At 45.0% G+C, this 285,948-nt stretch overlaps 1 protein-coding gene, 57 non-coding genes and 6 pseudogenes across 62 annotated transcripts; all 64 read left to right on the top strand.

The window, feature by feature from the left end:
• Positions 1-117: 117 nt before the first annotated feature.
• Positions 118-233, top strand: LOC122936598. The gene has a single exon (XR_006389119.1). It is a non-coding gene; the product is annotated as a U5 spliceosomal RNA (small nuclear RNA).
• A 171-nt stretch (positions 234-404) lies between these two features.
• Positions 405-519, top strand: LOC122936537. The gene has a single exon (XR_006389060.1). It is a non-coding gene; the product is annotated as a U5 spliceosomal RNA (small nuclear RNA).
• Positions 520-725: 206 nt separating this feature from the next.
• LOC122936867 lies at positions 726-832 on the top strand (annotated as a pseudogene).
• Positions 833-1,003: 171 nt separating this feature from the next.
• On the top strand, positions 1,004-1,119 carry LOC122936648. The gene has a single exon (XR_006389167.1). It is a non-coding gene; the product is annotated as a U5 spliceosomal RNA (small nuclear RNA).
• A 171-nt stretch (positions 1,120-1,290) lies between these two features.
• On the top strand, positions 1,291-1,406 carry LOC122936593. The gene has a single exon (XR_006389114.1). It is a non-coding gene; the product is annotated as a U5 spliceosomal RNA (small nuclear RNA).
• Positions 1,407-1,522: 116 nt separating this feature from the next.
• LOC122936507 lies at positions 1,523-1,638 on the top strand. The gene has a single exon (XR_006389030.1). It is a non-coding gene; the product is annotated as a U5 spliceosomal RNA (small nuclear RNA).
• Positions 1,639-1,809: 171 nt separating this feature from the next.
• LOC122936582 lies at positions 1,810-1,924 on the top strand. The gene has a single exon (XR_006389103.1). It is a non-coding gene; the product is annotated as a U5 spliceosomal RNA (small nuclear RNA).
• Positions 1,925-2,095: 171 nt separating this feature from the next.
• On the top strand, positions 2,096-2,202 carry LOC122936890 (annotated as a pseudogene).
• A 171-nt stretch (positions 2,203-2,373) lies between these two features.
• Positions 2,374-2,489, top strand: LOC122936647. The gene has a single exon (XR_006389166.1). It is a non-coding gene; the product is annotated as a U5 spliceosomal RNA (small nuclear RNA).
• A 171-nt stretch (positions 2,490-2,660) lies between these two features.
• LOC122936587 lies at positions 2,661-2,776 on the top strand. Its single transcript, XR_006389108.1, has one exon. It is a non-coding gene; the product is annotated as a U5 spliceosomal RNA (small nuclear RNA).
• Positions 2,777-2,947: 171 nt separating this feature from the next.
• On the top strand, positions 2,948-3,063 carry LOC122936628. The gene has a single exon (XR_006389147.1). It is a non-coding gene; the product is annotated as a U5 spliceosomal RNA (small nuclear RNA).
• Positions 3,064-3,234: 171 nt separating this feature from the next.
• Positions 3,235-3,350, top strand: LOC122936809. The gene has a single exon (XR_006389316.1). It is a non-coding gene; the product is annotated as a U5 spliceosomal RNA (small nuclear RNA).
• Positions 3,351-3,521: 171 nt separating this feature from the next.
• LOC122936576 lies at positions 3,522-3,637 on the top strand. The gene has a single exon (XR_006389097.1). It is a non-coding gene; the product is annotated as a U5 spliceosomal RNA (small nuclear RNA).
• Positions 3,638-3,808: 171 nt separating this feature from the next.
• Positions 3,809-3,924, top strand: LOC122936613. Its single transcript, XR_006389133.1, has one exon. It is a non-coding gene; the product is annotated as a U5 spliceosomal RNA (small nuclear RNA).
• Positions 3,925-4,095: 171 nt separating this feature from the next.
• Positions 4,096-4,206, top strand: LOC122936826. The gene has a single exon (XR_006389330.1). It is a non-coding gene; the product is annotated as a U5 spliceosomal RNA (small nuclear RNA).
• A 171-nt stretch (positions 4,207-4,377) lies between these two features.
• On the top strand, positions 4,378-4,493 carry LOC122936646. The gene has a single exon (XR_006389165.1). It is a non-coding gene; the product is annotated as a U5 spliceosomal RNA (small nuclear RNA).
• Positions 4,494-4,664: 171 nt separating this feature from the next.
• On the top strand, positions 4,665-4,780 carry LOC122936597. The gene has a single exon (XR_006389118.1). It is a non-coding gene; the product is annotated as a U5 spliceosomal RNA (small nuclear RNA).
• A 171-nt stretch (positions 4,781-4,951) lies between these two features.
• Positions 4,952-5,067, top strand: LOC122936564. The gene has a single exon (XR_006389086.1). It is a non-coding gene; the product is annotated as a U5 spliceosomal RNA (small nuclear RNA).
• A 171-nt stretch (positions 5,068-5,238) lies between these two features.
• Positions 5,239-5,354, top strand: LOC122936643. Its single transcript, XR_006389162.1, has one exon. It is a non-coding gene; the product is annotated as a U5 spliceosomal RNA (small nuclear RNA).
• Positions 5,355-5,525: 171 nt separating this feature from the next.
• On the top strand, positions 5,526-5,641 carry LOC122936494. Its single transcript, XR_006389018.1, has one exon. It is a non-coding gene; the product is annotated as a U5 spliceosomal RNA (small nuclear RNA).
• A 172-nt stretch (positions 5,642-5,813) lies between these two features.
• LOC122936493 lies at positions 5,814-5,929 on the top strand. Its single transcript, XR_006389017.1, has one exon. It is a non-coding gene; the product is annotated as a U5 spliceosomal RNA (small nuclear RNA).
• A 171-nt stretch (positions 5,930-6,100) lies between these two features.
• LOC122936615 lies at positions 6,101-6,216 on the top strand. Its single transcript, XR_006389135.1, has one exon. It is a non-coding gene; the product is annotated as a U5 spliceosomal RNA (small nuclear RNA).
• Positions 6,217-6,387: 171 nt separating this feature from the next.
• On the top strand, positions 6,388-6,503 carry LOC122936553. Its single transcript, XR_006389075.1, has one exon. It is a non-coding gene; the product is annotated as a U5 spliceosomal RNA (small nuclear RNA).
• A 171-nt stretch (positions 6,504-6,674) lies between these two features.
• LOC122936492 lies at positions 6,675-6,790 on the top strand. The gene has a single exon (XR_006389016.1). It is a non-coding gene; the product is annotated as a U5 spliceosomal RNA (small nuclear RNA).
• Positions 6,791-6,906: 116 nt separating this feature from the next.
• Positions 6,907-7,022, top strand: LOC122936603. The gene has a single exon (XR_006389123.1). It is a non-coding gene; the product is annotated as a U5 spliceosomal RNA (small nuclear RNA).
• Positions 7,023-7,193: 171 nt separating this feature from the next.
• Positions 7,194-7,309, top strand: LOC122936656. The gene has a single exon (XR_006389174.1). It is a non-coding gene; the product is annotated as a U5 spliceosomal RNA (small nuclear RNA).
• Positions 7,310-7,425: 116 nt separating this feature from the next.
• Positions 7,426-7,541, top strand: LOC122936491. The gene has a single exon (XR_006389014.1). It is a non-coding gene; the product is annotated as a U5 spliceosomal RNA (small nuclear RNA).
• Positions 7,542-7,712: 171 nt separating this feature from the next.
• LOC122936541 lies at positions 7,713-7,828 on the top strand. The gene has a single exon (XR_006389064.1). It is a non-coding gene; the product is annotated as a U5 spliceosomal RNA (small nuclear RNA).
• A 171-nt stretch (positions 7,829-7,999) lies between these two features.
• LOC122936475 lies at positions 8,000-8,115 on the top strand. Its single transcript, XR_006388998.1, has one exon. It is a non-coding gene; the product is annotated as a U5 spliceosomal RNA (small nuclear RNA).
• A 171-nt stretch (positions 8,116-8,286) lies between these two features.
• LOC122936599 lies at positions 8,287-8,402 on the top strand. Its single transcript, XR_006389120.1, has one exon. It is a non-coding gene; the product is annotated as a U5 spliceosomal RNA (small nuclear RNA).
• Positions 8,403-8,573: 171 nt separating this feature from the next.
• LOC122936866 lies at positions 8,574-8,680 on the top strand (annotated as a pseudogene).
• A 155-nt stretch (positions 8,681-8,835) lies between these two features.
• Positions 8,836-8,951, top strand: LOC122936530. Its single transcript, XR_006389053.1, has one exon. It is a non-coding gene; the product is annotated as a U5 spliceosomal RNA (small nuclear RNA).
• Positions 8,952-9,122: 171 nt separating this feature from the next.
• Positions 9,123-9,238, top strand: LOC122936845. Its single transcript, XR_006389349.1, has one exon. It is a non-coding gene; the product is annotated as a U5 spliceosomal RNA (small nuclear RNA).
• Positions 9,239-9,409: 171 nt separating this feature from the next.
• On the top strand, positions 9,410-9,525 carry LOC122936612. Its single transcript, XR_006389132.1, has one exon. It is a non-coding gene; the product is annotated as a U5 spliceosomal RNA (small nuclear RNA).
• Positions 9,526-9,696: 171 nt separating this feature from the next.
• Positions 9,697-9,812, top strand: LOC122936630. Its single transcript, XR_006389149.1, has one exon. It is a non-coding gene; the product is annotated as a U5 spliceosomal RNA (small nuclear RNA).
• Positions 9,813-9,983: 171 nt separating this feature from the next.
• LOC122936937 lies at positions 9,984-10,099 on the top strand. The gene has a single exon (XR_006389396.1). It is a non-coding gene; the product is annotated as a U5 spliceosomal RNA (small nuclear RNA).
• Positions 10,100-10,254: 155 nt separating this feature from the next.
• Positions 10,255-10,370, top strand: LOC122936490. Its single transcript, XR_006389013.1, has one exon. It is a non-coding gene; the product is annotated as a U5 spliceosomal RNA (small nuclear RNA).
• A 171-nt stretch (positions 10,371-10,541) lies between these two features.
• On the top strand, positions 10,542-10,649 carry LOC122936995 (annotated as a pseudogene).
• Positions 10,650-10,820: 171 nt separating this feature from the next.
• LOC122936844 lies at positions 10,821-10,936 on the top strand. The gene has a single exon (XR_006389348.1). It is a non-coding gene; the product is annotated as a U5 spliceosomal RNA (small nuclear RNA).
• Positions 10,937-11,091: 155 nt separating this feature from the next.
• Positions 11,092-11,207, top strand: LOC122936698. The gene has a single exon (XR_006389214.1). It is a non-coding gene; the product is annotated as a U5 spliceosomal RNA (small nuclear RNA).
• Positions 11,208-11,378: 171 nt separating this feature from the next.
• Positions 11,379-11,494, top strand: LOC122936644. The gene has a single exon (XR_006389163.1). It is a non-coding gene; the product is annotated as a U5 spliceosomal RNA (small nuclear RNA).
• Positions 11,495-11,665: 171 nt separating this feature from the next.
• On the top strand, positions 11,666-11,781 carry LOC122936843. The gene has a single exon (XR_006389347.1). It is a non-coding gene; the product is annotated as a U5 spliceosomal RNA (small nuclear RNA).
• Positions 11,782-11,936: 155 nt separating this feature from the next.
• Positions 11,937-12,052, top strand: LOC122936519. The gene has a single exon (XR_006389042.1). It is a non-coding gene; the product is annotated as a U5 spliceosomal RNA (small nuclear RNA).
• A 171-nt stretch (positions 12,053-12,223) lies between these two features.
• Positions 12,224-12,339, top strand: LOC122936842. The gene has a single exon (XR_006389346.1). It is a non-coding gene; the product is annotated as a U5 spliceosomal RNA (small nuclear RNA).
• A 171-nt stretch (positions 12,340-12,510) lies between these two features.
• Positions 12,511-12,626, top strand: LOC122936840. Its single transcript, XR_006389344.1, has one exon. It is a non-coding gene; the product is annotated as a U5 spliceosomal RNA (small nuclear RNA).
• A 155-nt stretch (positions 12,627-12,781) lies between these two features.
• Positions 12,782-12,897, top strand: LOC122936508. The gene has a single exon (XR_006389031.1). It is a non-coding gene; the product is annotated as a U5 spliceosomal RNA (small nuclear RNA).
• A 171-nt stretch (positions 12,898-13,068) lies between these two features.
• LOC122936839 lies at positions 13,069-13,184 on the top strand. Its single transcript, XR_006389343.1, has one exon. It is a non-coding gene; the product is annotated as a U5 spliceosomal RNA (small nuclear RNA).
• A 171-nt stretch (positions 13,185-13,355) lies between these two features.
• LOC122936609 lies at positions 13,356-13,471 on the top strand. Its single transcript, XR_006389130.1, has one exon. It is a non-coding gene; the product is annotated as a U5 spliceosomal RNA (small nuclear RNA).
• A 171-nt stretch (positions 13,472-13,642) lies between these two features.
• LOC122936629 lies at positions 13,643-13,758 on the top strand. Its single transcript, XR_006389148.1, has one exon. It is a non-coding gene; the product is annotated as a U5 spliceosomal RNA (small nuclear RNA).
• A 171-nt stretch (positions 13,759-13,929) lies between these two features.
• On the top strand, positions 13,930-14,045 carry LOC122936496. Its single transcript, XR_006389020.1, has one exon. It is a non-coding gene; the product is annotated as a U5 spliceosomal RNA (small nuclear RNA).
• A 171-nt stretch (positions 14,046-14,216) lies between these two features.
• Positions 14,217-14,332, top strand: LOC122936936. The gene has a single exon (XR_006389395.1). It is a non-coding gene; the product is annotated as a U5 spliceosomal RNA (small nuclear RNA).
• A 155-nt stretch (positions 14,333-14,487) lies between these two features.
• LOC122936489 lies at positions 14,488-14,603 on the top strand. Its single transcript, XR_006389012.1, has one exon. It is a non-coding gene; the product is annotated as a U5 spliceosomal RNA (small nuclear RNA).
• A 171-nt stretch (positions 14,604-14,774) lies between these two features.
• LOC122937001 lies at positions 14,775-14,881 on the top strand (annotated as a pseudogene).
• A 171-nt stretch (positions 14,882-15,052) lies between these two features.
• Positions 15,053-15,168, top strand: LOC122936838. Its single transcript, XR_006389342.1, has one exon. It is a non-coding gene; the product is annotated as a U5 spliceosomal RNA (small nuclear RNA).
• Positions 15,169-15,323: 155 nt separating this feature from the next.
• Positions 15,324-15,439, top strand: LOC122936697. The gene has a single exon (XR_006389213.1). It is a non-coding gene; the product is annotated as a U5 spliceosomal RNA (small nuclear RNA).
• Positions 15,440-15,610: 171 nt separating this feature from the next.
• LOC122936488 lies at positions 15,611-15,726 on the top strand. The gene has a single exon (XR_006389011.1). It is a non-coding gene; the product is annotated as a U5 spliceosomal RNA (small nuclear RNA).
• A 171-nt stretch (positions 15,727-15,897) lies between these two features.
• Positions 15,898-16,013, top strand: LOC122936837. The gene has a single exon (XR_006389341.1). It is a non-coding gene; the product is annotated as a U5 spliceosomal RNA (small nuclear RNA).
• A 155-nt stretch (positions 16,014-16,168) lies between these two features.
• LOC122936485 lies at positions 16,169-16,284 on the top strand. The gene has a single exon (XR_006389007.1). It is a non-coding gene; the product is annotated as a U5 spliceosomal RNA (small nuclear RNA).
• Positions 16,285-16,455: 171 nt separating this feature from the next.
• Positions 16,456-16,571, top strand: LOC122936606. Its single transcript, XR_006389127.1, has one exon. It is a non-coding gene; the product is annotated as a U5 spliceosomal RNA (small nuclear RNA).
• Positions 16,572-16,742: 171 nt separating this feature from the next.
• Positions 16,743-16,858, top strand: LOC122936473. The gene has a single exon (XR_006388996.1). It is a non-coding gene; the product is annotated as a U5 spliceosomal RNA (small nuclear RNA).
• A 171-nt stretch (positions 16,859-17,029) lies between these two features.
• Positions 17,030-17,145, top strand: LOC122936846. Its single transcript, XR_006389350.1, has one exon. It is a non-coding gene; the product is annotated as a U5 spliceosomal RNA (small nuclear RNA).
• Positions 17,146-17,316: 171 nt separating this feature from the next.
• Positions 17,317-17,432, top strand: LOC122936767. Its single transcript, XR_006389280.1, has one exon. It is a non-coding gene; the product is annotated as a U5 spliceosomal RNA (small nuclear RNA).
• A 171-nt stretch (positions 17,433-17,603) lies between these two features.
• Positions 17,604-17,710, top strand: LOC122936992 (annotated as a pseudogene).
• Positions 17,711-61,889: 44,179 nt separating this feature from the next.
• On the top strand, positions 61,890-266,285 carry NLRC4 (NLR family CARD domain containing 4). 5 transcript variants are annotated; one of them, XM_044292148.1, is made up of 10 exons: positions 61,890-61,990; positions 170,784-170,812; positions 181,817-182,077; positions 184,731-184,793; positions 193,003-194,913; positions 196,096-196,188; positions 245,470-245,637; positions 262,683-262,775; positions 262,846-263,013; positions 265,098-266,285. In XM_044292148.1, coding segments are annotated over exons 2-10 (3,090 nt in total). In that variant the 5' UTR covers positions 61,890-61,990; positions 170,784-170,811; the 3' UTR covers positions 265,430-266,285. The 5 variants fall into 5 exon arrangements, with proteins under 5 accessions (XP_044148083.1, XP_044148085.1, XP_044148082.1 ...); XM_044292147.1 differs by lacking the exon at positions 61,890-61,990 and adding an exon at positions 136,016-136,078; XM_044292149.1 differs by lacking the exon at positions 61,890-61,990 and adding an exon at positions 145,641-145,668.
• Positions 266,286-285,948: the final 19,663 nt, after the last annotated feature.

The following is a 285,948-nucleotide window of genomic DNA, read 5'->3' as shown; positions in this document are numbered from 1 at the left end:
AGTGGCCTCATTTGCATGTCTAGACCATGGACAGCATACTCCTCCCAGGTGGTCTCCTTGATCCAATTGAGGTCCGAGGAGATGGCACCAAGAACCCAGGAAGCCCTTGCCCGATGTATACTCTGGTTTCTCTTCAGAACGTATAAATCTTTCGCCTTTTACTAAAGATTTCCGTGGAGAGGAGCAAAACTGAGTTTTTTGGCAATTTTTGCATGCTCCAGCTTGCTGGGGCTTCCTTGTTCAGGTTGAAAAACAGAATGTTCTTCTCTAGCTCTTGCAGGCTTTTTAGTGGCCTCATTTGCATGTCTAGACCATGGACAGCCTACTCCTCCAGGTGGTCTCCTTGATGCCAATTGAGGTCCGAGGAGATGGCACCAAGAACCCAGGAAGCCCTTGCCCGATGTATACTCTGGTTTCTCTTCAGAACGTATAAATCTTTCGCCTTTTACTAAAGATTTCCGTGGAGAGGAGCAAAACTGAGTTTTTGGCAATTTTTGCATGCTCCAGCTTGCTGGGGCTTCCTTGTTCAGGTTGAAAAACAGAATGTTCTTCTCTAGCTCGTGCAGGCTTTTTAGTGGCCTCATTTGCATGTCTCGTGCAGGCTTTTTAGTGGCCTCATTTGCATGTCTAGACCATGGACAGCCTACTCCTCCCAGGTGGTCTCCTTGATCCAATTGAGGTCCGAGGAGATGGCACCAAGAACCCAGGAAGCCCTTGCCCGATGTATACTCTGGTTTCTCTTCAGAACGTATAAATCTTTCGCCTTTTACTAAAGATTTCCGTGGAGAGGAGCAAAACTGAGTTTTTTTGCATGCTCCAGCTTGCTGGGGCTTCCTTGTTCAGGTTGAAAAACAGAATGTTTGTCTCTAGCTCTTGCAGGATCTTTAGTGAACTCATTTGCATGTCTAGAACATGGACAGCCTACTCCTTCCAGGTGGTCTCCTTGTACTAATTGAGGTCCAAGGAGATGGCACCAAGAACCCAGGAAGCCCTTGCACGATGTATACTCTGGTTTCTCTTCAGAACGTATAAATCTTTCGCCTTTTACTAAAGATTTCTGTGGAGAGGAGCAAAACTGAGTTTTTGGGCAATTTTTGCATGCTCCAGCTTGCTGGGGCTTCCTTGTTCAGGTTGAAAAACAGAATGTTCTTGTCTAGCTCTTGCAGGCTTTTTAGTGGCCTCATTTGCATGTCTAGAACATGGACAGCCTACTCCATTCAGGTGGTCTCCTTGATCCAATTGAGGTCCGAGGAGATGGCACCAAGAACCCAGGAAGCCCTTGCCCGATGTATACTCTGGTTTCTCTTCAAAATGCATAAATCTTTTGCCTTTTACTAAAGATTTCCGTGGAGAGGAGCAAAACTGAGTTTTTTGGCAATTTTTGCATGCTCCAGCTTGCTGGGGCTTCCTTGTTCAGGTTGAAAAACAGAATGTTCTTCTCTATCTCTTGCAGGCTTTTTAGTGGCCTCATTTGCATGTTTAGAACATAGCACCAAGAACCCAGGAAGCCCTTGCCCGATGTATACTCTGGTTTCTCTTCAGAACGTAAAAATCTTTCGCCTTTTACTAAAGATTTCCGTGGAGAGGAGCAAAACTGAGTTTTTTGGCAATTTTTGCATGCTCCAGCTTGCTGGGGCTTCCTTGTTCAGGTTGAAAAACAGAATGTTCTTCTCTATCTCTTGCAGGCTTTTTAGTGGCCTCATTTGCATGTCTAGAACATGGACAGCCTACTCCATTCAGGTGGTCTCCTTGATCCAATTGAGGTCCGAGGAGATGGCACCAAGAACCCAGGAAGCCCTTGCCCGATGTATACTCTGGTTTCTCTTCAAAACGCATAAATCTTTCGCCTTTTACTAAAGATTTCCGTGGAGAGGAGCAAAACTGAGTTTTTGGCAATTTTTGCATGCTCCAGCTTGCTGGGGCTTCCTTGTTCAGGTTGAAAAACAGAATGTTCTTGTCTAGCTCTTGCAGGCTTTTTAGTGGCCTCATTTGCATGTCTAAACCATGGACAGCCTACTCCTCCCAGGTGGTCTCCTTGATCCAATTGAGGTCCGAGGAGATGGCATCAAGAACCCAGGAAGCCCTTGCCCGATGTATACTCTGGTTTCTCTTCAAAACGCATAAATCTTTCGCCTTTTACTAAAGATTTCCGTGGAGAGGAGCAAAACTGAGTTTTTTTGCATGCTCCAGCTTGCTGGGGCTTCCTTGTTCAGGTTGAAAAACAGAATGTTTGTCTCTTTCTCTTGCAGGATCTTTAGTGAACTCATTTGCATGTCTAGAACATGGACAGCCTACTCCTTCCAGGTGGTCTCCTTGTACTAATTGAGGTCCAAGGAGATGGCACCAAGAACCCAGGAAGCCCTTGCACGATGTATACTCTGGTTTCTCTTCAGAACGTATAAATCTTTCGCCTTTTACTAAAGATTTCTGTGGAGAGGAGCAAAACTGAGTTTTTGGGCAATTTTTGCATGCTCCAGCTTGCTGGGGCTTCCTTGTTCAGGTTGAAAAACAGAATGTTCTTGTCTAGCTCTTGCAGGCTTTTTAGTGACCTCATTTGCATGTCTAGAACATGGACAGCCTACTCCTTCCAGGTGGTCTCCTTGTGCTAATTGAGGTCCGAGGAGTTGGCACCAAGAACCCAGGAAGCCCTTGCCCGATGTATACTCTGGTTTCTCTTCAGAACGTATAAATCTTTCGCCTTTTACTAAAGATTTCCGTGGAGAGGAGCAAAACTGAGTTTTTTGGCAATTTTTGCATGCTCCAGCTTGCTGGGGCTTCCTTGTTCAGGTTGAAAAACAGAATGTTCTTCTCTAGCTCTTGCACTCTTTTTAGAGGCCTCATTTGCATGTCTAGACCATGGGCAGCCTTCTCCTCCCAGGTGGTCTCCTTGATCTAATTGAGGTCCGAGGAGATGGCACCAAGAACCCAGGAAGCCCTTGCCCGATGTATACTCTGGTTTCTCTTCAGAACGTATAAATCTTTCGCCTTTTACTAAAGATTTCCGTGGAGAGAAGCAAAACTAAGTTTTTTGGCAATTTTTGCATGCTCCAGCTTGCTGGGGCTTCCTTGTTAAGGTTGAAAAACAGAAAGTTTGTCACTGGCTCTTGCAGGATTTTTAGTGGCCTCATTTGCATGTCTAGACCATGGACAGCCTACTCCTCCCAGGTGGTCTCCTTGATCCAATTGAGGTCCGAGGAGATGGCATCAAGAACCCAGGAAGCCCTTGCCCGATGTATACTCTGGTTTCTCTTCAAAACGCATAAATTTTTCGCCTTTTACTAAAGATTTCTGTGGAGAGGAGTAAAACTGAGTTTTTTGGCAATTTTTGCATGCTCCAGCTTGCTAGGGCTTCCTTGTTCAGGTTGAAAAACAGAATGTTCTTCTCTAGCTCTTGCAGGATTTTTAGTGGCCTCATTTGCATGTCTAGACCATGGACAGCCTACTCCTCCCAGGTGGTCTCCTTGATCCAATTGAGGTCCGAGGAGATGGCACCAAGAACCCAGGAAGCCCTTGCCCGATGTATACTCTGGTTTCTCTTCAGAACGTATAAATCTTTCGCCTTTTACTAAAGATTTCCGTGGAGAGGAGCAAAACTGAGTTTTTTGGCAATTTTTGCATGCTCCAGCTTGCTGGGGCTTCCTTGTTCAGGTTGAAAAACAGAATGTTCTTCTCTAGCTCGTGCAGGCTTTTTAGTGGCCTCATTTGCATGTCTAGACCATGGACAGCCTACTCCTCCCAGGTGGTTTCCTTGATCCAATTGAGGTCCGAGGAGATGGCACCAAGAACCCAGGAAGCCCTTGCCCGATGTATACTCTGGTTTCTCTTCAGAACGTATAAATCTTTCGTCTTTTACTAAAGATTTCCGTGGAGAGAAGCAAAACTGAGTTTTTTGGCAATTTTTGCATGCTCCAGCTTGCTGGGGCTTCCTTGTTCAGGTTGAAAAACAGAATGTTCTTCTCTAGCTCGTGCAGGCTTTTTAGTGGCCTCATTTGCATGTCTAGACCATGGACAGCCTACTCCTCCCAGGTGGTTTCCTTGATCCAATTGAGGTCCGAGGAGATGGCACCAAGAACCCAGGAAGCCCTTGCCCGATGTATACTCTGGTTTCTCTTCAGAACGTATAAATCTTTCGCCTTTTACTAAAGATTTCCGTGGAGAGGAGCAAAACTGAGTTTTTGCATTTGCATGCTCCAGCTTGCTGGGGCTTCCTTGTTCAGGTTGAAAAACAGAATGTTTGTCTCTAGCTCTTGCAGGATCTTTAGTGAACTCATTTGCATGTCTAGAACATGGACAGCCTACTCCTTCCAGGTGGTCTCCTTGTACTAATTGAGGTCCAAGGAGATGGCACCAAGAACCCAGGAAGCCCTTGCACGATGTATACTCTGGTTTCTCTTCAGAACGTATAAATCTTTCGCCTTTTACTAAAGATTTCTGTGGAGAGGAGCAAAACTGAGTTTTTGGGCAATTTTTGCATGCTCCAGCTTGCTGGGGCTTCCTTGTTCAGGTTGAAAAACAGAATGTTCTTGTCTAGCTCTTGCAGGCTTTTTAGTGGCCTCATTTGCATGTCTAGAACATGGACAGCCTACTCCTTCCAGGTGGTCTCCTTGATCCAATTGAGGTCCGAGGAGATGGCACCAAGAACCCAGGAAGCCCTTGCCCGATGTATACTCTGGTTACTCTTCAGAACGTATAAATCTTTCGCCTTTTACTAAAGATTTCCGTGGAGAGGAGCAAAACTGAGTTTTTTGGCAATTTTTGCATGCTCCAGCTTGCTGGGGCTTCCTTGTTCAGGTTGAAAAACAGAATATTTGTCTCTAGCTCTTGCAGGATTTTTAGTGACCTCATTTGCATGTCTAGAACATGGACAGCCTACTCCTTCCAGGTGGTCTCCTTGTGCTAATTGAGGTCCGAGGAGTTGGCACCAAGAACCCAGGAAGCCCTTGCCCGATGTATACTCTGGTTTCTCTTCAGAACGTATAAATCTTTCGCCTTTTACTAAAGATTTCCGTGGAGAGGAGCAAAACTGAGTTTTTTGGCAATTTTTGCATGCTCCAGCTTGCTGGGGCTTCCTTGTTCAGGTTGAAAAACAGAATGTTTGTCTCTAGCTCTTGCAGGATTTTTAGTGACCTCATTTGCATGTCTAGAACATGGACAGCCTACTCCTTCCAGGTGGTCTCCTTGTGCTAATTGAGGTCCGAGGAGATGGCACCAAGAACCCAGGAAGCCCTTGCCCGATGTATACTCTGGTTTCTCTTCAGCATGTATAAATCTTTCGCCTTTTACTAAAGATTTCCGTGGAGAGGAGCAAAACTGAGTTTTTGGGCAATTTTTGCATGCTCCAGCTTGCTGGGGCTTCCTTGTTCAGGTTGAAAAACAGAATGTTCTTCTCTAGCTCTTGCAGGCTTTTTAGAGGCCTCATTTGCATGTCTAGACCATGGGCAGCCTTCTCCTCCCAGGAGGTCTCCTTGATCTAATTGAGGTCCGAGGAGATGGCACCAAGAACCCAGGAAGCCCTTTCCCGATTTATACTCTGGTTTCTCTTCAGAACGTATAAATCTTTCGCCTTTTACTAAAGATTTCCGTGGAGAGGAGCAAAACTGAGTTTTTGGGCAATTTTTGCATGCTCCAGCTTGCTGGGGCTTCCTTGTTCAGGTTGAAAAATAGAATGTTTGTCTCTAGCTCTTGCAGGATTTTTAGTGACCTCATTTGCATGTCTAGAACATGGACAGCCTACTCCTTCCAGGTGGTCTCCTTGTGCTAATTGAGGTCCGAGGAGATTGGCACCAAGAACCCAGGAAGCCCTTGCCCGATGTATACTCTGGTTTCTCTTCAGAACGTATAAATCTTTCGCCTTTTACTAAAGATTTCCGTGGAGAGGAGCAAAACTGAGTTTTTGGGCAATTTTTGCATGCTCCAGCTTGCTGGGGCTTCCTTGTTCAGGTTGAAAAACAGAATGTTTGTCTCTAGCTCTTGCAGGATTTTTAGTGACCTCATTTGCATGTCTAGAACATGGACAGCCTACTCCTTCCAGGTGGTCTCCTTGTGCTAATTGAGGTCCGAGGAGATGGCACCAAGAACCCAGGAAGCCCTTGCCCGATGTATACTCTGGTTTCTCTTCAGCATGTATAAATCTTTCGCCTTTTACTAAAGATTTCCGTGGAGAGGAGCAAAACTGAGTTTTTTGGCAATTTTTGCATGCTCCAGCTTGCTGGGGCTTCCTTGTTCAGGTTGAAAAACAGAATGTTCTTCTCTAGCTCTTGCAGGCTTTTTAGAGGCCTCATTTGCATGTCTAGACCATGGGCAGCCTTCTCCTCCCAGGAGGTCTCCTTGATCTAATTGAGGTCCGAGGAGATGGCACCAAGAACCCAGGAAGCCCTTTCCCGATTTATACTCTGGTTTCTCTTCAGAACGTATAAATCTTTCGCCTTTTACTAAAGATTTCCGTGGAGAGGAGCAAAACTGAGTTTTTTGGCAATTTTTGCATGCTCCAGCTTGCTGGGGCTTCCTTGTTCAGGTTGAAAAACAGAATGTTCTTGTCTAGCTCTTGCAGGCTTTTTAGCGGCCTCATTTGCATGTCTAGACCATGGACAGCCTACTCCTCCCAGGTGGTCTCCTTGATCCAATTGAGGTCCGAGGAGATGGCACCAAGAACCCAGGAAGCCCTTGCCCGATTTATACTCTGGTTTCTCTTCAGAACGTATAAATCTTTCGCCTTTTACTAAAGATTTCCGTGGAGAGGAGCAAAACTGAGTTTTTGGGCAATTTTTGCATGCTCCAGCTTGCTGGGGCTTCCTTGTTAAGGTTGAAAAACAGAAAGTTTGTCACTGGCTCTTGCAGGATTTTTAGTGGCCTCATTTGCATGTCTAGAACATAGCACCAAGAACCCAGGAAGCCCTTGCCCGATGTATACTCTGGATTCTCTTCAGAACGTAAAAATCTTTCGCCTTTTACTAAAGATTTCCGTGGAGAGGAGCAAAACTGAGTTTTTTGGCAATTTTTGCATGCTCCAGCTTGCTGGGGCTTCCTTGTTCAGGTTGAAAAACAGAATATTCTTCTCTAGCTCTTGCAGGCTTTTTAGTGGCCTCATTTGCATGTCTAGAACATGGACAGCCTACTCCTCCCAGGTGGTTTCCTTGTGCCAATTGAGGTCCGAGGAGATGATACCAAGAACCCAGGAAGCCCTTGCCCGATGTATACTCTGGTTTCTCTTCAGAACGTATAAATATTTCGCCTTTTACTAAAGATTTCCGTGGAGAGGAGCAAAACTGAGTTTTTTGGCAATTTTTGCATGCTCCAGCTTGCTGGGGCTTCCTTGTTAAGGTTGAAAAATAGAATGTTTGTCTCTGGCTCTTGCAGGATTTTTAGTGGCCTCATTTGCATGTCTAGAACATAGCACCAAGAACCCAGGAAGCCCTTGCCCGATGTATACTCTGGTTTCTCTTCAGAACGTATAAATCTTTCGCCTTTTACTAAAGATTTCCGTGGAGAGGAGCAAAACTGAGTTTTTGGGCAATTTTTGCATGCTCCAGCTTGCTGGGGCTTCCTTGTTCAGGTTGAAAAACAGAATGTTCTTCTCTAGCTCTTGCAGGATTTTTAGTGGCCTCATTTGCATGTCTAGACCATGGACAGCCTACTCCTCCCAGGTGGTCTCCTTGATCCAATTGAGGTCCGAGGAGATGGCACCAAGAACCCAGGAAGCCCTTGTCCGATGTATACTCTGGTTTCTCTTCAGAACGTATAAATCTTTCGCCTTTTACTAAAGATTTCCGTGGAGAGGAGCAAAACTGAGTTTTTTGGCAATTTTTGCATGCTCCAGCTTGCTGGGGCTTCCTTGTTCAGGTTGAAAAACAGAATGTTCTTCTCTATCTCTTGCAGGCTTTTTAGTGGCCTCATTTGCATGTCTAGAACATGGACAGCCTACTCCTTCCAGGTGGTCTCCTTGATCCAATTGAGGTCCGAGGAGATGGCACCAAGAACCCAGGAAGCCCTTGCCCGATGTATACTCTGGTTTCTCTTCAAAACGCATAAATCTTTCGCCTTTTACTAAAGATTTCCGTGGAGAGGAGCAAAACTGAGTTTTTTGGCAATTTTTGCATGCTCCAGCTTGCTGGGGCTTCCTTGTTCAAGTTGAAAAACAGAATGTTTGTCTCTAGCTCTTGCAGGATTTTTAGTGACCTCATTTGCATGTCTAGAACATGGACAGCCTACTCCTTCCAGGTGGTCTCCTTGATCCAATTGAGGTCCGAGGAGATGGCACCAAGAACCCAGGAAGCCCTTGCCCGATGTATACTCTGGTTTCTCTTCAAAACGCAGAAATCTTTCGCCTTTTACTAAAGATTTCCGTGGAGAGGAGCAAACCTGAGTTTTTTGGCAATTTTTGCATGCTCCAGCTTGCTGGGGCTTCCTTGTTCAGTTTGAAAAACAGAATATTTGTCTCTAGCTCTTGCAGGATTTTTTGTGACCTCATTTGCATGTCTAGAACATGGTCAGCCTACTCCTTCCAGGTGGTCTCCTTGTGCTAATTGAGGTCCGAGGAGATGGCACCAAGAACCCAGGAAGCCCTTGCCTGATGTATACTCTGGTTTCTCTTCAGAACGTATAAATCTTTCGCCTTTTACTAAAGATTTCCGTGGAGAGGAGCAAAACTGAGTTTTTTTGCATGCTCCAGCTTGCTGGGGCTTCCTTGTTCAGGTTGAAAAACAGAATGTTCTTCTCTAGCTCTTGCAGGATTTTGAGTGACCTCATTTGCATGTCTACTCCTTCCAGGTGGTCGACTTGTGCTAATTGAGGTCCGAGGAGATGGCACCAAGAACCCAGGAAGCCCTTGCTCGATGTATACTCTGGTTTCTCTTCAGAACGTATAAATCTTTCGCCTTTTACTAAAGATTTCCGTGGAGAGGAGCAAAACTGAGTTTTTTGGCAATTTTTGCATGCTCCAGCTTGCTGGGGCTTCCTTGTTCAGGTTGAAAAACAGAATGTTTGTCTCTAGCTCTTGCAGGATTTTTAGTGATCTCATTTGCATGTCTAGACCATGGACAGCCTACTCCTCCCAGGTGGTTTCCTTGTGCCAATTGAGGTCCGAGGAGATGGTACCAAGAACCCAGGAAGCCCTTGCCTGATGTATACTCTGGTTTCTCTTCAGAATGTGTAAATCTTTCGCCTTTTACTAAATATTTCTGTGGAGAGGAGCAAAACTGAGTTTTTTGGCAATTTTTGCATGCTCCAGCTTGCTGGGGCTTCCTTGTTCAGGTTGAAAAACAGAATGTTTGTTTCTAGCTCTTGCAGGATTTTTAGTGATCTCATTTGCATGTCTAGACCATGGACAGCCTACTCCTCCCAGGTGGTTTCCTTGTGCCAATTGAGGTCCGAGGAGATGGTACCAAGAACCCAGGAAGCCCTTGCCTGATGTATACTCTGGTTTCTCTTCAGAACGTATAAATCTTTCGCCTTTTACTAAAGATTTCTGTGGAGAGAAGCAAAACTGAGTTTTTTGGCAATTTTTGCATGCTCCAGCTTGCTGGGGCTTCCTTGTTCAGGTTGAAAAACAGAATGTTCTTGTCTAGCTCTTGCAGGCTTTTTAGTGGCCTCATTTGCATGTCTAGACCATGGACAGCCTACTCCTCCCAGGTGGTCTCCTTGATCCAATTGAGGTCCGAGGAGATGGCACCAAGAACCCAGGAAGCCCTTGCCCGATGTATACTCTGGTTACTCTTCAGAACGTATAAATCTTTCGCCTTTTACTAAAGATTTCCGTGGAGAGGAGCAAAACTGAGTTTTTGGGCAATTTTTGCATGCTCCAGCTTGCTGGGGCTTCCTTGTTCAGGTTGAAAAACAGAATGTTTGTCTCTAGCTCTTGCAGGATTTTTAGTGACCTCATTTGCATGTCTAGAACATGGACAGCCTACTCCTTCCAGGTGGTCTCCTTGTGCTAATTGAGGTCCGAGGAGATGGCACCAAGAACACAGGAAGCCCTTGCCTGATGTATACTCTGGTTTCTTTTCAGAATGTGTAAATCTTTCGCATTTTACTAAATATTTCTGTGGAGAGGAGCAAAACTGAGTTTTTTGGCAATTTTTGCATGCTCCAGCTTGCTGGGGCTTCCTTGTTCAGGTTGAAAAACAGAATGTTTGTTTCTAGCTCTTGCAGGATTTTTAGTGACCTCATTTGCATGTCTACTCCTTCCAGGTGGTCGCCTTGTGCTAATTGAGGTCCAAGGACATGGCACCAAGAACCCAGGAAGCCCTTGCCCGATGTATACTCTGGTTTCTCTTCAGAACGTATAAATCTTTCGCCTTTTACTAAAGATTTCCGTGGAGAGGAGCAAAACTGAGTTTTTGGGCAATTTTTGCATGCTCCAGCTTGCTGGGGCTTCCTTGTTCAGGTTGAAAAACAGAATGTTCTTCTCTAGCTCTTGCAGGATTTTTAGTGGCCTCATTTGCATGTCTAGACCATGGACAGCCTACTTCTCCCAGGTGGTCTCCTTGATCCAAGTGAGGTCCGAGGAGATGGCACCAAGAACCCAGGAAGCCCTTGCCCGATGTATACTCTGGTTTCTCTTCAGAACGTATTTATCTTTCACCCTTTACTAAAGATTTCCGTGGAAAGGAGCAAAACTGAGTTTTTTTTGCATGCTCCAGCTTGCTGGGGCTTCCTTGTTCAGGTTGAAAAACAGAATGTTTGTCTCTAGCTCTTGCAGGATTTTTAGTGATCTCATTTGCATGTCTAGACCATGGACAGCCTACTCCTCCCAGGTGGTTTCCTTGTGCCAATTGAGGTCCGAGGAGATGGTACCAAGAACCCAGGAAGCCCTTGCCTGATGTATACTCTGGTTTCTCTTCAGAATGTGTAAATCTTTCGCCTTTTACTAAATATTTCTGTGGAGAGGAGCAAAACTGAGTTTTTTGGCAATTTTTGCATGCTCCAGCTTGCTGGGGCTTCCTTGTTCAGGTTGAAAAACAGAATGTTTGTTTCTAGCTCTTGCAGGATTTTTAGTGACCTCATTTGCATGTCTACTCCTTCCAGGTGGTCGCCTTGTGCTAATTGAGGTCCAAGGAGATGGCACCAAGAACCCAGGAAGCCCTTGCCCGATGTATACTCTGGTTTCTCTTCAGAACGTGTAAATCTTTCGCCTTTTACTAAAGATTTCTGTGGAGAGGAGCAAAACTGAGTTTTTTGGCAATTTTTGCATGCTCCAGCTTGCTGGGGCTTCCTTGTTCAGGTTGAAAAACAGAATGTTTGTCTCTAGCTCTTGCAGGATTTTTAGTGGCCTCATTTGCATGTCTAGACCATGGACAGCCTACTCCTCCCAGGTGGTCTCCTTGATCCAATTGAGGTCCGAGGAGATGGCACCAAGAACCCAGGAAGCCCTTGCCCGTTGTATACTCTGGTTTCTCTTCAGAACGTATAAATCTTTCGCCTTTTACTAAAGATTTCTGTGGAGAGGAGCAAAACTGAGTTTTTGGGCAATTTTTGCATGCTCCAGCTTGCTGGGGCTTCCTTGTTCAGGTTGAAAAACAGAATGTTCTTCTCTAGCTCTTGCAGGATTTTTAGTGGCCTCATTTGCATGTCTAGACCATGGACAGCCTACTCCTTCCAGGTGGTCTCCTTGTGCTAATTGAGGTCCGAGGAGATGGCACCAAGAACACAGGAAGCCCTTGCCTGATGTATACTCTGGTTTCTCTTCAGAATGTGTAAATCTTTCGCCTTTTACTAAATATTTCTGTGGAGAGGAGCAAAACTGAGTTTTTTGGCAATTTTTGCATGCTCCAGCTTGCTGGGGCTACCTTGTTCAGGTTGAAAAACAGAATGTTTGTTTCTAGCTCTTGCAGGATTTTGAGTGACCTCATTTGCATGTCTACTCCTTCCAGGTGGTCGACTTGTGCTAATTGAGGTCCGAGGAGATGGCACCAAGAACCCAGGAAGCCCTTGCTCGATGTATACTCTGGTTTCTCTTCAGAACGTATAAATCTTTCGCCTTTTACTAAAGATTTCCGTGGAGAGGAGCAAAACTGAGTTTTTTGGCAATTTTTGCATGCTCCAGCTTGCTGGGGCTTCCTTGTTCAGGTTGAAAAACAGAATGTTTGTCTCTAGCTCTTGCAGGATTTTTAGTGATCTCATTTGCATGTCTAGACCATGGACAGCCTACTCCTCCCAGGTGGTTTCCTTGTGCCAATTGAGGTCCGAGGAGATGGTACCAAGAACCCAGGAAGCCCTTGCCTGATGTATACTCTGGTTTCTCTTCAGAATGTGTAAATCTTTCGCCTTTTACTAAATATTTCTGTGGAGAGGAGCAAAACTGAGTTTTTTGGCAATTTTTGCATGCTCCAGCTTGCTGGGGCTTCCTTGTTCAGGTTGAAAAACAGAATGTTTGTTTCTAGCTCTTGCAGGATTTTTAGTGGCCTCATTTGCATGTCTAGACCATGGACAGCCTACTCCTTCCAGGTGGTCTCCTTGTGCTAATTGAGGTCCGAGGAGATGGCACCAAGAACACAGGAAGCCCTTGCCTGATGTATACTCTGGTTTCTCTTCAGAATGTGTAAATCTTTCGCCTTTTACTAAATATTTCTGTGGAGAGGAGCAAAACTGAGTTTTTTGGCAATTTTTGCATGCTCCAGCTTGCTGGGGCTATCTTGTTCAGGTTGAAAAACAGAATGTTTGTTTCTAGCTCTTGCAGGATTTTGAGTGACCTCATTTGCATGTCTACTCCTTCCAGGTGGTCGACTTGTGCTAATTGAGGTCCGAGGAGATGGCACCAAGAACCCAGGAAGCCCTTGCTCGATGTATACTCTGGTTTCTCTTCAGAACGTATAAATCTTTCGCCTTTTACTAAAGATTTCCGTGGAGAGGAGCAAAACTGAGTTTTTTGGCAATTTTTGCATGCTCCAGCTTGCTGGGGCTTCCTTGTTCAGGTTGAAAAACAGAATGTTTGTCTCTAGCTCTTGCAGGATTTTTAGTGATCTCATTTGCATGTCTAGACCATGGACAGCCTACTCCTCCCAGGTGGTTTCCTTGTGCCAATTGAGGTCCGAGGAGATGGTACCAAGAACCCAGGAAGCCCTTGCCTGATGTATACTCTGGTTTCTCTTCAGAATGTGTAAATCTTTCGCCTTTTACTAAATATTTCTGTGGAGAGGAGCAAAACTGAGTTTTTTGGCAATTTTTGCATGCTCCAGCTTGCTGGGGCTTCCTTGTTCAGGTTGAAAAACAGAATGTTTGTTTCTAGCTCTTGCAGGATTTTTAGTGATCTCATTTGCATGTCTAGACCATGGACAGCCTACTCCTCCCAGGTGGTTTCCTTGTGCCAATTGAGGTCCGAGGAGATGGTACCAAGAACCCAGGAAGCCCTTGCCTGATGTATACTCTGGTTTCTCTTCAGAACGTATAAATCTTTCGCCTTTTACTAAAGATTTCTGTGGAGAGAAGCAAAACTGAGTTTTTTGGCAATTTTTGCATGCTCCAGCTTGCTGGGGCTTCCTTGTTCAGGTTGAAAAACAGAATGTTCTTGTCTAGCTCTTGCAGGCTTTTTAGTGGCCTCATTTGCATGTCTAGACCATGGACAGCCTACTCCTCCCAGGTGGTCTCCTTGATCCAATTGAGGTCCGAGGAGATGGCACCAAGAACCCAGGAAGCCCTTGCCCGATGTATACTCTGGTTACTCTTCAGAACGTATAAATCTTTCGCCTTTTACTAAAGATTTCCGTGGAGAGGAGCAAAACTGAGTTTTTGGGCAATTTTTGCATGCTCCAGCTTGCTGGGGCTTCCTTGTTCAGGTTGAAAAACAGAATGTTTGTCTCTAGCTCTTGCAGGGTTTTTAGTGACCTCATTTGCATGTCTAGAACATGGACAGTCTACTCCTTCCAGGTGGTCTCCTTGTGCTAATTGAGGTCCGAGGAGATGGCACCAAGAACCCAGGAAGCCCTTGCCCGATGTATACTCTGGTTTCTCTTCAGAACGTATAAATCTTTCGCCTTTTACTAAAGATTTCCGTGGAGAGGAGCAAAACTGAGTTTTTTGGCAATTTTTGCATGCTCCAGCTTGCTGGGGCTTCCTTGTTCAGGTTGAAAAACAGAATGTTTGTCTCTAGCTCTTGCAGGATTTTTAGTGACCTCATTTGCATGTCTAGAACATGGACAGCCTACTCCTTCCAGGTGGTCTCCTTGTGCTAATTGAGGTCCGAGGAGATGGCACCAAGAACACAGGAAGCCCTTGCCTGATGTATACTCTGGTTTCTTTTCAGAATGTGTAAATCTTTCGCATTTTACTAAATATTTCTGTGGAGAGGAGCAAAACTGAGTTTTTTGGCAATTTTTGCATGCTCCAGCTTGCTGGGGCTTCCTTGTTCAGGTTGAAAAACAGAATGTTTGTTTCTAGCTCTTGCAGGATTTTTAGTGACCTCATTTGCATGTCTACTCCTTCCAGGTGGTCGCCTTGTGCTAATTGAGGTCCAAGGAGATGGCACCAAGAACCCAGGAAGCCCTTGCCCGATGTATACTCTGGTTTCTCTTCAGAACGTATAAATCTTTCGCCTTTTACTAAAGATTTCCGTGGAGAGGAGCAAAACTGAGTTTTTGGGCAATTTTTGCATGCTCCAGCTTGCTGGGGCTTCCTTGTTCAGGTTGAAAAACAGAATGTTCTTCTCTAGCTCTTGCAGGATTTTTAGTGGCCTCATTTGCATGTCTAGACCATGGACAGCCTACTTCTCCCAGGTGGTCTCCTTGATCCAAGTGAGGTCCGAGGAGATGGCACCAAGAACCCAGGAAGCCCTTTCCCGATGTATACTCTGGTTTCTCTTCAGAACGTATTTATCTTTCACCCTTTACTAAAGATTTCCGTGGAAAGGAGCAAAACTGAGTTTTTTTGCATGCTCTAGCTTGCTGGGGCTTCCTTGTTCAGGTTGAAAAACAGAATGTTTGTCTCTAGCTCTTGCAGTATTTTTAGTGATCTCATTTGCATGTCTAGACCATGGACAGCCTACTCCTCCCAGGTGGTTTCCTTGTGCCAATTGAGGTCCGAGGAGATGGTACCAAGAACCCAGGAAGCCCTTGCCTGATGTATACTCTGGTTTCTCTTCAGAATGTGTAAATCTTTCGCCTTTTACTAAATATTTCTGTGGAGAGGAGCAAAACTGAGTTTTTTGGCAATTTTTGCATGCTCCAGCTTGCTGGGGCTTCCTTGTTCAGGTTGAAAAACAGAATGTTTGTTTCTAGCTCTTGCAGGATTTTTAGTGACCTCATTTGCATGTCTACTCCTTCCAGGTGGTCGCCTTGTGCTAATTGAGGTCCAAGGAGATGGCACCAAGAACCCAGGAAGCCCTTGCCCGATGTATACTCTGGTTTCTCTTCAGAACGTGTAAATCTTTCGCCTTTTACTAAAGATTTCTGTGGAGAGGAGCAAAACTGAGTTTTTTGGCAATTTTTGCATGCTCCAGCTTGCTGGGGCTTCCTTGTTCAGGTTGAAAAACAGAATGTTTGTCTCTAGCTCTTGCAGGATTTTTAGTGGCCTCATTTGCATGTCTAGACCATGGACAGCCTACTCCTCCCAGGTGGTCTCCTTGATCCAATTGAGGTCCGAGGAGATGGCACCAAGAACCCAGGAAGCCCTTGCCCGTTGTATACTCTGGTTTCTCTTCAGAACGTATAAATCTTTCGCCTTTTACTAAAGATTTCCGTGGAGAGGAGCAAAACTGAGTTTTTGGGCAATTTTTGCATGCTCCAGCTTGCTGGGGCTTCCTTGTTCAGGTTGAAAAACAGAATGTTCTTCTCTAGCTCTTGCAGGATTTTTAGTGGCCTCATTTGCATGTCTAGACCATGGACAGCCTACTCCTTCCAGGTGGTCTCCTTGTGCTAATTGAGGTCCGAGGAGATGGCACCAAGAACACAGGAAGCCCTTGCCTGATGTATACTCTGGTTTCTCTTCAGAATGTGTAAATCTTTCGCCTTTTACTAAATATTTCTGTGGAGAGGAGCAAAACTGAGTTTTTTGGCAATTTTTGCATGCTCCAGCTTGCTGGGGCTACCTTGTTCAGGTTGAAAAACAGAATGTTTGTTTCTAGCTCTTGCAGGATTTTGAGTGACCTCATTTGCATGTCTACTCCTTCCAGGTGGTCGACTTGTGCTAATTGAGGTCCGAGGAGATGGCACCAAGAACCCAGGAAGCCCTTGCCCGATGTATACTCTGGTTTCTCTTCAGAACGTATAAATCTTTCGCCTTTTACTAAAGATTTCCGTGGAGAGGAGCAAAACTGAGTTTTTTGGCAATTTTTGCATGCTCCAGCTTGCTGGGGCTTCCTTGTTCAGGTTGAAAAACAGAATGTTTGTCTCTAGCTCTTGCAGGATTTTTAGTGACCTCATTTGCATGTCTAGACCATGGACAGCCTACTCCTCCCAGGTGGTTTCCTTGTGCCAATTGAGGTCCGAGGAGATGGTACCAAGAACCCAGGAAGCCCTTGCCTGATGTATACTCTGGTTTCTCTTCAGAATGTATAAATCTTTCGCCTTTTACTAAAGATTTCCGTGGAGAGGAGCAAAACTGAGTTTTTGGGCAATTTTTGCATGCTCCAGCTTGCTGGGGCTTCCTTGTTCAGGTTGAAAAACAGAATGTTTGTCTCTAGCTCTTGCAGGATTTTTAGTGACCTCATTTGCATGTCTAGAACATGGACAGCCTACTCCTTCCAGGTATTCTCCTTGTGCTAATTGTGGTCCGAGGAGATGGCACCAAGAACCCAGGAAGCCCTTGCCTGATGTATACTCTGGTTTCTCTTCAGAACGTATAAATCTTTCGCCTTTTACTAAAGATTTCCGTGGAGAGGAGCAAAACTGAGTTTTTTGGCAATTTTTGCATGCTCCAGCTTGCTGGGGCTTCCTTGTTCAGGTTGAAAAACAGAATGTTTGTCTCTAGCTCTTGCAGGATTTTTAGTGACCTCATTTGCATGTCTAGAATATGGACAGCCTACTCCTTCCAGGTGGTCTCCTTGTGCTAATTGAGGTCCGAGGAGATGGCACCAAGAACACAGGAAGCCCTTGCCTGATGTATACTCTGGTTTCTCTTCAGAATGTGTAAATCTTTTGCCTTTTACTAAATATTTCTGTGGAGAGGAGCAAAACTGAGTTTTTTGGCAATTTTTGCATGCTCCAGCTTGCTGGGGCTTCCTTGTTCAGGTTGAAAAACAGAATGTTTGTTTCTAGCTCTTGCAGGATTTTTAGTGACCTCATTTGCATGTCTAGAACATGGACAGTCTACTCCTTCCAGGTGGTCGCCTTGTGCTAATTGAGGTCCAAGGAGATGGCACCAAGAACCCAGGAAGCCCTTGCCCGATGTATACTCTGGTTTCTCTTCAGAACGTGTAAATCTTTCGCCTTTTATTAAAGATTTCCGTGGAGAGGAGCAAAACTGAGTTTTTGGGCAATTTTTGCATGCTCCAGCTTGCTGGGGCTTCCTTGTTCAGGTTGAAAAACAGAATGTTCTTCTCTAGCTCTTGCAGGATTTTTAGTGGCCTCATTTGCATGTCTAGACCATGGACAGCCTACTTCTCCCAGGTGGTCTCCTTGATCCAAGTGAGGTCCGAGGAGATGGCACCAAGAACCCAGGAAGCCCTTGCCCGATGTATACTCTGGTTTCTCTTCAGAACGTATTTATCTTTCACCCTTTACTAAAGATTTCCGTGGAGAGGAGCAAAACTGAGTTTTTTTGCATGCTCCAGCTTGCTGGGGCTTCCTTGTTCAGGTTGAAAAACAGAATGTTTGTCTCTAGCTCTTGCAGTATTTTTAGTGATCTCATTTGCATGTCTAGAACATGGACAGCCTATCCCTTCCAGGTGGTCTCCTTGTGCTAATTGAGATCTGAGGAGATGGCATCAAGAACCCAGGAAGCCCTTGCCCGATGTATACTCTGGTTTCTCTTCAGAATATATAAATCTTTCGCCTTTACGGCATACATATTAGGACATCGTCAGACATAATCCACAACTCCATCCTCCGTCAGGCAAAACTCCCTCCTACCTCAGACTTTAGACAAAACTCTGTCCTCCCTCATCCAAAACTCCATCAGACCTCAGACAAAACTCCGTCCTCCATCAGACATCAGCCAAAACTCCGTCCTCCCTCACCCAAAACTCCATCAGCCCTCAGACATCAGACAAAACTCCGTACTCCGTCAGGCAAAACTCCATCAGACCTCAGACAAAACTCTGTCCTCCATCAGGCAAAACTCCATCAGACCTCAGACATCAGACAAAATTCCATCAGACCTCAGACATCAGACAAAACTCTGTCCTCCATCAGACATCAGACAAAACTCCGTCCTCCATCAGGCAAAACTCCATCAGACCTCAGACATCAGACAAAACTCCGTCCTCGATCAGGTAAAACTCCATCAGCCCTCAGACATCAGACAAAACTCCGTCCTCCATCAGGCAAAACTCCATCAGACCTCAGACTTCAGACAAAACTCCATCAGACCTCAGACATCAGACAAAACTCCGTCCTCTGTCAGGCAAAACTCCATCAGACCTCAGACATCAGGCAAAACTCCATCAGACATCAGACAAAACTCCGTCCTCAATCAGGCAAAACTCCATCAGACCTCAGACATCAGACAAAACTCCGTCCTCCCTCACCCAAAACTCCTTAAGACCTCAGACATCAGACAAAACTCTGTCTCCATCAGGCAAAACTCCATCAGACCTCAGACATCAGACAAAACTCTGTCTCCATCAGGCAAAACTCCATCAGACCTCAGACATCAGACAAAACTCTGTCCTCCCTCACCCAAAACTGTGATGACATCATGACCATGTGACGAGTCACATGTGTGGGAGGGGTCAGATGTGCACAGCAGCTGGTAGAGTGTACAGAACAGTAGCCATCAAATAGTGCTCTGTACTAGAGATGTGTGTGTAACCTGCATGTAGCAGAGCTGTGTACTGTGTTACAGAGATGTATGTGTAACCTGCAGGTAGCAGATCTGTATGTGTAACCTGCAGGTAGCAGAGCTGTGTACTGTGTAGCATACCTGTATGTGTAACCTGCAGGTAGCAGAGCTGTGTACTGTGTAGTAGAACTGTATGTGTAACCTGCATGTAGCAGAGCTGTGTACTGTGTTACAGAGATGTATGTGTAACCTGCAGGCAGCAGAGCTGTGTACTGTGTAGCAGATCTGTATGTGTAACCTGCATGTAGCAGAGCTGTGTACTGTGTAGCAGTGCTGTATGTGTAACCTGCATGTAGCAGTGCTGTGTACTGTGTAGCAGAGCTGTATGTGTAACCTGCATGTAGCAGTGCTGTGTACTGTGTAGCAGAGCTGTATGTGTAACCTGCATGTAGCAGAGCTGTGTACTGTGTTACAGAGATGTATGTGTAACCTGCAGGTAGCAGAGCTGTGTACTGTGTAGCAGATCTGTATGTGTAACCTGCATGTAGCAGAGCTGTGTACTGTGTAGCAGAGCTGTATGTGTAACCTGCATGTAGCAGAGCTTTGTACTGTGTAGCAGTGCTGTATGTGTAACCTGCATGTAGCAGAGCTGTGTACTGTGTAGCAGAGCTGTATGTGTAACCTGCATGTAGCAGAGCTGTTTACTGTGTAGCAGAGCTGTATGTGTAACCTGCATGTAGCAGTGCTGTGTACTGTGTTACAGAGATGTATGTGTAACCTGCATGTAGCAGTGCTGTGTACTGTGTAACAGAGATGTGTGTGTAACCTGTGTGTAACTATAAAAAAGTGTAAAATAAAACATAAAAATTTAGATCACCCCCCTTTTCCCAAAATGAAAATAAAAGAACTAAAAAAATACACATCATGGGTGTCGCAATGTGTAAAAACACCCATTGTATAAAAATATATTCCCCATACGGCAAAACAAAAAAAAAAAAGAGTCCAATGAGTCCAAATGTTTTTGGTCGCTTCATTTGCTACAAAAATGTAAATAAAAAGTGATCAAGTGATCTTAAACACCCCAGAATGGTATCAGTGAAAAGTTCAGATTGCCCCGCAAAAAATGAGCCCCCATCCAGCTCTGTACACATAATTCCCAAAAAGTTATAGAGCTCAAAATATGACGACAAAAAAAAAATTCTTATTCTGTAAATCTCCTGTCACTCCGAGTTACTCAGAATTGGTAACCCTAATTAATAAATACATGCAACATGAATGCATATATGCCGCTTCACACAGATCACAAGTGTTAGGCCTCTTGCACATGAACGTTGTTGGTCCATTCCGTGCATTGGGGACAGCAATTTGCAGTCCCCAATGCACGGGCAACGTGCGTGCAGCAGCCGGGACAGATCCAGACCCATTCAACTTGAATGGGTCCGTGAATATGTTCTACTTTTTTGCTGTGCGGAGGCATGGCCAGAAACACCACGGAAGCACTCTGTAGTGCTTCTGTGGGGATCCGATCCGTGTTTCTGTTCCATTCAAGTGAATGGGTCGACATCACGGATGCGGGATGCACACGGCTGGTGCCCTGTGTATTGCGGAACCGCCGTATGTGGTCCACAATACAACTACAGGCACACACGGCCATGTGCAAGAGGCCTTACAAAGATGGGATTTAAGGTGCACATCCTCTTGTGCTTCCCATATTCCACAGATTTATATCACACAGCTACTTACAGTTGTGCTGATAAGTTTACATACCCTTGCAGAATTTATGATTTCTTAAAGGGGTATTCTCATCTTCCCTTTTTCATACTTACCTTCCTTGAGCGTGACGTTCACTTCCTGTATTCTTCTCCCGGCCGGGCCGCGCTTGCGCAGAAGACTGAAGATTCTCTCCCGGCCGGGCCGCGCAATGTCCTGAACGCGCACGGCGCCGTGCATGTGCCATGGTAACTTATTCCTGGCCTGTATAGTACAGAGTCGGCGTGCGCATTCGCGGCTCTGTACTATACTGGCCAGGAAGAAGTCATCATGGCGCATGCACGGCGGCATGCGCGTTCAGGACATTGCGCGGCCCAGCCGGGAGAGAATTTTCCGTCTTCTGCGCAAGAGTGGCCCGGCTGGATTCGACAGGAGAGGTGGCCGTGACCAGAGGAGACCAAAGACAACATCAGGTGGGAATTGGGTAATAAAATGTATTTAGAAAAATTATCACTGTCAAATCATTAACAGATTTAACAGTGATCATTAAGATGAGAATACCCCTTTAACCATTGTTCAAAGAATATGATTGATACCACAGACACTTTTCTCTCGCTCATGGTTAGTGGTCGGCTGAAGCCATTTATGTCAAACAACTGTGTTTACTCTTTATAAATCATAATCACAACACAAACTCCCCAAATGACCCTGATCAGAAGTTTACACACCCCAGTTATTAATACCATGTATTGCCCCCTTTAACATCAATGACAGCTTGAAGTCTTTTGTGGTAGTTGTGGATGAGGCTCTTTATTTTCTCAGATGGTAAAACTGCCCATTCTTCCTGTTGAAAAAAATAAAGCAATTCCACCACAGTTTTACGTGATTTTTATTTACGACATTCAATGTGCGATAAAACTGACTGGTTACTTTTATTCTACAGGTCAGATCGAATCCGGCAATACCTTATACAGGGAGTGCAGAATTATTAGGCAAGTTGTATTTTTGAGGATTAATTTTATTATTGAACAACAACCATGTTCTCAATGAACCCAAAAAACTCATTAATATCAAAGCTGAATATTTTTGGAAGTAGTTTTTAGTTTGTTTTTAGTTTTAGCTATTTTAGGGGGATATCTGTGTGTGCAGGTGACTATTACTGTGCATAATTATTAGGCAACTTAACAAAAAACAAATATATACCCATTTCAATTATTTATTTTTACCAGTGAAACCAATATAACATCTCAACATTCACAAATATACATTTCTGACATTCAAAAACAAAACAAAAACAAATCAGTGACCAATATAGCCACCTTTCTTTGCAAGGACACTCAAAAGCCTGCCATCCATGGATTCTGTCAGTGTTTTGATCTGTTCACCATCAACATTGCGTGCAGCAGCAACCACAGCCTCCCAGACACTGTTCAGAGAGGTGTACTGTTTTCCCTCCTTGTAAATCTCACATTTGATGATGGACCACAGGTTCTCAATGGGGTTCAGATCAGGTGAACAAGGAGGCCATGTCATTAGATTTTCTTCTTTTATACCCTTTCTTGCCAGCCACGCTGTGGAGTACTTGGACGCGTGTGATGGAGCATTGTCCTGCATGAAAATCATGTTTTTCTTGAAGGATGCAGACTTCTTCCTGTACCACTGCTTGAAGAAGGTGTCTTCCAGAAACTGGCAGTAGGACTGGGAGTTGAGCTTGACTCCATCCTCAACCCGAAAAGGCCCCACAAGCTCATCTTTGATGATACCAGCCCAAACCAGTACTCCACCTCCACCTTGCTGGCGTCTGAGTCGGACTGGAGCTCTCTGCCCATTACCAATCCAGCCACGGGCCCATCCATCTGGCCCATCAAGACTCACTCTCATTTCATCAGTCCATAAAACCTTAGAAAAATCCGTCTTGAGATATTTCTTGGCCCAGTCTTGACGTTTCAGCTTGTGTGTCTTGTTCAGTGGTGGTCGTCTTTCAACCTTTCTTACCTTGGCCATGTCTCTGAGTTTTGCACACCTTGTGCTTTTGGGCACTCCAGTGATGTTGCAGCTCTGAAATATGGCCAAACTGGTGGCAAGTGGCATCTTGGCAGCTGCACGCTTGACTTTTCTCAGTTCATGGGCAGTTATTTTGCGCCTTGGTTTTTCCACACGCTTCTTGCGACCCTGTTGACTATTTTGAATGAAACGCTTGATTGTTCGATGATCACGCTTCAGAAGCTTTGCAATTTTAAGAGTGCTGCATCCCTCTGCAAGATATCTCACTATTTTTGACTTTTCTGAGCCTGTCAAGTCCTTCTTTTGACCCATTTTGCCAAAGGAAAGGAAGTTGCCTAATAATTATGCACACCTGATATAGGGTGTTGATGTCATTAGACCACACCCCTTCTCATTACAGAGATGCACATCACCTAATATGCTTAATTGGCAGTAGGCTTTCGAGCCTATACAGCTTGGAGTAAGACAACATGCATAAAGAGGATGATGTGGTCAAAATACTCATTTGCCTAATAATTCTGCACTCCTTGTATGTATAGATTTTCTTGCGTTTTAATAGTGATAAAAAAATAAAAATATCCAATTTTTTTTGTCGCCATATTTTGAGCCCTATAACTTTTTTGTAATTATGTGTACGGAGCTGGGTTGGGGCTCATTTTTTGTGGGGCAATCTAAACTTTTTACTGATACCATTCTGGGGTGTTTAAGACTTTTTGATCACTTTTATTTACATTTTTGTAGCAAATGAAGTGACCAAAAACGGCGAATCGGACATTTGGACTCTTTTTTTTCTTCTGTTTTGCTGTTTGCCGTATGGGGAATATATTTTTATACAATGGGCGTTTTTACACATTGCGAAACCCATGATGTGTCTTTTATTTTAATTTTGGGAAAAGGGGGTGATCTGAATATTTATGGGGGTTTTTTTACACTTTTTTATAGTTCCCAGGTTACACACACATCTTTGTAACACAGTACACAGCTCTGCTACATGCGGTTAGACAAACTGCTCTATATACACAGTACACAGCTCTGCTACCTGCAGGTTGCACATACATCCCTGTAACACAGTACACAGCTCTGCTACATGAAGGTTACACATACAGCTCTGCTACACAGCACACAGCTCTGCTACATGCAGATTACACATACAGCTCTGCTACACAGTACACAGCTCTGCTACATTCAGGTTACACATACAGCTCTGCTACACAGTACACAGCACTGCTACATGCAGGTTACACATACAGCACTGCTACATAGTACACAGCTCTGCTACATGCAGGTTACACATACAGCTCTGCTACACAGTACACAGCTCTGCTACATGCAGGTTACACATACAGATCTGCTACACAATACACAGCTCTGCTACCTGCAGGTTACACGTACATCTCTGTAACACAGTACACAGCTCTGCTACATGCAGGTTACACATACAGCTCTGCTACACAGTACACAGCACTGCTACATGCAGGTTACACATACAGCTCTGCTACACAGTACACAGCTCTGCTACATGCAAGTTACACATACAGCTCTGCTACACAGTTCACAGCTCTGCTACCTGCAGGTTACACATACAGATCTGCTACACAGTACACAGCTCTGCTACCTACAGGTTACACATACATCTCTGTAACACAGTACACAGCTCTGCTACATGCAGGTTACACATACATCTCTGTAACACAGTACACAGCTCTGCTACCTGCAGGTTACACGTACATCTCTGTAACACAGTACACAGCTCTGCTACATGCAGGTTACACATACAGCTCTGCTACACAGTACACAGCACTGCTACATGCAGGTTACACACACATCTCTATAACACAGTACACAGCTCTGCTACATGCTGTTACACACACTGCTCTATATACACAGTACACAGCTCTGCTACATGCAGGTTACACACACATCTCTGTAACACAGTACACATCTCTGCTACACAGTACACAGCACTGCTACCTGCAGGTTGCACATACATCCCTGTAACACAGTACACAGCTCTGCTACATGCAGGTTACACATACAGCTCTGCTACACAGTTCACAGCTCTGCTACATGCAGGTTACACATACAGCTCTGCTACACAGTCCACAGCACTGCTACATGCAGGTTACACGTACAGCACTGCTACACAGTACACAGCTCTGCTACATGCAGGTTACACATACAGCTCTGATACACAGTACACAGCTCTGCTACATGCAGGTTACACATACAGCTCTGCTACACAGTACACAGCACTGCTACATGAAGGTTACACATACAGCACTGCTACACAGTACACAGCTCTGCTACATGCAGGTTACACCTACAGCTCTGCTACACAGTACACAGCTCTGCTACATGCAGGTTACACCTACAGATCTGCTACACAGTACACAGCTTTGCTACCTGCAGGTTACACGTACATCTCTGTAACACAGTACATAGCTCTGATACATGCAGGTTACACATACATCTCTGTAACACAGTACACAGCTCTGCTACCTGCAGGTTACACGTACATCTCTGTAACACAGTACACAGCCCTGCTACATGCAGGTTACACATACAGCTCTGCTACACAGTACACAGCACTGCTACATGCAGGTTACACATACAGCTCTGCTACATGCAGGTTACACATACAGCTCTACTACACAGTTCACAGCTCTGCTACATGCAGGTTACACACACAGCTCTGCTACACAGTACACAGCACTGCTACATGCAGGTTACACATACAGCACTGCTACACAGTACACAGCTCTGCTACATGCAGGTTACACATACAGATCTACTACACAGTACACAGCTCTGCTACCTGCAGGTTACTCATACAGATCTGCTACACAGTACACAGCTCTGCTACCTGCAGGTTACACATACATCCCTGTAACACAGTACACAGCTCTGCTACATGCAGGTTACACATACAGTTCTACTACACAGTGCACAGCTCTGCTACCTGCAGGTTACACATACAGATCTGCTACACAGTACACAGCTCTGCTACCTGCAGGTTACACATACATCTCTGTAACACAGTACACAGCACTGCTACATGCAGGTTACACACACATCTCTAGTACAGAGCTCTATTTGATGGCTACTGTTCTGTACACTCTACCAGCTGCTGTGCACATCTAACCCCTCCCACACACGTGACTCGTCACATGGTCATGACGTCATCACAGGTCCTTTGCCTCTCCAGCAGCTAGCAGCTCCGTCAGGTGAAGAGTGTGTGTAGTAGGGCGTATTTTGAGTTAGGGTGGACGGAGTTTTGGCTGATGTCTGAGGGAGGACAGAGTTTTTGCTGATGTCTGAGGTCTGATGGAGTTTTGCCTGACGTAGGACGGAGTTTTGTCTGATGTCTGAGGTCTGATGGAGTTTTGGGTGAGGGAGGACGGAGTTTTGTCTGATGTCTGAGGTCTGATGGAGTTTTGCCTGATGGAGGACGGAGTTTTGTCTGATGTCTGAGGTCTGATGGAGTTTTGCCTGATGGAGGACGGAGTTTTGTCTGATGTCTGAGGTCTGATGGAGGACGGAGTTTTGTCTGATGTCTGAGGTCTGATGGAGTTTTGCCTGATGGAGGACGGAGTTTTGTCTGATGTCTGAGGTCTGATGGAGTTTTGGGTGAGGGAGGACGGAGTTTTGTCTGATGTCTGAGGTCTGATGGAGTTTTGCCTGATCGAGGACGGAGTTTTGTCTGATGTCTGAGGTCTGATGGAGTTTTGCCTGATGGAGGACGGAGTTTTGTCTGATGTCTGAGGTCTGATGGAGGACGGAGTTTTGTCTGATGTCTGAGGTCTGATGGAGTTTTGCCTGATGGAGGACGGAGTTTTGTCTGATGTCTGAGGTCTGATGGAGTTTTGGGTTAGTGAGGACAGAGTTTTGTCTGATGTCTGAGGTCTGATGGAGTTTTGCCTGATGGAGGACGGAGTTTTGTCTGATGTCTGATGGAGTTTTGGACGAGGGAGGACGGAGTTTTGGACAAGGGAGGACGGAGTTTTGTCTGAGGTCTGATGGTGTTTTGGATGAGGGAGGTTTGTCTAAAGTCTGAGGTAGGAGGGAGTTTTGACTGACGGAGGATGGAGTTGTGGATGATGTCTGACGATGTCCTAATATGTATGCCGTACTTCTGTGGAATCGTCATGCTAGAAAGCCCCCATTATAAAGAATATATGTGTGCAGTATTGTAGGCTAGGCAATGTACCTCTGGCATTGTGGGAAAAATATTCAAATTAGCTTTTCTAACGTTTATAGCAGCAGAGGTTAGCCTTATAATTTGCATATTTTTTTCCCAGAGGTCACAAGGTACTTTGTTTATCTCATGGTGTATATCATCTGGTCTCAAAGAGAAAGTCATGACCTATAGCTCAACTAGTCTCCCTAATCGAAATAGGACCCACCCAATGGATGGATGGCTTTATTTATTTCCTTCCTAGAGTATCCTGTTAATATCTTAGATTGTCTGTCTGACTATGTTGTTGTGCATATGCATTTCTGGTAAATCTTGATCAGAAGAACTAGCCACAAGCTCATCAGAGCAAAATAAATGGTGGAGTCAATTTCAGAGATCCATGATGACACTGTAGAGACAGTTTGGACTAATGTGTTGTCAAACAGGTTGGCCAACGGGCATAAGGACTTGTCATGGATGGCCATTTAGGGTGGACTGCCTATCTGGTCATTTATTCATTCATTCATGCATGCCTGCAATCTGTGCAAAACTCAGTACTGCCCCAGGTGCCTTTTTGTGGAGGAAACATCTTACCACCTGTTTTGGGTGTGCCCTTTTTGCACATTGCCTGTTGGAAGCCCTGGAACATGAACTCGAAGACTCTGTACCCAGGAACAGCCTGCAATGCACTTTGGTGCTGTATGGACTGTTTCATAGGATTCATACTGTTGGAGCCATCCAGGAGGCCTGGCGCTTTATGAACTGTTTTAAGGATGCTATTTGGTTTGCTGGGAACCGGCTCATCCTCAGGAGGGAGAACAAGTCCGTCCTGGACTGCCGCAGACTTATCCATAGTATGCTGCAGACTACAACATATTGGACGTCGACAAAGACCCTCTCCTTCCCCTCTCCCCCATTTGTATTTGTCTTCTCAATAAAGCTAAGGGCATGTGATCCCCCCTCCCTACCCCTCTCCTTCCCACCTCCCCTTCCCTCATCACTGTTGAAATGCTTTGTTGGGAGGTTTTGTGATTGAATAGGTATGCTAGTGTAGCATTCATTGCGATGTATAGTGTAGGGTAGCCTGTGCTTTACATAACAATGCCATGCTCGCAAAGACGATTCTAAGTAATTTATTATGTACTGATTCGTGGCCTGTGCTGCGTCACAGTACTAAAGTATGTATGTATGACGACTGATTGTAATAAAGGTGTTTCAATCAAAAAAAGTCTTGATCAGAAGAACACTTCGGTTTTGTACGGACTATTTCCTGGGATTCATATGGCTGAGGCCATCAAGGAGGCATGGGTCCTTATGAACTGCTTTAAGGAGGCTATATGGCTTGCCAGGAATCGGCTCATTCTCAGGAGGGAGAGGATGTCCGTCCTAGACTGCCGCAGGCTTATCCACAGTATTTTGTGGGACTACAACATCTTGGATGTCGACTCCGAAGAAGAGGACAACACCACAGAGACAGTATGGACTAATGTGTCGTCTTTCATGAATTCATGGGCAAGGCTTTGTGCAAGCTTGGTCTGGGCAAGAGGTTGTGTTTGTTTGTTAACCTGATGTACCTTGATATTTGCAGCATGGTGTTGGTGAATGTCTGGAAGACTGACCTGTTTCTGGTACTCTCTGGGGTCAGACAAGGCTGCCCTCCTTTGCCTCTTCTTTTTGCTTGTGTTATATAACTTTTCATGGAGTTTATCCAGCAGAATGAGATCAGAGGGATTACTGCACCATGACACTATGAGGTCAAGTGCATGCTATACATGGACGACGTTCAGTGACGGCACTTGTCCAGACCTGCGACGCGTTTGGACAAGCTTCAGGGGCCAAATTCAACTGTGGGAAGTCAGAAGCCATGCTCTTCGGGAACTGGCAACTGGTTTCTTCTGCCCCCTTCCCATTTACCATCAAACCGGACTTCATCAAGATCCTGGGAGTCTACTTCGAGAAGGAAGGGCAGCCCTCAAGTTTTGAAAAGAACGCTTGGCCAAGGTCAACCAAAGAATCAGACTGTGGAGCCTCAGACAGCTCACTATTGAGGGCAAAGCACTCATCCTGCGCAATGAAGTTCTGCCTGTGCTTCAGTACACCACAAAGGCATGAAGAGTGAAGCGAGCCATCATGTACAAAGAGCCCTGCAAGGGCGGGAAGGGCATTCCTGACCTGCCCACTTTACTGTGGATCGCCTTTGTTTGTGACAGCGTTCCCTGGACTCTAAGAACGGCAAGCGGCTCTGTGGGCAAGGCTATGTCTCGCTACTTCCTCCTGCCCCTCTGGAGGGGTATTGGCTGGGATAAGTGGGACAGCTCCATCCCTTACAACTGGCATGCTCCATGGTACTACGAAGATGATGTCAAGTTTGTGAGGGAACATCAACTGGAGGGCCTCAAGCCTGACTTGTGGAAACCTAAGACTATCCACAAGCTTATCAGAGCAAAGGATGCATTGGAGTGAATTCCAGGAATCCATGACAACACCACAGAGACAGTATGGACTAATGTGTCGTCAGACAGGTTAAACAATCGACACAAGGACTTGTCATGGATGGCCATCCAGGGTGGCTTGCCCATCCGGTCATTCATGCACGCCCGCAACCTGTGCAAAACCCGGTACTGCCCCAGGTGCCCTTTCAAGGAGGAAACATCTTACCACCTGTTCTGGGAGTGCCCCTTTGCGCAGGGCCCTGGGACATGAACTCAAAGACTCTGTGCCCAGGAACAACCTGCAATACACTTCGGTGTTGTACGGACTATTTCCTGGGATTCATATGGTTGAGGCCATCAAGGAGGCATGGGTCCTTATGAACTGCTTTAAGGAGGCTATATGGCTTGCAAGGAATCGGCTCATTCTCAGGAGGGAGAGGATGTCCGTCCTGGACTGCCGCAGGCTTATCCACAGTCTTTTGTGGGACTACAACATCTTGGATGTCGACTCCGAAGAAGAGGACTAAACCCCTCTCCTTCCCCCTCTCCCACCGTTTGTTGCTTTCTTCTTAATAAAGCTTTGGGCATGTGATTTCCCCTCCCTATCCCCTCCTTCCCACCCCCACCCCTCATCACTGTCTAAATGCTTTGTTGGAAGGTTTGTGTTCACTTGTGATTGAATAGGTATGCTAATGTAGCATGCATTGTGATATATAGGCTAGGTTACTCTGTGCTTTACATAACAATACCATGCTTTCAAAGACGACTGTAAGTATTTATTAAGTGCTGCCTTTGAGGCCTACGCTGTGTCGCAGTACTAATTTGATTGTAATAAAGGCATTTTCAATAAAAAAAATTGCCTGTCTGACTTTACCTCTGCCTCATGCTTCGGTCCTGCACTGTTGCTACTGGTAACAACTCAGCCTGCTGACAGCTCCTGTACCTCTGGTACCTTTCTCAAGTAACTCCTGGTCCGCCTGGACCAGCTGTCTCATGTGCCAATCTTCCTCAAGAGGTAGCAACCTGGTGTTCCCCTAGGGAAAGTCTATCCCCACCATCAGGGGTACTGTGACGATCCAGGGGTTCACTTAGACCAGGGATGTCAAACTTGTGGCCCTCCAGCTGTTGCAAAACTACAACTCCCATCATGCCTGGGCATACTACAGCTATCAGGGAATGATGGGAGTTGTAGTTTTGCAACATCTGGAGGGCCATGAGTTTGACATCCATGACTTAGACAATGCCCTTAAAGAAGGTAGGACATGTGGCAAAGTGGGTTCACACGCGCTGGTTCGTGACAGTAGTGAGGTAGAAGCAGCATGAGGAGACCACAAAGTGGCCCAGTGACAGAGTGGTGAGGTGGCAGCAGCATGAGGAGACCACAGAGTGGCCCAATGACAGAGTCTTGAGTTAGCAGCAGCATGAGGAGACCACAGAGTGGTGAGGTGGCAGCAGCATGAGGAGACCACAGAGTGGCCCAGTGACATAGTGTTCAGTTGGCAGCAGCATGAGAAGACCACAGAGTGGCCCAATGACAGTGTTGAGGTGGCAGCAGCATGAGGAGACCACAGAGTGGTCCAATGACAGAGTGGTGAGATGGGGGGCAATACCAGTACCCACTGAAGATGGTGGGTGCAAGTAGGAGCACCTGGCAGCAGGTGTGTGGCATTAGGCAGGTGACAGCATCAGAATAGTAGCTGAAGCAGGTAGCCAGAAGAAACAGGTCTCTTTTGACAAAGTTTAGGTGTGGCACCATAGATGATCTAGTCTGATGCATCAGGCACTGGTGTGTGGAAATCCTGCCTGATCCATGCCTAATTCATCTTCACAAACGTCAGATTCTCCACATTTTGGGTGGACAGACGAGTGCTTGTTGGGGTAACAATGACCCTCGCCGCACTAAACACCAGCTCTGATGCCACACTGCTGGCCGGGCAGGAAAGCTTGTCCAGGGCAAACTTGGCCAGTTGCGCCCACAAATCAAGTTTGGCTGCCCAGTAATCCAGGGAATCTTTGATGTGGGGTGGCAGGGTGCACTCCAAATATGCCACAATCTGCTGGTTCAGGTTCTGCTCTATGTCTATCTGCTGCTGCTGGTGAGTAGTTTCTTCAGTAGGCGGGTGAAGAAAACTGCTCATCAGCGACTCTAGACTTAAGTTTCTGCTGATGGTGTTGGTACTGCTCCTGCCTCCCTTCCCCAGTAGCCATCGCAGTGGAACGTGAGCGCAGAGGGGCCCCCCTGGTCAGACCTGCATGCAGATGGCGCACACAGGTAGCGGCCAACTGACTACATAGGATAGTAGTTCAGTTTGTCCTCTCTCTCAGCGGGTGTAAAATGGCCCCCATTTTTGTCCGTTAGCGAGGGTCTAACATGGTGGAGAGCCAGTAGTCATACCTCTAAGGAATGCTGACAATTCGGCTGTCACTACGCAAACAACTGAGCATGCATCGGGCCATTTGCGCAAGTGCAAGTCTTTTCAATAATTTTTATTGAGTTATATGGATAAAGCACGGAAAAACACTGTTTCATAGATATCATTCACAGATAGTTTTCCAATCTCTGCATAAGATTACATACGATGCACTATGTGAAAACATAACAAAAACAAAAATAAAAAATATTAATAATTAACATATATAAAGGAAGTAGGTCTCCTGCCATATTTATAGATGTAGGTGCATTGTAATATTGTTTGTCTGCAAATTGAATCTTAACCATTGGCCCCATTGGGACGAGAATTTGTCTATACTATGCTCCTTATAAGCCCCCACCTTTTCAAATGAACTAATGGTGCAGATTCTCGCTAGTATCTGCTCAACCGTCGGTATTGTGTTAGATTTCCAGTAACTGGTAATAGATAGTTTGGTGTCAGGAGGAGAAACGCTACTGGGATTCTCGATCCTGCCTCAATGCTATTAATATCAGTAAAAAACAGAGCTCTGCGTGGGGAACCTGCAATCCACTGAAATTGGAAATTATTCCAAAGATCTCCACCCATTAAGAGAGGGCAAGACCACAGAATGTGTAATAATATTCCCCTTCCCCCGCACCCTTGCCAGCAAAGGTGAGTGGCTCCAGGGTATATCCTGCTTAATCTATCTAGGGTGAAATACCATCTTAAGCAGGTCTTGATGGCTGCTTCAAATAAGGAGGTATTGCGGAAGGTCGTTGCAATAAACTTGAAAGTTGCCTGCCATCCCTGTCACCGCCAGATATCTGAGAAGCTCTGACAGACGTTCTTCAGACCCTCTTTCTTGAGGTTCTTTTGTTTTGCTTTCGTTTTGTCATCTCGTTTCCCTCTCTCAGCTGTCATCTAGTTTCACTGATTGCATCCCTTTAAATCCCCTCCCGTACTGCATCACTTTGCGGTTTATACAACTTCCTGCATTGTGCTCATGCTGGATGCTGCAACTGATGCTTCTACAGATAAGTCTGTTCCTTTATTTGGCTTGATCCTAGGTGACCCTGACTCCCTCCGTATTAAGTGTAGGGAGCCGGTGGTCGTGTCCCCTCACTGTTGTAGGGTGTTCAGGTGTCATACAGTCAAGGCACGAGGGCATGCAATTATCTATCATAGAGATCTTTGCATGGGCTGAGAAGTCAGGGAGAATGCTAAGGCTTTTACAGGGCTCACCGTTATGTTCCTTAGATTGGGATCAAGTCAGTCGGATCTTCATTTGTTGTCTTCTAGTTTTCTGCAACACCATCCGTGACATTATAAACCGCCAAAACCGTCTTAAGCATGGATCCGGTTTTACTCTTGACTGAACGCATGCAGGCTCTTTCACTGGAGGTAGCAGATCTCCGTAGAACTGTATCTCAGTTTCAGGTGACCGGTTCAGCTTGCGTTCATGGTGTTTGTTCTGAGCCTAAGATCTCTCTCCCGGATACGTTCTCTAGGGGTAGTGAGAATTTTGTTTGTTTTAGAGAGGCTTGCAAACTCAATTTTTGCCTACTTCCCCATTCCTCTGGTGATGAGGAGCAGAGAGTGGGGATCATAATCTCGCTGCTCAGGGATAACGCTCAGTCTTGGGCCTTTTCACTACCAGTGGGGGCACGGCCCCTCCGATCGGTGGATGAATTTTTTGTAGCCCTGGGTCAGATATATGATGATCCGGATCGTATTGCTCTGGCTGAATCTAGACTGCGTCTTTTATGCCAGGGTAAACACTCCGCAGAGATATACTGTTCAGAATTTTGGAGATGGGCAGCTGATTCTAGTTGGAATGATGCTGCACTCCGAAGTCAATTTTGCCATGGTCTTTTTGAGGGATTGAAGGATGCATTTGCATTTCATGAGAGACCTGTCTCCTTGGAGTCTGCCATGTCTCAGGCTGTTAGTATTGACAGGCATCTTAGAGAGAGAGGAGAGATCACTCCTTCCTGTCATATTTAGTCCAAGGACAGTGGGTCTGTCTCATTCAGTGCACAGGGGTCTCAGTCTCTCTCAATCCCCTTTGAGGAGGAGCCCATGCAGCTGGGTTTGCTTGCCTCTAATAATAGAGGATTCAGCTCTCCAAGGAGGGTTTGTTTCTGTTGTGGAGGTATAAATCATTTGGCAAATGTTTGCCCCTCTAGAAGATTCAGGGAGAGCTTTGAGGGTAATAAAGAAACAAAAAGAAAGAAATCCTCTAAAAAATTTCCATCTGTTACCATTGGCAAGGTGGATGTGGAAATTGAAGCTTTTCCGTTTGCTTGTAGTTCCCGCTTTTTCCTACCTGCCATGGTGGCGCTAGAGAGCAAGAACATTATTTGTGAGATTTTTGTAGATAATGGAGCAGCTGTCAATCTCATTGATAGTCAATTTGCTGTAACACATGGTTTCCAGGTATGCACTTTGGCAAAGGACATATCTGTTTTTGCTATTGATTCCGCTCCACTTTCTCAAAAATCGTTAAAGGGCATAGTTCACAATATCCGTTTGACTGTAAGTGATGCTCATGTTGAGGATGTGTCATGTTTCGTCCTAAACAAATTACCTACTCCTCTAGTATTGGGGCTACCCTGGCTCACTAAACATAACCCCACCATTGATTGGCAAGCGAGGCAAATAAATGGTTGGAGTGACTTTTGCAGAGAGAATTGCCTCTCGACGTCTCTTTCAGAGGTTTCTACTAAGACTGTACCATCTTTTCTCTCTGAATTTTCGGACGTGTTTTCTGAGAAAGGTGTTCAGGAGCTGCCCCCTCACCGGGAGTACGATTGCCCTATTAATCTCATCCTAGGCGCCAAGCTGCCTAAGTCTCGCTTATACAATCTCTCCCAACCTGAAAGGGTCGCTATGCGTACTTATATCTCTGAGAGCCTGAGAAAGGGACATATACGACCCTCAAAGTCACCTATTGCCGCAGTTTTTTTTGTTTTGTTAAGAAAAAGATAGTTCTTTAAGACCATGCCTGGATTTCAGGGAGCTGAACAGTATCACAATTCGTGACCCTTATCCGCTTCCTCTGATCAGGACCTGTTTAACCAGATTGTTGGGGCTAAAGTTTTTTCCAAGTTGGATTTAAGAGAAGCATACAACCTGGTCAGTGTCAGAGAAGGGGACGAATGGAAGACGGCCTTCAATACCCCTGAGGACCATTTTGAGAATTTAGTTATGCCTTTTGGTTTGATGAATGCTCCAGCCGTCTTCCAACATTTTGTGAACAGCATTTTTTATCATTTAATGGGGAAATTTGTACTAGTGTATCTAGATGACATTTTGATTTTTTCTCCTGATTTCAAAACTCATAGGGTCCACTTACGTCAGGTCTTGCTCATTCTGCGGGAGAATAAATTGTACGCTAAACTGGAAAAATGTGTGTTTGCAGTTCAAGAAATTCAATTTCTGGGGTTTCTTCTCTCCGCTTCTGGTTTTCGCATGGACCCCGAGAAGGTCCGCGCTGTGCTTGATTGGGAGCTTCCTGAGAATCAGAAGGCGCTGATGCGCTTTTCGGGTTTTGCCAATTATTACAGGAAGTTCATTTTGAATTATTCCTCTGTTGTTAAGCCACTCACTGATATGACTAGAAAGGGGGTAGAATTTTCCTACTGGTCGGTAGAGGCACGTAAGGCCTTTTCTAGTATCAAGGAGAGTTTTGCTTCCGCTCCCATCTTGGTACAACCTGATATCTCTCTACCCTTCATTGTTGAGGTGGACGCTTCTGAGGTGGGTGTGGGTGCGGTCTTGTCTCAGGGTCCCTCTCCTGCCAAATGGCGACCGTGTGCCTTTTTCTCGAAGACACTCTCCTCCACGATGTGGGAGATAGGGAGTTGTTGGCCATCAAGTTAGCTTTTGAGGAATGGCGCCATTGGCTAGAGGGAGCCAGACATCCTATTAACTGTGTTTACCGACCATAAGAATCTGGCCTACTTGGAGTCAGCCAAGCGTCTGAACCCGAGACAGGCCAGATGGTCTTTGTTCTTTTCAAGGTTTAATTTTGTTGTCACGTTCCGCCCTGGGGTTAAGAATATGAAGGCGGATGCCCTGTCACGTTGTTTTCCGGGAGGGGTTGAAGACCCGGGTCCCATTTTGGCTGAAGGGGTGGTTGTCTCTGCTCTTTAGCCTGATTTGGAGGCAGAGGTTCAGGCAGCCCAGGCAGAGGCTCCTGATCTTTGTCCTCCTGGCAGGTTGTTTGTGCTTCTCTCTTTACGACACAAGGTTTTTAAGGAGCACCACGATACTGTCCTTGCTGGGCACCCGGGGGGTAGAGCCACAGTGGATCTCATTGCTCGGAGATTCTGGTGGCCGGCTCTTCGTAAGTCGGTTGAGGGTTTTGTGGCAGCCTGCGAGACCTGCGCTCATGCCAAGGTCCCTCATTCACGGCCATCAGGTCCCCTCCTCCCGTTACCCATTCCTTCCCGTCCTTGGACACATCTGTCCATGGACTTCATTACGGACCTACCTCGTACCTCGGGGAAGTCTGTGATTCATTTGGTGGTGGACCGCTTTAGCAAAATGGCGCATTTCATTCCTTTTCCTGGGTTGCCCAATGCTAAAATGCTGGCGCAGGCATTTATTGATCACATTGTCAAATTGCATGGTATTCCTTCAGACATAGTCTTGATAGGGGCACGCAGTTTGTTTTCAGATTCTGGAAGGCTTTCTGTTCTTGCTTGGGGGTTCGGTTGTCATTCTCTTCTGCTTTCCACCCGCAGTCGAATGGCCAGACAGAGCGCGTCAATCAGAATCTGGAGACATATCTGTGCTGTTTTGTGGCAGAGAATCAGGAGGATTGATGTTCTTTTTTGTCTCTTGCTGAGTTTGCTTTAAATAACCGTCGTCAGGAGTCCTCTGATAAGTCACCATTTTTTGGTGCATATGGGTTTCATCCGCAGTTTGGGACATTCTCTGGAGAGAGGTCTTCTGGTTTACCTGATGAGGAGAGATTCTCCTCGTCTTTGTCACCTACTTGGCAAAATATTCAGGATAATCTAAAGAGCATGAGTGAGAGATATAAGCGTGTGGCGGATAAGAGACGTGTGCCTGGTCCGGACCTGTATGTTGGTGATCTGGTCTGATTTTCTACTAAGAATATCAAATTGAAGGTTTCCTCCTGGAATTTGGGTCCTAAGTTTATTGGGCCTTACAAAATCTTGTCCGTCATCAATCCTGTTGCCTACCGTCTTGATCTTCCTCAGACTTAGAAGATCCATAATGTTTTTCATAAGTCTCTATTAAAACCTTATGTCCAACCCACTGTACCCGCCTCTTTGCCTCCTCCTCCGATTGTGGTTGATGGTAATCTTGAATTTCAGGTCTCTAGGATTGTGGATTCTCGTATTGTCCGTGGTTCTCTTCAGTACCTCGTTCATTGGGAGGGTTATGGCCCTGAGGAGAGGATGTGGGTCCCAGTGATGGACATTAAGGCCACTCGTCTCATCAGGGCTTTCCATAGGTCCCATCATGAGAAGGTGGGCTCTGAGTATCTGGAGTCCACTCGTAGAAGGAGGGGTACTGTCACCGCCAGATATCTGAGAAGCTCTGACAGACGTTCTTCAGAACCTCTTGCTTGAGGTTCTTTTGTTTTGCTTTCGTTTTGTCATCTCGTTTCCCTCTCTCAGCTGTCATCTAGGTGCACTGATTGCATCCCTTTAAATCCTCTCCCATACTGCATCACTTTGTGGTTTATACAACTTCCTGGATTGTGCTCATGCTGGATGCTGCAACTGATGCTTCTACAGATAAGTCTGTTCCTTTATTTGTGTTTTCCTGTTGGCTTGACCCTGACTCCCTCTGTATTAAGTGTAGGGCGCCGGTGGTCGTGTCCCCTCACTGTTGTAGGGTGTTCAGGTGTCATACAGTCAAGGCACAAGGGCATGCAATTATCTATCATAGAGATCTTTGCATGGGCTGAGAAGTCAGGGAGAACGCTAGGGCTTTTACAGGGGTCACCCTTATGTTCCTTAGTTTGGTATCAAGTCAGTCGGATCTTCATTTGTTGTCTTCTAGTTTTCTGCAACACCATCCGTGACAATCCCTGTCTGGTATTACACATTGAAGATTTTTATCCCACGTAATGAGGGGAGGGGATTTAGAAAAGGTAGATGTTGCACATAGGGCTAAATATAGGGGTTTGACACCCTTACGTGTGAGGGGTTGTGCTGGGACTGACCACTCTTCTAAAAGAGTTGTGTTGGCCACTACTTGAAATGGGGACTTGAAGTTTAGGATGTGGTGTACTTGTATGTACTTAAAGAAGTCACTTTTGGGGATACCAAATTCTGTTTGAAGCTGTATAAAGGATTTCAGGCTATCATGTGTTCAGAGTTGGTTTATAAGTCTGATGCCCTTGTCTCTCTATGATTTTAACTCCATTTCTTGGAGGTGAAGGTCTAGGAGTTGAGTAGGGGAGCTGCTTAGCAACAATGTATTGGAATGGGAGCATTTCCTATGAAATGTATGCCAATGAGTTATTGCTGCCTCTAACAAAGTAGGAAGCTTAGGGGTTGAAATCGGAGAGCTACTAATAGCATTAATCAAAAGAGCTCTGAGATGTTTAGTCGGGGATTGTACAGATTCGATATGGACCCATGGAGAGGTATTTGCTGGCTTCCAACAGTTTTCCTGTGCTTGGACCTGGATAGCCAGGAAGTAGTCCTGGATATTCGGAAAGCCCAACCCACCTTTCAATTGGGATAGTGTTTTGGCTGCAATTCTGTTGTTTTTCCCCCGCCCAGATAAAACCATTAAGAAGTCCTTGTGTTTTTGTAAAGAACTTCTGAGGGACAGCAATCGGTACAGATCTGAAGATGAATAGGCGTTTCGGTAGTATTAACATTTGAAAATAAGTGATGCGACCCACCCACGAGATCTCATACCTGCTATACTCCTTGGTATCCCTTTTGATCATGTCTAACAAGGGAGCATAATTAAGTTAGTAGAGGCAATGTATGTCTGGAGGAATTGCTATTCCCAGATATTGGATACTCTCTTGTCTCCAGTCCAGTGGGAAGTCTCTTTTTATTGATATGAGTATTCGGTCAGGGACATTCAGGGAAATGATTTGAGATTTAAATTTGTTGACTTTATAATATGACACAAGGCTGTAATCATCAATTACAGAGAATACTATTGGGAGTGTTGTCAAGGGGGAGGTCAAGGACAACAAAATGTCGTCTGCGTATAGAGATATTCTATGGTTTCTATTACCAATTTGCACTCCTTTAATATCCTCATGTGACCTAATAGCTTGGGCAAGTGGTTCCATGGCAAGTATGAAGATTAGAGGAGAGAGAGAGGGCAGCCTTGCCTAGTGCCGTTAGTTAGTTTAAATGGCGAAGACAGTGGACCGTTTTTAAATACCTTCACTGAAGGCTTAGAGTAAAGTGCCTGGATTGCGGTTATGAAGGTCGCCCCTAACACCATCTTATGTAGTACTGAGAATGCAATGACCAATTTAGGCAATCAAACGCCTTTTTGGCATATAATGCTAGTAGTATAAGAACGGTTATTGCAGAGAGGCTATCCTGAGCATTTATTGGATGAGAACATAAAAGAGGTTGAGAAATTGTCCCAAGATGAGTTATTAGCAGGAAAAAGAGGGAGTGGTAGGAATGGGCAACAGGAAAATAAAAATAACAACAAAAAGAGATGTGTATTTTCATTTAAATTTAGCCCAATGGCTAATTCTATACACACAGCAATATTTAAGCACTGGAATATCCTGAAAAAAGATGGGAGTCTGAGAGGCATAGTGGATGATAAACCGTTAGTCACGTATAGACGTAGTCACACAATAAAAGATAGGATTGTGAGAAGCAGATTTTTGGGAGAAAAAAAGACTAATTGGTTACAGGAGAGGTTGCCAGCTGGTAACTATAAATGTGGCAGTTGTTCGCTGTGTGAACATAACTGCCAAAAAACACATTGTCAAAATAGGTCCCATCACAAAAAGGATTACTAGTTTCATAAACTGTAGAAGTACTTATGAAGTATATGTTTTGATGTGTGATTGTGGTTTGTGGCCACTTCTATGTGGGAAAGACCATCAGATGTTTACTTGAGAGGATCAGGGAAAACTTTAACTCTATAAAGACATGAAAAGGTTGCACCAGACTTATTGACCATGTGAGAAAGGTACATGGAGGTAATGTGAAAGCACTGCAGTTGCCACTGGTATGTGAATATGGCTAACTGCTACCTTGCCGTATGAAGCACTTATCTGCTTGAAATAAAGAAGCAAATTAACCATTGGTGAGTGCTGCCTACTTTTTCTTCATCTCGGTTTGTAAGGTTGAATGCTAGTAGTACAGTTTGTTCTTTCTTACGGGTCACGTAGTCTACAAGATTTAGTACTCTACGTGTGTTATCTGTTATTTGCCTGCCTTTATGAAACCCTTTTGATCTGGATCAATCAACTGGGTAAGGACTGTTGAAAGTCTAGTAGCCAATATTTTAGCGTAAATCTTCAGATCAGTGTTTAAGAGGCAAATGGGTCTGTAGTTCCGAGGCATATCTGAGGGTTTGCCAGGTTTCTGTAAAGCAACAATGGTTGCTGAAAGCATTTCGTCTGGAAACGTGCCATTCTGAAAGGCTTCATTGAATACTTTCGCTAAATATGGAGTAAGAAGGTCTTGGAAAGTTTTGTAATATAGGTTGGAGAATCCATCCGGGCCCAGGGATTTATGTAGAGGGAGGGAGGATATGGTTTTTGTGAGTTCAGAATAGGTGATAGGCATAGATAATGAGTCCCTTTCATGTGGACCTAATGATGGTAGATGTAATTTATCTAAATATGAGGTAATTTCTGACGGGGTGGCAGTATGGGTGTTGTGGGAATCTTTGAGGTTATACAGAGATGAATAATATTCAGCGAAATGATCAGCAATGTCTTTTGGGTCATACATTTTTGACTGGTTGGTTGGGTGAGTTAGGTATGGGATCCTAGTCTTTGCAGATCTAGTTTTTAGATGGCGAGCTAATAGTTTCCCAGATTTATTATCCTGAGAGTAGTATCTTGCTTTTAGGGACCTCAAGTTTTTTTCGTATGAAAAAAGCAAGCTCTCTCTTAATTGGGTTCTGAGCAACTGGATTTGGGTCGCTCTGTCTGTGGAAAAGCTTGCTTTGTTCAGTAGCTCTAGAGGGGATAATTGCGCTAGAATGTCTAGTGTCTTTTGTTCTCTTTGTTTTTTAGCCAGGTGTCCCAATTTGATAAAACATACCTCGAAGCACTGCCTTATGAGCGTTCCACAAGCTATATGGACTGGAGACAGAGAGGTCATTTCTGGAAAAATATTATGTGATAGCTTTACCTATTTCAGCCCTATAGGACTGGTTGGACATGATGTACGGGCTGCAGCGCCAAATGAAGTCTCTGTGGTTGGAAGCTTCTCTGATGGATAGAGTAATGGCAAAATGATCAGACCATTTGGTAAATTCAATGGTAGATTAAGATGAAAGTTGAAGGAGAGATCTGCTAATGAGAAATAGGTCAATGCGAGAGTATATGTGGTCTACCTGAGAAAAAAAGGAAAAATCGCGCTCAGAGGCATGGTGTAGTCACCATATGTCATACAGCTCCTCCCTCCACAAAATAAGTTGTAAGGTAGGGTAAAGGCATCTCAGGCTGTGGAGTCTGCAGTAGCATCTGGTACAATATTAAAGTCTCCACATATAATAAGGTGACCTTTGCGCATCTTGGAAACTTTAGCTAAAACTTTGTTCAAGAAATGTATTTGGTGCTTATTGGGGGCATATAATCCTACAATGGTATATTCTATATTGTTCACCTTGAACACTTGTATAATAAATCTGCCATTATTGTCTATGATAGATGCGCCTGGGGTATAGGATATTGAGTTGCTAAATGATAGTATAACGCCTCTTTGTTTTTTGCGGAAGTGAGACTGTATGACAGTCGGAAACTGTTGGTGTCTAATCCTGTGTGCGTCTCTGCTCACAATATGGGATTCTTGTACATATAGTATATCAGCTTTTAGGTGTAAGGCTTCGGACCACATTACCTATTAGAGTGCTATACAATAAAGCTGAGAACTTTGGGCATAATATGCGGTATAACAAGCGGTGAACCCAATACAAAGCATCGTGTAAAGAGTGTAAATTACAGGAAGACCATAGAGAACAATGAAAAAACAACATATACAGGATGAGGACCAACATGGGGTACAACATCCCAACAGTAGAGTTACTCAGACTGAACTGTTGTCTGGGGTTAGAGTTCGTCTTGAAGCAGAAAGGTTAGCATGTGCTCTCCTGCACATATAACCGGTATGGGTAATCAATGCTTCTTGCCCCTTTTTGCGCCCACTGCATGCCATTTAGAGGATAGGGGTTTCAGATGGGATGGATATGACGCCTTTACCGTAGGAATCAAAATATTCCATGACCGAAGAAGACGGTTATCTTCCTTCACAGAAGCAATAGCATAGGATTTGCCTTGCTGGGTGAGCAACAATTTAACCGGGAATCCCCATTTATAGGCTATATTGTGCTCTCTCAGAGCTGACGTAATTGGTGCTAGTGATCGCCTCTGGCGCAAAGTGGCAGCTGATATATCGGTGTATAATTTTACCATTTGGTAAGGTGCTGACATTTCAGATAAAAGGCGATTAGCCGCCAATGCTGCCTCTTTGGTTTGGAAAAAGTGAATCCACGCCAAGGTATCTCTTGGGCTGGTTTCTGGCAGATGTTTAGGCCTGGGCAACCTATGAGCCCAATTGCTAAATCATTAATAGAGCAAGATGGCAAAGGATTTTGAAGCAGGGCTTGGATGTACCCTTTGAGGGCATGTGGACCAATGTCCTCAGGGATGCCCCAAAATGTTATATTATTTCACCAGGAGCGATCCTCCAGGTCATTTATTTTAGCTTGCATTCTCTCAATAACAGAGGATAGCCCCTCATGGCCATCTATTAGGTGATTGTGTGAGGCAGTAAACTCTACCATCTTAGTCTCACATGTGAGACTCTGGAATCCAAGTCTGTGATGGCATATTGGAGGGGAGAAACTAAGGAGAAGAAGTCCTTAAGCAATTCTGCACTGAAGGCAATCAGCATTTCCTTCAGGAGGTTTCATGAGGCTGGTTGGTCTGAGGTAGGGAAAACCTGGAGGATAGTGGAGGTGGGAAAAGCTGATGGGGACCCCTGACTCTCCCCTCCCGATGTGGCGGCAAGGTGTTCCGGCCTCTGAGTGTCCAAGCTCCACGTGTGTGGGAAAGATGGCGCCTGCGATCCTGCTTGGTGCTGGAATGATCGGGGTAATCCACCGCTCGGCGAAGATCCTGCTGACAGCGGCTCCTGCTGAGGCAAGTTTCTGGGGGTGTGTCGCGGTGAGGCTCCATCGCTACTTTGCGTTGGTGGAGTAGCGACTACCACGCTCGCTAATGGCGGGGGAGATGCTGTTGTGCTTTGCTGCGCTCCCACCGGCTCTTTTTTAAAGAAAAAATCCAGCTTCTCCTGCTTGGAGCCGGTCTTTCTTCCTCTGGGCATCTTGGGCAGTTATGTGTCAACCTCTTTATCGAGGCCAGGTCACTGTAGTAGGGGCAAAAGTGCTGTGACAGTCGCTTTGTGCCGGAGCTGAAGAATCAAGCGGCCATTGCAGTCAGCAGCCAAGCCAGGCCCCCCTTCCTCATCGTCCTCTTGCTCCTCCGGCTGCTCCTGTTCCTCCTCTTCCGTCACCTGTGTCAAATACTAGCCATTTCTTTACGCATTTCATGTGCTCAAATGTCCTCCTCTTACTCTAGTTCAGCACCCACAGGCTCATGTGGCCGTGAGATATAGTCGCCACGTCTCTGGTCCCCTGGCCAGCAAGATTTAGCAGCATCTGTTCCAGGACATGAAATAGTGGAATTACATTGTTCATACCATAGTCCTGGCAACTGACAAATAAAGTTGCCTCATCAAAGGGCCCGAGCAAATGGCAGGTGTCACGCATGAGCTGCCACTGGCTAACATCGAAGTTACACAGGGGAGTACCTCTGTACACCTGTATCATCAAGAAATCATTTATGGCCTTTCTCTTCTCTGTTCATATAATCGGTCCAACATATGGAGGGTGGAATTACAACGGGTGGAAACGTTGCATATCAGCCTATGTTGGGGGATGCCATTCTGACACTGAAGCTCAAGGAGGGTGTGCTTTGTGGTGTACGAGTGGCTGAAGTGCATACAAAGTTTCCTGTCCCTTTTCAGGATGTCTTGCAGATGGGCTGAAAACTTCAGGAACAGCTTTACAACCTGATTGAATATGTGCACCATGCAGGGCACATGGCTCAGCCCTCCTTGACGCAGTGCCGACACCATGTTGATCTCATTGTCGGTCACCATGGTTCCGATTTTGAGTTTTTAAGTAGAAAGCCAGTGTAACGGAACGACTGGCACCCCGACTGGGTACCTCCATTTATGAATGATCCTTATGCTTCCCGAGGGCTCCAAGCACTCCACTTGACACTGTAACCACCACAGACCCCACTAATCACCACAGCTTGGTTGGGGTCTCACCGTCTCCTACCCACCCTTTGACCTACGACAAGGCTCCAGGCTCCAGTGGGTGAACCGCTCTTCCTTCAGAGAGCGATGCAGGAACAAGGAACAGGAACAGCTCTTACAAGAGCTAGGGAGCTAGGGATTATAGCCAGAGGAGTATACAGCGTATAGCAATCTTCACACAGATGAGACGAGACTCTATGTTGAAGGCAAAACAGGAACTGACTTGAAGTCCAACTCAGTATATATACAGTTCAAGAAGTCTAACAACATAAATCAATCAACCATGAACAGCATGCAGACAGACATCTTACCCCCCCCCCCCCCCCTTCTCCGTAATGAATGAATAGGGAGAGAGGAGACACATGTGATGGGATTATCTCCTGAGTGTATCATAGGGTGATCTACTCATCTTCACTGGAGTCGGCTAATTCTACAGTCAGCTATCTTAATCCCATCACTAACACAATTGGTGGGAGCCTCAGTGCAGAGTTAACCCTTTTTGTGTTGCTGGATTCACACCCTGCACCTTTATTGGTCAATAGGAAACATTTGGCATATAAACTCCACACATAAATCAGGGTTCATAGTTCCTTGTAACCCCAAAAGGTCTGAGGGGGGGTCTCCATAGTTCTGGGCCCATAGTCCGTAGCAAGGAGGCTGGCCCTCAGGCTTCTCCAGCAGCCCCAGTGACGGTTCAGTCCGTCACATTTCTCCCCTCCCAACAGTAGATTAACCAGGTACCTGACCACTTGTTGGTCGGTGCCTGAGTTAGTCGAGTGGCCCACCCATTAACAAACACTGGTCCTGTTGAACTCTGGGGCCTGGCTCTGTTCTGTATGTCCCCATAGGGGAAGGCAGAGGCCGACTGCGCTATGCCCAGATGCCAGCTCTTCCGCTGGGGTAGCCTGTGGGGAGTCGGGCTCTAGATAAGAGGATAGGGGAGGGCAGATGCTGACTGCACTCTGCCCAGATGCCAGCTCTTCTGCTGGGAAGGGGGCAGGGAATCCTACCCCCAGGACCTGGTTGCAGATCGTCTGTGGAGAGGAGGGATCGCTTACCTCCTCCTCCTGGCATTCCTGCGGAGTTGGTTAGGGATCTGTACCAGCCGTCCAGCATCCCTGTAGGTCTGGTGCAGAGACCGCAGTCCCATCTGCACCATCAGAGTTAGGGGTGCTGTCCCCCTGTGGTTGGGGAGAGAGGCCGGTTGTCTCCTCTCCCTGCAAGGTTCACTGCCGCTGGGGAATGTGGACGTTGCTCTCCTCTCCCTGCAAAACATACTGCTGCTGGGGAGCAGGACCGACTGTCCCTACTCCCTGAAACTCCGGCTGCCGTTGGGGAGTCAGACTGACTGTCTGGACTCTGGGTAAGGCTGGCTGTAGTTGGGGATCTGGTCCGGCTGCCCAGCATCTCTGTAGGGCCGGTGGAGAGACTTCTGTCCCATCTCTACCTGCTGTCAGGAGGTCTTCCCAAACCAGTCGATAAAGTTTCCTACTTTGGGAGCTGGTAGGGAAGCAGGGGGTATCGCTGCCCAGTCTTCCCAGTTGTATGATAGCAGATCTGACTTTGCTTGTCGGGTAGGTTGGGGCTGAATGGAGCTGAACAGGTGTTAGTAGGTCTGCTCCAGCTCCCACTCCCTTGTTACCAGGTGGGTCATGTCTTTGCTCACCACCCATCCATCAGCATAAACATGCATGCCCATCCTGTAGTTGAAGATGTCCCAAAACCTAGACTCCTCCATGCTGCCGAGGTCAATGTCCTTCTCCAATGCCTCCCATAGTAACCCAGGTCAATCATAATCCTTCCCTTCAGGTAAGTCGTACTTGGCCATCCAGGGGGAATGTTGAATGACATGCCACTTTAGGGCCCGGTAAGCGTCCTCTAGCCAGAGCTCCTTACATACCAGGCTCTGGAGCTCTGTTACCCACTCGTCCAGGGGCTGCTCTCCCAAGAGACCCATCCGCATCACCACACGCCTCTGTAGCCGCTGCTCATAACTGGGGAGACTCTCACCTCGCCGCCGCTGGCCATTTTCCAAGGCATCATACCAGACTTCCTTTCTGGCAGCCTCCTCCTCATCATGGAACGCTGTCCGAAGACTAGCTGATTCCAATCCTGCTGTATCCAGGGGCGCAGTACAGATACTAGCGTTGCCCTCAATATACTCCACGAACAGTGTCTCCAAGCTGCTTCTCCTCGCGCTAGTATGCCATCCCACTGCTGCCACCACTGTAACGGAACGCCTGGCACACCGACTGGGTACCTCCATTGATGGATGCTCCTAGTGCTTCCCGAGGGCTCCAAGCACTCCACTTGACACAGTAACCATCACAGACCCCACACACCGCCGCAGCTTGGTTGGGGTCTCGACATCTCCTACCCACCCTGGACCTATGACAAGGCTGCAGGCTCCAGTGGGTGAACCTCTCTTCCTTCAGAGAGCGATGCAGGAACAAGGAACAGGAACAGCTCTTACAAGAGCTAGGGAGCTAGCGATTATAGCCAGAGGAGTATACAGCGTATAGCAATTTTCACACACATGAGACGGGACTCTATGTTGAAGGCAAAACAGGAACTGACTCTATTGAAGACCAACTCAGTAAATATACAGTTCAAGAAGTCTAACAACATAAATCAATCAATGAATAGGGAGAGAGAGGAGACACATGTGATGAGATTATCTCCTGAGTGTATCATAGGGTGATCTACTCATCTTCACTGGAGTCGGCTACTCCTAGAGTCAGCTATCTTAATCCCATCACTAACACAATCAGTGGGAGTCTCAGTGCGGAGTTAACCCTTTTTGTGTTGCTGGATTCACAACCTGCACCTTTAGAGGTCAATAGGAAATATGTGGCATATAAACTCCACACATAAATCAGGGTTCATAGTTCCTTGCAACACCAAAAGGTCTGAGGGGGTCTCCAAAGTTCTGGGTCCATAGTCCATAGGAATAAGGCTGACCCTCAGGCTTCTCCAGAAGCCCCAGTGACGGTTCAGTCCGTCTGAGCCAAGATTTGATTTCTTGATGAAGGAAGTGGAGCAGTTCCTCCCCTCTGTGACTCCGTTTGCCTAGGCAAACTAGGTGCAGAACAGCGTCACACCGCCGTGCCCTGCACATGTGGTATGCTGGATAAGCACTGTGAATTGTCCCTGCAGTGGAGGCTGAGGACACAGTGTAGGATGAGGAGGCAGAGGCAGACATTGTCGCAGGACCAACGGCCTGGAAAAGTGGCTGGTGTGGTTGGCCAGGAACCACATTTACCCAGTGGGCCGCAAAGGACATATATTGTCCATGACCATAGTTACAGCTCCACACGTCTGCGCAGACACTGACAGACTCAAGGACTGGCCCACCTTCTGTTCTACATATGTGTGCAGGGTTGGTACTGCCTTTTTCGCAAATAAATTATAGCTTGGGACTCTCCACCTCGACTCAGCGCAAGCCATCAGTTCTCTGAAAGGTGCTGAGTCCATCACTTGAAAAGGGAGGGACTGAAGCACCAGCAATTTGGCCAGGAGCAGGTTCAGCTTCTGCGCCGTTGGATGAGTGCATACATACGGTTGTCTCTTGGAAATCGCTTCATTGATTCATTGCTGACGAAAGGACTGCTGAGTAGAGTTGAGCGGACACCTGGATATTCGGGTTCGACGGGTTTGTCGAACTTCACAAAAAAGTTCGAGTTTGGGACCCGTACCCCATTAAAGTCAATGGGGATCCGAACTTTTGAGCACTAAAATGGCTCTAAAAAGGTCATGGAAATGGCTAGAGGGCAGCAAACGCCAGCAAAATGTGGTTAAGAGCATGGCAAGTGCTCTGCTAACAAATGTGGATAGGGAAATGACTACAAATAACATAAAATACGTAAAAATAAAAAATAATAATCTTGATCTAGGAGGACGAGGTCCATATGGAGTAGGAGGTTTAGGAGGCAGTGGATGTGGCGGTGCAGATGGAAGTGGCGGTGGAGGAGGTAGCCTACACTGTTTGGTATTTTTTTTATTTTTTTATTTGGGTACACCCAAAACATTGGGAAATTATAACCTGTGATAACCCCCTCCAGCCGTGCTAAACAAACGTTCAGACAATACACTGGCTGCAGGACAGGCCAGCATCTCCAAGGCGTAAAGGGCAAGCTCAGGCCATGTGCCAAATTTGGAGACCCAGAAGTTGAAGGGGGCAGACCCATCAGTCAGTACGTTTAGGCGTGTGCACACATACTGCTCCACCATGTCACATGTCCCCGTGATGTCCACTAACTAATTGGATATCTGCTCTATCAACTTTCGATGTTCTTTTCTGCGCCTACCATCTTGATCACGGTTAGCGGCGAATCAGGGTTCCATACCAGAGAGGGAGCTTGAGAAAGGGAGACCACATCCAAGGAAGGTTAATTGTTTAAAATGAAGTAGGATCTAGCGGAAAAGTGGGACAAATTGTTAAAGTTTAAGCATTGAATGAAAGGAGGGGGCGCGCTACAAATTAAAGAATAATTTTTGAAATTTTATTCCCTGTCACCTATGCTGAGCAGAGGTTTGTATACGACAAAATTGGTAAAATGTCACTTGACAATGTAACAGACGATTTTTTTATATTTATGTCCCTATCACCTATGCAGAGCAGGGGTTTAATCATGGCAAAAATGGTCAAATGTCACCCAAGAATGTAACAGAGAAATTAGTGAAATTTGTTTACCTGTCTACAAGGTATAGCAGTGGTATATCACAGCCCAAAATTTGTGAATTTCACCCAAATATGTAACAGAAAAATTACTAAAATGTTTTTACCTGTCTACTAGGTATAGCAGTGATATATCACACCCAAAACTTGGTGAATTTCACCCGAATATGTAACAGAAAAATTTATAAATTGACATAAAATAAAATATGTACAAATTAAAAAAAAATAACGAGTTATGAGGTGGAGGTCCATATGGAGTAGGAGTTTGAGGAGGCGGTGGACGTAGAGGTGTACGTGGAAGCGGCAGTGGAGGAGGACGAGATAGCCAACACTGGTTTTTGTTTTTTATTTTCATTTTTTTATTAGGGTACACTCCAAAAGAGTGGGAAATATCCAAAATACAAGAATGAGCAATTGCGCTGTAGTATAACAATGGCTGGTTAAGGCCGGTATACATGTCTACTCTGCACAAGGTACGGACAAGTCCTGTGGGATCCATGCCTGGTTCATTTTAATGAACGTGAGCTTGTCTACATTGGCTGAGGACAGGCGGCTGCGCTTGTCTGTGATAAAGCCCCCTGCCATGCTAAACACTCGTTCAGACAATAGAGATGTTGCAAACATAAAATTCTCCGTTCGCGAACGGCAAATGCGAATTTTCGCAAATGTTCGTGAACGGGTGAACCGCCATAGCCTTCAATAGGCAGGCGAATTTTCAAACCCACAGGGTCTCTTTATGGCCACAATAGTGATGGAAAAGTTGTTTCAAGGGGACTAACACCTGGACTGTGGCATGACAGAGGGGGATCCATGGCAAAACGCCCATGCAAAATTAAGTAGTTGACGCAGAGTCGGGTTTTAATCTATAAAGGGCATAAATCACCTAACATTCCTAAATTGTTTGGAATAACGTGCTTTAAAACATCAGGTATGATGTTGTATCGATCAGGTAATGTAAGGGTTACGCCCGCTTCACAGTGACAGACCAAACTCTGACAGACCAAACTCCCCGTTTAACGCACCGCAAACAACCGCAACCTCCCCATTTGCACAAGGTTGGATACCAAGCTAGCCATGTCCCGTTCCTTGTCCTCACTGACGTCATTGAAGGTCTCTTCCTCCACCCAGCCACGTACAACACCAAGGGTCCCCGAAAAGTGACAACAAGCCCCCTGGGACGCCTGCTGTGGTTGGTCTTTCACCTCCTCAATGCCACCTTCCTCCTCTGACTCCTCTTCTTCAGACTCCTCTCTCTGCATTGCCGCAGGTCCAGCAATCGATGATGACAAGGCTGCTTTTGGTGGTGATGGTGACCACAACTCTTCCTCTTCATGCTCATCTACGGCCTGATCCAGCACTCTTCGCAGGGCAAGCTCCAGAAAAAACGCATATGGGATAAGGTCGATGATGTTGCCTTGGGTTTGACTGACCAGGTTTGTCACCTCCGCAAAAGGACGCATGAGCCTACAGCCATTGTGCATGAGCGTTCAGTAACGCGCCCAAAAAATACCCAGCTCCGAATGAGGCTGTCCTTTTTTTTTACATAAAAAAAAATCTGTTCGTAACAGTTTAATCTCTGTTTTGTCCCCTATCAGGGGCCGGTGTATGGAATAGATTTTAGGAACCGGGAGATGGAAAAAGATGCTTGGTCGGTCCTCTTACTTCCAACTTGGGGCACTGCGCGTGCGCCGTACAATGTGCTGTGCTACCAGATATGAGTGGTATGTTAAGTAGTACTATTCCTATCAGTTTAATCCCTGTTACGTCCCCTATAAGGGGAAGTGTATGGAATAGATTTTAGGAAACCTGGAGATTGAAAAAGATGCTTGATCGGTCCTCTTACTTCCAATTTGGGGCACTGCACGTGCGCCTTGCAATGTACTGTGCTACCAGATATGAGTGGTATGTTAAGTAGTACTATTCCTATCAGTTTAATCCCTGTTACGTCCCCTATAAGGGGATGTGTATGGAATAGATTTTAGGAAACCTGGAGATGGAAAAAGATGCTTGGTTGGTCCTTTTACTTCCAATTTGGGGCACTGCGCATGCGCCGTTCAATGTACGGTGCAATCCCAATATAAGTGGTATGTTAAGTAGTACTATTCCTATCAGTTTAATCCCTGTTACGTCCCCTATCAGGGGAGCTGTATGGAATAGATTTTAGGAACAGGGAGATGGAAAAAGATGCTTGGTCGGTCCTCCTTCTTCCAATTTGGGGCACTGCCCTTCACCACAACAAGGTATCGATCACGAAGGGGAATTGACACATGTATGTGCCTTTTTTTTTTTTTTTTTTGCAGCCTCAGTGCAGCACCAGAGGCCAGAAAAATTAGGCATGTACACATGCCTGAAAAATTCGGTATTGTTGCAGCCGCTGCTGTAGCAGTGCTGTAGCAGAGGCCGGTAAAATGTATGTTTTCCAGGCAGGAAGTGCACTAAAACATTGCGGCTTGAACCCTAATTGGTGGTGGAGAAGTCACGCAAGTCATCCGGCATGCAAAGATAAAATACAGCAGCGTGTGGACCATTTTTAGCCCAAGGCAGCTCATCTCATCAGGCCTTTTTTAGTCAAATGTATCGCCCACTGTCAGTCCCTTCGGGATCTATGCCTCATTCATCTTAATAAAGGTGAGGTAATCTAGACTTTTTTGACCTAGGCGACTTCTCTTCTCAGTGACAATACCTCCTGCTGTACTGAAGGTCCTTTCTGACAGGACACTTGAAGCGGGGCAGACCAGAAGTTCTATCGCAAATTGGGATAGCTCAGGCCACAGGTCAAGCCTGCACGCCCAGTAGTCAAGGGATTCATCGGTCCTCAGAGTGTCGATATCTGCAGTTAAGACAAGGTAGTCTGCTACCTGTCGGTCGAGTCGTTCTCTAAGGGTGGACCCCGAAGGGCTGTGGAGATGCGTAGGACTTAAAAAGCTCTGCATGTCCTCAATCAACAACACGTCTGTAAAGCGTCCTGTCCTTGCCGGCTTGGTCGTGGTAGGAGGAGGATTACTTTCACCTCTTCCCCTGTTAGATTCCCGTTGTGCTGTGACATCACCCTTATATGCTGTGTAAAGCATACTTTTTAACTTGTTTTGGAACTGCTGCATCCTTTCCGACTTCCGGTAATTTGGTAACATTTCAGGCACTTTCTGCTTATACCGGGAGTCTAGTAGCGTGGCCACCCAGTACAGGTCGTTCTCCTTCAGCCTTTTTATACGAGGGTCCCTCAACAGGCACTACAGCATTAAAGACCCCATTTGCACAAGGTTGGATGCCGAGCTACTCATGTCCTGTTCCTCGTCCTCACTGATCTCACTGAAGGTCTGTTCTTCCCCCCAGCCACGTACAACACCACGTACCAGATAGGTGACAACGAGCACCCTGGGATGCCTGCTGTGGTTAGTCTTCCTCCTCCTTAAGCCACATTCCTCCTCTGACTCCTCTTCCTCAGACTCCTCTTCCAACGTTGCCGCAGGTCCAGCAAGCGATGCTGATAAGGCTGTTTCTGGTGGTGATGGTGACCACAACTCTTCCTCTTCATGCTCATCTACGGCCTGATCCAGCACTCTTCGCAGGGCATGCTCCAGGAAGAAAACAAATGGGATGATGTCGCTTATGGTGCCTTCGGTGCGACTGACTAGGTTTGTCACCTCCTCAAAAGCACGCATGAACGTCCAGTAACGTGGCAAAACAATACTCAGCTCCGCAGAGGCTGTCCTAGCACCCTGGTCATACAAATACTCGTTGACGGCTTTTTCTTGTTGGAGCAGGTGGTCGAACATTAGGAGTGTTGAATTCCAATGTATCGGGCTGTCGCAAATCAAACGCCTCACTGGCATGTTTTTTCGCTGCTGAATATCTGAAAAGTGCACCATGGCCGTGTAGGAACGCCTGAAATGGCCACACACCTTCCTGGCCTGCTTGAGGACGTCCTGTAAGCCTGGGTACTTATGCACAAAACGTTGTACGATCAGATTCAACACATGTGCCATCTTGCCCAAATTCAATGCCGCCAACAAATTGCTTCCGTTGTCACACACCACTTTTCCAATCTCCAGTTGGTGCAGACTCAGCCACTAATCCACCTGTGCGTTCAGGGTGGACAGGAGTGCTGGTCCGGTGTGACCCTCTGCTTTCAGGCAAGTCAACCCCAAGACGGCGTGACGCTGTCGTATCCGGGATGTGGAATAGCCCCTGGGGAGTTTGGGGGGTGCAGTTGATGTGGAGCAAGATGCAGTAGCAGAAGAGGACTCGGCTGAGGAGGTTAGCGAAGAGGATGGAGTAGGAGGTGGCAGCAGGCCTGCCTGCAAGTCGTGGCGGTGTCACCAACTCCTCTGCAGAGCCACGCATTCCATGCTTGGCAGCCGTCAGCAGGTTTACCCAATGTGCAATGTACGTGATATACTTGCCCTGACCGTGCTTTGCAGACCAGGTATCAGTGGTCAGATGGACTCTTGCCCCAACACTGTGTGCCAGACATGCCATGACTTCCTTTTCCACAATAGAGTACAGGTTGGGGATTGCCTTTTGTGAAAATAAATTTTGGCTGGGTACCTTCAACTGTGGTGTCCCAATAGCTACAAATTTTTTGAAGGCCTCAGACTCCTCCAGCTTGTATGGTAAAAGCTGACGGGCTAAGAGTTCCGACAAGCCAGCTGTCAGACGCCGGGCAAGGGAGTGACTCTGTGACATTGGCTTCTTACGGTGAAACATTTCATTGACAGACACCTGACTGTGGGCAGATGAGATGGAACTGCTCAAGGCGAGAGGCGGAGTGGCGGGTGGTTGAGAGGGGGCAAGGAGGACAGCAGTGGTTGACGTGGCTGAAGATGCTGGACCAGGAGGAGGATGGTGGCTTTGAGTTTGTGTGCTGCTTGTACTCATCATCATGTGTTGATCCCATAGGCGTTTGTGATGTGGGATCATGTGCCTTCGCAAAGCAGTTGTACCTAGGTGGGTGTTGGTCTTCCCACAACTCAGTTTCTTTTGGCACAGGTTGCAAATGGCATCGCTGTTATCAGAGGCAGACACACACAAAAAATGCCACACTGCTGAGCTTTGCAATCACGGCATTCTGGTGGTGGCAACAGCATCCGTTGATTGGCGTGCTGTCTGGCTGACCCCGGGTGCCGATACATGCTGTCTGACTGTGCCACTAGCTCCTTGCGACGACCTCCCCCTGCTTCCAACTCGTCTCGTCCTCCTCTCTGTCTCCCCATCTGAACTTTCCCCCTGTTCTTCTTCTCTTCGAGCGGGCACCCACGTGACATCCACGGACACATCGTCATTATCAACTGCTTCACTTGTATCTGACAACTCAGCAAAGGAAGCAACAGTGGGTACAACATCATCATCATCATCACACCGTACGTCCATGTGTGTAATGCTGCCTGCCTTAGACATATCCCTGTTATCTACATCCTCTGACAATAATGGTTGCGCATCACTCATTTCTTCCAACTGATGTGTAAAAAACTCCTCTGACAGATCAAGTGAAGCAGCTGTGGTGCTAGTGTTGGTGGTGGCGGCAGGCGGGCGAGTTGAAACTTGAGAGGTGCCTGAAGCTGAGCTGGAGGAGGATGGTGCGTCAAGGTTCCGAGCGAAAGCTGTAGAAGATTGGTTTTCCTGTGTTATCCAGTCAACTCTGTCCTCAGAACTTTTCGAGTTCAGGGTACGTGGCCTCTGAACACTGGGCATTATTCTAGGGCCAAAGGAAATCACAGCAACACAACCGCGACGGCCCCTGCGGGGTGGTATGCCTCTGCCTGTCATTTTTTTAAATTAGTTGTACTATGCGTGCAAGCTACTGTGACACCAGATATGAGTGGTGACACTGCGCACTGGCAGTAGTTGGCACAGTACACGCTGTAGGCCTGACACACACACTTGCAGGCAACTAATTGCAATTATATTACAGTCAAAAATTTAAATATTTTTATTTTTTTATGTAATCTACTGTGACATCAGATATGAGTGGCACTGGTGGCACTGTGCACTGGCAGTAGTTGGCACAGTACACGCTGTAGACCAGACACACACGCTTGCAGGCAACTAACTGCAATTATATTACAGTCAAAAAAGTTTTTTTTTTTTTTTTTTTTTTTTATGCAATCTACTGTGACATCAGATATCAGTGGCACTGGTGGCACTGTGCACTGGCAGTAGTTGGCACAGTACATGCTGTAGGCCTGACACACACGCTTGCAGGCAACTAACTGCAATTATATTACAGTCCAAAAAGTTTTTTTTTTTTTTTATGCAATCTACTGTGACATCAGATATGAGTGGCACTGGTGGCACTGTGCACTGGCAGTAGTTGGCACAGTACACGCTGTAGGCCTGACACACACGCTTGCAGGCAACTGCAATTATATTACAGTCAAAAAAGTTTTTTTTTATTTTTTATGTAATCTACTGTGACACCAGATATGAGTGGTGGCACTGGGCAAGTGGGCACAGTATACTCTGTGGGCCTGACACACACTGGCAGGCAACTGCAATTAGATTACAGAGGAAAAAAAAAAGCAGACTGATGTACTAGCCCTAAAAAGGGCTTTTTGGGGTGCTGTCAGGACGCTGTCCTTATAGCAGATCAGATGAGTCTTTTAGGACTGGAGTGGACACTGAATACACTGGCCTAGCTATCGATTTCCCTATTAAATCAGCAGCAGCTGCACTGTCCCTCCTCTCACTAAGAATGCTGTTTCTGAATGAATCTAAGATGGATGCTGTCCTTGCTTTTTGCTAGGAGGTGGGAGGGTCTGGGAGGGAGGGTATGCTGCTGATTGGCTGGAATGTGTCTGCTGACTGTGAGGTACAGGGTCAAAGTTTGCTCAATGATGACAAATAGGGGGTGGACCAAACATCGCATATGTTCACCCGCCGCGGCGAACGCGAACAAGCGATGTTCGCCGGGAACTGTTCGCCGGGAACTGCGAATAGTTCGGGACATCTCTATCAGACAATACACTGGCTGCAGTACAGGCCAGAACCTCCAAGGTGTAATGGACAAGCTCAGGCCATGTGCCCAATTTGGAGACCCAGAAGTTGAAGGGGCAGACCCGTCATTCAGTATGTGTAGGCGTGTGCACACATACAGCAACACTATGTTGCTGAAATGCTGACACTCCTGCTTAGACGTTCCATATCAGCTGGTGGTGCTGGTTGTTGTGGCGTTCTGACAAAGCTTTTCCACATTTCGGCCACGCTAACCCTGCCTTCTGAGGTGCTGGTGGTGCCCCAGCTGAGTTGGCAACCTCTTCCTCCTCCTCTGCCTTCACCTTGTGCTTCCACTGTGCCCACGCTGTCAGGTGGGAATGCCACCAGCAGCGCGTCTACCAGCCTGCGCTTGTACTCGCGCATCTTATGATCACACTCCAGTGACGAAATTAAGGACGGTGCTTTGTCCTTGTAATGGGGATCTAGCAGCATGGCCACCCAGTTCTCAGCACAAGTTAGAATGTGGGCAACTCGGTGGTCGTTGCGGAGACACTGCAGCATGTAATCGCTCATGTGTGCCAGGCTGCCTTGAGGCGACGAAAAGCTATCCTCTGTGGGAGGTATATTTTCTGTGTCCTCTGTATCCCCCCAGCCATGCACCAGTGATGGTCATGAGCTGGTTTGGGTGCCACCCTGCTGTGAACACAGATTATCCTCCTTCATCTCCTCCTCCATCTCCTCCTCCTCATCCTCCACCTCGTCATCCTCCAGAACTGTACCCTGACTGGACAATTGTGTACCTGGCGTTTGTGGGTGTAGGAACCCACATCCTCTCCCATCATCGCCAGCAGCATTTTTTCAAGGAGGCATAGAAGTGGGATAGTAACGCTGAGAACGGTGTTATCCGCACTGGCCATGTTGGTGGAGTACTCGAGACAGCGCAACATTGAACAGAGGTTTTGCATGGAGGCCCAGTCATTGGTGGTGAAGTGATGCTGTTCTGCAGAACGATTCACCCATGCATGCTGCACCTGAAACTCCACTATCGCCTGCTGCTGCTCGCACAGTCTGGCCAGCATGTGCAAGGTGGAGTTCCACCTTGTAAGCACATCGCATATGAGGTGGTGAGCGGGAAGGCCAAAGTTACGCTGCAGCACTGACAGGCAAGCAGTAGGGTGAGAAAGCTAAAAGCGCGCACAGACGGCCAACACTTTATGCAGCAGCTCTGACATATCGGTGTAATTTTTAAGGAACCTCTGCACCACTAAATTCAGCACATGCGCCAGGCAAGGGATGTGCGTCAAACCGGCTAGTCCCAGAGCTGCTACGAGATTTTGCCCATTATCGCACACCACCAGGCCAGGCTTGAGGCTCACTGGCACCAACCACTCATCGGTCTGTTGTTCAAGGCCTGTCCACAGCTCCTGCGCGGTGTGGGGTTTGTCCCCCAAACAGATACGTTTTAAAACTGCCTGCTGTCATGTACCCCTGGCTGTGCTGAAGTTGGTGCTGAAGGTGTTACGCTGTCCGGATGAGGAGCCGGTAGAGGATGAGGTAGCAGAGTAGGACGAGAAAGCAACAGTAGGCAAACTGATGCACCCTGCAATCCTCGGTGGTTAAAAAGGACATGCGCCAAACTGCTATCTGCCTCAGACCCAGCCGCCACTGCATTTATCCAGTGTGCTGTTATGGAGATATAATGTCCCTGATTGTGCTTACTGGTTCACGCATCCGTAGTTAGGTGGACCTTGCTACAGATGGCGTTGCATAGTGCACACCTGATTTTGTCCCCCACTTGGTTGTGCAGGGAAGGGGTTGTGCATGGAAGGGATGGCACGCCTAGAAAAGTAGTGGCGGCTGGGCACGATGTACTGTTGGACAGCCACCGCCATAAGGCTTTTAAAACTCTTTGTCTCCACCAGATGGAATTACAGCATTTAAAAGGCCAGTAATTTTAAAATGCTGGCATTCAGGGCCAGGGATCTCGGGTGGGTAAGGGGGTACTTCCTCTTCTGCTCCAGTGTTTGGGGGATGGTGAGCTGAACGCTTCCGTGGGACATTGTGGAGATGCTTTGTGACCCACATGGTGGTGTTGCTGGCATATCCTCTGTTTGTGGGGTGGCAGGTGGCACTATCACCCCAGAGGGGGATCAAGAGGCCGAGACTGCAGCAGAAGAGGAAGCAGGAGGAGCCAGAGACATTACTTCTTTTTTGAGATGTCTACTCCACTGCAGCTCGTGCTTTGCACTTAGATGCCTGGTCATGCAGGTTGTGCTCAGTTTGAGAACGTTTATGCCTCGCTTCAGGCTCTGATTGCACAGCTTGCAAACCACTCGTGTCTTGTCGTCAGCACATTGTCTGAAGAACTACTACGCCAGGGAACTCCTTGGAGCTGGCTTTGGTGTGCTCGGTCCCTTGGTGTGGTGGGCAGTAGCAGGCGTACTGTCTAGGGAACGGCCACTACGCTTTTGCACCCTGCTCCCTCTTCTGCTGTGCTAGTGGCTCTGTGCGACCACTGCCTCTTCCTCCGAACTACACAGGTCACTCGCATGACCTTGATTCCATGTGGGGTCGAGGACCTCATCGTCCTCCACATCATCTTCAACCCAGTCTTCACCCCTGCCCTCCTTGTTGGTCTGCACACTGCAAAAGCCACAGCAGTTGGCATCTGTGTATCATCATCATCCGAGACATGCTGTGGTGGTCCTCCCATGTACTCATGGGCATCGGTGGTTGGGCATCGGTGCACTCAATCTCTTCCACTTCTGGGGCAGGGCTATGTGGATGGCCCTAGGAAACCCTGCTAGCAGAGTCATCAAAAAGCAGAAAAGACTGCTGCATGACTTGGGGCTCAGACTGCTTGGCTGATTTGCAAGAGGGTGAAGTTTAAGACTGATGGCCATGGGCTGCAGGTGCCAACTCTGATCTTTCAGCAGGAGACTGGGTCTGAGACAATGTGAAGGAACTGGAGGCACTGTCAGCCACCCAGTCTACTATTGCCTGTACTTGTTCTGGCCTTACCATTCGTAAAGCGGCATTCAGGCCTACTAAATAACGCTGAAGGCTCTGTCGTCTACTCGCACCTGAGGAAGGTGTTTCATTTGGGCGTTTAGCTGGCATCGATCGACCATGTCCTCTCCCTGCAACAGGAGCTCCACCAACACCAGCAGCACCACGACCAGGGCCACGTCCCTTATTTGATGCTCTCCTATTTTTTTGCGGTAACCCACTGAAGTAACAGATGTTTTTACTAAATTTAGTTCCCTGTCAGCAATGCAGAGCAGGGGTTTTTCAATGGCAAAAATTGGTTAATGTCATCCACCAATGGAACAGACAAAATTTTTTAAATAATTTTCCTGTCTGCTATGTAGAGCAGGGGTATAAAACAGCCAAAAAAGGGTTAATGTCACCCAACAATGTACCAGACAATTTTTTTAAAATTATTTCCCTGTCTGCTATGTGGAGCAGGGGTATAAAACAGCCAACATTGCAAATATGTCAACCCCTGAACTCACAGACGCATTAACTATATTATTGTCCCTGGCACATATGCAGGTACAGGTTTGCTTCACACAAAAATTGGTTTGTCGCCCACCTAACTAAAAGACGGATTAAGTATTAAATTATTAATATTTATTTTAGATGTTGCTGTAGGAAGGTCAGCCACAGAATGAACAGACAGATAAATTATCTTTCTGTGTCCTGGGTGTAAAAATGATGTATTGCACATGTTCCCTGGCTGGACATTTGTGTTCCTGGCCTATGTTGGTGCAGGAACCCGCCCTCCGAGCCACTTGTGAATGACTGGCCTGATAACCGTGGAAATGTCACCCCACAATCCTACAGATGGATTTACTGTATTTATTTGCCTGGCTGTCAGATATGCAGCGCAGACCACAAAGAAGGTACGTTTCTTTCACTCACAATGTCCAACTTGTATTCATTGATTATATTTCACAAACAGATTTGCAGTGCAGGCCGCAAAGGTACTTTATTGAAAATAAATTTTCAACCGACAAAGTAACAGCAGCATTTAACGGTTTTATTGGACTGTCAGAAATGCAGTGCAGGCCGCAAATGTACTATCTAGCACAAAAAGTGAGTTTTTATCAAACGACAATGTAACAGCAGTTTTTAATGGTTTTATTGGACTGTCAGAAATGCAGCGCAGGCCGTAAATGTACTATCTAGCACAAAAAGTGAGTTTTTTCAAACGACAATGTAACAGCAGTATTTAACTGTTTTTTTGGATTGTCAGAAATGCAGCGCAGGCCGCAAATGTACTATCTAGCACAAAAAGTGAGTTTTTTTCTAATCACCAATGTAACAGCAGTATTTAACTGTTTTTTCACCTACAATGTCCAAGTTGTATTCACTGATTATATTTCACTATCAGATTTGCAGCGCAGGCCACAAAGGTACTTTATGGGAAAAAAAGATGGTTTTTTTTCAGCCACAGTTAAACAGATGGATTTACTGATTATATTTCACTATCAGATTTGCAGTGCAGGCCGCAAAGGTACTTTATGGAAAAAAAGATATGATTTTTTTCACCCACAAATGAAAGAGATGGATTTAACTGATTTTCTTTCACTATCACAAATGCATTGCAGGGCACAAATGTACTTTTTAGCAAAAAAATTATAATAATTTGTCCCCCCAGAATCTAACAGATGGATTTACTGAATTGATTGCACTCACATATGCAGCTCATGGGTACTTTACAGAAAAAAAATTTAATATGTCACCCCCTGGGTCCCTAAACTCACAGATGGGTTACCTATATTATTTTCCCTTCCCCTGGCACTTATGCAGTGCAGGTGCACTTAAAAAATGTGTATATGTTGCCCACTGAACTAAAAGAACAGGATTCAATTATTGTCCCTGGCACAAAATGACAACCGACGCCAACCTAACTAACAGACGGATAAAACTTATTTTTCTGTGTCACTGGGCTCAGGGCAGGGTACAAAAATGTTGCATTGCACCCACAAAAAAAAAAATTGCAGAGTTAACAACAAGTTCTGATATCAGATTCTTTCCCTCATAGCAGCAGCATCCTATCCCTACACTAGTAAGAGCTGAGTGACGTGCAGCGCTAAGTGACTCCAGCTTATATAGAGACTGGGTCACATGCTGCGCTGGCCAATCACAGCCATACCATTAGTAAGCATGGCTATGATGGCTTCTAAGGCCACACAAGTTAAACACTTGTTGATTGGCTGCCCTGCAGACTTTCAAAAAGCACAATTAAATTGCCGAACACCGAACTCGAACACAAACTTTTACTGAAATGTTCGGGTTCGGGGGTCAAAAAATCGTAAAGTTTGGTACGAACCCAAACTTTACAGTTCAGGTTCGCTCAACCCTAGCCGTAACGACAAAACCTGTAAAAATATGGAGGAATAGCTTTTTTTTTTTTCAGTTCCACCCCCATTTGATTTTATTTTTTCCTGCATCCCACTACATTGCATGCCATATTAAATGGTGGCATTAGAAAGAACAGCTTATCCGGAATAAAAACAATCACTCATATGGATATGTGAAAGGAAAAGTAAAAACTACAGATCGTCCTTCAAAAAAATGAGCCCCCACACAGCTCGGTAGATATAACTATAAAAAAAGTTATGGGGGGGTCAGAATATGGTGATATAAAAAAAGTGTTTTTAGTATTTAGACATATAAAACCTATACATGTGTGGTATCGTTGTAATTCTACTGACCCAGAGAATGAAGGGCATAGGTCAGTTTTGCCACAAAGGAAACGCCGTAAGTACAAAACCCGTAAAAATGTGGAGGAATTGCATTTCTTTTCCAGTCTCACCCCATTTGGATTTTTTTCCCTGCATCCCACTACATTACATGCCATATTAAATAGTTACATTAGAAAAAACAACTTGTCCCACAAAAAACAAGCCCTTATCTGGAAATGTGAATGGAAAAATAAAAACAAAGTTAGGGCTCCAGGAATACAGGGAAGAAAACTAAAATGCAAAAACAAACAAAAAAAAACCTCTGGTATCCTAAGGGTTAAGAAAACTTCTTCCATGTATAGATAGACGGAGTTGCTTCATTTGAAACCTTCCTCTTTATTTACCATTGGTAATATGAGCTGTCCAGGAAGTGAAAATATACTTTCGTTTTAAGGGGTTGTAGCAAGAGATGCAGTGCTATGCACTGTAGCAAATGCATTGCAAATTAGATTTTGTGACTTAATTAAAAGGTTTACCTTTTGGATCTATTCCTAGCAACTTTATAAGGTAAGAAAGATGTACTGCTATTATTCTAGATTACAATTCTTTGTTGAACTACTTTGTAGCGATCATTACAGCTTCGTAAACCCCTCTGATCAGCTGCAAATATGAAACCTGGAAAAGCAATTCTATCTCTAAAGATGAGAAAATATTCCAAAAGCCCCTGTTCCTCTGAAAATGCATAGTTTATCTTTCATTTCAGGGTAGACTAGCTGATATATTATGAAACTTCATTATAGGCAATTCCCTAAAATATTATCATTTTGTTACTGAACATAAGATCATCGATAATCAGCTGTTAAAATCAAGCACACAAAACCTCATTTTAAATAGAACATATCGCTGAGAAAAAGAAGATGAATAGTGATGTGTACACTGTGACTTCCCTTGAATATCTTGATATGACAATTTTCAATGAATTTCCATAGCTGAGTATGGTCATTACTTGCTGATAACTATTTTAGATCACAATTAAAAATCTTTTGTAATGCTGAAAACATTCAGAATAAAATCATCAAAATGCTGTGTTAATACAATTGCTTGATGGTCTTGCAATTTGAAAGGGTGTTGCCATGCCACTGTAGTGGCTTTTGTTACTCCTGCTTACCTTGAAACTATAAGGTTATCACAATAGTTCCCACATGTAAAGGCACGTTGTACACTTCCTTTCCAATCAGACAGTACAGACAAGCAGTCCAATCAGTAAACTATGCTCATTATTGGTTTTTAAAGCCACATGGAAGTGAATGGGCCTGAGCTGCAATACCAAGCCGCTGTACAATGTATGTGCTTGGTGAGCTGCGTGAAGGTCGTAGCACTACTGTGAGTGCTGGTGCCTTTTCAAACAGCTGGTCGTAGGGGATCCCAGGTGTTGGACCCCAATTGATCAGATACTGATGATCTATCCTTTGCATAGGTCATCAGTACAAAATACTCTCGAAAAAAACCTTTAATGTATTACATTTAATGGCTTATCTGGGATTTATACATTGATTGCCCATCGTTATGATAGGTAATCAATATCAGATTGAAGGGGGTAGGACTCCCGCAGTTCCGTTGAATAGCCGTTCTGCAATAGTTGCACTTGAAAGGGAACAGTAAAAAGCTTTGTCCACTATAAGATGGACTATGCTGTATATTTCCAGTGCCTGCAGAGTTACTGCAGAACAGTTAATCGACTAGGGTGCTAGGAGTTGGACCCTCACCAGTTTGATATTGATGACGTATCCTAAGGAAAGGCCATCACTATAACAATCCCATAAATCCCCTTTAATTTATAAAGTGGCATTCCCTCTATGTTTATTACCTGTGAACAGTCATGTGGGCAATTTCCTGACAGGTCGTGTAGTCCTGGCTTGATTCATGTCCCACAGGCCAGGATACATCAGAACATGTGAGTTCTGCAGGCTTTCCGCGCATGCACATTGAGGCGAGGTCTACTGACCTCACATGCCCATACAGTGCATGCCAATGCCCAGTTTCCAAGCAGGGGACACGCTTTATCCTACCTCTGGGCGCATAATGAGAGAAGCTCATGTAGGACGAGGGCTTTGTCCATCAGCATCAGTGACTGAGGGATGCCCTTATCAGGGCGAGTGCTCCGACATCAGTCACACAGCCAAGGATACGACAACTGCAGAACTAAACTACAGGGCAAGTGAAGCTATCCTAGAAGTAATGCATAGGCAGGCTGCCCTGGCACCTTATGAAGCTTCAATGTGGTTATATTAATCTCAACCACATAGTACTCACTAGCAGATTTATGGGAACCTGACATTTTTAACGGTGTGCACTCGCTATAAAATTAAAGACATCCCCCAGCATAAGACTGTTGGAATACCTCATCACAAAAAAGTTCACAAATAAGTTTGAGTTCGGGAACTTGACCCCTAACCCGAACCCAATTGAAGTCAATGGGGACCTGAACTTCTGAGCACTAAAATGGCTCTAATAAAGGCATGGAAATGGCTAGAGGGCTGAAAATAGCATCAAAATGTGGTTAAGAGCATGGCAAGTGCTCTGCAAACAAATGTGGATAGGGAAATGACTTTAAATAAAAAATATGTAAACAAAAATAAAAATAAAATCTTGATCTAGGAGGACGAGGTCCATATGGAGTAGGAGGTTGAGGAGGCAGTGGATGTGGCGGTGTAAGTGGAAGCGGCGGTGGAGGAGGAGGTAGCCTACACTGTTTTTTTGGTTTAAATGTATATTTTTTTTTTATTAGGGTACACCCCAAAACATTGAGAAATATTACCTGTGATAACCCCGTCCAGTCGTGCTAAACACACGTTCAGACAATACACTGGCTGCAGGGCAAGCCAGCACCTCCAAGGCGTAAAGGGCAAGCTCAGGCCATGTGCCCAATTTGGAAACCCAGAAGTTGCATGGGGCAGACCCATCAGTCAGTTCGTGTAGGCGATTGGATATCTGCTCTATCAACTTTCGATGTTCTTTTCTGCGCCTACCATGTTGATCACAGTTAGCGGCGAATCAGGGTTCCACGCCGGAGAGGGAGCGTGAGAAAGAGAGACCACATCCAAGGGAGATTAATTTTTTTAAATTAAATATGATTGAGCGGAAAAGTGGGACAAATTATTGAAGTGCAAATGTGGAAGAAGTTGTTAAAGTTTAGGCATTGAATGAAAGGAGGTGGCGCGCATCAATTAAAGACGATTGCAGAGCAGGGGTTTGTATACTGCAAAATTGGTAAAATGTAACCTTGTAACAGATTATTTTTTGAAATTTATGTCCCTATCACCTATGCAGAGCAGGGGTTTAATCACGGCAAAAATGGTAAAATGTCACCCAAGAATGTAACAGACAAATTAGTGAAATGTTTTTACCTGTCTACTAGGTATAGCAGGGGTATATCACAGCCAAAAATTGGTGAATTTCACCCGAGAATGTAACAGACAAATTTGTGAAATTTGTTTACCTGTCTACTAGGTAGAGCAGGGGTATATCACAGCTAAAAATTGGTGAATTTTACCTGTATATGTAACAGACAAATTAGTGATTTTTTTTAAATCTGTCTACTAGGTATAGCAGTGGTATATCACACCCAAAAATTTGTGAATTTCACCAGAAAATGTAACAAATTAGTGAAATTACAAAATAAAATACGTACAAATAAAAAAATATATAAACTTGATTTATGAGGTGGAGGTCCATATGGAGTAGGAGTTTGAGGAGGCGGTGGATGTTGCGGTGTAGGTGGAAGCGGCGGTGGAGGAGAACGAGGTAGCCAACACTGGTTTTTGGTTTTAATATATATATTTTTTTTTATTAGGGTACACTCCAAAAGAGTGGTAAATATCCAAAATACAACAATGAGCAATTGCACTGTAGTATAACAATGGCTGGTTAAGGCCGGAATACATGTCTATTCTGCACAAGGTACAGATAAGTCCTGTAGGATCCATGACTGGTTCATTTTAATGAATGTGAGCTTGTCCACATTGGCTGTGGACAGGCGGCTGCGCTTGTCTGTGATAATGTCCCATGCCGTGCTAAACACACATTCAGACAATACACTGGCTGCAGGGCAGGCCAGCACCTCCAAGGTGTAAAGGGCAAGCTTAGGCCATGTGCCCAATTTGGAGACCCAGAAGTTGAAGGGGGCAGACCCGTCATTCAGTACGTGTAGGCGTGTGCACACATACTGCTCCAACATGTTGCTGAAATGCTGCCTCCTGCTAAGACGTTCCATATGAGCTGGTGGTGCTGGTTGTTGTGGCGTGCTGACAAAGCTTTTCCACATTTTGGCCATGCTAACCCTGCCTTCTGAGATGTGGCGTACACACAATCCATGGGGCCCCGGTGCGAAACTGATCCATGGGGCCCCCTCACAACCCTGTGGTGAGAAAAAAAGAATAATCACATAAGGACAGGATGGTGACTGCCCCTGTGAAATCACTAGCAGGGTGCGCTGTGCTGGCCTGTAAGACTGAGCCATGCCAATGTATAGCAGGGTAATCTAGGACATTTCCCCTAAGTGCAACCACACAGTATTAATGCCCACCTTGTGGCCCATCACAGTAGTTATGCCCAGATATGTGCCCCATCATAGTAGTTATGCCCAGATATGTGTCCCCTCACAGTAGTTATGCCCAGATATGTGCCTCCCTCACAGTAGTAATGCCAGATTATGTGTCCCCTCACAGTAGTAATGCCCAGTTATGTGCCCCCTCACAGTAGTAATGCCAAATATGTGCCCCCTCACAGTAGTAATGCCCAGATTATGTGTCCCCTCACTGTAGTAATGCCATATTATGTGTCTCCTCACAGTAGTAATGCCAGATTATGTGCCCCCTCACAGTAGTAATGCCAAATATGTCCCCCTTCACTGTAGTAATGCCCAGATTATGTGTCCCCTCACAGTAGTAATGCCAGATTATGTGCCCCTCACAATAGTTATGGCAGATATTGTGCCCCTTCACATTATTTATGCCCAGTTATGTGAACCCTCAAAGTAGATATGCCCAGATGTGTCCCCTCAGAGTAGTTATGCCGGATTATGTGTCCCCTCAGAGCAGTAATGCCAGATTATGTTCCACTTCACAGTAGTAATGCCATATTATGTGCCCCCTCACAGTAGTAATGCCAGATTATGTGCCCCTCACAGTAGTAATGCAAGATTATGTACCTCTTCACAGTACAGTCCTGATCAAAAGTTTAAGACCACTTGAAAAATGGCAAAAAATCATATTTAGCATGGCTGGATCTTAACAAGGTTCCAAGTAGAGCTTCAACATGGGAGTGAGACAAAACATTTTTTAAGCATTCAATTTAATGAAAACAATGAATAAACTGAAACAGGCTGTTTTTCAGCTGATCAAAAGTTTAGGACCACACCTCCAAAAAAAAAAAATAAACCCCCAAAACAGAAATCCAACTTTCAAACATGAACTCAGTAATAAGTAGCTCTGCTGTTATTGTTTATCACTTCTCCAAGTGGAACATTTCTCCATGTGGTGAAGACAGCCGCACGAAGGCCATCTACTGTTTGGAAATGTTGTCTATTTTTGTAAACTTCCCTTGCAATCCATCCCCAAAGGTTCTCAATTGGATTTAAATCATGGAAACATGCAGGATGGGGCAAAAGTGTGATGTTATTCTCCTGGAAGAAGTCCCTTGTCCTGCGGGCATTGTGTACTGTAGCGTTGTCCTGTGGAAAAACCCAGTCGTTACCACACAGACGAGGGCCCTCAGTCATGAGGAATGCTCTCTGCAACATCTGGACATAGCCAGCAGCCGTTTAATGCCCCTGCACTGAAAGAAAAAGCACCCCAGACCATTATAACGCCCCCTCCACTGTGGCGCGTAGAAAACATCTCAGGTGGGATCTGCTTGTCATGCCAGTAACGTTGGAAACCATCAGGACCATCAAGGTTACATTTTTTCTCATCAGAGAGTAAAACTTTCTTCCACCTTTGAATGTCCCATGTTTGGTGCTCTCTTGCAAAGTCCAAACGAGCAGTTCTGTGGCGTTCAAGGAGACGAGGTCTTTGAAGATATTTTTTTGTTTTTGAAGCCCTTCAGTCTCAGATGCCGTCTGTTGGTTATGGGGCTGCAGTCAGCACCAGTAAGGGCCTTAATTTGGGTCGAGGATTGTCCAGTGTCTTGACGGACAGCCAATTTGATCCTCCGGCTCAGTGCTGATGAATTTTTTTTGGGTCTACCACTTGACTTTTTGTTCCATAACCCTCAGGATCATTTAAGAAATTCCAAATGACTGTCTTACTGTGTCCCACCTCAGCAGCAATGGCGCACTATGAGAGACCCTGCTTATGAAGTTCAACAACCCGACCACGTTCAAAAAGGGAGCGTTTTTTTTGCCTTTGCCATCTCAACGTGTGACTACCTGACAGAAAATGACAATGAATCCACATTTTTGCACAGATTTGGCCTTTTAAAGGCATGTGGTCCTAAAATTTGGATCAGCTGAAAAACAGCCTGTTTCAGTTTAATCGTTATTTTCAATTAATTGAATGCTCAAAAAAATGTTTTGTCTCACTCTCATTTCTTCTAGTTGCATGTTGAAGCTCTACTTGGAACCATGTTAAGATCCAACAATGTAAAATATGATTTTTTGCCATTTTTCAAGTAGTCTTAAACTTTTGATCAGGACTGTATTTATGCCCAGTTATGTGCCCCCTCAAAGTAGATGTGCCCCCATATGTGCCCCCTCAGAGTGGTTATGCCAGATTATGTGTCCCCTCACAGTAGTAATGGCAGATTATGTGCCCCTCACAGTAGTTATGGCAGATTATGTGCCCCATAACAGTATTTATGCCCAGTTATGTAACCCCTCAGAGTGGTTATGCTAGATTATGTGCCCCTCACATTAGATATGCCCACATATGTGCCCCTCACAGTGGTTATGCCAGATTACGTGCCCCCTTACAGTAGTTATGCCTTCATATGTGCCCCCCTCACAGTAGTTATGATAGATTAGGTGCCCCCTCAAATTAGTTATGGCAGATTAGGGGCCCCTCAGTAGAAATGCCCACTTTTGTACCCCCTCACTCTAGTTGTGTACATCAACCCCCCCGTCCCTGCCCCCAGTCTGCAGCGTTAGAAGAAAAGAAAAAAACATACTTACCTCCTTCCCTGATGACAGGAGGCAGATTGCCAGGCTTTCAGGTCTCCTCCCACAGCCAGCAGCGCGATGTAGGGCCAGCATGGGAGCTCCTGAGCTCTGAAGATCAGTGAAGCAGGGAGGAGAGAGGTTTCCCTGCTTCACTATGGAAATGAATCTGCCTTGCCAGGAGTGAGTGCGCGCTCCCCCCATATTATACATGTAATGGAGGCATGGAGCGCTCTGATGGGGCCCGAAATTGCCACTGTACTTCATGCTGGGCGTGCTGCAGCTGAAACTCCACTATTGCCTGCTGCTGCTCCCACAGTCTGACCAGCATGTGCAAGGTGGAGTTCCAGCTTGTGGGCACGTCGCAAATGAGGCGATGAGCAGGAAGGCCGAAGTTACGCTGCAGCACTGACAGGCGAGCAGCAGCAGGGTGAGAACGCCGAAAGCGCGCACCGACGGCCCGCACTTTATGCAGCAGTTCTAACATATCGGGGTAATTTTTAAGGAACCTCTGTACCACCAAATTCAGCACATGCGCCAGGCAAGGGATGTGGGTCAAACCGGCTAGTCCCAGAGCTGCTACAAGATTTCGCCCATTATTGCACAACACCAGGCCGGGCTTGAGGCTCACTGGCACCAACCACTCATCGGTCTGTTGTTCAAGGCCCGTCCACAGTCCTGCGCGGTGTGGGGTTTGTCCCCCAAACACATACGTTTTAAAACTGCCTGCTGTCGTTTACCCCTGGCTGTGCCGAAGTTGGTGGTGAAGGTGTTACGCTGACCGGATGAGGAGCTGGTAGAGGATGAGGAAGCAGAGTAGGAAAAGGAAGCAACAGGAGGCAAACTAAAGCGCCCTGCAATCCTCAGTGGTGGAAGGACATGCATCAAACTGCTATCCGCCTTAGGCCCAGCCGCCACTGCATTTACCCAGTGTGCTGTTATGGAGATATAACGTCTCTGACCGTGCTTACTGGTCCACGTATCCGTAGTTAGGTGGACCTTGCCAGAAATGGCGTTGCACAGTGCACATCTGATTTTGTCCCCCACTTGGTTGTGCAGAGAAGGGATGACACGCCTGGAAAAGTAGTGGCGGCTGGGCATGATGTACTGTGGGACAGCCACTGCCATAAGGCTTTTAAAACTCTCCTTCTCCACCAGACGGCATGACTGTATTTCAAAGGCCAGTCATTTTGAAATGCTGACATTCAGGGCCAGGGATCTCGGGTGGGTAGGGGGGTACTTCCTCTTCCACTCCAGTGTTTGGGAGATGGAGAGCTGAACGCTTCTGTGGGACATTGTGGAAATGCTTGGTGACCCAGGTGGTGGTGTTGCTGGCAGATCATCTGTTTGCGGGGTGGCAGGTGGCACTGTCACTCCAGAGGTGTGATGCCTGGTCATGCAGGTTGTGCTCAGGTTGAGAACGTTTATGCCTCGCTTCAGGCTTTGCTTGCACAGCGTGCAAACCACTCGTGTCTTGTCGTCAGCACATTGTCTGAAGAACTGCCACGCCAGGGAACTCCTTGGAGCTGGCTTTGGTGTGCTCGGTCCCTTGCTGCGGTGGGCAGTAGCAGGCGTACTGTCTAGGGGACGGCCGCTCCGCTTTTGCACCCTGCTCCCTCTTCTGCTATGCTGGTGGCTCTGTGCGACCACCGCCTCTTCCTCCGAATTCCACAGGTCACTTGCATGACCTTGATTCCCTGTGGGGTCGAGGAGCTCATCGTCCTGCACATCATCTTCCACCCAGTCTTCACCCCTGCCCTCCTTGTCAGTCTGCACACTTTCGAAAGCCACAGCAGTTGGCACCTGTGTTTTGTCATCATCCGAGACGTGCTGCGGTGGTCCTCCCATTTACTCATCTTGAAACATAAGTGGTTTTTGACCCAAAATGGGTGTTTTTTTAATAACAGAATAGAATAGCAGTATCTAACGCATGTATCTCACACTGACAGATGATGCAAAGGCTGCAAATTAAGATTTTGTCCCCAAATGGGTGTTTTTTTAATAACAGTATAGAACACCTGCCGGGATGGTTCCCAAACGCGATCAAATGTTTGCGAACCGCAAGTTTGTAACGGGTCCCATTCATTTTAATGGCAGGCGAACCTGAAAAACCTTCAGCTCATATTTCCAGGCAAAAAATAATTACTAGAAGTGCACAAATAGTCCCACAACATCGACAGTGACATATCAGATTCATTATTCAAATTTGCGATCTCAATTCATAATTTTTTTCAATGCAAAATATCGGCAATATAATTTTTGCGTACGCGCATGCGCAAATACACTATAACGTACCCAAATCCACTATAAAGAAATTATATTGGTATATAACACCCTGCTTCAATCAGTTTTTTGGGGGGACCACTGGTATATCACACCAGTAGAAATTATTTGTTCCAATAACACTTGTCCCTCTATATACCTGCAGTATCGCAGCAGAACCGCACACAACTGCCGCACAATACAAATGCACTGTAATATACTTTCTAACATATAAAGTATATTATAACATTGTAAGGAAGGAAATCCATTAGAATATACATAAAGATAAAACGTAACCTTTAATAATGTTTATTTGAGGGTCCATGCACACATCCGTATAAGAGCGACCCCGTCCGGACCCTTCTCCTATATTAAAATGGCCCTAGTAAGCCACTAGCCCCTAGGCCCCTGACTTCTAGGTGATCACTATATAGATCTATGTGTTTTTGACTCATTATAAAAGTATATACCCCTCTGTGTATCACACCTATCGATAGCACACCTATACCAGTGCTTAAAAAGACTTTTGTGGCCCTATTAGATAGCGTTTGGTGTCCCTAACAGTCTGTCCCTGCTCCACACAGCAACCTCTCCCTACACTGGCAAAACACTGAATGTAAAATGGCGGCCAGATCAGGTTTATTCATAAGGTAGGGGGTATGTCCATGTGCTGAAACATCTCAACTGGCTGTCTTGTACCACCTGATGGATGTGTCATGGGTCAAAGTTCTTCACAATGTAAAAAAATATGACGGGCGCAAATATCTCCATATGTTCGCATGTTCCTCGAATCGCGAACACTCAAAGTTCCCCGCGAAACGACCGCCGGGCGAACCGCAAGGACATCACTAAACACCAGTATCTAACGAGTGTATCTCACAGTGATAAATGCAGCAAAGCACTTTGCTCAAAATGAATGTTTTTTTAAACCCAGAATATTATTGCTGTATTTAAAGATTGTATTTCACACTGTCAGATGCAGACAAGGCCGCAAATTTAGTTTTTTGCCCAAAATGGGTGTTTTTTTTAACCACTTCAGCCCCGCTAGATGAAACCCCCTTCATGACCAGAGCACTTTTTACACTTCGGCACTACACTCCTTTCACCGTTTATTGCTCGGTCATGCAACTTACCACCCAAATGAATTTTACCTCCTTTTCTTCTCACTAATGAAGCTTTCATTTGGTGGTATTTTATTGCTGCTGACATTTTTACTTTTTTTGTTATTAATCAAATTGTAACAATTTTTTTGCAAAAAAAATGACATTTTTCACTTTCAGCTGTAAAATTTTGCAAAAAAAAACGACATCCATATATAAATTTTTCGCCAAATTTATTGTTCTATATGTCTTTGATTAAAAAAAATGTTTGGGCAAAAAAAAATGGTTTGGGTAAAAGTTATAACGTTTACAGACTATGGTACAAAAATGTGAATTTCCGCTTTTTGAAACAGCTCTGATTTTCTGAGCACCTGTCATGATTCCTGAGGTTCTACAATGCCCAAACAGTAGAAAAACCCCACAAATGACCCCATTTCGGAAAGTAGACACCCTAAGGTATTCGCTGATGGGCATAGTGAGTTCATAGAACTTTTTATTTTTTGTCACAAGTTAGCGGAAAATGATGATGATTTTTTTTTTTTTTTCTTACAAAGTCTCATATTCCACTAACTTGCGACAAAAAAAAAAAATTCTAGGAACTCACCATGCCCCTCACAAAATACCTTGGGGTGTCTTCTTTCCAAAATGGGGTCACTTGTGGCGTAGTTATACTGCCCTGGCAATTTAGGGGCCCATATGTGTGAGAAGTACTTTGCAATCAAAATCTGTAAAAAATGACCGGTGAAATCCGAAAGGTGCACTTTGGAATATGTGCCCCTTTGCCCACCTTGGCATCAAAAAAGTGTCACACATCTGGTATCGCCGTACTCAGGAGAAGTTGGGGAATGTGTTTTGGGGTGTCATTTTACATATACCCATGCTGGGTGAGAGAAATATCTTGGCAAAGACAACTTTTCCCATTTTTTTATACAAAGTTGGCATTTGACCAAGATATTTTTCTCACCCAGCATGGGTATATGTAAAATGACACCCCAAAACACATTCCCCAACTTCTCCTGAGTACGGCGATACCAGATGTGTCACACTTTTTTGCTGCCAAGGTGGGCAAAGGGGCACATATTCCAAAGTGCACCTTTCGGGTTTCGCAGGCCATTTTTTACACATTTTGATTGCAAGGTACTTCTCACACATTTGGGCCCCTAAATTGCCAGGGCAGTATGACTACACCACAAGTGACCCCATTTTGGAAAGAAGACACCCCAAGGTATTCCGTGAGGGGCACTGCGAGTTCCTAGAATTTATTTATTTTTGTCACAAGTTAGCGGAAAATGATGATTTTTTTTTCTTTCTCTTTTTTCCTTACAAAGTCTCATATTCCACTAACTTGCGACAAAAAATAAAAAAATTCTAGGAACTCGCCATGCCCCTCACGGAATACCTTGGGGTGTCTTCTTTCCAAAATGGGGTCACTTGTGGCGTAGTTATACTGCCCTGGCAATTTAGGGGCCCATATGTGTGAGAAGTACTTTGCAATCAAAATGTGTAAAAAATGGCCTGCGAAATCCGAAAGGTGCACTTTGGAATATGTGCCCCTTTGCCCACCTTGGCATCAAAAAAGTGTCACACATCTGGTATCGCCGTACTCAGGAGAAGTTGGGGAATGTGTTTTGGGGTGTCATTTTACATATACCCATGCTGGGTGAGAGAAATATCTTGGCAAAAGACAACTTTTCCAATTTTTTTATACAAAGTTGGCATTTGACCAAAATATTTTTCTCACCCAGCATGGGTATATGTAAAATGACACCCCAAAACACATTCCCCAACTTCTCCTGAGTACGGCGATATCAGATGTGTGACACTTTTTTGCAGCCAAGGTGGGCAAAGGGGCACATATTCCAAAGTGCACCTTTCGGATTTCGCAGGCCATTTTTTACACATTTTGATTGCAAAGTTCTTCTCACACATTTGGGCCCCTAAATTGCCAGGGCAGTATAACTACGCCACAAGTGACCCCATTTTGGAAAGAAGACACCCCAAGGTATTCCGTGAGGGGCATGGCGAGTTCCTAGAATTTTTTATTTTTTGTCGCAAGTTAGTGGAATATGAGACTTTGTAAGGAAAAAAGGAAAAAAAAGAAAAATCATCATTTTCCGCTAACTTGTGACAAAAAATAAAAAATTCGAGGAACTCGCTGTGCCCCTCACGGAATACCTTGGGGTGTCTTCTTTCCAAAATGGGGTCACTTGTGGCGTAGTTATACTGCCCTGGCAATTTAGGGGCCCAAATGTGTGAGAAGTACCTTGCAATCAAAATGTGTAAAAAATGGCCTGCAAAATCCAAAAGGTGCACTTTGGAATATGTGCCCCTTTGCCCACCTAGGCTGCAAAAAAGTGTCACACATCTGGTATCGCCGTACTCAGGAGAAGTTGGGGAATGTGCTTTGGGGTGTCATTTTACATATACCCATGCTGAGTGAGAGAAATATCTTGGCAAAAGACAACTTTTCCCATTTTTTTAAACAAAGTTGGCATTTGACCAAGATGTTTCTCTCACCCAGCATGGGTATATGTAAAATGACACCCCAAAACACATTCCCCAGCTTTTCCTGAGTACGGCGATACCAGATGTGTGACACTTTTTTGCAGCCTAGATGCGCAAAGGTGCCCAAATTCCTTTTAGGAGGGCATTTTTAGACATTTGGATCCCAGACTTCTTCTCACGCTTTAGGGCCCCTAAAATGCCAGGGCAGTATAAATACCCCACATGTGACCCCACTTTGGAAAGAAGACACCCCGAGGTATTCAATGAGGGGCCTGGCGAGTTCATAGAATTTTTATTTTTTTGCATAAGTTAGCGGAAATTGATTTTTTTTTGTTTTTTTCTCACAAAGTCTCACTTTCCGCTAACTTAGGACAAAAATTTCAATCTTTCATGGACTCAATATGCCCCTCAGCGAATACCTTGGGGTGTCTTCTTTCCGAAATGGGGTCACATGTGGGGTATTTATACTGCCCTGGCTTTTTAGGGGCCCTAAAGCGTGAGAAGAAGTCTGGAATATAAATGTCTAAAAATGTTTACGCATTTGGATTCCGTGAGGGGTATGGTGAGTTCATGTGAGGTTTTATTTTTTGACACAAGTTAGTGGAATATGAGACTTTGTAAGAAAAAACAAACAAAAAATATATATATTTCCGCTAACTTGAGCCAAAAAAATGTCTGAATGGAGCCTTACAGGGGGGGTGATCAATGACAGGGGGTGATCAATGACAGGGGGGTGATCAATGACAGGGGGTGATCAATGACAGGGGGGTGATCACCCATATAGACTCCCTTATCACCTCCATCATTGACCACCCCCCTGGTAAGGCTCAATTCAGACGTCCGTATGATTTTTACGGATCCATGGATACATGGATCGGATCCGCAAAACACATGCGGACGTCTGAATGGAGCCTTACAGGGGGGTGATCAATGACAGGGGGTGATCAGGGAGTGTATATGGGTGATCACCCCCTGTCATTGATCACCCCCCTGGTAAGGCTCCATTCAGACGTCCGTATGATTTTTACGGATCCATGGATACATGGATCGGATCCGCAAAACACATGCGGACGTCTGAATGGAGCCTTACAGGGGGGTGATCAATGACAGGGGGTGATCAGGGAGTATATATGGGATGATCACCCCCCTGTAAGGCTCCATTCAGACGTCCGCATGTGTTTTGCGGATCCGATCCATGTATCCATGGATCCGTAAAAATCATACGGACGTCTGAATGGAGCCTTGCAGGGGGGTGATCAATGACAGGGGGGTGATCAATGACAGGGGGTGATCAGGGAATCTATATGGGTGATCACCCGCCTGTCATTGATCACCCCCCTGTAAGGCTCCATTCAGACGTCCGCATGTGTTTTGCGGATCCGATCCATGTATCCATGGATCCGTAAAAATCATACGGACGTCTGAATGGAGCCTTGCAGGGGGGTGATCAATGACAGGGGGTGATCAGAGAATCTATATGGGTGATCACCCGCCTGTCATTGATCACCCCCCTGTAAGGCTCCATTCAGACGTCCGTATGTGTTTTGCGGATCCGATCTATGTATCTGTGGATCCGTAAAAATCATACGGACGTCTAAACGGAGCCTGACAGGGGGGTGATCAATGACAGGGGGGTGATCAATGACAGGGGGGGTGATCAGGGAGTTTATATGGGGTGATCAGGGGTTTATAAGGGGTTAATAAGTGACCGGGGGGGTGTAGTGTAGTGTTTGGTGTGACTTTACTGACCTACCTGTGTCCTCTGGTGGTCGATCCTAACAAAAGGGACCACCAGAGGACCAGGTAGTAGGTATATTAGACAGCGTCTAATATACCTTTAGGGGTTAAAAAAAAAATCACATCTCCAGCCTGCCAGCGAGCGATCGCCGCTGGCAGGCTGGAGATCCACTCGCTTACCTTCTGTTCCTGTGAGCGCGCGCGCCTGCGTGCGCGCGTTCACAGGAAATCTCGGGTATCGCGAGATGACGCGCCGATGCGTCCAGGAGGAACAAATCAACCACCTCCCGGACGCATCGGCGCGTTAGGCGGTCGGGAGGTGGTTAATAACAGAATATGACAGCAGTATATAACGATTGAATTTCACACGTACAGATGCAGCAAAGGCTGAAAAATTAAGTATTTTGCCCAAAAAGGGTGTTTTTTAAAACCCAGAAAAGCACATCAGTATCTAAAGCGTGTATCTCACACTGTCAGATGCAGACAAGGCCGCAAATTTAGCATTTTGCCCAAAAAGGGTGTTTTTTAAAGCCTAGAAAATTATTGCTGTATTTCTAGCTTAAATTGCACACTGACAAATGCTGCAAAGGCCACAGATGTAGGGTCTTGCCAAAAATTGGTGATTTTTTTTTAAACCCAGAATATAATTGCAGTAGTTCAAGCTTCTATTTGACTTTCACAAATGCACATATACTGTGCTGTTGCACAGAACTTGCATAAAATGACCGCTGCACACTTAACTAACAGATGGATAAAAGTGATTTTTCTGGATCACTGGGCTCAGGGCAGGGTAAAAAGATTGTGCACTGCACCCACAAAACAAAATCTAGGTAGATCGCTGAGTTAACAAGCGCTTCTGATTAAAGATTCTGTCCTATTCTCTCCCTCACAGCAGCAGCATCCTATCCCTACACTAATCAGAGCAGAGTGACGTGCAGCGCTACGTGACTCCAGCTTATATAGAGGCTGCGTCACATGCTGCACTGGCCAATCACAGCCATGCCATTAGTAGGCATGGCTATGATGGCTTCGGGCACAGAGTTAAATGCTTGTTGACTGGCTGCTCTGCAGCCTTTCAAAAAGCTCTATAAAATAGCCGAACACCGAACCCGAACCCAAACTTTTACCAAAATGTTTGGGTTCGGGTCCGGGGTCCAAAAACTAAAGTTCGGTACGAACACGAACTTTACAGTTCGGGTTCACTCAACCCTAGTGGTGATCAGCCAGAGCTTTATTCACTTTCTCTTATCAACGAAAAACCCGAGCCTTGAACTGCTCGAACGTTACTCATCAGGAGCGGTATGCCGGCCTCTAGACTCCCGGCGGGCAAGTCCACCATTTCTACTTAACTCCATACTGCTAATTATGTTCGTATCGCCAGCTGTGAATTAAGAATAAGCATAATTGGAGAGACTAATAAACAGAAACAGAAATCAGGAACACATAAATGATCGGAAAAATCGGGAACTCCCAGACCCATGACCGAAAACCCGTAGTACAAACAAAAGGGGCGGGAGGGAGGGACAACTGCTGGCCAGACGTAAAAAAGGGAAGAGGGGGGGCAGAACCAATGGGCTAAATACTGAATGGGAGGTGCCCATACAGCCCGGAAAAAGAAAGGCAAGGGGAAGCACGGAGTGCTTTTAACCCCTGCATTGCCTACCTATAAATCCTATTCAAGAGAGGGAGAAAGAAGGGAGGGGGGGGGATAAACCTTATTACCAAAGCCAAAGGGGGGGTCACAACAGTCCTCACGCCTCCTCCTTACTCAGTTGGGGGACCCGCAGACTGCTGAGGACCCCAACCATAACCAGGGGAACCATAACCACCACCCCCTGCCTCCTTTCAAACACCCCACCTTCTAAAGAAATAACCACAAGACTACCAGATGTTGGGTGGTGATTGGCCACAGCTTTATTCACTTTCTCTTATCAACGAAAAACCAGAGCCTTGAGCTGCTCAAACGTTACTCATCAGGAGCGGTATGCCGGCCGCTGGACTCCCAGCGAGCAAGTCCGCCATTTCTCCTTAACTCCATACTGCTATTTATGTTCGTACCGCCACGGAGGAGCCACTGTAAACCTGCACGGGGCACCGACCACCACCCAACATAAACATGGCATGCTCCACCCCATCCTGTAGACCCGAAAGAAAAATATTTATAAAAAGTCCGATATCAGACAAGTGAACACCATCTGGGCGTAGTAAAGCCCTGTTGTCTCCTTTCAATTGCCGGTGGTCAACCACTATACCCGAACGGGATCTAATAAAATGGGATATTCGGGCATTTACCGTTCTACGACATTTTTCAATGCCAAACAACCCGTGGGACTATTTCTGACCAAACTAGGACCATTTCTGGAAAAAATTAAGAGAAACGCTCCATGTCTGCCCACATAAGGGTCATAAGCTCCGCCAGCCTCAAGGAGCAAAGGTCATTCCCCCCAGCATGAAATTCCCCCCAGCATGAATCATCAGAATGACGAGGCCAGTTGAGGACCTGCTGATATCTACCACCTCAGCAAGGACTAGGGGCCACCGGAGACCACAGATTCCATGCCAGAACATGTCCACCTCCCGAAAACCCAAGTACGGCCATCTGGACGGCAGTCCACTCTCTGTGCCGCCCAAAATACATAAGCGGAGCCGATAATCCAGACAGTCGAATGAAGTGCACCTATGAAAAACAATTAGAACAACCACAACCAATATAAGGCAACAAAACAGCATGTAAAATAATATTTATTTATTTTTTCTGAATTTTTATTTACATTTTTTCTTATATTAATTATTATTATTTTTTTATAGCAAGACAGGGCGAATATAAGTAGCAAAACAGGAGGAACGCCTGCCAATTCGCATAACCTCAGACTCGGAAAGGCCAGCCGTGGCAGCCTCCGTTGCAGCGCCAATTCGAAAAGAATGAGTCCCAAACGAGCAAGGATTTGACCTGAAGAAGAGTGGCCTTACGGATAGCTAAAAATAAACTTGGACTAACCGTAACAATCTATCAAGTTTTTCCGCAAGTAAGCGGAAAACCATGGCAGAAGAATCAATCTCAATGCCTAAAAACGAGAGGCAAGTGACCAGGACCTCCATTTTATCCAGAGCTTTGGGCACCCCAAAACGTTTAATCAAATATAGAAAGGTATTCAATAAAAACCTGCAATCCTCACCGTCCCCTGTCAGAATGGGAAAGAAAGGTGGGCTACAACAGCAGAAGACCCTACCGGGTACCACTCATCTCCACTACAAATAGGAAAAAGAAGCTGCAATTTGCACGAGCTCACCAAAATTGGACTGTTGAAGACTGGAAAAATGTTGCCTGGTCTGATGAGTCTCGATTTCTGTTGAGACATTCAAATGGTAGAGTCCGAATTTGGTGTAAACAGAATGAGAACATGTAACCATCATGCCTTGTTACCACTCTGCAGGCTGGTGGTGGTGGTGTAATGGTGTGGGGGATGTTTTCTGGGCACACTTTAGGACCCTTAGTGCCAATTGGCCATCGTTTAAATGCCACGGGCTACCTGAGCATTGTTTCTGACCATGTCCATCCCTTCATGACCACCATGTAACCATCCTCTGATGGCTACTTCCAGCAGGATAATGCACCATATCACAAAGCTCAAATCATTTCAAATTGGTTTCTTGAACATGACAATGAGTTCACTGTACTAAAATGGCCCCCACAGTCACCAGATCTCAATCCAATAGAGCATCTTTGGGATGTGGTGGAATGGGAGCTTCGTGCCCTGGATGTGCATCCCTTAAATCTCCATCAACTGCAAGATGCTATTCTATCAATATGGGCCAACATTTCTAAAGAATGCTATCAGCACCTTGTTGAATCAATGCCACATAAAATTAAGGTAGTTCTGAAGGCAAAAGGGGGTCCAACACCGTATTAGTATGGTGTTCCTAATAATTCTTTAGGTGAGTGTATATATATATATATATAAATGGATAGATAAACAAATAAGTGGATGAAACAGTGCCAATTTAGGATGACAGATAAAAGCTGGCGTTTATAAGAGGATAGTGATTATTAGCTGTTCTAAAGTACATATACATATAAAATTCATATGCGATAAAAATTATTTACCGAAAAAGTTGTGTGTACCTATAACAATTGATCAATCTGAAAAGAGCAGAAGCGGTGGTGTAATACCACTATAGCGTCACTTGTATGGTGTGAATGGTAAAATGTTGCTATAGTGAGTGAACCTATGATAGAAGCAAATCAGGGGGTTGCTAGAAAAAGATGGCATAATGTGTCATTGGATATACTAGAATGGTGTATTTGGTGTACTATAGGACTAGTACTGGCCCTAAGAGGCAAGTGGATGGGAGGGGGGGGGGGGGGCAGAGGGAATTGCCCAAAAATGAGCGGCACTGGGAGACATACCTATGGAGAAGCTGCTGTTTAAGAATGCGCTGCTCCAGGCATCTGGCATGTGTGGCGTCCAGATGCTGTGTGCTGGAAGCGAGCGCTGGGCCAGCAAAGAGAAGGGGAACATGTGCGAGGTCAAGGCAGCTGGGATGAAGCGGCACATCGATGTAGGAGTGGGAGTGTTGGTGGGCGGAGCCTGGTGATGTGATGGGGCGGCAACCCTGGCTGAGCGAAGACCGTCATCCTGTGGATGCTGCCTGGGTGAAAGGACGATGGAGTGGGTGGGAATGAGGGGGGGGGCAATGAAGTTGGCTGGAAGCATGGAAATGATAGAGCGGCATGGTAGAGTGGGCGGTGATGGTCGCAGCGATGCTAGATGTGAATGAGGGAGACAGGGGAAGGGAGGAGGGGAGGGAGTAGGATGGATATAAAGATGCTGATGTTGTGGATATGAGAACAGAAAGCAAGTTTTAGGAAAGTAGTTTAATTATATTTAGAAACATTTATTTTCTAGGCTTTCATTGAGACCATAAGGTTCCAGTGTTTGAAGTTTAAAGATCCAAGCCATTTCTCTCCGTTGTAAAGTCCTGAATCTGTCGGAGCAGCTATCAGAGACATGTTCGATGGGCATGATAGTTAACCTAGTGGGATCCTAGTCATGGATGGCCAGGAAATGTCTAGAAATACTATGTTTCAGATAGCCCCGTTTGATATTCCATCTCTGGTTGTTCAGGCGTTCTCTAAGGGTCTGGATAGTTTGACCTACAGTACAGACCAAAAGTTTGGATACACCTTCTCATTCAAAGAGTTTTCATTATTTTCATGACTATGAAAATTGTAGATTCACACTGAAGGCATCAAAGCTATTAATTAACACATGTGGAATTATATACATAACAAAAAAGTGTGAAACAACTGAAAATATGTCATATTCTAAATTCTTCAAAGTAGCCACCTTTTGCTTTGATTACTGCTTTGCACACTCTTGGCATTCTCTTAATGAGCTTCAAGAGGTAGTCATCTGAAATGGTTTTCACTTCATAGGTGTGCCCTGTCCGGTTTAATAAGTGGGATTTCTTGCCTTATAAATGGGGTTGGGACCATCAGTTGCGTTGTGGAGACATCAGGTGGATACACAGCTGATAGTCCTACTGAATAGACTGTTATAATTTGTATTATGGCAAGAAAAAAGCAGCCAAGTAAAGAAAAACGAGTGGTCATCATTACTTTAAGAAATGAAGGTCAGTCAGTCCGAAAAATTGGGAAAACTTTGAATGTGTCCCCAAGTGCAGTCACAAAAACCATCAAGCGCTACAAAGAAACTGGCTCACATGCGGACTGCCCCAGGAAAGGAAGACCAAGAGTCACCTCTGCTGTGGAGGATAAGTTCATCCGAGTCACCAGCCTCGGAAATCGCAGGTTAACAGCAGCTCAGATTAGAGACCAGGTCAATGCCACACAAAGTTCTAGCAGTAGACACATCTCTAAAACAACTGTTAAGATGAGACTGTCTGAATCAGGCCTTCATGGTAGAATATCTGCTAGGAAACCACTGCTAAGGACAGGCAACAAGCAGAAGAGACTTGTTTGGGCTAAAGAACACAAGGAATGGACATTAGACCAGTGGAAATCTGTGCTTTGGTTCCAACCACCGCGTCTTTGTGCGACGCAGAAAAGGTGAACGGATGGACTCTACATGCCTGGTTCCCACCGTGAAGCATGGAGGAGGAGGTGTGATGGTGTGGGGGTGCTTTGCTGGTGACACTGTTGGGGATTTATTCAAAATTGAAGGCATACTGAACCAGCATGGCTACCACAGCATATTGCAGCGGCATGCTATTCCATCTGGTTTGCATTTAGTTAGACCATCATTTCAACAGGACAATGACCCCAAACCCACCTCCAGGCTGTGTAAGGGCTATTTGACCGTGAAGGAGAGTGATGGGGTGCTGCGCCAGATGACCTGGCCTCCACAGTCACCGGACCTGAACCCAATCGAGATGTTTGGGGTGAGCTGGACCGCAGAGTGAAGGCAAAAGGGCCAACAAGTGCTAAGCATCTCTGGGAACTCCTTCAAGACTGTTGAAAGACCATTTCAGGTGACTACCTCTTGAAGCTCATCAAGAGAATGCCAAGAGTGTGCAAAGCAGTAATCAAAGCAAAAGGTGGCTACCTAGAATATGACATATTTTCAGTTGTTTCACACTTTTTTGTCATGTATATAATTCCACATGTGTTAATTCATAGTTTTGATGCCTTCAGTGTGAATCTACAATTTTCAAAGTCATGAAAATAAAGAAAACTCTTTGAATGTGTAATGACCAGTGTCACGCACAGGGAGGAAAACAGGGAAAGCCCTGCCTAAGGGAGAGGGAAAGGTGGTGACCCCTAACTCACCTTGCGGCTGGCACCTGACTGCCCTGACGTCTCTAGACGGGTTCCTCACCCGTGCGGTGATCACGTGCCTAAACCCTGGCTTTCCCTGAAATGAGCCCTAGATAGTGAACGGGCCGGTGGGATCGCTAGTCCTCACCACTGCACTAAGAGGGAAACACCAGGGAGAGGACAGACAAACACAGACAAACACAAACACCCAGGTGGACGACAACAACTATCCACAAAGGTCCAACAGGGATCCGGAGGGTAGCGTTCTAAATCAACAGTCAGAGAACGCAGCAACACAGCTCCAGTGGGTCAGGATAGATGTCCAGGCAGGAAGCTCTATCTCTGGCAACCAGAGAAGTGTGAGAGAGGAATATAGGGAGGTTTGGGAGTGCTGGACAAGGAACAGCTGAGGAGAAGGAGCTACGGATCCCTGAGTGAGCCAAAAGGGTTTGCAAAGCAAACCCAGAAAGCTACCATAAGGAAAACAGCCCTATCTTAAATAGAGCGTGCAGCCAACCGCTGCGACTTCCTGACTCCGGGTATAACGGAGTCAGGCGTGGTTCTCGATACCCTCGTGACAGTACCCCCCTCTCTACGAGGGGCCTCCGGACACTCAGGACCAGGTCTCTCAGGATGAGAGGCATGAAAAACCCGAACTAACCTGTTGGCGTTTACCTCAGACGCAGGAACCCACATTCTTTCCTCGGGACCGTAACCTCTCCAATGCACCAGATATTGAAGAGAGCGGCGGACCCGACGAGAATTAACAATTTTGGATATCTGAAATTCTAGATTACCATCCACGACAACAGGAGGGGGTGGCAGCGGTGATGGTTCTAGAGGTGGAACATATTTTTTGAGTAACGACTTATGAAAAACATTATGAATTTTAAAAGTCTGAGGTAACTCCAGGCGAAAAGCCACGGGGTTGATGATGGCTACAATTTTGTAAGGGCCAATAAACCTAGGACCCAGTTTCCAAGAGGGAACCTTCAATTTAATATTCCTAGTAGACAACCACACATAGTCATTCACTCCTAGGTCCGGACCTGGCGACCGTCTCTTATCAGCCATGCATTTGTATTTACCTCCCATATTTTTCAAGTTAGCTTGCACCTTCTGCCATACCGATGAAAGAGATGACGAAAAACGTTCCTCTTCGGGAACCCCAGAAGACCCCCCCTCTTTGAAAGTACAGAATTGGGGATGAAAACCATATGCACCAAGAAATGGTGACTTGCCAGTGGATTCCTGACGACGATTATTTATGGCAAACTCAGCTAACGGTAAATATGATGACCACAACTCTTGGTTTTCAGACACAAAACATCTTAGATATGTCTCAAGGTTTTGGTTGGTTCGCTCAGTCTGTCCATTCGACTGAGGATGGAAAGCTGAGGAAAAGGACAAGTGTACCCCCAAACGGGAACAAAAAGCTTTCCAAAATTTAGAAATAAACTGGGTACCCCGATCCGAAACAACATCGGAGGGGACCCCGTGAAGCTTCACGATTTCACTGACGAATACCTGAGCAAGAGTCTTAGCATTAGGTAGTGTGGGTAACGCAATGAAGTGTACCATTTTGCTAAACCTGTCCACTACTACCAAAATCACTGTTTTACCCGCAGACAAAGGTAAGTCAGTGATAAAATCCATTGACAGATGTGTCCACGGTCTATTGGGAATGACGAGTAGTAATAGAGACCCTGCAGGACGTGTATTTGAAACTTTTGCGCGCGCACAGGTAGAACAAGAAGACACAAAATCCAATACATCCTGACGCAACCTTGGCCACCAAAAACGACGAGACAATAGCTCCAAGGTTGCTTTACTACCCGGGTGCCCAGCAAGTGCCGAATTATGATGTTCCTTTAATAATTCGAAACGTAGGTTCAACGGTACAAACAATTTCTCTGAGGGGCAAGAGACCGGGGCGTCCCCCTGGGCCTCTAACACCTTCCCCTCCAAAACAGAGTGTACCGCAGAGACAACCACTCCTCTTTGTAGAATGGGCACCGGATCACTCACATTACCCCCTCCAGGGAAACAACGAGATAGTGCATCAGCCTTGGTGTTCTTTGCCCCAGGACGATAGGTAATAACAAAGTTAAACCTGGTAAAAAATAGCGACCACCTAGCCTGTCTAGGGGTGAGACGCTTAGCTGATTCGAGGTACAGGAGATTTTTGTGGTCCGTAATCACAGTGACGGGGTGGACTGCCCCCTCTAAGAAGTGGCGCCACTCCTCAAACGCAAGTTTAATAGCTAATAGTTCCCTATTGCCAATATCGTAGTTCTTTTCTGCTGCAGATAGTTTTTTCGAAAAGAAAGCACAAGGACGCCATTTGCCAGGAGACGGAGCCTGAGACAGCACCGCCCCCACTCCCACCTCTGACGCATCGACTTCAACAATAAAAGGCTGAGAGACATCAGGTTGGACTAGTACAGGTGCTGAGGTAAACCTCTCTTTTAGAGAGGAAAAAGCAACTTTAGCGGCGTCAGACCATTTAGAACAATCAGTCCCCTTCCTAGTCATGTCAGTAAGCGGTTTTACAGTAAGTGAATAATTTTTAATGAATTTCCTATAGAAATTCGCGAAGCCCAAGAACCGTTGTAGTGCTTTGAGGTTCTCAGGAAGATCCCAATCTAAAATTGCCTGGACCTTCCTAGGATCCATACGGAAACCTGAAGCAGATAAAAAATAACCCAGGAATTGTATTTCCTGAACGGCGAAGACACATTTTTCAATCTTAGCATATAATTCATTCGTCCGTAGGACCTGCAGTACTTGTCTGACATGCTCCTCATGTGTTCTCAGATCAGACGAATAAATTAAAATATCATCTAGGTATATTACCACAAACCTGCCGATTAGATGACTAAAAATGTCATTAACGAAATGTTGAAAGACGGCAGGAGCATTGGTCAGACCGAAAGGCATAACTAGATTTTCATAATGCCCCTCAGGGGTGTTAAACGCTGTCTTCCACTCATCCCCCTCCTTAATACGAATCAGATTGTAGGCCCCCCTAAGATCAAGTTTGGAGAACCACCTAGCACCCGCAATCTGATTAAACAGGTCAGGAATGAGAGGAAGAGGGTATGGGTCTCGGATGGTTATCCGATTTAATTCGCGAAAATCTAGTCAAGGACGCAGGCCCCCATCTTTCTTTTTAACGAAGAAAAACCCTGCAGCCACGGGTGAAGAAGAGGGCCTGATGTGTCCCTTAGCCAAGCTCTCGGAGATATAATCTTTCATGGCTTGTCTCTCTGGACCCAAAAGATTCTATAAACTGGTCTTGGGTAATTTTGCGCCGGGAATAAGGCTAACCGGGCAATCATAAGGACGATGAGGTGGTAACTTCTGACAACCCTTTTCAGAAAAAACATCCTCAAAATCCGAAATAAATGTAGGTAGGGTAGTTATGGAGGCGACTAAGCAATTGCTATTTAAGCAATTTTCTCTGCACTGCTCACTCCACTCCAATATCTCCCTGGCCTGCCAATCCACTACTGGATTGTGCGCTACCAACCAGGGAAGACCCAGCACCACCGGAGTGGGAAGCCCCTCCAGAACATAACCTGAAAGCATCTCGTTATGGTGGTCCCCTACCCAAAGGTGTATATTATGAACAATGTGGGTGAGGTTTCTCTGAGACAGGGGAGCAGAATCAATAGTGAATATGGGAATGGGTCTCTGTAACATACAGAGAGACAAACCCAAAGTGCGGGCAAAATGGGCATCTATCAAATTTACCCCTGCTCCACTGTCTAAAAAGAAAGAAATAGTCTCCATCTTATCACCAAAAACAATAACCGCTGGCAACACAAATTGCGATGTACGTATGGAGGAGACGTATACCCCCCCGGCTGACATCCTCCACACAGCATGGGGTTAGTAGTTTTTCCGACGGTCTTTTGTTTCTGAGGAAAGAAGGACAGACATTAATGAAATGACCCCTCTCCCCACAAAAAAAACAAACCCCACGCCTACGGCGAGCCTCAGGAGGACGGACCTGACGAGTAGTTCCTCCTAGCTGCATAGGCTCATCTAAGTCCGTACAGACTAACTGCTGCTTGAGAGGAGTTACCAATTTCTCCGGTTCTTTCAACCTGTCCCTAAGGCGTCTCTCTATACGGATAGAAAGGGACATAACCGCATCAAGGGAAAAGGGGGTCTCATATAATGCAAGCGCATCCTTAACCCTTTCGGATAACCCAGAGCAGAACTGACTCCTGAGAGCCGGGTCGTTCCATTGGGTATCCGTAGCCCACCTACGGAATTCAGAGCAATAATCCTCTACCGGCCGTTCTCCTTGTAAGAGTCTCCGTAATCTTGATTCAGCCAGTGCTACTCGGTCAGGGTCGTCATATATGAGACCCAAGGCCCCGAAAAACTCATACACTGACCGAAGAGCCTGGGAATCAGTAGGTAAAGAGAACGCCCAGGACTGCGGGTCCCCCTGCAGCAGGGAAATAACAACCCCCACCCGCTGATCTTCATTACCAGAGGAGTGAGGGCGCAGTTTAAAATATAACTTACAGGCCTCACGGAATGCCAAAAACTTGTCCCTTCCCCCAGAAAATCTGTCAGGGAGAGGGACCTTGAGTTCCGCAACAACCTGGTTACCAGTAGCAACCGCTGGGCTTGCGGTCAGTTGTAATTGCTGCTGTTGCTGGAGGACCGACACCTTCAATCCTACCACCTCCAAAGACAGGCCATGAAATTGTTTGGACAGAGCAGCAATTTGATCCATACTGGATTGTAAGTAGGGAAAAAAAAAATAATATATACATTTTTTTTATTTTTTTTTACCTACACAAAATAAGGGCCAGAGATAATGTAATGACCGGTGTCACGCACAGGGAGGAAAACAGGGAAAGCCCTGCCTAAGTGAGAGGGAAAGGTGGTGACCCCTAACTCACCTTGCAGCTGGCACCTCACTGCCCTGACGTCCCTAGACGGGTTCCTCACCCGTGCGGTGATCACGTGCCTAAACCCTGGCTTTCCCTGAAATGAGCCCTAGATAGTGAACGGGCCGGTGGGATCGCTAGTCCTCACCACTGCACTAAGAGGGAAACACCAGGGAGAGGACAGACAAACACAGACAAACACAAACACCCAGGTGGACGACAACAACTGTCCACAAAGGTCCAACAGGGATCCGGAGGGTAGCGTTCTAAATCAACAGTCAGAGAACGCAGCAACACAGCTCCAGTGGGTCAGGATAGATGTCCAGGCAGGAAGCTCTATTTCTGGCAACCAGAGAAGTGTGAGAGAGGAATATAGGGAGGTTTGGGAGTGCTGGACAAGGAACAGCTGAGGAGAAGGAGCTACGGATCCCTGAGTGAGCCAAAAGGGTTTGCAAAGCAAACCCAGAAAGCTACCATAAGGAAAACAGCCCTATATTAAATAGAGCGTGCAGCCAACCGCTGCGACTTCCTGACCCCGGGTATAACGGAGTCAGGCGTGGTTCTCGATACCCTCGTGACAGAATGAGAAGGTGTGTCCAAACTTGTGGTCTGTACTGTACATATTGCTGTCCACAGGCGCATTCTAGGAGATAGATAACATAACATGATGAACAGTTCATGAGACTTTTGATAGAGAATTCTTTGCCTGCAACATTGCTCTTGAAGGTCGTAATCCGGTTATTAATATTAGCACAACACTTGCATAAGTTGTGGCTGCATTTGAAACTACCTTTAGGGTCAGGAATTCACTTTGATGTAGTCATTGAGGTAATTTTTTTATTTTTTTTTTATTTGCTCGGGGCTAGTGCGTTCTTTATGGTGCAGGCCCTCCTGAATGTGCAGTGGGGTTTGGAGGAAATCGTTTTTTTGAGATAGGGATCGGCCTTCAGGATATGCCAATATTTGGTTATGATGTTCCTTAGTGCCCCATGGTTGGGGTTGAAGGTGGTGATGAAGGAAGATTTGGATTTTATAAGGTTGACCGTTGCGTCTGACTTCTTTTTGGTCATTAGACAATCCTCTTGGCTCTGCTCGCATGCTCGTCTGAAAGCACCTTCAATTATTCCTCTTGGGTAATTTTTGTTTTGGAACCTGGAGCGTAAAATCTAGCCTTGTGCAATGAAATCATTGGTTGTTGAGCAGTTCCTCCTTATACGTTTAAATTGACTGAATGGAATGTTATCTTTCCATTTTCTGTAGTGTGCGCTTTTGTAGTCCAGGTAACTATTACCTTTGAAAAAAGTTTTTGTCATAATTGTGTTTTATTCAGAGTACAAAACCAGGTCCAGGTATTCAATTAGTTGAGCTTGTTGACGTTAAACTAAGGTTTCACGTGTTGTTATTCAAATAGGACACAAATGCTTGTACTTCTTCTTCGCTCCCTTTCCAAATAAAAATTAAGTTATCAATGTACCTTTTATAAAACATAATTGAATTGATCCAATTGTGATTGTTGTAAAGGAATGCGTCTTCAAATCGACCCATGTAGAGATTAGCGAAACTTGGAGCGAATCGCATCCCCATCTCCCTTTGCACTATTTGTAGATCTTGTCCTCAAATGCAAAGACATTATGCGTCAGGATGAACCGGATAGCGTCAACGATAAATTGCTTGTGTCTCTGAGTCAATTGGTCATCCATTTGCAAAAAATGGTCCATTGCATGGATGTCCGCCTCGTGTGGAATATTTAAATAGAGTGCCGCCACATCCAAAGTCAACCACCTGTAAGATAGATCCCAGTCTAATTCTTTCAGAAGTGAGATCAACTGAGTTGAATCTCTTAGATAGGAGTTGAGACTGGTGACATGTTTTTGTAAAAAAAATATCCACATAATGTGAAAGGTTGCTGGTTATGGAGTTTATTCCAGAAATAATGGGCCTTCCTGGGGGGTTTGTTTCGTTTTAATGAACCTTCGGTAGATGATAAAAAGATTGCTGTGTTCGGATGATGAATTGTGAGATACTCTTTTTCTTTTTTGGTCAGAATCTTATTATCCTCTGCTTCATTTAGGAGTATCAAGAGGTTTCTTCTGTCCTGGTTCAGTGGATTGACAGGGAGGGACTTATAAGCAGGATCATCAAGGATCCTCTTAGATTCCATGATGTAGTTATCCTTCTTTTGGAGAACAATCCCTCCTCCTTTATCTGCACTTCTGACAACTAAAGTGTCATTTGTAGTGAGTTCCAATAGGGCTTCTTTCTCTTTCACGGTGAGGTTGTTCTTGTTCTTCAAGTTCTTGCTGATGCTTCTTATCTCTTTGGATACTAGGGAAAACATTTTTTTATGTGGTTCCCTTTATGATGAGTGGGGTAAAGGGTAGATTTTGGCTTTAAATTGGTATGTGCCAGTGGAGTGGCTCCAGGGTCTTCTGAGGGAGCTCCTTTTGAGTCAGCAAGTGATTGTTTTTTTTTGAGATGGAGAAATGCCTCTGTAGGGTGAGTTTGCGGATAAAGGTGTTGAAGTCAATGAATAGTTCAAATTCATTGAATTTTACCGCTAGGCAAAATGATAAGCCCTTCTGAAGTATTGATGCTTGGCCTGGAGTCAGGATTAAAGATCTTTACTCCTGCATGATTCTGTTCCTTTTGGTTGTTTGGGGGTCCAATGGTGTCTCCCGGGGTTGCCTTGATGCTTCTGATGTGGCGGTTCTTGGTTCCACCTCTAAGTCCTCTCTTGCATTTTTTCTTTTTGTCCCATTTTGGATTTGTTCTGCTGCTGGTGTATCCCTCCAGGAACATCAACCCTGTTACAAATCTTTGTGTCATCAGCAAAAAGACACACCTTACCATCGAGGCCTTCTGCAATTTCGCTGATAAAGATATTAAACAATATGTGTCCAAGAACAGATCCCTGAGGTAACCCACTGGTAACAAGACCATGGTCTTAATATACTCCATTGACTACAACCCTCTGTTGTCTGTCCCTCAGCCATTACCTAATCCATTCAACAATATGGGAGTCCAAGCACAAAGACTGCATTTTATTGATAAGACTTCTATGTGGGACAGTATCAAAAGCCTTACTAAAGTCTAGATAAGCGATGTCTACTGCACCTCCGCCATCTATTATTTTAGTCACCCAATCAAAAAAATCAATAAGATTAGTTTGACATGATCTCCCTGAAGTAAACCCATGCTGTTTTTTGTCTTTCAATCCATGGGATTTTAGATGTTCCACAGTCCTCTCCTAATGAATAAAGGTTTATTTATTTTAGTTTTAACTGTTCTTCAGGCAGTGAAACACGGTTTAGACACTACCATAATGACAGGCAGAGGAGTGAAACAGGTGACCGGGGCCCTGTATGGACAGCAATTAGGTAGAAGGGGCTCTGGTGGCAGGAGGTCTGTGATGGGCAGTAAAAGGAGATACGAGGGTTGGAACAGGACAGGGCCTGAATGAGCATTTGATATGGGGGAGGGTCTGAGCAACTGATATGGGGGAAGGGGGTCTGAGCAACTGATATGGGAGCCTTTCTGAGCAACTGACATATGGGGGGCCTGAATGAGCATCTGATACGGGGGCCCTGAGATTCTTATATAGGGGCCTAAATGAGCATCTGATACGAACGAGGGCCTGAGCATCTCATATGGGGGGTCTGCAAAACTGATATGGGCTGTCTGAGCTTTTGGGGGCCTGAATAAGCATCTGTTATGGGGGGGCTGAGCATATGGGGGCCTGAATGAGCCTCTGATATGGGGGATCTGAGCAACTTATATGGGGGGGGGGGAGGGTCTGAGCAACTGATATGGGGTCTGTCTGAGCTTCTCATGGGGGCCTGAATGAGCATCTGATAATGGGAGGGGGGTGTAGGCAGAGTTTCTCATATGAGGATCTGATTGAGCATCAGATATGGGGGGGCCTAAGCATCTCATATGAGGTTGTGAGCATCTCATATGGAGGTCTGAGCAACTGATATGGGGGTCTGTATGAGCATATGGATCTGAAAGGAAAGGGTGTAATTTTGTATTGTCACACATAATAGAGGGTATGTTTGTGCTGGTGCACATTGTAAGGGGGCATTTTTCTACTGGCACACATTATAAAGAGAATTACTACTGAGGGACTATAGGGAACATGATTACTAGCATGGGCACAATGTGGGCGTTATTACTATCGGGGGCATTGGTAACACCGAGCGCACTCTGGTAGATAATTATTTCTTTTGTAGGGACTTTGGGGAGCACTTTTACTGTCTGGAGCACTGTGGCACACTCTTAGCTTAAAGTAATTATTTTTGGGGGCAAATATGGATACTGGGCACAGTATATTTTTATTTTGTTAGTTTGTCATTGTTATTTTATTTATTTATTTATCATTAGGGATGAGCGAACTCGAACTGTATAGTTCGGGTTCGTACCGAATTTTGGGGTGTCTGTGACACGGACCCGAACCCGGACATTTTCGTAAAAGTCCGGGTTCGGGTTCGGTGTTCGTCGCTTTCTTGCTGCTTTTGTGACGCTTTCTTGGCGCTTTTTGAAAGCCTGCAAAGCAGCCAATCAACAAGCGTCATACTACTTGCCCCAAGAGGCCATCACAGCCATGCCTACTATTGGCATGGCTGTGATTGGCCAGAGCACCATGTGACCCAGCCTCTATTTAAGCTGGAGTCACATAGCGCCGCCCGTCACTCTGCTCTGATTAGCGTAGGGAGAGGTTGCGGCTGCGACAGTAGGGCGAGATTAGGCAGATTAACTCCTCCAAAGTACTTGATTATTGATCGATCTGCAGCTGTGGATCATTGAGCTGCTGATACTCAATTGCTCACTGTTTTTAGGCTGCCCAGACCGTTTGTCAGTCACATTTTTCTGGGGTGATCGGCGGCCATTTTGTGTCTTGTGGTGCGCCAGCACAAGCTGCGACCAAGTGCATTTAACCCTCAATGGTGTGGTTGTTTTTTGGCTAAAGCCTACATCAGGGTGAAGCTGTCACACCAAGTGCATTTAACCAGCAATAGTCTGTTTATTTTTTGGCCATATACTACATCAGGGGCAAGCTGCGCCTGTCACCAAGTGCATTTAACCCTCAATGGTGTGGTTGTTTTTTGGCTAAAGCCTACATCAGGGTGAAGCTGTCACACCAAGTGCATTTAACCAGCAATAGTCTGTTTATTTTTTGGCCATATACTACATCAGGGGCAAGCTGCGCCCGTCACCAAGTGCATTTAACCCTCAGTAGTGTGGTTGGTCAAGCTATCACACCAAGTGCATTTAACCAGCAATAGTCTGTTCATTTTTTGGCCATATACTAAATCAGGGGCAAGCTGCGCCCGTCACCAAGTGCATTTAACCAGCAATAGTCTGTTCATTTTTTGGCCATATACTACATCAGGGGCAAGCTGCGCCCGTCACCAAGTGCATTTAACCCTCAGTAGTGTGGTTGGTCAAGCTGTGACACCAAGTGCATTTAACCAGCAATAGTCTGTTTATTTTTTGGCCATATACTACATCAGGGGCAAGCTGCGCCCGTCACCAAGTGCATTTAACCCTCAGTAGTGTGGTTGGTCAAGCTATCACACCAAGTGCATTTAACCAGCAATAGTCTGTTCATTTTTTGGCCATATACTAAATCAGGGGCAAGCTGCGCCCGTCACCAAGTGCATTTAACCAGCAATAGTCTGTTCATTTTTTGGCCATATACTACATCAGGGGCAAGCTGCGCCCGTCACCAAGTGCATTTAACCCTCAGTAGTGTGGTTGGTCAAGCTATCACACCAAGTGCATTTAACCAGCAATAGTCTGTTCATTTTTTGGCCATATACTAAATCAGGGGCAAGCTGCGCCCGTCACCATGTGCATTTAACCAGCAATAGTCTGTTCATTTTTTGGCCATATACTACATCAGGGGCAAGCTGCGCCCGTCACCAAGTGCATTTAACCCTCAGTAGTGTGGTTGGTCAAGCTATCACACCAAGTGCATTTAACCAGCAATAGTCTGTTCATTTTTTGGCCATATACTAAATCAGGGGCAAGCTGCGCCTGTCACCAAGTGCATTTAACCAGCAATAGTCTGTTCATTTTATGGCCATATACTACATCAGGGGCAAGCTGCGCCCGTCACCAAGTGCATTTAACCCTCAGTAGTGTGGTTGGTCAAGCTGTGACACCAAGTGCATTTAACCAGCAATAGTCTGTTCATTTTTTGGCCATATACTACATCAGGGGCAAGCTGCGCCCGTCACCAAGTGCATTTAACCCTCAGTAGTGTGGTTGGTCAAGCTGTCACACCAAGTGCATTTAACCAGCAATAGTCTGTTCATTTTTTGGCCATATACTACATCAGGGGCAAGCTGCGCCTGTCACCAAGTGCATTTAACCCTCAATGGTGTGGTTGTTTTTTGGCTAAAGCCTACATCAGGGTGAAGCTGTCACACCAAGTGCATTTAACCAGCAATAGTCTGTTCATTTTTTGGCCATATACTAAATCAGGGGCAAGCTGCGCCCGCCACCAAGTGCATTTAACCCTCAGTAGTGTGGTTGGTCAAGCAATCACACCAAGTGCATTTAACCAGCAATAGTCTGTTCATTTTTTGGCCATATACTAAATCAGGGGCAAGCTGCGCCCGTCACCAAGTGCATTTAACCAGCAATAGTCTGTTCATTTTTTGGCCATATACTACATCAGGGGCAAGCTGCGCCTGTCACCAAGTGCATTTAACCAGCAATAGTCTGTTCATTTTATGGCCATATACTACATCAGGGGCAAGCTGCGCCCGTCACCAAGTGCATTTAACCCTCAGTAGTGTGGTTGGTCAAGCTGTGACACCAAGTGCATTTAACCAGCAATAGTCTGTTCATTTTTTGGCCATATACTACATCAGGGGCAAGCTGCGCCCGTCACCAAGTGCATTTAACCCTCAGTAGTGTGGTTGGTCAAGCTGTCACACCAAGTGCATTTAACCAGCAATAGTCTGTTCATTTTTTGGCCATATACTACATCAGGGGCAAGCTGCGCCTGTCACCAAGTGCATTTAACCCTCAATGGTGTGATTGTTTTTTGGCTAAAGCCTACATCAGGGTGAAGCTGTCACACCAAGTGCATTTAACCAGCAATAGTCTGTTCATTTTTTGGCCATATACTAAATCAGGGGCAAGCTGCGCCCGCCACCAAGTGCATTTAACCCTCAGTAGTGTGGTTGGTCAAGCTATCACACCAAGTGCATTTAACCAGCAATAGTCTGTTCATTTTTTGGCCATATACTAAATCAGGGGCAAGCTGCGCCCGTCACCAAGTGCATTTAACCAGCAATAGTCTGTTCATTTTTTGGCCATATACTACATCAGGGGCAAGCTGCGCCCGTCACCAAGTGCATTTAACCCTCAGTAGTGTGGTTGGTCAAGCTATCACACCAAGTGCATTTAACCAGCAATAGTCTGTTCATTTTTTGGCCACATACTAAATCAGGGGCAAGCTGCGCCCGTCACCAAGTGCATTTAACCAGCAATAGTCTGTTCATTTTTTGGCCATATACTACATCAGGGGCAAGCTGCGCCCGTCACCAAGTGCATTTAACCCTCAGTAGTGTGGTTGGTCAAGCTATCACACCAAGTGCATTTAACCAGCAATAGTCTGTTCATTTTTTGGCCATATACTACATCAGGGGCAAGCTGCGCCCGTCACCAAGTGCATTTAACCAGCAATAGTGTGGTTATTTTTTGGCCATATCCCAGTCTAATTCTGTCACTAAATCCATACCGGTCACCCAGCGCCTAAATACTAGGCCTCAAATTTATATCCCGCTAAATCTGTCGTTACCGCTGTACTGTTGTGGCTGGGCAAGTTATTTAGTGTCCGTCAAAGCACAATTCCCAATTTAGCAATTTCATAATTTAGTGGTTTCTGCTATATCAGAGCTATTTGAAATCTATCCCTAAAAGGGTATATAATATTCAAGGTGCACATAGGGTCATTCAGAATAACTTCACACACACGCTACTGTGCATTTCCAAGTCCAATTCTGTTAGTAAATCCATACCGGTCACCCAGCGCCTAAATACTAGGCCTCAAATTTATATCCCGCTAAATCTCTCGTTACCGCTGTCCTGTTGTGGCTGGGAAAGTTATTTAGTTCATTCAACCCAAAGTTGAATGAACCTCTCCTCTGTCTGGGTGCCGGGGCCTAAATATATGCCAATGGACTGTTCCAATGTTGGGTGACGTGAAGCCTGATTCTCTGCTATGACATGCAGAATGATTCTCTGCTGACATGAAGCCAGATCCTCTGTTACGGGACCTCTCTCCTCTGCCTGGGTGCTGGGCCTAAATTTATGAAAATGGACTCTTACAGTGGTGGGTGACGTGAAGCCTGATTCTCTGCTATGATATGAAGACTGATTCTCTGCTGACATGAAGCCAGATTGTCTGTTACGGGACCTCTCTCCTCTGCCTGGGTGCTGGGCCTAAATATATGCCAATGGACTGTTGCAGTGGTGGCTGACGTGAAGCCTCATTCTCTGCTATGACATGCAGACTAATTCTCTGCTGACATGAAGTCAGATCCTCTGTTACGGGACCTCTCTCCTCTGCCTGGGTGCCTTGCCTAAACTTATGAAAATGGACTCTTACAGTGGTGGGTGACGTGAAGCCTCATTCTCTGCTATGACATGCAGACTAATTCTCTGCTGACATGAAGCCAGATTGTCTGTTACGGGACCTCTCTCCTCTGCCTGGGTGCTGGGCCTAAATTTATGACAATGGACTGTTGCAGTGGTGGGTGACGTGAAGCCTGATTCTCTGCTATGACATGCAGACTGATTCTCTACTGACATGAAGCCAGATTGTCTGTTACGGGACCTCTCTCCTCTGCCTGTGTGCTGGGCCTAAATATATGCCAATGGACTGTTGCAGTGGTGGCTGACGTGAAGCCTCATTCTCTGCTATGACATGCAGACTAATTCTCTGCTGACATGAAGCCAGATTGTCTGTTACGGGACCTCTCTCCTCTGCCTGGGTGCTGGGCCTAAACTTATGAAAATGGACTCTTACAGTGGTGGCTGACGTGAAGCCTGATTCTCTGCTATGACATGAAGACTGATTCTCTGCTGACATGAAGCCAGATTGTCTGTTACGGGACCTCTCTCCTCTGCCTGGGTGCTGGGCCTAAACTTATGAAAATGGACTCTTACAGTGGTGGGTGACGTGAAGCCTCATTCTCTGCTATGACATGCAGACTAATTGTCTGCTGACATGAAGCCAGATTGTCTGTTACGGGACCTCTCTCCTCTGCCTGGGTGCTGGGCCTAAATTTATGACAATGGACTGTTGCAGTGGTGGGTGACGTGAAGCCTGATTCTCTGCTATGACATGCAGACTGATTCTCTGCTGACATGAAGCCAGATTGTCTGTTACGGGACCTCTCTCCTCTGCCTGGGTGCTGGGCCTAAATATATGCCAATGGACTGTTGCAGTGGTGGCTGACGTGAAGCCTCATTCTCTGCTATGACATGCAGACTAATTCTCTGCTGACATGAAGCCAGATTCTCTGTTACGGGACCTCTCTCCTCTGCCTGGGTTCCGGGGCCTAAATATCTGAGAATGGACTGTTCCAGTGGTGGGTGACGGGAAGCCAGATTCTCTGCTATGGGACCTCTCTCCAATTGATTTTGGTTAATTTTTATTTATTTAATTTTTATTTTAATTCATTTCCCTATCCACATTTGTTTGCAGTGGATTTACCTACATGTTGCTGCCTTTTGCAGCCCTCTAGCCCTTTCCTGGGCTGTTTTACAGCCTTTTTAGTGCCGAAAAGTTCGGGTCCCCATTGACTTCAATGGGGTTCGGGTTCGGGACGAAGTTCGGATCGGGTTCGGATCCCGAACCCGAACATTTTCGGGAAGTTCGGCCGAACTTCTCGAACCCGAACATCCAGGTGTTCGCTCAACTCTATTTATCATCTTTTTGCTAAACTCTGCAGAGACGAGAGACAACTGAAATAAGTCATAATGGCGGTTTGAATTTATTAGATATACACTAAAACTAGGGAGAAGTGTGAAAGTCCCTAAATCTACAAACAAACAAAAATTATATACTATATGTTGACAATAGACGTTTAAGAGATGCGTAAGGATCCCACCAGTACATGTGGCTGTACAAGAGGTGCGGAGCAACTACAGCATCAGCTTAGTCATACAACATATGTATAATTGCTGGAAAAAACTGTGGTAACCTCATGCAATGACAGTAACTGTGAAAGAACCACTGTGGAGTGCTCAAATCACAGGTAATCATGTGCTATCATGTGCTATAACATCAAGTACAGGGTTACCAAGTCTAGGACTAAACGTTGCCAGGGGGGAGGGGAGTAACAACCTTTGTATAGGTGACCCTCATAAATCAACACCAGGTGAAAAAATCCTCCCTGCAAGCTCCTCCATGCAGCAAACACTCAAGGTCCTAGCTAATCCAGCTACGGCTATATGCCCTAAATAGCAAGTGGATAAAGCTCTGTCCGTGCCCTAAACCTATTATTCAAGCTCAACGTTTCATCTTGTAGAGGCTCATCAGGAGCTAGGTTAAATGTTGGACAAACAAACATGCAGGTGCCGTCAGCCTCTGGTGGTGAGGCGACAGCTCCGGCGCTATAATGGCCGTAATACTGCAGTTTAAATAGGGAGAAAACCCCTCCCACGGCTGGGCGGATCCAGCGGCAGCTGGCGAGTCACTTGAGGTGGGTGGGTGAGAGACCTGCCCATCTTCATGCCGCGATCATGCACTGAGTGTCAACACACTCAAAAATATTTTACAGGGAACAATTGGCGATTCATTTCAATATAATGCCCATGAAAAAACACAGATTGGGACAGAATGAAAATAGTGCTGAATGCAAAAAATGTCGCACTGAAACAGTGCACATATATAGAATAGCAAATAGCAATGTACATATCGGCGACCAGTCATCCATATACCTGAGTTCCCTGTCAGATACATTAACCCCATGTGTGCTGAAGTAATCAAAACCAGACCAGTAGGACGGACAGTTAGGTGTATTAGATCCATGGTGTAGTCACATATACAGTCCTGATCAAAAGTTTAAGACCACTTGAAAAATCATATTTTACATTGTTGGATCTTAACAAGGTTCCAAGTAGAGCTTCAACATGCAACAAGAAGAAATGAGAGTGAGACAAAACATTTTTTGAGCATTCAATTCATTTAAAATAACGATTAAACTGAAACAGGCTGTTTTTCAGCTGATCCAAATTTTAGGACCACATGCCTTTAACCTCTTCAGGACACATGACGTACCTGTACGTCATGATGTCCTGGTACTTAAGAACACATGACGTACTGGTACGTCATGTATGGTTCCGATCACCGCCGCCCGGCGGATGGTAATCGGAACCCGGTGCCTGCTCAAATCATTAAGCAGGCACCTAGGCTAAATGCGCCGGGGGGTCCTGTGACCCCCTCATGTCGGCGATCGCAGAAAACCGCAGGTCAATTCAGACCTGCTGTTTTCTGCGTTTCTGGGTTATTCGGGTCTCTGAACACCCGATAACCCGGAACAGGATGGTGATGGTGGTGTGATTTTACCCCACCAAACACCATTCTGCGATCCTGAGAGGGGATGGTGACATCACCTGTCAGGATCGCCTCTGATTGGTTGGTGAGCGGGACGTCGGCAGATTCAAAAGTTGCAAGCGCTCCTCTCCTTCTCCTTTTGTGTGCCAGCATCAGCCCATCTGTGCCCCGTAGGACCCGATCTGTGCCCCAGCACCCCCATCTATACAGCAGGTACATAGGGAAAGTATAGGGAAAGTATAGGGAAAGTATAGGGAAAGTTTGGGTTAGGCAGGGAAAATAAAGTTAGCTTGACAAATTTTTATTGCATCGCCCTAAGTTAGGGTGTCTGGGGTCCACAGCACAGCTGTGTGACCCTAAACCCCCAGGGGTGCTGCCGCTTGCCCCCCCCCAACTTTTTTGGGGTGCAGGATTTTTTTTATTTTTTTATTGTGTACGCTGACTGTGGTCCGGCATTCTCAGCGTCTGGCCACTGTTAGCGAATCGCACACCCCACCGCTCATCAACTTCGGACGGTTGATCAGCGGTTTAGAATTTTTTTTCACATTTTTTGCCCTTTTTTTTGTTAGTTTTAGGGTGAGTTTGCGAACACCCGTGCCCCCACACACACGCACACCAAATAAAGATTTCCACACACGCACATACACAGGCAGACACACACTCCCCTATGGCCCGCCGGACGTTCTCGGCCGAGGAGGCATACGCCCAGCTTGCCTCTGAAAGTGGGGTCCCAGTGCGGATGAGGATGACCCCACTTTCCTGTTGTCATCCGCGTCCTCATCATCATCTAGCGATGATGATGAGCCCCCAAGGCGGCGGAGACGCCATGTTAGGGATCCTGTGGCCCAGCCTAGTACGAGCAGCTCTGGGGCTCCTACTAGTTTTCCGGCCCACCAGTTAAATCCACCGGAGCACCCTGATGGTGAACTAGTCTGGTGTAGCCCAGAGCGATACGAGCCTGTGATTCCTGATTTTGTAGGCCAATCAGGAATCCACATTTCCACAGTGGGCTACACTGAATATGACTTTTTTTGTCATTTTTTCAGTGACCCACTGGTAAATCTGATGGTGGAGCAGACGAACCTGTACGCCCAACAGTTCGTTGCTCAACACCCGGGCTCCTTTTTGGCCAGCCCGGTGGCTGGACGCCGGTCAGTGCAGCCGAAATGAGGACATTTTGGGGCCTCTTGCTGCATATGGGCCTCAAGCCCGATTGTATCGTCGACTAATATCGGTATATGGGAGGAGTTGATCTCTCTGATTTGCTTCAGGGAGTACCACACTTCCATGGAGTACTAAATTTATATCCCAATTTAGCACTGACATCGGATAAAAAAAACTGGTTCTCAGACTTGAGACACCCAAAAAAACTAAAATAATTTATTAAAAGTATACAAATTAGGTATCTCAGCGTCGGTAAGAATCTCCTCTATAAAAATACCCCATGACCTAACCCCCCAGATTAACACGGGTCCCAAAAAAAAAAAGTGCAAAAAAAGATTTTTTTTTGTCACCTTACATAATAAAAAGTTTAATAGCAAGCGATCAAAAAGTCAAATAGCCCCCAAAATAATGCCAATAAAACCGTCCTCTCATCCCACAAAAAATGAGCCCCCACATAAGATAATCAGATTTTTAAAAAAATTACTCAGACTTTAGAGATACACCAATTTTTTTTTTGCATCAAAAAGGATAATATAGTCTAAAACCTAAATAATTGTAAAAAAATTAGTGCCAATAAAACCGTCCGCTCATCCCGCAAAAAATGAGCCCCCACATAAGATAATCAGATTTAAAAAAAATTACACTTAGACTTTAGAGATACCCCAAAAAATGTTTTGCATCAAAATTGATAATATAGTCTAAAACCTTAGGTATCGCCGTGTCCGTAAGAATCTCCTCTATAAAAATATCCCATGACCTAACCCCCCAGATTAACACGGTCAAAAAAATTAAAAAAAAACGGTGCCAAAATCGCTATTTTTGGCACTTTTCCATTTCAATCCATTTTTTCTGGTAACAAAACAAGGGTTAACAACCAAACAAAAGTTAATATGTATTACCCTGATACTGCAGTTTGCAGAAATGCCACATTTGTGGTCGTAAACTGCTGTATCAGTAAAAGGGAGGCCGCAAAAGGAAAGGACCGACATGGTTTTTGGAAGGCCGATTTTGATGGCCTTTTTTATTGACACCATGTCCCTTTTGAAGCCCCCCTGATGCCCCCCTAGAGTAAAAACTCCCTAAAAGTGACCCCATCTAAGAAACTACACCCCTCAAGGTATTCAAAACTGATTATACAAACTTTATTAACCCTTTAGGTGTTCCTCAACAGTTAATGGCAAATGGAGATGACATTTCAGAATTTAAATTTTTGGTAACAAAAATGTAATATAGAGCAACCAAAAATCATATGTACCCTAAAAATAGTCCCCCAAAAAATGCCACCTTATCCCGTAGTTTCCAAAATGGGGTCACTTTTAGGGAGTTTCTACTCCTGGGGTGCATCAGGGGGGTTGAAATAGGACACGGTGTAAATAAACCGGTCCATAAAAGTCAGCCCTCCAAAAACCACACGGCACTCCGTTCTCTCTACACCCTGCCGTGTGGCCGTACAGTAGTGTACGACCACATATGGGGTGTTTCTGTAAACAGCAGAGTCAGGGCAATAAAGATACAGTGCAATACCTAAAGGGTTAAAGACGTATGTAAAATCAGTTTTGAATACCTTAAGGGGTGTAGTTGGGGTCACTTTTAGGGAGTTTCTACTTTAGGGGTGCATCAGGGGGGCTTCAAATGGGACATGGTGTAAATAAACCAGTCCAGCAAAATTTGCCTTCCAAAAACACCTAACAACACTAAAGGGTTAACAAATTTTCCAAAAACCATATGGCGCACCTTTCCCTCTACGCACTACTGTGCGGCCGTACAGTAGTTTACGGCCCATATGGGGTGTTTCTGTAAACGGCAGAGTCAGGGCAACACAGACACAGTCTTGTTTGGCTGTTAAACCTTGCTTTGTTAGTGGAAAAAATGGGTTAAAAGGGAAAATTTGGCAAAAAAATTGAAATTCTCTAATTTAATCCCCATTTGCCAAAATCTCTTGTGCAACACCTAAAGGGTTAACGACGTATGTAAAATCCGTTTTTAATACCTTGATGGGTGTAGTTTCTTAGATGGGGTCACTTTTAGGGAGTTTCTACTCTAGGGGTGCATCAGGGGGCTTCAAATGGGACATGGTGTAAATAAACCAGTCCAGCAAAATCTGCCTTCCAAAAACCACCTAACAACACTAAAGGGTTAACAAATTTTGTAAAATCAGTTTTGAATACCTTGAGGGGTGTAGTTTATAGAATGGGGTCATTTTTGGGTGGTTTCTATTATGTAAGCCTCGCAAAGTGACTTCAGACCTGTAGTGTTCCCTAAAAATATCATTCCCAAAATGATTCAAACATGAAGTAGACATATGGGGAATGTAAAGTCATCACAATTTTCGGGGGTATTACTATGTATTACAGAAGTAGAGAAACAGAAACTTTGAAATTTGCAAATTTTTCAAAATTTTGGGTAAATTTGATATTTTTTTGTGCAAAAAAATTTACTTTTTGGACCCAATTTTAGCATGAAGTACAATATGTGACGAAAAAACTATCTCAGAACGGCCTGGGTAAGTCAAAGCGTTTTAAATTTATCAGCACTTAAAGGGACACTGGTCAGATTTGCAAAAAATGGCCTGGTCCTTAAGGTGAAATAAGGCTGTGTCCCTAAGGGGTTAAAAGGCCAAATCTGTGCTAAGATGTGGATTCATTGTCATTTTTTGTCAGGTATTCACACGTTGTGATGGCCAAGGCAAAAAAAACTCTCCCTTTTTGAACGTGGTCGGGTTGTTGAACTGAATAAGCAGGGTCTCTCATAGCGCGCCATTGCTGCTCAGGTGGGACGCAGTAAGACAGTCATTTGGAACAAAAAAGTCAAGTGAAAGACCTAAAAAAATTTCATCAGCACTGAGCTGGAGGATCCAATTGGCTGTCCGTCAAGACACTGGACAATCCTCGACCCAAATTAAGGCCCTTACTGGTGCTGACTGCAGCCCCATAACCATCAGATGGCATCTGAGACCGAAGGGCTTTAAAAACAAAAAAAGTCTTCAAAGAGCTCGTCTCCTTGAACGCCACAGAACTGCTCGTTTGGACTGCTCGAAGAGAGCACCAAACATGGGACATTCAAATGTGGAAGAAAGTTTTATTCTCTGATTTTAACCTTGATAGTCATGATGGTTTCCAACGTTACCGGCATGACAAGCAGATCCCACCTGAGATGTTTTCTACGCGCCACAGTAGAGGGGGCGCCATAATGGTCTGGGGTGCTTTTTCCTTCAGTGGAACAATGGAGCTTCAGGAAGTGCAGGGGCGTCAAACGGCCGCTGGCTATGTCCAGATGTTGCAGAGAGCATTCCTCATGACTGAGGGCCCTTGTCTGTGTGGTAACGACTGGGTTTTTCAACAGGACAAAGCCACAGTACACAATGCCCGCAGGACAAGGGACTTCTTCCAGGAGAATAACATCACTCTTTTGGCCCATCCTGTGTGTTCCCCTGATCTAAATCCAATTGAGAACCTTTGGGGATGGATGGCAAGGGAAATTTACAAAAATGGACAACAGTTCCAGACAGTAGATGACCTTCGTGCGGCCGTCTTTACCACTTGGAGAAATCATGGACTCACCTCATGGAAATGCTTGCATCAAGCATGCCGAAAGAATTTTTGAAGTGATAAACAATAACAAATAATTTTTGGAAGCTGGATTTCTGTTTTGGGAGGGTTTAGTTTTTGGAGGTGTGGTCCTAAATAGGGAGGAGCGAACTCGAACTGTATAGTTCGGGTTCGTACCGAATTTTGGGGTGTCCGTGACACGGACCCGAACCCGGACATTTTCGTAAAAGTCCGGGTTCGGGTTCGGTGTTCGTCGCTTTCTTGGCGCTTTTGTGACGCTTTCTTGGCGCTTTTTGAAAGGCTGCAAAGCAGCCAATCAACAAGCGTCATACTACTTGCCCCAAGAGGCCATCACAGCCATGCCTACTATTGGCATGGCTGTGATTGGCCAGAGCACCATGTGACCCAGCCTCTATTTAAGCTGGAGTCACATAGCGCCGCCCGTCACTCTGCTCTGATTAGCGTAGGAGGAGGTTGCGGCTGCGACAGTAGGGCGAGATTAGGCAGATTAACTCCTCCAAAGGACTTGATTAACTGATCGATCTGCAGCTGTGGATCATTGAGCTGCTGATCCTCAATTGCTCACTGTTTTTAGGCTGCACAGACCGTTTGTCAGTCTCATTTTTCTGGGGTGATCGGCGGCCATTTTGTGTCTTGTGGTGCGCCAGCACAAGCTGCGACCAAGTGCATTTAACCCTCAATGGTGTGGTTGTTTTTTGGCTAAAGCCTACATCAGGGTGAAGCTGTCACACCAAGTGCATTTAACCAGCAATAGTCTGTTTATTTTTTGGCCATATCCCAGTCTAATTCTGTCACTAAATCCATACCGGTCACCCAGCGCCTAAATACTAGGCCTCAAATTTATATCCAGCTAAATCTGTCCCTAGTGCTGTAGCTGGGCGAGTTATTTAGTGTCCGTTCAAGCACATTTCTTGTTCTGGGTTGAAATACAATTCCCAATTTAGCAATTTCATAATTTAGTGGTTCCTGCTATATCAGAGCTATTTGGAATCTATCCCTAAAAGGGTATATAATATTGAAGGTGCACATTGGGTCATTCAGAATAACTTCACACACACCCGCTACTGTGTATTTCCAAGTCTAATTCTGTCACTAAACCCATACCTGTCACCCAGCGCCTAAATACTAGGCCTCAAATTTAAATCCCTCTAAATCTCTCGTTACCCACCGCTGTACTGTTGTTGCTGGGCAAGATATTTAGTGTCCGTCAAAGCACATTTTTTGTTCTGGGTTGAAGTACAATTCCCAATTTAGCATTTTCATAATTTAGTGGTTTCTGCTATATCAGAGCTATTTGAAATCTATCCCTAAAAGGGTATATAATATTGAAGGTGCACATAGGGTCATTCAGAATAACTTCACACACACCCGCTACTGTGTATTTCCAAGTCTAATTCTGTCACTAAACCCATACCTGTCACCCAGCGCCTAAATACTAGGCCTCAAATTTAAATCCCTCTAAATCTCTCGTTACCGCTGTACTGTTGTTGCTGGGCAAGATATTTAGTGTCCGTCAAAGCACATTTTTTGTTCTGGGTTGAAGTACAATTCCCAATTTAGCAATTTCATAATTTAGTGGTTTCTGCTATATCAGAGCTATTTGAAATCTATCCCTAAAAGGGTATATAATATTGAAGGTGCACATAGGGTCATTCAGAATAACTTCACACACACGCTTCTGTGCATTTCCAAGTCTAATTCTGTCACTAAATCCATACCGGTGACCCAGCGCCTAAATACTAGGCCTCAAATTTAAATCCCTCTAAATCTCTCGTTACCCACCGCTGTACTGTTGTTGCTGGGCAAGATATTTAGTGTCCGTCAAAGCACATTTTTTGTTCTGGGTTGAAGTACAATTCCCAATTTAGCAATTTCATAATTTAGTGGTTTCTGCTATATCAGAGCTATTTGAAATCTATCCCTAAAAGGGTATATAATATTGAAGGTGCACATAGGGTCATTCAGAATAACTTCACACACACGCTTCTGTGCATTTCCAAGTCTAATTCTGTCACTAAATCCATACCGGTGACCCAGCGCCTAAATACTAGGCCTCAAATTTAAATCCCTCTAAATCTCTCGTTACCCACCGCTGTACTGTTGTTGCTGGGCAAGATATTTAGTGTCCGTCAAAGCACATTTTTTGTTCTGGGTTGAAGTACAATTCCCAATTTAGCAATTTCATAATTTAGTGGTTTCTGCTATATCAGAGCTATTTGAAATCTATCCCTAAAAGGGTATATAATATTGAAGGTGCACATAGGGTCATTCAGAATAACTTCACACACACGCTTCTGTGCATTTCCAAGTCTAATTCTGTCACTAAATCCATACCGGTGACCCAGCGCCTAAATACTAGGCCTCAAATTTAAATCCCTCTAAATCTCTCGTTACCCACCGCTGTACTGTTGTTGCTGGGCAAGATATTTAGTGTCCGTCAAAGCACATTTTTTGTTCTGGGTTGAAGTACAATTCCCAATTTAGCAATTTCATAATTTAGTGGTTTCTGCTATATCAGAGCTATTTGAAATCTATCCCTAAAAGGGTATATAATATTGAAGGTGCACATAGGGTCATTCAGAATAACTTCACACACACGCTTCTGTGCATTTCCAAGTCTAATTCTGTCACTAAATCCATACCGGTGACCCAGCGCCTAAATACTAGGCCTCAAATTTATATCCCGCTAAATCTCTCGTTACCGCTGTACTGTTGTTGCTGGGCAAGATATTTAGTGTCCGTCAAAGCACATTTTTTGTTCTGGGTTGAAGTACAATTCCCAATTTAGCAATTTCATAATTTAGTGGTTCCTGCTATATCAGAGCTATTTGAAATCTATCCCAAAAAGGGTATATAATATTGAAGGTGCACATTGGGTCATTCAGAATAACTTCACACACACCCGCTACTGTGTATTTCCAAGTCTAATTCTGTCACTAAACCCATACCTGTCACCCAGCGCCTAAATACTAGGCCTCAAATTTAAATCCCTCTAAATCTCTCGTTACCGCTGTACTGTTGTTGCTGGGCAAGATATTTAGTGTCCGTCAAAGCACATTTTTTGTTCTGGGTTGAAGTACAATTCCCAATTTAGCAATTTCATAATTTAGTGGTTTCTGCTATATCAGAGCTATTTGAAATCTATCCCTAAAAGGGTATATAATATTGAAGGTGCACATTGGGTCATTCAGAATAACTTCACACACACGCTTCTGTGCATTTCCAAGTCTAATTCTGTCACTAAATCCATACCGGTGACCCAGCGCCTAAATACTAGGCCTCAAATTTAAATCCCTCTAAATCTCTCGTTACCCACCGCTGTACTGTTGTTGCTGGGCAAGATATTTAGTGTCCGTCAAAGCACATTTTTTGTTCTGGGTTGAAGTACAATTCCCAATTTAGCAATTTCATAATTTAGTGGTTTCTGCTATATCAGAGCTATTTGAAATCTATCCCTAAAAGGGTATATAATATTGAAGGTGCACATAGGGTCATTCAGAATAACTTCACACACACGCTTCTGTGCATTTCCAAGTCTAATTCTGTCACTAAATCCATACCGGTGACCCAGCGCCTAAATACTAGGCCTCAAATTTAAATCCCTCTAAATCTCTCGTTACCCACCGCTGTACTGTTGTTGCTGGGCAAGATATTTAGTGTCCGTCAAAGCACATTTTTTGTTCTGGGTTGAAGTACAATTCCCAATTTAGCAATTTCATAATTTAGTGGTTTCTGCTATATCAGAGCTATTTGAAATCTATCCCTAAAAGGGTATATAATATTGAAGGTGCACATAGGGTCATTCAGAATAACTTCACACACACGCTTCTGTGCATTTCCAAGTCTAATTCTGTCACTAAATCCATACCGGTGACCCAGCGCCTAAATACTAGGCCTCAAATTTATATCCCGCTAAATCTCTCGTTACCGCTGTACTGTTGTTGCTGGGCAAGATATTTAGTGTCCGTCAAAGCACATTTTTTGTTCTGGGTTGAAGTACAATTCCCAATTTAGCAATTTCATAATTTAGTGGTTTCTGCTATATCAGAGCTATTTGAAATCTATCCCTAAAAGGGTATATAATATTGAAGGTGCACATAGGGTCATTCAGAATAACTTCACACACACGCTTCTGTGCATTTCCAAGTCTAATTCTGTCACTAAATCCATACCGGTGACCCAGCGCCTAAATACTAGGCCTCAAATTTATATCCCGCTAAATCTCTCGTTACCGCTGTACTGTTGTTGCTGGGCAAGATATTTAGTGTCCGTCAAAGCACATTTTTTGTTCTGGGTTGAAGTACAATTCCCAATTTAGCAATTTCATAATTTAGTGGTTCCTGCTATATCAGAGCTATTTGAAATCTATCCCAAAAAGGGTATATAATATTGAAGGTGCACATTGGGTCATTCAGAATAACTTCACACACACCCGCTACTGTGTATTTCCAAGTCTAATTCTGTCACTAAACCCATACCTGTCACCCAGCGCCTAAATACTAGGCCTCAAATTTAAATCCCTCTAAATCTCTCGTTACCGCTGTACTGTTGTTGCTGGGCAAGATATTTAGTGTCCGTCAAAGCACATTTTTTGTTCTGGGTTGAAGTACAATTCCCAATTTAGCAATTTCATAATTTAGTGGTTTCTGCTATATCAGAGCTATTTGAAATCTATCCCTAAAAGGGTATATAATATTGAAGGTGCACATTGGGTCATTCAGAATAACTTCACACACACGCTTCTGTGCATTTCCAAGTCTAATTCTGTCACTAAATCCATACCGGTGACCCAGCGCCTAAATACTAGGCCTCAAATTTAAATCCCTCTAAATCTCTCGTTACCCACCGCTGTACTGTTGTTGCTGGGCAAGATATTTAGTGTCCGTCAAAGCACATTTTTTGTTCTGGGTTGAAGTACAATTCCCAATTTAGCAATTTCATAATTTAGTGGTTTCTGCTATATCAGAGCTATTTGAAATCTATCCCTAAAAGGGTATATAATATTGAAGGTGCACATAGGGTCATTCAGAATAACTTCACACACACCCGCTACTGTGTATTTCCAAGTCTAATTCTGTCACTAAACCCATACCTGTCACCCAGCGCCTAAATACTAGGCCTCAAATTTAAATCCCTCTAAATCTCTCGTTACCGCTGTACTGTTGTTGCTGGGCAAGATATTTAGTGTCCGTCAAAGCACATTTTTTGTTCTGGGTTGAAGTACAATTCCCAATTTAGCAATTTCATAATTTAGTGGTTTCTGCTATATCAGAGCTATTTGAAATCTATCCCTAAAAGGGTATATAATATTGAAGGTGCACATTGGGTCATTCAGAATAACTTCACACACACGCTTCTGTGCATTTCCAAGTCTAATTCTGTCACTAAATCCATACCGGTGACCCAGCGCCTAAATACTAGGCCTCAAATTTAAATCCCTCTAAATCTCTCGTTACCGCTGTCCTGTTGTAGCTGGGAAAGTTATTTAGTGCCCGTCAAAGCACATTTTTTGTTCTGGGTTGAAGTACAATTCCCAATTTAGCAATTTCATAATTTAGTGGTTCCTGCTATATCAGAGCTATTTGAAATCTATCCCAAAAAGGGTATATAATATTCAAGGTGCACATTGGGTCATTCAGAATAACTTCACACACACGCTTCTGTGCATTTCCAAGTCTAATTCTGTCACTAAATCCATACCGGTCACCCAGCGCCTAAATACTAGGCCTCAAATTTATATCCCGCTGAATTTGAATACAATACATTGGGCCAAATAATATATTTGTTGTTGTGGTGAACCATAACAATGAGAAAAACATCTAGTAAGGGACGCGGACGTGGACATGGTCGTGGTGGTGTTAGTGGACCCTCTGGTGCTGGGAGAGGACGTGGCCGTTCTGCCACATCCACACGTCCTAGTGTACCAACTACCTCAGGTCCCAGTAGCCGCCAGAATTTACAGCGATATATGGTGGGGCCCAATGCCGTTCTAAGGATGGTAAGGCCTGAGCAGGTACAGGCATTAGTCAATTGGGTGGCCGACAGTGGATCCAGCACGTTCACATTATCTCCCACCCAGTCTTCTGCAGAAAGCGCACAGATGGCGCCTGAAAACCAACCCCATCAGTCTGTCACATCACCCCCATGCATACCAGGGAAACTGTCTCAGCCTCAAGTTATGCAGCAGTCTCTTATGCTGTTTGAAGACTCCGCTGGCAGGGTTTCCCAAGGGCATCCACCTAGCCCTTCCCCAGCGGTGAAAGACATAGAATGCACTGACGCACAACCACTTATGTTTCCTGATGATGAGGACATGGGAATACCACCTCAGCATGTCTCTGATGATGACGAAACACAGGTGCCAACTGCTGCGTCTTTCTGCAGTGTGCAGACTGAACAGGAGGTCAGGGATCAAGACTGGGTGGAAGACGATGCAGGGGACGATGAGGTCCTAGACCCCACATGGAATGAAGGTCGTGCCACTGACTTTCACAGTTCGGAGGAAGAGGCAGTGGTGAGACCGAGCCAACAGCGTAGCAAAAGAGGGAGCAGTGGGCAAAAGCAGAACACCCGCCGCCAAGAGACTCCGCCTGCTACTGACCGCCGCCATCTGGGACCGAGCACCCCAAAGGCAGCTTCAAGGAGTTCCCTGGCATGGCACTTCTTCAAACAATGTGCTGACGACAAGACCCGAGTGGTTTGCACGCTGTGCCATCAGAGCCTGAAGCGAGGCATTAACGTTCTGAACCTGAGCACAACCTGCATGACCAGGCACCTGCATGCAAAGCATGAACTGCAGTGGAGTAAACACCTTAAAACCAAGGAAGTCACTCAGGCTCCCCCTGCTACCTCTTCTGCTGCTGCCGCCTCGGCCTATTCTGCTGCTGCCGCCTCGGCCTCTTCCTCCGCCTCTGGAGGAACGTTGGCACCTGCCGCCCAGCAAACAGGGGATGTACCACCAACACCACCACCACCACCACCTCCGTCACCAAGCGTCTCAACCATGTCACACGCCAGCGTTCAGCTCTCCATCTCACAAACATTTGATAGAAAGCGTAAATTCCCACCTAGCCACCCTCGATCCCTGGCCCTGAATGCCAGCATTTCTAAACTACTGGCCTATGAAATGCTGTCATTTAGGCTGGTGGACACAGACAGCTTCAAACAGCTCATGTCGCTTGCTGTCCCACAGTATGTTGTTCCCAGCCGGCACTACTTCTCCAAGAGAGCCGTGCCTTCCCTGCACAACCAAGTATCCGATAAAATCAAGTGTGCACTGCGCAACGCCATCTGTAGCAAGGTCCACCTAACCACAGATACGTGGACCAGTAAGCACGGCCAGGGACGCTATATCTCCCTAACTGCACACTGGGTAAATGTAGTGGCAGCTGGGCCCCAGGCGGAGAGCTGTTTGGCGCACGTCCTGCCGCCGCCAAGGATCGCAGGGCAACATTCTTTGCCTCCTGTTGCCACCTCCTCCTTCTCGGCTTCCTCCTCCTCTTCTTCCACCTGCTCATCCAGTCAGCCACACACCTTCACCACCAACTTCAGCACAGCCCGGGGTAAACGTCAGCAGGCCATTCTGAAACTCATATGTTTGGGGGACAGGCCCCACACCGCACAGGAGTTGTGGCGGGGTATTGAACAACAGACCGACGAGTGGTTGCTGCCGGTGAGCCTCAAGCCCGGCCTGGTGGTGTGTGATAATGGGCGAAATCTCGTTGCAGCTCTGGGACTAGCCAATTTGACGCACATCCCTTGCTTGGCGCATGTGCTGAATTTGGTGGTGCAGAAGTTCATTCACAACTACCCCGACATGTCAGAGCTGCTGCATAAAGTGCGGGCCGTCTGTTCGCGCTTCCGGCGTTCACATCCTGCCGCTGCTCGCCTGTCTGCGCTACAGCGTAACTTCGGCCTTCCCGCTCACCGCCTCATATGCGACGTGCCCACCAGGTGGAACTCCACCTTGCACATGCTGGACAGACTGTGCGAGCAGCAGCAGGCCATAGTGGAGTTTCAGCTGCAGCACGCACGGGTCAGTCGCACTACAGAACAGCACCACTTCACCACCAATGACTGGGCCTCCATGCGAGACCTGTGTGCCCTGTTGCGCTGTTTCGAGTACTCCACCAACATGGCCAGTGGCGATGACACCGTTATCAGCGTTACAATACCACTTCTATGTCTCCTTGAGAAAACACTTAGGGCGATGATGGAACAGGAGGTGGCCCAGGAGGAGGAGGAGGAGGATGAGGAAGAGGGGTCATTTTTAGCACTTTCAGGCCAGTCTCTTCGAAGTGACTCAGAGGGAGGTTTTTTGCAACAGCAGAGGCCAGGTACAAATGTGGCCAGCCAGGGCCCACTACTGGAGGACGAGGAGGACGAGGATGAGGAGGAGGTGGAGGAGGATGAGGATGAAGCATGGTCACAGCGGGGTGGCACCCAACGCAGCTCGGGTCCATCACTGGTGCGTGGCTGGGGGGAAAGGCAGGACGATGACGATACGCCTCCCACAGAGGACAGCTTGTCCTTACCCCTGGGCAGCCTGGCACACATGAGCGACTACATGCTGCAGTGCCTGCGCAACGACAGCAGAGTTGCCCACATTTTAACCTGTGCGGACTACTGGGTTGCCACCCTGCTGGATCCACGCTACAAAGACAATGTGCCCACCTTACTTCCTGCACTGGAGCGTGATAGGAAGATGCGCGAGTACAAGCGCACGTTGGTAGACGCGCTACTGAGAGCATTCCCAAATGTCACAGGGGAACAAGTGGAAGCCCAAGGCCAAGGCAGAGGAGGAGCAAGAGGTCGCCAAGGCAGCTGTGTCACGGCCAGCTCCTCTGAGGGCAGGGTTAGCATGGCAGAGATGTGGAAAACTTTTGTCAACACGCCACAGCTAACTGCACCACCACCTGATACGCAACGTGTTAGCAGGAGGCAACATTTCACTAACATGGTGGAACAGTACGTGTGCACACCCCTCCACGTACTGACTGATGGTTCGGCCCCATTCAACTTCTGGGTCTCTAAATTGTCCACGTGGCCAGAGCTAGCCTTTTATGCCTTGGAGGTGCTGGCCTGCCCGGCAGCCAGCGTTTTGTCTGAACGTGTATTCAGCACGGCAGGGGGCGTCATTACAGACAAACGCAGCCGCCTGTCTACAGCCAATGTGGACAAGCTGACGTTCATAAAAATGAACCAGGCATGGATCCCACAGGACCTGTCCGTCCCTTGTCCAGATTAGACATTAACTACCTCCCCATAACCATATATTATTGGACTCCAGGGCACTTCCTCATTCAATCCTATTTTTATTTTCATTTTACCATTATATTGCGATGCTACCCAAAGTTGAATGAACCTCTCCTCTGCCTGTGTGCTAGGCCTAAATATATGCCAATGGACTGTTGCAGTGGTGGCTGACATGAAGCCTGATTCTCTGCTATGACATGCAGACTAATTCTCTGCTGACATGAAGCCAGATTGTCTGTTACGGGACCTCTCTCCTCTGCCTGGGTGCTGGGCCTAAATTTATGACAATGGACTGTTGCAGTGGTGGCTGACGTGAAGCCTGATTCTCTGCTATGACATGCAGACTGATTCTCTGCTGACATGAAGCCAGATCCTCTGTTACGGGACCTCTCTCCTCTGCCTGGGTGCTGGGCCTAAATTTATGACAATGGACTGTTGCAGTGGTGGCTGACGTGAAGCCTGATTCTCTGCTATGACATGCAGACTGATTCTCTGCTGACATGAAGCCAGATCCTCTTTTACGGGACCTCTCTCCTCTGCCTGGGTGCTGGGCCTAAATTTATGACAATGGACTGTTGCAGTGGTGGCTGACGTGAAGCCTGATTCTCTGCTATGACATGCAGACTGATTCTCTGCTGACATGAAGCCAGATCCTCTTTTACGGGACCTCTCTCCTCTGCCTGGGTGCTGGGCCTAAATTTATGACAATGGACTGTTGCAGTGGTGGCTGACGTGAAGCCTCATTCTCTGCTATGACATGCAGACTGATTCTCTGCTGACATGAAGACAGATTCTCTGTTACGGGACCTCTCTCCTCTGCCTGGGTGCCGGGGCCTAAATATCTGAGAATGGACTGTTCCAGTGGTGGGTGACGGGAAGCCAGATTCTCTGCTATGGAACCTCTCTCCAATTGATTTTGGTTAATTTTTATTTATTTAATTTTTATTTTAATTCATTTCCCTATCCACATTTGTTTGCAGGGGATTTACCTACATGTTGCTGCCTTTTGCAGCCCTCTAGCTCTTTCCTGGGCTGTTTTACAGCCTTTTTAGTGCCGAAAAGTTCGGGTCCCCATTGACTTCAATGGGGTTCGGGTTCGGGACGAAGTTCGGATCGGGTTCGGATCCCGAACCCGAACATTTCCGGGATGTTCGGCCGAACTTCTCGAACCCGAACATCCAGGTGTTCGCTCAACTCTAGTCCTAAACTTTTGATCAGCTGAAAAACAGCCTGTTTCAGTTTATTTGTTGTTTTCATTAAATTGAATGCTCAACAAATCTTGTTCCATGTTGAAGCTCTACTTGGAACCTTGTTAAGAGCCAGCCATGCTAAATATGATTTTTTTCCATTTTTCAAGTGGACTTAAACTTTTGATCAGGACTGTATATATATACCTAGGGTATTATGCTGGGGACCACTGTATAGTTACAGAAAACAGACATATGATATATGTTCATTCAGGCACTCAGGACGCACAGTGTGCAACTAGAACGTCCAGTCTGCCTCCCTTTGTAACAATCTCTTATCATGGTCCCCACCTCTTGCAGACCTATTGACAACTTCAATACCCTGGAACTTAATAGCCCCCACATTTCCAGCGTGTTCGGTGGAAACATGGCGTGCAATGGGAGTATCCACACTATTACGGATATCGTTGAGGTGCTCACCTATGCTCCGCCTGAACTCCCGTACCGTCTTGCCCACATATTGCAGACCATACGTGCACGTGGCTAAATAGATGAACCCGCTGGTCCTGCAATTTCTGAAGGATAGAATTGTAAATTGTCTCTGTGTCACTGTGCTGGTAAAGTTTTGCCCCCGTTGGATCGCCTCACAAGCGACGAAGCCACTACAGCGAAAGGTCCCCCTAGGTTGCCAATCGAGCCACGTTCCTGGCTGTGGGGTTTGCAAAAAACTGTGGACCAGCTTATCCTTCAAATTTCGGCGTAATGTAATCGTGGGAGTGGTCTCCACCAGATGTCCCACATCTGGATCTGATCTCAAAATACCCCAGAACTGAGTGAGAACATCTCGCACACTTTTGTGTGCTTCATCAAACGTGGCAATGATACGGATTTGATTTGACTCATCCTCTCTGGCCCGTGGTTTCAGTAGTGCATCCCGGTTAACCGCCAACGAATGTTGATATGCACTTTTAAGGACCTGTCGTGTTTTCACAGGTCCCTTTCTGCCACCTGATAGTCAGTAAGCCTAAAGCAATTTCTGCGCAACCTCAAATATCGCCCTTTTAGTATACCTTTTTTCAAGGCCTGAGGGTGGCAGCTGTCCCATTGGAGGAGGCTGTTTGTGGCCGTCAATTTATGAAAAAGACATGTGCAGAGATTCCCCTCCATATCTCTGAATATTGTGAGGTCCAGGAATGTAATCTGATTTTTCTGAGTCTCAGACGTAAAATACAGACCATTTTTATTGAGGTAGGTGACAAAGTTCTTAAAGTCACCCTCACTCCCTGGCCAGAGGATCAGCACACCATCGATAAGACGTAGCCACAACCCTATGTATTGAGTCAATTTGTTTGTTTCCTCCACAAAGACAACCTCCCATTCCCACCAGCCCAGGTAGAGGTTGACAAAGGTCGGTGCACAGGGGCTCCCCATTGCCACTCCCCCGAGATGGTGGTATAGTCGGCGGTCAAACAGGAACACATTATGTTCCAAAATGAACTGCAGCAATTGTAATACGTACTCGTCATGTCGCCACAGATATGTACCTAGCTCCTGTAAGAAGATCCCCACAGCCCCCACACCTTTTTTCATGGGGTATGGAGCTGTAGAGCGCCTCTACATCCAGGCTAGCGAGTAAGGTCTGATTGTCAATCTGAATACCTTCCAAAGGGAGGCAGAGTGGACGTTCATGTTGCGCACTGTGCGTCCTGAGGGCCTGAATGAACATATATCATATGTCTGTTTTCTGTAACTATACAGTGGTCCCCAGCATAATACCTTAGGTATACAGGTCCTTCTAAAAAAATTAGCATATTGTGATAAAGTTCATTATTTTCTGTAATGTACTGATAAACATTAGACTTTCATATATTTTAGATTGATTACACACCAACTGAAGTAGTTCAAGCCTTTTATTGTTTTAATATTGATGATTTTGGCATACAGCTCATGAAAACCCAAATTTCCTATCTCAAAACATTAGCATATTTCATCCGACCAATAAAAGAAAAGTGTTTTTAATACAAAAAAAGTCAACCTTCAAATAATTCTGTTCAGTTATGCACTCAATACTTGGTCGGGAATCCTTTTGCAGAAATGACTGCTTCAATGCGGCGTGACATGGAGGCAATCAGCCTGTGGCACTGCTGAGGTGTTATGGAGGCCCAGGATGCTTCGATAGCGGCCTTAAGCTCATCCAGAGTGTTGGGTCTTGCGTCTCTCAACTTTCTCTTCCCAATATCCCACAGATTCTCTATGGGGTTCAGGTCAGGAGAGTTGGCAGGCCAATTGAGCACAGTAATACCATGGTCAGTAAACCATTTACCAGTGGTTTTGGCACTGTGAGCAGGTGCCAGGTCGTGCTGAAAAATTAAATCTTCATCTCCATAAAGCTTTTCAGCAGATGGAAGCATGAAGTGCTCCAAAATCTCCTGATAGCTAGCTGCATTGACCCTGCCCTTGATAAAACACAGTGGACCAACACCAGCAGCTGACATGGCACCCCAGACCATCACTGACTGTGGGTACTTGACACTGGACTTCAGGCATTTTGGCATTTCCCTCTTCCCAGTCTTCCTCCAGACTCTGGCACCTTGATTTCCGAATGACATGCAAAATTTGCTTTCATCCGAAAAAAGTACTTTGGACCACTGAGCAACAGTCCAGTGCTGCTTCTCTGTAGCCCAGGTCAGGCGCTTCTGCCGCTGTTTCTGGTTCAAAAGTGGCTTGACCTGGGGAATGCGGCACCTGTAGCCCATTTCCTGCACACGCCTGTACACGGTGGCTCTGGATGTTTCTACTCCAGACTCAGTCCACTGCTTCCGCAGGTCCCCCAAGGTCTGGAATCGGTCCTTCTCCACAATCTTCCTCAGGGTCCGGTCACCTCTTCTCGTTGTGCAGCGTTTTCTGCCACATTTTTTCCTTCCCACAGACTTCCCACTGAGGTGCCTTGATACAGCACTCTGGGAACAGCCTATTCGTTCAGAAATTTCTTTCTGTGTCTTACCCTCTTGCTTGAGGGTGTCAATGATGGCCTTCTGGACAGCAGTCAGGTCGGCAGTCTTACCCATGATTGCGGTTTTGAGTAATGAACCAGGCTGGGAGTTTTTAAAAGCCTCAGGAATCTTTTGCAGGTGTTTAGAGTTAATTAGTTGATTCAGATGATTAGGTTAATAGCTCGTTTAGAGAACCTTTTCATGATATGCTAATTTTTTTAGATAGGAATTTGGGGTTTTCATGAGCTGTATGCCAAAATCATCAATATTAAAACAATAAAAGGCTTGAACTACTTCAGTTGGTGTGTAATGAATCTAAAATATATGAAAGACTAATGTTTATCGGTACATTACAGAAAATAATGAACTTTATCACAATATGCTAATTTTTTGAGAAGAACCTGTATATGTGACTACACCACGGATCTAATACACCCAACTGTCCCTCCTACTGGTCATCTTTTATCTATGAGCTCATGTGTATGCGTTTTGATTACTTCAGCACACATGGGGTTAATGTATCTGACAGGGAACTCAGGTATACTGATGACTGGTCGCCAATATGTACATTGCTATTTGCTATTCTATATATATGCACTGTTTCAGTGCGACATTTTTTGCATTCAGCACTATTTCCATTCTGTCCCAATCTGTGTTTTTTCATGGGCATTATATTGAAATGAATCGGCGATTGTTCCCTGTAAAATATTTTTGAGTGTGTTGACACTCAGTGCAGGATCGCGGCATGAAGAGTGGCGGGTCTCTCACACATCCACCTCAAGTGACTCGCCAGCTGCAGCTGGATCCGCCCAGCCGTGGGAGGGGTTTTCTTGCAGATTCTTTGCACAGGAGACCTCTGCTGTCTGTGTCCTTCCCTGGAGAAAGGTCTGTACTTGCTGCAGAGAAATATAGCAATATTGCATGGGCTGTATTTACTGCAAGGAATAATTAACATGCCATGGTTTGTAACATAAAAGCAAAAAGGGTGGGCTGTGCAGGTGAGAGAATCTACCACAATGAGGACAAAATAAAAAACTTCTAAGTAGAGTTGGGCGAATCCGAACTGTAAAGTTCGGGTTCGTACCGAACTTTAGGGATTTCGGCACCCGGACCCGAACTTGAACATTTCCATAAAAGTTTGGGTTCGGGTTCGGGTTCGGCAATTATTATGGCGCTTTTTGAAAGGCTGCACAGCAGCCAATCAACAAGCATCATACTACTTGCCCCAAAAGGCAATCACAGCCATGCCTACTATTGGCATGGCTGTGATTGGCCAACTGCAGCATGTGACCCAGACTCTATGTAAGATGGAGTCACGTAGCGCTGCCCGTCACTCTGCTCGGATTAGTGTAGGGAGAGGCTGCAGCTGCTATGAGGGAGAGATCAGGGAGAAATCTTCTCAAGAACTGGTTTATGTACTCAGCGATCTACAGAAAAAGTGTTTTGTGGGTGCAGTGCACAATTTTTTCAAGCCTGTCACATTTAGGCCTCATGCACACGACCGTTGTGTGCACCCGTGGCCGTTGTTCCGTTTTCTGTGATTTTCTGCGGATCCATTGACTTTCAATGCGTCCGTTGAAAACTCGGAAAATGCACCGTTTGTCATCCACCTCCATGATCCGTGTATCCTGTCCGTCCCAAAAATAAGACCTGTCCTATTTTTTTGACGGACAACGGTTCACGGACCCATTCAAGTCAATGGGTCCGTGAAAAAACACGGATGCACACAAGATTGGCATCCGTGTCCGTGATCCGTGGCTGTAGGTTACTTTCATACAGACGGATCCGAAGATCCGTCTGCATAAAAGCTTTTTCAGAGCTGAGTTTTCACGAAGCTGCCGGCCAGTCACAGCCAGCGCAGCAGCCAGCAGGTAAGTATGATGCTTCTAATATTGCTAAGTAACCATGGCAACCAGGACTGCAGTAGCGTCCTGGTTGCCATGGTTACCGATCTGAGCCCCAGCGATTAAACTGGGACTCCGATCTGAACTCTCCGCTGCCACCAATGATCGGGGGGGGGGGAGAGGAGGCCACACACTGTGCCACCAATGATATAAATACAATAGAGGGAGAGACCGCACACTGTGCAACCAGTGATATAAATACAATAGAGGGAGGGGGGGCCGGGGGGGGCCACACACTGTGCCACCAGTGATATAAATACAATAGAGGGAGGGAGGGGGGCCGGGGGGGGGCCGCACACTGTGCCACCAATGATATAAATACAATAGAGGGAGGGAAGGCTGGGGGGGGGGTGCACACTGTGCCACCAATAATAATACAATAGAGGGAGGGAGGGGGGCTGCACTGATCTCTTACAGGGGGATATGATACGCATAATTAACCCCTTCAGGTGTGGCACCTGAGGGGTTAATTGTGCGTATCATAGCCCCCTGTAAGAGGTCGGGTGCTGCCAGGCAGCAGGGGGCAGACCCCCTCCCTCCCCAGTTTGAATATCATTGGTGGCCAGTGCGGCCCCCCCCTCCCTCCCTCTATTGTATTATCATTGGTGGCACAGTGTGCGCCCCCCCCCCGCCCCCCCCCCTCCCTCTATTGTATTTATATCACTGGTTGCACAGTGTGCGGTCTCTCCCTCTATTGTATTTATATCATTGGTGGCACAGTGTGTGGCCTCCTCTCCCCCCCCCCCCCGATCATTGGTGGCAGCGGAGAGTTCAGATCGGAGTCCCAGTTTAATCGCTGGGGCTCCGATCGGTAACCATGGCAACCAGGACGCTACTGCAGTAGACAGGCAGCTGCGTTTGTCTGTAATGACGCCCCCTGCCGTGCTGAATACACGTTACGACAAAACGCTGGCCGCCGGGCAGGCCAGCACCTCCAAGGCATAAAAGGCTAGCTCTGGCCACGTGGACAATTTAGAGACCCAGAAGTTGAATGGGGCCGAACCATCAGTCAGTACGTGGAGGGGTGTGCACGCATACTGTACCACCATGTTAGTGAAATGTTTCCTCCTGCTAACACGTTGTGTATCAGTAGGTGGTGCAGTTAGCTGTGGCATGTTGACAAAACTTTTCCACATCTCTGTCATGCTAACCCTGCCCTCAGAGGAGCTGGCCGTGACACAGCTGCCTTGGCGACCTCTTGCTCCTCCTCTGCCTTGGCCTTGGGCTTCCACTTGTTCCCCTGTGACATTTGGGAATGCTCTCAGTAGCGCGTCTACCAACGAGCGCTTGTACTCGCACATCTTCCTATCACGCTCCAGTGCAGGAAGTAAGGTGGGCACATTGTCTTTGTACCGTGGATCCAGCAGGGTGGCAACCCAGTAGTCCGCACACGTTAAAATGTGGGCAACTCTGCTGTCATTGCGCAGGCACTGCAGCATGTAGTCGCTCATGTGTGCCAGGCTGCCCAGGGGTAAGGACAAGCTGTCCTCTGTGGGAGGTGTATCATCATCGTCCTGCGTTTCCCCCCAGCCACGCACCAGTGATGGGCCCGAGCTGCGTTGGGTGCCACCCCGCTGTGACCATGCTTCATCCTCATCCTCCTCCACCTCCTCCTCATCCTCATCCTCCTCGTCCTCCAGTAGTGGGCCCTGGCTGGCCACATTTGTACCTGGCCTCTGCTGTTGCAAAAAACCTCCCTCTGAGTCACTTCGAAGAGACTGGCCTGAAAGTGCTAAAAATGACCCCTCTTCCTCCTCCTCCTCCTGGGCCACCTCCCCCTCCATCATCGCCCTAAGTGTTTTCTCAAGGAGACATAGAAGTGGTATTGTAACGCTGATAACGGCGTCATCGCCACTGGCCATGTTGGTGGAGTACTCGAAACAGCGCAACAGGGCACACAGGTCTCGCGTGGAGGCCCAGTCATTGGTGGTGAAGTGGTGCTGTTCCACAGTGCGACTGACCTGTGGGTGCTGCAGCTGAAACTCCACTATGGCCTGCTGCTGCTCGCACAGTCTCTCCAGCATGTGCAAGGTGGAGTTCCACCTGGTGGGCACGTCGCATATGAGGCGGTGAGCGGGAAGGCCGAAGTTACGCTGTAGCGCAGACAGGCGAGCAGCGGCAGGATGTGAACGCCGGAAGCGCGAACAGACGACCCGCACTTTATGCAGCAGCTCTGACATGTCGGGGTAGTTGTGAATGAACTTCTGCACCACCAAATTCAGCACATGCGCCAAGCAAGGGATGTGCGTCAAACCGGCTAGTCCCAGAGCTGCAACGAGATTTCGCCCATTATCACACACCACCAGGCCGGGCTTGAGGCTCACTGGCAGCAACCACTCGTCGGTCTGTTGTTCTATACCACGCCACAACTCCTGTGCGGTGTGGGGCCTGTCCCCCAAACATATGAGTTTCAGAATGGCCTGCTGACGTTTACCCCGGGCTGTGCTGAAGTTGGTGGTGAAGGTGTGTGGCTGACTGGATGAGCGGGTGGAAGAAGAGGAGGAGGAAGCTGAGTAGGAGGAGGAGGCAACAGGAGGCAAAGAATGTTGCCCTGCGATCCTTGGCGGCGGGAGGACGTGCGCCAAACAGCTCTCCGCCTGGGGCCCAGCTGCCACTACATTTACCCAGTGTGCAGTTAGGGAGATATAGCGCCCCTGGCCGTGCTTACTGGTCCACGTATCTGTGGTTAGGTGGACCTTGCCACAGATGGCGTTGCGCAGTGCACACTTGATTTTATCGGATACTTGGTTGTGCAGGGAAGGCACGACTCTCTTGGAGAAGTAGTGCCGGCTGGGAACAACATACTGTGGGACAGCAAGCGACATGAGCTGTTTGAAGCTGTCTGTGTCCACCAGCCTAAATGACAGCATTTCATAGGCCAGTAGTTTAGAAATGTTGGCATTCAGGGCCAGGGATCGAGGGTGGCTAGGTGGGAATTTACGCTTTCTCTCAAATGTTTGTGAGATGGAGAGCTGAACGCTGCCGTGTGACATGGTTGAGATGCTTGGTGACGGAGGTGGTGGTGTTGGTGGTACATCCCCTGTTTGCTGGGTGGCAGGTGCCAACGTTCCTCCAGAGGCCGAGACGGCAGCAGCAGAAGAGGCCGAGGCGGCAGCAGCAGAAGAGGTAGCAGGGGGAGCCTGAGTGACTTCCTTGTTTTTAAGGTGTTTACTCCACTGCAGTTCATGCTTTGCATGCAGGTGCCTGGTCATGCAGGTTGTGCTAAGGTTCAGAACGTTAATGCCTCGCTTCAGGCTCTGATGGCACAGCGTGCAAACCACTCGGGTCTTGTCGTCAGCACATTGTTTGAAGAAGTGCCATGCCAGGGAACTCCTTGAAGCTGCCTTTGGGGTGCTCGGTCCCAGATGGCGGCGGTCAGTAGCAGGCGGAGTCTCTTGGCGGCGGGTGTTCTGCTTTTGCCCACTGCTCCCTCTTTTGCTACACTGTTGGCTCGGTCTCACCACTGCCTCTTCCTCCGAACTGTGAAAGTCAGTGGCACGACCTTCATTCCATGTGGGGTCTAGGACCTCATTGTCCCCTGCACCGTCTTCCACCCAGTCTTGATCCCTGACCTCCTGTTCAGTCTGCACACTGCAGAAAGACGCAGCAGTTGGCACCTGTGTTTCGTCATCATCAGAGACATGCTGAGGTGGTATTCCCATGTCCTCATCATCAGGAAACATAAGTGGTTGTGGTCAGTGCATTCTATGTCTTCCACTGCTGGGGAAGGGCTAGGTGGATGCCCTTGGGAAACCCTGCCAGCGGAGTCTTCAAACAGCATAAGAGACTGCTGCATAACTTGAGGCTCAAACAGTTTCCCTGGTATGCATGGGGGTGATGTGACAGACTGATGGGCTTGGTTTTCAGGCGCCATCTGTGCGCTTTCTGCAGAAGACTGGGTGGGAGATAATGTGAACGTGCTGGATCCACTGTCGGCCACCCAATTGACTAATGCCTGTACCTGCTCAGGCCTTACCATCCTTAGAACGGCATTGGGCCCCACCAAATATCGCTGTAAATTATGGCGGCTACTGGGACCTGAGGTAGTTGGTTACACTAGGACGTGTGGCTGTGGCAGAACGGCCACGTCCTCTCCCAGCACCAGAGGGTCCACTAACACCACCACGACCATGTCCGCGTCCGCGTCCTTTACTAGATGTTTTCCTCATTGTTATCGTTCACCACAACAACAAAAATATTATTTGGCCCTATGTATTGAATTCAAATTCAGGCATTTTTTTACAGACACCTAACACTATCTGGCTATCTATTTAGGTATCGTATTACACTAATACAGGCACAGCAGTAACCACAGATTTGGATGACTATAAATTTGAGGCCTATTATTTAGGGTGACAGGTTTACGTTTACAGACAGAATTAGACTGGGATATGCACAGTAGCGTGTGTGTGAAGTTATTGAGAATGACCCTATGTGCACCTTGAATCTTATATACCGTTTTAGGGATAGATTTAAAGTAGGTCTGATACAGCAGAAACCACTAAATTAGGAAATTGCAAAATTGGGAATTGTATTTCAACCCAGAACAAAAACTGTGCTTTGATGGACACTAAATAACTTGACCAGCTACAGCAATAACGACAGATTTGGATGACTATAAATTTGAGGCCTATTATTTAGGCGCTGGGTGACAGGTATACGTTTACAGACAGAATTAGACTGGGATATGCACAGTAGCGTGTGTGTCAAGTTATTGAGAATGACCCTATGTGCACCTTGAATCTTATATACCCTTTTAGGGATAGATTTAAAGTAGGTCTGATACAGCAGAAACCACTAAATTAGGAAATTGCAAAATTGGGAATTGTATTTCAACCCAGAACAAAAACTGTGCTTTGACGGACACTAAATAACCTGACCAGCTACAGCAATAATGACAGATTTGGATAAATATAAATTTGAGGCCTATTATTTAGGCGCTGGGTGACAGGTATACGTTTACGGACAGAATTAGACTGGGATATGCACAGTAGCGTGTGTGTCAAGTTATTGAGAATGACCCTATCAGCACCTTGATTCTGATATACCCTTTTAGGGATGTATTTAAAGTAGGCCTGATACAGCAGAAACCACTAATTTAGAGAATTGCTAAATTGGGAATTGTATTTCAACCCAGAACAAAAACTGTGCTTTGATGGACACTAAATAACTTGCCCAGCCACAGCAATAACCACAGATTTAGCTGACTATAAATTTGAGGCCTATTATTTAGGTGCTGGGTGACAGGTATATGTTTACAGTCAGAATTAGACTGGGATATGGCCAAAAAATAACCACACTATTGATGGTTAAGTGCACTTGGTGTGACAGCTTGACCCTGATGTAGGATATAGCCAAAAAACAACCACACTATTGAGGGTTAAATGCACTTGGTGACAGCTTGCCCCTGATGTAGTATATGGCCAAAAAATAACCACACTATTGATGGTTAAATGCACTTGGTGTGACAGCTTCACCCTGATGTAGGATATAGCCAAAAAACAACCACACTATTGAGGGTTAAATGCACTTGGTGACAGCTTGCCCCTGATGTAGTATATGGCCAAAAAATAACCACACTATTGATGGTTAAATGCACTTGGTGTGACAGCTTCACCCTGATGTAGGATATAGCCAAAAAACAAGCACACTATTGAGGGTTAAATGCACTTGGTGACAGCTTGCCCCTGATGTAGTATATGGCCAAAAAATAACTACACTATTGATGGTTAAATGCACTTTGTGTGACAGCTCCTCCCTGATGTAGGATATAACCAAAAAATAACCACACTATTGATGGTTAAATGTACTTGGTGGCAGCTTGTGCTGGCGCACCACAAGACACAAAATGGCCACCGATCACCCCAGAAAAAAGTGAATGAAAAACGTTCTGGGCAGCCTAAAAACAGTGAGCAATTGAATAGCAGCAGTTCAATCATCCACAGCTGCAGATCGATCACTGAATGAAGTCTTTTGGAGGAGTTAATCATTGCCTAATCTCGCCCTAACGTCGCAGCTGCAACCTCTCCCTATACTGATCAGAGCAGAGTGACGGGCGGCGCTACGTGACTCCAGCTTAAATAGAGGCTGGGTCACATGCTGCACTGGCCAATCACAGCCATGCCAGTAGTAGGCATGGCTGTGATAGCCTCTTGGGGCAAGTAGTATGACGCTTGTTGATTGGCTGCTTTGCAGCCTTTCAAAAAGCGCCAAGAAAGCGCCGGACACCGAACCCGGACTTTTACGAAAATGTCCGGGTTCGGGTCCGTGTCACGGACACCCCAAAATTCGGTACGAACCCGAACTATACAATTCGGGTTCGCTCATCCCTAGTGATTACACATGCATAAGTCACTGCCACATTTAGGCCATAAATACTACTTTGGCATACTGGGGTGAAAAAAGCCTCTAATATGCTGCACATCTGTGATTACACATGCATAAGTCACTGTCACATTTAGGACAGAAATACAGCTTTTTGGTTTCTGGGGTGAAAAAAGCCTCTAAGATACTGCATATCTGGGATTACACATGCATAAGTCACTGTCACATTTAGGCCATAAATACGGCTTTGGCATACTGGGGTGAAAAAACCCTTTAATATTCTGCACATCTGGGATTAGACATGCATAAGTGACTGTCACATTTAGGCCATAAATACCGCTTTGGCATACTGGGGTGAAAAAAGCCTTTAATATACTGCACATCTGTGATTACACGTGCATAAGTGACTGTCACATTTAGGACAGAAATACATCTTTTTGGTTAGGGTGAAAAAACCCTCTAATATACTGCAAATTTGTGATTACATGTGCATAATATTTATTTACATTTAGTCAGAGACTACTAGTTGCCTGCTTTTGACATGTGCATTCTTTATTGTTGGTATTTTATTTGATTTGATAAAATTCAACTTTTATTGGTTATTTATTTTAATAAATTGTGAGCACTTTCATCTAACCTACTGACTTAAAACTCTCACGGCAGACCCTTAGTGTGCTGGATTATTTATTGATTTTTTTCTCTGTTCTAATGCTAGCTTGAAAAAGCTGTGGCAGTTTATTATAAGACTGACTGTCTTTAAACAATGAGGCTTCTGTATGTGCTCTCTAAACTGTAATGGCACTGTTATCTCTGCCACTGCTTGCTAACTTTTCAGTATATATACTTTCAAACACTTTGTGACATTTGCTGAGCTCAAATGCTATAGTGGTAGCTATTTAATCGCTACACTTTTCTGCTAACTGGACACTCTCTGTTACTTGTTGAATTCCTTTACTCAGTTTCTAATAGCGGCACTGTCACTGCCTATTCTGCCTAATAGCTACTCTGTAGCTTTCACACTAAAGCTGGGTCTGCTGTGATCTAAAAACTAACTAAATCGCTGCCCCCCGACATGTTTCGCCATATGTATATGGTGGTGTTGGTGGAGCCTCTGGTGCAGGGAGAGGACGTGGCCGTTCTGCCACAGCTACACGTCCTACTGAACCTACTACCTCAGGTCCCAGTAGCCGCCAGAATCGACAGCGATATTTGGTCAGGCCTAATGCGGTTCTAAGGATGGTAAGGCCTGAGCAAGTACAGGCGCTAGTCAATTGGGTGGCCGACAGTGGATCCAGCACGTTCACATTATCTCCCACCCAGTCTTCTGCAAAAAGCGCATAGGTGGCGCCTGAAACCCATGCCCATCAGTCTGTCACATCACCCCCGTGCATATCAGGGAACCTGTCTGAGCCTCAAGTCATGCAGCAGTCTCTTATGCTGTTTGAGGACTCTGCTGGCAGGGTTTCCCAAAGGCATCCACCTAGCCCTTCCCCAGGGGTGGAAAACATAGAATGCACTGTCGCACAACCACTTATGTTTCCTGATGAGGACATGGGAATATTACCTTAGCACGTCTCTGATGGTGACGAAACACAGGTGCCAACTTCTGGGTCTTTCTGCAGTGTGCAGACTGAAAAGGCGGTCAGGGAGGAAGACTGGGTGGAAGACGATGGAGGGGAAGATGAGGTCCTAGACCCCACATGGAATGAAGGTCATGCCACTGACTTTCAGAGTTCAGAAGAAGAAGCAGTGGTGAGACCGAGCCAACAGTGTAGCAAAAGCGGGAGCAGGGTGCAAAAGCAGAGCAGCCATCGCAAAAACAGTTCGCCTGCTACTGGCCACCATCAACAGGGACCGAGCACCCCAAAGGCAGCTTCAAGGAGTTCCCTTGCATGGCACTTCTTCACACAATGTGCTGACGACAAGACCTGAGTGGTTTGCACGCTGTGCCATCAGAGCCTGAAGCCAGGCATTAACGTTCTGAACCTTAGCACAACCTGCATGACCAGGCATCTACATGCGAGACACGGGCTGCAGTGGAGTAACCACCTTCAAAACCAAGAAAGGGCTTGGTTTTCTGCTGCTGCCTCGGGCTCTTCCTCTGCCTCTGGAGGAACGTTGGCACCTGCTGCCCAGCAAACAGAGGATGTGCCACCAACAACACCACCTCCATCACCAAGCATCTTCACCATGTCACACGGAAGCGTTCAGCTCTCCATCTCACAAACCTTTGATAGAAAGCGTAAATTCCCACCTAGCCACCCTCGATCCCTTGCCCTGAATGCCAGCATTTCTAAACTGCTGGCCTTTGAAATGCTGTAATTCAGGCTGGTGGAGACGGACAGCTTCAAACAGCTCATGTCGCTTGCTGTCCCACAATACGATCGAATAAAATCAAGTGGCAAGGTCCAGCTAACCACAGATACGTGGACCAGTAAGCACGGCCAGGGACGCTATATCTCCCTAACTGCACACTGGGTAAATGTAGTGGCTGCTGGGCCCCAGGCGGAGAGCTGTTTGGGGCACGTCCTTCTGCCGCCAAGGATCGCAGGGCATCATTCTTTGCCTCCTGTTGCCTCCTCTTCCTACTCGGCCTCCTCCTCCTCTTCTACTACCTCCTCATCCGGTCAGCGACAAACCTTCACCACCAACTTCAGCACAGCCATGTGTAAACGTCAGCAGGCCATTCTGAAACTGATGTGTTTGGGGGCCAGGCCCCACACCGCTCAGGAGTTGTGGTGGGGTATAGAACAACAGACCGACGAGTGGTTGCTGCCAGTGGGCCTCAAGCCCGGCCTGGTGGTGTGCGATAATGGGCGAAATCTCGTTGCAGCTCTGGGACTAGCCGGTTTGACGCACATCTCTTGCCTGGCGCATGTGCTGAATTTGGTGGTGCAGAAATTCATTCACAACTACCCCGACATGTCTGAGCTGCTGCATAAAGTGCAGGCCGTCTGTGCGCGCTTCCAGCGTTCTCTTCCTGCCGCCGCTCGGCTGTCTGCTCTACAGCATAACTTTGGCCTTCACACTCACCGCCTTATATGCAACGTGCCCACCAGGTGGAACTCCACCTTGCACATGCTGGAGAGACTGTGCGAGCAGCAGCAGGCCATAGTGGAGTTTCAGCTGCAGCACGCACGGGTGAGTCGCACTGCGGAACAGCACCACTTCACCACCAATGACTGGGCCTCCATGCGAGACCTGTGTGCCCTGTTGCACTGTTTCGAGTACGCCACCAACATGGCCAATGGCGATGACGTCGTTATCAGCGTTAGAATACCACTTCTATGTCTCCTTGAGAAAACACTTAGGGCGATGATGGAAGAGGATGTGGCCCAGGACGAGGAGGAGGGAGAGGAAGAGGGCTCATCTCTAACACTTTCAGGCCAGTCTTTTAGAAGTGGCTCAGAAAAAAGATTTTTGCAACAGCAGAGGCCAGGTACAAACTTGGCCAGCCAGGGTCCACTACTGGAGGAGGATGAGGAGGAGGATGATGGGGATGAAGCATGTTCACAGCGGGGTGGTATCCAACGCAGCTTGGCCCATCACTAGTGCGTGGCTGGGGGGATACGGAGGACGATACGCCTCCCACAGAGGACAGCATGTCCTTACCCCTGGGCAGCCTGGCACACATGAGCGACTACATGCTGCAGTGCCTGCGCAACGACAGCAGAGTTGCCCACATTTTACCGTGTGCTGACTACTGTGTGGCCACCCTGCTGGATCCCCGTTACAAAGACAATGTGCTGTCCTTAATTCCCTCACTGGAGCGTGATCGGAAGATGCGCGACTACAGGCGAACGCTGGTAGACGCGCTCCTGAGAGCATTCCCGACTGACGCCGGCGAACAAGTGGAAGCACAAGGCGAAGGCAGGGGAGGAGGAAGAGGTCGCCAATGCATCTGTGTGAGCGCCAGTACCTCAGAAGGCAGGGTTAGCATGGCCGACATGTGGAAAAGCTTTGTCACCTCACCGCAACAACCGGCCCCAACTGCTGATACGGAGCGTGTTAGCAGGAGGCAGCATTTGAACATGGTCGAACAGTACTTGTGCACACGACTACACGTACTGACTGATGGTTCTGCCCCATTCAACTTCTGGGTCTCCAAATTGTCCACCTGGCCAGAGCTTGCCCTGTATGCCTTGGAGGTGCTGGCCTGCCTTGCAGTCAGTGTACTCTCTGAACGTGTATTTAGCAAGTCAGGAGGCATCATTACAGACAGACGCAGCCGCCTGTCCACAGCCAACGTGGACAAGCTCACATTCATTAAAATGAACCAGGCTTGGATCCCACAAGACTTGTCTGTACTTTGTGCAGAATAGACATTTATACCACCATCAAACATACATTCTTGTACTCAAGTCAAGTGCAATGATTCTTTGTTTTCTTTTTCTTATTTGTCCCAATATTTTGGGGACTACCTACCCCAATAAAAAATAAAAAAAAACATTTTTGCTACCTGTTCCTCCTCCATTTCTGCCTCCACCTACAACACCACATTCACCGCCTCCTCAACCTCCGACTCCATATCCACCTCCTTCTCTGAGTTGCAGGTTAATAATTTGTAATTTTTAGTTATTTTATTTCATTTTAAGTTATTTCCCTATCCACATTTGTTTGTAGAGCAGTTGCCATGCTCTTAAGCACATTTTACTGCCTTTTACATCCCTCTAGCCTTTTCAAGGACTATTTTAGAGCCATTTTAAAGCGAAAAAGTGCCAATTTTAGTGCCCTAAATTGAAAAAAATCTTATTTTCAATTGTTGGGAGACATTTTACAATTTTTGGCGTATACAAACCCCTGCTGTGCCTGGGTGACAGGGGCCTAAATCTCTCAAAATCCTCTGTTGTATTGCTGGGTGACATGAACCCCCTTTTGCCATGAATGAATCCCTGCTCTGCATTGCTGACAGGGGCCTAAATCTCTCAAAATCCTCTGTTCTATTGCTGGGTGGCATGAACCCCCTTTTGCCGTGAATGAACCCCTGCTCTGAATTGCTGACAGGGGCCTAAATCTCTCAAAATCCTCTGTTGTATTGCTGGGTGACATGAACCCCCTTTTGCCGTGAATGAATCCCTGCTGTGCCTAGGTGACAGGGGCCTAAATCTCTCAAAATCCTCTGTTGTATTGCTGGGTGACATGAACCCCCTTTTGCCGTGAATGCACCCCTGCTCTGCATTGCTGACAGGGGCCTAAATCTCTCAAAATACTCTGTTCTATTGCTGGGTGACATGAACCCCCTTTTGCCGTGAATGAACCCCTGCTCTGCATTGCTGACAGGAAACTAAATTTAGTGAAAACATCTGTTACTGATCGGAAGATGCGCGACTACAAGCGCACGCTGATGATAGCATTCCCACCTGACAGCGGGGGCACAGTGGAAGCACAAGGCGAAGGCAGAGGAGGAGGAAGAGGTTGCCAACGCAGCTGGGGCACCACCAGCACCTGAGAAGGCAGGGTTAGCATGGCCCAAATGTGGAAAAGCTTTGTCAGCCTTGGAGGTGCTGACCTGCCCTGCAGCCAGTGTATAGTGTGAACGTGTGTTTAGTACGGCAGAGAGCATTATCACAGGCCGCAGCCAATGTGGACAAGCTTACGTTTATTAAAATGAGCCAGGCATGGATCCCACAGGACTTGTCCGTACCTTGCGCACAATAGACATTTATACCAGCCTCAACCATCCATTCTTGTACTAAAGTGCACTTATTCTTTGTTTTATTTTGTTATATGTCCCAATATTTTGGGGGATACCGCAATTTAAAAATAAAAAATAACACAAATCAGTGTTGGCTACCTATTCCTCCTTCACCGCCGTTTCCACCTACACCACCACGTCAACCTACGCCACCACATAAACCCATCCACCGCCTCCTCAACCTCCTACTCCTAGATCCAGATTGTTATTTTTACTTTTTTTCTGTATTTTATGTTATTTTAAGTTATTTCCCTATCCACATTTGTTTGCAGAACAGTTGTCAAGCACATTTTTCAGCCCTCTAGCCCTTTCCAGGACTATTTTAGAGCCATTTTAGTGCCTAAAAGTTCGGGTCCCCATTGACTTCAATGGGGTTCAAGTTCGGGTCAAGTTCGGGTCCCGAACGAGAACTTTTTTTTCAAGTTCGGCCGAACTCGAACATCCAGGTGTCCATTCAACTCTACTTATAAGAGCTGTTAGGGTTCATATAGCAGCAGAAATTTATTATGCTAATTCCAAAATGATTACTCTCAGTGGGCTTGCGGTTTTGGGTGCAAAAAAATCAGCACAGAAATTCATGTGGATCTTCTACACTTTTACCCTAGATTACGCTAGAAATCTATGTGATAAATCATTGCTTTACTTCCTAAACTCCTGTGATATGATATTTAAAGGGACTCTGTCACCAGTTTCTAACCCCCCCTTTTAAAACTATTGTTCTCTCCATGGTCCCCTTGTCATTACAAAGCTGTTGTTATAAGATAAATCCGCCGTGTAGTTTTGATAAAAATCGCTTTTATCTAACCTGTCAATCTTCTGGATAAGGTGCCCAGGGCGTTTCTGAAGGTCTGAATCTGCCGCTCTCCACCGCCGCCGTTGGTGCCCAGCTCCTCCCATGATCCTTTCAGCGCCACCTCGATGTAATGAAATCCGCCTCCGGCTCTCCTCAGTGCCCCCTCCTCCTTTTCAAAGATCCCGCGCGTGCGCACAGGCCTGTGCCTGATGCGCCCGTGCGGACTTTTAGATTCTGCCTCGTTGAGCGAAGCTTAACATCTTTCGCTTTAACATCTTTCTTCGCTGCCTCCAAGAGATTGCTATTGGACATTACAGAGAGGAGATATAGGAGGAGAGGACTAAAACTCCCAGCATGTCCAGGCTGATGTTATGTGATATCAGAAGACATTACAGGGAAGCAATGTCAGAAAAGCGTGGTTGAAGCTTGGAACAAGCTCTCAGCAGATGTGGTTTGGCAATCTACAGTAAATGAATTTAAACATGCCTGGGATAAACACGTCCATCCTAAGAGAAAAAATAAATAAATAAATAAATAATATAAGGGCAGACAAGATGAACCAGGTAATTTTTTTATTTTGTCAATCTTTTATGCTTACTATAAGAAGAGTGGACTACAACTCCCAACATGTCCTCACTTCTTATATGATATCAGCAGTGGCGTAGCGGGGGAAGGAGGGGGCGTCGCCCCGGGCGCAAAATTTTAGGGGGCGCCAGCAGGGCCGCACCACCAATTAGGCAAAGTGAGGCGATCACCCCTTGCTCACAAGTTGGGGGTGGCGGCAGGTCACAGGGAAATGAGCGCTTCCATTGTGGAAGTGATCATCCCAATAGTCATCTGTATCACCGTCCTCAGGACAGCGATACAGATGAATGTGCTGCGGGGCAGGGGAGAGAGAGGCGTCTCCCTTCCCCATTCCTCTGATAGTCTGCAGGCCTAGTGCCCGCAGCCAATAATTGAAAACAATTGTGTGGTGTTAAACAGGCAGGAAGTGCTCAAACCCATATGCAGTTGTGCATATATAAACAGGGGAGCAAATCCTGCACTTGTGGCCCGTTGCTAATGACGATCCTCAGCAAGAATGCATACAGTGGAGGATGCCTGCAGCGGACCACAAGTACCACAATAGACATCCTACACAAGATAGCAATTATGTGGCTGTAATAATCAATATAACAATATAATAATAGCAAAGACAGGTGCACTCTGCAGACTTACTAAACCCTCAAACTGATGATAAAATTGAGAGATTAGCCAACATGTCCTACTAGGAGGGCATGTCTGAGCCCGAGTACCGCACCAAAGTAGCTCGGGTCCTAAACACTCACCTACCTAGTGCCTGCAGCCTATCAGAGGCCGATGCAGGCGGCGCGATGACGTCATCGCACCGCCTGAGCCATACAGCGCAGGACACAGGTCGGAAGAGGCCTGCATTGCCTCGCTGCCATGGCGGTAAGTATAAATGCTTATTTTTTTATATGGTACAATACTGGCTACTGGCACATGATTGGGGGCACTTGTTACTGGCACACGATTGGGGGGAACTTGTTACTGGCACATGATTGGGGGTCATCTATGGGGGGCACTTCTTAATGGCACATGATTGGGGGGCCATCTATGGGGGCACTTCGTACTGGCACATTATTGGGGGCATATACTGAGAAGTATTTTATATGGTGGGCTCTTTTTAGGGGTATTTTATATTGGGGCACATTATGGTGGGTACTATGGGGAAGGGGAGAGAGGATTACTATAGGGTCATCTATGGGGCACTACAAAGGGGTATTTTATACTTGCAAATTATGGGGGAAACTGAGGGCGTCTGCTCTGGCACTTTATATGGGGCATTTTATACTGGTACATTATGGGGGGCACTAGGAAGAAGGGGAGAGAGGAGCACTATGGGGGTATCATTTTAAGGAGAATTATTACTACTGGGGGCATTATGGTGGGCTTTATTACTACTGGGGGTCAAGGGGGAACATGATTACTAGTATGGGCACTATGGGAGCATTATTACTTCTGGGGCACAGTAGGGACATGTTGGGGGCACTGTAGGAGCACTATTACTACCATGTGTGCTCTAGGAGAGAATTATTCCTATTGGTGGGATTTTTAGGAGTACTATTACTGTGGGGGCACCTTGGCACAGTATCAGCTTACCACAATTATTTTTGGGGGACGTTATGTTTACACTATTAGTGTCAGGGGCACTATTTGCTGGGCACAGGTATTTTAGGGCACTGTGTGCCAATAATTATTAAAGGGCACTATCTGCATGGGACTACTTTTATCAGGGGGTTTATCTGTTTCTGCAGTATAATATTGGGGAACAAGGCAGGCAGAGTATTGGGGATGGTAGGATGATTTGTCTAGAAGATGGGAGGATGATGGAAAAGTAGTAAAGTACGATTTTTTTGGTCAAACTGCAGAGACGAGAAATGGCTGAAAAATGGTGCTCTGGTCTGAAGGTCTGAAAGGAGACGATGAGGAAAGAGAACATCTACATCAAAGGAGACATCACTGAATGTAAGAGGTATGGGGCGCTGTATTCAGGGCTGGCGCCACCACCCGGCAAACCCGGGCAAGTTCCGGGGCCCCCTGTGCCCGCTCACTCCTGCAGCTGTGTCCTGCCTGTTTTGAATTCTAGGGCAGCTTACCCCAGCAATGCAGACAATTTTCGCCATGTGCACTGCTGGGGTAAGCGGCCCCAGAACTCAGAACAGGGTAGATGGAGTTTCGGTAGATGATCGATCCTATGCTAGAATGTAGTTGTTAGAAGGAGGCCTGTGACATCCCTGGTCACATGCTCCCTCATAGTCACATGACAAACCCTGACGGCAGCAGCAGCTTGTGGAAGGAGGAGGGGCTGTGTGTGCCTGCAAGATGCAGAGTGAGGTAGGATGTGCTGCTGGAGAACCAGAACTTTATGAGGGGAAGCATATGGAGCTCATATATGAGGGGGCAGGTGGAGCACTCAGGGGCAGTGTGTTTCAAGTGGAGTGGAATCTGGTGCAATTAAGGGGGTTTATCATACAGATCCAGGTGTATTATGAGGGCCTTGTGCATGTGTGTCTGTCCCTGTGTGTGTGTGTGTCAGTCTGTCTGTCCCTGTGTGTGTGTGTCAGTCTATCTGTCCCTGTGTGTGTGTGTGTGTGTGTGTGTGTGTGTCAGTCTGTCCGTCCCTGTGTGTGTGTCAGTCTGTCTGTCCCTGTGTGTGTGTGTGTGTGTGTCAGTCTGTCTGTCCCTGTGTGTGTGTGTCAGTCTGTCTGTCCCTGTGTGGGTCAGTCTGTCTGTCCATGTGTGTGTGTGTGTCAGTCTGTCTGTCCCTGTGTGAGTGTCAGTCTGTCTGTCCCTGTGTGTGTGTGCGTGTCAGTCTGTCTGTCCGTGTGTGTGTCAGTCTGTCCATGTGTGTGTCAGTCTGTCTGTCCCTGTGTGTGTGTGCGTGTCAGTCTGTCTGTCCGTGTGTGTGTCAGTCTGTCCGTGTGTGTGTCAGTCTGTCTGTCCCTGTGCATGTGTGTGTCAGTCTGTCTGTCCCTGTGTGTGTGTCAGTCTGTCTGTCCCCGTGTGTGTGTGTGTCTGTCCCCGTGTGTGTGTCACCATCACCATGCCCACAGTGTTCCCTTTGTCTTGACGCAGCTGCATCAGGACATTCTGTACGTGGCAAGATGAAGATGGAAGAGGAGGCAGCACCGCCAGCATGGAGTCTGTGGTAGAGGCACAGGGAGGCACACTAAGGACACAGGTAACACTACCACATGATCTACTCTAGTGTTATCTGTGGTTTTAAATAGGACTGCAGGTAACACTACTACATTTTCTGTACTCAGATAGCCATGACTGTGTTATCTATGCTGTTACATAGGACTGCAGGTGATATCTACTGTATTATCTGTGCTCAGAGAGTTATCACTGTGTAAGGGGGCCCACTGAGACTTTATTGCCCAAGGGCCCACATGATCCTGGAGCTGGCCCTGGCTGTATTACCCTGTATGTTCTGTAGTGATGGGAGGGTGGATATAGAATTCGGCCCACACTGTAGCAGCTTGGCCCCAGACTTCAGGTCACACTGTGTGTGTGTTCTGAATTCTGGGGGCTCACACCCATCTACTACATTATCTGTACACAGAGAGTTATCACTGTGTTATCTGTGGTGTTTCATAGGATTGCAGGTAATATCTACTACATTATCTGTAAAAAAAAAAAAAAAGGGGGCGTGGCCACATGTTGGGGGGAGGGGCACAATACTTGGCTTGCCTCGGGTGCTGGCAACCCACGCTACGCCACTGGATATCAGAGCACATCACAGAAGATATGAGAGAACTACAACTTCCAGTACGTCTAGGCTATTATGTCATATCAGTGGGCATTACAGGAGGAGGAGGTATATGAGGATGGAACTACAACTTCCAACATGTTCAAACTTATGTGATAGAGCAAATTACAGGAAAAATATGCGGAGAGAACTATAACTCCCAGCATGTCCAGGCTATTATGTGATATCAGAGGGCATTACAGGAGGACGAGGTATATTAAGAGGGAACTACAACTCCAAGCATGTCCTGACTGTTATTAATGCAGCCAGCCAGTCGCAGGGGCAACACGTGAGGTGCACGGTGGACCAATGAGGGGCCAAATGATATAACACACAGTTCATCAGTTTACTCACGGTTAGCAGATAGCCTCCCTGGGCTGGCAGCACAGTGTTGAGGTGGACAGCACGAAATCTTCCGGGGCACGCTCTGTGGTAGGAAGCATCAGCCAAGATGGTGGTTGAGGTGCCCTTGATGTTAGGGGTGCTTAGGGCGCTTGTTGCGGCTGAGTCCCTTGATGGTTTTTGTCGTGACGCCAGTACTGTTAATGGTGGTATAGCACTCCAGCTGTGGTCAAACTACGACTCCCAAGATGCACACTTGCTTGGCTGTTCTCAGAACTCCACAGAAATGAATGGAGCATGCTGGGAGTCGTAGTTTCACCACAGCTGGAGTGCCGGAGGTTAGCCATCACTGCTCTAGATGGTACAGAGTTAATTCTGCAAATCCACTGTTTCTAGGCTTTTTAGGTTTCTTGGTTTTGGAGCAGTGGGTTAGGTGTACCTAGTTCCTTTAGATGTGTGGGATCCTATTCCTTGTCTTTCCCTACAAGCTGAAAATTTTAGACAGGAAAACTCAACTGTCTCTCAGAAGTTTGGTGTGGCTGCCTGAAGCTATAAAACCTCCACCATGCAAAGGTGTCTGTGGCCCTCAATAATGGCTCTTATCACCGATGATTCCTTAGGAAAGCTTGTTTCTTTTCCAGGGAGGCAAACTCTTCTCCTACTGGTCTACAGGGATGCAAGTCTATAGTCCAGCTACAGAACGAAAACGCTCTTCTGCGTCTCACATCTGAGTATCACCTACTAGCGAAGTTGGCTCCACTCACTAATCTGTGTTATGAAGTCTTAACTTTACATTTTCTTCCCACTAATCTGATCTGACTACCTCAGATCTGCCCTTTTCTGAACTACATCTTTACTCCAAGGATCTGGACTCAGAACTCCCTCCTGGTCTCAGCTCATCTGTCTCACTAGGCCTGACCTGGATATATATAGGACCCGAACCCCATCCCCATCCAGTGGTGGGAATTATAAATTACACCTAATAGACCTGTTAACAGGGATTTTGCAGATACATACAGTACATACAAAATCATACATTACAACCTAGTGCTTTTAATAATGTGAAAAGTGCTTTTAAGTAGTGTTGATCACGAATATTCAAATTTCTAATTTTTATCGCGAATATAGGTACTTCGAAAATTCACTAATATTTTGAATATAGTTATATATATTCGTAATTTTGAATATTCTAAAAAAAAATTACATTTTTTTTATTCGATTTTTTTTTTTAAAATCAGTACACATGATCCCTCCCTGCTTCTAGCTTGTGGGCCAATAAAAAGGCTGCAATATACTTGACATTAGGATTAGTGTTGTTTGGGAATTTTGCTCTATATTCGTTTTTTCGAATATTCGCTATTTTGCTATATATTCTTGTTTTAGAATATTACAAAAATTCTAAAAAACGAAGTTATAGCAATATGCGAATATTCATAAAAAAACAAATATAGAGCAATTTAGCTAATATAGTGCTATAATCTTCTTTGTCTAATAGTTGTAGTTCAGATTGGAAAAAAATTACAACTATTAAAAAAAAAGATTATAGCACTATATTAGCTAAATTGCTCTATATTCGTTTTTTTCGAATATTCGCTATATTGCTATATATTCGTTTTTTTAGAATATTACGAATATAGCAATATGGTGAATATTCGAAAAAAATCGAATATAGAGCAATTTAGCTAATATAGTGCTATAATATTCTTTGTCTAATAGTTGTAAGTTGAAAAATTCTCAATGAAAAATTCTAATTACGAAAATTCGCATATTACACAATCATTACCTTGCCGATTTTTCGAGTAAGAAAAATCGTAGAATATAACGAATATTCTACAAAATATTCACGAAATATTGCGAATTCGAATATGACCCCTGCCGCTCATCACTACTTTTAAGCAGTGCCCACACACATAGTGGGACGCTGCATTAATATCAGAGAACATTACTGGAGGAGTAGGTATATGAGTAGGGCACTGCAACTCTCAGCATGTTCAGGTTTTTTGTGATATCAAAGGACATTACTGGAGGAGGTATAAGAAGAGGGAATTGCAACTCTCAGCATTCTCTGGCTCTACAATCCATGCTTCTTCAGTTTCTTCTCCATTCAAAGCTGGGTCCTCTTATGTCACATGACATCATCACAGGTCCTTCATCACCACTTGTCTTCTCGCTCTGCCCCTCCTGCACTGATCACATTATGGTCCTTCCTCACCACTTCTCTTTTCTCCACTACTCCGCCCTTCCGGCAACGAGTTAAATGACGGTGAGGTCCATTGGTCCTTCAGCTCTTACTAATAGCTTTTATTAGCAATTGGCAGAATACCCTTATTACTTGAATAGTGCATGGGCACCATCCGTGTGGCTGGCACTGACAGATGCAGATCCATTTAATTTGAATGGGTCCGCAATCTGTCCGCACTGCAAAAAAATAGCGCATGTTCTATTTTTTAGCTGTTCAGAGGCTCGGACCAAAATACAGCTGAAGCGCTCCATAGTGCTTCCATGGCCCTCCACTCCGTGTAACCGATCCGTATCTTCCGGATCCGTGAGACAGTGCGCACACAGCTGGTGCCCATATATTGCTGACCTGCTGTCTGGGGACCACAATATGTGCATGGCCATCACACGCTCGTATGCATGAGGTTTAAAGGAGAGGGGGCCTAGCAGGACATGCAGGCAACCGAGCGGGACAGCAAATAAAACACAGGATTGTCCCACCGGATCTAGGACGGTTGGGACCCATGTGTGTGTGGTTACAGTGGTGCACTTAACCCCTTAAGGACCAGGCTCATTTTCACCTTAAGGACCAGGCCATTTTTTGCAAATCTGACCAGTGTCACTTTAAGTGCTGATAACTTTAAAACGCTTTTACTTATACAGGCCATTCTGAGATTGTTTTTTCGTCACATATTGTACTTCATGACACTGGTAAAATAAAGTCAAAAAAATTAATTTTTTTGCATAATAAAATACCTAATTTACCAAAAATTTGGAAAAATTTGCAAATTTCAAAGTTTCAGTTTCTCTACTTCTGTAATACATAGTAATACCCCCAAAAATTGTGATGACTTAACATTCCCCATATGTCTACTTCATGTTTGAATTATTTTGGGAATGATATTTTATTTTTTGGGGATGTTACAAGGCTTAGAAGTTTAGAAGCAAATCTTGAAATTTTTCAGAAATTTACAAAAACCCAATTTTTAGGGACCACTACAGCTCTGAAGTCACTTTGCGAGGCTTACATAATAGAAACCGCCCAAAAATGACCCCATTCTATAAACTACACCCCTCAAGGTATTCAAAACTGATTTTACAAACTCCGTTAACCCTTTAGGTGTTGCACAAGAGTTATTGGCAAATGGGGATGAAATTTGAGAATTTCATTTTTTTGCCTAATTTTCCATTTTAACCCATTTTTTCCACTAACAAAGCAAGGGTTAACAGCCAAACAAGACTGTATCTTTATTGCCCTGACTCTGCCGTTTACAGAAACACCCCATATGTGGCCGTAAACTACTGTACGGCCACACAGCGGGGCGTAGAGGGAAAGGTGCGCCGTTTGGTTTTTGGAAGCCAGATTTTGCTGGACAGTTTTTTTGACACCATGTCCCATTTGAAGCCCCCTGATGCACCCCTAGAGTATAAACTCCATAAAAGTGACCCCATCTAAGAAACTACACCCCTCAAGGTATTCAAAACTGATTTTACAAACTTCGTTAACCCTTTAGGTGTTGCACAAGAGTTATTGGCAAATGGGGATGAAATTTGAGAATTTCATTTTTTTGCCTAATTTTCCATTTTAACCCATTTTTTCCACTAACAAAGCAAGGGTTAACAGCCAAACAAGACTGTATATTTATTGCCCTGACTCTGCCGTTTACAGAAACACCCCATATGTGGCCGTAAACTACTGTACGGCCACACAGCGGGGCGTAGAGTGAAAGGTGCGCCGTTTGGTTTTTGGAAGCCAGATTTTGCTGGACAGTTTTTTTGACACCATGTCCCATTTGAAGCCCCCTGATGCACCCCTAGAGTAGAAACTCCATAAAAGTGACCCCATCTAAGAAACTACACCCCTCAAGGTATTCAAAACTGATTTTACAAACTTCGTTAACCCTTTAGGTCTTGCACAAGAGTTATTGGCAAATGGGGATGAAATTTGAGAATTTCATTTTTTTGCCTAATTTTCAATTTTAACCCATTTTTTTCACTAACAAAGCAAGGGTTAACAGCCAAACAAGACTGTATATTTATTGCCCTGACTCTGCCGTTTACAGAAACACCCCATATGTGGCCGTAAACTACTGTACGGCCACACAGCGGGGCGTAGAGTGAAAGGTGCGCCGTATGGTTTTTGGAAGCCAGATTTTGCTGGACAGTTTTTTTGACACCATGTCCCATTTGAAGCCCCCCTGATGCACCCCTAGAGTAGAAACTCCATAAAAGTGACCCCATCTAAGAAACTACACCCCTCAAGGTATTCAAAACTGATTTTACAAACTTTGTTAACCCTTTAGGTGTTGCACAAGATTTAATGGAAAATAGAGATACAATTTCAAAATTTCACTTTTTTGGCAGATTTTCCATTTTTATATTTTTTTTTCCAGTTACAAAGCAAGGGTTAACAGCCAAACAAAACTCATTATTTATGGCCCTGATTCTGTAGTTTACAGAAACACCTCATATGTGGTCGTACCCTACTGTACGGGCACACGGCAGGGCGCAGAAGGAAAGGAATGCCACATGGTTTTTGGAAGGCAGATTTTGCTGGACTGGTTTTTTGACACCATGTCCCATTTGAAGCCCCCCTGATGCACCCCTAGAGTAGAAACTCCAAAAAAGTGACCCCATTTTAGAAAGTACGGGATAGGATGGCAGTATTGTTGGTACTAGTTCAGGGTAGATATGATTTTTGGTTGCTCTATATTACACTTTTTGTGCGGCAAGGTAACAAGAAATAGCTTTTTTGGCACGTTTTTTTTTTTTGTTATTTACAACATTCATCTGACAGGTTAGATCACGTGGTAATTTTATAGAGCAGGTTGTCACGGACGCGGCGATACCGAATATGTATACAATTTTTATTTATTTATGTAAGTTTTATACAATAACTTCATTTTTAAAACCAAAAAATTGTTTAGTGTCTCCATAGTCTGAGAGCCATAGTTTTTTCAGTTTTTGGGCGATTATCTTGAGTAGGGTCTAATTTTTTGCGGGATGAGATGACAGTTTGATTGGCACTATTTTGGGGTGCATATGACTTTTTGATCGCTTGCTATTACACTTTTTGTGACGTAAGATGGCAAAAAATAGCTTTTTTTACACCGTTTTTTTTTTTTTTTTTTACGGTGGTCACCTGAGGGGTTAGGTCATGTGATATTTATATAGAGCCGGTCGATACGGACGCGGCAATACCTAATATGTATACTTTATTTTTATTTATGTAGGTTTTACACAATGATTTTATTTTTGAAACAAAAAAAATGATGTTTTAGTGTTTCCATAGTCTAAGAGCCATAGTTTTCTCAGTTTTTGGGCGATTATCTTGAGTAGGGTCTCATTTTTTGCGGGATGAGATGACGATTTGATTGGTACTATTTTGGCGTACATGCGACTTTTTTGATCACTTTTATTACCTTTTTTGGGAAGTAAGGTGGGCAAAATTTCAATTTTCTCATAGTTTTTATTTTTTTATTTTTATGGCGTTCACTGTGCGGGGAAAGTAACATGGCCGTTTTATAGATCAGGTCGTTACGGACGTGGCGATACCTAATATGTGTAGTTTATTTTATTTTTTTAATTTTTATTCAGTGATAAATGTTTTTTTTTTTTATCTTAACTTTTTTCACTTATTCTTTTTATTTTTTGACCCAGACCCACTTGGTTCTTGAAGATCCAGTGGGTCTGATGTCTGTAAAATACAGTACTGTACTCTATATAGGGTACTGCACTGTATTTTACTTACACTGAACAGATCTATGCTTTCAGCACAGATCTGTTCAGCACCATGGACAGCAGGACGCCTGAGCAGGCGTCCTGTTGCCATGGGAACCTTCCCCGTCTGCTCAGTTATGGTCAGAACTTCACAGACGGGGAAGGGTGAGGACGGGGCTTCGGGGGGCTCTCTGGGGGCTCTCTCCCTCTCCATCGGGGGGCTGCAAAGGCACAGCAGCCCCCCGATGGGAGAGGGAGGGAGCTCCCTCTTACTGGTAACCTTTTCCATACAGCGGTCCTTACGGACCGCTGTATGGAAAGGGTTAAACGGCTGACATCGCATCAACGATGTCAGCCGTTTATACCAGGGTGCCAGCAATGTGCTGGCACCCTGGTATACCCACTGTACACCAACGATTACGCAATAGGAGGCGGGCGGGGGATCGCGATCCCGCCTGCCGCACCGCCCGCCTCCCGCACCGCCCCCACCGCCTGCGACACCCCCCCTGCACCACCCGCCGCCATCAACTCATGCAGGGGTGCAGGGGGGGGTGTACTATATTGATTTTAGGCACTCTAAAGTTTCTGATCCCCGCGGTCAGGGACCGCGGGGATCAGAAACTGCAAAAAGCGCAGCAAACCGCAGGTCTGAATTGACCTGCGGTTTGCTGCGATCGCCGACACGGGGGGGTCACATGACCCCTCCTGGCGTTTTAACAGGATGCCGGCTGAATGATTTCAGCCGGCATCCTGTTCAAATTAACCCCTGCGGCGCCGGAATGCCGATTTTAAAGTCAGGACGTACCGGTACGTCCTTGGTCCTTAAGGACTCGGGAAATAGGGCGTACCGGTACGTCCTATGTCCTTAAGAGGTTAAAGGGGGGTCCAGCGGGTCTGGACCCCACCTAGAACAACCAGCGAATATTATTATTTTTATCCCTCAGGTCCGCACCGCCGATCACCACAGGCGGCACGGCCCTGGTTCTAGTTGCCAGTGGCAAGTGGGGTGGCAGTAGGAGATGAGCACTTCCATTGTGGAAGCGCTCATATCCGTATTCATTTGAATCATTTGTACACCGGCTCTTTAACCATCCATGCTGATCCATTTGACCTGATGAAGGGCTACATATAGCCCGCAACGTTGCCTAAAGTTATGTCCGGCTGAATAAATCACAAAATATTTCACCTGCAATTTTGGAGTGCTGTCAATTTGTTTACGCAACCATATTCATTTGTATCGCTGTCTTCAGCGATACAGATGACTATGCTGCGGCGGCCTGGCTGGGCAGGGGAGGGTGAGGCGTCTCCCTTCCCTGTTCTTCTGATAGACCGCAGGCACTAATGCCTGCGTCCTATCAGAGGCCGTCTCGGGCGGCGCGATGACGTCATTATTATCGCGCCGCCTGAGTCGGGCAGCACACAGCAGGGACACAGCCCGGAAAAGGCCTGCATTGCATCACTGCTGATGAAGGTAAGTATTAGTGTTTTTGTTTTTTTTGGGGGGGAGCTGGCACTATGGGGGCATCTGGCATTTCTTACAGCCCCATTTTTTGGGGGGTGTTACTCTGGTGGCATTCATTTCTTGCCCATTTTTTTTTGGGGGGGGGGCACTATGGGGGCATTTCTTACTGGCACATTATGGGGGCACCATGGGGGCATTTGGGGGCTCTAAAGGGGCTTTTTTTATTGGCACATTATGGGGGGCACTATAGGGGAGAGCGGCACTATGGGGCATCTGGTGGCACTATAGGGGCATTATTTGGGGGCACTATGGGGAAGTGGGGGCTCTAAAGGGGCCTTTTTTTATTGGCACATTATGGGGGGCACTATGGCATCTGGTGGCACTAATGGGGCATTTTTTACTGGCACATTATGGGAGGCACTATAGGGGAGAGTGACACAATGGGGCATTATTTGGGGGCACTATGGGGAAGTGGAGCACTATTGGGGCATCTGGTGGCACTAAGAAGGGGCATTTTTTACTGGCACATTATGGGGGAGAGGAGCATTATAGGGGCATCTGCTGGGGGGCACTAAGAAGGGGATTTTTTTTACTGGCATATTATGAGGGACACTATGGGGAAGTGGGAGAGGAGCACTATGAGGGCATTTACTGGGGCACTATATGGGGTATTTTATACTAGCATACATAATGGGGACATTAGCTCAACTGCGGGCACTAAGCGGGGGTATTTCATGTACTGTCATATTATAAGGAGAACTATTACTACTAGGGGGCAGTATGGGGAGATTTACTACTACTGGGGGGCTAGGAGGAACATGATCACTAGTATGGGCACCATAGGGGCATTATTACTAATAAGTGTTCTCTGGCAGATAATTATTTCTATTGGTGGCATTTTGGAGAGGACTGTTACTTTGGGGGGCACCCTGGCACAGTATCAGCTTAGCACAATTATGTTTGGGGGACATTATCGTTATACTATTAGTGTCTGGGCGCAGTTATTTTTTATAGCACTGTGTGCCAATAATTGAAGGGGGCACTGTTTCTGTGGTAGTAGTATTTCCAGCGGGACTGTTTCTGCAGTATAGTATTGGGGGTGGCAGGAAAGGGTGTTCAGAAGATGTGAAGATGATGGAAATGTGGGAAACTAATGTCTGTTTGTCAATCCCTGCAGAGACGGGAGGTGGCTGAAAAATCATCATGGCGGTCTGGTCTGAATGGAGTAGCTGAGGAAAGAGAATGTCTAGAACAAAGGTGACATCACTGTATGTAAGAGGTATGTGGCGCTATGTAGGAGAGGAGATACTCCGGCTCCTCCCCCTGCCATTTGCAGAAGGAGGATTCAGAGCTGGGTGAGGACGGCCAAAGGGGGCAGCAGGCCACGGGCGGGTGGCAGATGGTGGGGGAACCACAGGCCTTGAGCAGGATCTGGGGAGGGAGGAGAGCGGAGGAGCTTCCTGGCTGTCGCCTGCTGTTGTCTATTGTACAGGTCCTTCTAAAAGAATTAGCATATTGTGATAAAGTTCATTATTTTCTGTAATGTACTGATAAACATTAGACTTTCATATATTTTAGATTCATTACACACCAACTGAAGTAGTTCAAGCCTTTTATTGTTTTAATATTGATGATTTTGGCATACAGCTCATGAAAACCCAAAATTCCTATCTCAAAAAATTAGCATATCATGAAAAGGTTCTCTAAACAAGCTATTAACCTAATCATCTGAATCAACTAATTAACTCTAAACACCTGCAAAAGATTCCTGAGGCTTTTAAAAACTCCCAGCCTGGTTCATTACTCAAAACCGCAATCATGGGTAAGACTGCCGACCTGACTGCTGTCCAGAAGGCCATCATTGACACCCTCAAGCAAGAGGGTAAGACACAGAAAGACATTTCTGAACGAATAGGCTGTTCCCCGAGTGCTGTATCAAGGCACCTCAGTGGGAAGTCTGTGGAAAGGAAAAAGTGTGGCAGAAAACGCTGCACAACGAGAAGAGGTGACCGGACCCTGAGGAAGATTGTGGAGAAGGACCGATTCCAGACCTTGGGGGACCTGCGGAAGCAGTGGACTGAGTCTGGAGTAGAAACATCCAGAGCCACCGTACAGGCATGTGCAGGAAATGGGCTACAGGTGCCGCATTCCCCAGGTCAAGCCACTTTTGAACCAGAAACAGCGGCAGAAGCGCCTGACCTGGGCTACAGAGAAGCAGCACTGGACTGTTGCATGTCATTCGGAAATCAAGGTGCCAGAGTCTGGAGGAAGACTGGGGAGAGGGAAATGCCAAAATGCCTGAAGTCCAGTGTCAAGTACCCACAGTCAGTGATGGTCTGGGGTGCCATGTCAGCTGCTGGTGTTGGTCCACTGTGTTTTATCAAGGGCAGGGTCAATGCAGCTAGCTATCAGGAGATTTTGGAGCACTTCATGCTTCCATCTGCTGAAAAGCTTTATGGAGATGAAGATTTAATTTTTCAGCACGACCTGGCACCTGCTCACAGTGCCAAAACCACTGGTAAATGGTTTACTGACCATGGTATTACTGTGCTCAATTGGCCTGCCAACTCTCCTGACCTGAACCCCATAGAGAATCTGTGGGATATTGGGAAGAGAAAGTTGAGAGATGCAAGACCCAACACTCTGGATGAGCTTAAGGCCGCTATCGAAGCATCCTGGGCCTCCATAACACCTCAGCAGTGCCACAGGCTGATTGCCTCCATGCCACGCCGCATTGAAGCAGTCATTTCTGCAAAAGGATTCCCGACCAAGTATTGAGTGCATAACTGAACATAAATTATTTGAAGGTTGACTTTTTTTGTATTAAAAACACTTTTCTTTTATTGGTCGGATGAAATATGCTAATTTTTCGAGATAGGAAATTTGGGTTTTCATGAGCTGTATGCCAAAATCATCAATATTAAAACAATAAAAGGCTTGAACTACTTCAGTTGGTGTGTAATGAATCTAAAATATATGAAAGTCTAATGTTTATCAGTACATTACAGAAAATAATGAACTTTATCACAATATGCTAATTTTTTTAGAAGGACCTGTATAATGTGAAGCAGGCAGCGCAGCCTGGACAGACCTCTCCTCTCGTATGATGTGTAGAGACAGGCCTTAACAATAGAATTTCAGTTGTACAGTGTTTGTTGGGAGTGACCTATTATATGTAGGAGGGGCTTTTAATAATAGGCGGGGCTAAAAATTGTGTGGTGCGCTGCATTTTTCCATTCCTACAGAGCTTTTACAAATGGCCAGGCAAAAGAATCAGCACAACACAGTACGCACGCAGCATTTTTAAATATGAAGGGGGCTTTGAAAAATGGGCGGGCAAAAGAATTGGCACAGTGAGCTACAGCATTTTTGCCTTTCAGACCCCTCTAGACAAAATTCCTGGGTGCTCCCCTAGAGCTGATTACTTACATAAGGATAAGTGAAATGCTATGTTACTTGGAGCTTCCTGGTTGCTGAGGAAGATGGATATATTGCATTGCATTGTGCAGTATGGAGCAGTGTAAACCTTAAAGGGGCAGCAGTCTCTTTAAACAGATAATCGCTAGGGATATAAGTAGTCAGACCCCCATCGATCTGATATCAACAGTGTGGCAGCTGACACCTGTATGGTCACTGTTAGTTTGGTGCTAATTTTAGTATTTCTGTAGTGTTTTTTTACTCAGCAGCAGTATAAAGGTATTATTCGGTCATGTCATGGTGGTATTTTTTACAATATGGCAGTGTTAGGCTACATGCACACGACAGTGAAAAAAAAAGTCTGTTAAAAACAGATAAACTGATTTTTTTTCGTTGATGCCTTTCTGAGAAACAGACGTTAAAAACTGACCCATTCAATTGCATGGGGGTTGTTGGTCAGTAAAAAAGCTGACAAGATAGAACATGTTCTACTTTTTTTACATCATTTTTCACTGATCGTCAGTTCTACTTTTTTGACATCCTTTTTCACTGATCGTCAAAAAAATTGCCATGTGAATAACCCCATAGACCAGGCATCCTCAAACTGCGGCCCTCCAGCTGTTGTAAAACTTTAACTCCCACAATGCCCTGCTGTAGGCTGATACCTGTAGGCTGTTCAGGCATGCTGGGAGTTGTAGTTTTGCAACAGCTGGGGGGGCGCAGTTTGAGGATGCCTGCCGTAGACTACCATTGGTCTTAAAACAGATATGTGATGGTCGTTAAAAAAAAGTCCATCCATCCTGTGCATGGAGCCTTATTTATTCACTGTATTTATTATTATTTTGGTGTAGGGCTACTCTGGTATCATTATGATTGCTTAGGAATGAGCAAAATAATGATGATCATTAGCAAGTATAAAAATGCCTTTAATAGGGGAGTATTCAGGCTTAGTGCTCAGGGCATCACAAGCTATAAATATGGCTCTGAGAATGTGTCTATAGAGCAGGCAAGCTCAACCTGCCAGATGTTGTAAAACTACAACTCCCAGCATGCCCAAACAGCCTACAGCAGCGCATTGTGGAAGTTGTAGTTTTACAACAGCAGGAGGGCCGCATACCTGCTATAGAGCAACCCTTGGGTTTGCTGCCATCTATGGAACAATTGTATTATTACAGATTGGTAATTCATGGGATCATGCTACTGGAAAGAATCAACGCCTCAGAAAATTGCTAGGGCAATAGAAGCCAGACACCACAAAAGTTTGGAGCCGGCGCTGAGGGCTACCTAGTTTGTGCATCCTAAAAGCAGCCAGGGCCTGTAAAAGAGACAAGCCTGTAACACAGACCAGTCTGTGCAACGAGCAGGACACTGGGTCAGTGGGGTTGCCATGCAGTGGGTCAGTATGTATGTATAATAGTTTGTGACGCCAATTGCAGCTTGCGCAGGTACTATAGCAGGGACCTTTAAGATGTTATAGCTCATATACCAGGTGAGGAATGCCAGAAGGGGATAATGTCTCTGTGTAGTGTCAACGGTGTGTCTCCTACCTTGGTACAGCTGGACTCCTGAATCCTGGCTCCCTTGCAATAAAATTGAGTGTGGTTAGCAGGAGTTTTGATTAAATAATTGAGATCCAGTCTGGTAATAAAGTCTAACTTGAGTTTACTGAATGGCAGCTTTGATCCATACAAGGTACAACATAAGTCTTGGGTCCCAGCAGGTTTTGGCAATATGTGGCAGGAATATATCTAAATCACCTGCGGTCTCAATATAAACGGTCCACTCCTGAAACTTACAAAATAACAACAACAATGAAGGAGTGCATAACACACCAATGTAAGGAAATGCAAATCAATTTTATTAATGTATCAATAAAATGTACATGATGCATGATATATATGAGTAAATCAGCAGGGACAACCACAGTCCTACATCACCCTATTATCAGCCCAGTCATATAGGATGTATGAATAATGTCTCAATTTTACAATACACAAGTAACAATTTATCCAAAAGGATATACTGCAAAAGAGAGCATGAGATATATGCAGATAGTGTCTGATCCCCTCCACTACTGAGTGGCAATGCGGCCTGGGTCCAAATCTAACAAGTGAAACTAACAGGTCATGCACAAAGTACTGAGGCTACATACCAATGAGACTGGGACAGACTTCAGGGCAATGGAGCCCCTCGACACGCGTTTCGCGTGTTATTCGCTTCCTCAGGAGGAGTTAGTGGTCAGGGGAACGAGCTAAAAGGATGCAGCCACCGAATCAGATGTACCGTTCGTTGTCATGTGATGAATTCCTAGAGCTCCACGTCATCAAAGCAGTGCATGACCAGTCTGCGCCTGCTACGTCAGACTGCTTCCGCCCTTCCCCTGAGGCCAGCGGAGGAGAGGGCAGTCACACATCGAATGATGCTGATCGCCATTGCCACCTCCAGCCTACACATGAGAAGAAGGGTGGAAGTGGATGCGCGAGCAGAGCAGCCATGCACACAGGTGACGAAAGAGGATCAAATGGATTTGCAATCTCAATTGGCAGATACTATCTGAATGAATCTCAATGCATCCCATATATATCATTTGGACATTATGCAAATACGCTAGGGGAACCCTCATACATTACAATTTTTTTTTTTTTTTTATCAACATTAATAATAAATGGCTTAACCATTATTAGAAAGATACAATAAAGTGCCTGGTGCAACATCAAAATGCCATACAAAGCTCATCAATTTATAAAATACTTTGACATGATTATACATTAGATTAATCCATGATTAATACAGTAATAATGAAATAAAAAGAGAAAAACTGTGAAAAAACTTATCTACCATGTACATGATCAAAACTGTTAATATATACCATAGTTCATTTAAACTGTAAAGTGCTCTAGTGCCTTGATACAGTACCATCACCCACAGTAATTATAATGATAAGAATACGTGGAAATTTGCCTATTATACACATACTACCAAGTACAAATATAGAGGACCCCCTCCCCACACTTCAAAATATACCCTTTACACCATCAAAAGGAGAATAAGGTTTCAGATGACGGGAGTTCAGATGGAATATCAGACACTCAAGGTAAGTCGGCATACTACAAGATAGAAAAAACATGTAACCATACATATATATTCATCAATTACAACTCAATTCTAAAAAATGGGCGTATAATCCCATTCAACCCCTAAAATAATGCCACTGCTTAAAGGAAGGAGCCAAAACCAAAGCTCTCATTTAATCCATTGGGGGTCAGGGTCTTGAGTCTAAATATCCATCTAGTCTCAATTTGGGCCAGAATTTTACTATAATTGCCCCCCCTGATCCCCAAATGTATTTTATCAATGCCTCTGAACCGTAATCCACTAGGGTTACTTTGATGATGAATTTTAAAATGTTTTGGGAGAGTTTTTAAATCATTCAGATCGGAAATATCTTTGGCCTTCTCAATATCTCTCACATGTTCCCGTATCCTTTTGCGGAACTCCCTTGTGGTCAAGCCAATGTAGATTTTGTCACATGGACAAACAGCATAGTAGATGATCCCCGTTGTCATACAAGAGATATAATCTCTAATTTCATAAGATTGCGTTTTGTCAGAGTTGGTAAATTGGGTGGATCTATCAATGTTGGCACATGCATTGCACGCCACACATGGGTATGATCCTTTCACACCTATTTGACGGCCCGATTTGGCCCCAGGGACATAATGGCTACGGACCAATAAATCTTTCAGATTTTTGGAACGTCTCGCAGTCAATTGTGGTCTCTCTGAAATGCATTTGCTTAGTTTCTGATCGGTTTTAAGAATACTCCAGTGTTTATTTAAGATCTCATATACATTTTTCCACTGGTTATTGTAATTTGTGATGAATCTGATATCCTGGTTACTGGTGGATGCTATTTTCCCAGTCTTATTCCCCTCGTTTGGGCATAGTAGTTTTTCCCTTTTGCGTGTTTTCGCTATTTGGATACCCCTTTGTACCTGCCTATTGCTGTACCCTCTTTCTTTGAATCGATTCTTTAATTTTTCTGATGCCTTAAGGAAGGTCATTTCATTAGAACAAATTCTTTGTCGTATAAATTGTCGTATAAATTGACCCTTTGGAATTCCGTCAATTGTGGATCTCGGATGTGCCGAACTAGCATGTAACAATGAATTTACAGCGGTTACTTTCCTATAAATTTCAGTCTGCACTTTTCCCTTCTCATCCACTTTGATTTTTAAATCCAAAAAATCGATTTCCCATCCTGCTTTGTAGGAGAGCTTGATGTTCAATGCATTATTGTTCAGTACATTCATGAATCTGTTGATATCTTCCATGGTGCCCTCCCATATGAACAGTATATCATCGATATACCTCATCCAATTATGGACTCGATCGACACACTCGGGGAGGGCACCATGGAAGATCTCCCTCTCCCAAGCGCCCAAGAACAGATTCGCGTACGATGGGGCACAAGTGGCCCCCATCGCCACGCCTTGTGTCTGCAGATAGAATCTGTCCCGAAACACAAAAAAATTATGATGCAGAATAAAATCTAACAGCTGTAATAGCAACAGGTTCAAAGAGGGTTCCAAATTATTACTTTTTAAAAAATCAGATGTAGCACGCAAGCCATCCTCATGGCGTATGCTTGTGTATAGGGATTCTACATCCGCCGTCACCAGGATCATCTCATCAGAAAGCTGTATTCCCTCCAAACGATTTAAAACTGCAGTGGTGTCCTGTACAAAACATGGTAAACAAATTACCAACTGTTGTAGATAAAAATCCACAAATCTGCAGAGGTTCTCACTTAGACTTTCATTACCTGCTACAATAGGTTGCCCCGGTGGATCTTTACTGTTCTTATGAATTTTGGGAATTATGTAGAAAGTGTCTCCTGGAAATGAGACACCTCCGGATGGGAACAATCCGGAACATTAAACAAGCAGGAAGGAGCAGCCTAGGGCTTCTAATGATTCCCGAAGCAGCAGGGGTACCTGTGAAGTAACTGGATCTGCCTGGACTTACCACTTGGTCCTACCCTGGGTATATATCACCGGGTGTAGACCATTAGTATTCAACGTCCCTATGTAGACAATCTGTATAAGGGGGAAGAGAACAAGAGCTGCAAAAAGGCACACTTTAAGTAAGTTGCTACATTTTTGTTAAGTGCAATGGTAAGTGCAATCATGACAAACAGTGCATAAATTCACATTGTGGCACCTAAAAGGATAATACACACAATGGGCAGGTTATCTTGAACGTTGCAACATTTGTAAACTGGTACAATAAGTGCAAAATATTAAATAGGAATATCACAAAGAGCTCAGGTATCACGTTTGAGTCCTTTCTTTGGGTGCAAGCTTTTATGTTGCAATAAAACATTTTATAAAATAGTGCAACTGTCAATGCCAGGTGAGGCTCAACAATAACTTGAGTCCTGTTTCCTTGAAGTGCTTAAAGTTGTAGAATCCTCTGCAATCCACAGGGCAAAGGAGTAAATTGTAATCCAAAGGGTTACAAGTTAATAGCAGCAAAGGCTATCAAGTAACCTGAGAAAGGGGATAAAACGGTTAACTTGGACATGAGGGGGTTAAGTGCTGATGGGGGGGAGTGCTAACTGAGCATGACCATCTGGATGAGGACTAAAACAGGCAACCTGTAACAAAAACGGTTAAAACAGCACACAAATGCCAAACAGGTCCTCACCCGTCAGATAGAAGTCCATGGAGTGGCTCCCAGAATGTCACTAAAGGATATTTCTTGACAGGGGACACCATACAGGTAGGTGTCCAGCTCCTCGTCACTGCTGGAGCTGCTGAACCTCATGAGAGGATGTTCCTGCCTCTGGTGGTAGCTCAGGGTGGCGTTAGTAGTGGTGCGCCACTGCCCTCTACCGGTGGCGGTAGGGGTTGGCTGTGCAGACAGCCTGGGGAATGCTGCTGTGACTCTGCAATCCAGAATCCACAGCCGGTGCAGGAAGAGGCAGAACTTCTGGCTGCAGTGGCTCAGGGAGAGCTGGAACAGTTGCCTGGGGCTGCTTCCAGGGAAGCATATACGGAGGCATAAAACATGGTTGGACCTTGGGGTTGAAGGTCAACACACTATTGTTGATTTGTCCTATCCTCAGGGTTAGTGGCGGTGATAGATCCGGTATCAAAGGTGCAGGGGCAGGTTGAACCTTTTCTTTGAAGAGTAGGCGGCCATCCAGGGTTTCCTGGAAGCATCTGGTCCTACCCGCAGAGCCTGGATACTTCTGCCAGGACTCTGGGGTGACGGCAGGGGAGAGTGGCTTTTGCAGTAAGGTGACTCCAGCGGCAAAGAGTCCTTGCATGGACCGCATGGGGGTGTATTCCACCTGATCTCCCACATAAAGGTTGTGCCTTTCTTGGGGCAGATAATGCCGTTTTACTGAGCGACGGCCTACAAATACTTCAGTGCCCACAGACAACAGAGAACCACAATACAGTACCAGTCCTCCTAGTAAGTTTGGAGTCTCCTGACTGGGGGCTATCGATGACCTGCTTTACCCATTCTTCAACCGCAGATTTATAATCCCAAGCGGTCTGGGCAAAGGCCGTGATTTCATGGGGCACCGCAAGGTTAAGGCTCCGCAACTTCTCATAGCTGGCTCCGCCTCCGCCGCACCAGTAGGTGGCTGTGGCTTTGTGGGCCTCAGGTTAATGGCAGGTGCAGGGGTCTCTGGACGCGGTGCAGGGGCGGACTTGGACCGGGCCTGGGCGCCGGTTCCGGTGCCTCCTGGATGCGATCATGGGACTCTGGTGCCATCTTCATCTCAATCAGCGATTTGGCAGTGGTGATGGGTGCTGCGTCAGCGGCGTCCTCCGCGGGAACAGTCTTGACGTCGACCTCCATCTTCACAGGCATGTCGTCTTCCGCAGGGGGACTTGACTCAGCGGAGGGATCCGCGGCCTCCGGGAACTTGATTAAATCCTGATCTTTTGAAGCAGGAACCGGGACCTCAGCAGGGGCCTTCTCTGGAACCTCGGGGATGCTGGATAAGGTAGGCGGCACACCTTTCTTGGTCACGGAGGGATCCACTGCCTCTGGACCGGCACCAAAGGTTGATGGACCACGTCTTTGCACGAGTTGGGAAACCTGCATCTCCAGCGGTTGTTCAGGATAGACAGGCTCTCCACTGATGGACATCTCATTTCACCTGGAACGCGGGTAGGCCATCTTTGCTGTTCTCCGGAACACACAGACTGCCAGAACTAAGGGAAGGGCGCAGAGGGTGGAGTCTTTATCACCTCGGGTCCCAGTAACAAGTTCATGGAGGGCAGTCTCTATTTTTCCTGCTTCCAAAGGGGCGTATTCGTTATCTTCGCGCTCTTGAGGGGGAGTTACTAGATTTTCCCGCTTCTGGGGGGCGTATTCTTCATTTTCGCGCTCTTGAGAGGGCGTTCCTTTGTTTCTGGGCATAAAGATGAAGCGCTATTTTAAACGAATATGGCGAATTTCCACAATGTCGAATTAACTCCTTGAATGCCGGAGCACACGTTTAGCACTTTCTGGCACAACAATACAAGTAAGAAAGTCAGTTTTTCAGCGATCTTTGCACAATCTTCAGCCCGTATGATTATATTGTGAAACATTCGATTTATGTCCATTTTTTGCGCACAATTAAATCCGGTTCTGTTATTAGGGATGGACAAACAATTCAATTCGATCCTGTTCGTGTGACGCCACTTTAATGCAATGAGCAGGACACTGGGTCAGTGGGGTGACGCCAATTGCAGCTTGCGCAGGTACTATAGCAGGGCCCTTTAAGATGTTATAGCATATATACCAGGTGAGGAATGCCAGAGGGGGATAATGTCTCTGTGTAGTGTCAACGGTGTCTCCTACCTTGGTACGGCTGGACTCCTGAATCCTGGCTCACTTGCAATAAAATTGAGTGTGGTTAGAGTCTTGATGAAATAATTGAGATCCAGTCTGGTAATAAAGTCCAACTTGAGTTTACTGAATGGCAGCTTTGATCCATACAAGGTACAGCATAAGTCTTGGATCCCAGCAGGTTTTGGCAATATGTGGCAGGAATTTATCTATTCTGCTTCTTGTACATACGCCTAGTAGAATCTGGCAGGTATCTATCTTCTGCTCTGTCCTTAGGTCTGCTTAGTTTGGGCCTGACTAGTTGAGGAGATACTTATCTTCTCCTGGTCTTGGGATCTGTACTCTCAGGACTGCTCGCAGGGTATGATGGTGTCTTCCTGGAGATCTATTGTTCTGTGGATGGCTGCTTCTCTGGTCATCCAGCTGAGATAGGTGACTCAGTCTGGGAAGATAGATCTTTACCTCAGCCGAGGCGAGACCCAGGGTTGGGATCCCTGTTTCTGGGAGCTCCTACTAACACAGCCTTGCCTAGCAGGGGGCTGGTTCACACTGACTAGAACTTTCCTTCCTTCCCATGAGGTAGGAAGTAGGAACATTCCACTCCTCCTCAGAAAGGGGGGAGCTAACCTGGAATGGACTATTCCAGGCTAGATACTAACTATAACCTGCTACACGCTGCTGCCACCTGCTGGTGTACATGGAAAATTACAGCAGTAGTATAAATCAGACATAGAAAATACATATAAGGGAAAATACAAAGCAAGATTACACAGGATAATAATAAATATACACTTAACATTATGTAGCCGGGTGACAGTAGTTTAGTGACATACTTCAGGATGTTACATCTGCAGCCTATAAGAAATATTGCACAGTGGTTGTGAAGCGAGATACCACAACCTGGGAGCATCCCTTAGACACTGTGCAGATTGTGCAATACTGTACCACGTAGAAAGGTTTTATGGATGATAGTGCAAATAAGGCCATTGACATTGATGCCGCTCTAAGGAGACAAGTGCCAGAGTGTCAACGCCAGGTAATTGATTGCAGAGGAAACCAAAGGGAGAGTGAGTTATCCTTGCCCATAATTAAGACTGTGCCTGTAAGCTTGTTACCCCACATGAGTCAAGTAAACACCAGTTTCCTTAAGTTACAACACGTGTCCGCCTGATTCTATTTTGCCGTCCTAGAGGGGGGAACCATGTTTTCTGTAAGGGTTTAGGCTACTTTCACACTTGCGCTTGATCGGATCCGTTCTGAACGGATCCGATCATATTAATGCAGACGGAGGCTCCGTTCAGTACGGATCCGTCTGCATTAATAACTTAGAAAAATTTCTAAGAGCGCAAGATGCCTGAGCGGATCCGTTCAGACTTTCAATGTAAAGTCAATGGGGGACGGATCCGCTTGAAGATTGAGCCATATGGTGTCATCTTCAAGCGGATCCGTTCCCATTGACTTACATTGTAAGTCTGAACGGATCCGCTCGCCTCCGCACGGCCAGGCGGACAGCTGAACGCTGCAAGCAGCGTTCAGCTGTCCGCCTGGCCGTGCGGAGGCGAGCGGAGCGGAGGCTGAACACCGCCAGACTGATGCAGTCTGAGCGGATCCGCTCTATTCAGACTGCATCAGGGCTGGACGGAGGCGTTCGGGTCCGCTCGTGAGCTCCTTCAAACGGAGCTCACGAGCGGACCGACGAACGCAAGTGTGAAAGTAGCCTTAGCGACACGGTCAGGTTTCTGCGTGCAATCTGGGAGGCCAAAATCAGGAGTTAATCATTACAGGAGAGAAAGCATAAAGGGCAGATGCTACTGCTCCTCATTTCTTTAGGTCTGGCTCCTTTGTAAAGTATCTGAGTCTGAACTGAGTTGTTTGTGGAACAGCATGCTGCAAAATAAAAATAACAAACAAAAATACTTACCTCCACGCCACTGTCAGCGATGTACACAGGCTTTTTCCGGTTGGTGTCCTGATCTATTTGCTGAAACATTGTTGACTGCTATGGCAGTCCTGCGGCATGTAACCCTTAAGGGACGCACACTGCTGGTTGAGAAACACTAAGGCCCCTTTCACACGGGCGAGATTTCTGATCGGGTGCAATGCGTGAGGTGAACGCATTGCACCCGCACTGAATCCGGACCCATTCATTTCTATGGGGCTGTGCACATGAGCAGTGATTTTCACGCATCACTTGTGCGTTGCGCGAAAATTGCAGCATGCTCCTCTTTGTGCGTTTTCCACGCATTGCAGGCCCCATAGAAGTGAATGGGGCTGCGTGAAAATCGCAAGCATCCGCAAGCAAGTGCAGATGAGGTGCGATTTTCACGCACGGTTGCTAGGAGACGATCGGGATGGGGACCCGATCATTATTATTTTCCCTTATAACATGGTTATAAGGGAAAATAATAGCATTCTTAATACAGAATGCATAGTGCAATAGGGCTGGAGGGGTTAAAAAAATATAAAAATAATTTAACTCACCTTAATCCACTTGCTCGCGGAGCCCGGCTTCTCTTCTGCCTTCTTCTTTGCTGTGCACAGAAAAGGACCTGTGGTGACGTCACTGCGGTCATCACATGGTCTGTCACATGATCTGTCACATGATCCATCACCATGGTGACGGACCATGTGATGAGCGCAGTGACGTCATCAAAGGTCCTATTCCTCAAAGAAGAAGACAGAAGAGAAGCTGGGCTGCGCGAGCAAGTGGATTAAGGTGAGTTAAATTATTTTTTATTAACCCCTCCAGCGCTATTGTACTATGCATTCTGTATTAAGAATGCTATTATTTTCCCTTATAACCATGTTATAAGGGAAAATAAGTCTTGCTGGTCTTGCTGGGACCCAAGACTTATGCTGTACCTTGTATGGATCAAAGCTGCCATTCAGTAAACTCAAGTTGGACTTTATTACCAGACTGGATCTCAATTATTTCATCAAAACTCTAACCACACTCAATTTTATTGCAAGTGAGCCAGGATTCAGGAGTCCAGCCGTACCAAGGTAGGAGACACCGTTGACACTACACAGAGACATTATCCCCTTCTGGCATTCCTCACCTGGTATATGAGCTATAACATCTTAAAGGGCCCTGCTATAGTACCTGCGCAAGCTGCAATTGGCGTCACAAACTATTATACATACATACTGACCCACTGCATGGCAACCCCACTGACCCAGTGTCCTGCTCATTGTATTAAAGTGGCGTCACAAGAACAGGATCAGATTGAATTGTGTGTCCATCCCTAATAACAGAACCGGATCTAATTGTGTGCAAAAAACGGACATAAATCGCATGTTTCACAATATAATCATAAGGGCTGAAGATTGTGCAAAGATCACTGAAAAACTGACTTTCTTACATATATTGTTGTGCCAGAAAGCGCTAAACGTGCACTCCAGCATTCAAGGAGTTAATTCGACATTGTGGAAATTCACCATATTCGTTTAAAATGGCGCTTCATCTTCATGCCCAGAAACAAAGGAACGCCCGCTCAAGAGCGTGAAAATGAAGAATACGCCCCCCAGAAGTGGGAAAATCTAGTAACTCCCCCTCAAGAGCACGAAGATAACGAATACGCCCCTTTGGAAGTGGGAAAAATAGAGACTGCCCTCCATGAACTAATTACTGGGACCCGAGGTGATAAAGACTCCACCCTCTGCACCCCTCCCTTAGTTCTGGCAGTCTGTGTGTTCCAGAGAACAGCAAAGATGGCCTACCCGCATCCCAGGTGGAATGAGATGTCCATCGGTGGAGAGCCTGTCTATCCTGAACAAATCCTTCAAATTTGTACAGTTCATAAATGTTTTATAGGCTTATTGCCAGCACCTCCAGCACCTGCAGCATAAATTCTGTTGCAAACACCATGCCATTGTCACTTTTATCTAAAAAAATGGTTTCCGTTTTGCTACTGTGTATAATTAAGCACTTCAGAGCATTTCGGTGAATGGGAAGTATAATTATGCCTCTTTTAATTCTTGAAAAAAAAAGCTTAAATTTTACTACCGTGTGTTTGTAGCAGGGCACTTTGTTACTTCGAGAACATATATATTTTTTTCACTTTAGCTACCTTTTGTCATTGAGCATTCCAGTTTCGATCAAAGCATTGTATTGTGTCAATATACCATGCAGTTTTAGTGAACACATTGGGCCAAAATTATCACGACTCTGACAGCTCACTCCACTTTAACATATGGCTAAAGTCAGTTTTAGCCAAGTCAGATTTATGATCGGTCCTTTAAGACTGTAATAAATGTGGTTTGACGGTAGCAGTTTATCCGTCAGTAAGCAGCTTTACAAAAGTCGCACATCTTTACGAAAAAGTTGCACGTTTTATTAAAAAGTCTCATAAGATAAGCATGGTCCTCACTGGAGTGAAATTGCGACTTTTTTGCGACTTTTTAAATAGTCCCAATAGTAAATCTGTCTAGAGATTCATTTACATAAGAAAACACGCCCACTTTCAGAAAACTGGCAAGCATAGTGCAGAGCAGAAAAAAGTCGCAAGTTTGTGTGCAGTTTTAGCGTTTGGGACTTTTTTGGGGACTTTTTCACTCCATTATTCTGACCTGAGCTAATGATAAATCTGGCCCATTGTGCTGCAATAATATAGCAGTTTCATTCCATGCATTCTTTTATGTCAAGATACAGATGTAACAGGGGAAACACACACACTCTTAACTCAAATTTCTTAACTCATCGCATTATCTTGAAACAAAAGCCATTGAAAAGCAATTACTTTTAGTTGCATTTAGTTTAGATGTCTTATAAAGCATGTGTGTTAACCCTGCTACATCCGTACCATGCAGTTTTAGTGAACGCACTATACTCAATAACTGCATTATTATTCCAGTTTTAGTTAATGCATTTTATTGTATTAATATACAAGTTTCATTCAACACATTGCATTCCCATTATAAATTGTCAATACCAGTGTGCAGTTTGCTTTAGAAGGGGAGGGGTATTTAATTCCACCTCTGTCTGTACATTATAGACAAAACTGGCAATTTTGCTAGTACCATTTAATAATCTGTGTACCAAACCCTTGGCTCTTTATGTAAATGCCTTATCATTAGTGATGAACGAATATCGGCCAGGACGATTCGCGAAAGTGTGTTCGCGATCAAATGTTCTCGAACCACGCTTTTGCGGTGGGTCCCATTCACTTTAATGGCAGCCAAACCTGAAAAACCTTCAGATCATAATTGCAGCCAGCAAACACTTACTAGAAGTACACAAATAGTCCCACAACATGGACAGTGATATACCAGAGGGGGGTCATTGGCAAAAATTCCCACAAAATATATGTATTTTAATCAGGAGCCATTTTTATGCATCTTAAAGGGAAACTCTCAAAAATGTGCCCTGCTGGAGCCTAGAAAAATTATATTTCCTATTGGTTTGATGTATGCAAATGGATGGCAAAAATAGGATGTGAACCCAGATCTAGTGTCAGAATAAGCACCAGTACACAGCGGAGCAGCGTGGCAAAGAGGGGAGGCCGCCATGTACTGACAGAGCGTTACCTGGTCCTGGCGGTCAGGGATGAGGACTGTGTTTCCCAAGGATCATATTCTACTGGGAAATACAGGGCACAGTATAATACACTAGAATCTATATAATATAAAGATATTAGCCCTACTCCCAAATAATAATACATACAGGCCCCAAAAATTATGCAATAGGCATTCACCTGACAGCAAAGAACTTTGGATTCTGTGACTGGAGGTACATTAGGCAGTCACAGGATAAAAAAAAATAATGTAGGCCAGTACAAATACATGTCAAATACATATGTTTAAAATAACTAAAAATATAAAATTGGATTAAAAACATAGCTAATGAAATCCCCCCTCTTGAATAAACCCCAAATGATAATAGGTGAAATTCAATTACACGTGGTCATCACAGGTGTTGAATTCCTCCGAGATCCATGCCTCATTCATTTTTAGAAATGTGAGGTAGTCCACACTGTCGTGAGCTAGGCGAGTGCACTTATCGGTCACGGTCCCCCCTGCTGCACTGAACGTCCTTTCGGGCAGGACACTTGACGTGTGACAAGCCAAGAGTTCCCTGGCAAATTGTGCCAGCTCTGGCCACAAGTCAAGCCTGCACACCCAGTAGTCAAGGGGTCCCTCGCTTCTGAGAGTGTCTACATCGGCCGTTAACCCGATGTAGTCAGACACCTGTCGGTCTAGGTGTTCCCTGAGGCTGGACCTGAGGGCAGCTGTCGATGAGTTGGCTGCAAGAATGATCTTATATTCGAATTGACCAACACATCTCCAAACCGTCCTCTTTTTGCAGTCGCTATAGGATTGGTACCCGCACCTGTTTCGCTGTGGGTGAAAATTCCTCTGCCAGCGCCTGCAACAGCAGAATGCAGCATCTCTCACAGCAAGGCCTGGAAATGCTGCATTCTGCCAGCCTCTGTGCTGCTGGTAACATGTCTGCCAATTTGTGTTTGTACCTGGGTTCTAAGTACGTTGCCACCCAGTACAGGTCCTTGACCTTTATGATTTTTATACGGGGGTCCCTCTTCAAACACTGGAGCATGAAGGCCCCCATTTGCACTAAATTAGACCTGTTGGAGTTCCCTGGCTCCTGCTCATCGCCCAGGAGAATGTCGTCCTCGGTCTCCTCCCCCCAGCCACGGACAACACCAGGGATCCCAGAAAAGTTTAAAGCATGCTCTTCTTGCTCCTCCCCCCAACCACCATCCTCCTCTGACTGCTCTTCAGACTCCTGCTGACTTGTCCCCCTCAGCATTGCGACTTCCTCATCTTCCAGCTCCTGCTCCTCGATGGCTTGATCAATGACACAACGCAATGCGTGCTCCAGAAAGAAGGCATAAGGTACGATGCCACTGATGGCGCCCTGGTGGCGACTAACCAGTTTGGTGATCTCATCAAATGGCTGCAGAAGTCTGCATGCATTGCGCATAAGCAGCCACTGGCGCAGTGAAAAAAAAACAAGCTCCCCAGAACCTGTCTGCAGAGTTCGTACAGGTAGTCGTTAACGGCACGTTTCTGCTGGAGCAGACTATCAAGCATATATAAGGTGGAGTTCCAGTGCGTCGGGCAGTCACAAATCAGACGTCTGACGGGCAAGTGGTGTCGCCGCTGCACGTCAGCAACGCGATTCATGGCCGTGTAAGAACTTCTAAAATGGCCAGAGATTTTCATGGCTTGCTGCAAGACGTCCTGGACCACGGGGTATTTGGCAACGAATCGCTGCACGACTAAGTTCAGAATGTGTGCCATGCACGGTACGTGTGTCATTTTGTCCTGTTTCAGTACGCTCAGCAGATTGGCACCGTTGTTGCACACCACTTTACAAACTGTCAAATTGAGCGGGGTTAGCCACTGATCGGCCTGTGACCATAGAGTTGAAAGGAGTGCAGGACCGGTGTGGCTCTTGGCTTCCAGGCACAAAAGCCGCAGCACAGCATGGCAACGTCTCACCTGACACTTCAAATAGGTTCTGGGGAGCTTGGGGGGTGCAGCGGAAGAGGCGGTAGCAGTGGAAAAGGAGGAGTCAGCACAGCCTAGGAGGAGAAGAAGAAGAGGCAGGCTCGCATGCAATCTGTGGTGGTAACACCAAATCCACATGGGTGCCATGGGTTACATGCTTGACGGCCGTCAGAAGGTTCACCCATTGGGCAGTAAAAGTTATGTACCTTCCCTGCACTTGTTTGCTAGACCATGTGTCTGTGGTCAGATGTATCTTGGCCCCGACACTGTGTGCCAGAGATATATTAACTTGCCGCTGAACGTGGCCATATAGTTCAGGCAGGGATGCCCTTCTGGGAGAAATATTTCCTTCCGGGGACCTTCCATTGTGGTGTGCCAATGGCCACAAATTTTCTAAAGGCCTCTGAGTCCACCAATTTATATGGCAGTAGTTGGCAGGCTAGCAGTTTTGACAAGCCAGCGGTCAGCCATTGTGCAAGAGGATTATCCAGCGTCATAATTTTTTTACGCTCGAACATTTGGGCCACGGAAGCCTGCCTTGTGCCAGATGAACGTGATGACGGCACGGTGGAAGGTGGAGTGGAGGACAAATGGGAGGAGAGAGGAGAAGAGGCAGGACGTGGAGCGCCTGGAGTGTGGCTTTGTGGGTTCTGACGGCGTTGCTCCCACTGGGCTCGATGATGGGGGGCCAGGTGCCTACTTAAGGCGGTCGTCCCAAGGTGAGTGTTGGGCTTACCCCAACTTATGCGTTGACAGCTGATGGCAACACTATTGTCAGCAGCTGACACGTAAAAAAAAGCCCACACTGCGGAGCCAAAATTGAACTGAACAGAATGGAATGCTCCAAAATGCATTCCGTTCCGTTTAGTTGTGTTCCCAGACCGGAGCGCAAACGACAACATGTTGTATTTTGCTTTCCGTCCTGGGAAAAACGGATCCGTCATGACCCCCAATGCAAGTCAAAGGGGACGGACCCATTTTCTCTGACACGATCTGCCACAATAGAAAACTGATCCGTCCTTTATTGACTTTCAATGGAGTTCAAAATGGATACGTTTTGGCAATGTTAAAGAAATGTTAAAGATAATACAACCGGATCCGTTCATAACAGATACAGATGGTTGTATTTTCAGTAACGGAAGCGTTTTTGCTGGACCCTGCCAGATCCAGTAAAAACGCTAGTGTGAAAGTAGCCTAGGCAGAGATATCAGGAACTAGACAAAAACATTTTTAATGGTAATAATTTGCAGGATATGTGGAGAGATACTGTATAAGTAATAAATTATAACTGACTAGAAGGTTAGTATTTGATGGATGAGTTCTGCATTCCCTGGTAGTCTGATCTATCATGAGGAAAATCGATAATAACAAAGCAGCATGGCCAGTTAGAGGTCAAGGGCACATTTTAAAATCGTGTGCTGATCAATTAGCTGGAGTAGTTACTAATATGTTTAATTTGTCCCTGAGATTAGCTCTAGTTCCTACATGTATTAAAGGGGTGTCTCACTTCAGTAAGTGGCATTTATCATGTAGAGAAAGTTAAGGGGAACCTGTCATGTGGATATTTGATTATAATCTAACCAATTATATACAATCATTAACTACTAAAAAGTGCCTTAGATGTATGGTGTGACAGATGGTTACCTCATAATATACACACAAAGATGCCACATGCCGCATGCTAATGAGCTGATTTGAGTCCAGTGTGATGTCATTGAGTCCAGCGTTTATTTTAGTTCACAGCTATAGCCACTCCCCTGCCCACCTGCTGCTGATTCATATGGAAAAAAACTGTCAATCAGCAGCAGGTAGGCGGGGAGAGTCAGGAGCTCATGAATATTCAGGACTCATTATGAGCTGGAGCTTTTCAATACAAGATGTTGGCAGATTGACTGGGTCAATTAAAGAAAGTGACCCAGCATTTTGTTAAGAGAATCAGTCACTTATTTATGTTGCCCTTAGTTAGGACACCATAAAACTGCTGACAGGTTCCCTTTAATACAGACTACTTACTAATGTATTGTTATTATCCATATTACTTCCTTTGCTGGCTGGATTCATTTTTTCATCACAATATACACTGCCCGTTTCCATGGTTACAGACCACCCTGCAATCCATCAGTGGTGGTTGTGCTTGCACACTGTAGGAAAAAACACTAGCCTATGTGTGCTCCCATGGTCTCGGCCACCAGAGAGGCTGACGCTTTTTCCTATAGTGTGCAAACACGACCACCACTGATGGATTGCAGGGTGGTCTGTAACAATGGAAACGAGCAGAGTATAATGTGACGGAAGAAGGAATCCAGCCAGCAAAGGAAGCAATATGGATAATAAGAATACATTAGTAAGTGGCTTGTATTAATTTTCTCTACATGATAAATGCCACTTGCTGAAGTGAAACTTCAATAATCCGCAGCACTCGCCAGTAGTTGGTGAAAAATTTTGATTTTTTTCAATCAGACAGCTAGATTACAGCCACGTTTCGACCTTGGTTGGTTTTTATCAAGCAATGAAGTCCTATATCCCAAAGTGCCTTAAATAGTGTATGTAGGTGGGTATATTAGTGGGTGTGTATAGTCCACAGGCATGTGCATAGGCATTTGACGCGATACTGTGATCAGTGTGGATTGTGGGGCTATCGCAGAGATCATCATTTACAAATAAGGTATAATAGAATGTATTGATTTTATCACTATGTGTGTTCTAAGGCAAATCACTTTGATGTTATTGATGCTTTTCCAGAGCTCTCCTGTACTTGAACCATGTTATGTGTAGACATAAGTATACTCCCACCCGGGAGGAGGGACTATACACACCCACTAATGTACCCACCTACATACACTATTTAAGGCACTTTGGGATATGGGACTTCATTGCTCTATAAAGACCAACCAAGGTCGAAACTTCGCTGTAATCTAGCTGTCTGAGTGAATAAATCACAATTTTTCACCAACTACTGGCGATTGCTGCGGATTATTGAAGTTTCTGGAAGAGTCGGGAACCCCAGCCAGGATCCCTATCTGCGTGCACCATCCGGCTTGCAAGCCTGTTTACTAGTCTGTCCCTAAGTATGTGGGATGAGTAGTGCTGTCAATCTTTGAGTTTTTCTACTTGCTGAAGTAAGACAACCCCATGAAGCGAGACAACAAGCTACTACTATTGTCCTAGTGCCCAGGAAGCAGGGAGTTAGATGTTTAAATGATTATTGATCAGTGGATTACACTGATTATTATTAAATGCTTTAAGAGACTTGTTTTATCCCATATTAGGGCAAATATTCCGGTTTCCTTGAACAGTTATCAATTTGCTTGTAGGAGTAATAGATCATTGGAGGATGCAATTTCAATTGCATTTCATTATGCCTTGTCAAATATAGAGAAACCAAATATGTATGTTAGAAAGTTAGTGTTTACCTATGAGTTTAAAAAAAATCATATATATATATATATATATATATATATATATATATACACAGTGGATATAAAAAGTCTACACACCCATGTTAAAATGTCAGGTTTCTGTGATGTAAAAAAATGAGACAAAGATAAATCATTTCAGAACTTTTTCCACCTTTAATGTGACCTATAAACTGTACAATTTAATTTAAAATCAAACTGAAATCTTTTAGGTGGAGGGAAGAAAACAAAATAATAATAATAATAATAATAATGTGGTTGCATAAGTGTGCACACCCTCTTCTAACTGGGGATGTAGCCGTGTTCATAATTAAGCAATCACATTCAAAATCATGTTAAATAGGAGTCAGCATACACCTGCCATCATTTAAAGTGCCTCTGATTAACCCCAAATAAAGTTCAGCTGCTCTAGTTGGTGTTTACTGAAATTTTCTTAGTCACATCCTGCAATACCAAACTAAACTGCAAAGTCATGACAACTGGGACCCTGCCTTGCACCTCAAAACCTACATCACCAAGGGTACCTTGACCGTCATCAGGCAGAACAACCCCAGATCCCAAAGTGTGTCTCAAAGGAAAGAAAAGGTGCATGCTTACCATTACAGAACCGTGAGTAGAACGCCCCTGCAGCCTCTAAATGTAGAGAAAATAGAGAGAGTAGATGATCTAACATTTCTGGTGCTTTATATTACAAGTGATTTGACATGGTCTATTATTATTAGAGGCGGGACATTGAATCCGTCGAATCCACAAATCTCTCAAATCTTGTTGGATTCGTGGACTCGAATCCCGACGTAATTTAGTCAAATTCGAATATCGATATCCGCCGCCATGCCGCACAGCGTGGTGGGTGGGTGTATCAACAGAGGAAGGAGGGGCTGGGGGCCGGCATCTGGATTAGGAATGACAGCGGGTACCGGTGCAGTCCCTGTATTCTAATGCACCGGCCCCGCTCACTTTAGTATAATCTTATCTAACCTGCATTGTTAAGATATAATAATTATGTGTAATCCAGCTGTATTACTTACAACATTAAGTTCCGTAGCAGAAAGGAGGGAGGCGGCGCGTCACTCACTACGTCATGCACCTGCACCGCACACTTTATGAATGAAGCAGGCGGCACGGACGTGTGACGTAGTGAGTGATGCGCCGCCCGCCTGTCCTCCCAGCCTGTCTCCTCCCTCCTCTCTGCTACGGAACTTAATGTTGTAAGTAATACAGATGGATTACACATGATTATTATATCTTAACAATGCAGGTTAGATAAGATTATACTAGAGTGAGCGAGGCCGATGCATTAGAATACAGGGATTGCACCGGTCCCCATTGTCATTTCTAATCCAGACGTCAGCCCCCAGCCCCTGTATTGGGGGTCATTCACACTGCAGGGACACTGTTATGAGGGGGATCTGTGGATGGCACAGTGCCATCCAGAGATCATCATAACAGTGCCATCCAGATATCCCCCATAACAGTGCCATTCAAAGATCTCCCATAACAGTGCCATTCACAGATCTCCCATAACAGTGCCATTCATAGATCTCCCATAACAGTGCCATCCACAGATACCCCATAACAGTGCCATCCACAGATCCCCCATAACAGTGCCATTCATAGATACCCCCCATAGCAGTGTCATCCACAGATCCCTCCCATAAGTGTTTGGATCACTTTGTTTCTTACACCTTTCACACAATTCTTAAATAGAGGATTCGTAGGATTCGAGATTCGAAAGATTTGATATAGTCGAGAACCTATTCGGATTCGGATTCGAAAAAAAATTGATTCGTCGCACCTCTAATTAATATGTTCTTTTTGGTAAAGAAGACCCAGCAAAGATTTCTCTTTTTGAGGGAGGCTGAGCTAAAGAAGGTAAACCTTCCTTCACTGCTTTTACTGAATTATTATAGAAGCATATAGAGAGTATTCTCTGTTATTTGATCACAGTTTGGTATGGTAGTACCACTGTGGAAAATAAGAGAGATATGTCTAGGATAGTTAAAGGGGTTCTCCGGCCAACCCTATTATATGTCCTTTAATTTAACCTGTTGAAGAAAGCACTTCAGATGGATACTGACCCTTAGACTCGCTGCTGATTCCTTGCTCCAGAGTCCAGTCACGTGACTCCACTCCACAGAATTTTTTTCCTTCCTTCCAGTGATGTCCCGTCTTCTGTCTTCCGGCCCGCTGCAGTCGACGGAACGACACTGACATCACATTTGACTGCTACTTGGAAAACTTTGGGGGTAGATAAAGGCTTGTATTCCTGATGCATGCTCAGTACCATCCTAGTACTGAATAAGTGTCAGGGTCTCTGCACTGAACCGACCATTTTAGTTGACCGCTCTGTTAACTGCTGCAAGAAGCCTTCTGTTTTAGCAGTGTAATTGCTGTGTGTATGTAGATACAGGGTCCACTATGGATGGCACTTTTACAGACTCCACTGTGGGTGGCACAGTTATGGGGTGACTGGGGTCCACTCCTGGTGGCACATTTATGGGTTCCACCGCACCGAAAGACTCGCCTCTCCTGGGATTTTGGCCTACAAAATTCAGGGCAATGTAGAAACCTGCCCATCTGCCTAGTGCTTTTTAATCAGAGTATCGTACAGCTGCTCAGCTCATCCATTTTTGTGATGACAGATTCCTTTTAAGTAACCTTACAATATTTTAGTTTTCTGTATTTTATCTCAAATTTTACAGTTTTTATATTATGTGCTGTATGTTTTTTCTTTTTTGATAAAAGGGTAAAAAGTTTTTTTTTTCACCAGGTTTTATTTGTAACTGACATGAAAATTGTAATCCTTCCTGCGAATTTTGTGATAACAAATCTGTACATGCCAGATGTGACAGTATAAGGCTAGGTTCCCACTGCTGTTGTTGCATTTTTTGGGCATTGTACTTTACAATTTTTTGCATATGCAGGGGACCACTGGGGAGTGTATGTAGGATAGGAATGGTAGTTGTGGCTCTGAGGATTGCGATAGTTTTCACAGATCATGGATGTGGTAATCCCTATTCTTGCACTTCCCAGGGCTATGCAGTGACTGGAGGGCTCACCTTTTCTTCCCTTGGGGCACATCTTGGTATAGGGATTCCTGGCTAGTGTTGATTGGGGTGCATTTGATGTTGGATGTTTTGCTGGGTGCAAGGCAGATCTGGTGAACGATGGAGACAATGATCAGTCCTGTTTTTTTTTCAATAAATAAAGTCCCTCTTTACTAAATTGATGATAGGGAATGAAGTGCAAATAGCATCAAAGGCACAGTTCCATAGTATGTCACAGTGCAACATTCTCTCAATAGCAGCATATGGACAGCAACAATGATGGTGATTATAGTACTCCCTCTCTCTAAAGACACTTTGCAGTCTCTCAGATGACCACAGGCATGCAGTAAGGTTCTTGTAAAGTCCTTCCGCAACTCCCGGATTGAGAGATGCAGAACTGAGATATACTGTAGGTGGCTAATCCATCTCAAAGAATGTATGCTTTTGCACAACTACCTACCTTCCACAGCAGCAAAGCCTTTCTGTCATAAACAATCACAATACCTTGCTGTCTCAGTCCAATTAATTGCCTGGGGAGTTCTAGAACTTCTCAGATATCTATTCTCTCTTTGTTTCAGGAGTACTTTTGTAGTTTGGCTTCTTTTTGGGCAGTTGTAGGCTCAGATACTAGGGTTCTCTGAACTTGGGCCTAGTTGTGCAGGAGGTCGACGGAGTGATTCATCCAGGTTACTTCAGACTACGTTCCCTCAACACTAACTAGTCATGGTGCAGACCTAGTCCATCTCCTGACAACCTAATACAATTTGCCAAGTTGTTAACCATATGTTGTCCATCATACAATGCCATTAAATGCATGTTTATAACAAATCACAAAATTTTATTCAAGAATCATTGCATTCATTCTGTTAATAGAAACTAACCCTTTGCAGTAGTCCTTCTGGGGAACTGTGCATACAATTGCATTAAAGAGTGTAGTCGACTATACTTTTCAATTAAACAGAGAATAATTTGTTGTATACCAGCCAGACACTCAATTGTCATACTTTTGGCAAATAAGCACCTTAGAATATCTTCAGAATTTCTCAAAGTAAGATAATGCTCCAACTTTATCTTATTTCACAGCATTTTACATATGTATTAAAATTAAAAGGTTGTCATAGTTTTCCTGTGTTACCCTATTATGTATATATATTTACAGCAAAAAACTTTATTTCTTTTTCCAACAGAATTCAAAGTTTAATGTGAACATTAACAAGTAAGTTTTACTGTTTATAACAGTAATTTATTGTATGTAGGTGTTCTGGGAAAACATGGGCAAAATTAAACTGATTTGTATTTCAGTTCTCTTAACTGGATGTCCTTTGCATTAAATAATTTATGAATATGAAGCTCTGTTCACATTTGCGATGCAAATTTCATTATAAATGGACTTAAGGTTCCTTTACAATGGCCAAACATCGGCCAAGAAAATCAGTAACAAGCTTTCATACAATAGGTGCTGCCAATTCCCTGCTGAATGAGCGAAACACAAAAACATAAATCATTGTTTGCCAGCAGAAGATCATGCCATCTAAACATGCTCTGATGCCAGCAAACAATGATTCTGTATGGGGACGTAATTGCAGTGGTCTCCTTCACTGACGAAAAGATCCTTGCTGGCAGTGGCGTACATAGAGAAGTAAGGGCCCCATAGCAAGGATCAAACCAGGCCCCCCATACAGGACAGAAGGGTTTCTGTCTAAACCCCTTTCGATGGCCCTCATTTGCTAAAAGTTGTTCCTTTAGAGGGTAGAGTCCTGGCCAAGTTTTCACTACCAGTAGAAGAGGGGACGATTCCAACTGGGCCCCTTTTGCCCTTGGCCCCATAGCAGTCGCATGGTCTGCCATTATAGTATTTAAGCCTCTGCTTGCTGGGAAGAAATACTTCCTTCTTGACAATCGACTTCTAAATTGTTCAGTGTAAAGGGACCTGCTTCTGAGTAACTGATGTTTGAGCCAGTGTTAGTTACTGCATCTGTCATGCGGATGGTGGGGCACATCAAAGACCGATGATCATCTACAGTAGATAAGAGCAGCCTGCTTTGAGGACATTGTAGCTGTCAATCAGGGAGTTGTGGTTGGTATAAACTGTAGTAGTGGGCACAGAATTAAAAGAGTTGGTTCCCAGGTCAAGAGATTTACACCAGATACGAAGTTGGCAGAGCATTTTGAGACTTTTGGCTTGTGGATAGAGCACCCAGCTTGAGCAGAGGAGAGTGTGGTATGGGGCAATAAGGAGAGATGGCATAGACCGCCAAGTGGGAAAGCAGTGACTGCTTCCCCGTCTTTTTCTAGCACCTTACACAGTAGTGGATCCCATCCCATGTGTGGTTACCCCCAGATCAGTCAATTTTCCATTGTAGGACTCATAGCTAGAGATCACAGTGACCTGACATTCTGTGTGAAACACAGCAAAGCCATTGGTGGTATGTGTCCATAGACATGACAGGTTTATTACATGAGGCATCTGGTGTTTCAATGCAAGTAGTGAATAGAGCTGCTTGAGACAATGAGTTAATATATATATATATATATATATATATATATATATATATATATATATATACAGTCCTGATCAAAAGTTTAAGACCACTTGAAAAATGGCAAAAAAATAATATTTAGCATGGCTGGATCTTAACAAGGTTCCAAGTAGAGCTTCAACATGCAACAAGAAGAAATGGGAGTGAGACAAAACATTTTTTGAGCATTCAATTGAATGAAAACAACAATTAAACTGAAACAGTCTGTTTTTCAGCTGATCAAAAGTTTAGGACCACACCTCCCCAAAAAAACTAAACCCCCCCCAAAACAGAAATCCAACTTCCAAACATGAACGAACTCAGTAATGAGTAGCTCCGCCGTTATTGTTTATCATTTCAAAAATTTGTTTTGGCATGCTTGATGCAAGCGTTTCCATGAGGTGAGTGGGAACATTTCTCCAAGTGGTGAAGACGGCCGCACAAAGGCCATCTACTGTCTGGAACTCTTGTCCATTTTTGTAAACTTCACTTGCCATCCATCCCCAAAGGTTCTCAATTAGATTTAGATCAGGAGAACATGCAGGATTGGCCAAAAGAGTGATGTTATTCTCCTGGAAGAAGTCCCTTGTCCTGCGAGCATTGTGTACTGTAGCGTTGTCCTGTTGAAAAACCCAGTTGTTACCACACAGACGAGGGCCCTCAGTCATGAGGAATGCTCGCTGCAACATCTGGACATAGCCAGCGGCCGTTTGACGCCCCTGCACTTCCTGAAGCTCCATTGTTCCACTGAAGGAAAAAGCACCCAGACCATTATGGCGCCCCCTCCACTGTGGCGCGTAGAAAACATCTCAGGTGGGATCTGCTTGTCATGCCAGTAACGTTGGAAACCATCAGGACCATCAAGGTAAAAAAAAATCTCATCAGAGAATAAAACTTTCTTCCACCTTTGAATGTCCCATGTTTGGTGCTCTCTTGCAAAGTCCAAACTAGCAGTTCTGTGGCGTTCAAGGAGACGAGGTCTTTGAAGACGTTTTTTGTTTTTGAAGCCCTTCAGTCTCAGATGCCGTCTGATGGTTATGGGGCTGCAGTCAGCATCAGTAAGGGCCTTATTTGGGTCGAGGATCGTCCAGTGTCTTGCTCAGTGCTGATGACATTTTTTGGGGTCTTCCACTTGACTTTTTTGTTCCATAACCCTCAGGATCATTTAAGAAATTCAAAATGACTCTCTTACTGCGTCCCACCCCAGCAGCGATGGCGCGCTGTGAGAGACCCTGCTTATGCAGTTCAACAACCCGGCCACCTTCAAAAAGGGAGAGTTTTTTTGCCTTTGCCATCACAACGTGTGACTACCTGACAGAAAATGACCATGAATCCACATCTTTGCACAGATTTGACCTTTTAAATGCATGTGGTCCTAAACTTTTGATCAACTGTTTCAGTTTATTCGTTGTTTTCATTAAATTGAATGCTCAAATTTTTTTGTCTCACTCCCATTTCATCTTGTTGCATGTTAAAGCTCTACTTGGAACCTTGTTAAGATCCAGCCATGCTAAATATAATTTTTTGCCATTTTTCAAGTGGTCTTAAACTTTTGATCAGGACTGTATATAGATATAGTGGATATAAAAAGTCTACACACCCCTGCTAAAATGTCAGTTTTTTGTAAAAATAAATAAATAAATAAATAAAAAAATAAAAAAATGTACCACTCAATTCAAAAAAGGAATATAATCTTTTAGGTGGAGGTAGGAAAACAAAAAAAAACTTAAAATAATGTGGTTGCATAAGTGTGCACACCCTCTTATAACTGGGGATGTAGCTGTGTTCAGAATTAAGCAATCACATTCAAAATTATGTTAAATAGTGCCTCTGATTAAGCCCAAATAAATTTTCTTAGTCACATCCCACAGCAAAAGCCATGGTCCACAGAGAGGTTCCAAAGCATCAGAGGGATCTTATTGTTAAAAGGTATCAGTCAGGAGAAGGATACAAAAGAATTTCCAAGGCATTAGATATACCATGGAACACAGTGAAGACAGTCATCATCAAGTGGAGAAAATATGGCACAACAGTGACATTACCAAGAACTGGAAGTCCCTCCAAAATATATGAAAAGACGAGAAGAAAACTGGTCTGGGAGGCTACCAAGAGGCCTATAGCTACATTAAAGGAGCTGCAGGAATATCTGGCAAGTACTGGCTGTGTGGTACATGTGACAACAATCTTCCGTATTCTTCATATGTCTAGGTTATGGGGTAGAGTGGCAAGACGAAAGTCTTTTCTTACGAAGAAAAACATCCAAGCCAGGCTACATTTTGAAAAAACACATCTGAATTCTGACCAAAAGCATGTGGGAAAAGGTGTTATGGTCTGATGAAACCAAGGTTGAACTTTTTGGCCATAATTCCAAAAGATATGTTTGGTTCAAAAACAACACTGCAAATCACCAAAAGAACACCATACCCACAGTGAAGCATGGTGGTGGCAGCATCATGCTTTGGGGCTGTTTTTCTTCAGCTGGAAACTGGGGCCTTATTTAAGCTAGAGGGAATTATGAACAGTTCCAAATACCAGTCAATATTCAATATTGGCACAAAACCTTCAGGCTTCTGCTAGAAAGCTGAACATGAAGAGGAACTTCATCTTTCAGCATGACAACGACCCAAACCATGCATCCAAATCAACAAAGGAATGGCTTCACCAGAAGATTGCAGTTTTGGAATGGCCCACCCAGAGCCCAAACCTGAATCCGAACGAAAATGTGTGGGGTGATCTGAAGAGGGCTGTGCACAGGAGATGCCCTCGCAATCTGACAGATTTAGACTGTTTTTGCAAAGAAGAGTGGGCAAATCTTGCTAAGTCAAAATGTGCCATGCTGATAGACTCATACCCAAAAAAACTGAGTGCTGTGATAAAATCAAAAGGTGCTTCAACAAAGTATTTGTTTAAGGGTGTGCACACTTATGCAACCATATTATTTTATTTTTATATTTTTTCTTCCCTCTGCCTAAAAGATTTCAGTTTATTTTTTTCAATGGAATGGTAAGGTTTATAGGTCACATTAAAGGTGGAAAAAGTTCTGAAATTATTTATCTTTGTCTAATCACAGAAACCTGACATTTTAACAGGGGTGTGTAGACTTTTTATATTCACTGTATATTCATAGTTTTGTGGCAAAAGATTTTGTAAAACTTGTAATTAATACATTTATATCTATGCTCATTCTGAAATTTGAAGTCAAGGAGGCGGTTCTATCAGTGATTGACAGCCTTCACTGTGCATAGCTGTCAATCACTGATAGGACCGCCTCCTTAACTGTAAAGCCCAGAAAGAGCAGGAATTTAAATGTATAAATTACAAGTTTTACTGAATCTTTTCCTAAAAATCTCATTCTATTCAGTGTCACCTGCTCTATAACCTGCTGCCTGCAGATTCCATTTCATTTGCAACAAGCTCTTGAGGAGCCAGAGAAGAAGATGGGAGTAGTAGTGGCTCCGACTATAGGATGCATCACAGAGACCTCCCAAAAGCCTTCGCTCCCTAGTACCGGTGCAGTGCTTTCTTTCTTCTCTAAGGTCACTTCCTGTAGTTGGGGTTCCTGACTGATGGGAGTTTGGGTTGCCCTTGATGTTTGTGTTTGTATGGGTGCCTGGCAGAAGATGTAGTAGTGCACTGGCCAGTGTGTGTTGCTTTAGGAGTCAGTAACCAGGCCAGGTTTAACACAACAAATGTCCTTCTTTACTTTAATGCAAAATAGGAGTTGCAGTACATCCAACAGCAGTTTGTATACAGTGCAAATTCTCCCCAGATGTATGTACATGAGTTAGGCAATGTTGTAAGCAATGGCCCTCTGATTACACTCTCTTGCTATAGCAAAAGCAGAGAATCCCACAGATATATGTTAGTCTTTGGATTCTTGAATCTGGAGGCCTGAGGAGAGAAACATATAGGGCCAGATTTATCATTAGCTCAGGTCAGAATAATAGAGTGAAAAAGTCCCCAAAAAGTCCCAAACGCTAAAACTGCGCACAAATTTGCGACTTTTTTCTGCTCTGCACTATGCTCTCCAGTTTTCTGAAAGTGGGCGTGCTTTCTTATGTAAATGAATCTCTAGACAGATTTACTATTGGGACTATTTAAAAAGTCGCAAAAAAAATCGCAAAAAAAGTAGCAATTTCACTCCAGTGAGACTTTTTAATAGAACATGCGACTTTTTCATAAAAACGTGCAACTTTTTCGTAAAGATGTGCAACTTTTGTAAAGCTGCTTACTGACGGATAAACTGCTACCGTCAAACCACATTTATTACAGTCTTAAAGGGCCAATCATAAATCTGACTTGGCTAAAACTGACTTTAGCCATATGTTAAAGTGGAGTGAGCTGTCAGAGTCATGATAAATCTGGCCCATAGTGTCTGAGCCCTACCTCTTTTAAACTCTCCATACAACTGTCTAGAACTCTCTAGAGCTAGGAGTGGAGCCAGCCCACACCCTAAGCTCCCTAAGAGGGCTGAGCCAAGATAATTAATCCTGGCCGTGCCTACATCATGCTCAGACATTCTCAGTATACACTACATTGCTTAGAATAACATCACAAAACAATTGCGGATACTCCTATACCGAAGTGCAGAATATTTTCATGATGACAGGTTTCCTTTAAAGGGTTTCCCCAGGACCAGAAAATATGTCTGCTTTCTTCCAAAAACAGCACCACACCTGTCCACAAGTTGTGTGTGGTATTACAGCTCAGCCCCATTCATTTTAAGAGAATTGACCGGCAATACCCGGCACTACCCATTGACTGGAGTGGTGCTTTTCTTGGAATAAAGCAGCCAAGTTTTGCTAATCCTGGACAATCTGTTTTAGACGCCGGTCTAAATAAGCCCCTGCACTGGCGGTGGATCGCTGAAGTTATGTAAAGGTGCCGGCAGTATCCACCGCAGATTCTAAATGTAAGACAGCTTTCTTGCTGTCTTACATTTAGACCATTTTTTTACACCTAAACCAGATGTAGAAAATGATGAATGATGGAATCTGCACTAGATACAGTACAGACCAAAAGTTTGGACACACCTTCTCATTCAAAGAGTTTTCTTTATTTTCATGACTATGAAAATTGTAGATTCACAATGAAGGCATCAAAACAATGAATTAACACATGTGGAATTATATACATAACAAAAAAGTGTGAAACAACTGAAAATATGTCATATTCTAGGTTCTTCAAGGTAGCCACCTTTTGCTTTGATTACTGCTTTGCACACTCTTGGCATTCTCTTGATGAGCTTCAAGAGGTAGTCACCTGAAATGGTTTTCATTTCACAGGTGTGCCCTGTCAGGTTTATTAAGTGGGATTTCTTGCCTTATAAATGAGGTTGGGACCATCAGTTGCGTTGTGGAGAAGTCAGATGGATACACAGCTGATAGTCCTACTGAATAGACTGTTAGAATTTGTATTATGGCAAGAAAAAAGCAGCTGAGTAAAGAAAAACGAGTGGCCATCATTACTTTAAGAAATGAAGGTCAGTCAGTCCGAAAAATTGGGAAAACTTTGAAAGTGTCCCCAGGTGCAGTCACAAAAACCATCAAGCGCTACAAAGAAACTGGCTCACATGCGGACCACCCCAGGAAAGGAAGACCAAGAGTCACCTCTGCTACGGAGGATAAGTTCATCCGAGTCACCAGCCTCAGAAATCGCAGGTTAACAGCAGCTCAGATTAGAGACCAGGTCAATGCCACACAGAGTTCTAGCAGCAGACACATCTCTAGAACAACTGTTAAGAGGAGACTGTGTGAATCAGGCCTTCATGGTAGAATATCTGCTAGGAAACCACTGCTAAGGACAGGCAACAAGCAGAAGAGACTTGTTTGGGCTAAAGAACACAAGGAATGGACATTAGACCAGTGGAAATCTGTGCTTTGGTCTGATGAGTCCAAATTTGAGATCTTTGGTTCCAACCACCATGTCTTTGTGCGACGCAGAAAAGGTGAACGGATGGACTCTACATGCCTGGTTCCCACCGTGAAGCATGGAAGAGGAGGTGTGATGGTGTGGGGGTGCTTTGCTGGTGACACTGTTGGGGATTTATTCAAAATTGAAGGCATACTGAACCAGCATGGCTACCACAGCATCTTGCAGCGGCATGCTATTCCATCCGGTTTGCGTTTAGTTAGACCATCATTTATTTTTCAACAGGACAATGATCCCAAACACACCTCCAGGCTGTGTAAGGGCTATCTGACTATGAAGGAGAGTGATGGGGTGCTGCGCCAGATGACCTGGCCTCCACAGTCACCGGACCTGAACCCAATCGAGAAAATCTGTTGGAAGACCATTTCAGGTGACTACCTCTTGAAGCTCATCAAGAGAATGCCAAGAGTGTGCAAAGCAGTAATCAAAGCAAAAGGTGGTTACTTTGAAGAACCTAGAATATTACATATTTTCAGTTCTTTCATACTTTTTTGTTATGTATACAGTTCCACATGTGTTAATTCATAGTTTTGATGCCTTCAGTGTGAATCTACAATTTTCATAGTCATGAAAATAAAGAAAACTCTTTGAATGAGAAGGTGTGTCCAAACTTTTGGTCTGTACTGTATATACCACAAAAGTGGAGTATATCTGTTTGTAAATGGCCATCCTAGCCAATTCCATATCCTTCTGTGTAATTCACTGCTGATTACGGGAGGCTCTTCCATGACTCGATTAGGTACTAAAGTGATGAAGCATTGGTGTCTGGGGCACACTGTCTGATGGAAACCCCATGGTGGCAGAAATCCCAAAGGCAAAGACCTGTTAGCTGGTTGCCAATTGTTATTTACATCTAAATAAATCAATAGTTAAAGAATTCCACATTAAAGAATTAAAGTGTCTCATGGTCCCACGTCTCAAAATAGTCATTGTTATGTCTTCATACACGTTCACACAGTGTGCAGTTTGACATTCAGCATACACTATTCCTGTTTTCCAAATAAGAGGACTGTTCTAACTAGTTTATTGGCAAAAAAAGGAGTATTTGATGATTGATCAATTGATTGGTAAAACTATAAGAATACAAATAACATGAATAAGTATATAGCATAGCATGCACTGTAACATGTGTATAGGGCTCATTCAGACAGCCGTATGCTGTCCGCGAATATGCGGATCAATTTTTTTGCGGACAGTTCAGCATGTCCGCCAAAAAAAAAAAAATGACTGCATTCCGTTTTTTTGCTGACCCATAGAATTCAATGTGGCCATGTCCTGATTTTCACTGACAAGTATAGGGTATGTTTCATTTGCTTTGCTGAGCTATGGAAGAAAGGGGCCCCTTAGAAGTGAATAGGGCAGCATCTAATAGCAAAAAACGGCATCTAATCCGCAAAAAAACTGATTTGCATTTTTGCAGACAGCTTACGGCCATGTGAATAAGCCCTAACACTGAAGCACATGGCAAAATGGCTGCCTGTACAAAGAGTGCATGTCTAGCTAACAGATTTCCCTGAGTGACAATTATAACTAACTATCATATTCTAACCCTGTTGGGCAGAACAGTCATCATACAATATACTGGCATACAGGTTATGATAACATTTAGGCATAGAGTTTATTGTAGCTTTTATTGGAACAAATTTTATTGGAACACTGGGAGAATCATCGAATTTATCATGAGGGGAATATTTGAAGTCAGTTTTGCTTAAAGGATAACTGTCACACTTAGACCCTAATTTCAATTTTCATATATGTAGTTACTAATAACATGATATTCCAGAATCAGTTACTATTAGACTGACTCACCCCATATTTAATAAGATTCAGCCCTTAGCAACCAGTCTGCATAAAACTGCAATTTCACTATTCAGTTAAGATGGTCGCCACTGCCCTCACCCTGAGGCTAATCCCGCCTGCCCTCACTAGCCAGTAACAATAGCCCCCCAAAAGTGTCAGTAACCAAAGCCCTCCCCCCCTAAAGGGTTAATCTCCTGCAGCACAAAGGGGTCCTCTTACCACATGTTGCTTTCATTTATACACTGAGCAGATGGCAGATCTCCCTTCCCTGTTGTGCGCTGCTTCGACTCTGCATTGTCCCAGTCTGCTGAGTGAGGGAGCGTCTGCCAAGCGCAGGGACAGGGAGAAGTGCACACAGCCCAGGCACTGTTATCAGCTGCTGGAGAGGACCTGGCTTTAATCCTTTACTTACAGTCCCTGGCTGTCTGTAATCTGACCTTGCACGCTGCGTGCTTCTGCGTCCTCCGTCCTTCAACAGATAGACGGACCATGCCTAGCAACCTGATTTTAAGCACAGGTAAAAATAGGCAGTACAGGGAACAAAACTGTGGAATTAAGGGGTAATTAAATACACAGTGAAAACTTAAAATAGGGCCACCAAGGAGATATTAATCACCACTATCCAATACTCCAGAAAATAAAAATATGACAGTTATACTTTAAGTATCCTGTCACGGAACCCACCGTGACCTGGGCTCCTGGAGGGAGCTGATGGACAGCCTCCTTCCTAGCGACTATGGACCTAGGAATTTGGAGACCCCCCTTGTTTGGTTGAACCGGGTGTCCGGGTCCCAGGGATGGATGTTGCGGTGGAGCCAGGCCCTACAGCCATCCAATTTCCCAATTTAACACAGGCTCTGGAAACCCAAGGCCAATGACCATGGGCTATCTCTGCAAACGGAACTAAAGAGGCTGATTGTACCCTCAGGGACATCCCCAAGTGGACCCGTAGAGGGTCTCACTTGGTCTGCCGTCCTATAACTTGGGGGAGCCATGTGACGATATGGTCATCAGTTTGAGTTAAATATGTACTGGTGTTGGATATGTGTAATTATGTTATGTTGTGTAACTTGTTTCAAAAGACTGTTATCTCCCATTGTACTCTGAAAGAGCTCAGGACAATGACATTTTGACCAGGCTCCTGCTAGGTCTTGCAGGAGCCAAGCTTTCATGCCAGCATTTGCCAGGAAAAGAAAATTCAAAAATGAATCCCTGGATTTAATTGTTGTTTATTTGCTCTGTATATGACAGCAATCATTTGTCATGCTTTGGTGGTATTATGAATATCATTTACATATTATATTTAGAAGTGTGCTAGATGTACCTGACATTATTTGATGTGTAGCTAAGACCAAACATGTTAATGTGAAAAAAGTTGCTATATAGTGTTCTCCTTTGATATAAATGGTCAACCTTAAAGCCTCATTCACACGTCAGTGTTTGGTCAGTGATTTCCACCAGTGATTGTAAGCCAAAGCCAGGACTGGAGCCTCCACAGAAATAAGGTATAATGAGAAGATGTGCTCCTGTTCTGTGTTTAGAGCCTCACTTGGTTTTGGCTCACAATCAGGCCTCATGCACACGACAGTATGTATTTTGCGGTCGCCAAAAAACGGATCCACAAAAAATACGGATGACTTCTGTGTGCATTCCATTTTTCCGGAAAGGAACAGCTGGCCCCTAATAGAACAGTACTATCCTTGTCCGTAATGCAGACAATAATAGGACATGTTCTTTTTTTTGTGGAACGGAAATACGGAAATGTAATGCACACAGAGTAACTTCCGTTTTTTTGGGGGAGCCATTGAAATCATAGCAGACACAGGAAGAAAATACGTTATTGTGCATAAGACCAAAACACGGACGTGAATCAGGCATAACCCAGTAAACCAGTGCTATAAGGTACCTTAGGTATAGTCACTTGTGTGTTATTCTTAATTCACTCTTTTTTTTTTTTTTTTTCTTCTAAGTGGAACTTATCAGGGAAAACTTCTCAAACTTGACTGAAAAAATTAACATAACAATTTCCACAAAACTAGTGGAAAAACTTTTTGAACAGCATGTATTTACAGTGGAAGAGATGAATTGTGTGCTTGCTGAAAAGACTAGCCACACGGCAGCAAGAACACTTATTATGATGATTATTTTAAAAGGTGAAGAATCCTGCAACTTTTTTCTCCAGCTTCTTAAAACATTTGATGAATCTCTTTTTCGGGATGTTTTTGGATCAAGTGAGTACTTAAACTCTTGATGTTTAAAGAATATGGGTACTGCAAACTACAATAATGGACTTTAAATGAATGTTTTCTCAGGAAATGACCAGTTGTTTAAATAATGTTTTTATAATAATTTTTTTTGTGGTTTTAGTTTTAATGTTCCATGTCACCATCTATAGTTTAAGAAAATACCTAAAATCATGCAGTTCTTGCTCTGGAATCTAGCTCTAATAATATGTCAAGACTTGTTCTGTACAGGTAACTTTTCAGTAGCCATCACATTAGCATCACAGTCAGAAGTATAATGATAGGTATAACATTTATATAGATGACACAGGGTACACCTTTCACAATAGGTAATATCACAGCTAATGTACTCCCTCCTGACTTTGCACCGATCACATGCCTAGAAAAATCTCCCTTAGGGCTCATGCACATGGCCGTGTTTCACGGCCGTGAGCTGTCCGTGGAACCACGGGCTGGATTCCTGCTGAGAGCAGGAGCGCACGGTGTCATTGGTTGCTATGACGCTGTGCGATCCCTGCTGCCGCCGCAATACAGTAATACACTGGTATGATCTATACCATAGCATTACTGTATTGCGGCGGCAGCAGGGAGCACACGGCGTCATAGCAACCAATGATGCCGTGCGCTCCTGCTCTCAGCAGGAATCCAGCCCGTGGTTCCACGGACTGCTCACATCCGTGAAACACGGTTGTGTGCATGAGCCCTTAATAGTCAATTAGGTCCTCCAGTATATTGTGTCTATGGGCCAGGTCACTGCTCTCAGAACAGGATGTCTTGACATATTGTAGGCTACAGGAAGCAGGCCGGGAGGACAGGCGCTGGCAGCGTGAGTCATACGTTATGCGCCCACGCCGCCTGCTTCATTCATAAAGTGGGCGGCACAGGCACGTGACGTATGACTCACACTGCCAGCGCCCATCCTCCCAGCCTGCCTCCTCCCTCCTCTCGGCGAGCGCTTGTAGTTGTAAGTACCGGTAATACACAGCGCTCCTTATGCGATTATATACATACGGTAACCATGAACTATTAGAGATACGATTATACAGTGAGCGGGGCCTGTGTAGTAGAATAGTCACTGCACGGGCCCCACTGTCATTATAAAAGCAGATGCCGGCCCCTAGTCTGTGTATTGAGGGTCATTCACTACAGGGACACTTATGGAGGGGATCTGTGGATGACACATAGCATAAGATGCTATATGTGTCATTCACAGATCCCCCCCCCCCCCCCCCCCGATAACTGTTATACACAGATCCCCCATAAGAGCCACCCACAGATAGTGAACAGAGCTTAGCCCTGTCCAGGCCATTAATACTAGTCGTGACGTCACTGGGCCTGCGGTAAACACAGAGAAGGCCACGGCGCTACTGCCAGCGCCGATGCCTTCTCAAAAGCTGATCGGCAGAGTTCCCCCGCCGATCAGATGCTGATGATCTAGCCAGAGGATAGATCATCAGAAAAAAAAAAAATGCAGAACCCCTTTAACTGCATCCACCAGGATTGAAGGAGATATTAAGGCCTGTTTATCACACACCATTCTTAATAAATCTTCTCCTTGGTGTTCAGTTCATTAGAAGAAAGTAAACAATCTGAATGTTGCTTTAAAGGGAATGTGTTATAAAATGGCCTAATGCTTAACTCAAGTTATGTTATTTTTAATTTTACACATGACTACCTATATTTAGGTGCAAAATCTAGCAGTTTTCACACTGGCTAATAAGCCTAATAAAATGCCAACAATTGCTGTTCTGTGTAGATCTCTTTTCAGCAATCATCTCATTGTTATCATAGACAGGATTACAATGGCAAGTAACACTACTCACAGCAGATCATGGTCACGGCCTATCTACTTGCTTCCCTACACAGTGCCCTTGACTAGAAAAACTCTCTCATAGAACACATTATGTTCTCTTGCCCATTGTGGTCTGTGGTCCATGTGGCTGCTCTAAAGCAACTCTAAATCTGGTAAAATGACTGCCTCCATAATCCTGAACAGAAAAAGGCAGAAAGATTTGTACAATCCGAAAATAAAAGCAGTTTAGAAAAAGGAATATGTTTTACTATCAGGGTTTAATTGCAAAAGAATTATAGAATAGATTCCTTTTAAATAAGGCTACTTTCACACTAGCGTTTTTTGCGGATCCATCATGGATCTGCAAAAACGCTTGCGTTACAAAAATACAACTTCATGCATCCGTCATAAACGGATTTGGTTGTATTATGTCTTCTATAGCCATGACGGATCTGTCCTGAACACCATTGAAAGTCAATGGAGGACGGATCAGTTTTCTATTGTGCCAGATTGTGTCAGAGAAAACGGATCCGTCCCTAATGACTTACATTGTGTGCCAGGACAGATCCGTTTGGCTCCGCTTTGTCAGGCGGACAGAAAAACGCTGCAGGTAGCGTTTTGATGTCCGCCTCCAGAGCGGAATGGAGACGGAACAGAGGCAAACTGATGCATTCTGAGCGGATCCTTTTCCATTCAGATTGCATAAGGGCAAAACTGATCCGTTCGGACCGCTTTTGAGAGCCCTGAACGGATCTCACAAACAGAAAGCCAAAACGCTAGTGTGAAAGTAGCCTTAGTTGACTTTTTTTTTATAAATGTAAAACAACCTCTCCTTTTTTTCCTCACAAGCATTCTGTGACAGAAAAGAAACATTTGAAAGTCTAATAAAAGGAAAACCAAAAAGAGACAAAGGTGAGAAAATTAACTCAGAATACCAGAATGTAACATATTAGTTTTAGGAACGTATTCACACTGCTTCAATAGTGTTTTTATTAGTGAAAAATATATCATCCAGATGTTTATTATGAAAAGGAAAATATTTCTATTCACTAAATACATTTTTGACATGGTCTAGTTATGGCTTTTTGAGGTGTTTTCATTTCATAGTTGTACATCTAGAAGAAGGCACTTAAAGAGACACTATCATTAAAAGTTTTTAATCACATATTAACAGCCTTCAAGTCAATATTCCATGTAATTGTATTTAACAAGAAACAGGTGGATAGTTTTCTGGATATAACGTTTGATGTCACTCCATACATTCTACTTTCTGTCCTGACTCTTTAACTTCCTCTGTTATTTGTACTTTTAGCACAGCAAACAGCCTTCCTTAACTATTTTATTCAGACCATTCACACCAACCAGAGAGGGCAGGAGATGAATGACTCTGTTAGAGCATCACACAAAATAATTATTTCTGACAAAAGTGTTCCTTTAAAAGAATCAACTGTTAAGTTTTTTATAAAAAAATTAAAAAAAAATTCATTAATTTGACTTTTGGTGAGTTTTGTGGTTTTTGTGACTTTTTTGCCTTTTAAAATGTGGTCCTTTCCTTCTGAACTGTGCAGTGTACCCAAACAGCAGTTTACGGCAAAATTTATGGCTTTTCAGTACCCGATAGAACCTGCTTAACAATTTGAATGTGCACAGCATATTGACCACTGAAATAGCACATCTATGTAAAATTTGCAATTTCCACTGGCACTGCACGCCTGGGACAGCACTCCTGCCCCTGTTTTCCTGCTGCTAGCCTCCTCTACATAGGTTTGTACTGATTAACCCCCCCTGAAGGGCTGCCCTATATTTTGCTGGGCTCCATTACAGTGTCACTATTGTCTCACAGTCGTCCAGTGCAGATTAGGATTTGCAGTGCAATCTCTGCTTGTCTACACCTATGTGGCAATGAGATGCCACCCTACCACTGGAAGACTCTCTTGCTGCCTTCTGAGGCCCTGAATGGACTTTAATATACAGTCCTGATCAAAAGTTTCAGACCACTTGAAAAATGGCAAAAAATCATATTTTACATTGTTGGATCTTAAACAAGGTTCCAAGTAGAGCTTCAACATGCAACCAGAAGAAATGAGAGTGAGACCAAACATTTTTTGAGCATTCAATTAATAGAAAATAACGATTAAACTGAAACCGGCTGTTTTTCAGCTGAACCAAATTTTAGGACCACATGCCTATAAAAGGCCAAATCTGTGCAAAGATGTGGATTCATTGTCATTTTCTGTCAGGTAGTCACACGTTGAGATGGCAAAGGCAAAAAAACTCTCCCTTTTTTAACGTGGCCAGGTTCTTGAACTGCATAAGCAGGGTCTCTCATAAGCAGGGTCTCTCACAGCGCGCCATCGTGCAGTCATTTGGAATTTCTTAAATGATCCTGATGGTTATGGAACAAAAAAGTCAAGAGGAAGACCCCAAAAAATTTCACCAGCTCTGAGCCGGAGGATCCAATTGGCTGTCCGTCAAGACACTGGACAATCCTCGACCCAAATTAAGGCCCTTATTGGTGCTGACTGCAGCCCCATAACCAACAGACGGCATCTGAGACTGAAGTGCTTCAAAAACAAAAAAACATCTTCAAAGACCTTGTCTCCTTGAACGCCACAGAACTGCTCATTTGGACTTTGCAAGAGAGCACCAAACATGGGACATTCAAAGGTGGAAGAAAGTTTTATTCTCTGATGAGAATTTTTTTTAACTTGATGGTCATGATGGTTTCCAACATTACTGGCATGACAAGCAGATCCAACCTGAGATGTTTTCTATGCGCCACAGTGGAGGGGGCGCCATAATGGTCTGGGGTGCTTTTTCCTTCAGTGGAACAATGGAGCTTCAGGAAGTGCAGGGGCGTCAAACGGCCGCTGGCTATGTCCAGATGTTGCAGAGAGCATTCCTCATGACTGAGGGCCCTTGTCTGTGTGGTAACGACTGGGTTTTTCAACAGGACAACGATACAGTACACAATGCCTGCAGGACAAGGGACTTCTTCCAGGAGAATAACATCACTCTTTTGGCCCATCCTGCGTGTTCCCCTGATCTAAATCCAATTGAGAACCTTTGGGGATGGATGGCAAGGGAAGTTTACAAAAATGGACAACAGTTCCAGACAGTAGATGGCCTTCGTGTGGCCGTCTTGATGCAAGCGTTCCCACTCACCTCATGGAAACGCTTGCATCAAGCATTCCGAAACGAATTTTAGAAGTGATCAACAATAACGGTGAAGCTAATTATTACTGAGCTCATGTTTGGAAGTTGGATTTCTGTTTTGGGGTGGTTTAGTTTTTTTTTTGGAGGTGTGGTCCTAAACTTTTGATCAGCTGAAAAACAGCCTGTTTCAGTTTATTCGTTGTTTTCATTAAATTGAATGCTCAAAAAATGTTTTGTCTCACTCCCATTTCTTCTTGTTGCATGTTGAAGCTCTATTTGGAACCTTGTTAAGATCCAGCCATGCTAAATATGATTTTTTGCCATTTTTCAAGTGGTCTTAAACTTTTAATCAGGACTGTACTTCTTTAGAGAGGTTAGAGCTGTCCAGTTTCTCCCTTTCCGGCCGTATTCACTATTTGTTTCTGTTACTTGCTAGAGACCTCCTTGGCTTCTTTATACCAATCTCTCTGCTGTCATGGCTCGTACTAAACAGAACAAAGGTGCTAACAAAATTGAGCATTAAGTCAGACCTGCTGCTCCTGACCCTAAAACTCGTCAATCAGACAACTGTGCTAAGCCTGCTCCAGAGCCAGCAGCGCAACTTGCCCCGCCATTCATACTGGGAAAATTGATGATCTTCAATAAGACTTCAGTCTCCAGTGGGTTGATGGGCAGTCATTGAGGGAACTTACCACGGGTGCCAAATCCCGCATTTCAGACTTAGAAGATGCGTTGATGCTCCTTAGGGTGTGGATGCAGGCTTGATGATATTTCAGCTGCCCAGCAGAAGAAAATTGATGACCTGGAAAATTACCTAAGGAGATGCAATCTTAAACTGGTGGGCCTGAGCAGAGGGGACTGACTCGTGTTCATTTCTGGAAGATCTTCTTAAGACTGCTTTTTCTCTTAGTGTTAGCTAGCTGGGGTTTCCACTGAGGCTGTAGTATTGTAATAAGATGATTGTGTTATTCCACAGGGAAGCTACTACTCTTTTTCTTGTTGAGGGGTTTAATTTTCATTCACCTGCCTACTCAATAGTGCTAGGAGGGCTTTGCCCCCCCCTTATTTATTTGGTTACAGTTATGGGATAGACTTTTCTCAAATTGGGTGGGGTGGTTTTGGGAAGTTGGAACACCAAGTGCCTTATTGCAACTGTTTTATTTATTTGTTTTCCCTTTAACACAATCGTCTTCTCCTGGTCTGTGGGTGCAACAGCATTTCCCTTTTTTTGTAGGTCCCAATAACTATTTAACAGTTTAAAATTGTATCGTAGAATGTGAGGGGTCTCAATGACAAAGTTAACAGAGCCCTAGTCTTTAATTTTCTAAAGTTCTATGCTCCGCATTTAATTTACTTTCAGGAAAGTCATTTGCAAGGCTCCTATTTAATGGCCTTTAAAAAAAAATTGTGTGCCCTGCCTACCTCTCCACATACTCTACTTATGTGAGAGGGGGGTCACTATTTTTGTGGCAAGGAGGGCCCAGTTTGTCTTTAAAAGGGTCTTTGTATGTTTCATACTAGGTTACTGACCCTAAATAATGTACCTCCTCCTGCTTTACAGGTTTTACATGACATCATGGTCACCCTAAGATTCTGCAGGAAAGCATTCCTTCCTGACAGTTGCCTGCTCACTAGCAGAGGAGACAGCTATTACATGAAGCTATCTCCTCCTCAGCATGGGGATGAGCGATCGCTAATGCATAGCTCGTCCCCATACTCAATCATCGTTTGCCGTCAGCAGAGTGCTGATTACATGGCACCATCTGCCGCTAGCAAATTATTATTTTTAAACTTGTTGAAACTCTGACTAGTTCATCAAGTAATCGGCTGCAATATTACACTGGCAGATGATGTTCTTAATAATTATCTCTAGGTGCAAAAGGACCTTAACTGAGATAGAGCCCGCACTTATTATGTGTGGAGATTTGTTTATTGATCTGATCTGTGATTGTACTTGTGGATATGGGTTCTCCTGCTACTCCTTTAGCTACGTGGGCATCTAATTATGTACTGATTGAGATGCTGTCACGCTCTAACTTATCATACTTTCAGTAGAATGGACTTTTGGTTCGACAGATTGTCTCCCTTTAGTCCTAGATGTGGCTTATTTCCCTAGGGGCATTTCGGGTCACTCTCCACTCCATTTGGTGCTTAACTTCATCCCTATAGGGGGCCATTTTCCCTGGAGACTAAGCTCCCTGTGGCTAGCCCAGGTTGAGGTTCAAAGCTGTGATGAACAGGACGCTGATATGTAGTGGAAAACAAGTGCAGTGACTGCTTCTGAATCTATAATGTGGGAAGCTTTTCAAAGCCTTCAGCAGGGCTTCTGATACCTTGGTGATTTCAGAACATCAAAAATTGCTCTGGGCGGCCAGGTTTCCATGGAAATATCTCTGAGGTTGAATCCCTATATTTAACTCCATCCACATCCATACATTACTCTTCCCTGAAACAGGTTTGGCATGAATATAACTCGTCGACTGATTTTACTAGAAACACAATTCTCAATACCCAGCAGCAAGCTTTTGATCAGGAAGATAAAAACTAGAGGTGGGACAAATCCCATTTTTTTTAATCCGAATCCGAAAAGGTTCTCGAATATATTGAATCTTTCGAATCTCGAATCCTACAAATCCTGTACATAAGAATTTTGTGAAAAGTGCAAGAAACAAAGTGATCCAAACTCAATATTCTTTTAATATGAAAAAATTAAGAGTTTTTTAACAAAGTATTCGTCAACACAGAAAGAAAGTAACCTTAAGGACAACTGAAATGAGAGGTATATGGAGGCTGCCATTACTTGAGCAATAACAGTTGCCTGGCTGACCAGCTAATCCTCTACCTCGAAAACATTAGCCATAGGCCCTGAACAAGCATGCAGTAGATCAGGTGTTTATCAGACATTTTTGTCAAATCAGATACGATTACCTGCATGCTTGTTTCTGGTGTGATTCATATACTACTGGTGCCAAATAGACAAGAAGGGCTGCCAGGCAACTGGTATTGTTTCAAAAATGAAAAACATGGCAGCAACCATAAACCTCTCACTTCAGTTGTCCTTTAAAGCACCTGAAGTGAGGGGGATTTGGAGGCTGACATATTTTCTAAACCATACCAGTTGCCAGGCTGTCCAGCTGATCCTCTGCCTGTGATGCTTCTGTGAGCAACTATACCAGGCTACCTAATACTGTGGGCTACTACACCTGGCTACTTATCCTGGGAAGGAGGAAAGGATCACTACATGTAAATGCAGCTCTCACCTCCTCAGAGGAGCAGGCAGTTACTTCCCAACGTTCCAAATAACTGCCTGTAATGAGGACCACAGGCTTGGTCTATTGGACAGCTTCAGGTGTGTGCAGTCACAGTTAGACTGCACTCTCTCCATGTCTCATAAGAGAGGGACCTCTTGAGTCTACAGAGAAGTGACAAGATCATTGGGAAGTGCATTGTTACTATGACCCCCATCATCAGCCTGCCACTCACATATCTATAGTCAGCAGCAGACCAGCGCAACACAGCTTACAAGAAATCACTGCTACTACTCCAACCCTCTCCTGACAGCATGCTTGGTGCTGTAGTTTCAAAAGGCTGAACTATGGACTTGCTATGAGACGTAAAGCAGTTCAGTGAGTGCAATGAAAAACACCCGGAGCTCAAAAACACATCTCTGCAGTGCAGCAGCCAGCAGATAAGCCTACGGAAGCCACCAGAGAACCAACAACCTCAAGGACGGCAGCTGAAGAGGCTCAAACCGCATCAGTTTGTCTGAACCTCCTCCTCCTCCCTCTTTTGAGGGTGGAGAAAAAAAACTTGGCAGGAGAGCTATGCAAACAAGTCCTGAGAGTGTCACCCGCTGCCTGGGCACGGCAGAGGCGGCCGCCCGGAACCCGAGGTGAGTGCGCTCCTCAGGCTGCTGTTATGCGGTGCTTGCTTAGAGTTTTACTAGGTAAAGTTTATGAGTAGGGAAATAGCAGGCGTCTCGGGAGGCGCGGGGATGTGACGTTGTGGCAAGATTCGTCAGATTCAAATTTTGTAAATTACATCGGGATTCGAGTCCACGAATCCAGCAAAATTCGAGGGATTCGTGGATTCAACGGATTTGTCGTCCCACCTCTAATAAATCTCCTGGCTTATCTTAAGAAGAGAATACTCCTTCCCCTATTGTTTCTAATTGAAACCAATCTCAATTATTGGTTTATGATCCCTTTCTTCTCAATTCATTTTTTTTTTAACTTTTATAAAATGCTGCATTCTCCTACGCTCACATGCTCAGATGAGGATTTGAGACTGTTTCTTCATTCCATTACATTCCCAGTGCTTTCTCCAACTATTAAAGAACATCTAGGTGCCCCTCAGTCTACCTTCCCTTCTGAGCCCCACTGTGCACTCAACAGCACTTTATGACCACATATGAGCACAAATGAAGTATTGCTATATTGAAAGCTATCACTACACCCTTAAATAAACTCTTTGAGGGGTGTAGTTTCCAGAATGGGGGTCTTTTTTTGGGGGGGGGGGGGGTTCCATTGTAGGGTACCTCAAGGCGTAGCAAATATGCCCTCCAAAAACCATATGGCGCTCCTTCCCTTCTCAGCCATGCTTTTTGCCCATACAGAACTTTATGACCACATATGGGGTGTTTCTGAAAACTGCACTATTATAATGGAGAATCTGCAAAAAAAGGTGACATTTTGAAATTTCAGTTAAGTTTTCCTTTAGTTATTGTGGAACACGTAATGGGTTAACAAAGTTTGTAAAATCGGTTTAGAATAATTTGAGGGGTGTAGTTTCTAAAATGGGGTCACTTCTGGGTGTTTTCTATTATGTAAGGCCTTTCATAGTGACTTCAGAACTGACTTCAGAACTGAATTGGTAAAAGTGGATTTTGGAAATTTTCTTACAAATTTTAAAATTGGCTTCTATCATTCTAAGCCTTCTAATATCCAAAAAATAACATATTTAGAAAATTATGCCAACATAAAGTAGACATGGTGAATGTTAATTAAAAACTATTTTATGGTTTTATTATTATTTTGTCACTGTCTGTCTAAAAAGCAGAGAAATTAAAATTATAAAAATAGCTACAGTATGTTTTCAAATTTTCAGTAAATTTTTTATTTTATTTTTTAAATAAAACATATTGACTCAAATTTATGACTAACTGTCAGTGGCTTGTATAAGTGAAATATTCTAAAGTTATTACGACTTAAAGTGACACATGTCAGATTTGCAAAATATGTCCCTGTCAGGAAGGTGAAAAATTGCTGTGTCTGGAAGAAGTTAATGTTATGTGGCAATAATCTGCTATAATGGCAGTCTTACAATAAAAATGTAATTGTAAATAAAATCTATTATTGGCTCCAGAAAGAGAGGGAGTACATCACTGGGTCGACAGGTTATCACTGCCAGCAAACTCATAGACTACACCAAATTTTGGAATTTAAGAAAGTAGGTAGTAACATGAATGCTAAATTATAGAGTAATGTTTATTAAAAAGAAGAAAAGGTTCCAGCACTACAATGCAGTTGTGTTAAGTCATCCTCTTTATTTAATGTAACCATAAACCATATAGGAACAGATCCTTACACCATGCGGTAGTTGATGCATTTCGGACAAACTGTCCTTACGACTAAGGACAGTTTATCCGAAACGCGTCAACTACCACATGGTGTAAGGATCTGTTCCTATATTGTTTATTGTTAAGTTAAATAAAGAGGAAGACTCAACGCAACTGTATTGTAGTGCTGGAACCTTTTCTTCTTTTTGATGTTATAAAGACCTACCTATTCAGTTCCGGGCACACCGAGTATCTACTGACCAGGTGAGCTGGAAACACAAGTGTATGGACTAAGTAATGGTTATGGTATGCACACACACAATACATAAAATGAATACACAAAAAATTAAGACTTCATACACAAGGTACTATTACAATTATCATTAATATATGTTGTTTGTATTTTAGATGCTATGTCAAGCATAACGGAAGAGGATATTGATGAATTGGAAGCATTTTTAAAACGGTTCTATCATTCTCCATACTTTCAAAACTTTAAACCATTGGGTGAAGAAACAGACATTGACATAATTTTTAAGCTGGAAACAACTTTTACAGATCCTTTTTTATGGAAAAAAGACATTTACAATCACAGGAAGGAAAAAATAAAATTTGAGGATGTGTTATGGAATATCCCAAGTCCATGTATTATTGAAGGAGAAGCTGGTAAGGGTAAAACTACAATGCTGAAAAGAATTGCTGCTCTTTGGGCATCTGAAATTTGCCAACATTTACAAGTTTATAAGCTTGTCTTTTTTATCAGTTTGCGTGGCACAAGTACAGGTCTTTATGAAACCCTCTGTGACCAAGTTTTTCCAGTTACATATAACTGGAGCAAAGAAACATTTTTGCAAAAACTACGCAAACTTGGAGAAAAGGTATTGTTTTTACTGGATGGTTATGATGAATTCAGTTCAGAGAGTTGCAGAGAAATAGATGAGCTTATTAAGCAAAACTATAAATTCAATTGCAAAGTTATTGTAACTACAAGGACTGAGTCAATAGGACAAGTAAGAGGATATGGAGCTCTGATTGTTGAAACAAGTGACTTCACAATTGAAAGTGCCAAAACCTTAATTACGAATGTCTTACATAAAGAAGAAGCTACCGATTTGTTAGATCAGTTGGATGCTTCTGATTTCATGAAAAATCTAATGAAAACACCATTGTTTGTAGTCATAGCATGCACCCTTAGGATGGGGGAAACAGAATTTCAAATGAACACTCAAACAGCTCTGTTTTGTACATTATACAATCTGATGATTGACAGGGGCCACAGCAAAAATAAAGACGTAGAGGAACATATCACAGAAGAGAATATCCACTTTTGTGGAGACTTAGCTCTCAATGGACTTTTTGACCACAAGTATGAATTTCGAAAAGAGCACTTAAGCAACATTAAAGAGGATATCTTGCTTAAAATAGGGCTGCTAAATAAATATGGAGCTCAAAAAGCGAAACCTGGTTATAGATTTTTTCATACGTCATTTCAGGAGTACACAGCTGGAAGAAGATTATCTCAACTATTATCATCAGACAAGACTGATCATTTAAAGAAAGGACAATGTTATCTCAACAAATTACAAACCATGTATGATGTTACCAATAAGTACAAAAACCTACTATTATACACATGTGGATCATCCAAAACTGCCACCCAGAAAGTGATATGTCATATTAAAAAGTTGTGTAAAGAAAAAAAGGATGAAACCAGCTCTGACTTTGTGGAGTTTGGAATTAACCTTTTCTATGAAAGTGCAACTAAGAAGGAGATGAATGAAGAATTTAAACCCATCTTTTCTGGTAAAATATTGCACATTAGCATGCATAATATAGGTTCTCATCATGTTGAGTTTTTTGAGCACTTACCAGGTTGTCTTAGTGCTCTGCAACTGGTCAAGTTAGACCTTTTTGCAAAAAAAAGAACACTGGCACGAGACGAAAACAGTAAATGCCCTGGAGATCTAAATGAACTTGAACCACAGACGTACATTTCAAAAAAAGTTGTCAACTTATTTTATGGTTGGACTCAAGTGCTGCAGACATTAGAGGTTACAATAAAGAAATTTGATTATTTGGCTAAATCTGACATAAAGTTTCTTGGAAAAATATGCTGCTGTGCTGAACATCTGAGGCTTAATATTAGCTCTAGTTCTGGAATTACTGGGAATCTTACACGTGTTGTGGACAATTGCAAAAGAATGAGAGAGCTCATTATCAATAGCACTCCAGTCAGCGTTGATGATGAAGCACGGATTGCAGAAATGACAAATTTAAAAACATTAAGTATCTCCAACATGGATAAAGCAATTGGACAAGGTAATTTTTTAAAGTGTAACCATTCTTTCAGTTTGTTCCATGGATCAGTAGAAAAAGCAGTGATAAGAAATGTGTAAGAAGCAGCGCGGTGGCTCAGTGGTTAGCACTGGTGCCTTTGCCAGCGCTGGGGTCCTAGGTTTGAATCTGACCAAGGGCAACATCTGCATGGAGTTTGTATGTTCTCCCCGTGTTTGCGTGGGTTTCCTCTGGGTACTCCGGTTTCCTCCCACACTCCAAAGACATACGGCTAGGGACCTTAGATTGTGAGCTCCATTGGGGACAGTTGGATTCTAATGTCTGTAAAGCGCTGCGGAATATAGTAGTGCTATATAAGTGCATAAAATAAATAAAAAATAAGAAACTAAACAAAAATAATCAAATCAATCTTTGGTTTAAAACTTTGAGCAATAGCTGTCTAATGGTAATTTCCAGTTTCCTCCCCAACAGACAAGGAGTATCATTATTTCCTTGCAACAGCTTTCATGATCTACATTTATACGAGTTAATTTTCATTAACTTCATTCAAAAATTAAGTCATAGAAAAATTGCCCTTTGTAAGCAGGACTTTACTAATTCATGCCATTCATAATTATTCTAAAGCAGAGCAATGTTCATTAGAAACATTTTCACTTAAAGGCTATGTACACCTTCTGAGGCATTTTTTGTTTATGATTGCATTTCACTCATTTTTGGCTAAAAATCATATTTTCAATTGCCCTTCATTAAAAATATTGAGCCATTCTATCACAAAGGGTTAATTGTTTTTCTAACTGACTTTCCCTTTCACTTTGTGTAGGTCATCTAATAAACCTTATCTCTAAACTAGTAAGAGGTCATAAATACTTTTTTAAGCCACATTCTTATCAGTAAGATAATATCTGAGCTATAATGAGTGTTTATAATGTCAGAAAGCAGAGATAAGGAGCCCCCAAATGACGGAAAAGACAGAAAATCCATAGGCTGCTACTACAGCATCTCAGCTATGTACAGGACACAAAGAAGGGTCCCATATTTTTAATAAAGACAAATTGAACAAATAATTTTTAGCTCAAAATAAGTACAATGAAATAATAAAAAGAATTGCCCCCAGAGGTGTACATAGCTTTTAAGCCCAAATATCAGCTCATTAACCAAATATAGTTAGCTTTAACTGATATATACATATGACTTTTTCTGTTATAGGAATCTTGTTAGATGGGTTACACAAGCTTTTCGAAATTGATAAGCTGATTTTGCACAACATCAGCATGAATGAAAAAGATGGTGAAATCCTGGGTAAGTGCTTACCATAAACTACAAAACTGTTCATAGATCTTTGTAGAAGTCTTATCAGCATCATTGATTATGCAGAGGGACAGTCAGGATTGGAACTGTTCCCGTTAAACAAAATTTTGGGGCACCTTTTCTGTGCGTGCACTTAAAATGGAATCTTCCACCTGAAAGGGGTCTTTCTTAAAATCAATATTTATAGAAAACAATTTGCGTAAAATTCTACTTCTAAATGAATACATTTTTATCATTCTATTCAGGTGAATGAAGCAAAATGGTGCTTGCCATTTCACATATCAAATTCAGTACAGTAGTGAGGGAAGATGAAGATGGAGGATCACATGACCCTAGTCAGGGTTCTGGCTGGTGGGCTTGCCCATAATGCCTTGCAGTCAGTCTCACTGCCAACCAAGATTGACGATATTAACTTGTCTATTAGGCACTATGTAAGGTGCCAAGCAAAGACACCATTTTCAGCTCAGCCACTGGTGTGATAGAATATGTCTGTCAATACACAGCAATTAGACACACACCACAGTGAGTTTAGGGTCTTGCAGGAACAGTGCTATGGATAGAGTAGATATATTTAGTTAGGTCGATTGAATTACTTGGTAGAGAGACAGGTTTTAGCACGAACGATAGGATAAGGTGAGTTAGTGTACTATCCAGGGTCTGAGCTGTTCACAAACATATAGGCTCTGTTGCACTGCGCATCATATAATACATGGCAATCGCTTTCTAGCAAACCTAGAACCAGCCCTGTAATTCACATGGGTACAGAGATCTCCCCATTCATTGCTCTGCTAGATTTACATCAAGCTGGCAGCTCAAGGGGAGTGTCTTTTCTTCTGCAGCTAAGGGAGCGTGTCCATTCTGCTAGAGCTTTCTCTCTATCACAGCTCAGGAGACAGTTGAAGAATGAAACTGAGCATGTGCAGCCTTCTCAGTAAGCTGGACAAAGAAATTAAAAAAAGAACAAACAGCAGGTGGTGCTATACAGATACATTTTATTGAATAACTCAGTGGCCATACAAAATTTTGAATTACATGCAAATACAAAAGTATTCAGATCAATGTGCTGGTTTGAAAACTGTAGAATATTATTCGTGGAAAAAACCCTTTAACACTAAATAAATTTAATTATTTTAATCTTTCCTCATAACTAAGACCCTCCATGCCCCTAAGGCTACTTTCACACTAGCGTTCGTTCGGATCCGTTCTGAACGGATCCGATCATATTAATGCAGACGGAGGCTCCGTTCAGAACGGATCCGTCTGCATTATATTAGCAAAAAAAAGCTAAGTGTGAAATTAGCCTGAGTGGATCCGTCCAGACTTTTACATTGAAAGTCAATGGGGGACGGATCCGCTTGAAGATTGAGCCATATTGTGGCATCTTCAAACGGATCCGTCCCCATTGACTTACATTGTAAGTCTGGACGGATCCGCACGCCTCCGCACGGCCAGGCGGACACCCGAACGCTGCAAGCAGCGTTCAGGTATCCGCCTGCTGAGCGGAGCGGAGGCTGAACGCCGCCAGACTGATGCAGTCTGAGCGGATCCGCATCCATTCAGACTGCATCAGGACTGGACGGAAGCGTTCGGGTCCGCTCGTGAGCACCTTCAAACGGAACTCACGAGCGGACAGCCGAACGCTAGTGTGAAACTAGCCTTATCAGTTTAGTTGCTCTCCTTTGTACTTTTACCAGCTCCAGAGCATCCTTTCTATGGACTGGTGCCCTGAACTGTATCCTTAAAACATGAATAATAAAGACGACGCAACCGAGAATTGATCCAGTGCTGGAACTTTTTGCTATACATTTATACACGGAGAACCTGCCTCGGTTTGTCCTGTGTACGGAGAGTATTGAGTGAGCTGGATTTTTCTGTTTATTTGGACTGTGGTGCAGATGAGGCTAGACCAAAGCTTTGTAAAGTGGATTAACCCATTAGATACCGCGGTCAGCATCTAAGGCATTTACTGAGGGAGAGACCTCCTTCTCTCAACCCATCCGTTCCCCGCAATGCAAACGCGGGGTGCAGATGGATGCCATAGCAACAGTAAGTCTTACAAGGGCTTCCAGGACTGCCCGCTATGGAAGCCTATAAGAGCCAGTCCCAGGCAATGTATTGCATGCAATGTACTGCATTGAAACAGCCATTAGGCTCTCAAAAGTTTAAGTAGTACAAAATAAAAAAGTAAAAAAAAAGGTATAAAAATAAAAAACTAAAGTTTTAAGTGTAAAAAAAAAACTTCCACTCATCTATTCATCCGGAGCATCCAATAAGTTTATGTTTTAATGTCTGATCTGAGGTCTGATGGGGGTCTGATCTGAGACTGATGGGGTCTGATTTGAGGTCTGATGGGGGTCCGATATGAGGCTGATGGGATCTGTTCTGAGGCTGATGGGGTCTTATATGAGGCTGCAGGGAGTCTGATGTGAGGCTGATGGGGGGTCTGATTTGAGGCTGATGGGGGGGGTCTGATCTGAGGCTGATAGGGCTCTGATCTAAAGGCTGATGGGGTCTGATATGAGACTGATTGGATCTGATATAAGGCTGATTGGGTCTGATCTGAGGATGATGGGGGTCTGATCTGAGGCTGATGGGGGTTGATCTGAGGCTGATGGAAGGTGTGTCTTATAGTCCGGTGCATCTAATAGTCCAAAAATGCAGTATATAAAATTGGTATCTCTGTAAACATAATAACTAGTAGAATATAGCAATGGAAGAATTCCTGCGTCTTATTTATCCTGCTTCCCCAAAAGAGAAATAAAAAGCAACAAAAAAGTCTTAAGTATCCCAAAATAATACCAATGATAATGACAATTCATCTTGCAAAAAAATAACCCCTCTCACAGCTCCATAAAGAGAAAAATAAAAAAAATATGGTTCTCAGAAAATAGCTATACTGGTAACCCAGAGGCTGTTTGAAAGCAACATGGCACCTCCAAACCAATTCATCAAAATCTGTGCTGCAAAAGCCAAAAGGTGGCCTTTCAGTTCAGATCCCTGTAGAGTACCCAAACAGAAGTTTACGCCTATATTTATGGCATTTTCACACCCTGTGGAACCCGTGTAACAATTTAAAGGGTGTGGTGTGTTTTAGATGGCACAAGCTGGGCACAACACATTGGGGACTGAAATGCCATAAAACTTGCAATTTTCATTTTGTACCATCCTCTGCGCATTAATTTCTGCAAAGTACCCGGGTGTATAAATGCTTACTTCAGTAAGAAACTTACTGCCCACTTGGATACCCGTTGGCTTGGCTGTAACTCCCACAAAAAAAACCTATGTCCATGCAACAGGATTGGTTTCCAATTTCCGGTCAGCCCAATCATTGACTATACAAATGCCAGTTCTTCCATTGGGTGGAATTAATAAGGGGAGTGGAGGACATTGAATAATTAAATCTGTTGATTTGAAACTTTTCAATTCTTCCATCAAAAAATAATTCCTTTCCGGTTTAGCAGGGGGGGTAGCAAATGCTTTTTTTAAGTTTGTACATAGCAGCCAGAGGTGTTAAATATGACAGGAAGATGAGGAGAACTGTCTTTTTAACTGAGATGAAGGTTGTCCATTTGCACCTCAGTAGCTGGCAGAGGCTCAGCCTGCCTTTCTCTGTCATGCTAGGATATAATGGAGGCTTCAAAACAATCAGCCATTTGGTGAATTACCCTTCTCTTCAGCAGAAAGCACACCGGGTGTACCTTTATACGACAGATACACAGCACATCTAATTCAATTAAATGTATTACAAGTATGTACCCCCACTTCATATTTATATAAGCCCCCATTTTATGATGTGTCACAGGAACTGACTACAAGTCAGTTCCCAAGCACATCTCCATGAAAGATTCTCAGTGGCCGGACCACCCATCTGCATGTCATGCTCACTACCCTCCTTGACCAACTCAAGCAGTCTGAGTGGAGATCAACTGACCTTTCACACAATGGTCCATCCTATCAAAACCACTTGGAACCACATTAACTAAGCTCACGTAGCAATAGTACAGCAGACGTCTCATGATCTTACGCAAGTCCTCTTTCCCAACATAATGAAATGTTTCATAAAAGGGGCTTTTCAGGACACTTGCAGTGTATTGCATAGCATACGAGATAATATCCACTAAGCTGATAATCACAGAGGAGCTTTTCTCTAACCATTCTCATGTTCTTGATGGAAGTTCCTAGGCTGTCCCTCACCTCTTTGTGCTCCTTTGCTTGCGCTGCTGTGACATCATAAGGCAATTTTCTTACTCCTGCAATCTGAGATTTCACCCAAGACTGGTGAATCAGTGGATCAGTTTTGATGTTGAGGGAATTATCATCCACAATCCCCTTTAATACCAATGACCAGGTCTGCCTCAAATCATCTTGACCACGAGTCCGTACTTAACTTCGGCATATCCACCACCTATCTCAATCTATGTCAGTATCCTGTTTTAGGCGTAGAAAATGATAAATGAGACAGGCCTATTGGCCTGCCTACACCACGTCCCCTTTTTTTAGACCTGGCGTAAGCAGGGAAAAGTCTCAGATTGCGGTGCAAATAAACTTCTGCCGAAATCTGCGGCAGATATATGCCAAAAAGTATACATCATCATCATGAAGAATGACCCTCTCTTATTTCTCTCAATCCACATCTTCAAACTGTATTTTATTACTGTAATTGAAACTTGATCACAATAGACCATGATCACTGCCAGTCCATAACAGAAAATGTAATCCACATAGTGAAGCCATGTGGTAGTCCCCCACAGCTGCAAGTAAAAATCATAATCCTCCTGGAGTAATCTTGCAGTAGTTGGCTGCTGACCCACTGGGGTAAGAGACACCAGTGCGAGGCACCAAGGACTAAGGCAAAAAGTGTAGTCTAAACATGGTCCAAAGTCAGTGCAAGCTGAGTGTTGCATGTTCAAAATAACAATTCCAAGGTCAGGGCAGGTAGAGTACGTGCGTAGTCCAGGTCACAGTTCCAAGGTCAGGGCAGGCAGCAATACGCTGAATCGGTAGACAGTCAAGGTTTGGTACACAGGTATTCAGAGAAGAGAACACCTGCTTTGGTTACTAGCAATCAAAATCTCAGCTGAGGAAGTGGATCCACTGCCCGGCTAAATAGGGGGGACTGATAAGCAACCTAAAGGGGTTTTCTAGTTGGTTAAAGTTATCCCCTATCCACTGCTGGGTTCATATTATAACTACTGGGGACACATAAATGCAGGTAGCACTGTGGAGAACACTAATAATAATGGGGGTACTCTGGGAGAGAATTACTATTGTGTGACTTTGGAGAAGACTATATTACTATAGGGGGATGATCTGTAAATGTACTATTATTTTTCAGTATACTGTAGTATTTGGGACATGGGAAGCACAGTGGGCACAGTATTGGAGATGGCAGCAGAATAACACTGCTGGGGCAGAATGGTGGGGAGAATTATAGAAAAATTAGTATTCTAAGATGTCTGTGGGGCAAACTTTGCAGATATGAAATTTGACTGAAAGATGAGGAAACAAAGGAGGAGATATATCAAACTGGTGCTGTGAAAAATGAAAGGTGGAATCTGATTGGTTGCTATGGGCAACTAAGCCAGTTCTACTTTACACCAGTTTGATAAATGACCCCAAAAATGTCTACATTAGAAGAGGAATCACTGGATGTAAGAGCTATGTAAAGCTGTATATTCATTTCTATGGAGCCGCACGACGTGCTGCCCGTATCCGGAATTGCAGATCCTCACTTCTGGGTCCGCAATTCCGTTCCCCGAAAAAAATAGAACATGTCCAATTCTTGTCCACAACTGCGGACAAGAATAGGCATTTTCTATTAAGTGCCGGTGATTTGCGGTCTGCAAAATTGCCGGTGTTCGTGTTTTGCGGATTCGCAGATCCGTCGATCCGCAAAACACTTATGGACGTGTGAATGGACCTTAATTTCAATCTAAATATCTATTTAGGGCTGGGGAGGGGGGAATATACTGTGCAGTATACTATTTCACTTGTGGGGCCTAAGCCTAAGGAACAGCCTGGAGCCTTAGGGCTTCTGAGTCCTGCAGTGTACCCATACAGCAGTTTATGACCACATATGGGGTGTTTCTGAATTCAGGAATAAATGCATAACAAAATGTGAGGTGCTTTTTCTCTTGTTACTTCTTATGAAAATAAAAAAATTGGGGGTAAAGCATCATTTTATTGGAAAAAATGACATTTTTCATTTTTACAGCCAAGTATCTCTGAATTCTATTAAACACCTGTGGGGTCAGAGCATTCACACCAACCCTCTGAAAATCTTTGTGGTGTGTAGTTTCTAAAATGGGGTCACATTTTGTGCATTTCTTTTGTAGGGGTACCTTAGGGTCTCTTCAAATGCAACAGGGCTGTAAAAACCATTTGAGCAAAATCTGCCCTCCAAAAACCATATGGCACTCCCTCTCTTCTGAGCCCTGCAGTGTGCCCATGCAGCAGTTTATGACCACATATGGGATGTGTCTGCAAACTGCAGAATAGGGATAATAAATAACCCTTGCTTTGTTACAGGAAAATAGATTAAATTAGAAAATGCAAAAAAAAAAAGCCATTTTAAATTTCACCTCCATTTTGCTTTAATTTTTGTGGAAAGCTTAAAGTTGTAAAATATTTTTTTAGTTTTTAAATGGGAGTTATTTATGTATGGTGTCTATCATGTGAGCCCCTCAAAATTATTTCAGAACTGAACTGGTTGGTTTTGGAAATTTTCTTGAAAATTTTAAACATTGCTTCTAAAATTCTAAGCCTTCTAATGTCCTAAAATAATAAAATGACATTAAACAAATGATTCCAAAATAAAGGGGACATATGATGAATGAATGTTAATTGATAACTATTTTGTGAGGTATCACTATCTGAAAAGCAGGGAAATTCAAATTTATAAAATAGCAAATTTTTCTAAATTTTCTATGAATTGCGGATAAAAAAAAGGGCAAATCAAATTGACACAAATTCACCACTAACATGAAGTATAATGTAATGAAACAAGGATAACTGGGCACTCTCAGGATATCTGGACCATTTGAAATTTATTAACATATAATAGCATGAATAACTGTACGTGTTGACTAGCTACTGACGAAGGGGTAGTGTTAAACCCCGAAACGCGTCTAGCCTAGACAGGACCCCAAATCTTGGACCACTTTGGAAGCTGGAGACTTGACTGGAGAGTCGCAAAGAAATAATCATCTGTCACATGAAGGGCATATTTGGAAAAGAACTTACAAGGCCTGATTCCATGGTGAAGGGCTGACTACATGTGCCAAACAATTGTTTATTACGAAATATTTATTTATTACGAGTTTATTACGAAATATTGGTCTGCAAACTCAGAGGACCATAACTTCATCTTTGTCGACTTATCAAGGGAGAAGGTTAGACCGTTCGATTTTATCCAGCGATTATTATTCAGCTATTTAAAAACTGCACTAATAGTCCAGTGGGATGCCGCTGGTGGATGCTATTAGCGAGACGGCGCTTGAGTTTGTTCATTGATTGCGCATTGGGACTTTGCTTATTTTCGTATATCCCTGATACATATCGAAAGGGACGTTGTTAAAGGACATTGGTTTATCGCAACCATTTAGTACGAGACTTTACCATATGCATATTTGCCGAATATTCATACGAGTTATCGAATATTCAATTTTATTCCTCGAATTTTTGTATTTTATTATACCATTTTCCATTTGTCATATTGTATTACTGCATGTTGTGTTTTATGATTTTAGATTTAATATTATCACTGTCAGCACGTACAGTTATTCATGCTATTATATGTTAATACATTTCAAATGGTCCAGATATCCTGAGAGTGCCCAGTTATCCTTGTTTCATTATATTGTTTCTTTTAGAGTGGACTGGGTGAGTCCACTCGACTGAGTGCACCTCTTGGGTCAATAGCCAGTCCAGTGCGTCACATTCACTCCTTTTTTCTATGAAGTATAATGTGTCATGGAAAAAAAAAACAATCTAAGGATCGCTCATTACCACATAACATCAGATATGCAAAATGAGGCTGCGTTAGGAAGGTGAAAAATGGCAGTGTCTGGAAGGGGTTAAAGTTATGTTATGTTTTACAAGTGTTGTCAGTTTGGCAAGTGTAGTCAGTTTGGCGAAGGGCAACCAATAATTATTGTAATCATCAAAAAAGTCTATTTTATGAGGAAATAATTATCTTTTAGCCAGTTAAAGGCTATATACACCTTTAGAGTAAGTAGAAAATAACGTGCCTATTAAAACAATACCTTTATTAGTATGAGGTGGTAACGGAGCAAATAATTGCTCAAGTGATATATCCTAAATTAAGAGAAAGATACTCTTTAAGAAAACTCCTACTATAAATAGGATAATTAATTTCAGGGAGAGATAGTCACATAATGTGAAAAATATGTGGAGACAGGTGGTGGTGGTGGTGGTGGGGGGGAGAATTATGATATTATAGGAAAATAGGTATCTTTCCCTAGATATCCCTAGAGATCTAAAACCTGGGATACCCCCTAATGGTGGAAGTACCCTGTCCCTGTAGCTATATCTATCTAAACCCTAGTAAAGCCCTACTTGAATAATAGATACAAGATAAATCCATGAATCCAAGAAAAAATACATAATATCAATATATTGGAACTAAAACCCCAACGCGTTTCACTTGCGCCTGGCAGTTCATCAGGGGGTGATATATAGTAAATATTCATAGGGAATACTGATAAAGCAATAAAATAAGTAAATGAAGATAATACTTAGCTCCCATAAATGGCCTGTTGGATATAAAGACGATGAAAAGACTCTGTCAATGGATAGTTAACCTGCAATCAAGAAAGATGATGTAGCTGAAAGAAACCCTATAATTCTGTGGGTGTATGTATAAAACTTACTTATCAGAGGAGCCCATTGCACCACAAGTGCAGGTATCTGGGGAGCTGATGTGGCTGGTGTGCGCACGTAACTTTCGGACGCCAACACAAGCGTACTTCTGGTAATTGGAGCGCATCACGATGACGCGATACGTCACTTCCGGTCTATGGAACGCATATCCTCAGTGCACCAGGAAGAACTGGAGAATATCGAAGGTCACTGACACTATGTGGGGGTAAACTGTTTGTGTCAACAGATAGTCAAAAGCCCATATAGAGCCCCTATATATATATAATTAGATGATCCAAGTATTCTAAAAATAATTCACCAGCCACGATATTCACCAAAGGAGTAGACACAGTACATAGGTAATAACAGTCAATTACTACACATATATTGCATGGGCCCCATTAAAGATAGAAAGGGACCCATGAATATAAAAAAATGGAAAAAGATAAGGCGACAATAATACACATGTCGCCTATAAACAAAGGGTGCTTCTCGCACCAACACGGTCAGGATGGGACAAAATATAATAGCAGAGGAGAAAGCAGTATCTGAAATAAGAAGAAGAACCAGATGATATAAAACATGTGTAAGTAAGCCGTTCATTCAAGTCACCCCGCGACTGGGACCGGAAACGATAAATCCATTCGGATTCCTTTATGAGTATCCTCCGGTCCCAGTCGCCACTCCTCACAGGTGTAGGGATCACTTCCAATGCAGCAAAACTAATTGAGCTGAGATCTCCCTTATGGTGTTGATTCATGTTATTAGCTACAGAGTAGGGATGAGCGAACTCGAACTGTATAGTTCGGGTTCGTACCGAATTTTGGGGTGTCCGTGACACGGACCCGAACCCGGACATTTTCGTAAAAGTCCGGGTTCGGTGTTCGTCGCTTTCTTCGCGCTTTTGTGACGCTTTCTTGGCGCTTTTTGGAAGGCTGCAAAGCAGCCAATCAACAAGCGTCATACTACTTGCCCCAAGAGGCCATCACAGCCATGCCTACTATTGGCATGGCTGTGATTGGCCAGAGCACCATGTGACCCAGCCTCTATTTAAGCTGGAGTCACATAGCGCCGCCCGTCACTCTGCTCTGATTAGCGTAGGGAGAGGTTGCGGCTGCGACAGTAGGGCGAGATTAGGCAGATTAACTCCTCCAAAGGACTTGATTAACTGATCGATCTGCAGCTGTGGATCATTGAGCTGCTGATCCTCAATTGCTCACTGTTTTTAGGCTGCCCAGACCGTTTGTCAGTCACATTTTTCTGGGGTGATCGGCGGCCATTTTGTGTCTTGTGGTGCGCCAGCACAAGCTGCGACCAAGTGCATTTAACCCTCAATGGTGTGGTTGTTTTTTGGCTAAAGCCTACATCAGGGTGAAGCTTTAACAACAAGTGCATTTAACCAGCAATAGTATGTTCATTTTTTGGCCATATACAAAATCAGGGGCAAGCTGCGCCTGTCACCAAGTGCATTTAACCCTCAATGGTGTGGTTGTTTTTTGGCTAAAGCCTACATCAGGGTGAAGCTGTCACACCAAGTGCATTTAACCAGCAATAGTCTGTTCATTTTTTGGCCATATACTAAATCAGGGGCAAGCTGCGCCTGTCACCAAGTGCATTTAACCCTCAATGGTGTGGTTGTTTTTTGGCTAAAGCCTACATCAGGGTGAAGCTGTCACACCAAGTGCATTTAACCAGCAATAGTCTGTTTATTTTTTGGCCATATCCCAGTCTAATTCTGTCACTAAATCCATACCGGTCACCCAGCGCCTAAATACTAGGCCTCAAATTTATATCCCGCTAAATCTGTCCTTAGTGCTGTAGCTGGGCGAGTTATTTAGTGTCCGTTCAAGCACATTTCTTGTTCTGGGTTGAAATACAATTCCCAATTTAGCAATTTCATAATTTAGTGGTTTCTGCTATATCAGAGCTATTTGAAATCTATCCCTAAAAGGGTATATAATATTCAAGGTGCACATTGGGTCATTCAGAATAACTTCACACACACCCGCTACTGTGTATTTCCAAGTCTAATTCTGGCACTAAACCCATACCTGTCACCCAGCGCCTAAATACTAGGCCTCAAATTTATATCCAGCTAAATCTGTCCCTAGTGCTGTAGCTGGGCGAGTTATTTAGTGTCCGTTCAAGCACATTTCTTGTTCTGGGTTGAAATACAATTCCCAATTTAGCAATTTCATAATTTAGTGGTTTCTGCTATATCAGAGCTATTTGAAATCTATCCCTAAAAGGGTATATAATATTCAAGGTGCACATTGGGTCATTCAGAATAACTTCACACACACCCGCTACTGTGTATTTCCAAGTCTAATTCTGGCACTAAACCCATACCTGTCACCCAGCGCCTAAATACTAGGCCTCAAATTTATATCCCGCTAAATCTGTCCTTAGTGCTGTAGCTGGGCGAGTTATTTAGTGTCCGTTCAAGCACATTTCTTGTTCTGGGTTGAAATACAATTCCCAATTTAGCAATTTCATAATTTAGTGGTTTCTGCTATATCAGAGCTATTTGAAATCTATCCCTAAAAGGGTATATAATATTCAAGGTGCACATTGGGTCATTCAGAATAACTTCACACACACCCGCTACTGTGTATTTCCAAGTCTAATTCTGGCACTAAACCCATACCTGTCACCCAGCGCCTAAATACTAGGCCTCAAATTTATATCCAGCTAAATCTGTCCCTAGTGCTGTAGCTGGGCGAGTTATTTAGTGTCCGTTCAAGCACATTTCTTGTTCTGGGTTGAAATACAATTCCCAATTTAGCAATTTCATAATTTAGTGGTTTCTGCTATATCAGAGCTATTTGAAATCTATCCCTAAAAGGGTATATAATATTCAAGGTGCACATTGGGTCATTCAGAATAACTTCACACACACCCGCTACTGTGTATTTCCAAGTCTAATTCTGGCACTAAACCCATACCTGTCACCCAGCGCCTAAATACTAGGCCTCAAATTTATATCAAGCTAAATCTGTCCTTAGTGCTGTAGCTGGGCGAGTTATTTAGTGTCCGTTCAAGCACATTTCTTGTTCTGGGTTGAAATACAATTCCCAATTTAGCAATTTCATAATTTAGTGGTTTCTGCTATATCAGAGCTATTTGAAATCTATCCCTAAAAGGGTATATAATATTCAAGGTGCACATTGGGTCATTCAGAATAACTTCACACACACCCGCTACTGTGTATTTCCAAGTCTAATTCTGGCACTAAACCCATACCTGTCACCCAGCGCCTAAATACTAGGCCTCAAATTTATATCCCGCTAAATCTGTCCTTAGTGCTGTAGCTGGGCGAGTTATTTAGTGTCCGTTCAAGCACATTTCTTGTTCTGGGTTGAAATACAATTCCCAATTTAGCAATTTCATAATTTAGTGGTTTCTGCTATATCAGAGCTATTTGAAATCTATCCCTAAAAGGGTATATAATATTCAAGGTGCACATTGGGTCATTCAGAATAACTTCACACACACCCGCTACTGTGTATTTCCAAGTCTAATTCTGGCACTAAACCCATACCTGTCACCCAGCGCCTAAATACTAGGCCTCAAATTTATATCCCGCTAAATCTGTCCTTAGTGCTGTAGCTGGGCGAGTTATTTAGTGTCCGTTCAAGCACATTTCTTGTTCTGGGTTGAAATACAATTCCCAATTTAGCAATTTCATAATTTAGTGGTTTCTGCTATATCAGAGCTATTTGAAATCTATCCCTAAAAGGGTATATAATATTCAAGGTGCACATTGGGTCATTCAGAATAACTTCACACACACCCGCTACTGTGTATTTCCAAGTCTAATTCTGGCACTAAACCCATACCTGTCACCCAGCGCCTAAATACTAGGCCTCAAATTTATATCCCGCTAAATCTGTCCTTAGTGCTGTAGCTGGGCGAGTTATTTAGTGTCCGTTCAAGCACATTTCTTGTTCTGGGTTGAAATACAATTCCCAATTTAGCAATTTCATAATTTAGTGGTTTCTGCTATATCAGAGCTATTTGAAATCTATCCCTAAAAGGGTATATAATATTCAAGGTGCACATTGGGTCATTCAGAATAACTTCACACACACCCGCTACTGTGTATTTCCAAGTCTAATTCTGGCACTAAACCCATACCTGTCACCCAGCGCCTAAATACTAGGCCTCAAATTTATATCCCGCTAAATCTCTCGTTACCGCTGTCCTGTTGTGGCTGGGAAAGTTATTTAGTGTCCGTCAAAGCACATTTTTTGTTCTGGGTTGAAATACAATTCCCAATTTAGCAATTTCATAATTTAGTCGTTTCTGCTATATCAGAGCTATTTGAAATCTATCCCTAAAAGGGTAGATCATATTGAAGGTGCACATAGGGTCATTCAGAATAACTTCACACACACGCTTCTGTGCATTTCCAAGTCTAATTCTGTCACTAAATCCATACCGGTCACCCAGCGCCTAAATACTAGGCCTCAAATTTATATCCCGCTGAATTTGAATACAATACATTGGGCCAAATAATATATTTGTTGTTGTGGTGAACCATAACAATGAGAAAAACATCTAGTAAGGGACGCGGACGTGGACATGGTCGTGGTGGTGTTAGTGGACCCTCTGGTGCTGGGAGAGGACGTGGCCGTTCTGCCACATCCACACGTCCTAGTGTACCAACTACCTCAGGTCCCAGTAGCCGCCAGAATTTACAGCGATATATGGTGGGGCCCAATGCCGTTCTAAGGATGGTAAGGCCTGAGCAGGTACAGGCATTAGTCAATTGGGTGGCCGACAGTGGATCCAGCACGTTCACATTATCTCCCACCCAGTCTTCTGCAGAAAGCGCACAGATGGCGCCTGAAAACCAACCCCATCAGTCTGTCACATCACCCCCATGCATACCAGGGAAACTGTCTCAGCCTCAAGTTATGCAGCAGTCTCTTATGCTGTTTGAAGACTCCGCTGGCAGGGTTTCCCAAGGGCATCCACCTAGCCCTTCCCCAGCGGTGAAAGACATAGAATGCACTGACGCACAACCACTTATGTTTCCTGATGATGAGGACATGGGAATACCACCTCAGCATGTCTCTGATGATGACGAAACACAGGTGCCAACTGCTGCGTCTTTCTGCAGTGTGCAGACTGAACAGGAGGTCAGGGATCAAGACTGGGTGGAAGACGATGCAGGGGACGATGAGGTCCTAGACCCCACATGGAATGAAGGTCGTGCCACTGACTTTCACAGTTCAGAGGAAGAGGCAGTGGTGAGACCGAGCCAACAGCGTAGCAAAAGAGGGAGCAGTGGGCAAAAGCAGAACACCCGCCGCCAAGAGACTCCGCCTGCTACTGACCGCCGCCATCTGGGACCGAGCACCCCAAAGGCAGCTTCAAGGAGTTCCCTGGCATGGCACTTCTTCAAACAATGTGCTGACGACAAGACCCGAGTGGTTTGCACGCTGTGCCATCAGAGCCTGAAGCGAGGCATTAACGTTCTGAACCTGAGCACAACCTGCATGACCAGGCACCTGCATGCAAAGCATGAACTGCAGTGGAGTAAACACCTTAAAACCAAGGAAGTCACTCAGGCTCCCCCTGCTACCTCTTCTGCTGCTGCCGCCTCGGCCTATTCTGCTGCTGCCGCCTCGGCCTCTTCCTCCGCCTCTGGAGGAACGTTGGCACCTGCCGCCCAGCAAACAGGGGATGTACCACCAACACCACCACCACCACCTCCGTCACCAAGCGTCTCAACCATGTCACACGCCAGCGTTCAGCTCTCCATCTCACAAACATTTGATAGAAAGCGTAAATTCCCACCTAGCCACCCTCGATCCCTGGCCCTGAATGCCAGCATTTCTAAACTACTGGCCTATGAAATGCTGTCATTTAGGCTGGTGGACACAGACAGCTTCAAACAGCTCATGTCGCTTGCTGTCCCACAGTATGTTGTTCCCAGCCGGCACTACTTCTCCAAGAGAGCCGTGCCTTCCCTGCACAACCAAGTATCCGATAAAATCAAGTGTGCACTGCGCAACGCCATCTGTGGCAAGGTCCACCTAACCACAGATACGTGGACCAGTAAGCACGGCCAGGGACGCTATATCTCCCTAACTGCACACTGGGTAAATGTAGTGGCAGCTGGGCCCCAGGCGGAGAGCTGTTTGGCGCACGTCCTTCCGCCGCCAAGGATCGCAGGGCAACATTCTTTGCCTCCTGTTGCCACCTCCTCCTTCTCGGCTTCCTCCTCCTCTTCTTCCACCTGCTCATCCAGTCAGCCACACACCTTCACCACCAACTTCAGCACAGCCCGGGGTAAACGTCAGCAGGCCATTCTGAAACTCATATGTTTGGGGGACAGGCCCCACACCGCACAGGAGTTGTGGCGGGGTATAGAACAACAGACCGACGAGTGGTTGCTGCCGGTGAGCCTCAAGCCCGGCCTGGTGGTGTGTGATAATGGGCGAAATCTCGTTGCAGCTCTGGGACTAGCCAATTTGACGCACATCCCTTGCTTGGCGCATGTGCTGAATTTGGTGGTGCAGAAGTTCATTCACAACTACCCCGACATGTCAGAGCTGCTGCATAAAGTGCGGGCCGTCTGTTCGCGCTTCCGGCGTTCACATCCTGCTGCTGCTCGCCTGTCTGCGCTACAGCGTAACTTCGGCCTTCCCGCTCACCGCCTCATATGCGACGTGCCCACCAGGTGGAACTCCACCTTGCACATGCTGGACAGACTGTGCGAGCAGCAGCAGGCCATAGTGGAGTTTCAGCTGCAGCACGCACGGGTCAGTCGCACTACAGAACAGCACCACTTCACCACCAATGACTGGGCCTCCATGCGAGACCTGTGTGCCCTGTTGCGCTGTTTCGAGTACTCCACCAACATGGCCAGTGGCGATGACACCGTTATCAGCGTTACAATACCACTTCTATGTCTCCTTGAGAAAACACTTAGGGCGATGATGGAAGAGGAGGTGGCCCAGGAGGAGGAGGAGGAGGAGGAGGAAGAGGGGTCATTTTTAGCACTTTCAGGCCAGTCTCTTCGAAGTGACTCAGAGGGAGGTTTTTGGCAACAGCAGAGGCCAGGTACAAATGTGGCCAGCCAGGGCCCACTACTGGAGGACGAGGAGGACGAGGATGAGGAGGAGGTGGAGGAGGATGAGGATGAAGCATGGTCACAGCGGGGTGGCACCCAACGCAGCTCGGGTCCATCACTGGTGCGTGGCTGGGGGGAAAGGCAGGACGATGACGATACGCCTCCCACAGAGGACAGCTTGTCCTTACCCCTGGGCAGCCTGGCACACATGAGCGACTACATGCTGCAGTGCCTGCGCAACAACAGCAGAGTTGCCCACATTTTAACCTGTGCGGACTACTGGGTTGCCACCCTGCTGGATCCACGCTACAAAGACAATGTGCCCACCTTACTTCCTGCACTGGAGCGTGATAGGAAGATGCGCGAGTACAAGCGCACGTTGGTAGACGCGCTACTGAGAGCATTCCCAAATGTCACAGGGGAACAAGTGGAAGCCCAAGGCCAAGGCAGAGGAGGAGCAAGAGGTCGCCAAGGCAGCTGTGTCACGGCCAGCTCCTCTGAGGGCAGGGTTAGCATGGCAGAGATGTGGAAAACTTTTGTCAACACGCCACAGCTAACTGCACCACCACCTGATACGCAACGTGTTAGCAGGAGGCAACATTTCACTAACATGGTGGAACAGTACGTGTGCACACCCCTCCACGTACTGACTGATGGTTCGGCCCCATTCAACTTCTGGGTCTCTAAATTGTCCACGTGGCCAGAGCTAGCCTTTTATGCCTTGGAGGTGCTGGCCTGCCCGGCAGCCAGCGTTTTGTCTGAACGTGTATTCAGCACGGCAGGGGGCGTCATTACAGACAAACGCAGCCGCCTGTCTACAGCCAATGTGGACAAGCTGACGTTCATAAAAATGAACCAGGCATGGATCCCACAGGACCTGTCCGTCCCTTGTCCAGATTAGACATTAACTACCTCCCCATAACCATATATTATTGGACTCCAGGGCACTTCCTCATTCAATCCTATTTTTATTTTCATTTTACCATTATATTGCGAGGCTACCCAAAGTTGAATGAACCTCTCCTCTGCCTGTGTGCTAGGCCTAAATATATGCCAATGGACTGTTGCAGTGGTGGCTGACGTGAAGCCTCATTCTCTGCTATGACATGCAGACTGATTCTCTGCTGACATGAAGACAGATTCTCTGTTACGGGACCTCCCTCCTCTGCCTGGGTGCTGGGCCTAAATATATGCCAATGGACTGTTGCAGTGGTGGCTGACATGAAGCCTGATTCTCTGCTATGACATGCAGACTAATTCTCTGCTGACATGAAGCCAGATTGTCTGTTACGGGACCTCTCTCCTCTGCCTGGGTGCTGGGCCTAAATTTATGACAATGGACTGTTGCAGTGGTGGCTGACGTGAAGCCTGATTCTCTGCTATGACATGCAGACTGATTCTCTGCTGACATGAAGCCAGATTGTCTGTTACGGGACCTCTCTGCTCTGCCTGTGTGCTAGGCCTAAATATATGCCAATGGACTGTTGCAGTGGTGGCTGACGTGAAGCCTCATTCTCTGCTATGACATGCAGACTGATTCTCTGCTGACATGAAGCCAGATTGTCTGTTACGGGACCTCTCTGCTCTGCCTGTGTGCTAGGCCTAAATATATGCCAATGGACTGTTGCAGTGGTGGCTGACGTGAAGCCTGATTCTCTGCTATGACATGCAGACTGATTCTCTGCTGACATGAAGCCAGATTGTCTGTTACGGGACCTCTCTGCTCTGCCTGTGTGCTAGGCCTAAATATATGCCAATGGACTGTTGCAGTGGTGGGTGACGTGAAGCCTCATTCTCTGCTATGACATGCAGACTGATTCTCTGCTGACATGAAGACAGATTCTCTGTTACGGGACCTCCCTCCTCTGCCTGGGTGCTGGGCCTAAATATATGCCAATGGACTGTTGCAGTGGTGGCTGACATGAAGCCTGATTCTCTGCTATGACATGCAGACTAATTCTCTGCTGACATGAAGCCAGATTGTCTGTTACGGGACCTCTCTCCTCTGCCTGGGTGCTGGGCCTAAATTTATGACAATGGACTGTTGCAGTGGTGGCTGACGTGAAGCCTGATTCTCTGCTATGACATGCAGACTGATTCTCTGCTGACATGAAGCCAGATTGTCTGTTACGGGACCTCTCTGCTCTGCCTGTGTGCTAGGCCTAAATATATGCCAATGGACTGTTGCAGTGGTGGCTGACGTGAAGCCTCATTCTCTGCTATGACATGCAGACTGATTCTCTGCTGACATGAAGCCAGATTGTCTGTTACGGGACCTCTCTGCTCTGCCTGTGTGCTAGGCCTAAATATATGCCAATGGACTGTTGCAGTGGTGGGTGACGTGAAGCCTCATTCTCTGCTATGACATGCAGACTGATTCTCTGCTGACATGAAGCCAGATTCTCTGTTACGGGACCTCTCTCCTCTGCCTGTGTGTGTGCTGGGCCTAAATATATGCCAATGGACTGTTGCAGTGGTGGCTGACGTGAAGCCTGATTCTCTGCTATGACATGCAGACTGATTCTCTGCTGACATGAAGCCAGATTGTCTGTTACGGGACCTCTCTCCTCTGCCTGTGTGTGTGCTGGGCCTAAATATATGCCAATGGACTGTTGCAGTGGTGGCTGACGTGAAGCCTCATTCTCTGCTATGACATGCAGACTAATTCTCTGCTGACATGAAGACAGATTCTCTGTTACGGGACCTCTCTCCTCTGCCTGGGTGCCGGGGCCTAAATATCTGAGAATGGACTGTTCCAGTGGTGGGTGACGGGAAGCCAGATTCTCTGCTATGGAACCTCTCTCCAATTGATTTTGGTTAATTTTTATTTATTTAATTTTTATTTTAATTCATTTCCCTATCCACATTTGTTTGCAGGGGATTTACCTACATGTTGCTGCCTTTTGCAGCCCTCTAGCTCTTTCCTGGGCTGTTTTACAGCCTTTTTAGTGCCGAAAAGTTCGGGTCCCCATTGACTTCAATGGGGTTCGGGTTCGGGACGAAGTTCGGATCGGGTTCGGATCCCGAACCCGAACATTTCCGGGATGTTCGGCCGAACTTCTCGAACCCGAACATCCAGGTGTTCGCTCAACTCTACTACAGAGGTGTCGTTCTTTTTAACTATATTATTAATGTGTTCGCACACTCTCTGTCTCAGCTCTGTATAGGTCTTACCAATGTAATCCTTGGGGCAGGTACATTGACAGATATATATGACTCCCCTCATTTTACAGTTTACAAAGTCACCTATGGAATAGGTGTGATTAGTCAAGGAGCAAATTATTGTTTTTGTTGTACATATGTATTTACAGGCCTTACAAGCCCAGCACCTAAACATCCCCTTTGGTTTTCTGTTCAGCCAAGTGCCCTCTTTTTTCACACTGGTGTAATGGCTATGTACGAGTCTGTCTTTTAGACTCCTACCTTTATGGTATGTGATCTGTGGAAAGGGGCAAATGGCTTTGGACAGATCATTATCTATAGTCAAAATGGGCCAGTAAGTTCTCAAAATGGCTACGATCTCCCTATTCGCTACATCAAAGGTTGAAATCAAGTGAATTAGGCTTGTGTCCTTTTTATTCCTAGTTTTGGGTACCAATAAATCACCTCTATTGTGGTTCTCTGCTGCCTGAAAGGCCTCCCGCAGAATAGATCTGGGATAGCCTCTCTGAAGTAGCCTATTTTGCAACTTTTTTAATTCATTATAGAAATTCTCCTTATTAGATCAATTCCTGCACATGCACAGGTATTGTTCTCTTGGAATACCTCTTTTAACTGCAAAGGTATGGTAACTGCTCCAATGAAGGATGTTATTAGTAGCAGTTGGTTTTCGAAATACTGTGGTAGTGAGATTACCAGCTATTGATCTAACCTCCACATCATGGAAGGTAATATATTCAGGCTGTATCTCACTAGTAAAACTCAATCCTACATCGTTGTCATTAAGAGCGGAGACAAAATCATCAAATCTTTCTTTGCTGTCATTCCAAATCCAAAAATTTTTGTCTTTATAGCGGGTCCAAAAGACGATCATGTTGCTCCACCAGACAGTATGGTCCGGGAACACAAATTTGTCCTCCCACCAGCCCAGGAGGAGATTAGCATAAGTCGGGGCACACGGACTGCCCATTACTGTCCCCCTGAGCTGGTGGTAGAAGGACCCGCTAAATAGAAAGAAATTATGCGTAAGAGTATATTCAAGGAGACACATAATAAAACGATTGTGATTCTGGAATTGGGTACCTCTAAATCTCAAATAATGGGCTGTTGCTGCTAGCTCTTTTTTATGTGGTATTGAAGTGTATAGAGATTCCACGTCTATACTTGCAAGATAACAATGGGAATCTATTGAAATAGTTTTGATTTGACATAAAAAAAATCCATTGTATCTCTTGTAAAAGACGGTAAGCAAGACACAAATTCTCTAAGGACTCTATCAAGATAAACACCACAATGGTGGGTAAGGGAGTCCACCCCTGAAACAATTGGGCGACCCCTTTATGTATTTTAGGGAGACTGTAAAAGGTTATCAATTGCGGACTTTTAGGAAATCTGAGTCAGAGGTGTCCTCCTACAGTGTCCGCTACACTACAAAAAGGTCTTTCATTTATACCAACGACAAATTTTAATGTATTTACATGGATTAAAGACCTCAATCTCTTTTGTATAAGGCTTAAATGGCACAAATTTTATCAAAACACTTACCCTGGGTTCACACCTGAGCGTTTTACAGCGTGTTCCTACGCGCTGTAAAACGCTCAGCAAGGAGAAACCAATGCTTCCCTATGGGAATGGTTCTCACCTGGGCGTTTTACAGCGCGTATGATCGCGCTGTAAAACGTCCGACGCTCAAAAAAGTTCTTGAGCTTCTTTGGGGCGTTTTGTCGCGCGTTCCCGTTCATAGACTTTCGGGAACGCGCGACAATGGGCGTTCGCTTGTCTCTGTATGCGCGATTGTAAACGCTGGTACAATCGCGCATACAGAGCGCTCCTTCGCGAACGCTCAGGTGTGAACCCAGCATAATAGACAAACATGTATAGATTTAGGAATTGATCCGGATGACTTCCCTGATTTCCAGTTCCTGATGGATTTATGTGAAGAGGGACTAGGAAACCAGGTGATGGACCCTTTACTGATCTCCGTCCAACAAGTACCAAATTGCCTCCTCCTATGAACTCAGAACACATTGATATTTTTGTATGATTGGTTAGTGCAGACCTAAAGCGACTTAACACTAATCAATCTAGGCAACATAATTTGTCTCGGTGTGAGTTTACAGCTCTTAGGAATCTTGAGACCGATAACACCATTGTGATAAAACCACCTGATAAAGGTGGTAGTTTGGTTATACTTGATAACTCTAAATATCAGAAAGTATGTTTTGACCAACTGAAGGATTCTAATAGCTACAGAATTTGGCCCTGTGATCCTACCTTTCAATTGCAACTCAAATTCAATTGCAACTCAAACACATTCCCCAACTTCTCTTGAGTACGGTGATACCAGATGTGTGACACTTTTTTGCAGCCTAGATGCGCAAAGCGGCCCAAATTCCTTTTAGGAGGGCATTTTTAAACATTTAGATCCCAGACTTCTTCTCACGCTTTCGGGCCCCTAAAAAGCCAGGGCAGTATAAATACCCCACATGTGACCCCACTTTGGAAAGAAAACACCCCAAGGTATTCAATGAGGGGCATGGAGAGTTCATAGAATATTTTTTTTTTGGCACAAGTTAGCGGAAATTGATTTTTTTTTTTGTATTTTCTCACAAAGTCTCCCTTTCCGCTAACTTGGGACAAAAATTTCAATCTTTCATGGACTCAATATGCCCCTCACAGAATACCTTGGGGTGTCTTCTTTCCGAAATGGGGTCACTTGTGGGGTATTTATACTGCCCTGGCATTTTAGGGGCCCAAAAGCGTGAGAAGTCTGGAATATAAATGTCTAAAAATGTTTACGCATTTGGATTCCGTGAGGGGTATGGTGAGTTTATGTGAGATTTTATTTTTTGACACAAGTTAGTGGAATATGAGACTTAGTAAGAAAAAAAAAAAAAAAAAAAAAAAAAAATTTCCGCTAACTTGGGCCCAAAAAAATGTCTGAATGGAGCCTTACAGGGGGTGATCAATGACAGGGGGGTGATCAGGGAGTCTATATGGGGTGATCACCCCCCTGTCATTGATCACCCCCCTGTAAGGCTCCATTCAGACGTCTGTATGATTTTTACGGATCCACGGATACATGGATCGGATCCGCAAAACGCATACGGACGTCTGAATGGAGCCTTACAGGGGGGTGATCAATGACAGGGGGTGATCAGGGAATCTATATGGGTGATCACCCGCCTGTCATTGATCACCCCGCTGTAAGGCTGCATTCAGACGTCCGTATGCTTTTTGCGGATCCGATCCATGTATCCGTGGATCCGTAAAAATCATAAGGACGTCTGAATGGAGCCTTACAGGGGGGTGATCAATGACAGGGGGGTGATCAATGACAGGGAAGTGATCAGGAAGTCTATATGCGTGATCACCCCCTTGTCATTGATCACCCCCTGTAAGGCTGCATTCAGACGTCCGTATGCGTTTTGCGGATCCGATCCATGTATCCGTGGATCCATAAAAATCATACGGACATCTGAATGGAGCCTTACAGGGGGGTGATCAATGACAGGGGGTGATCAGGGAATCTATATGGGTGATCACCCGCCTGTCATTGATCACCCCCCTGTAAGGCTGCATTCAGACGTCCGTATGCGTTTTGCGGATCCAATCCATGTATCCGTGGATCCGTAAAAATCATACGGACATCTGAATGGAGCCTTACAGGGGGGTGATCAATGACAGGGGGGTGATCAATGACAGGGGGTGATCAGGGAATCTATACCATTGTGATGTTTATCTTGATAGAGTCCTTAGAGAATTTATGTCTTGCTTGCTGTCTTTTACAAGAGATACAATGGATTTTTTACGTCAAATCGAAACTATTTCAATAGATTCCCATTGTTATCTTGCAAGTATAGACGTGGAATCTCTATACACTTCAATACCACATGAAAAAGGGCTAGCAGCAACAGCCCATTATTTGAGATCTAGAGGTACCCAATTCCAGAATCACAATCATTTATTATGTGTCTCCTTGAATATACTCTTACGCATAATTTCTTTCTATTTAGCGGGTCCTTCTACCACCAGTTCAGAGGGACAGCAATGGGCAGTCAGTGTGCCCAGACCTATGCTAATCTCCTCCTGGGCTGGTGGGAGGACAAATTTGTGTTCCCGGACCATACTGTCTGGTGGAGCAACATGATCGTCTTTTGGACCCGCTATATAGACGATATTTTTATTTTATTTGGAATGACAGTAAAGAAAGATTTGGTGATTTTGTCTCTGCTCTTAATGACAATTATGTAGGATTGAGTTTTACTAGTGAGATACAGCCTGAATATATTACCTTCCTTGATGTGAAGGTTAGATCAATAGCCGGCAATCTCACTACCACAGTATTTCGAAAACCAACTGCTACTAATAACATCCTTCATTGGAGCAGTTACCATACCTTTGCAGTTAAGAGGTATTCCAAGAGGACAATACCTGCGCATGCGCAGGAATTGCTCTAATAAGGAGAATTTCTATAATGAATCAAAAAAGTTGCAAAATAGGCTACTTCAGAGAGGCTATCCCAGATCTATTCTGCAGGAGGCCTTTCATGCAGCAGAGAACAGCAATAGAGGTGATTTATTGATACCCAGACTAGGAATAAAAAGGACGCAAGCTTAATTCGCTTGAATTCAACCTTTGATGTAGCGAATAGGGAGATCGTAGCCATTTTGAGAACTTACTGGCCCATTTTGACTATGGATAATGATCTGTCCAAAGCCATTTCCCTCTTTCCACAGATCACATACAGTAAAGGTAGGATTCTAAAAGACAGACTTGTACATAGCCATTACACCGGCATGAAAAAAGAGGGCACTTGGCTGGACAGAAAACCAAAGGGGATGTTTAGGTGCTGGGCTTGTAAGGCCTGTAAATACATATGTACAACAAAAGCAATAATTTGGTCCATGACTAATCACACCTATTATATAGGTGACTTTGTAAACAGTAAAATGAGGGGAGTCGTATATATCTGTCAATGTACCTGCCCCAAGGATTACATTGGTAAGACCTATAGAGAGCTGAGACGGAGAGTGTGCGAACACATTAATGATATAGTTAAAAATAGGGATGAGCGAACTCGAACTGTATAGTTCGGGTTCGTACCGAATTTTGGGGTGTCCGTGACACGGACCCGAACCCGGACATTTTCGTAAAAGTCCGGGTTCGGGTTCGGTGTTCGTCGCGCTTTTGTGACGCTTTCTTGGCGCTTTTTGAAAGGCTGCAAAGCAGCCAATCAACAAGCGTCATACTACTTGCCCCAAGAGGCCATCACAGCCATGCCTACTATTGGCATGGCTGTGATTGGCCAGAGCACCATGTGACCCAGCCTCTATTTAAGCTGGAGTCACATAGCGCCGCCCGTCACTCTGCTCTGATTAGCGTAGGGAGAGGTTGCGGCTGCGACAGTAGGGCGAGATTAGGCAGATTAACTCCTCCAAAGGACTTGATTAACTGATCGATCTGCAGCTGTGGATCATTGAGCTGCTGATCCTCAATTGCTCACTGTTTTTAGGCTGCCCAGACCGTTTGTCAGTCACATTTTTCTGGGGTGATCGGCGGCCATTTTGTGTCTTGTGGTGCGCCAGCACAAGCTGCGACCAAGTGCATTTAACCCTCAATGGTGTGGTTGTTTTTTGGCTAAAGCCTACATCAGGGTGAAGCTGTCACACCAAGTGCATTTAACCAGCAATAGTCTGTTTATTTTTTGGCCATATACTACATCAGGGGCAAGCTGTGCCTGTCACCAAGTGCATTTAACCCTCAATGGTGCGTTTGTTTTTTGGCTAAAGCCTACATCAGGGTGAAGCTGTCACACCAAGTGCATTTAACCAGCAATAGTCTGTTTATTTTTTGGCCATATACTACATCAGGGGCAAGCTGCGCCCGTCACCAAGTGCATTTAACCCTCAGTAGTGTGGTTGGTCAAGCTATCACACCAAGTGCATTTAACCAGCAATAGTCTGTTCATTTTTTGGCCATATACTAAATCAGGGGCAAGCTGCGCCCGTCACCAAGTGCATTTAACCAGCAATAGTCTGTTCATTTTTTGGCCATATACTACATCAGGGGCAAGCTGCGCCCGTCACCAAGTGCATTTAACCCTCAGTAGTGTGGTTGGTCAAGCTGTGACACCAAGTGCATTTAACCAGCAATAGTCTGTTCATTTTTTGGCCATATACTACATCAGGGGTAAGCTGCGCCCATCACCAAGTGCATTTAACCAGCAATAGTGTGGTTATTTTTTGGCCATATCCCAGTCTAATTCTGTCACTAAATCCATACCGGTCACCCAGCGCCTAAATACTAGGCCTCAAATTTATATCCCGCTAAATCTCTCGTTACCGCTGTCCTGTTGTGGCTGGGAAAGTTATTTAGTGTCCGTCAAAGCACATTTTTTGTTCTGGGTTGAAATACAATTCCCAATTTAGCAATTTAAAAATTTAGTGGTTTCTGCTGTATCAGAGCTATTTGAAATCTATCCCTAAAAGGGTATATAATATTCAAGGTGCACATAGGGTCATTCAGAATAACTTCACACACCCGCTACTGTGCATTTCCAAGTCTAATTCTGTCACTAAACCCATACCTGTCACCCAGCGCCTAAATACTAGGCCTCAAATTCATATCCAGCTAAATCTGTCGTTAGTGCTGTAGCTGGGCGAGTTATTTAGTGTCCGTTCAAGCACATTTCTTGTTCTGGGTTGAAATACAATTCCCAATTTAGCAATTTCATAATTTAGTGGTTTCTGCTATATCAGAGCTATTTGAAATCTATCCCTAAAAGGGTAGATCATATTGAAGGTGCACATAGGGACATTCAGAATAACTTCACACACCCGCTACTGTGCATTTCCAAGTCTAATTCTGTCACTAAACCCATACCTGTCACCCAGCGCCTAAATACTAGGCCTCAAATTTATATCCAGCTAAATCTGTCCTTAGTGCTGTAGCTGGGCGATGTATTTAGTGTCCGTTCAAGCACATTTCTTGTTCTGGGTTGAAATACAATTCCCAATTTAGCAATTTCATAATTTAGTGGTTTCTGCTATATCAGAGCTATTTGAAATCTATCCCTAAAAGGGTAGATCATATTGAAGGTGCACATAGGGACATTCAGAATAACTTCACACACCCGCTACTGTGCATTTCCAAGTCTAATTCTGTCACTAAACCCATACCTGTCACCCAGCGCCTAAATACTAGGCCTCAAATTTATATCCAGCTAAATCTGTCCTTAGTGCTGTAGCTGGGCGAGTTATTTAGTGTCCGTTCAAGCACATTTCTTGTTCTGGGTTGAAATACAATTCCCAATTTAGCAATTTCATAATTTAGTGGTTTCTGCTATATCAGAGCTATTTGAAATCTATCCCTAAAAGGGTATATAATATTCAAGGTGCACATTGGGTCATTCAGAATAACTTCACACACACCCGCTACTGTGTATTTCCAAGTCTAATTCTGTCACTAAACCCATACCTGTCACCCAGCGCCTAAATACTAGGCCTCAAATTCATATCCAGCTAAATCTGTCGTTAGTGCTGTAGCTGGGCGAGTTATTTAGTGTCCGTTCAAGCACATTTCTTGTTCTGGGTTGAAATACAATTCCCAATTTAGCAATTTCATAATTTAGTGGTTTCTGCTATATCAGAGCTATTTGAAATCTATCCCTAAAAGGGTAGATCATATTGAAGGTGCACATAGGGACATTCAGAATAACTTCACACACCCGCTACTGTGCATTTCCAAGTCTAATTCTGTCACTAAACCCATACCTGTCACCCAGCGCCTAAATACTAGGCCTCAAATTTATATCCAGCTAAATCTGTCCTTAGTGCTGTAGCTGGGCGAGTTATTTAGTGTCCGTCAAAGCACATTTTTTGTTCTGGGTTGAAATACAATTCCCAATTTAGCAATTTCATAATTTAGTGGTTTCTGCTATATCAGAGCTATTTGAAATCTATCCCTAAAAGGGTATATAATATTCAAGGTGCACATTGGGTCATTCAGAATAACTTCACACACACCCGCTACTGTGTATTTCTAAGTCTAATTCTGTCACTAAACCCATACCTGTCACCCAGCGCCTAAATACTAGGCCTCAAATTTATATCCTGCTAAATCTCTCGTTAACGCTGTCCTGTTGTGGCTGGGAAAGTTATTTAGTGTCCGTCAAAGCACATTTTTTGTTCTGGGTTGAAATACAATTCCCAATTTAGCAATTTCATAATTTAGTGGTTTCTGCTATATCAGAGCTATTTGAAATCTATCCCTAAAAGGGTATATAATATTCAAGGTGCACATTGGGTCATTCAGAATAACTTCACACACACACGCTTCTGTGCATTTCCAAGTCTAATTCTGTCACTAAATCCATACCGGTCACCCAGCGCCTAAATACTAGGCCTCAAATTTATATCCCGCTGAATTTGAATACAATACATTGGGCCAAATAATATATTTGTTGTTGTGGTGAACCATAACAATGAGAAAAACATCTAGTAAGGGACGCGGACGTGGACATGGTCGTGGTGGTGTTAGTGGACCCTCTGGTGCTGGGAGAGGACGTGGCCGTTCTGCCACATCCACACGTCCTAGTGTACCAACTACCTCAGGTCCCAGTAGCCGCCAGAATTTACAGCGATATATGGTGGGGCCCAATGCCGTTCTAAGGATGGTAAGGCCTGAGCAGGTACAGGCATTAGTCAATTGGGTGGCCGACAGTGGATCCAGCACGTTCACATTATCTCCCACCCAGTCTTCTGCAGAAAGCGCACAGATGGCGCCTGAAAACCAACCCCATCAGTCTGTCACATCACCCCCATGCATACCAGGGAAACTGTCTCAGCCTCAAGTTATGCAGCAGTCTCTTATGCTGTTTGAAGACTCCGCTGGCAGGGTTTCCCAAGGGCATCCACCTAGCCCTTCCCCAGCGGTGAAAGACATAGAATGCACTGACGCACAACCACTTATGTTTCCTGATGATGAGGACATGGGAATACCACCTCAGCATGTCTCTGATGATGACGAAACACAGGTGCCAACTGCTGCGTCTTTCTGCAGTGTGCAGACTGAACAGGAGGTCAGGGATCAAGACTGGGTGGAAGACGATGCAGGGGACGATGAGGTCCTAGACCCCACATGGAATGAAGGTCGTGCCACTGACTTTCACAGTTCGGAGGAAGAGGCAGTGGTGAGACCGAGCCAACAGCGTAGCAAAAGAGGGAGCAGTGGGCAAAAGCAGAACACCCGCCGCCAAGAGACTCCGCCTGCTACTGACCGCCGCCATCTGGGACCGAGCACCCCAAAGGCAGCTTCAAGGAGTTCCCTGGCATGGCACTTCTTCAAACAATGTGCTGACGACAAGACCCGAGTGGTTTGCACGCTGTGCCATCAGAGCCTGAAGCGAGGCATTAACGTTCTGAACCTGAGCACAACCTGCATGACCAGGCACCTGCATGCAAAGCATGAACTGCAGTGGAGTAAACACCTTAAAACCAAGGAAGTCACTCAGGCTCCCCCTGCTACCTCTTCTGCTGCTGCCGCCTCGGCCTATTCTGCTGCTGCCGCCTCGGCCTCTTCCTCCGCCTCTGGAGGAACGTTGGCACCTGCCGCCCAGCAAACAGGGGATGTACCACCAACACCACCACCACCACCTCCGTCACCAAGCGTCTCAACCATGTCACACGCCAGCGTTCAGCTCTCCATCTCACAAACATTTGATAGAAAGCGTAAATTCCCACCTAGCCACCCTCGATCCCTGGCCCTGAATGCCAGCATTTCTAAACTACTGGCCTATGAAATGCTGTCATTTAGGCTGGTGGACACAGACAGCTTCAAACAGCTCATGTCGCTTGCTGTCCCACAGTATGTTGTTCCCAGCCGGCACTACTTCTCCAAGAGAGCCGTGCCTTCCCTGCACAACCAAGTATCCGATAAAATCAAGTGTGCACTGCGCAACGCCATCTGTAGCAAGGTCCACCTAACCACAGATACGTGGACCAGTAAGCACGGCCAGGGACGCTATATCTCCCTAACTGCACACTGGGTAAATGTAGTGGCAGCTGGGCCCCAGGCGGAGAGCTGTTTGGCGCACGTCCTTCCGCCGCCAAGGATCGCAGGGCAACATTCTTTGCCTCCTGTTGCCACCTCCTCCTTCTCGGCTTCCTCCTCCTCTTCTTCCACCTGCTCATCCAGTCAGCCACACACCTTCACCACCAACTTCAGCACAGCCCGGGGTAAACGTCAGCAGGCCATTCTGAAACTCATATGTTTGGGGGACAGGCCCCACACCGCACAGGAGTTGTGGCGGGGTATTGAACAACAGACCGACGAGTGGTTGCTGCCGGTGAGCCTCAAGCCCGGCCTGGTGGTGTGTGATAATGGGCGAAATCTCGTTGCAGCTCTGGGACTAGCCAATTTGACGCACATCCCTTGCTTGGCGCATGTGCTGAATTTGGTGGTGCAGAAGTTCATTCACAACTACCCCGACATGTCAGAGCTGCTGCATAAAGTGCGGGCCGTCTGTTCGCGCTTCCGGCGTTCACATCCTGCTGCTGCTCGCCTGTCTGCGCTACAGCGTAACTTCGGCCTTCCCGCTCACCGCCTCATATGCGACGTGCCCACCAGGTGGAACTCCACCTTGCACATGCTGGACAGACTGTGCGAGCAGCAGCAGGCCATAGTGGAGTTTCAGCTGCAGCACGCACGGGTCAGTCGCACTACAGAACAGCACCACTTCACCACCAATGACTGGGCCTCCATGCGAGACCTGTGTGCACTGTTGCGCTGTTTCGAGTACTCCACCAACATGGCCAGTGGCGATGACACCGTTATCAGCGTTACAATACCACTTCTATGTCTCCTTGAGAAAACACTTAGGGCGATGATGGAAGAGGAGGTGGCCCAGGAGGAGGAGGAGGAGGAGGAAGAGGGGTCATTTTTAGCACTTTCAGGCCAGTCTCTTCGAAGTGACTCAGAGGGAGGTTTTTGGCAACAGCAGAGGCCAGGTACAAATGTGGCCAGCCAGGGCCCACTACTGGAGGACGAGGAGGACGAGGATGAGGAGGAGGTGGAGGAGGATGAGGATGAAGCATGGTCACAGCGGGGTGGCACCCAACGCAGCTCGGGTCCATCACTGGTGCGTGGCTGGGGGGAAAGGCAGGACGATGACGATACGCCTCCCACAGAGGACAGCTTGTCCTTACCCCTGGGCAGCCTGGCACACATGAGCGACTACATGCTGCAGTGCCTGCGCAACGACAGCAGAGTTGCCCACATTTTAACCTGTGCGGACTACTGGGTTGCCACCCTGCTGGATCCACGCTACAAAGACAATGTGCCCACCTTACTTCCTGCACTGGAGCGTGATAGGAAGATGCGCGAGTACAAGCGCACGTTGGTAGACGCGCTACTGAGAGCATTCCCAAATGTCACAGGGGAACAAGTGGAAGCCCAAGGCCAAGGCAGAGGAGGAGCAAGAGGTCGCCAAGGCAGCTGTGTCACGGCCAGCTCCTCTGAGGGCAGGGTTAGCATGGCAGAGATGTGGAAAACTTTTGTCAACACGCCACAGCTAACTGCACCACCACCTGATACGCAACGTGTTAGCAGGAGGCAACATTTCACTAACATGGTGGAACAGTACGTGTGCACACCCCTCCACGTACTGACTGATGGTTCGGCCCCATTCAACTTCTGGGTCTCTAAATTGTCCACGTGGCCAGAGCTAGCCTTTTATGCCTTGGAGGTGCTGGCCTGCCCGGCAGCCAGCGTTTTGTCTGAACGTGTATTCAGCACGGCAGGGGGCGTCATTACAGACAAACGCAGCCGCCTGTCTACAGCCAATGTGGACAAGCTGACGTTCATAAAAATGAACCAGGCATGGATCCCACAGGACCTGTCCGTCCCTTGTCCAGATTAGACATTAACTACCTCCCCATAACCATATATTATTGGACTCCAGGGCACTTCCTCATTCAATCCTATTTTTATTTTCATTTTACCATTATATTGCGAGGCTACCCAAAGTTGAATGAACCTCTCCTCTGCCTGTGTGCTAGGCCTAAATATATGCCAATGGACTGTTGCAGTGGTGGCTGACATGAAGCCTGATTCTCTGCTATGACATGCAGACTAATTCTCTGCTGACATGAAGCCAGATTGTCTGTTACGGGACCTCTCTCCTCTGCCTGGGTGCTGGGCCTAAATTTATGACAATGGACTGTTGCAGTGGTGGCTGACGTGAAGCCTGATTCTCTGCTATGACATGCAGACTGATTCTCTGCTGACATGAAGCCAGATTGTCTGTTACGGGACCTCTCTGCTCTGCCTGTGTGCTAGGCCTAAATATATGCCAATGGACTGTTGCAGTGGTGGGTGACGTGAAGCCTCATTCTCTGCTATGACATGCAGACTGATTCTCTGCTGTCATGAAGCCAGATTGTCTGTTACGGGACCTCTCTGCTCTGCCTGTGTGCTAGGCCTAAATATATGCCAATGGACTGTTGCAGTGGTGGGTGACGTGAAGCCTCATTCTCTGCTATGACATGCAGACTGATTCTCTGCTGACATGAAGCCAGATTGTCTGTTACGGGACCTCTCTCCTCTGCCTGTGTGCTAGGCCTAAATATATGCCAATGGACTGTTGCAGTGGTGGCTGACGTGAAGCCTCATTCTCTGCTATGACATGCAGACTGATTCTCTGCTGACATGAAGCCAGATCGTCTGTTACGGGACCTCTCTGCTCTGCCTGTGTGCTAGGCCTAAATATATGCCAATGGACTGTTGCAGTGGTGGGTGACGTGAAGCCTCATTCTCTGCTATGACATGCAGACTGATTCTCTGCTGTCATGAAGCCAGATTGTCTGTTACGGGACCTCTCTGCTCTGCCTGTGTGCTAGGCCTAAATATATGCCAATGGACTGTTGCAGTGGTGGGTGACGTGAAGCCTCATTCTCTGCTATGACATGCAGACTGATTCTCTGCTGACATGAAGCCAGATTGTCTGTTACGGGACCTCTCTCCTCTGCCTGTGTGCTAGGCCTAAATATATGCCAATGGACTGTTGCAGTGGTGGCTGACGTGAAGCCTCATTCTCTGCTATGACATGCAGACTGATTCTCTGCTGACATGAAGCCAGATCGTCTGTTACGGGACCTCTCTGCTCTGCCTGTGTGCTAGGCCTAAATATATGCCAATGGACTGTTGCAGTGGTGGGTGACGTGAAGCCTCATTCTCTGCTATGACATGCAGACTGATTCTCTGCTGTCATGAAGCCAGATTGTCTGTTACGGGACCTCTCTGCTCTGCCTGTGTGCTAGGCCTAAATATATGCCAATGGACTGTTGCAGTGGTGGGTGACGTGAAGCCTCATTCTCTGCTATGACATGCAGACTGATTCTCTGCTGACATGAAGCCAGATTGTCTGTTACGGGACCTCTCTCCTCTGCCTGTGTGCTAGGCCTAAATATATGCCAATGGACTGTTGCAGTGGTGGCTGACGTGAAGCCTCATTCTCTGCTATGACATGCAGACTAATTCTCTGCTGACATGAAGCCAGATTGTCTGTTACGGGACCTCTCTCCTCTGCCTGGGTGCTGGGCCTAAATTTATGACAATGGACTGTTGCAGTGGTGGCTGACGTGAAGCCTGATTCTCTGCTATGACATGCAGACTGATTCTCTGCTGACATGAAGCCAGATCCTCTGTTACGGGACCTCTCTCCTCTGCCTGGGTGCTGGGCCTAAATTTATGACAATGGACTGTTGCAGTGGTGGCTGACGTGAAGCCTGATTCTCTGCTATGACATGCAGACTGATTCTCTGCTGTCATGAAGCCAGATTGTCTGTTACGGGACCTCTCTGCTCTGCCTGTGTGCTAGGCCTAAATATATGCCAATGGACTGTTGCAGTGGTGGGTGACGTGAAGCCTCATTCTCTGCTATGACATGCAGACTGATTCTCTGCTGACATGAAGCCAGATTGTCTGTTACGGGACCTCTCTCCTCTGCCTGTGTGCTAGGCCTAAATATATGCCAATGGACTGTTGCAGTGGTGGCTGACGTGAAGCCTCATTCTCTGCTATGACATGCAGACTAATTCTCTGCTGACATGAAGCCAGATTGTCTGTTACGGGACCTCTCTCCTCTGCCTGGGTGCTGGGCCTAAATTTATGACAATGGACTGTTGCAGTGGTGGCTGACGTGAAACCTGATTCTCTGCTATGACATGCAGACTGATTCTCTGCTGACATGAAGCCAGATTCTCTGTTACGGGACCTCTCTCCTCTGCCTGTGTGTGTGCTGGGCCTAAATATATGCCAATGGACTGTTGCAGTGGTGGCTGACGTGAAGCCTCATTCTCTGCTATGACATGCAGACTGATTCTCTGCTGACATGAAGCCAGATTCTCTGTTACGGGACCTCTCTCCTCTGCCTGTGTGTGTGCTGGGCCTAAATATATGCCAATGGACTGTTGCAGTGGTGGCTGACGTGAAGCCTCATTCTCTGCTATGACATGCAGACTAATTCTCTGCTGACATGAAGACAGATTCTCTGTTACGGGACCTCCCTCCTCTGCCTGGGTGCTGGGCCTAAATATATGCCAATGGACTGTTGCAGTGGTGGCTGACGTGAAGCCTCATTCTCTGCTATGACATGCAGACTAATTCTCTGCTGACATGAAGACAGATTCTCTGTTACGGGACCTCCCTCCTCTGCCTGGGTGCTGGGCCTAAATATATGCCAATGGACTGTTGCAGTGGTGGCTGACGTGAAGCCTCATTCTCTGCTATGACATGCAGACTGATTCTCTGCTGACATGAAGACAGATTCTCTGTTACGGGACCTCTCTCCTCTGCCTGTGTGTGTGCTGGGCCTAAATATATGCCAATGGACTGTTGCAGTGGTGGCTGACGTGAAGCCTCATTCTCTGCTATGACATGCAGACTGATTCTCTGCTGACATGAAGCCAGATTCTCTGTTACGGGACCTCTCTCCTCTGCCTGTGTGTGTGCTGGGCCTAAATATATGCCAATGGACTGTTGCAGTGGTGGCTGACGTGAAGCCTCATTCTCTGCTATGACATGCAGACTGATTCTCTGCTGACATGAAGCCAGATTCTCTGTTACGGGACCTCTCTCCTCTGCCTGTGTGTGTGCTGGGCCTAAATATATGCCAATGGACTGTTGCAGTGGTGGCTGACGTGAAGCCTCATTCTCTGCTATGACATGCAGACTAATTCTCTGCTGACATGAAGACAGATTCTCTGTTACGGGACCTCCCTCCTCTGCCTGGGTGCTGGGCCTAAATATATGCCAATGGACTGTTGCAGTGGTGGCTGACGTGAAGCCTCATTCTCTGCTATGACATGCAGACTAATTCTCTGCTGACATGAAGACAGATTCTCTGTTACGGGACCTCTCTCCTCTGCCTGGGTGCCGGGGCCTAAATATCTGAGAATGGACTGTTCCAGTGGTGGGTGACGGGAAGCCAGATTCTCTGCTATGGAACCTCTCTCCAATTGATTTTGGTTAATTTTTATTTATTTAATTTTTATTTTAATTCATTTCCCTATCCACATTTGTTTGCAGGGGATTTACCTACATGTTGCTGCCTTTTGCAGCCCTCTAGCTCTTTCCTGGGCTGTTTTACAGCCTTTTTAGTGCCGAAAAGTTCGGGTCCCCATTGACTTCAATGGGGTTCGGGTTCGGGACGAAGTTCGGATCGGGTTCGGATCCCGAACCCGAACATTTCCGGGATGTTCGGCCGAACTTCTCGAACCCGAACATCCAGGTGTTCGCTCAACTCTAGTTAAAAAGAACAACACCTCAGTAGCTAATCACATGAATCAACACCATAAGGGAGATCTCAGCTCAATTGGTTTTGCTGCATTGGAAGTTATCCCTATACCAGTGAGGAGGGGCGACTGGGACCGGAGGATACTCCAAAAGGAATCCGAATGGAATTATTGTTTCCGGTCCCAGTCGCCTGGTGGCCTGAATGAACGGCTTACTTACACACGTTTTATATGATCTGGCTCTTCTTATTTCTGATACTGCCTTCTCCTCTGCTATCATATTTTGTCCAATCCTAATCGTGTTGGTGCGAGAAGCACCCCTAGTTTATAGCTGACATTTGTATTATTGTCGCCTTATCTTATTCCATTTTCTTATATTCATGGGTCCCTTTCTATCTTTAATGGGGTCCATGAAATATATGTGTAGTAATTGACTGTTATTTCCTAGTAGACTGGAAGTGACGTATCGCATCATCGCGATGCATTCCAAATACCGGAAGTACGCTTGTCTTGGCGTCCGGAAGTCGCAGGTGACTCCGGTGCTCAAATACAGAACACTGGCGTGAGCACACCAGCCACATCAGCTCCCCAGATGCCTGCACTTGTGGTACAATGGGCTCCTCTGATCAGTAAGTTTTATACATACACCCACATAATTATAGGGTTTCTTTACTGGTGTCTGCTACATCATCTTGTTTGCAGGTTAACTATCCATTGACAGAGTCTTTTCATCGTCTTCATATCCAACAGGCCATTTATGGGAGCTAAGTATTATCTTCATTAACTTATTGCTTTATCGGTATTCCCTATGAATATTTACTATATATCACCCCCTGATGAACTGCCAGGCGCAGGTGAAATCAGTTGGGGTTTTAGTTCCAACATATTGATATTATGTTTTTTTTTTTCTTGGATTAATGGATTTATCTTGTATCCATTATTCAAGTAGGGCTTTACTAGGGTTTAGATAGATATAGCTACAGGGACAGGGTACGTCCACCATTAGAGGGAATCGCTGGGCACAGGTTTTAGATCTCTAGGGATATCTAGGGAAAGATACCTATTTTCCTATAATATCATAATTCCCCCACCCTGTCTCTGCATATTTTTCACATTATGTGACTATATATCTTTCCTTTTAATAAACTATCCTATTCATAGTAGGAGTTTTCTTAACCACCTCAGCCCCCCTAGCTTAAACACCCTTAATCACCAGACCACTTTTTACAATTCTGCACTACACTACTTTCACGGTTTATTGCTCGGTCATGCAACTTACCACCCAAATGAATTTTACCTCCTTTTCTTCTCAGATAAATATCTTGATTAAATGTCAACTTTGTATAAAAAAATGGGAAAAGTTGTCTTTTGCCAAGATATTTATCTCACCCAGCATGGGTATATGTAAAATAACACCCCAAAACACATTGCCCTACTTCTCCTGAGTACGGCGATACCACATGTGTGACACTTTTTTGCAGCCTAGGTGGGCAAAGGGGTCCACATTCCAAAGAGCACCTTTCGGATTTCACAGGCCATTTTTTACACATTTTGATTTCAAACTACTTCTCACGCATTTGGGCCCCTAAAATGCCAGGGCAGTATAACTACCCCACAAGTGACCCCATTTTGGAAAGAAGACACCCCAAGGTATTTCATCATGGGCATAGTGAGTTCATGGAAGTTTTTATTTTTTGTCACAAGTTAGTGGAATATGAGACTTTGTAAGAAAAAAAAAAAAAAAGAATCATCATTTTCCGCTAACTTGTGACAAAAAATAAAAACTTCCATGAACTCACTATGCCCATCACGAAAAACCTTGGGGTGTCTTCTTTCTAAAATGGGGTCACTTGTGGGGTAGTTATACTGCCCTGGCATTTTAGGGGCCCCAATGCGTGATAAGTAGTTTGAAATCAAAATCTGTAAAAAATTCCCTGTGAAATCCAAAAGGTGCTCTTTGGAATGGGGGCCCATTTGCCCACCTAGGCTGCAAAAAGTGTTGCACATCTGGTATCGCTGTACTCAGAAGAAGTAGGGCAATGTGTTTTGGGATGTCTTTTTACATATACCCATGCTGGGTGAGAGAAATATCTCGGCAAAAGACAACTTTTCCCATTTTTTTTTTTATACAAAGTTGGCATTTGACCAAGATATTTATCTCACCCAACATGGGTATATGTAAAATAACACTGCAAAACACATTCCCCAACTTCTCCTGAGTACGGCGATACCACATGTGTGACACTTTTTTGCAGCCTAGGTGGGCAAAGGGGCCCACATTCCCAAGAGCACCTTTAGGATTTCACAGGCCATTTTTTACAGATTTTGATTTCAAACTACTTCTCATGCATAATTTATAATAACATTTAAACGGAACATATAAACTTTATTTAACTTTTTGAACACAACGTTAACTTTTTTGCTTACTGGTGCTTTTTTTTTTTTTTTACCTTTATAGGACAAACCTCCTTCCCCATGGGACAATGTGCAAAGCGCAAATCGCCCAAAGATGTGGCGAAGAACATTATGCACTTTGTCCCAGGTGAAAGGAGAGGTTTGCAGCAGCTGTGAGTGAAAGGGCCCTAATAGCCCTGTGTGCCTGTCCTGTGAGATGCAATCCCTATGCTAAGTGTACCTGTGTGTGGTACTTCCGCAAACACTCCCCTAAGCATAGGGCAGGGTGGTCAGGGCAGTCAGGACAGAAATAGCGGGTGTCATGCCTTATTCCACTCCTGCTACAGACACAACATCTTTTTCGGGGTGACGGTTGGGTTGAGGTACCAGCAACGACATTGGGGAAATGTCGCTCGTGTAGGCAGCTCACTACACTGGTGGATGGGGCCACAGAACCTCCTGGATACAGGAGGTTCTCGATGATCTCTTCCTGAAATTTGAGGAAGGATCCTGTTCTCCCAGCCTTACTGTAGAGAACAAAACTATTATATACAGCCAATTGAATTAAATATACAGACACCCTTTTATTCCAGCATCTGGTACGTCGGGAAACTAAATAAGGAGCCAACATCTGGTCATTGAAGTCAACCCCTCCCATGAGCGAATTATAGTCGTTGACACAGAGGGGCTTTTCAATGACACTGGTTGCTCGTTCAATTTGTATTGTCGTGTCTGCGTGAATGGAGGAGAGCATGAAAACGTCACGCTTGTCTCTCCATTTCACAGCGAGCAGTTCTTCATGACACAAAGCAGCCCTCTCCCCCCTTGCAAGACGGGTGGTAACGAGCCGTTGGGGGAAGCCACGGCGACTAGGTCGCGCGGTGCCACAGCAGCCAATCTGTTCTAGGAACAAATGCCTGAAGAGGGGCACACTTGTGTAGAAATTGTCCACATAAAGATGGTACCCCTTTCCAAATAAGGGTGACACCAAGTCCCAGACTGCCTTCCCACTGCTCCCCAGGTAGTCAGGGGAACCAACCGGCTCCCGGGTCTGATCTTTACCCTCATGGATCCGAAATTTGTGTGTATAGCCTGTGGCCCTTTCACAGAGCTTATACAATTTGACCCCATACCGGGCGCGCTTGCTTGGGATGTATTGTTTGAAGCCAAGGTGCCCGGTAAAATGTATAAGGGACTCGTCTACGCAGTTGTTTTGCTCAGGGGTATACAAATCTGCAAATTTGTTGTTGAAGTGGTCTATGAGGGGCCGAATTTTGTGGAGCCGGTCAAAAGCTGGGTGGCCTCTGGGACGGGAGGTGGTGTTATCGCTAGAGTGCAGGAAATGCAGGATGGCCTCAAATAGTGCCCTGGACATGGCCGCAGAGAACATAGGCATGTGATTAATTGGGTTCGTGGACCAATATGACCGCAATTCATGGTTTTTGGTTAGACCCATGTTGAGGAGAAGGCCCAGAAAAAAAATGTATTCGGAAACTTGGACGGGTTTCCACCGGAAAGGCTGGGCATAATAGCTTCTCGGGTTGGCGGCTATAAATTGAGTGGCATACCGATTTGTTTCTGCCACGACTATGTCCAAGAGCTCCGCAGTCAAGAACAGCTCAAAATATCACAGGGCCGAACCGATCTGAGCTGTCTCAACCCGAACTCCAGACTGAGCGGTGAAAGGGGGAACTAATGGTGCGGCTGAAGTTGGGGAATGCCAGTCAGGATTTGCCAGCACCTCAGGGACTCTAGGGGGTCTACGGGCCTGTCTGTGCGGTGGCTGTGACGGGGTAACTATTGCACGTGCCATCGTACCAGCTTCAACTGCCCTTCTGGTGCTCGCCACTTCACCATGTTGTACGGCAGTGCTGGTACTAGGTTCAGGGTGGGCTGCGCTGCTGGTGTATGCCTCACCACGTAATCAGACAGCGCCAGCCCCATTCTGCTGCCCTTGAAGCGGATCCTGCGCAACCTGTGATCTAGCAACAGGGGGCCGGGTACGCCTGGTGCTATCAGGGACCTAAACCTCCTCGTCCGAACTTTGGGTCAGACTGCCACTGCTTTCTACAGGTTCATATTCTGACCCGCTGGATTCGTCAGATGAGGGTTCCCATTCCTCATCCGACTGGGTCAGAATTCTGTAGGCCTCTTCAGAAGAATACCCCTTGTTTGACATTTGGACTACTAAATTTAGGGGGTATTCCCTGAGACTACCCAAGAAAAAAAGCAAGCCTGTCTTACAAATGGGAGGCTAGCGAAGTACCGGAGGCCGCTGCGATTGATAAAAAATATCAAAACAGATTTTTTTATTGCGGCAGCACTTGTAAAGTGATTGTGCAGTGATCAAAAAAAAATATATTTTTTGTCACTGCGGCGGGGCGGGCGTGGGTGAACGGACGTGTGGGCGACCGATCAGGCCTGATCGGGCAAACACTGCGTTTTGGGTGGAGGGCGAGCTAAGGTGACACTAATACTATTATAGATCTGACTGTGATCAGTTTTGATCACTTACAGATACTATAAAAGTACAAATGCTGATTAGCGATATGCTAATCAGCAAATCAGTGACTGCGTGCGGTGGGCTGGGCGCTAAACGATCGCTAACTACCTAACCAAGCGGCCTAAACTATCCTAAAACCTAACAGTCAATACCAGTGGAAAAAAAAAAGTGACAGTTTACACTGATCACTTTTTTCCTTTTCACTAGGTGATTGACAGGGGCGATCAAGGGGTTAATTGGGGGTGATCTGGGAGCTAAGTGTGGTGTTTGGTGTACTCACTGTGAACTGTGCTCCTCTGCTGAGACCAACCGACAAAGAATCAGCAGAGGAGCACAGCAGCCATTTAACACCTTATATTTATAAATATAAGGTGTTAAATGGCCTGTGATTAGTTTTTAAAAAAATCATCAGCCTGCCAGCGATGATCATTGGCTGGCAGGCTGATGATGTAACCCCCCTCGAACTTTTGGCGGCCCGCAATGCGCATGCGCGGGCCGGCTGAGAGCGTCGTCTCGCGAGATGACGCATCCCTGCGTGACTCTGCCTGAGACTGCCGCCTCCGGACTGCGATCCTGCGTTAGGTGGTCCGGAGGTGGTTAAAGAGTATCTTTCTCTTAATTTAGGATAACACTTATTTGCTCCGTTACCCCCTCATACTAATAAAGGTATTGTTTTAATAAACATGTTATTTTCTACTTACTCCAAATTCATTTACTATGTGTCCACTATCCATATTATCTTTTCAAATAATGTACACCTTTGGGAGAATTTTTTTTTATTGCCTTATACTCATGGGCAAAAATCTATTTTTTTTATTGGTCTTTATTAAAAAAATATTGAACTACTGTCTTTATACAGCCTTGAATTTCTCTATTAGCATGATCTGAATTTTCATACTGTTGTGTCAGGCAGCTCAGTTGACAGACTCCTTATCTCTGCTCTCTGACATTATAAACACTCATCAAAGCTCAATTCTTATCTTACTGATGATAAATAATGTGATTTACACAGCTAGAAAAAAGTTAATCCTTTGTGACATAACGGCTCAATATTTTTAATAAAGACGAAAAAATTATTTTTACCTAGTGTAAAATGCAATCATAAAAAAAAAATTGCACCCGAAGGTGTACATAGCCTAAATGCTTTCTTTCACCACCTAATGCATTTAGAAAAAAGAGACTACTATATACAACAGTACATGAAAGTGAAGATAAAAGGACTGGTACGCAATATATTGTTCACACTGTGTTTACAATTTCCTAGTGCTTTTTGGTAGCAAATAGATTTTCCTTTAATGGCAGTAAAAAACAAAAAAAAATACTTACCTCATCTATTTGATTGCGCCGATCCATTTGATTGTGATCGAAGATCTTGCACATAGAACGTTACCACGTTGACCGACATGATGACGTCATCATGGGTCGTGCAAGATTTCGTGCTAGATATTCAATCAAGATGGCGATGCCAGCTCGTCATGATCAAATCGATGAAGTAAGAGTATGATTTATTTATTTTTCTTAATTATTTTACACTGTGTTATTACTTGGCATCATAATGGGGAGTGGTGCAATCGCCACTCCCTGTAATTGCACCCACTACTTTCAAAGAAGTGCCCTTCATGACAAAGTAATTAGTCACAAAGCAAATTGTTTTGTAAAATTCGACAAAGCAGCCAAATTGAATTTTACAATACTTCACTCATTACTATTTACTAGAGTTGAGCGGACACCTGGATGTTCGGGTTCGAGAAGTTCGGCCGAACTTCCCAAAAATGTTCGGGTTCGGGATCCGAACCCGATCCGAACTTCGTCCCGAACCCCATTGAAGTCAATGGGGACCCGAACTTTTCGGCACTAAAAAGGCTGTAAAACAGCCCAGGAAAGGGCTAGAGGGCTGCAAAAGGCAGCAACATGTAGGTAAATCCCCTGCAAACAAATGTGGATAGGGAAATGAATTAAAATAAAAATTAAATAAATAAAAATTAACCAAAATCAATTGGAGAGAGGTCCCATAGCAGAGAATCTGGCTTCACGTCACCCACCACTGGAACAGTCCATTCTCAGATATTTAGGCCCCGGCACCCAGGCAGAGGAGAGAGGTCCCGTAACAGAGAATCTGGCTTCATGTCAGCAGAGAATCAGTCTTCATGTCATAGCAGAGAATCAGGCTTCATGTCACCCACCACTGCAACAGTCCATTTTCATAAATTTAGGCCCAGCACCCAGGCAGAGGAGAGAGGTCCCGTAACAGACAATCTGGCTTCATGTCAGCAGAGAATCAGTCTTCATATCATAGCAGAGAATCAGGCTTCACGTCAGCCACCAATGCAACAGTCCATTGTCAGATATTTAGGCCCAGCACCCAGGCAGAGGAGAGAGGTCCCGTAACAGACAATCTGGCTTCATGTCAGCAGAGAATCAGTCTTCATATCATAGCAGAGAATCAGGCTTCACGTCAGCCACCAATGCAACAGTCCATTTTCATAAATTTAGGCCCAGCACCCAGGCAGAGGAGAGAGGTCCCGTAACAGAGGATCTGGCTTCATGTCAGCAGAGAATTAGTCTGCATGTCATAGCAGAGAATCAGGCTTCACGTCACCCAACATTGGAACAGTCCATTGGCATATATTTAGGCCCCGGCACCCAGACAGAGGAGAGGTTCATTCAACTTTGGGTAGCCTCGCAATATAATGGTAAAATGAAAATAAAAATAGGATTGAATGAGGAAGTGCCCTGGAGTCCAATAATATATGGTTAAGGGGAGGTAGTTAATGTCTAATCTGGACAAGGGACGGACAGGTCCTGTGGGATCCATGCCTGGTTCATTTTTATGAACGTCAGCTTGTCCACATTGGCTGTAGGCAGGCGGCTGCGTTTGTCTGTAATGACGCCCCCTGCCGTGCTGAATACACGTTCAGACAAAACACTGGCCGCCGGGCAGGCCAGCACCTCCAAGGCATAAAAGGCTAGCTCTGGCCACGTGGACAATTTGGAGACCCAGAAGTTGAATGGGGCCGAACCATCAGTCAGTACGTGGAGGGGTGTGCACACGTACTGTTCCACCATGTTAGTGAAATGTTGCCTCCTGCTAACACGTTGCGTATCAGGTGGTGGTGCAGTTAGCTGTGGCGTGTTGACAAAACTTTTCCACATCTCTGCCATGCTAACCCTGCCCTCAGAGGAGCTGGCCGTGACATAGCTGCCTTGGCGACCTCTTGCTCCTCCTCTGCCTTGGCCTTGGGCTTCCACTTGTTCCCCTGTAACATTTGGGAATGCTCTAAGTAGCGCGTCTACCAACGTGCGCTTGTACTCGCGCATCTTCCTATCACGCTCCAGTGCAGGAAGTAAGGTGGGCACATTGTCTTTGTAGCGTGGATCCAGCAGGGTGGCAACCCAGTAGTCCGCACACGTTAAAATGTGGGCAACTCTGCTGTTGTTGCGCAGGCACTGCAGCATGTAGTCGCTCATGTGTGCTAGGCTGCCCAGGGGTAAGGACAAGCTGTCATCTGTGGGAGGCGTATCGTCATCGTCCTGCCTTTCCCTCCAGCCACATACCAGTGATGGGCCCGAGCTGCGTTGGGTGCCACCCCGCTGTGACCATGCTTCATCCTCATCCTCCTCCACCTCCTCCTCATCCTCATCCTCCTCGTCCTCCAGTAGTGGGCCCTGGCTGGCCACATTTGTACCTGGCCTCTGCTGTTGCAAAAAACCTCCCTCTGAGTCACTTCGAAGAGACTGGCCTGAAAGTGCTAAAAATGACCCCTCTTCCTCCTCCTCCTCCTCCTGGGCCACCTCCTCTTCCATCATCGCCCTAAGTGTTTTCTCAAGGAGACATAGAAGTGGTATTGTAACGCTGATAACGGCGTCATCGCCACTGGCCATGTTGGTGGAGTACTCGAAACAGCGCAACAGGGCACACAGGTCTTGCATGGAGGCCCAGTCATTGGTGGTGAAGCGGTGCTGTTCCGCAGTGCGACTGACCTGTGTGTGCTGCAGCTGAAACTCCACTATGGCCTGCTGCTGCTCGCACAGTCTGTCCAGCATGTGCAAGGTGGAGTTCCACCTGGTGGGCACGTCGCATATGAGGCGGTGAGCGGGAAGGCCGAAGTTACGCTGTAGCGCAGACAGGCGAGCAGCGGCAGGATGTGAACGCCGGAAGCGCGAACAGACGGCCCGCACTTTATGCAGCAGCTCTGACATGTCGGGGTAGTTGTGAATGAACTTCTGCACCACCAAATTCAGCACATGCGCCAGGCAAGGGATGTGCGTCAAACCGGCTAGTCCCAGAGCTGCAACGAGATTTCGCCCATTATCGCACACCACCAGGCCGGGCTTGAGGCTCACCGGCAGCAACCACTCGTCGGTCTGTTGTTCTATACCCCGCCACAACTCCTGTGCGGTGTGGGGCCTGTCCCCCAAACATATGAGTTTCAGAATGGCCTGCTGACGTTTACCCCGGGCTGTGCTGAAGTTGGTGGTGAAGGTGTGTGGCTGACTGGATGAGCAGGTGGAAGAAGAGGAGGAGGAAGCCGAGAAGGAGGAGGTGGCAACAGGAGGCAAAGAATGTTGCCCTACGATCCTTGGTGGCGGAAGGACGTGCGCCAAACAGCTCTCCGCCTGGGGCCCAGCTGCCACTACATTTACCCAGTGTGCAGTTAGTGAGATTTAGCGTCCCTGGCCGTGCTTACTGGTCCACGTATCTGTGGTTAGGGGGACCTTGCTACAGATGGCGTTGCGCAGTGCACACTTGATTTTATCGGATACTTGGTTGTGCAGGGAAGGCACGGCTCTCTTGGAGAAGTAGTGGCGGCTGGGAACAACATACTGTGGGACAGCAAGCGACATGAGCTGTTTGAAGCTGTCTGTTTCCACCAGCCTAAATGACAGCATTTCATAGGCCAGTAGTTTAGAAATGCTGGCATTCAGGGCCAGGGATCGAGGGTGGCTAGGTGGGAGTTTACGCTTTCTCTCAAATGTTTGTGAGATGGAGAGCTGAACGCTGCCGTGTGACATGGTTGAGACGCTTGGTGACGGAGGTGGTGGTGGTGTTGGTGGTACATCCCCTGTTTGCTGGGCGGCAGGTGCCAACGTTCCTCCAGAGGCGGAGGAAGAGGCCGAGTCGGCAGCAGCAGAAGAGGTAGCAGGGGGAGCCTGAGTGAGTTCCTTGTTTTTAAGGTGTTTACTCCACTGCAGTTCATGCTTTGCATGCAGGTGCCTGGTCATGCAGGTTGTGCTCAGGTTCAGAACGTTAATGCCTCGCTTCAGGCTCTGATGGCACAGCGTGCAAACCACTCGGGTCTTGTCGTCAGCACATTGTTTGAAGAAGTGCCATGCCAGGGAACTCCTTGAAGCTGCCTTTGGGGTGCTCGGTCCCAGATGGCGGCGGTCAGTAGCAGGCGGAGTCTCTTGGCGGCGGGTGTTCTGCTTTTGCCCACTGCTCCCTCTTTATCTACGCTGTTGGCTCGGTCTCACCACTGCCTCTTCCTCCGAACTGTGAAAGTCAGTGGCACGACCTTCATTCCATGTGGGGTCTAGGACCTCATCGTCCCCTGCATCGTCTTCCACCCAGTCTTGATCCCTGACCTCCTGTTCAGTCTGCACACTGCAGAAAGACGCAGCAGTTGGCACCTGTGTTTCGTCATCATCAGAGACATGCTGAGGTGGTATTCCCATGTCCTCATCATCAGGAAACATAAGTGGTTGTGCGTCAGTGCAGTCTATGTCTTCCACCGCTGGGGAAGGGCTAGGTGGATGCCCTTGGGAAACCCTGCCAGCAGAGTCTTCAAACAGCATAAGAGACTGCTGCATAACTTGAGGCTCAGACAGTTTCCCTGATATGCATGGGGGTGATGTGACAGACTGATGGGGTTGGTTTTCAGGCGCCATCTGTGCGCTTTCTGCAGAAGACTGGGTGGGAGATAATGTGAACATGCTGGATCCACTGTCGGCCACCCAATTGACTAATGCCTGTACCTGCTCAGGCCTTACCATCCTTAGAACGGCATTAAGCCCCACCATATATCGCTGTAAATTCTGGCGGCTACTGGGACCTGAGGTAGTTGGTACACTAGGACGTGTGGATGTGGCAGAATGGCCACGTCCTCTCCCAGCACCAGAGGGTCCACTAACACCACCACGACCATGTCCACGTCTGCGTCCCTTACTAGATGTTTTCCTCATTGTTATCGTTCACCACAACAACAAAAATATTATTTGGCCCAATGTATTGTATTCAAATTCAGCTGAATATAAATTTGAGGCCTAGTATTTAGGCGCTGGGTGACAGGTATAGATTTACTGACAGAATTAGACTTGGAAATGCACAGTAGCGTGTGTGTGAAGTTATTCTGAATGACCCTATGTGCACCTTGAATATTATATACCCTTTTAGGGATGTATTTAAAGTAGGCCTGATACAGCAGAAACCACTAAATTAGGAAATTGCAAAATTGGGAATTGTATTTCAACCCAGAACAAAAAATGTGCTTTGACGGACACTAAATAACTTGCCCAGCCAGAACAGTACAGCAGTAACGACAGATTTAGCGGGATATAAATTTGAGGCCTAGTATTTAGGCGCTGGCTGACAGGTATAGATTTACTGACAGAATTAGACTGGGATATGGCCCAAAAATAACCACACTATTGCTGGTTAAATGCACTTGGTGTGACAGCTTGACCAACCACACTACTGAGGGTTAAATGCACTTGGTGACAGGCGCAGCTTGCCCCTGATGTAGTATATGGCCAAAAAATGAACAGACTATTGCTAGTTAAATGCACTTGGTGTGACAGCTTGACCAACCACACTACTGAGGGTTAAATGCACTTGGTGACGGGCGCAGCTTGCCCCTGATGTAGTATATGGCCAAAAAATAAACAGACTATTGCTGGTTAAATGCACTTGGTGTGACAGCTTCACCCTGATGTAGGCTTTAGCCAAAAAACAACCACACCATTGAGGGTTAAATGCACTTGGTCGCAGCTTGTGCTGGCGCACCACAAGACACAAAATGGCCGCCGATCACCCCAGAAAAAAGTGACTGACAAACGGTCTGGGCAGCCTAAAAACAGTGAGCAATTGAGTATCAGCAGCTCAATGACCCACAGCTGCAGATCGATCAATAATCAAGTCCTTTGGAGGAGTTAATCTGCCTAATCTCGCCCTACTGTCGCAGCCACAAACCTCTCCCTATGCTAATCAGAGCTGAGTGACGGGCGGCGCTATGTGACTCCAGCTTAAATAGAGGCTGGGTCACATGGTGCTCTGGCCAATCACAGCCATGCCAATAGTAGGCATGGCTGTGATGGCCTCTTGGGGCAAGTAGTATGACGCTTGTTGATTTGCTGCTTTGCAGCCTTTCAAAAAGCGCCAAGAAAGCGTCACAAAAGCGCCAAGAAAGCGACGAACACCGAACCCGAACCCGGACTTTTACGAAAATGTCCGGGTTCGGGTCCGTGTCACGGACACCCCAAAATTCGGTACACACCCGAACTATACAGTTCGAGTTCGCTCATCCCTACTATTTACAATACTGCAAAAAGGTATATTCTGAGATTTTAATACTGATGATCAGTTTCTGATCAGTGGGGATCCCAATCAGCTTTTTGCGAAGGCAGCGTCACTCGCAGTGTTGTCTCAGCTTTCCCTAGGCCAGTGACAACACGTTCATCTGTCACTTGGCATAGTCGCACTTAGCACTATTGAAGGGAATGGGGAATGGGGCTGAGAGCGATACAAGCAGCACAGCCGCTATACAATGTATGGCACTGTGCTTGGTAAGCGGACAGTCGCGCACACACAGAAACGGACAGACGCGCACACACAGGGATGGACAGACGTGCACACACAGGGACGGACAGTCGCGCACACACAGGGACGGACAGTCGCGGACACACAGGGACGGACAGTCGCGCACACACAGGGACGGACAGTCGCGCACACACAGGGACGGACAGTCGCACACACACAGGGACAGACAGTCGCACACACACAGGGACGGACAGTCGCACACACACAGGGACGGACAGTCGCACACACACAGGGACAGACAGTCGCACACACACAGGGACGGACAGTCGCACACACAGGAACGGACAGTCGTACACACACAGGGACGGACAGTCACACACATACATACAATAAATATGATCACCACACGGCTCCTGCCCGTTTGCTTTGGTAAAGCATTTCATAGCCGGGCTATGCCAGGCTTTAGTAGAGTGGGCACAGGACAGTGGACACAGGGCACGATATGTATGTGAGCACAGCTGAGCAAGTGCAGGGCAAGGGCCCACATCGCCCCTCCTGCCTGTCATACCACCCCCCACCGGGCATTTTGGGGGGCATTAGGGGTTGGATGATGCGGAGTGTGCACATAGCCACCAATCATATCCCCCCTCCTAAAGGTAACTGATGTGCTTGGGGGAGGGGAATATGATTGGTGGCACTGGCACACTCAACATCAGCAGCAAGGAGTCCAACCCTTAATGGCCCCCAAACTCCCTAGAGGGGGGGTTGATGTAGTAGCAGGAAAGCACACACTGTCCCCTGTCCTCTATGAGCCCCCCCATGGCATATTTCTCCCACTCCATCATGGGCCAGTGGCAGATGGGATCCATCCAGTTGTTACTACCAAATACCTGTAAGTTGCTTGGTTGGCTCAGGCTGTGTCTGTTGTGGCTGCTGGCTGGCACTCAGGCTCGCTCCTCCTCCTTCTTCTCTCTGCCTGTGCGGCAGCTGCATCACTCTCCAGCAGCCACTGGTCTGCTCTGTTAAAGAGACAGACAGGCCAGGCAGCAGAGCGGAGCGCAGAGCGGCCACGGGCCCCGCCCCCTCCTCACTCAGTCTCTTTCTATAGTCCAGACCGTGACTCCGTGCTGTTAAATGGCTGGCGGCGGCAACAAAATATAGTAGTAAGCACAGCCCGCCCGCACACCCCAAAGGCCGGCCCTGTGCGCAGCGCACAGCTCCTATGCCCCGCCGCAATATTCGGCAGCTAAAAGGCTAAAAAGTCTTGTTGGTCACAGAGTGTGCTGGGCCCCCCATGAGCAACTGGGCCCGGGGCAGCTGCCCTTTTTGCCCTGCGGTAAAGACGGCCCTGACTGCTGTCAATGACTGGCTTCTTCAGTGACATGTCTCCAAGTGGCACATTACTGCTGGGTCACATGCTACGTGGGGACACATCACAATTCATTGGCTGAAGTTCACAAGCAGGGACCAGATATCCAGTGAACCCAGCCTAGAAGCCATGGAGCTGGAATGGAGCAGCAAAGTGCAGGTATGCATAGATCTATTTATAAGTAATGCTGGGTGGGGAAATAAAAAACATATTCTGGATAACTGCTTTAAACAAGGGACAGTATATTAAACGTGTAGCTGTATGCTCCAAATATGTCTCAATTTCCTATACCGAACCAATGTAAATCTTAATAAATTTTTCTAACCTTATTTGCAGCAAATGGTATTTCACATTTAAAGAAGCTAGAAGTCTTGAAATTGTCAGTTCTACCCAACATTGGAAGCTCCATGGAACATGTAGTACAATCAATTTCACACTGTGACAAAATGAAAGAACTTTGTCTTATTAATTGCTGTTTGACTTCAAATACATTTATTATTCTTTGTAAGTACTACAAATGTTTCTTTCTAATCACATTTGTAAATAGAGCTCTGCTTTTGAGTAGATAACCAGTGGTGGTTATGCAAATTAAATGTATGTCAGCTGAGCCCACCAATTCTAATGCAGTGTTAAGGGAGAGAAGGGTTAGCATGTTGGATATCAACATGACTGATCATTTGTGGGAGATCAGTCACATAATTCACTTAGTTATATTATTGATGTACTAATCCAAAATATGTTTACTGCCTATATAAAGTACGCTAAAAACTGTTTATTAAATACTATACAAATCTCCACACAAATAGGCTTGATAGGGTGAATTGGAATGTCTCAGACTATATTATGCTGATTCCTACAGACACCCTATCACTGGAACTCCTTTATATTTAGGAGTATGGAATTGTTGGTGTAATTCCTCTAATGATCAACAGGAGCGTAATGCCCACTCCACATAAAAGGGCCGTAAACCCTTGAGGGCTATGTGATGTAGGATCTAGTGCCGGGATAGTGAATCCCAAATGTATGTAACTGAATACAACCTCCTTTATGTTTAGGAGGATATACACTAGATTCAATAATCCAAAGTAGATCTCAGATAGCACTGTGCATATTGGGCCAAGACCCTACACAGATCGCCTCTTTCAGAGGAATACCCTATAAGGCTCTGGATGTCAAAGCGAGAGTCAGTCTGCATATCTGTCACTGCAGTAGTTACTTTTGCTCGACGCGTTTCCCTATCCAACTATCTGTTGGTTCATCAGGAGCAAGTTGCTAAGTCCTTTGCTGACACTAAATATTGCCACCCTAACGCTGGGTGTACAATAATTAGCAAAAGACCTAGGAATTTTACTGACTAAGAGTGCTGCACGCCACTCATATCGTGCGTGCAGTGATGAGCCTCCGGCATATATTGGCCGTGACGTGTGCGTAATGCGAGCTTGTTTAAATGGAGGAAATACCTCCCATCTGTGCGCCAAACCTCCAGCAGACGTCCAACAGAAAGTTAGCACGCCGCGTAACTACGCCCACTACTCATGTCATCACCGAGGGACACGTGGTTTATTGCATCGTCATACAAAGGGACAAGCAAGAAGCTGGCTCCGCCCCCCGTTGCCGTCACTGCAAAGAACTGGACCGCCCATTAATCGTAATCGGTGTGACTCCGCCTACTCCCACCGTCATCAATCAGTATGGCAAGTGGGAGGACGAGTATGTGACGTGTGCTTCGTCTGCTTCCAGTGTATTGGTCAATACAATAAAGGGGAGGAGAATAGATCTGTGACGCATGCTTGAGTCACCAAATAGGAGGGGACAAAAGGCTAAACGGATACACTTAGCAATTAAGGTACATAGTGATATCAATAGAGACCATAAAAGATCCCCATGATTTATCACAATAAAACTACTACAAAGGGACATAGAGGGTATATATTAGAGTCACACTTAGAGGATGTGGATAGGGAAATGAAGGACCCATTAAGCACCCACATAATACAAATGGGTACCAAGGATATCAAAACTAAAGGAGAGGGATATTGATATTTGGCAACGGTATATCATTTAGGAGCAAAAAACCACATAAAGCAAAGATGATATAGATGGCTATTCCCAAAAGGGAAGTGTTCATTCAATGAAGCATTCATATGAAATCGCATCATTGAGGCCCTTGGGCTTCACAGTGTTTAAAGTGAAAATCCACTGCGCCTCTTTCCTGAGGAGCAGTGCATCAATATCGCCTCCCTTGGGTGGTGGTCTAACATGTTCTATTCCTTGGAATTTAAAACAGTCTATGACACCCGGGTGACAGATGGCCACATGTTGTGCAATAGGGGTATCACCCGAGTTTTTGATTTTCAAAAGATGCTCTCCTATGCGCCTCCTAAATTCTCGTTTCGTTTTCCCTACGTATTGTGAACCACAAACGCAGGTCGCCAGGTATACCACCCCAACTGTCTTACAGTTGATGAAGGATTTAATATAATATTCATGTTCTGTGGTCGAGCTCCTAAACCGTGTGCTTTTCAAAATTGCTTTGCATGCTATGCAGTTACCACACTTGTATGTGCCATCTTGAGTGGGTAAGGATGTCCACTCTTCCATCTCAAGAGGGCATTAGTGGCCGTAGGTTTACGAAACACTTTTTTTGACCCCAGAGGGGTCAATTTCAATTGCAAGGTCCAAAAAGGTGATCTGTCTTTCATCGATTTCTGATGTAAAGAAAAGACCCAAAGAGTTGACATTCAATCTTGATGCAAAGTCCGAGAAACTCTTCTTCGTACCCTTCCACAAGATAAAATTCAACAGTGTGATCACCATTTTATTATCTTCATAGAACTGAGACCCTCTCTCCAGTAGAAATGTATGGGCTGCCTCGCAGCCTCGTTGATGCGGGATGGAGCTATATAAACAGATCTGTCCTCTTCTGAGTACGAGACCGATCCTGAGACAGGTTCTGGCGTACGCTATAACAATCGTGGTAGAGAAAGAGGCAGAGGTAGAGGTGCAGATAAAACCCGTGGCCGGGGACGTGGCAACAGTGAGAGAGGACATCGAGGAGGTTTTTTAGGGACACCGTTGGGGTCTCTGGAACCAACTCAATTCACAAGCGAGTACCCACTCAGAAACAGGAGAGGCAAGTGAAGGTGTCTGGATCTATTGACACTTCACAGATTATTAACCTTTCCAGACGTATCCTAACTACCGCTGAAATGACAGTCTTGAGCTAAGGCTTGTCCTTTGTACCTGAATGCAGATTCAATCCTTTCATGTGGGTGAAAGATATCAATCTATTCATTAGAAAGTTAAAGTGGAAGAAGTTCTTCTGTACCCATGACAGGGAAGAATGTGAAAAACTGGTTATTGATCAGGAGGATCTTCCTGACGTAAGATTGCTTGCAGGACTTTTAGCGGAAGGTGAAAGATATTCAGGTGAAGGACCATTTACTGATCTAAAACCTGTGTCTTAAAAGTTCCCTCCGTTGGTAAATCACTCGCCCCTTGGTGTCTTTCTCACTGTTGTCACAGAAAGAATACGATCTTTACATGTCCAGAGTCCATATCCAAGAAACGTGTCTGAGCAGGAACAACTAGCATTAGTGCAACTACAGCAAGATTCAACTATAGTAATTAAGCCCTCAGATAAGGGTGGCAACATAGTTGTTCTTGATTTTAATTGTTACGTACAAATGTGTAAGAGAATTCTTGATGATAATACCTGTTATACTAAACTGGACCAAAATCCTCTTGAGGCCTACAAAAATGAACTTAGCCAAATTCTGAGTAGAGCTAAGTGGTGTAGATTGATAAGTGCAAACGAATTGGCCTACCTTCTGCCCACCTACCCGACACTACCGGCCTTTTACAGTCTGCCCAAAATACACAAGGGGACTGACCCTTTGAAGGGAAGGCCGATAGTGTCGGGTATTGGTAGCCTCACTGAAAGAATTTGTATATATGTGGACAGAGTCTTGAGGCCATTTGTATTCAGCTTACCGTCTTTTGTTAGGGACTCTATGGATGTTTTGAAGAGATTGAACGACATCAGATGTGACAATGACACCATACTTGCCAGTCTGGATGTTGAAGCTTTATATAGCTCCATCCCGCATCAACGAGGCTGCGAGGCAGCCCATACATTTCTACTGGAGAGAGGGTCTCAGTTCTATGAACATAATGAACTGGTAATCACACTGTTGAATTTTATTCTGCACCACAACAGCTTCTTGTTTGACCGTTCCCTATACCGCCAGCTCAGGGGATGGCAATGGGCAGTCCCTGTGCCCCTACTTTTGACAACCTCTACCTGGGCTGGTGGGAGAGAGAGGTTGTCTTTAACGAGGAGATAGAACAATGGACCTCATCCATACTATTATGGATGAGGTTCATTGATGACATTTTTATCTTGTGGAAGGGTACGAAGAAGAGTTTCTCAGACTTTGTATCAAGATTGAATGTCAACTCTTTGGGTCTTTTCTATACATCAGAAATCGATGACAGATCACCTTTTTGGACCTTGCAATTGAGATTGACCCCTCTGGTCATATAAAAAAAAAAGTGTTTCGTAAACCTACGGCCACTAATGCCCTCTTGAGATGGGAGAGTGGACATCCTTACCCACTCAAGAGGGGCATTCCTAAGGGACAGTACCTTAGAATGACACGGAATTGTTCTCAGTGGTCAGACTTTAAGGCTTCAGCCGATGACCTTAAGAAACGGTTTACGGAGAAGGGTTACCCCAAACCTGTCTTGAAGGAAGCATATCAACATGCAGCAGCATGTGATAGAGAACAACTTCTGCATCCTAGGAATAGAACATCTGATGATGCCCAGGTACGGATAATTGGTACCTTCGACACAGCACATAGGAAGATGCGAGCGTTGCTTACTGAATACTGGGACATTTTAAAAACCGACCCGGATATTGGACATCTAGTGGGCAGCTACCCCTTGATTACGTACCGGCGTGGTGGCAACATCAAGGACAAATTGGTCCATAGTGCCTTCAGTACCCCTAGAAATGAGACTCGTCCTCCCACTTGCCATACTGATTGATGATGCTGGGAGTAAGCGGAGTCACACCGATTACGATTAATGGGCGGTCCAGTTCTTTGCAGTGATGGCAACGGGGGGCAGAGACGATGCAATAGACCACGTGTCCCTCGGTGATGACATGAGTAGTGGGCGTAGTTACGCGCCGTGCTAACTTTCGTTTGGACGTCTGCTGGAGGTTTGGCACACAGATGGGAGGAGTTTCCTCCATTTAAACAAGCTCGCATTACGCGCGCGTCACGGCCAATATATGCCGGAGGCTTATCGCTGCACGCACGATATCAGTGGGGTGCAGCACTCTTAGTCAGTAAAATTCCTAGGTCTTTTGCTACTTATTGTACACCCAGCGTTAGGGTGGCAATATCTAGTGTCAGCAAAGGACTTAGCAACTTGCTCCTGATGAACCAACAGATAGTTGGATTGGGAAACGCGTTGAGCAAAAGTAACTACTGCAGTGACAGATATGCAGACTGACTCTCGCTTTGACATCCAGAGCCTTATAGGGTATTCCTCTGAAAGAGGCGATCTGTGTAGGGTCTTGGCCCAATATGCACAGTGCTATCTGAGATCAACTTTTGATTATTGCATCTAGTGTATATCCTCCTAAACATAAAGGAGGTTGTATTCAGTTACATACATTTGGGATTCACTATCCCGGCCCTAGATCCTACATCACATAGCCCTCAAGGGTTTACAGCCCTGTTATGTGGAGTGTGCATTACGCTCCTGTTGCTCATTAGAGGAATTACACCAACAATTCCATACTCCTAATTATAAAGGAGTTCCAGTGATAGGGTGTCTGTAGGAATCAGCATAATATAGTCTGAGACATTCCAATTCACCCTATCAAGCCTATTTGTGTGGAGATTTGTATAGTATTTAATAAACAGTTTTTAGCGTTGTCGGAATATTTATGCTGTCTCCGATTGACAGTCTATATGATTTATGTGAATAAATTAAAATCGGTAATAAAGGAGATTCTAACTTATTATCATAAATATCAAGCTAAAACAAGCTCGTGATCTGCGTTGAATTGAAGACAAAACCCAGTTACAGACAAAATATATATGTAATTTATTAATACAATTTATAGTGCAAAATAATATATATAATAAAATTGGCGGTAATAAAATTCACTCAATGATATGCAAAATAGTGGTAAAGACAAAAATAATTGAGAACATATATCTATATATACACAATTATGCCTTCTTATAATAATACCCCTCACTTATATTAAAAGTCAATTTAATACTTGATTTCTCTCAGCTGACAAATGTCTGATTAAACCCAAATCTGGTTTATCTTTTATCTATATAAATATATATATATTATCAACCATACTGGTCTAGAACTGAATTCAGTTCCTTGGAGATAATACCGTGTTTTCACTAGTATATTTTTAATCTCCCTGTATTGGATTAATTTTCAGGATGATGCTGCAGGTACACCCCAATCTTATTCCAAAACAGATACTATATACAAAGTATGGTTAATTGAATATATCTATAGATATGTATTATATTAATTAATTATCCTATAAAATATAGGTAAGGTTATACTATACCAAAATGTCAGCTAGCAGAAATCAGTTTCAATGGTTCTAGGATGGCTGCCTCCAATGACTGGCAAGATAGTCAAGATGATGTTCAGAGAGAGAGCGAGATCGATCCCTTCTGTCAGCCCATACCATCTTTTTATCCTATCTTAGAAAGGGCTTGGCCAAGTTTTATCATTAACTAGTGACCTCACTTTATAATTAATAGAACCTTCCTCTAGGGAAAAATATACCCTAGATCTTTGTTACCCTAACACTAGATGGCACTAGTATTCCATACAAAAAAATCGAAGCATTCATTTATTTCTCAATTCATTGTTCTTGGATGAGACAGGGTTTGTTCATGATCACCTGTATCCACATTTCTCCATTCCAGGAAAGAAATGATTAATTTGTGTGTTCCACTGAGACAGATTCTAAACATGACAGAGGAGTTTATACCTCATTTCTAATCTTACAATTGAATATATCTATGAGGACTATACTCTTATATATATACTATATATTCAGCACACCTATTAAAATTGATTATATAAAATCAATCTACTCCTATATTGATTAATATAAAAATCACAAAGAAAGATTAGAGTCTTTCTATTTACTAAAATCATCAGAATTCAAATACATTGTCTTATCTAGGCCATCACATTTCATTAGACCTTGGGACATCTCCTTCTCACAAAACAGACTTAGGTAAACACTTTGGTATATATCGTAAACCTTAGGTTAGCAATTTCAGAGTAAAAAAAAAATCCTGAATTCACTCTGCCTTAAAATAAGACAAAATGGTTGTCCCTTAGGCTCATGTCCATTCACTTATATAGGCCTTATAATTATGGACTTTATTCATACTCAATAGTTCTGACAGCGTACTTTATATAGGCAGTAAACACAAGGAGATCAGTCACATGCCAGAGTTGTCTCTCCCATTCACATCACATGCATGCTCAACCAAGCCAATGTATATAGCTGGCACCAATCAGTGCACAGTCTTGTATTCAATGGTCATTACAGTAGAGTAGTCCCTGCACTGATATTTCTTGTAAGACATTTTCACTCACACAATTTGTGCAGCATTTTTAAATGCTTGCAAGCAAATGCTTTTAGCAGCTTTGTTTTTGTTTTGTTTTCACAAATGTTTTATAGAGAAAAATACCATACCCAGAGAATGCTGGACATTACATACAGCTCTATTTGGTCAAAAGAAAAAGGAAAAAGTCTGGTACCGTGTTAGCCAATAGAAAACTAGTTGAGTGCTCTCATTAAGAGAAACAAAATAAGAGTATTGAAGGTTTGATACCTTTTAATGGATAACAGAAATAGAAGTAATGATGTTACATAGCGAGCTTTTGAGACATCACCAGTCCCTTCATCAGGCGTACTAAAAAAGAATATATGAAGAAACAGCACTACCGTGTATATACAATAAGAACAGAGGCATGGGGGAATGAATGGACATTTGAAAAATAACAGAACAACATATCAAAGATCTTGAGAATGAGTCTTTAATTATTTTACAGTCAAGGCTACTTTCACACTGGCGTTTTGAATTCCGTTTGTGAGATCCGTTTCAGGGATCTCATAAACGGTTCAAAACGGATCAGTTTAGCCCCAATGCATTCTGAATGGATAAGGATCCGTTCAGAATGCATCCGTTTGGCTCCGTTCCGCCTATATTCCGCTCTGGATGCGGACACCAAAACGCTGCTTGCAGCGTTTTGGTGTCCACCTCGCGATGCGGAGCCAAACGGATCCGTCCTGACTTACAATGTAAGTCAATGGGAGCGGATCCGTTTTCACTGACACAATATGGTGCAATTGAAAACGGATCCGGCCCCCATTGACTTTCAATGTAAGTCAGGACAGATCCGTTTTGACTTTGTTCTTCATAATCCGAACGGATCTGTTCTGAATGGATACAATCGTTTGCATTATAGGTGCGGATCCGTCTGTGCAGATACCAGACGGATTCGCACCAACGCAGGTGTGAAAGTAGCCTAAGGGGTGTGAAAGTTATATGGTCTCTAAATTGATGTTATCTCAGAGACCTCTTGCCCCGACTATGTCTATAGGCAACTTCAAATCCCAAAGAGCCAGAAGAATTTGGGAATACAAATTTATAACTCTGCTTGACACTTTGAATACTGGACTGAATTTGTTCCCGGGATTTCTGACACACTACGAGATCTAAAGAGTCTTCTATAGACATAGTTGGGGCAAGAGGTCTCCGATATAACACCAATTTAGAGACCATAAAACTTTCACACCCCTTATCTGTAAGATAATTAAGGACTCATTCTCAAGCTCTTTGATATGATGTTCTGTTATTTTTCAAATGTCCATTCATTCCCCCGTGTCTCTGTTCTTATTGTATATATATTGCTGTTTCTTCATATATTCTTGAAGTACGCCTGATGAAGGGACTGGTGATGTCTTGAAAGCTCGCTATGTAATATCATTACTTCTATTTTTATTAGCCATTAAAAGGTATCAAACCTGCAATACTCTTATTTTGTTTCTCTTAATGAGAGCACTCAACTACAGCTCTACAAAACATACAGTGTAATACAGCACCCCATACTTTTTGCATCCATTGACGTCTCCTCTGATGTAGACGGTCTCTTTCCTCTTCTTCTTGATTTGGCTCAGACCTTCATCACATCTTCTCCCTGTTGACTTTACACACAGATATCTTAAGTTCCTTGATTTTCTATCTCACTATTTCTGGTGCCCCAACAGAGTTATCCTGCTGCACCAATGCCCCAACTACTATACTGTAGAAATGCATATAATAGTGCCATACAGATATTCCCCCTGTAGTAACAGTGATTTCCAAAGTCCCACTAACACTAATAATTCTCACCGGGTGTGCCCTCATTAGTAATAATGCCCTAATAGTGATAATGTTACCCAAAAGTACCCCTGTTAGCAGTAGTGCCCTCCACATTGTAATGATAACACCCCCCAGCAGTACCTCAGTAGTAGTAATAATGCCCTATCATATAAATAATTTACCTTATACTGCCTCCAATTGTTATAAAGCTCCCCCTTCATGGTGAGCCAGGAGGGAAATTGCCTTCAAAGTGCCCCCAGTATAGGTAAACACCCCCACAGTGCTCCTAGTAGTAACAAAACCATATTTATTTATTTTATGCACTTATATAGATTGCCGTGCTTTACAGACATTAGAATCAAGCTGTCCCAAATAGGGCTCACAACCTAAGTTTCCTATTCGAATCTCTTTGTGGTGTAGTGCCAGAAGTAATAAGGCCTTGGTACACTGTGCTCCCTTTTATAGTGCCACACACTGTGCTCTCTTTCTAGTGCAATACACTGTGCCCCCTTTATAGTGCCGCTCCTATCTCTCTTTCAGCTTCCACTAGCCTCACCTTGAACTAGGAGCAGCCTGGATTCCATCTCCTAGCCTCCTAGAAGTGGCTGAGTAAGAATTATTAATGCGCAATACTATTGAGGGTATAATACACTAGATAAAAGCATTACATTAAAACCAGTTAACATTCTAAGAATAAACCCTGTTTTGAGGTATTGCATATTTGCCAAAAGCCAGGAATGGATTTAAAAGGAAATAAAAAGGAAGGCTTACATTACTACCTCCTGCCGGACCCACTTCAAACTTTGTGTAAAAAATCCAAATAGACTCCAGGGGAGATTTATCAAAACTTGTGTAAAGGAATACTGGCTTAGTTGCCCACAGCAACCAATCAAATTCCGCCTTTCATTTCCCAAAGGAGTCCTGAAAAATGAAAGGTGGAATCTGATTGGTTGCTATGAGCATCGGTTTTGATAAATGTCCCCCTGTATGTTTGTTTCCAGCCTAAGGGCTCATGAACACGACTGTATGTATTTGGCGATACGCAAAACACAGATCAGCAAAAAATACGGATTTTTTTTTGCAGATCCATTGTAACAATGCCTATACTTGTCTGCAAAACAAACAAGAATAGGACATGTTCTATTTTCTTTTTTTTTTGGCGGAACCGCCATGCAGACATACAGAAATGGAATGCACTGAGCCATTTCTGTTTTTTTGCGGACTCATTGAAGTAAATGATTCCGCATAAGGGCCGCAAAAAAAATGGAACGGACCTTGGAAAAAATACGTTTGTGTGCATGAGCCCTAAGGGTGAATTTACATATTGTAGATTTGTTGCAGATACTTCTGCAGCTTTAAATTACTTCCATTCATCTGAATGGTGTTATTTTTCCCACATGGAAAATAAATATTAAATAAGCCATCACCTCATCTACAGACAGCTGTTTCAGGGTGATTGCCCCCTCATCAGTGCAGAGCAGAGAGTACTATCCGAGTCATGTCTCAAAGCCTATTTAAAGGATTGAACATAGACTTATAGGATAGCTGCTTTACATCTGGTGGCATCAGAAACAGAGCTTGTTAAGAGCTCATTTGCATCCCTTTCTTCCCAGAATTCCAGAGGAGCATGTATTACCTATAAATCTCCTCACACAGATTAAGGCTCTCTCTCCCCAAGGAGAGAGAGTACCCCCCAAATCCTGATTTAGGCCTCTCACCCAATTAAGCCAGTATTATCTGCTCTGCACTGATAAGGGCCAATCAACCTGAAACAGCTGTTGGCAGATGAGGTGCTGGCTTATTTAATATTTGAGTTATGTCTCAAGGCCTGTTTAAAGGGTTGAACATGGACTTATAGGATAGGTGCCTGTCATCTGGTGGCATTAGAAGCAGAGCTTGTTAAGAGCTCATTTAGATTATTTTCTTCCCAAAATTCCAGAGGAGCATGTGTGGCCTATGTCTTCTTATGCCAATTAAGATGCTCTCTCCCCAAGGAAAGAGAGTACCCCCAAGCTCTAAAAGAAGGCACATAGGAGGAGTAACTTGAGGGTCCTGGGCCCTAATGCAAAATCTGTCATAGGCTCCAACCTAATAACGAAAAAACCAGTGGAACCAGTTATCACAAAATATAACAACTTTATTTCAATAATATATATATAAAAACTGGAGAAAAAAAGGCAAGCTGACAAAGGATATACAGAGAAGCGAGGAGCAACACCTCATTGGACGGCCATGTACCTCTACAGAACTGTGATAGTCTCTGGATACCAGGTTGTATGCTCTGTCTCGAAATATGTCTCACAATAGAAGATCATAAATCTTCTAAAATTGGGGCGTATACAGTATATATAACAACTAAAATAGTGATACATATTACCTACCCCAGTAGGGGAGTATGTTGTATGACAATAACTTATTCAATTTACAATACACAGCATAAGTCCCAAGTAACTATGTTGAACAATATACACCAAATAGTGAGAATTATTAAACTAACAATGTCAGTATGTAACATAGGCCTGATAGGGACACTATGGTATAACAATCTGGCTATAATAACATTCTACGAGGGATATACCTGAAGACATGGTCTGACCAAGAGAAGGTGAGAAAGCCCCAAGCGCAAGACCTCGACGCGTGTTTCACCTTAACGGCTTCGCCAGGAGGTACAAGAATGTTAAAACACAGGGTATATATAGGGACCGGTGAGGTGGGTAAATTACCTAATTGTGGACAGATGTGCTCCCACCACTTGGGCGCGATACCGCCATGATGCGCGACGCCATCCCTCAGCCGGTCTGCGCCACCCCATTGCGCAAGCGCAACCGTGATGACGACAATGGAGCACGTCTGGATGGGGCCAAGCAGTGCATACACGGGACCGCGACCCAGTGGAACGCACATGACCCGCAAATACAGATGGCCAGAATCAAAAGAGCCTTTACTGACGGGGCAACTGGGACTATGTATAAGGGAAGATAACGCTAATGTAATAAATACCAGATAAATATGACAACATGATCCATCTCAAGCCCATGATTTCACTAAATTAAAAACAGAGTCATTAAAAATAATACATATCAAAGATCAGTGTTAGGCCTAGTTCACACGAACATGTGTGATCCGTGGACGTATTGTGGCCCGCAAATAACAGAACATAAAAAAAAAAACATTTTTTAGACATAAAATAAAATTATATACCCTGATTTAAAATTTGCGTCATCTTATAGAAATGAGTTAAAGCTATTGGACTCATTCAATCCACAAGGGACCATTGTGTCCAAAATAACTATCCACCTATTTCTCTACGTAATAGGGCTTGTTTGATATTATCACCCCTAGATCCCAGTCTGACTCTATCTATGCCTCTTACTTTGAGGCCCCGAGGGTCGGAGGCATGATACTTACGAAAATGTCATGGAACTGCTTGTAACGTATCCAGATCTTTTTCCATTACATCAGAGGCTGCGTATATTCTACTAGCATGTTCTAACACACGTACCTTCAAGGCCCTTGTGGTCATCCTGATATAGACTAGATTACACGGGCATGTGATCAAATATATAACTGCCTCTGTGTTACATGTAATATTGTGAACTATCTTAAAAAAAAATTCTCCTTGCCGAGCATGATCCCCATTTAGGGCCCTTACTACCAAATATGTGGCAAATTGAGTTTTGGGCTCCTTTAGGCATCAAAGCCAATGTTAAGCTGCCACCTCTGCTGCACCAGTGCTATTGTGGAAGTGTATCACCCAGATCCAGTAAAAGGGAAATTAGTTCAATTACACTGGCCCCTATTTAGCAATGTTACTGCACCTAGAGCTTAATAAAAAAAAAAGATAGAGAACAGCGACTCCACCTACAGATGGAATGGATCAGGGTGCTCACCTCTCGGTCCACCAAAACCGTCTGGGAAAAAAATGGAAATAGCAAAAACTAATGAGGGACACTCCAAATTCGGGAAATCACACACATCACTATATAAATATATCAAATATTTACTATGGTGAGCAAGTTAATACACTGACAACAATAAAATCATACATACAATAAAACAATGTCTCTTATCAATCTGGATATTGACTTGATGTAGTCCCAATAAAAACTCTGATCCAAAAACAATTGCAGGGGTTTACGGCAATATAAGGATGTAAGTACTTATTTAGCCCAGCGGTGGACTTCAATAGAGCCTGGTGGAAGGACACACTGTTTCAGCCTCTTGCCTGCAATGCTGAATCCACACTGCACACTGTCCCACACATCCAGGGTATGTCCCGCTTCCCCAGCAGGATAACCAAATGATAGTAATAGTGGAGGATTTACTTTACCACACTCTATCACACGTTGAATCCTCAGCTCGATTCTCCTGCCGTTGTTACCCAACGCGGCGTCTCACGTGGTATGGAGTCTCTAACGTGACGTCTCAAGTGACTCCTCGGCTTCACAGCGGTATGATGTCAGACGCTCCCTGCGGTCCTGCCCCCTCTCAGAGGATCAAACACAGTCCGAAGTGACTTAGATAGTCCGTATGGGAGCAATCATCAATGACATAGGTAAATCCTATAGCTAAATCCTGGCATATGGAAAAAGGCTCACTGTTCCAACAAAACCAGACACGTTTCAGGGTCTACACCTCTTCCTCAGTGGGTAGACCCTTCCTCAGTGGTTAGAGACTCCATACCACGTGGGACGCCGCTGGGCTATAAATAAAGCCTTTCATCCTTATATTGCCGTCATCCCTTGCAATTGTTTTTGATCAGAGTATTTATTGGGACTACATCAAGTCAATGTCCAGATTGATAGGAGACCTTGTTTTATTGTATGTATGATTTTATTGTTGTCAGTGTATTAACTTGCTCACCATAGTAAATATTTAATATATTTACAGTTGTGTTCACAATTATTCAACCCCCACTGAAATTGAGTGTTTTGGCCAGTTTGACCTTGATTTTGATCATTTCAGTCATCTTGTTTACAATTAAATCAAAGAGGCACTTGTAAGGCAGACAAATATAACATAACATTTATAATGAAATAACCACAAATGTCTTTTCTGTGCTCACATCATTATTAGTTTTATTCAACCCCCAAGTGACATCAATCTTAGTACTTAGTACAACATCCTTTTACAGTTATAACAGCTTTTAAGCATGAAGCATAGCTTGACACAAGTGTCTTGCAGCGATCTACAGATATCTTCGCCCATTCTTCATGGGCAAAAGCCTCCAGTTCAGTCACATTCTTAGGCTTGCGCGCTGCAACTGCTTTCTTTAAGTCCCACCAGAGGTTCTCAATCGGATTTAAGTCTGGTGACTGCGATGGCCACTTCAAAATGTTCCAGCCTTTAATCTGCAACCATGCTCTAGTGGACTTGGAGGTATGCTTGGGATCATTGTCCTGTTGAAAGGTCCAACGTCTCCCAAGCCTCAGGTTTGTGACGGACTTCATCACATTTTCATCCAATATCTCCTGGTACTGAAGAGAATTCATGGTACCTTGCACACGCTGAAGCTTCCCTGTACCTGTAGAAGCAAAACAGCCCCAAAGCATGATTGACCCCCCGCCATGCTTCACAGTAGGCAAGGTGTTCTTTTCTTCATAGGCCTTGTTCTTCCTCCTCCAAACATAGCGTTGATCCATGGGCCCAAACAGTTCTAATTTTGTTTTATCAGTCCACAGAACACTATCCCAAAACTTTTGTGGTTTGTCCACATGACTTTTGGCATACTGCAGTCGACTCTTCTTATTCTTTGGAGACAGCAAGGGGGTGCGCCTGGGAGTTCTGGCATGGAGGCCTTCATTACGCAGTGTAGCCTTATTGTCTGAGCTGAAACTTCAGTACCCACATCTGACAAATCTTTTTTCAGTTCCTCAGCAGTCACACGGGGACTTTTCTCCACTTTGCGCTTCAGGTAGCACACAGCAGTCAAAGTCAGCATCTTCTTTCTGCCACGACCAGGTAGCGTTTCAACAGTGCCCTTTGCCTTGAATTTGCGAATGATGGTTCCTATGGTGTCTCTTGGTATGTTTAACATCTTTGCAATCTTCTTATATTGCCCTTCCTGTGAAGAGAAATCACCTCTTCTCTTGTCTTCCTGGACCATTCTCTTGACTTCACCATGTATGTAAACACACCAGTAAATGTCTAGAAGGAGCTGAGTATCACAGTCTTTTTAAATCTGCCTAATTGGTGCTTATTATGCTTGATTGCTGCTCCTTGACATCCACAGGTGTTTTTAATACCTGATCGAAAACACTTGAATGAACCTCTGTTCTTAAGAGTGGTAGTCTTTAAGGGGTTGAATAATTGTGTCAATGAAGAAATCACAAAAAAAACATTTAATACTGTATTACAAAAACAATTGATGTCATTTTAGTTGCATTTGGTTCTTTAAAAAGTCCTTGTAAGATTTCATTCTGAACACAATTACAAATGTACACTAAATTCCCTAAAACCCTTTACAGCATTGGGGGTTTGAACACAACTATATATAGTGCTGTGTGTCATTTCCCGAATTTGGAGTGCCCCTCATTACTTTTTGCTACTTGCACCTACATCTTGCCTTAAACTAATTTGGAACAGATAACTTTGGAAAACCTCACTGCTAAAAGGTGGGTGTAGCCTACTAAAAAAGGGACATGGCTTAGCCAGAAAGGAGTCATGATCTAAGATGCAACATTTTGCTCCAAAATTGTGTCACAATTCTTGCATAAAATTCAGTCTCAGAGTAAGCCAACCACTAGTTGATATAAAGTTAGATAAAAGTGTCTAGCTGTGCACCAAGTTTAGCCTGAGCAATTGTGATAAACCCCTGTGAATGTCTAGGCAGCCTGGATAAGTTTACACTACCTAAAGCATTTGTAAATCTGCCCCACTGTGTTGTGTGTTTATAGGGAATGGTCTTGAAAATTATTGGCATATGTGACAAAGTAAGTGATACATACAGTGGATATAAAAAGTCTACACACCCCTGTTAAAATGTCAGGTTTCTGTGATTTAAAAAATTAGACAAAGATAAATCATTTCAGAACTTTTCCACCAAATAATAATAATAATGTGGTTGCATAAGTGTGCACACCCTCTTATAACTGGGGATGTAGCTGTGTTCAGAATTAAGCAATCTTAAATCAGAATTTAAAATCATGTTAAATAGGAGTCAGCATACACCTGCCATCATTTAAAGTGCCTCTGATTAGCATATATCACTGTGGTACGGAACGCTATAGAAATTAGATAAAACTAATACTTTATTAATTTACCAAAATAGAGGAAAGGAAACCTACTAACTATATATAAAATTCTAAGTGACCAAATCTATCCATGAATCCTGAGACGGATCGAGATGACACATGAAAAACCGCAATCGGCGGTGCCGCTCAGGTGTGGATAAGGTCACTAGAAAATCCACTTCTGGTGCGCTACTAATGGCTGCACCACCATGCCACCGGCCGTAGTGATCTTACACAGCCAAAAGTGTGTACCGTGGCACGGACGAGGTGCTCTGCTCAAACACCCAGCTTAAAAGGCCCTGGACTAAATTAACAAACTAATCCATTGATAAACATCTACCCATTGGATCTGACCTGGTCACCTGTTCAGATTATGAACCAGATGTCTGAATGTCGGCCCTATGAGCACGAATCAAGGGACACTAAGTAGCTGGGTGTGAGCAAAAAAGAGCTTGAGTGCACCTGTTCACATACTACAGAGGGCTGGATTGACGCAGACAAGCATAGTTAAAAAAAAAAAATAAGTTTGCCCCCTCTAATCGCTCGACGCATTTCGCCATATGTGGCTCGTCAGGAGCATAGGATGTGGGTAAAAAGACAAACAGCAAAGTGAGCTGCTGACTTCCGTTACAGAGGCTGCAGCTGTCAGCACTGAACGGCCATTCAGTGCTGACAGCTGCAGCCTCTGTAACGGAGGTCAGCAGCTCACTTTGCTGTTTGGATGGAGACAGTGCAATGGACTTGAGTGGAGGGGGGGGCTAAATATGAGAATAAAGTAAGTATGAATCCTCTGTTTCAGGAGGATACAATGTAATTATTACTGGAAAACCCCTTTTTCCAATGCCAATTTTCTTTGTTTCTATTCTTATTTCTACAGCACACAATCTAAAAAACTTCACAAACCTTGAAATCCTTGACTTGTCTGACAACTTTTTGGAAGATAATGGGAAGCAGTCAGTGGAAACATTTAGTAAGTGCCCAAGTGGATTGCTATTCAAAATAATTATCTGAGATGTTAAACTTCAAAAATCTTCTTCCAGGTCAAACCTTGACTCATCTTACCTCACTAACAACTCTATTACTACCTGGAGGCACAGATGTTAAATGTGGCCTGGATGAACTGTTGTATCACCTTGAAGGACTTCCAAGACTGTCCAAACTTGGCTTTAGAAGGTGGAACTTGACAGATGATGATGTGATTAAATTAGGTGAGTGTATCTGCAACATTATGAGGGGTCATTTATTATACTGAAATACACCTATATTAGGCATATTTCAGGAGCAGATCTGTGCTGTGGCCCCCCTCTTGCCGGGTCTAAAATTGTAGGTGTGGCGTGGGTGGGGAAGGGGACGGGCCGGCAGGCCAATCTCATTTACTATTTTCTATGACTGCTTCAGGCAAAGAAAAAGGTCTTAATGTAAGACAGCTCGGAAGCTGTCTTATATTTTGAACTGGAGCTGGATGCGCCAAAGTTATGGAGAGGCCTGCGCCTTTTAATAACTTCGGCAGAACCACCGCAAGCTATGAGGCTTTATTAAGACAGTTGTCTAAAATGCCGGTCTTAGTAAATGTGCCCCTATGTTTCCCAATTTAAACTGAATTTTTGCAGTATTAAAAATTTTGCGTTGTTTAAAAAACCTGCCTCTGTTGATAAAATATGTTATTGACCCATAACTATTCTGACTATTCCACGTAATTGCCAAATCCTAATTAATGTTCACAGTACCTGTGAAACACTACTCTTAGGAGTCATGTGGACAGTCCTACTTTGTGACTGACAGCCTTCCCTGTGTGAGTATGCGTACACAGATAGGTGTCAGTCACTGATTAGTTCAACACACATGACTCCCTACCTTAGAATGAGCAGCATTTTACTGTATTTTTTGCTTTAAAAGACACACCTGATCATAAGATGTCAGAGGAGAAAATTAAGAAAACATATTTTTTATCAGCATCAGATCCCCAATCTTCAGTTAATTTCTAAGGCCTCTTTTACACGGGCGAGATTTCCGCGCGGCTGCAATGCATGAGGTGAACACATTGCACCTGCACTTAATCTGGACCCATTCATTTCTATGGGGCTGTGCACATGAGCGGTGATTTTCACGCATCACTTGTGCGTTGTGTAAAAATCGCAGCATGCTCTATTTTGTGCATTTTTCACGTTGAAATGAATGGGTGAATGGGTCTGCGTGAAAATCGCAAGCATCCGCAAGCAAGTGCAGATGTGGTGCGATTTTCACGCATGGTTGCTAGGTGACGATCTGGACGGGGACCCGATCTTTATTATTTTCCCTTATAACAGGGTTATAAGGAAAAATAATAGCATTCTCAAGACAGAGAATGTGGATTGAGGGATTAAAAAATAAATAATAATTAACTCGCCTCCTCCTCTTGATCACATAGTTGCCGATCTCGTCTTACTACTTTAATCATGAGATGCCGGCTAAAGGACATGTGGTGACGTCACATCACATGGTCCAATCACATGGTCCATAACCATGGTGACTGATCATGTGATTGGACCATGTGATGAGCTCAGTGACGTCACCACAGGTCCTAAATAGAGAGCAGAGACCGGCAGCTATGAAGGAGGTGAGTTAATTTATTTTTTATTTTTTAACCCTCAATTGACCTTCTACTAAGCATTCTGTATTAAAGAATGCTATTATTTCCCCTTATAACCATGTTATAAGGGAAAATAAAATCTATACTACAACTAACCCAAACCCAAACTTCATTGAAGAAGTTTGGGTCTGGGTGACACATTCAGTTTTTTCTCACACGCGTGCAAAACGCATTGCAAAAAACTGAACCACGCAACGCAATCACAGTCAAAACTGACTGAAATTGTGTGCTCACTCACACGATTTCCCCGCCAAACACCCGCATCCTATCCGGCCCCAATCCGTAACGCCGTGTGAAAGAGGCCTAACAGCTTTATCTGCTGATATAGTGGATATAATGCTATGATTCTAGTATTGTTTGAAAGATTGGAATGACAGTTTTCAAACAAGGTCAGGTTCATATTTCTAGTGGCTACCAATTCCAAGATATGAGCAACTAAAGCAGCTCTCCTCTCTTCGGGCACTTGCAGCAGCAGAGCTGGGCACTTTGGAGCTGTTTTCCAGCAGAATAAAAGTGTTTTTCCTAGACATGGAATAAAGGCACAAAGTGCATACACATCCCATTACATTTTGGTAATGTAGCAGTTCTGCTTTGCTAGAAAATATATGCTTACATAAATAAAACCTTTAAAGCCTACTTTCTTATTTGACTTTTTTTTCATAGGTGCTCATTTTACAAAAGGTTTTGGACAGCTTTCGTTTCTGGACCTCTCATTTAATTGTGTAGGTAACAACGGCTGGATTTTTCTAATGCAAGCCCTTCAAAACCTCAAGAACTTGAAATATTTAGATTTTAGCACAGAGGGAACATTCAGTCCAATTGGTGATGTTGTGCAGACTCTGTGCTCTCTAGTGAAGTTGCTGCCATGTTTATCTTCATTGAAATTGGATAACTGGGAACTTGATAATATCGACATTGGTAAAATGAAGAACATAAAATTCACTCATAGAGGAGGAGAAGCATTTGAACATTTTTTCCTAGCTGACAAAAACTGAAATAAGCTATGAATATGTAGCAACAACCAAGCTTCTAACCAAGCTTAGCAACACTGGGATATATTTTTATTAATATTTTTTCATTTTTGCTTTCCTGCATTTCGTTAGACTTATGGTTTTTATTTGTTTTATGGCTGTGAGGACTTGTAATTGGTTCCACACCAAATTTATTGATTGAAATATGCTTACTTTTTAAGAGATCTTATTATATATTTTAAAGGGGTATTTCAGGACTTAAATAATTATTGCATAATTAAGAAATACATGCAATGACATCCAAGAATCAGGGTAAACCATAAGTGTGTGATGTAAAATAATATATTATAATGTAAGCTAATGAAATCTAGCTTCAAAAGCAGCTTTAAAGTTTAAATCAACCTCTAACAGTAGGTGGCACTATTGTACTACATTTCACTAACCTTTGTGGCATTGGGCCTTAGATAATGTTTTAATACAAAGCCATATGGGTAGGCAGGTCTGTATGACATAGTAGAATAGCATATACTGGTAGTTGGGTAAGTGGTGGGAGAAGGAAAAGAAAGTGTTAATTCAGTTTAAGAAAAGCAAAGTCAGTGCAGTTGACGCTGAAAGGCCACAGCCACTTGAATATTAACCCTGTTGTTGTCTTCACTATGTTATCATTCTGATCTGGCCTCTTCAAAGAAATAAACTAATTTTGGAATCAAGAATAAAATTGTGTTAGAAAATTATTCAGATAGCTAGGAACTCTGTCTATATTAGGCTACATGCACATGACCGTGCTGTGTTTTGCGGTCTGCAATTTGCGGAACGGCACGGACAGTCTTTAATATAACTGCCTATTCTTGTCCGCAAAGCGCGGACAAGAATAGGACATGTTAAAAAAAAATTACCGGACCACGGAACGGAGCAACGGATGCGGACAGCACACGGAGTGCGGTCCCCATCTTTTGCGGCCCCATTGAAGTAAATAGGTCTGCATCCGGCTCAGATACGGACCAAAACAACGGCCGTGTGCATGAGGCCTTACAGCCGATGATAGAACCAAATACAATTTTATACGTGCATAATATATACATAGTCTAGGGATGAGAAAATAAATTCTAAGCTAATTAGATTTCTAACGTTTTTGAGATTTGTTTTGGATGAATTGCGTAAAAACAGCTCCCAGAGACATTTTGCTGTGTATATTGGTGGGGAAAACCATAAGGAAGGAAGGGGATAGAGGGTCACATGACACTGGGACGAAGTTGGTGTGAGGACTTTCCCTGATTAGTCTGAAAGACAGCCTGATCAGCTAATCAGAATTTGTTACTGAAGTATTACAGACACAAGCCACTAATCTAGTGTGATAGGGACACTATAAGTAAAGTATGTGGAGAGAACAGGGAGATATGTTTGGGTATATTTTAGGGAGTTTAATCAGGGAAAGCATGTATAGAGGAAGTGAGTGGCAGAGTTTTGTGTTTATTAGGCCTCATGCACATGGCTGCACCGTTTTTTGCAGTCTGTGATATGTACAAGAATAGGACATGTTCTATTTATTTTGCGGGGACGCAGAACGGAGGTACGGATGCGGACAGCAAACAGACTGCTGTCCGCATCTTTTGCAGCCCCTTTGAAGTAAATAGGTCCGCATCCGAGCCACAAAAAATGCAGCTTGGAAGTGGACCCAAACAAAATTCATGAGTCCTTACAGCTGCTGACAGCTAGATCTGCCCATTATAAGATCCTGCAATAAGAAACACATTTTCCCCAGTATACAAACACACAACCAGCTTTTTTTAAAGTTTCTGCAGTTCATTGCCAACAATAGCATTCTGCTGCAAATGCTGAGCGATTGAGCATTTTCCTTCGTCTGAGAACCATATTTGTGCATTATACCCATGTTACTGAATACATTGTATATTATTGCAAGATAACAAGTAGTTACAGCAAAAGCAATACTGCCCTTTTTTAACTGGATTATTAAATGTGTTAGATATTACTGCAAGATAGGGGGTAATTATAGCAAAAGCAATACTGCAATAATGCCATTTTTAGACCCGTGTTAATAAACACATTGCATACTACTGCAAGATGACAAGTAGTTGCAGCAAAATAATTTTACAGCAATAAAGTTATTCTTTTTGTTTTACTGAACGTGTTGTATATTACTGCAAGATAACAGGTAGTTACAGTAAAACCAATACTGTAATAATGCAATTTTTGTACCCATGCCATTAAATGCATTTAATTTTACTTTAAAAAAAAACTTGTATTACTGCAAGATTCTGTATGGTTCAAATGCATTTACTGCAAAAATTGCATTCTTATGCCAGTTTTAGTGAATACATTACTGCAACAGACTTTGTAGTTCAAACAGATTTACAGAAAATTTGCATTGTTATATCTGTTAGTGGAATGCATTACTGTAGCAGACCTTATAGTTCAAAGACATTTTCATTAAAAAAGATAAGTAAAGTGTAGTCAAGTGTCAATACCAATGTGCAGTGTCCTCGTAGAAGGAGAGGGATATTTAATTGCTCCTCTGTATTTAAATCACAGGGGAAAAAACTTAAGATTTTGCAAAAACTCTTTAATAATCAGTCTCCCAATCCTGTGAATTTTCATTTATAAGAAACCTCCTCATTTTTAGGCTTCATAAATAAAATGTCTAGAAACTGGAAGAATGGAAAACTAAGGACCCATGCCTCATCATCAGAGTAAGAATGTGGGTTGTAGCAGCAGTAGCAGCACTAGCTGTCCGGCTAGTAGTAATAGTAGGCCACAGTTCTCCCTGGCGTCCGATAGGAGCCAAATTATTACTGAGGACAAAAAGGATGAGAATGTGTACTGGATGGCTTACTCCTCTTCTCAGTCACAGCAGCATGATGTCAAGGTCAGCTCTGAGTCTGACACTGTGCCTTGGAGCCAGGAATCATAGCATTCCTCCTGCCATTCCTCCCTGTGGCAGCAGAAAAGCCTTTGACTTGAATAATTTCTGTCATCACATCCCCTCCAACTGGAGGAGCCTTCTTTTAATCGCTAAGTAGATGCAACAAAAACCCCACACGCTTTGGAAGATACACATGAAAGTGTGAGAAGTGTCAGCTGTGAAAAAGTGTCAGCTTCAGCGTTACGATTGCAATGAGGAGGTTCAGGCAGAGGCGGGGGATCTCATGCCTAACTGTGTTGGTGGTGGTGGTAATGGCAGTAGTGGCACTTGTAACCACGATGTTAGTGTTAGGGGCAGTAGCAGAAACAGTGGCACTTGGGGCAAATACAGAGGATGGAATAAGGAGGGGGCCAAAGAGCTCATAATCACATATCATAGTCTGATAAAAGTGTGTGGGGGGGGGGACTATGATGATGATGATGATTGTGTGTTAGACCGAACCTGGTTCACATCGGGGGAAGACATGACATCAGAGGAGGATCGCACTGACCACGGAAGAAATAACAAGCAGAAGCAATGTACGTCCAAAACCTCACAAACAGCTAGCAGAGCTGAACTGCTTCTATTAAAGTCAGCTCGGCAACTGAAGATGCTGCTGATACTGTAAGCGTAGGATCAAAAAGTGCCAGATCTAGGCCAAGCTTAGCAGCTGCTAGCTCTGTGTGAACAACTTCTATATGGCAGTTTTTCTCCACAATGCCAGGACACACAACCACTGCCATGTGCTGGATGAAAATAAGCCGTGGGTGTTCAAACACAAACATAGGCACCAGGGCTCTATCGCAGCACAAGAAGACGCATCATCGTGAAAATAGACGTGGCCAGCATTTCAAGTCGGAGCAAGCATGTCCTCTTATTGATCTTCTTTCTGGCAGCTAGGCCCCATCAGGGTTGACAACCGTCCAAAAATTTCTGGACAGTCAGTAAAAATAGGCGACTTTTTTCCTGTGTCAGTGAAAAAAAATGTGATGTATCTGCGATTATTTTGAGGCTGGTGGTACTTGAATAAATTATTTTGTGGGTAAGAACCCATTACCAGCATTTACTGTGAGCTGTAAAATGATGGTAATTAATAGTATATTGAGCTGTAGACATTACTTATATTACTTATAATTTTTATCATTCATTATGGTTTTTCAATTTGTCCATAAAAAATGTTGACTGTCCGTTATTTTGGGATAAGTTGTCAGGAAAAAAAGAAAAGTTCTGGTTGGCAACCCTGGGCCCCACCCGTAAACAGTACAGTGCTATTATCATCACCAGCTGCTTTTGCAGTGTCCCACTACCCTTGTGGGTACTGCAAAGTTGTAGTGTTATGCTTTGTATGCTTTATATAACCTGTTTTATGCTGCAGTGCATCTTTATGCATAATCCCTGCCTACAGATGTGTTAGATTCCATTACACTGAGCCTACCACTAGGGGGAGACAACACATCCCATATATATAGCGCAGCTCAGGCCTAGTTAGGAGTCAGTCTCCAGGGAGTTGAGTTGAGTTCAGTTTAGTCCACATACTCAGAAGGATATTAATACAGAAAGCACTAGAGAAACAGACACCCAAAGGGTTACAGCCATCGCTATACGCGCCTTAGGACCTTTGGAGTTAAAAGTGAAGGATTTACCGGCCCACGGCAGCCTCACTAGCCTGCACTGGGATAACAGGGACCAGCGCAGAAGTCCTCTACCAGTAAGCATAAAACAGCCTGAGAGACAGACATCACACCTGTAAGCAGTGGACCTCTTGTAGATTTACCTCTGTCCATCTTAAAGAGACTGTATTTCATGTCTGGATGTATTAGAGACTGTTTTATTTTTGGATGTTAACGTTACCAGGAGCAACGTTTAGTAAAAGTTATAAGTTGGATTGCACCATTCTTGTCTCAGTCTCCTAGTCCTCACTTAACACTACAGTAAATGGTTGCACCACCATAAAAGATACTGGCGTCACGACTAATTAATACAGACCATCAAGGGCACCTCGAACCACCATCTGGCCTGTGTCCCTTACACCAGAGTGTGCCCCAGAGAATTCCTGTGCCGTTCTCCTCTTCACTTGTGCAGGCCTGCCCAGAGATGACATAACCGTAAGTAACCAGAACTGTATTTACCTCGGCGCACCTAATGCTCACACCGTGACCTCACCTATAATTTCCCTGTCGGTCTGACATACTGCACTTTTTCTCCTGCTTAGACTCCTCCTCCTTATTGCCCTCTGCTCCATTATAAGACATCTATAATGGAATGTGTAGCCACGAGAAGTTGCTGCTGGTATAGTCGCTGCTGTACCACTGTTGTCTTTAGGAAACTAAAGGCATGCACTCAGCCCTGTTCTAAAAAAAAAAAAACATTGCTGCCCTGTACTCTCACGTGTAAGAGAATGTAGACCATTCCTTGCAATTCTCATTGCGTGGCAAGGTGCACCCACAGTGGACACCTGAAGCAGATCTTATGGGAAGGGATAGTATGTATCTTTCACAGACTACTGGGTCAATGTTGTTTGCAGCAGTGGCAAGGCAAAAAAGCACCAACAAGGCCAGTCACCTCCATATTTCTTATGGATCTCTTTCCCACACCAGGTGCTTATCCACCTCCTTCACTTCTTCCATGGACATCCTCATGTCCCCATCAGAATAAGGGCAAAATGTATTTCTCACTCCCCCTCCCTTCTATCATTACTATAAAGTAATGCCATGCCATGTTTTTTTTTTTTTTTTTTAATATAAACTTTTATTTTTTAGTTATCATACAAAAAGATACATAACAATATACCATTTACAATGCTATAAAATCCAAAAGTCCGTCAGTTCTAGTCCTTAAAGCATAGTTAAATATGATTTCATGCAAATACCCATAATTATATAGATATTAACTAAAATCAAATAGAGGTCTCACTGCCTGGGGGGGAAGCAGGACCCACCCGGCATCGAAGGGTTTAGCATTACAGATAGAAAGAGACATCTTATTTAATATTATTATCTCTATACTGGGAGGGAGCATAGGCCCGAGGCCCGGGCGGCCCACCGAGCAGCGAACACGCACCTCCCACGGCCTCCCTCAGACGTAAGTAAGCACCACGGACAGGACCAACACCCGTGGGGTGAATCCTCTGGTGCTCACCTATCCCGTATGGGGCAGGCTCACAGCGATCTTTGATCGCACCCTTCCGTAGAACCGAAGGAGAACGGAGGGGGGTCCAGCAGTCTTCTATCCCAGTGGTATAAAACCCACTCCCAGGATTTCCTGCCTCATCCCCATATAGTTGGATTAAATGTTAATGGCTTGTTTAAGCATAACTCGCATGAGTTCACCACGGTGTCTCGTGGAGAGAGGACACAAATCAAAGTGTCGCTCAACAATCTCCAGCACTTGGGGAGAAAAAAACGTAGCCAGCCAGCACTGTCTCATTAAGAGAGCAGAGCCCAGCATCAACTCCAGTTCATTAAGAAGGGACAAATGACGGGACCCAGACCACACCCGTGTCAGATCACTGCCCGTGGTAAAAACTCACGTCCAAGAGGAAAAGCCGCATCCCGGGTCGCACCCGATGCCCGGACCCCCCAAGATCCCGAGCCCTGAACCCTCACCAGAGTATTAATCAATATTTTAGATTAATCAAAAATTAACCAATATCCGATGCCGGTGAGTCCTGCCAGCCCCCGGCATTTCTAAAGATGCTCCAATGCTCTATTATGGCTTCACATTCTGCATTAATACATTGCATACAAAAAGAAGCTGCAGACCTTGCAGACAAAAAAAAATATATATATATATTTAAATTAGTTGATCGTATCCCAGTCTTTCCACAATTTATCCCACTTTAAGTAGGATCCTCGTTGTTTATACAAGATCTTCTCGTAGCTTTTCACCTTCTCAACCAAACCCAGCCAATTATTACAATCTGGAGCGGAGGAGCAAAACCATGCTCTAGAAATGAGAAGCCTAGCCAGAAACATCACCTTAATCAACAATCGACCATTTGCGGGTTGGTAATTGACCTCCGATAAGTCTCCCAGAACCCATATCCTGGGAGTGAAGGGAACAGCAATGTTGAGTTTACGAGCCAGGTTGGTTTGAACCGATCTCCAGTACCTGCTCACCATTGGGCAGTCCCAGAACAGATGTAAATGATCTGCCTCGGATTTACCACAGCGTGGGCAGTCAGAGGAGGTTCTAAGTCCTCTCCTATATAACCATATAGGTGTCACATATATTTTGTGCAAAATATTAAATTGTACCACAATGTGATTAAAATTGTGCGAGACCAATTTTAAACTTTCCCCTATATTCTCCCAGTTTGGAGAGCCCGTCGCTGAAAGCGAGGATGACCAGGCTCTCTGTCCTGGTGAAAGAACATCAAAAAAAAACTTTTTCATTAAGTGTCTATAACAGTGAGATACTTTAATTCTCGTGACAATTTTCTTGGAAATTAAATCATGTAAAAATTCAGGAGTTTCTATAGTAAGAAGATAGCGATTCGCAGTGCTAGAAAGTGCTGACCTTAATTGAAAATATGCATATCAAGCCACCTCACCTAGATTTGCCCCTTGCTTTAAATCCGCAAGGGGCAAAATGTGTCCACCACTGACCACTTGATGCAGGTACTGAATATTCTTGGTCCTCCAATACTGGCTGCAACTCAGGTCATTTAAATTCAAAAGCTTTGGATTATGCCACAATGGAGTACAAATAAGTGATGCCCCAGCTCCACACCAGTTCCTTATATTTCGCCAAGACTTTATAGCCATTCTGCAGAAGAGTGTATACCCATTTACTGCATTTAATAAATAGTCAGACTCAAGTACTGTAAAAAAAATCTGCAAAGCCTGAATCTTTCACCACCCTGCTGCAGAACTGGCTATTTTCCCATTCATTAAACAAGCAGAGTTGAGAGGCCACAAAGTACCCCCTAAAATAGGGGAGGTTAAGGCCTCCCCGATTATAGGGCATAGAAAAATAGAGTACCTTCAATCTCACACGCTTCCTCCCCCATATTAAATCATTAAGCATCCGCTCTATCAATCTAAAGTACTTATCTACAATCCATACAGGCGAGTTGCGCAAGATATATAGAACCTGGGGCAGCACCACCATTTTTATTAATGAAATTCTGTCGGCTCTCGCCGACAGGATTTTTTGCCATATCTTTATTTTAACCCTCAGCTTTATCAACAGAGGGAGCAGATTGAGTTGTAGATATTCCTGTGGTTTGGCAGAAACTGTTATCCCCAGGTACTTTATTGAATCTGAGATCGTTAGCTGGTTGTACCGTTCGCCCCGCAGTTCATCTATAGGGAGGAGAACGGTCTTCTCCCAGTTGATCTCGAGACCGGAAGGACCGGAAAAGAGACCAACCAGGTCCATTATGCGAGGAAGAGTCATGTCTGTCTGATGCATTAAAATCAAGATATCGTCTGCATAAAGTGATACTCGATCGTGATTCCCCATTGTGCCAAAACCGGCCACCCTCGGATCCTGCCTAATACTAGCCGCTAAGGGTTCAATGTAAATATTAAATAACAGGGGGGAAAGAGGGCAGCCCTGACGGGTACCTCTTCCTAATATAAAGCTCTCTGTAATCATATCATTGATCCTAATCCTAGCAACTGGGGAGTTATATAGGAGCTGTACCATCGCCAAGAATCTTGGGCCAAAGCCATTTTTTTCATCACCTCCCAGAGAAAGGTCCACTCCACCCTGTCGAAGGCTTTGGTAGCATCCAACGACAGGATGGAGCGGGCGCCGCTCCCCGGGGACTGGATATTCATAAATAGCCTATGCAAGTTATGATGGGTGCCCCTTCTTGGCATAAAACCATTTTGATCTGGATGGATAATAGTGGATATAACCCGCGAGAGCCTCCTAGCCAAAATTTTTGATAGTAGCTTAACATCGGTATTTAATAAGGAAATTGGTCTATAGGAGCTCAATTCTGCCGGGTCTTTATCCTTTTTCGGAATTAAAACAATAAGAGCCTCCATCATGGAACATGGTAAGCCCCCTCCCTGGATCGCTTGGGAAAACACCTCAAGTAACTGGGGGAGGAGCGTCTCACCATACCTACGATAAACTTCATATGGGAGGCCATCCAATCCTGGCGATGAGCTCCCCGAGATAGACCCCAGAGCCTCCTTCAGCTCAGAAAGGGACAGCTCCTCCTCCAAAAATTCCACCTGAGCTTCATTCAAAGTAGAAAGTGGAATCCTCTCCAAGAATCGCATCGCCAGTTCGGATGTCGTGTCGGGAGGGGGTCTATATATCTGAGCAAAATATTGTAAGAAGGTATCCCTAATCCCCTCTAGATTTGTTATGGTTTCCCCCTCTAAATTACGAATTAAAGTGATGGATTGATTTTTCCTATCTTGTTGAGTAATTATTCTTGCTAAGAGCTTACCAGGACGTCCGGACTCCGAGAAATATTTAAGCCCCTTAAAGAATACTCTATGATTTGCTTTCTCTACTAAATACTTTTCCAAGCAACAGCTAGCCTTCTGCATCTCTTCCCTGTTGTGTTCCGTGGGTTGACTGGTAAAACACTCATTGGTAGAGACAGCGATCTTAACCAGTTCCTCCTCTTTACCCCTAAATGTTCTCCTTGCTGCAGCAATCTCACTGATGAAGACCCCTCTTAGATACGCTTTCAAGGCATCCCATACTACATTGATGTTAGCAGAGGGAAAGTTTACCTCCCAAAAGGAGGATATCAGTAATGTAATAGACTGAGGATTCTCCATAACGGCAAGCCAATATGGGTTCAACTTGAATCCTAGCCCCCTTATGTCCTTATTCTCCCCAGTGCGAACCTCAATTAGTACGGGTGAGTGGTCCGAAACGGTTCGTACTCCGTATCGAATCTTGCTAATATTACTCAAGTTGCTCTCATTAGTGAGTGCTAGATCAATCCGAGACATTGCTCTCCCCCCCCTGCTGACGCAGGAGTATACTCTCTTTCCTCCGCCGAGGTGTTCCCATATATCTACCACTCCTACCTCTAAACAGAACTGGGGCAACAAGGAGTTACAGGGGTTCCTCCCCCGATCTGCATCTAAAGTGAATCTATCCTTGTTGGGGTCCATAACCGCATTGAAGTCCCCCATCAGGATTAGCCGGCATTCTGATCTATTTTCAGCAAAAAGCAATAGCTGAGTCAAGGGATACATTGAGAATGGAGGGGGTATATAGAAGAAAGCCAGAATGTAACTATGGCCATACAGCTTGCCGTGTAGGAAAATGAATCTACCCTGATCATCTATATGGGATTTTATAAGGATGAAGTCTACAGAATTATGAATCAGGACTGAAACGCCCCTGGAAGATCCGCTAAAAGTGGAGTGATAAGACTGGGAGTGCCATCCCGTTGTCAGACGGCGCAGGGTTTCTTTAGTAAGGTGAGTTTCTACTATACATATAATTGCTGGAAGGTATCTTTTTACTGCATCCATAATAGCTTGCCTTTTAACCCTTTCCCCGAGCCCTCTAACATTCCAAGATACAATTCTAATAGACATCAATCAAAGAAAAGAAAATAAAAGGAAAAAAAAAAAAAGGGAATTAAGTAAAAAAAAAAACAGCCTGCAAGGTGTGTTCCCAGCCCCCCCCCCCCCACCCTCCCAACCCCCTCTCCATTGATCCGCCCGATCTAATCAGCGAACCTCTAACCTCCGGCCGCTCTCCCCCAGCCAAGCCCCACCCCCCAGCATCCCTTCAAACATAATATTACGCAATTTCAAATGCCCGTTTGATCGATCCAGTCTGACGCTTGTTGTGGTGTCTCAAAAAACAGGGAAGTCCCATTATAGATCACTCTTAATTTCGCTGGATACTGTAGAGAATATTTGATATCCTTTAGCGCCAAGCGCTTCTTTATCTCTATAAAATTGCGTCTCTTTTCCTGAGTCTGGCGAGCAAAGTCAGGAAAAAAGAGCAACCTAGAGCCCTGGTATTCAATGGGAGTACATTCTCTAGCTCTTCTTAATATCATATCCCTATCAACAATAAAAATTTCATTAAAATTGTACGCGGCGGCCTCCCTGGAATAGATTTTCCTCCTGGTATTCGATGAGCTCTTTCTATTTGAAACATAGAAGAAAAATTCTCGCTGCCTAGATTATGTGTGACGACATCTTTGAGTTGCTCCTCTAGCTGCCGGCCCTCAGCCCCTTCTGGGAAACCAATTATACGGACATTGTTCCGCCTTGACTTATTCTCAAGATCCTCCAGCTTATGTTGTAGCACTAGGTTTTCTGAGGCGAGAAGCAGAGTTTGAGATTTTAATGTGGCTATATCGGTTTGCAGTGAAACAACAGTTTTTTCCACATTGAGAACTCGGTCACGGATCTTTACTAAGTCTTCCCTAATTAGGGTGATATCGCTCTGCACTGAGCCCAATTGAGTGGACATCCCCTGCACCAGGGAGCCGTTGTTTTCCACGGCGGAAAGGATCTTATCTAATACCGATGGATCATATTCTGTTCGCGTTTGTACAGGGAAACCCTCCTCTACCGCCTCCTGATCTGCCTCCATTGATCCGTCCTCAGAGGGTTCCTCAAACTGGGGCGTTTTAACATTTTTCTTCACATTAGCAGAGGGTTTAATTTTAGGTGGATTTTTTTCAATAGGGAAGGGTGATTTCAAAAACTTATCAATCTTGTTTTCTGGTGTTTTAGACCCCAATTTAGTTGCCGAGGAGTCCACTGATCGTCGCTTTGGGGCCATTCTCTTCCCTTTTTTTTCCCGTTCGTTCTCTCCCTTTTTTATTAATTTTCCAGTTTCTTTATATTCCCCCCTTTTTTTTTGTTGTTTTCACACCTCACTGCTTCTTTCTTTTTCCCAGCTTATGCTCTCCTTTAAACCTCCTTATAGCTTCTTTCTCGCCTTATTCTCCCCCTTTTAACCGCTTCCTCCCCCCCTACCTGACCCCGCAAAAAGAAAACGGGAAGAGGCAAGGCAAAAAATACGTCCTCCCAGCAACACAGCAACACAGAAACCAGCGCTATGTAAAGATAAAGTCAACCAAGGCTGTGTTCTCACGTGTCCAGGAGTAGCCGGCAGTCCAAGTTGCAAGGAGACAGCAGAGGAGAAGCCGTAGGCAGAACAGCGAAGTCACCGGATCCAAAGGCAGGGAGAAGACGAGAAACAAGGGACGAGCAAGCCAGCCGACGAGGGAAGGAGAGAGGAGGTCCCTGGAGCAGCGAAGCAGCCGAAGTCAGACACAAGCAGGAGGGAGAACTGACAGCAAAAAAAGAGCAGCGGAGGGTCCCGTACAGCGCGTCCAGCAACCAAGCACCGATGAACGGCAGGTAAAGTGATCCAGGATCCAGGAGCCACGTCCAGCACAGAGACGGCGCTCAGTACATCAATGCTTCAGCGTCAGCTGCGCAGCATCGGCTAGTCAGCTGATCGGGTGAGCCGGGAGCCTGAGGGGAGGAGGCCGGCGCGGGAGAGCGAGACGTGCTGTGTTCACGTCATCCCGCCGTCCTTGTGGAATGCCATGCCATGTTAGAGGTAATCAGCTTGGGGCGAGAATAGCCACAAAGCCAATTAGTTGCTAAAGTGCATCAAGCAGCAAACATGATTTTGTAATGCACCAGACCAGCAAAGAGCTGTTGTTTTGAGGTCAGGCAGTGGCAGCTCAACAGAAGTGCATGTCACATACTCAGGCAATTTGAAGAGGCCAACAGATTTGTCAGTAGGGACAATTGCTGCATCAACAATGTCATAGCCCTAATATTTATCTTTGAGCCGATGCTCATGCTGATGCAACAAAAGAATTGCAGAAGAAGAACAGCTTCCACATCTTGCTGGCCATTAGATGAGGATCTTCCACTAGAAGACGAGCAGGAAGAGTAGGAGTCACTTGTGCAGGAGAACGAGGCTGATGATCACGATGACACTGGCCATAATCACCAGTCATCTCAGTGTGAAGGGGAGCTTTAAAGAACTGGGTCCTTGGGCAAACTAGCAAGAATGGCAAGCTGTATGTTTGCTTGCTTACATACTGACAGATGTATCATTCACATGAAGCAATCTGATTATCGGATAGCCATGCATTTTGACCACTGGCGGATCCAAAGTGGGCAACGGGGCAATTTTCCCCCCTCGAGCTGCTCAGAATTGGGGGGGGGGGGGTGGGCACAGGGAGAGAAGCGTTTATCTCCATAGTCATCTGTATCGCCGTCCCCAGGACAGCGATACAGATGGCTGTGCTGAGGTAGGGGAGGGAGAGGCCGGCACTAGGCCGGCAGCATTATCAGAGGCCGGCGCAGGCGGCGCGATGGCGTCATCGCACTGCCTGAGCCGTACAGCGTGGGACACAGGCCGGAAGAGGCCTGCATTGCATTACTGCCAAGGAGGTAAGTATAAGTGTTTATTTTTTTGGTGTGTACAATACTGGTGGCTACTGACACATAATGGGGGGCTGTCATTACTGGCACATAATGGGGGGCTATCATTACTGGCACATAATGGGGGGCTCTGGCTACTGGCACATAATGGGGGTCTGTCATTACTGGCACATAATGGGGGGCTCTAGCTACTGGCACATCATGGGGGCTCTGGCTACTGGCACATAATGGGGGCTCTGGCTACTGGCACATAATGGGGGGCTCTGGCTACTGGCACATTATGGGGGGCTGTCATTACTGGCACACAATGAGGGGCTGTCATTACTGGCACATGATGGAGGCTGTCAGTACTGGCACATAATGGGGGGCTGTCATTACTGGCACATGATGGGGGCTGTCATTACTGGCACATGATGGGGGGCTGTTATTACTGGCACATAATGGGGGGGCTGTTATTACTGGCACATAATGGGGGGCTGTTATTACTGGCACATAATGGGGGGCTGTTATTACTGGCACATGATGGGGGGCTGTTATTACTGGCACATGGTGGGGGGCTGTTATGACTGGCACATGGTGGGGGGCTGTTATGACTGGCACATGATGGGGGCTGTCAGTACTGGCACATAATGGGGGCTGTTATTACTGGCACATGTTGGGGGCTGTTATTACTGGCACATGATGGGGGGCTGTTATTACTGGCACATGATGGGGAGCTGTTATTACTGGGACATGATGGGGGGATGTTATTACTGGCACATTATTGGGGGGCTGTTATTACTGGCACATTATTGGGGGGGCTGTTATTACTGGCACATTATTGGCGGGGCTGTTATTACTGGCACATTATTGGGGGCACTATAGGGGCATCTACTGAGGCCACAAAGAAGGGGTATTTTATATGGGGTGCTCTGTACAGTAGAATTTTATACTGGGACACATTATGGTGGGTACTATGAGGAAGGGGGGAGAGGAGTACTATGGGTTCATCTAAGGGGGGCACTAAAAAGGGGTATTTTATACTTGCAAATTATGGGGGACACTAAGGGCATCTACTGGGGCATTTTATACTGGTATATTATGGGGGGCACTAGGAGGAAGGGGGGAGAGGAGCACTATGGAGGCATTTACTGGGGGCACTATATTGGGGTATTTTATACTGGCACATTATGGGGCACTATGGGGACATTAGCTCAACAAGGGGGTATTTTTTGCACTGTCACATTATAAGTATAATTATTTCTACTGGGGAGGGCTTTATGGTGGGCTTTATTACTCTCCCATGGTATGACCCCCTAGTAGCAGCACCAGCCTCTCCCTGCTCTGCTATCACTCTGCCCTTTCTCCAAATCCTAATTATGAAATCTTTCTCATTAGGATAAAGCACAAGATCAGCTCCACCGAGCCCGCGGCCCAGTGTTGAAGTGGTGTCCGAGATCCCCAAGGGCCAAGCCAAGTAATTGTAAGTTTTCATGTGAAATATGTTTATGTTATACACATATAGCCTACACTGTGCCACACAATATACAGTATAACTGTACACTGTGTAGTCTGTTCTATAAGCACCATTGTTTTCTGGCGGCGGACAGAAAATAATATGGAAGTGCCCCTCCCGAGACCAGGCTCTGGGTCAGCCACTGGTTTAGACCCTCGCTATGAAAGCAAAATGTTTTTCTGTTGCTATATTGCTTTATTACCAGGAGATACCGTGTACGCATCTGGCCGCAGCTTTCGGCAAGCAGACGCCTGCCACTTGTGTGTCTTACCAGGATGCTCCACACTTAGTCATCCACCTACTGCCGTCTCCACTACCACAAGAAGCAGAAGCCGCAGCAGCAACAACCACTTCAGTACTATCTATATGATGGACAACATTTTCCATGTGCCGCACCAGGCTAAGGCAAATTAGCAAGCAAAGTCCTACCGCAGGATGGCCAACCTGGGGCTCTCTGGCTGTTGTAAAACTGAAGTTACCACCATGCCCTGCTGTAAGCTGATAGCTGTAGGCAGTCTAGGCATGCTGCGAGTTGTAATTTTGCATCAGCTGGAGATCTGCAAGTTGGCCATGCCTGACCTACCACCTATACACCCAGGTTCAGACCTACCTGGACTCTGGCCTTTCTCTGACACATACAGTGTTCAATGACCCGATGGACTTTTGTTCAGACAGATTAGAAGAGTGGCCTGAGCTGGCTCACTTTGCTGTCTCTGTACTGTCTTGTCCATACTCCAGTATAACCTCAGAGAGATTCTGGTGTACAAAACATCACTTTTGTCGAAATGAATGAGACATTGATCAATGAGGATTTTCACACATCTTTGGCTGAAGCTGATTAATAGATCTGCCCTTGCTAAAGGTGTCCCATCATGCCACTGCCGCTGTCCACCTGCCTATCATCATGTTGCTACTGCAGCTGCCGCCATCATGCCATTCTGTTCCCTACCGTATGGCTGCTGCTACTCCCCGCTGCTATTCCCCCTACTGCTACTACCATTACTGCAGAAAAGCCGCCATAAGTATTACTATGACTCCAACACAGCCTCACACACATCTACTTGCTAACATGTTTATTAAATTCTGTGCTGCTACTGCTGGCACTGCTATTGCTGCCATTACTACCCTTACACGCTTTGCCCTTTCCACATCCACACTGTACTTTTACTATTCCCAAACATAAGGGAGAATTTTCCAGGCTTATTCGACTCTAGAACATGCTACTGCTTTCTCTGACAATTAACACTTGTGTGTGTATAAAGATGGGCCAGTATTATGCTTCTGTTAAGGCATAATTTTTGGACATTTATGCAGAACAAAAGTATAAAAGTATGTCAGACAGAGAACTGCCAGGCCCTGCACAGGGGAGTGTCAGAGGCATAAATGATTCTGGTGCAGGCACAGGTCGCAGCAGAGTAAGGGGGCGTGGCAGTAGGGGTTTCTTCCAGAGGCCTCAGGTCCACATGTCAGCTAGTGGTCGTGTCTTGACCAGCAACCCAGCGGTTCTTGATTGGTTGACTGGATCTTCGACTTCGTCGCAAGTGACAGCACCAGCAGCCTGAGTCTAGAGTCGCTGATGAGCAGCTTTCTTCACCCGCATAGTGAATCAGCATGTGGTGGCATACTTTGACAGCACCCTGCCAGCCATCATAGAAGATCCGCTGGACTACTGGGCAGCCAAACTGGATTTGTGGGCGCAACTGGCCGAGTTTGCCCTTGAAAAGCTGTCCTGCCTGGCCAGTAGTGTGGCATCAGAGCTAGGGCCATCTTTAGTATTGATTGGATTGGACCCTGGGCAAGAATTTACTTGGGCCCCCTGGATCCCTCCTTCCCACACCGTAGCATGCATTGCGCTGAGGTGTGAAACGGCTGTGGCGAAACCAACCTCACCACGGTGTTTTGGAGAGGGCTGTTTGAAGGCCTCTTGCCTCAGGATTATGGCCCATAGTAACTTTAAAGGAGAAGACAGACCGGCCGCACAGCTTAAATCTGTCTGTAGAATTGTATTTTATGTTATTATGCGTTCGGTTAAATTGTATGTTATGTGAGGGCACCCAGATAGCTAATATTATTGTATTCATGTATTCTGAGTGCCATTCACCTAATGATATGCACTCAGACTTGAGCTATCTGGGGATATGTTAAATGTCTGTGTTTGCTGTGGGGGTGTGCCATTGTGTGTTTGGGTGGTGATTCCTGTCCTGTTGTCTCCACATGTGTATTGGTGATCTCCCCTTTGTCCTGAGAGATAATTGGATTGTTTTCGGTAGTCTCCGGGACAGAGGGGAGGAAACCATGATGCATTGTGGGGATATGTTGTATCTGCAACAAACTGTAATAAAAACCAGGCTGGGTGTGCCAGCACTTCAGATCACTGCTTGACCCTCAACACGGAGCCTTGTCTCGTTATTGGGGGGATTCCCTGTATGCTGTTGGAGACTGATTGCCAGGAGTGTAAGCAGACTGTACGCTTTTCCTGTTCGTCTGACTGACAGCTATTTGCGAGGTTCCAGTTTGGAGTGCTATTTTGTATCCAGTTCGGGAGGTTGGTGTTCTGCAGTAGCTGTGCCTGTCTCTCGGAAAGGGGCATATCGCCTAAACGGATTTTAACCCCTTGTCTGCTGAAACGGTCCGTTACATTGGTGGCAAGCAGCGGGATCGTTCCTACAGCCAGAAGGACAGCTACAGGAGACACCATTTCTGTGGATTCTACAATTTAAGGGCAACGCATGTCTCAGTACAGCGACCCTAAAAGCACCAGGATGGAACCAGCAGTGGAGTACAGATACTCTGTGGAGGAATTTGACCGTATGATGTGGTTGCGGCTGAACTTCTTCGGACCCAATCCAGCTGAGAAATACGTGAAGTTCGTGAGGAATCTAGTGTCTAAGACCCTACTATACCGGGCAGAAGGTGACGGTCAGCTGTCACGTTGGGTGGACCTCCATCGGAAGTTACGGTTGCGGGACAGTGGGAGCCCAGTCTCCATTCCCCAGCGGCAGTGTGAAGTGCAGGGAGGGGAGAGCAGCGGCCTCCCTCCCCAGCGGCAGGCTGAGTTACAGGGGGCAGAGGTAGTTGTTCCTGCCCCCCAGCAGCAGCATGATTTTTTGGGAATTGGGAGCCTAGTCTCCATTCCCCAGCGGCAGTGTGAAGTGCAGGGAGGGGAGATCAGCGGCCTCCCTCCCCAGCGGCAGGCTGAGTTACAGGGGGCAGAGGTAGTTGTTCCTGCCCCCCAGCAGCAGAGTGATATGCCGGGAAGGCAGTGTGAAGTGCAGGGAGAGGAGAACAGCGGCCTCCCTCCCCAGTGGCAGGCTGAGTTACAGGGGGCAGAGGTAGTTGTTCCTGCCCCCCAGCAGCAGCATGATTTTTGGGAAATTGGGAGCCGAGTGTCCATTCCCCAGCGGCAGATGGAGTTACAGGGGGCAGAGACAGTCGGTCCTGTCCCCCAGCGGCAGAGTGTCCTACAGGGAATAGAGAGCCCAGTCTCCTTTCCCCAGCAGCAGGACACTGTATTGGGAGCGGAGGCGGTCGGTCGCCCTCCCCAGCGGCTGGAAGTATGTATGGGAGAGGAGCTCGTTACCCCCTCTCCCCAGCGGCAGCTTAACGCACCAGGGGGAGACAGTAAGCCCCACAACTGTGCAGATGGGACCGTGGTCTCTGCACTTACAGCACAGGGGGTAGGGACAGTTGTTCCTGTCCCCCAGCAACAGGGCAGTTTAGCCAAAGGGGAGACAGTCGGTTTCCCCCTCCAACAACCAGACTCCAACCAGGCTTCTTCCGTGGTAACGCTGGCACCAGGGCAGAGTACCGCTGATCCCTGCCCACAAAGCAACCTCCACTTCAAGCCAGGGAGCAACTCAGAGACCGGGAGTACCAGCTACCAATATAATCTTGGTGGATTCACTGGACAGAGACAGCCTACTAAATTCTACAGGTCCAGTATTGGGTTGTGGGTGGGCTGCCAGACTAACTCAGGTACCGACCGGCGTAAGGTCAGGTATCTGGTTAGTCTTCCCTGGGGGGGGGGAGATGTGTGGCGAAACCAACCTCACCACGGTGTTTTGGAGAGGGCTGTTTGAAGGCCTCTTGCCTCAGGATTATGGCCCATAGTAACTTTAAAGGAGAAGACAGACCGGCCGCACAGCTTAAATCTGTCTGTAGAATTGTATTTTATGTTATTATGCGTTCGGTTAAATTGTATGTTATGTGAGGGCACCCAGATAGCTAATATTATTGTATTCATGTATTCTGAGTGCCATTCACCTAATGATATGCACTCAGACTTGAGCTATCTGGGGATATGTTAAATGTCTGTGTTTGCTGTGGGGGTGTGCCATTGTGTGTTTGGGTGGTGATTCCTGTCCTGTTGTCTCCACATGTGTATTGGTGATCTCCCCTTTGTCCTGAGAGATAATTGGATTGTTTTCGGTAGTCTCCGGGACAGAGGGGAGGAAACCATGATGCATTGTGGGGATATGTTGTATCTGCAACAAACTGTAATAAAAACCAGGCTGGGTGTGCCAGCACTTCAGATCACTGCTTGACCCTCAACACGGAGCCTTGTCTCGTTATTGGGGGGATTCCCTGTATGCTGTTGGAGACTGATTGCCAGGAGTGTAAGCAGACTGTACGCTTTTCCTGTTCGTCTGACTGACAGCTATTTGCGAGGTTCCAGTTTGGAGTGCTATTTTGTATCCAGTTCGGGAGGTTGGTGTTCTGCAGTAGCTGTGCCTGTCTCTCGGAAAGGGGCATATCGCCTAAACGGATTTTAACCCCTTGTCTGCTGAAACGGTCCGTTACAACGGCTGTCGCCACGATCCTTGTTGCCTGCGCTATGCCAAGTCCGCTCCATGTCTGCAACAATAATCTTTGATGTCTGCAATAATGATGTCTGAATAAAGAAGCTAAATTTTTAGCAAGTGCCACCAACATTTGTTTTCTCCTTCTTCGTGACATAAGTTGTTGTGATTTGGAGGCAGAGCACTATCTGTAGTGAGGAAAACCTGGCAACTGAGGTTTTTTGTGTCTTGTGAGAAAGTTTTGGGCAGTGCCACCGTGTTGTGCTCTTTAGAAAATCTGACTTTCTTAATTCAGATATTATTGCCGGCCGCACCACAAATCATCCAACGCCACCCCCAACCCCCCTTCCTCCCCAGGTATGAAGTCGGTGTGTGCATTATCCATTCTTTCTTTCTGAATTCAGAGTTACTGCTGGCCGCACCACAGATCCCCCAATCATCGCCCCCTTCTCCCTCGAGGTGAAGCCAGTGTGTGCATACATTGACCAAAAAAAACCTACTTAACTACCGCTAACTATTTCTTCTGCTACATACTTGCGGGCTGCCAGGCGTGAGTTCATTGCGCAATCCCGCTGGCGTGTGCTACCGCAAGACCCGCCGCGGGAGTTCACAGGTCTTGCAGGATTGCGCAACAAACTCACGCCTGGGCAGCCCGCAAGTACTGAGCGTAAGAAGTAGTTAGAGGTAGTTAAGTAGGTTTGCTGACATTGAGCGCAGCGCAGCCACACTTAAAGTATAGGGAGGGCCCGCCGCCGCACTTAAAAAAAAAAAGCACTTCCGGGGCTGTTGCCCCCCTCCCCCCGCTGGTCGCGCAGTGGCTAGAGGGCTCAAGAGGCAGCTGTCTTGGGCCCCCCAGGAGCAATTGGGCCCCGGGCAGCTGCCCCTTTTGCCCCGCGTTAAAGACGGCCCTGTAGATAGATAGTAAATAGATACACAGTTAGATTTTGCAATAGTTGAGTATAATTTGG

The sequence above is a fragment of the Bufo gargarizans genome, chromosome 4, assembly GCF_014858855.1.
Source record: "Bufo gargarizans isolate SCDJY-AF-19 chromosome 4, ASM1485885v1, whole genome shotgun sequence".
Lineage (NCBI taxonomy): Eukaryota > Metazoa > Chordata > Amphibia > Anura > Bufonidae > Bufo > Bufo gargarizans.
This window is presented reverse-complemented; position numbering and strand designations above follow the sequence as displayed.

Bases quoted from the DNA above. Each gene is read 5' to 3' on its own strand.
- NLRC4 (XM_044292148.1), top strand. The intron at 184,794-193,002 runs GTGAGAAAATTA...TTTGTATTTTAG, and splicing joins AAAACCAAAAAGAGACAAAG to ATGCTATGTCAAGCATAACG. The intron at 263,014-265,097 runs GTGAGTGTATCT...TTTTTTTCATAG, and splicing joins TGATGATGTGATTAAATTAG to GTGCTCATTTTACAAAAGGT.